We start from the raw sequence: 232,023 nt of genomic DNA, 5'->3' as shown, positions 1-232,023 counted from the left end.
CAGAACCGAGACCTCAGTAACAGTCCTTTTTGTTTCTTTTTTCGGTAGCTCCAACTCATACTTAACAATTAGACAACTACCACCCCATTAATATACATTTTATTCCTATTCATTTATTCATCATATTAATTATCCATCTTTTACTAGAGAGCCCTAAAAAGTCAAAAATTGTTTGTGAATATACAAAGTGAAAAAGTACATAATCACTTGACACCCAATGACAGCAATTTTCAATTCAGACTGTTGTTAACAGCAATGAAACAAACAAGGAGTGACGGCTACAATTTCCCATGAATAAATCAATAAATAAAAAAGAAGGGAAAAAAACAGAACATTAGGGAAACAGAAGAAGACAGAGGGAAGACAAAGAGAATTGCATACTAATGAAATGACTAGTGAAATTGTAAATCAACAACAGAACGGCTTGGAATAAAGAGACTCCAAACAAGTAGCGAGATGTAGTCAATAATAATGTTAATGAAGAAAGTGAGGGGGTGGCATAAAGAAAGAGAAATAGAGAGAATGGGGCGACGGAGAGGTTGATAAGGAGAGCGCAGCCCACGGAGGAGCAATGATTCATGAGTCACATGGTTGAGAGGTGAGTCATACTCGCTCTACTGCAGAACCCTCAGCCTCCAACACACACCGACAATCCTTTGTCATATTCACTTATTCAGGCACAGCCACTGGGAAGAGTAATTGTCAAATTCAGACTAACAGACTCTATAATACCACCCAATTCAATTAAATAAAAAGAGAAACATCTACCACTGTGTTAAATCCAATTGTGCACCAACAGGCAATTATGCACACTGACAAATTCCAGAAAGAAAGCATGTGCACTTATCAAAGAGAAAAACTCTCCCTTCCTGCGTGACACCGGCGCAACAGCACACAAACAAAATGACAAACAGTTTCTTTGCCCTGAAGGCTAGCCCAAAAAAAAAGAGGAATGAAAACGCACTTTGTTCTCCTGATCAAATATCGGATCTGTCCGACATTCTCTATGACTCAAAACCCAACACCCCCGATGCTGAAAAAAAAAGATCAGCATAATGGGAAAACCCACGGAAAGCCCATATGTTCCGCCTCCACCAAAAACAATCTCTGCCAAGTCCATCAGTGTGTTGGCCTGAAGCGGTTTTCACATTCATTATGGAGGTGGGAAGCTCTAGGGTGGGTTTGCCTTGTAAACACTGTCCCAAGATCAGCTTTTCAAACACTTATTCTGGCAATCCTACGGAAGAAGAAAAAATGAACAGAAGAAATGGCCCTATCTTACATCATTTGAAGGGAAGTCTGAACAGACTGCTCATGGATTCTATAGGGCACCATCTCCCGAGAGGTCTCACAGGTTAACAGGGGTAGCCTTTATAAACATAAAGATAGGGGGAGACTCACTCTTTATAGTAGATAAAGGAGTTACTGTCTGTAAGGAAGGAAGGAAGTAACAACATGACATTAAAAATTCATCATGAGGTAGGCAGAGAGGCCAAGCAATTATGATGGGTGGAGAGAGAGAGAGAGAGAGAGAGAGAGAGAGAGAGAGGGAGGGAGGGGGGGGGATGCAGAGGCACTTGGCAGAAACTCAGTTTCCACTGGAGATGTGCTGGTGTCAGATCAATGGAAAAAGACTCATACAGGGGAGAAATGAGAGCAGTCCTCCATCAAATTATCAGTGTGAGACAGCATACTATACCTCCTGTCATAAAATGTGCTAAAAAGAAGCTATACAGTGTTTTGGGTAAATCTCAGACATGTTTGATTAACTTAGTCATTGTATGAGTAATCTTTATAATTGCACTGTGAAATTGCATTTGCCGCAAAGGTCATTCTGTGAATAAGGTTATATGTATTGTTGGCAGCAAGTTTACAGAATTTCCATTATTTTGTGAATTTCTACTAGCAAATACGTGGAGTACCACAAAATGTTTATTTCGATTTATCCCTCCTTAAAAATTCTTTAAAAAAAATTTGAGGACATAAGTGTGGCAAGGGGGGCGTGGTTCAGCGAGGTCTGCAGCGGGAGAGAGGGCCGCGGGACGAGCGGTAAGTGAGTGGGTTGGACGCAGATCAATAACACCTGTCTCTTGTTCCAGTAATGAGCGCGGAGACGGGATAAAACACCAGCGGAACCGGAGACCGGGGAGAGAGAGAGTCGGACTGTTGGTGCGAGAACACAGAGACTGAGTTTACCCGGAAGCCGGAAGTGCCGCGAACTGGAAGTTATTGTTGCTTATGAGTTTGACTGAGAACACACGAAGAAGTGTGTTATTGACATTGAGAAAGAGAAAATAAAGATACGCATCAACAGTCCAGCCGACCCCTGTGTCCTCTTCCTTCCTTACTATATCGAACTTGCTACACTGGTGCCGAAACCCGGGAAGGAAGCAGGACAGAGCCGCCGCCATGACAACGCCCTCCGCCTCGCCATTTGCGGAGATCATCAACTCCCTCGCGGTCCTCCACCAGGAACACCATAAGGCATTGCTGGACCTTCGGACCGAACAGGAGCGCCGCTTCGAGGCCATCGTCCAAGGCCAGCAAGAGGACCGCGAGCGGTTCCGGAGCTGGATGGACCGGGAGGTTCGCGCCGAGGCCGCTGGGCGGGCCAGCGCACCGGTGCACGTGCCCCTCCAGAAGATGGGGCCGGAAGACGACCCCGAGGCCTTCGTAGATCTGTTCCAAAAAGCCGCGGAGGCCTGCGGGTGGCCCCGGGCACAGTGGCCGGTGCGCCTCATCCCCCTTCTATCCGGCGAAGCCCAGGCGGCCGCGCAACATCTACCGGTCGCGAACCTCCTGGACTACGACGACCTGAAGCGGGCCATACTTCAGCGGGTCGGCCGGACCCCAGAACAACACCGCCAGCGTTTCCGCTCCCTGGAGTGGGGTGAGTCCGGTCGACCCTTCGCATTGGCCCAACAGCTCCGGGACGAGTGCCGCAGATGGCTGCTGGCCGGCGGCAGCGACGGGGACCATGTTGTCGATCTGGTGGTGCTGGAGCAGTTCATCACTCGGCTTCCCCGGAAGACCGCCGAGTGGGTCCAGTGCCACCGGCCCACGTCGCTGGAGACGGCCATCCACCTGGCGGAGGACCACCTGGTGGCGTGCCCGGGGGTCGGCGAACCCCCACTAACTTCTCCCTCTCTCTCTCCCCCCTCTCTCTTTCTCTCTCGACCTGTCCCTCTCCCCAGGTCCCGCCCTCCAGGCCCTCCTCGCGTCCCCCCCCAGAGGCCGGGGTGGGATGGGCCTTGGACCGTCTGGGAGTTCGCGGGTCCCGCCCAGGGGGGCGGGGCCACTGGGGGCTGGTGGTGACAATGGCTCTGGTTCCGCCCCCTTTCCGCGCTCATCCTCCAACCCACTCCCCGCCGCAGGGGTGGCGGGTAAGCCTGGGCTGGCCTGCTGGCGGTGCGGTGATCCGGATCATTTTGTGGACCGATGTCCGAGGATGGACATCGGGACAATGATCCGGATCCCGGACGTCCAGCGGACCACCCCCGATCAAGCAGGAGAGTACCAAATTCCTGTAAGTATCAAGGGGGGTACATATCAGGCCTTGGTGGATTCAGGATGTAACCAAACCTCGATCCATCAAAGCCTGATGCAGCCTGGGGCATTGGATACAAGCCGCATGGTTAAGGTGCGGTGTGTGCACGGGGATGTGGTGGAATATCCGGTTGTCCCAGTCACGATACAGTTTAGGGGGAAAAAGCATAATGTTGAGGTGGCGGTTAGTCCCCACCTCCGGCATCCGCTAATTCTGGGGACGAATTGGCCCGCCTTTTCGGCGTTATTGGGGTCGTTATGCGCGGATGCCGCTTGGGGAAACAAGGCTAGGAACGGGGCGGTGCGAGTGCAGGTTGGCGAGACTGATACGGGACCCTTGGGAACAGCTTCAGGGGAACCGAGCGGGGTTGAGAGACTGATTCTCTCGGACCGCGATGACTTCCCTCTGGAGCAGTCCCAAGATGAGACTCTTAAGCATGCTTTCCAACAGGTCCGCACTATCGACGGTCAGTCCCTCCAACCCGCAGTGCCCGTCACGTATCCTTATTTTGCCATAATTAAGGATCGGTTGTATCGAGTGACCCAAGACACTCAGACAAAGCTAGATACAACCCAGTTGTTAGTACCAAAGAGCTGCCGGGAAATGCTTTTCCAGGCGGCTCACTCTAACCCGATGGCGGGCCACCTGGGACAGGCGGCCACGCTGAATCGTTTAATGACCCGATTTTTTTGGCCAGGCATTCATGACAATGTGCGCAGGTGGTGCGCGTCTTGTCCTGAATGTCAGTTGGTGAACCCACAGGCCGCCCCAAAAGCGCCATTGCGCCCCCTACCATTAATGCAGGTCCCCTTCGAGAGAATTGCGATGGACCTCATCGGGCCATTAGAGCGATCCGCACGCGGACATCGTTTTGCGCTAGTTATCGTGGACTACGCAACACGATATCCGGAAGCAGTGGCTCTCCGCAACATCTCGGCGAAGAGTGTTGCGGACGCACTGTTTCGTTTAATCTCCCGGGTGGGGATTCCGAAAGAAATCCTCACTGATCAAGGCACGGCGTTTATGTCACGCACGTTAAGCGAATTGTACGGATTATTGGGCATTAAATCCATTCGAACCAGCGTCTATCACCCACAAACAGACGGCTTGGTCGAACGATTTAATCGCACTCTTAAATCCATGATCCGTAAATTCGTACAGGAAGACGCCAAAAATTGGGATCGATGGTTAGAACCCCTCTTATTTGCTGTGCGCGAGGTCCCGCAAGCCTCCACGGGGTTTTCCCCCTTCGAGCTTCTCTACGGTCGACAGCCACGGGGGGTGCTGGACGTCCTACGAGAAACTTGGGAGGAGGGGCCTTCGTTGGCCAAAAACGAAATTCAGTACGTCATGGACTTGCGAACAAAACTCCACACATTGGGGCGGCTATCTAGGGAGAATTTGTTGCAAGCCCAGGACCGCCAGAGCCGGTCATATAACAGGGGTACTAAACTACGCAAATTCACACCGGGAGAGAAAGTGCTCGTTCTACTCCCAACGTCGAGCTCAAAATTAATGTCAAAGTGGCAGGGGCCGTTTGAGGTCGCACGGCAGATAGGAGAGCTCGATTATGAAGTGATACGATCCGATAGGAACGGGGCACGTCAAATATACCACCTCAATCTGCTAAAAAAATGGAATGAGGTGGAATCGGTGTTGTTGGCAACGGTGATCGGGGGAGAGGATGATCTCGGGCCAGAGGCGAGCATTAAAGCACAATCAGTCGCGTTGGCCCCTGGGGGAGATCACCTCTCACCGTTACAACTCGCAGACTTATCGAAATTGCAGGCGGAATTCGCTGACGTGTTCTCGCCCCTACCGGGACGTACCGACTTGATTCAGCACCATATCGAGACCGAGCCGGGCGTGGTAGTTCGCAGCCGGCCGTATCGCTTGCCTGAACACAAGAAAAAAGTAGTTCAGGAAGAATTAGGCGCAATGCTCGACATGGGAGTAATCGAGGAGTCCAACAGTGACTGGGCGAGCCCGATAGTTTTGGTCCCCAAAACAGACGGCTCGGTCAGGTTCTGTGTGGACTACCGCAAGGTGAACGCTGTGTCGAAGTTCGACGCGTATCCAATGCCGCGGGTTGACGAGTTGCTTGATCGGTTAGGTACGGCTCGATTTTATTCGACACTGGACTTAACAAAGGGCTATTGGCAGATCCCCTTGTCTCCATTGTCCAAAGAAAAAACAGCTTTCACCACGCCGTTTGGATTACACCAATTTGTCACGCTTCCTTTCGGCTTGTTAGGGGCGCCCGCAACCTTCCAGCGACTCATGGATAGGATTTTGCGTCCCCATGCTGCATATGCTGCTGCGTACCTGGATGACATAGTGATTTATAGTCACGATTGGCAGCGGCATATGCAGCATGTGAGGGCGGTCCTGAGGTCGCTGAGGAGAGCGGGGCTCACGGCCAATCCGAAGAAGTGTGCGATTGGGCGGGTGGAAGTAAGGTATCTGGGCTTCCACTTGGGTCATGGGCAGGTGCGTCCCCAAATTGATAAGACTGCCGCAATTGCAACCTGTCCGAGGCCCAAGACCAAAAAGGAGGTAAGACAGTTTTTGGGGCTGGCGGGATATTATAGACGGTTTATACCAAATTATTCGGACCTCACCAGCCCTTTGACTGATCTTACTAGAAAGGGGCTACCAGATACGGTCCAGTGGACGGAGCCGTGTAAACAGGCTTTTACCCAAGTAAAGGCTGCTCTATGTGGCGGGCCGCTCTTACACTCCTCTGACTTTTCTCTCCCTTTCTTGTTGCAGACTGACGCGTCGGACAGGGGGCTGGGCGCAGTCCTGGCCCAGGAGGTGGAGGGGGGAGAGCGGCCGGTGCTGTACATTAGCCGTAAGCTCTCCAAGAGGGAAGCTAAGTACAGCACCATAGAAAAGGAGTGTTTGGCCATCAGATGGGCCGTTCTCACTCTCCGCTATTACCTCCTGGGGCGGGAGTTCACTCTCTGTTCGGACCACGCTCCTCTCCAATGGCTCCACCGCATGAAGGATACCAACGCGCGGATCACCCGTTGGTATCTGGCTCTTCAGCCGTTTAAGTTCAAGGTGGTCCACAGGCCGGGTGCTCAGATGGCTGTGGCCGATTTCCTCTCCAGAAATGGGGGGGGGGGGGGGGGGGGGGCTGCAGGCCGGACGGCTCCCCGGCCTGAGTCGGGCGGTGGGGGTATGTGACAAGGGGGGCGTGGTTCAGCGAGGTCTGCAGCGGGAGAGAGGGCCGCGGGACGAGCGGTAAGTGAGTGGGTTGGACGCAGATCAATAACACCTGTCTCTTGTTCCAGTAATGAGCGCGGAGACGGGATAAAACACCAGCGGAACCGGAGACCGGGGAGAGAGAGAGTCGGACTGTTGGTGCGAGAACACAGAGACTGAGTTTACCCGGAAGCCGGAAGTGCCGCGAACCGGAAGTTATTGTTGCTTATGAGTTTGACTGAGAACACACGAAGAAGTGTGTTATTGACATTGAGAAAGAGAAAATAAAGATACGCATCAACAGTCCAGCCGACCCGTGTCCACTTCCTTCCTTACTATATCGAACTTGCTACAATAAGCGATAATTGTTTTGGAACCAGAATATTACTTGATAGGTATCGCCCCATCATACTTACTTTGGTGTGTTAAACTTGTATGAGTTTCTTTCTTCTGTGGTAAAAGATGCTTTGAGAAATGTCTGGGTTTTCTTGTGTGCATACAATGGAAATCAATGGTAACTAAAACCGCTATTATGCTCCACAGAAGAAAGACAATCATACAGGTTTAAAACGACATGAGGGTGAGTAAATGGTGAATAGCCCCTTTAAGAGCAACAAGCAGTTACCCCAAGTAGATAATTTTACAGTAAAGACGCTGGCACATAATATAGTCCTTTAAATATATCTATGCATTGAATATACATTTTTGTTTTAGGCACACTTAATTAACTGCATGTTTGTTCATTTTTACAGAAAAAATGTATGACCCTAAAACTTAATAACCCTTTAAACTGCATATTTAAAGGAGAATAACATAAACAGACAGAATTCATGACATAAAGACACATTTTAAGAAAAACACATTAGTGGAATTATAAACAAGCATTATAATCAAACATCCATTAAAAAGAGGAAGACATACTGCATTTGCATGAAAAACCACAGGATACACAATTAGTCACTAAGTACTGCAGAAATGCAGTTGACAGGAGGGTGGAAAAGCTGAAGGGCACATGACAAGGTCCCTAGAAACTGTCTCCTGTCCATCTCCACTCAGAGGAGATAAAGGAAGACACTCTGAACAACAGCTGAGTTTATATTTAGAAAAAGGAGGGAGGGCTGCAATCATGCTGTGGGTCAAACCGTTTGACACCTACACACTGATGACGGTGAAAAACACAACAGGCAAAAGATTTATGTTGTCATAAATCCTTAACAAAGGTAAAGAAACACAAACAAATATTGAAAAACATGAGGGATGAAGCTAAAGTGATGTTGAAAAAGCAACTAATCTATATAACCAAAGGAAAATATTAGCTCACACGAAAATGAAAACATGTTTTGGGTGCGTCTTTACTATCTGTGGTGTTGTGACTTCCATCTTTTTAATTATCACTGATTTTATTAACATCTCTTTCCTCTAAAAGCCTGTCTGTTTTCATTATATGGACATGTTGTGTCTTCGCCTGTAATCTCTTTTTCTACTTTTCCATCACTCCATTGTCTGTTTCTTGCCACAATGGTGGTGCAGTCGGCTTCACTGCACCACTGTCACAAACGACCGACTGGTGACTCATCCACTTACATACTCAATCGCGCGCTCTCTCTCTCTCTGTCTCTCTCTCTCTCTAGCACTCTTTATCTTCCACAGACACACACAAACAAATAATAATACATTCCTGACAAAGCATCCGTCTTTTTTGTTTGAGGATGCAAACATTATACCATCAGAGGTCACGCCATGACCGATGTCGAAATATCAAGCAAACAGACATGAAAAAAGGTCTGCAAGTTCTCTATAAACTGTTACTGCTGTCATTTGGAATAAGGTTTCATCATTAAAAAAAATAATTGATTATGCTGAACTAGAACGTGAAGACAGATGAGAAAAAAAAAAGTCATTGTACTTGGAAGTTTAGACTAAAACCGTTTTATTATTTATAAAATTACATTCACACATTATTCTGTTTTGGTTACCTGACAGATTTTACACAGGGAAAAACATGCCCTCATGCTGAATTATTCAATTGTTTAAAAATAAAAAGAAACAGTTAATCTCAAAATAGTCCCTTATTTCACACCACGTTTAAAAAGCTATGTAAATACATCACACTTAAATATCAAAGCCCTCTTTTTTTAAAATCTGAAACGAGCTACAAATACTCCCTTACTTATTACAACTCCAACACCATGCTTACAGTCAGAAACACGTCTTTGGAAAGCAGGATGTAGACCAAGATAAACAAGAAAGAGCTTCAGCGCCATATTGTGGTTGAGATTCAGTGCCCTTTTCTCAAAGTAAGATGCACATTCAGACATTTTACTACTGTGGCTCAAGGGACAGAATGAATAGACCACACAATATAGTCCATTCAGTATTGCAGCCATTTAAAAGGTCTATTTAATATTCCTCCCATTTAGTGAATATATCCATAAAATCGATCCATTAGAAAAAAAAACCATTAGAATATTTACTTATGGTCCATAGCACTTAATTTAAAGTGGTACAAGTACAAATATTTGCATTTCACACAAATAAACATGGCTGGATGGTCAATGTCATTGTTTCCTGAGCAGCTACAGTAGATGTATAGTAATGGCATTTAGGAAGATTCAATTTGAGGTTATCTACTACAGGTAGCTTTTCCAAAGCAGATCACTTGATCAATGTAACGATAAATCATTCTCTGAAATAAAACTAAAAGCTGAGATTGCATGACCTGTTCAAATGGTTTCTAAATAGGTTTCTGATTGCCAAATTCAAATGCAACTCTCTTTCTATATTGTCTCTTAAGAAAGAGGAGTTGCCAGCTAGGCAGCCATTTTAAAATGTAAAAGACAAAAAAAGGTTGGAATTGAAATACAATCACATGCTGATCTCAGTAGTACCAAAATTAACCCGGCTACCCTCTTTTATTCCCCTTTTCTCCTCCCTTCCTTTGGACCCACTTGCAAACTTCTCTTAACATGTCGCAGTAGTACCGAAATTTACCATCTGTCTTGACTGCATTGGAAACTATTTCTAGGCCAGCCCCATCTCCTCTAGGACGCTCCTGGGTGACTCATCCTCCTGTCCGGAGAAAAGGAGACAGGGGTTTCCATTGAGGCGTCCTCACAGTGTACATTACACAATGCAATGATTATTTAACTTGCCGCCTTACAATGCGCAATACTCAAAGGAAAAGTTGTGAGTATATATAAAAAAGGAGTCACAACAACAGAATTAAAGTAACATTATTAGACTTTTCCATGCAAACAACTTTCAAGAAATCAAAAATAACATGCATGCATACACACACACCTCTTGTAGAAGGTCGGCCTGTTCGATGGCCTTGAGCACGCTCTTCTTGGATGTGTCCTGAATTTCTCCCCCCATTAGAAACTCGTCCAGAATAAAGTAAGCTTTTTCAAAGTTAAAAATGATGTCAAGCTCACAAACCTGCATTTTGAACAATACGCACACAAAGCATATACATTAGAAACTATCTTGTTTACGTGCACAAGAATATGAAAATAATCCAGTTGTGAATGTGTCACAAAATTACAGTTTCTAGAAATCAGAATAATGCAGCTGCTATATGCCTATTATTTAATCAGCATTCTTTCATAAAAATGCCAAATTAGAAATATCCACTGTGATAGAATATTCATTTTTATACACAACCATTAAAAAGTATGTGGCCGGCTAGATTTGTTGTTTTTGATGGAAGTCTCGTATGATCACCAAGGCTGCATTTATTTGATGAAACATACAGTAAAGATTGTGAAATATTACTAAAATTAAAATAGCTGTTTTCAGTGTTATATTTCAGAAATCATTTTAATATTGCTGCTTGGTGCTCTAGAAACATTATTTCAACATAACTATCAATGTTGAAAATGGTTGTGCTGCCTAATATTTTTGTGGAAATCATATTTATCAGGATTCTCTGATGAAAAAAACAGAATGTTCAAAAGTCATCTGGCATGTACAGAGAAAAACAGACATGGGACAAATAGTGGAGGATAAAAAGCAGAGGAGTGGATAGACAAAAAAGCAAAAAGGATGAGAAAGTAACGAGAATTTCACAGGTTTTGGGTTGCTGTGATGTGAGGTATGAAATAGCGAGAAAGGAGGAGAGAAATAGAGAGGCCAGATGAAAGAGGGGTGGTGGCGAGGAATGACTCACACTGCCAAAGTACTTATCCAGCAGCTCCACAAAGCGATGGATGACCTCCAGGGTAATCAGCTCATTGTCCTGCTCCTCCACAGCACAGCAGAAATATAGACTGGCATACCTACACACCCACACACACAAATTGTAATGGTGTATATGCAGTCAATCAAGTAAACTAACCAAAAACACAAACAAACAAGCAAGCATATAAACCAGGGTTATTATAATTTGGGAATTAAATTAAATCTGAAATAAATATTATATTATATATTTAAAATTCACTCCTAACAAACTCATCAAGAATCTCCATATTTCACACGCACCCAGACTCTTGCTCAGCACAAAAAAAGCCAATGCAAGTAACCGTTTCATCAATCTTTAAATGTGTCTCTAAGCTTTAACCCCTTTTTAAGGAGGTGATTTTGATTCTCTGAAGCTGCCCAGTAGGTTGTGGTTAACACTATAAATCTTGCCATTCTTTGTTCGTCTCTCTTTTATATTTTCATTTATTCACCTGTGGTTTATTTCATTTTCATTTATTAAACTCTTAAATGTCTCTGTGTTTGCGGCTCACAAATCAAAGTCACTTAAACGGTTGATGTTGCTACATGCTTTTGTACTGTAAACACTAGTCATTATTCTTGGCCAGAAGAACAGTCTTTCTTAAAACTTCATTGAACATTGTCCTGGCGGTTCGGTGGCCGAACAGTTCATTTGTAAATGTACAATGTATTGTAAAATTCGATTTGTAAAATGAATTCTGCTACAGTTAATTCTGAAATCTGATCTGTATATAATATAATTAATATAATATAATATAATTAATAATATAATATAATATAATATAATATGCTTCCGGTTGGGCCTTGAAGGGATGTAGATGTGTCTAACTAAGCTCTCCCACGTGAACCTTAAAATTCTTCAACAAGACACCTCTTTCGTTGTTTGAACCCACACAGACACTGTGTGCATGGATAAAATGTTATAATTTTTGTTTTTTATTCTGTTGATTGAATTAAGCCGCTTATAAATATGCCGGACCTGAGGAAGGCTGATTAATATAATATAATATAATATAATATAATATAATATAATATAATATAATATAATATAATATAATATAATATAATAACCTGTTGTAGTTACTAGCCACAATTTTTAAAATTGATACCACAGAAGAAACCTGCCATATACACACGTATATGTACACGTGTAACAGTACAATGGATCAGAGCATCAGGTCTTAAAGTGACAGCAGCCTAATATTCCTAACTTTACATTAACTTAAGACATAATTGACTGTAGTTACCTGAATACTCGCCCAGACCGGCATTTTAACATTATTTTGTTCGTGTTTGAGGTCAATAAGCAGCACAAAAAAAAAAACAACTACATTTAGTACTGATAGGTGGCTTTGTGTGCACACACTTTGAGTGGGAGCACAAAATCTGTGGGAATGAGCAATCCCACACAAATGAAAAGCTTGTAACACCAACAGTATTCATCTGGAGCAAATACAAAAAGTGAGTGAGGGGAAGCGGGTTTGTGCATCAACTTCCTGTTGGAGAGATGAACAAGAGAGTGAGAAAGCACACCTGGTATCATGTATCTATTCTGCTGGAAATATGAAGATATTTCAGTATCAATATACAGTATATTGAAAAATGTATATTTTTGACAACACTACATTGCACTTGGTTTATTACTCAGGTGCCCTGTTTAAAATAAAAAGTTGAACAATTTAAAAATGTACAAGCCCTGGCAAACAATTATGGAATCACCACATGTAGAGGATGTTCACCCAGATTTTTTATTTTATAGCAAACAAAAATCACAGATATGAAACAAAAATGTTGTTCAATAGCTTAACATTCTGGCTTAATGAAACTGGCACTTCATATATTAATGGCATGTCTTTTTCCAGATTAAATAAAGGGAAAAAAATGGAATCATCTTTTAATTTCAACAAATATAAACAAATATAAATTGAAAGGAAACATGGCCCCAACGAGAGTTGTCAGTTGGAACAATGGACAGGATTATAAAACTCCTTCAACAAGGAATTTCAACACGGAGTGTGGCCAAAGAACCTTGTTGCTCCCAGTCAGCTGTGTTGAAAAAATGTGGTGCAAGTATAAAATAAATGGTAAGGTTATAAAAGAAATTATATTAAGGAAACACACAGGCAGACCAAGGAAGATGTCAAAAGGTTAGGATGGAAAACAAAGCAATATGCCTTGAAACTGCACATCAAAACAAATGGGCGGAAACTGGAGTCAACGTTTGTGACAGATTTTACCTATACAAAAGCCAAACAAAAACCAACATTAATACCCAAACAGAAGAATACAGCTTACAATGGGCTAAGGAGAAGCAATCATGGAGTGTGGATGATTGGATGAAAGGGATATTCAGTGATGCATTACAAATCTGCAATGGTCAAGATGATGAACGTTTGTCTGGCACCGTTCTAATGAAACATATAAAGACGACTGCCTGAAGAAAACAATCAATTTTCACAACTCATTTATGATATATGGTTGTATGACATGAGATGATAATCATTACCTCAACAGTCAATGCACAGATGTACATAGATATTTTAGACACCTTTCTCATTCCATCTATAGAAAATGGCTTTGGTGATGAAGTCAATTTTTAGGATGACAATGCATCTCGTCACAGAACAAAGAGTTAAGATTTTTTTTTAGGAAAGGCATATCAACTCAATGACATGGCCAAAACAGCAAACAGTCAGTAATTGAAAATGTATGGTGGTGTAAATAAAAATAAAAAACTGGTCCATGACAAGGCAAAGCTGATCTGTCAACTGCTATTCGAGAAAGTTGGAACCAGATGGATGGGAAATATTGTTTTTCATTAGTGAAATCCATCAAAGGATTCAGGCTGTCATAAAAGCCAGAGGAGGAGCAACAAAGTACTAACTGTGATGTTTTTTCCCCTTGATGATGCCATACTTTTTTCCTCTACTTGATCTTTATTTGTTTGTTTCCTATAAAAGTAATAAAGCTGGGTGAACATCCTCTAAGTGTGGTAATTTAATTATTTTTGCCAGAGGTTGTATATATTGTACAGCCTATAAAATACAACCCACCAAAGTGGCTGGTAGGAGTGACGGCAATACACGCCACAGATCTGGCAGATTGGTGGGTGTTAACATTAATCCCTTTTCCCCTCCAAAAAGCATCGTACCAGGTGTAAACAAGGCCTTTAAGAAATTAGGTGGTGTGCATATTATATGATGGGAAAATCTGTTTTTTTTTTAACTTTGGCTTGGATGCATGTAAACTTATTGTAGGAGACCTCTAAAATAGCATAATAGGGGCACTTTAACCAAACCTCACTGATATTAACTAGCTGGCAAATCAAGAACATATCAGATGCAGTGCTAAAGTGAAAAACAAAAACATGCATCATACATAACAGAACATGCCTGCTTTACTGTTAGTGCCCCCTTGTGGCAAAAAACAATGACCACTCCAGTACAACTTTTTTTGTCTAGTGCAATGGCAGTATTAAAGATCATTTTATTACATAATATGAAAACACACTGTGAGAGGTCACAAGAGGGTACTAATAAATCAAGTCAGTGTATGTGTTAGGTAAATAGATATAATTTATGTGGATGTTTCAAACAATTCCACTCCTCAATATTGACACATTAAATTAGTAATTTGTTCAAAATAATGTGAATTGATGTATGCTTCACTAGACAGTTATAGAAAAAGCATAAAACAAACCAAAACAACAGGCCAAACTGTGTACCAGGACTTCATTTTTTTTTAATACACCTATTGTGGGCATGTGAAGAGCAGAGAAAAGTGGAACATTTGCAACCGACATTTCTGTCTCACAAAGACATCAAACGGATGTGTGGTGTTCTACCTCTTGTAGACTATCTTCAGATCTCTCCATTCCAGGAAACTACACATTTTGGGCTTTCTGGCCAGCACCACCTGCATGAGCTCTCTGACCATCTTTTTTTTGTCACGTTCAGCCGTAGCCGTGTACCATTTCTGGAGTCGTAGCTTCCCCTGCCGGCTGAACAGAAGCATAAAGCGCATCTACATAAAAACAGAGAGACAGAGGAGACAGAGAGAGAAACAGAGACAGAGACACAGAGAGAGAGAGAGAGAGAGAGAGAGAGAGAGAGAGAGAGAGAGAGAGAGAGAGGGAGGGAGGGAGGGAGGGAGGGAGGGAGATGCAGAGAGATCACAGAAAAAAAATAGTTAGTTCCTCAACAAGACACTAAATGAAAAGGAGCAGTGTTAAGTATTATTTACTAAATTATACCCTAAGTATTTTGTTAAGATTTATTACTATTATTATTTTTTTTTATATTTTGATAACATTTTAGCAATTTTGTTATGTGCTTTGACATTTCTTTTTAGCTTTTTGTCTATTTGGCATTAATTTATTTTTATTTCAGATTTAGGTTTAGTAATTTAAGCATTTCAACATTTCTTAATTTCGATTTAAAAAAAAAAATTGTTTAAGTTTTTCCATCTAATATTTATATTTTAATTTAATTTTAAAGAGTTAGTTCACCCAAAAATGAAAATTACCCCATGATTTACTCACCCTAAAGTCATCCCAGGTATACGAGGCATTCTTCTTTCAGACAAATACAATCAGAGTTATATTAAAAATGTCCTGGCTCTTCCGGGCGTTATAATGGCAGTGACTGTTGGGTCATTTTTGAAGTACATAAAAGTGCATCTGTCCATCATATAACTGCTCCACACGGCTCCAGGGGGTTAATAAAAGTCTTTTGCAGCGAAGTGATGCATTTGCGTAAGAGAAATATCCATATGTAAAGGTGCCCTAGAATTTTTTTAAACAATATTTTAAATTGTACGCTGATATCTAAGATCAAAAATTGTCCAGATGCAGTTTTACAGGTCCATTTACAACCCTAGAAATTGTCCCTAGGATGTAATGCTCTGTTTTGCCTAATTTGGAAGGGTCATGAATATTAATGCAGAATTCTGCTCTGATTGGCTGTTTCACTGCACGACAATGACAGCTAACACATCTATACCATCTGTCATTGACATTGATTTTACAATGATAGCTTCTTAACTTTGAATCACGAACTGAACTGGGTAGCGTGTAAATATGTTATTTGTACAGTAACGTTACAGTTTGACAGTAGAGTACTGATTTAAAAGTCGATTTATTTAGCAAACAAAGTAATGTAGAAGCCACTCAAAATAGTCAGTGTCATGTTTACTACTCACCCGCTCCAAAATAATCATACTTCAGTTCTCAAAAAAATGTATCTTTATTTAACAAATTCACTTGAAGCCTTGTCAAATGACTATCATTTCAACTTAGATGGTGAAGGTAACGTTAGCTACAAGGATCGAGTGAGCGATCTGTAAGCAACTAAACAGTAGTAGTAAACGTAGTTAGTTTTTGAGTTATGTTTTAATGATGAAATATAGGCTAATTTAGATTTCAAGCTGTCAAATAGGATCGACATTTGTATCTACTGTTGTATTTTATGACAACACTGGCAGGAAATAATATTAACTTTGTCATTTGACCAACTGTTATGTGTGCTACTTGGAGTTTCCAGTACTAGCATCTTGCTTTGGATCTAGACAACACAGGGGATATTATCATAATGTTGTCTTACTACTAAAAAACGTTCAATTTAATCAGAAATGGGTTCGAGAGTCAAGAAGTGGATAAAATCACTACTTACTGTTTGCAGGAATATGGTTGGAATCGGCCCTTTCTTCAGTTTCAGACGCTGAGCGAAACCTGCTTGATATTGCCCAGGTATATCACAGAGAAAATATCCGTGGTGAAATGGGCCAAGCAAACAAACAACTTTGAATTAAATTGTTGCGGCATCCGAATGTAAATAAACATCAACCATGACTGCTGACATTTACTATCTGTGGGAAGGCTATGAAAAGTCCTCACATCCCCTGCACTGCCTGGAACATGACATTTATTTCCATGATCTGCCGTTTTCACTATCCTCGCGTGTCGCTTGTTTACCTGCTGAACTGATGATTCAGCTGCGCAGTTCCACCTGAAAATGAACATTGGCTGACATATAAATGTTGGGAGCATACATATTAATGATCCTAGCGATTGCGTCACAGTGGGCGTTATGTTGAAAATAGCCTGTTTTTCCGTGGTGCTTTTCACAAACAAGATTTATTAAGGAGGATACATTGGTGTTTGAGACTCACTGAATGTGATGTCTATGTACTGAACTCTTTTTATTTAACTATGGCAAGGTTAATTCAATTTTTCATTCTAGGGCACCTTTAAAAACGTTATAAAGTAAATCCGATTTTATTCATCTGAAAGAAGAATGTCTAAATTTAGACTGTGAATTTAGTAAATTTAGGGTGAGCAAATCATGGGATAATTTTCATTTTTTTGCTGAACTAACCCTTTAAATTAATTTTAATTAATAAAAAATATAAAGGTTTTAGTTTGCAAAAACAACACTTTTGGTAATACACACGTTATTTGTTAACTACCCACATACAAATGAGGATGATGATTCAATAAAACCACCACCAGTATCTAACTTATCAGAAAGGATGAAGGCGTAATGGAAAAAAGTGTGTAGAAATTGTGCTTTTTTTTTGCCCTAAAAAGAACTTCAGCGTCATCCATCATTATAAAATTAGAAAGCGAGCTGGCCTATACATTTCAGATGTGTTAAATATTTAAGAGGAGAGCTAAAGAGCACTGCATCTGCTCCCAACAGACATGGCCCACATATCCAACAAGGTGCATTTAGCTGAAACCACTCCAAAGGCTATCAATAACCATCACATTTTCTGATCACGACACACTATGATTAAAAACCACAAGACTGTCACGTGGAATACTACTGCTCCAAGCACACATTAGTTTAATTGTGGAGGATTTCTTACCAGGTTGCTAAATTGAGGACTTATACTTTGTGCCAGAATTTGTCAGCCTACATTAGCCCTTGAAATAGTCTAAAAATGGTGCACTGCACTTGGCAGTGAAAGGCTCTGATGTACAACAGCCGCTTAACATCCAGAAAAAAGAGAGACATAAAAAAGACGGGAGAGATGTGGGACATTTTTTTCATATTGAGGCCAAAGACGAGAATAGTAACCTCCTAAGGGAGAGAGACTAAATTATTCAATGCTATAAAAAGATGTCCATATTTAGCAGCCATATCAAGTGAAAATTTAGCCTCCACATATAAAGACAAGTTTGTTAAAACCATGCATTGTTTGATCAGTGCAATGTCTTTTAATATTAGTTAGTAGTTTAAGCACACAGACGTTGGACATTAAACTTTCACATTCATGAAAATCTACTGTTAATAAAGAACATTAAAATCTACAGAACAGACAATCAGATCACCGTCTACTGCTAAACTACACATCTTTACTTACAGCGATGAATGTTTTCTGCTGTTTTTCTAGCAACATAGAAAGAGGGGAAAACAAAGTCTTATATGGGGGAAAATGCTCTTATAGACTTGTATGGTTTGTTTGAGCTGTTTATAGAGCTAAGCATAAGCAAATTCAGGTCAGTTAAGTGAATATGGCAAACAGAGTACAGACTAAAAAGACATCCCATTTTGCTTTCCTCTGTTATGAGCATGAGTGCTTTCTTCAGTTGGCACTGTATGGCTTATGATGTGTTGGATATTATCTCTCAGAGCAGCACTTCCTTTCATGCTTAACTGATTAAACAAAGGAAATACGTTGTGAAATACTTCTATAAGGGAATAGCTTTGAGAAAACACATTGTTACATGGCGCTAAAAATGTACTGTGCGATTTAAGGCATTCTGACTCACAGTTCATCTGAATCTCACATTAAAAACACACTATACAGCAACTAGACAACCGTTTCCGGGTCGAATCAAAAGAGTTAACGTTGAAAGACAACTTTTAAAAAAATGATTTAAATTGATTTCAGAAAATGATTTCATTTGAAACCTCAGGTTCCGCCAACGTCGATACCTTGGATATTCCGGAAATACTCAATAGCATTTAGCAGATTAATTATTATTATCAATTTAACATCAAATCCAGCTGTCAAACCGACATGGTAACGTTAGTGAACAAACGCTTTTCAATCTATGACATCTAGAGAATTTCTCGATTTAATAGTGAGATGTAACTTCGTTAAACCACACAAAGCGTCCACTCCGAACAGACAACATAGGGCCCGAAGGTGAGATGTGAATCTTTAAGCAGGTTTTGAGGTGTCCAGCAGGTACTTACTTAGCTTTAGCTAGCTAGCTCTGCACGAAAAGTGCAGATTAATAGCACTATAAGAGTATAACTTACCATTCTGACGGCTTAATGAGAGCAGTCAGGTAATTTCAGTGAACAGCAAACCGCTTTTTGGTAAATACCGCAACAATCAATACATGTCTAACTGACTAACGTTACTCGTAGTTTCAGAGCCCCATTGAATCAGCCTGGAGTAGCTCTGTCCGATTCGTGAACGAATTGTTCTTTTGTGTCGGATCTTTTCAATGAATTGTTTGAACCGATTCGTTCACGAATGGGACTAATGCATTACTGTAAAAACTGCCGTATTAATGAAACTACACGTAATAAACAGCAATATGTGCCGACAAAATTTTAGACTATTTAATATGCGAGGCAGAGATGTCAGAGACCACGTTTAATTATTAAGTAAAATAACTGTAGAATCTGTTCTTAGAAACGAACTGTTTGAAAGAACCGATTCGTAGAATTGAGCTTCCGTCACTAGAGATGAGTCGGGTATAGCGTCATCACCATCAGCGCGCATGCGCTCTCTGCCCATTCATGTCTCCACAAGAACTCTTACAGAAATTTAATTTGCTTTCAACATAAATTAATTACTGCTTTAAAAATATTAAATAGAAAATAGCGAACGTTTTAAAAGTTTGTATACAAAAGTAATAAAGTGGTTTTCTTGTCCGTTTGTGAAGATTAACAGCTTTGCCTCTGTGACATCAGGATGTAGAATAGACATACCGATGTTGTTGCCATGGCAAAACAGGGGCTGAATCAGGTTACCATGGTAACGGAGATAGGGTGAGTCACTCTAACTTTAATCTGTTAACCCAGATTGCTGCTGCTCAGTTTGGTCATTCATTGCCACAATCATGGTAATGCCAAGTAAAGAACCCTGTTCAGCTCGTGCTAATCATACATTTATCTGAAAAAAATATTTATTACACTTGGCTACCTACGCATTAAATTTTATCTGAAAAGAGCAATATATCTTAATTTGTATTGTTGTCATACTTTCAACACAAGGTGTCACCAGCTCCTCAGTAATTTAATAAAGAATGCAAAAGTGGTCGCATATTGTCACTTTTATTATAAAACAAAACAATTAAAAAAAGTCTTCAAGAAAATGACATTCGACAATAAATTAATATAAATACAGTAAAATACAGCTTTTTAAAAAAATATAATGCACATTAAACAGGTGATACAAGCATAGACATCAATTAAATCTTCAAATTGTTAGTGCATGTAGACTTTTGTCTGCTGAGGCTTTAAATTATGTCCTTGATGTTTCAGACATATGCTTTGAATGTTAATGTTCTCTTTTCATATTCTATAGCAGGTTTAGCATACCACTATAGCAGAGAAAACATACTGAATAACTTTGTTATTCCTTATTAAAGTTTGGCACTCCAAGCTATGCTCAAATGCCAGATATAGAATGTTTTGCATTTTTCCCCGACTTCATTTTAAAACAGATCTCATGTCTTCAGTAGTATGTTGTGTACAAACTTATTAGCAGTTTCTTTGGTACTTCTGTTTGTTGTCCTGTTTGTTCCTTTAGTCTGTTAGTATTCCTGAGGCTGGTTAACTTGACCGCTGAACAACAATGCACCTGTGAAGTTAAGCAGGATATATTAATATTGAGGGAGCAAACAAACAAACAAACAAATGTCCAAAATTAGACTGACATTTATTTAGATAAAAATCCATCAAAATGTAATGAAATGAGGTGAAAGCACAACTGACCAGTGGGTGTGTGTTGAATGAAGAAGTAGAACGGCCTGTCTAGTGTGATCTCTTCTACAGCCATGCGAGAGTAGATGACAGCCGCTGTGGAGTCACAGAATAATGTAAAAGATGCATTTTGGAATCACTATAATGATTGTTAATGCGATTAAATATTTGTTGTGGTAGCTAGCAATTCAGTGTCTGTACCTGTGGCAGATGAGCCTTTGGTTCCTTCTTCATTCACCTCAAGTTTTACTTTCTGAAGGACCTTGGATATACATAAAGGTTCCTCAGCTAAGTGGTTGGAACAGAGAGAGACAGTGAGAAAGAAAAAACATGTTAGATTAAATCAAAGAGAATCCATTAAAATGTATTCCCAAACAAAACATAATAAAATGTGAATTTCTAATACTCACTGGTAATGCGAGAGAAATCAGCTTTGCTCTGGCTGAAAAGGTCTCCAAGACCCATCTTGGTGAGTGTAGACTTCAGATCAATTTCTGCATCCATAGAGAACCTGAAAAATCATCATAACATACATTAGGCCTCTTGTTTTAAATGCTAAAACATTTTTTTGTTAAAAGCTAAAGAAAGTTCACAGAAATGGATCAAAGTCTTGGTTACCTTGGAATAACCAGTCGTTTGCTAATCTTTCTCATCTCTTTTCTCCATTGGTGAATCCTGCTGCTGCTTAGCTCTTTGTTCAAGTCCATCAGAGGCACATCTCTCTCAAATGGTGTCACCAGAAGCATACTTAGGGACTCCCCCTCATAAGGCACCTCAATGACATCATAGTCCACACCATCCTCAGTCACAAACTCACCTGGTTGGAGAAAAAAACTGCTGTAAATAACCTTAGATTTTTAAATGTATCTTTCCCTGCCATCAATCCATCTATCAGTTCTTTTAAAAGAATCACTGACACTCACCATAGTTGAATTTTTGAGTCGTTGTCATCATAGGAACAGATATAGCACTGCCGTTGACTCTGTGGAAGAGCTGTTTCGTAGTAAGTTTAGGGTCAAAGGGTGTCTTCCAAATCCCATGGAAATGGAGGGCATTTAACAGAACTAAACGTGTCTGTTCACTCAGCACCCCAGGTTGGAGGAAGTCAGAAATCATTCCTAAGAAAATTAAAACAAGTCAAGTTAAGCATCTTAGTGTGTGATTGGTGAGCTTACATTTGCACTTAACTGAAGAGATGTACAAATGAGAATTACCACTGGCAATTTATTCAAAATAGCACTAACTTTAATAACTTACCACCAGTGTGGTCAGATGTCCAGGAGTTGATCACCTGCCTGGCCATCTCTGGGTGGCTAAAGTCTATTTGGTGTGGGATGCTCTGGAAGGCTTTGGTCAGGCTGCGTCTAAAGACCTTTTCCAAGAGGATCTTCCTGTCGACCATGACACCGCTGGCCACTTCCACTCCATCTTCACTTGCCAAATCTCTCTGAAGAAGCCTTTGTTGCTTTGGCATTCCTCGTACTATCAAACAGAAAGAAAGAATTGAGTTAAGAAAATCTTTACATGTTACATTAGGGAAGCAAGATATTATGTTTTAAATATCAGAATATAAGATAAATTATACATGTACTTATTACATTTAGAATTACGTTTCTTCTAAGCTGTTCCAGAACATATTTTGAGTTGATCTGAATTACATCTACTGCTCTTATTTATCTACCTTGTAGTGAGTAGCCCATCTTGGAGGTGAGCAATTCATGTGTGCTGCCATAGGCACCCAGCTGAGCCATGCCCAGCACAGAGGAGATGCCATAGGGAGAGAGAGCCAGATTTCTGTCCGGAGCAGACTCGACGGCTGTGGAGAAAACCTGCAGTCCAAAATCCGTCTGTTTCTCCTGGATAAGGCTGCACAAGCTTGACCCGCAAAGGGTAAAGATCAGCATCATACTCAGGCTCTGCATTCTGAATAAGTGAGGAAGAAGAGAGAGATGTCAGCAGATTGTTGTTATTATTATTATTATTAGTAGTAGTAGTAGTATTATGTGTGTGTGTGTGTGGGGGGGGGGGGTAAAGTTTGCTGGTAAAGAGTTTATGAAAGACATTTTTTCCTTCTTCATTTTTCTGGTTACAATATGGGTGTGCTCACTAGGCAAAACCATGGAGACAAACAAATGCTTCAACATCGTCCAAAAAGAGAACAAGCTGCTTCTTTACTTTCCCTTGTGAAAATTCTCCCTCATGTGCCAAAAGCACCCCCCACTGTTACCATGCTATTTCTGTTTGTCTATCTTGACTCACTTTTTCATGCCTAACGTTTACCTACAGATCAATATATGAGCGTTTGTATAGGCTACAACAGTTCTAAGGCTCACAACGATAATGTGCAAGCTGTTGTTCAGATTAACAACTGATAATAACACAACTAACAATCACATTAACCCAATCTAGCCCAAAGTTTTTCCATGCTGTTCACATCAAAACATATCAGCAGCATAATATTGTTACTCAGTTACAATGAAAAAAAGTTTAAATCTACTCATCGGTTATATAGTCTACGCATTTTGTCCATTTGCGGTATGAAGCAGAACAAGAGCATACAAGTACCTTAAAGAAGTTTTTCTTTGCTTTCGTTGAGTTTCTTGGTAGATTTAGCTCGTTATTGTGATCCTCCAATGCAAGCACAGAGTTGTACTGAGAGTGTCTGTGAGCAGCGCCTGGCTCTATTTAAAGGACTTGAGACCTCCCCTTCAGTCGCGCACACACTCTAGCGGAAGTTATGAAGTCATCCTTGTCTGCTTTTTTAGTCCCCCTCTCCCCTTTTTTCACACAGACAAACATAAACACTTTCCCCCCACCCAGTCTATTTCCCTGTCTGTCTCTTTTCATTTTTACAGGACCGTTAACAGCAAAGTCATAATAGTCTAGTCTAGTCTAGTCTAGCAGCAGAGGTTACAGCTCCTCGTTCAGTCATTAATAAAACTCTCACATACACATTTCAGTAATAGATTTTATTATGATTATTATTAGTTATTTACATTTTTTTGCCAGACTAAATATATAACTGAGTAAATAAAATCCAAAACAAGGGATGGATGGATGGATGGATGGATGGATGGATGGATGGATGGATGGATGGATGGATGGATGGATGGATTAGCATGCCAACAACTGGCGATATTTAGACTGAATTAGACCTAATTTATCCCCTTTAACACTCAGCAACCACAACATGTATACAAATAGGTTCTTCATCTAGAACAATTAAGAACATTAAGCTGAACCATTGACTCACCTTTGGGAAAGATGACACATTACATTACCATATTTGGCTCTACCAAAAACACATTCCTTCACACATGCTCATAAAGAAGGCTACATTCTCCAAGTATAAGGAATAGTTTGGTGATAGGGACAGGAGGACATGAGACATACAAATAACCTGGAGCTATGTTTCAAGTCACGTTTAATTCTCCCTGGTATGAGCTTTATCATCAAGACCAAACATGGAATATGGCGCAGGCTGAATGCGAATAGAAGGCCTGCAGAGAAGCATCTATAAAACACTGAACAAAAAAAAAAAACAAGCCAGGTAGCCTACAACCATCCATTAAGTAATGTTAAAGTACTTACCAACTGTTTTACTGGAACACAACATCTGTCTCCTTATCAACTAACTGTAAAGGGAGTGAGACCTTGAATGGACCAGACAATGAAGTGTCAAAAAATAACTTCACAGGCCATGAAGTGGGAAAACATTATGTAATGTTTTAATTAAGCTCACAGATGTTTTTACATGTCCTTGTTTTCATGACTTGCATGCAAGCACTAAATAGTGTATACTGTCAAATGTACTATAATGTCCCCTCTTTTACTCATTTGGACGTATGGTGACATATGAATTTACACTTCATTCCTATAAACATAATGGTCTACTAAAAATTCTGCTAAGTAGTGTGGAAAAGCCTATTTTATTAGTACAGAATACTGAAGTGTTACAGGAACATTTAACTCTGTCCTAGTAGTGATGTCATGTTGTCATGTCAACTGAGCCTCTCCTCTAGTAAACTTGTGAATGGAAAATTGAACTTGCAGCGCTCAAAGGGAACGCCAACTCCATTTCCCAAAGGAATGAGTTTGCTATACTGTAACCACAGGAATCTTTGGGAAAGGAACAGACCAAAGCCACATTTTGAAAGATTAAGTGCTTTTATGCAATATTCAAACTCTAACTTCCGGCTCTGAGAAAACAAAACTGAGAGTATTATAACTGTAATTACTAGTGGGACACTTTTTCCCATTTCTCAATGGTAAAAAGTGTCCAATCAACCTGAAATCACCTTGATACTTTGGCTTGTTACTGAAACGTTGATCAGAATGAATGTATTTGTAAACTGCAATGACTACACACAATGCAATGACTTCATTCAACAAAATGAACCATTGATATTATTTAATTGTGTACTTAAATTTAACGGCGGATTGGTTGATTGTAATCCATTACATACCTTTCTATCTAAGTTATCTGACATTACCAAGATGAATTTGTTCTGACAGTTTAACTCTGAATTCTTGTCATATTTTATTACCCTTAAAATATGGGTAATATTTTATTACCCAATAGTGAATAAACTGTGATAATATGAGAAATTGTTGAAGGTGTCTGAATACATTTCGGTTTGACTGTATATTTTCCTTCAACATCCAGGAATAGGAGCAATAGTCTTAATGTCGCCTTTGGCTTGGCTTGCTCAGTTGGGGACACTAAAAATATGATTAAAGTTATTCAACTTATTATACAAATAAAATGTATGAATTAGGTCTTATTTAATTCTATAAACTATAATACTGATCTGCCAACATTGTCGCTATATGATAAATTAAAATAAGCTGATAACATCACTGTTCTCTCCAGTACGACTGTACAGCCAAATCTAATTTTGTCGCAATATTATCCTGTTTGACACTGTGAAGCTGCTTTGACACAATCGTGATTGTAAAAGCGCTATATAAATAAAGTTGATTGATTGATTGAATGTTACATTAAAAATGATAGAAGAGAACTCTTCTACACTGTAAAAAATTATTTAGAAAAAAAGTTACCTAGTTGCCTTAAAATTTTGAGTTCATTGAAATTAAAATTTTGAGTTAATACAATGAAATTTTTTTGAGATTCGACAACCTTTATTAAAAAAAAATATTAAAAGATTTTGTAAGCATATTGGGTAATTGTGTGAGTTTTATTTCTGATGATGCAGTGCAACATGCCAAATAGTTCTATTTACCAGATTTATTAATTTTTTTATGTGGTTCAGATACAATAATATTTTGAGTTTCTATTTATTAAACACATTTCCTTCATTGTATTAACTCAAATTTTTAATTTCAATAAACTCAAAATTTTAAGGCAACCAGATTACTTACTTTTTTAAGTTAAACGGAATTTTTTTTTTTTTTTACAGTGTATGCAAACCCACATTAGCCAACTATGATCCAGCAGTAATTTGTTGAGTGGGCTGTTCTCACTTGACCTTCTCACTTGACCCTTCTGTTAAATTGCAACATTGTTTTACTCTGTTGTTAGGGAGTTCAAACAAACAATTATTGAAGTATTTTGTTTGTGGAAATTATGACAAATAACTGATCAACAATAGCTGAAGAGTGGGTGAAAGACACCAGATGTGGTTGAGGAGAACATAGAGGAAACTTTAAACGTGGGATCCTCTTGCTGTGAAGGAAGGAGGATAAGAGATCTTGAAAGTAAAACTGATGTATTTGTTCACAAAAACGTGAAATTACTATATCAGAGCTGTTGAGGAATATACTTTATTAGAAACAAGACTAAATATGTCTACATGAAACTCATAGGCAAGGCTCTGCTGGTGTATTGCACAGACAACAGAAAAATCATATGATCATTGATCAGAACCTCACTTAACTTTTATGCAGTGTCCATGGAAAATACCATGCTGATTAAGGATCTTCCAAGTAAAGTATCATCATTTATGTGGATTAAGAGACTTTTTAGACTATAAAAATTATGATAAACAGGAAATTACAAAAGGGAAATGTTGTTTCCTGATGTTCATAACATCATAACCTATTAATCCTGGATGTTACCTACTTTACTTAGAGATATTGGTCTTCTTATCAAATTGCATAATTAGGCATCTGGCAGGCTATGCTATTCTTTAAACATAGAGAAGGTTAGGTGATTATTTGGAGTTCTCCATTTTTCATAAAGAGATGAGTAAGAGGAAAAGGCTTAAGGAAACAGTGGGTAAAAAGCTGAGCGGGTGACAAAGAATGCTGTGCAAACGGGATCTTGGGTATTCCCTGACCCCTGAGCACTTGCGTGGTTTAACAAACCAGAGAAAGTGATGATTTGCAACCTCAACTGATGATGAGTTTAAGAAAATAAAAGTTAATCCAGCAAGAAAATGTTCAGGAGCTGTACTAAAATGCTTAAAGGCACTGTATTGCTCAAATGTGAAGTTTACATGAACAGTGATAGCTAATTACTTAATTAACAATGAAATAGTCTTTAAACTACTCCAGTAGGCTGAATTCATGTTTCTCAATCAACCCTTAAAGATGAATTACTATTAATGAATAACTATTCCATATACAAATGTTGGTTGTATCCTAATATGGAGTATTGCAATTAATGGAAAAGAAATGTAAACTCTTAATATTAGGGTGGCTCTTCATTAAAAATATAAAATAATCAATGCACTACAAATCAAGACTCCTGCTTTTTTACTCTGCCATCACTGAACTAGCCTCAAACAAGTGATCGACCACAAATTCCCTGTTATTTGATATTTCAGTTGACACGCAAGATTTATTTCTGAACAATGACTGCATTTGAACCACAAAGCTCTGGCCAAATAGATAAGGCACAGGAAATGACCAGTGATGAGAGAGCATTGCATTAAGCCGGGTACACACTTTGCAATTTTTCCAACGATTTGGCCGTCTGAGACAAAATTTGCAAATCCTAAAAGCTTCCTCTGATCCTAGGTTAAAATCTGAAGTCCTTGATGGTTATTTTGACATGTTCACCCCGGCAATCGATTAATGAGTGCTGCCATCAAATTTTACCTCAGGTAATTCTGGCAGTGTCAGAAGATTTGGCACACACTCCTCCAGTGTGACTTATCCTAGGACAACAATCAAATTATCTTTCGTTTTTCAAGACAAACTGTGACCAAATGAGCGCTAGAGATTTATTTGTAGCCACCATTTCAATCCTGTGCGTAATGCAGCTCACTTTCACCGAACAGTGATATTAATTGATGATGAATGAATATCATTCATTGGAAGGGTCGTCAGACTGGGGGTAAAGGGTACCGAGTACCCAGGGCCCGAGGCAGGGGGCGGGGGCCCTTAGAAGTCAGTAAGTCAGTAGTTTTCTATACATACATATACATTAATCAAAGCGTGGCTTATTTTGTTTACGTTTTAAGTGTTTTTATGATAAAAATGCAAAACCCCACCCATTGGTATCACTATGGTACTTGGTATGGGGGCCCAGCAAGATGGTTTGTACCCAGGGCCCAAAATTTGGTGCTATGCCGCTGTTCATTGGTGATATTAAACACCGGTTTAAAAATGTTCTTACCTGCATCCGTTTTAGCACTCCTCACCAATTGTACAGTCTGACATTAATGACAAATTAGATCTTACAGTGTGAATTGCTTAAATAGGGGATCATGTTCGTACAGTCTGACAAGAAACAATCGTAAAAGACTATTATAAATCGCACAGTATGTACCCGGCTTTAGATAAAAACATGTCGGTGTCTTAACCTTGAGCTCCAGGTCTACCAATGCAGCTTGGGTACTTAGAGAGTGAGCAAAGAGCTTCAGGGGGTAAACAGGAAAGCTGACCCAGGACTTGCCCTGAACTCTTTTAACATTTACATGAAATCACATGTTTCTCTACGATGGGTGGTGTTGATAGGAAGGGTTGGAATTTTTTGAAAACCAGACAATGACAGATTATTTTGCAATAGATATGCTTAATCTTTTACTCAATGCCCCAAAATGTTTGAATAGCACGAGGAAGAAACTTTGGAACATGTTATGTGTTTAGTTTTAAAAAGAGCCTAATTTATTTAATGTGATATTTTTATTTAATATATACTGGTGTGTGTGTGTGTGTGTGTGTGTGTGTGTGTGTGTGTGTGTGTGTGTGTGTGTGTGTGTGTGTGTGTGTGTGTGTATGTATGTATGTATGTATGTATGTATGTATGTATGTATGTATGTATGTATGTATGTATGTATGTATATATATATATATATATATATATATATATATATATATATATATATATATATATATATATATATATATATATATATATATTATACTTTTATATATTTCAAATCACCAACATTTGCTTTACTGGCAAGCTAAAACTAGGTTGCTAATAAGAGACGCTTTGTTCAAGGTTACATAACTGAAGGAATAACATGGTAACATGGCAAAACAATTATATCTGGCAAACCCAAACTCACCAAAAGATAAACATATGACTACAGCTGCTATATGAGGGTGTACACTAAAGAAAATTATTTGTCTGCAGATTTGTGAAATGATTCAGAGGCTGAGTTAAAAGTCTTGAGAGACACAGCTTGTGTTAACATGTTTTGTGGCTGTGATGCCAAAGAGTAGAAGCTGTGGTTGCAGTCAGAGTACAAACTGTGGTCAAAATCTTCTCCTCATCTGCACGCACATCCACAGCCAAATGAATTGGTACTTAAAAAATGGCAACTTTCCATTCTGGATTTTGGACTTTAAAAGTGCATCTGCCCATCATATAATTGCTCCACACGGCTCCAGGGGGTTAATAAAGGCTTTTTAAATTGAATCGATGCGTTTGTGTAAGAAAAATATTTGAAACCCGTGCTCAAAAAGCTTATGCTACGTCTGATGAGAGTAACTGGTGTGAAATGTCGTCAGATGTGTGTAAGCATTTTAAACTGTGAGAGTTTTTCAGCAATTTGAATACAGAAGGTGATTTGCTGGAAGCTAGATAATTTACTTTATAATGTTTTAAATATGGATATTTTTTCCTACTCAAACGCATCGATTCACTTTAGAAGAAGGCCTTTATTGGTCACTGCCATTATAAAGCTTGGAAGAGCCAGGACATTGACACAGACAAACTCTGATTCTGTTCATATGAAAGAATAATGTCTCATACACCGATGCCTTGAGGTAAGTAAATCATCAGATAACTTTCATTTTTGGGTGAACTCTTTAACATAAAAAAGTTAAGTTAAAATCCATTGCCATAAAACTAAGTAAATAAACGATGTGTAATTGGAAAAAAAAGTGGAATTGTCCAATTTTTTAAAAGTATATTACAATTGAATTTTGTTTATACAATTTAAAATAACTTTAATATACTTATTTTATCAAATGTTTTTGAAAGAAATCTTATGCTCACAATAGCACCGTTTTTCTTATGCTCACAATAGCACCGTTTTTCTTATGCTCACAATAGCACCGTTTTTCTTATGCTCACAATAGCACCGTTTTTCTTATGCTCATAGCACAGTTTTTACTGTATTTATGATCTAAGATATGCAGCCTTGGTGAGCATAAGATTCCTCTAAAAAAAAATTAAAAAATCTTACCACCCCCAAACTTTTGAATGGTAGTGAAGAGGATATAATAAACCTCATTTTACGCACATGATGGTCTAAACAAACACAGATGTGCACAGGAGGATCCAGTCACTTACATAATTTAAACCTGTCTTTACCTGACAAAAAACCTTGCAGAGACACATATCTACAACACACCGCCCTGATATCAAAGCAAATATCAGACAGACATTGCGTCCTAGACATTTCATGAAAACAGAAAGCATGCTGCATGTATGTACATGTGTATGAGCATTTATGACTCATTGACAACAGCGTGTACAGGAGCTACTGAATCACACGATTATGCAGTATGTGTGCTGCTGTCTGTATTGCTCTTATCTCTTCTTACCTTGATACAGTGTTTCCCCACAGTCACTGTCTGAGATGGTTCAGGAAGTGTTTATCAGTCTGGAGAAGAAAATAATATTAAGGAGCAACAATATCCCACCGAACACTCATGCTGACTTTTGAAATGCTATTTGACTTGGAGTGCGGCTCAAACTGAATCATCGGCAGGTATAAGGATTTATGTGTACGAAAATGTGAGTTTGATGTGATGTTAAACTTTTTCCTGTGGAGATGCATTACTCACTTTACTTTCAAAATTAATACTTGCCATATCTTTTCTCACAGACAACTGTGAAAGAGAACAAGGAAAGTTGATTATCCTCACAATCCTTTGGGGATTAAATTGATTGAAATGGGTTAAGACTTTTACATTGTTACAAAAAACGATTTAAAATAAATGCTGTGCTTTCTGGTTATCATAGAATCCAGAATATGATATACACAAACATATTCTACATCATAACTGTTTCCAACATTGATAATAATAAGAAATGTTTCTCCAAATCAGCATATTAGAAAGATGTCTGAAGGATGTTGTTGTGAGCTGGAGTAATGATGAACATTCAGCTTTGCCATCACAGGATTAATCTTTTTTTTTTAATAGAAAACAATACTTTTCAAATGTAATAATATTTCTGTTTAGCCTTGGTGAACAAAATATGCATTATGTAACTTATGTAACACATAGCAGATAATACTGTCATCTTTACATTTATGCATTATTGATGCTTTTGTCTAAAGTGACTTAGATTTACTTACATGGAATTCCCTGAAAATCTAACCCACGGCCTTGCGCTCTACTGTTTAGGCTAGGAACATTTGGCCTTACCCAGCAAGACGCATATTTATTTCTGTGCTGAGAGTACAAGGCCTTATTCAATCATTTGAAATGCTTGCTCATATTTTCCCAGTGCTCAAGGAGGTGAGTCTGTAAAACCACAATGATTCACACGGTCTTTGGTGTGTGTGGAAAAAGAGAGATCCTTAAGATGCTAGAAAATCCTAGAAGACTGATACAAAAGCCAAACTGAGAAGAGTAAAACGTTAAGTTGCTTTGCCGACACACACACACAAACAAACTGGCATAAGTTCATTACTAAGTACACAATACATACCAATCAACTCTCTTTTCACTATTAATCGGAAATATTTGAACACAAAATAAACTAGTCAATCAAAGCAAGCTCTGTTTTGGAAAGCTCTATATAAGCTCTCTGCGGAGTAAGGTCTATCCTCACAGGTCTATCCTCACGGGGTGCTCTTTCATTTCTCTAACAAGGAGTGACTCCACTACCACTGTTTATTCTTTATTTGTGAATGCTTTGAATTACATAGTACTATACAATGGGTTGAACTAAACATGATACTTTACATGCCATTAAATCTGAACTGCAATCGTTTAAAAAAAAAAAAAACGCAATTATTAATTTATCATCTCCCTCTTTACATATCTCTCAGTCTTAATACCCTGCTGAATCAGGTGTTTGTCTTTTTCTCTATTTCAACATTTTTCATACGTAAATTGTAATGACGTGCGAGTCTGATTTCAAAAGTCTGGTTTCAGAAGCTTTGCCCCTTTTCTCTATTCTGTTTTTCTTACCAACGTTTTTATTGCATCATAAGAAATTATTGCCTATTAATATACATTCTAGATGAGAGTGGTTTATCTCTGAAATTGTGAAACTGAATTCTGTGTTAAACAAAAAGTTTCAGCAAGTAATTTGGAAACACCCACACACATGTTCTTCTGTATTTTAATCACTGTTCTTAATCTGAGATCATTTGGCTATGGTCCGTCTCCACATTCCAGCTCACAGAAACAATAGAATAAAAATCATTTATACAGATATTTTTGTGCATAACAAATAATGAATTGGATAAAATATATTATAGCTAAAAATAGCCAAGCCGGAATGTAAAACATATCCCAGAATGATGCATAGATATTTAAGTCATGACTCTACACTGCACCTCTGGGACATTGTGGAACATAGGATATTACATCACTTGGAAAACCAGTGGCTTTGAGTGGGGAAAAAAATAAGAGTGGAATAGTACAGAGCTGATGAGCAAAAACATCTGGAAGCACTCTACACATCTGAGGATTAAGGCCAAAGGAATTATTTTAAAAATTAAAGAGAGAGAGAGAGAGAGAGAGAGAGAGAGAGAGAGAGAGAGAGAGAGAGAGAGAGAGAGAGAGAGAGAGAGAGAGAGAGAGAAAGAGAGAGAAGTCAATCTGAGAGTTGTTTTAAAATTGCAATTTTACATTTACAGTAGCCTACACGTGAACAATTTGTAAAAAGCACTGACTAAACTGATTTTATAGAACCCATGCTGTCTGGTCTTAGCTAGTCTTACATTTACATTTTTCACAGCTTTTATCCAAAGCCACTTACAAATAGAAGCAATCAAAACAACAATAAGGCAACAATCTAAGTTTTGTGACTATAGTCCCAGTTAGTCTACCACAGTATTTTACACATAGTACTAACAGGTTGAGTTAGGCAGGTATTCCACCCAGTGCCAGTGTCATGACATATCAGGTCCTCCCTTCACTCAATCAATTATCAGTTTATCAAAGAAGTTAGTTGACTAGGGGGACGATAAAAAACTACAAAATAGATTTTAATAGGACGGGTGATAGTAATTGCAAGCGATCCAGAGATGGTAAAGGATTAAATTAAAACCATGCAGCATTTTTTTTTGAAGAGCCTTATTCCTTATCATATCTTTTAGTTTATGCATAAGCTGGCTGTGTTAGCTACATTAAACAGATCTGTTTGAGGTGAATGACACTTTCTTCTGTGATGAATCAAGCTTCTAAAAACAACTGAATAAACGTGAGAGCTGTTATAATGAGACCACGCAATCATTTAAATTGCCTTGCGATGCGGTAGGTAGAGCGACTGATGAATAATTACTTTATCTCCACTGTGGGGATGGCGACATCAGTGAAAGTTACTTACATGGAAAGAACCACAGTGACTCAGAAATGTAACTTTGTTTGGATTATGTGTCTGCATTGTTCAGATACCATATGCGCGCCCAACACGTTGGTTAATCGTGATTTCAACAGTTCAGTTTAAATTTTCCAGTGTGTCAGTTTGAGATATATAGGTTCAGAGTTACTGTGTAGCCTATTTCACAATGAGTTTCTTTGGTATTCAAATGCCTTAAAATGAAGAACAGTAAAACGCAACACACACATTTTTGCTACAATGAAGAATATGAAAAAGTAACCCCACCCACCCACACACACACACACACACACACACACTTTTCTGTAGGCTAATTCACTTTTGCACCTGGTCCTAAGGGTATATGATACTGATGTATGTTTTTTGCCATGCTCTTTGTTGTTACAATAAAAATAAATTCTGGAACAAGGTTCACGCGTAACGTTCAGTGGCGCCACCGGGGGGGGGGGGGGGGGGGGGCGCTAGGTACTAGTCCCAATCAATATTTAGAATGAGCAAAATGACGCGTCCCGTATTAAACCAATACGGACGCGATGCACAAGATTGCGTTTTAGCGGCGCTTTGCTGCCATAGTGACGGAGTCTCGAGAACATGCGCTGGAAACTTGCGTGGTTTTTTAAAAACATGTCGAGCTCGCGTCCACAGTTTGAACGCAATAGGATTTCAACAGTTCAGTTTAAATTTTCCAGTGTGTCAGTTTGAGATATATAGGTTCAGAGTTACTGTGTATTTCACAATGAGTTTCTTTGGTATTCAAATGCCTTAAAATGAAGAACAGTAAAACGCAACACACACATTTTTGCTACAATGAAGAATATGAAAAAGTAACCCCACCCACCCACACACACATGTTGGTCTATGTGGTTTACAGGGACTCTCCATAGGCGTAATGGTTTTTATACTGTACAAACCGTATTTTCTATCCCCTTACACTGCCCCTGCCCCTAAACCTACCCATCACAGGAAACATTCTGCATTTTTACTTTCTCAAAAAAAACTTCATTTAGTATGTTTTTAAGGCCATTTGAATTATGAGGACATTTGATATGTCCTCATAAACCACATTTATAGTGTAATACCAGTGTAATACCCATGTAGTTATACAAATTTGTGTCCTCATAAACCACATAAACAGTCTCACACACACACACACACACACACACACACACACACACACACACACACACACACACACACACACACACACACACACACACACACACACACACACACACTTTTCTGTAGGCTAATTCACTTTTGCACCTGGTCCTAAGGGTATATGATACTGATGTATGTTTTTTGCCATGCTCTTTGTTGTTACAATAAAAATAAATTCTGGAACAAGGTTCACGCGTAACGTTCAGTGGCGCCACCAGGGGGGGGGGGGGGGGGGGCGCTAGGTACTAGTCCCAATCAATATTTAGAATGAGCAAAATGACGCGTCCCGTATTAAACCAATACGGACGCGATGCACAAGATTGCGTTTTAGCGGCGCTTTGCTGCCATAGTGACGGAGTCTCGAGAACATGCGCTGGAAACTTGCGTGCTTTTTTAAAAACATGTCGAGCTCGCGTCCACAGTTTGAACGCAATAGGATTTCAACAGTTCAGTTTAAATTTTCCAGTGTGTCAGTTTGAGATATATAGGTTCAGAGTTACTGTGTATTTCACAATGAGTTTCTTTGGTATTCAAATGCCTTAAAATGAAGAACAGTAAAACGCAACACACACATTTTTGCTACAATGAAGAATATGAAAAAGTAACCCCACCCACCCACACACACATGTTGGTCTATGTGGTTTACAGGGACTCTCCATAGGCGTAATGGTTTTTATACTGTACAAACCGTATTTTCTATCCCCTTACACTGCCCCTGCCCCTAAACCTACCCATCACAGGAAACATTCTGCATTTTTACTTTCTCAAAAAAAAACTTCATTTAGTATGTTTTTAAGGCCATTTGAATTATGAGGACATTTGATATGTCCTCATAAACCACATTTATAGTGTAATACCAGTGTAATACCCATGTAGTTATACAAATTTGTGTCCTCATAAACCACATAAACAGGCTCACACACACACACACACACACACACACACACACACACACACACACACACACACACACACACACACACACACACACACACACACACACACACACACACACACACACACACTTTTCTGTAGGCTAATTCACTTTTGCACCTGGTCCTAAGGGTATATGATACTGATGTATGTTTTTTGCCATGCTCTTTGTTGTTACAATAAAAATAAATTCTGGAACAAGGTTCACGCGTAACGCCGGTGTTCTGTCGATGTAGCATACTTTGTCAGAATAGCATACCGTATGTTGAGTTTTATAACAGGGTCTGTCAATTTAGCCTACTTTGTCAAAACTGCAAATACAGTTTATAAAGGGGTATGCTGTTTTGATAGCCCCTGGTTTAATAACATAAATACTGTTTATAAAGCTGTATGCTGTTTTAAGACAACATTACGTGACTTTACGACGCCACTTGCAAGAAATAATGTATTGAAAACGTCTGTCAACATTTCTTGTGATTGTACAAGGCATGCAATTAGGTAATGTATATATAATATGCGATATAATACACCAACACTTCTGCCCGTTTAAATATAACACATGCGCACTGCTGCGCATGCGCATAAATATAACACATGCGCACTGCTGCGCATGCGCATTAACCGAAGATATCCCATTCTGATGGGTATGGTGTTCCGTCAGAACACCGGCCCTGGTCCCAATCAATATTTAGAATGAGCAAAATGACGCGTCCCGTATCAAACCAATACGCGATGCACAAGATTGCGTTTTAGCGGCGCTTTGCTGCCATAGTGACGGAGTCTCGAGAACATGCGCTGGAAACTTGCGCGGTTTTTTAAAAACATGTTGAGCTCGCGTCCACAGTTTGAACGCAATAGGATTTCCAGATATAGGGCTGAATAGAAAAAAAAAGGTACCATGAGTGGGTCTGTCCCAAGGTTATTTTCGTAAACGAAAACTGAAACTAAGACTAAAACTATTGGTCAAAAAACATTTTCGTAAACTGAAATAAAATTTAAAAATCTGAATAAATAAAAAACTAAAACTAAACGAAACTAACCACTCTTACTAAAAAACTGACTGAAATAAAATAATAATTAGCAAAAATAAATATTCGTTTTCGTTGTTAATAAGCTCTCTTTAATGTGGTGGAAAATCTGACTGTGGCGGTTGAGGGAGTGTCTATTGCGCAACTGCGCGTGAAGTGAGCTGAGGAGATTAACCGCTGTCCTGTGACGGACGCGTGCAGACAGGCAACACATCGCCAGTCCTAAACGGGAGTTCACAAAGAATCAATGCGTCCGTGGCAGTGAAAGGGGAAATAACACAAGGTAATGAGATGCACGTTGAACTTCTTTTAAGCTCACTGTTTTAGAATGCCGTTTCTTACGAGACGAGAGACGCAGGCGCAAAAGTCAGCAACTATAAACGTTACTAGCCTACTGTGCGTTTGAGATTTCATGTTTGCATAATATTGACAGACAGGCTCAAAGGTGTTTTCATAATCATTTACTACTAATTATATTATTATCTGTGTGGAGACATTTCCCCACAAAGTAGGGAATGCCAGGACACACACACACACACACACACACACACACAGGTTTGTTTCACTATATAAGTGAGGACATTGCATGGACTTCCATTGATTTTATATCAGGTTAATGATATTTTAAATCCCCTAACTCAATTCCTATCCCTAAACCTACCCATCCCAAGAACGTGCAAAACAATAGATTTAAATAAAAACATGTTTTGGCCGATTTATAAGCCTTTTTAACTAGTGAGGACCAGCCAAATGTCCTTACTTATCAGTTATCATAATATTTTACTAGATAAGTGAGGACATTGGTCCCCTTTACAATTATAGCACAACAAACACACACACACACACACACACACACACACACACACACACGCACGCACGCACGCACACACACATGTCTGGTGCGCTATCTTTGTGGGGACTTGCCATATAGACGGTTTTTATACCATACAAACCATATATTCTATCCCCCTACACTGCCCCTGCCCCTAAACCTACCCATCACAGGAAACTTTCTACATTTTTACATTTTCAAAAGAACTCATTCTATATGATTTATAAGCTTTTGTACCCATGGGGACCTCAATTTAGGTCCCCACGGTGACACGAGTCCCCATGAGTCTGTGTGCATTCAGTTTGAAGTCCTCACCAGGCTAGAAAAACATGTACACACACACACACACACACACACACACACACACACACACACACACACACACACACACACACACACACACAGAGCAAAACAGTGTGTAGACACTGCTAGCCTACATTGTACTACTGAAGAAATTAAAATAAGCTTTTAATTGTTTAACAATATTTCATCTGTTATGAGTGAGTTTGTCTGGAATTTATAATTTTTACTTTTATATTTTACGTTGCATCTATTTTGTTCTTTAAGATAGATCCTGTATAGGTCATAGTTTGACTCAAGCTTTTTTGCTCAAAGGTGAAGACCCAACTTTATGCATGTTTTGTAAGACCGTCCTGGGTTTAAACAATAATGCTCGTTTATCAAGTTATTTCACTTAAGGATGTTTAGTAAGATTAAACTCTAATCTGTTAATTAAACTTTGCTGAAATTAAAAACCTTGATTTGGTCTCTACACTTAATTATGCTAACTCTGCTAAACTATAATTACTAAAACTGAAACTAAATAAATAAAAACTAAATAGAAATGTATTTGCAAAATAAAAACTAAACTAAAACTAGCAAAACCATTTGTAAAACTAACTAAAACTAAACTGAAATTTGTAGCAAAATTGAAAACGATAATAAAATAAAAACTAATTTAAAAAAGCAAAACTATAATAACCTTGGTCTGTCCAGTAACTTAAGATGAACCTAAGACAAACTGCACCCTTTGCAGAGAAGCATTTCAGTGTCTCAGACTGCCTGACTTAAAGCATGCGATGACAGACACATCCGTGAACTGAAGGTAGGCCTATTGTTTTTTTTTTAATGGATAATATAATATTCCATACATTATCAGAGCTTGGCAGACTTATTTTTCTAGATATTAGAACGGTTAAATAATAGATTATAGCATATTAATGTTATCAATTTATCATTTAGCAGTTTGATATTTAAGAAATATTTAGATTAAAATGGGACAAATAATTACATAATAATATAGTCATAATAGTAAATTAATAAAGAGGATTAAACATTTTTGAATTTCAGAATTGTCAGTAAAGTGGTTACTGGTTCAGAATGACCGCTTAAAGAGACAGTGCACCCAAAAATGAAAAATCTGTCATAATTTCCTCACCCTCAAGTTGTTCCAAACCTGTATGCATTTCTTTATGTAGAATACATATGAAGACACATTCCTACCATGGAAGTCAATGTTGCCCCCAAAGCAAACATTTGGTTACAAACCTTCTTCAAAATATATTATTTTATGTTCAACAGAACGAAGAAACTCATACAGGTTTGGAACATCATGAGGGAGAGTAAATGAAGACAGAAATTTCATTTTTGGGTGAACTATCCCTTTAAAGTACACCAATACAGGCTACTAAAGAGTTCTTCAGAAATAAATAAAATAATCAAAAGTAAAATACTTTAAAATGTGTTCTGTTGCAAGTTTACATACTTGATTCCATGTTTATTGTTGAGCTGCTGTCATTGTTTCATTGTCACTCTTATCACTCTTTAACTGCCTAAGTTCATAAATTATTTTCAAAAACGGATTCAAAACTGATTTGGAAAAAAAAAACATACACACAAAATAACTTATTTTCAATATAAAAAGTGATTGTGGACTGGATATTTTTTGACCTTTTATCACAGTCTTGGACATGTCAAAGATTAGTAACAACACTGGCTTTGATGCATTGTTAGTTTGTGTGCAGCATCAGATTTACATTTTTTTAATCCCTCATTTATATGCAGTTAGTATACTCTATACAAATGCCAGAAACTAAGCTTCTTTTTTCCAAGGGGGTAATCTAGCGCTCTGAAAGCGTTCCACCCCTGGGCTGCCATTGCTAACCAAGCCATCACCTGCTGTTAGCATCCCATTGACTCCCATTCATTTTTCAGTCACTTTGACAGTGAATAACTTTACATCTGAGGCGTTTAAAGACTCCATTTGTCCATTGTTTATTTCTAAAGAAACACGACAATGTATAAAAGGCTCCATTACCTTGTATCTTACACTATCGCCCCGCAGAAGCGTTTTTGTAAAAATAGGCTAACGATTGCGTCATAACCAACGCGACCCTGTCGCACAGTTGTGAAATTACCGTTTAGACCTGAGGAGACGCTCGCAGGCAATCTTTTACTGTCTATCAGACAGTCGGGGGGACGTGGAGACATAAAGTCTGATAAAGTCAAGGGAGAAGAATGGAGAGAAGCCCATAGTGAGCCAAAAGCAACGGGAGAAAATATTTAAACAACGCGATTCAGATTTCACTTTCCACATCTACTAGAAGACTCACAGCTGTCAGACAGGAGGCTCACGTCACATCTACGTCGTCAAGCTCAGTCTGAGCCTGCGCAGTTCGCTCAGCCATCAGGAAGTGAGTGCCCCTAGGTTGACTTCATTCTTTCGCCGTAGACGTCAATGGGAACGCTCGGTCCATTTCTTTTACTGTCTATGCTTTTTTCTTCTTCAGCACAGGCCTATCTAAAGGGTTAATGGTGCCACCTGGTTATCAACTGTAAAAATGACAAATTTTACCTCTTCCCAAAAGGGAAAACCACCAACAATCAAGAATGCAGGATTATATGGTGTCATGGCTTTCCAATAATTTTTTTTGGCTATAATGGAAGTCAATGGGGCAAAAACAGCCACGAACTGTAAATGAGGGAGAAAAAAATCTGATGCTGCACAAAAACTAACAAATGCATCAAAGCTAAAGTTGTTACAAATCTTTGACATGCCCCAAAACTTTTATATATGTATTTTATATTTAAAATAAGTCATTTTGTGTGTATGTTTTTTTTTTTTTCCAAATCCGTTTTGAAAATCATTTATGAACTTGGAAAATAAAGAGTATTATTATTTTGGTACTGGATAATTTGAACTGAAGAGCCTCATAAATGAATAGACTTATTAATAAACTTTGCCCGCTCAGACAGCAACAGGTCAGCTCATGCCCGTCAGTCAACAATTTCAAAAGAAGTTAACGTTAGAAGACGGAGACTACTGGTAAGTAAATAAGTAAAAAATATATTTTTTAGTAAAAGACGACGCGGAATTATGTGTCGTGACGTGCTACAGGCCGGTTTACTACACCAGTAGAATACAATTCTGAATTTATGGTTTCTAGTTTTGGTGTGCCACCCCAAGATTTTAAGTGGCCCCATCTGGCCACCCCTATGAAAAATTTCTGGAGGCGCCACTGGTAACGTTATAGCTGTTTAAAACACGCTTGCTCGTGGTCATGGACCATTGTGTAGGATGTGCTGCCATCGCGTGGCGGGAGTATTATTCGTCGTATTGCGCTATTAGCATTAGCATCGTGAGTAAACAACCGGAGTAATGCAGTTGTTTTTTCACTAGGCTTCCATTAAGTTGTTCCATGATCAAACCTCTTTATTGTATTAAAATTGGCAGCGTTATTTAGCAAAATATATATAAATATCGTAAATCATGTCTTTGCAGGATATCACGCAAGCGTATATGAAGTTGAAATGTTCGGACAGTTCTGCATTATTGGCGGACATCCAAAAATTAGTTCAATGAGGTCATGAGCAGTGGTGTTATGTATTAACCACTAACTGCGGCATTCTTGAAATCAAAATTTCATCGCCCCGGCACAGGGCGCCGTGGCTTAGTTGGTTAAAGCGCCTGTCTAGTAAACAGGAGATCCTGGGTTCGAATCCCAGCGGTGCCTTTTTGTGACGTTCTAATTGTTTTTAGAATATCGCTTGCGGTTACTCTTTTGGAACAATTATCTGGTTTTATGTAAACGTTATCAAGACAATTGATTGGGTTGTGGACATAATTACAACTACAATGTCTTGATCAGTGTTCCCCAAACTTTTATGTCTTATGAATATCATTAAGCCCACTACAAACATCAAATCTGAAATGTGTATTGTTTTCCAAAAAATTAGGTTTAGGGTTTCATCACCCTCCTTTAACCTAATATCCTTACAGGGCTGTGTTAACTTCTTTTGCATAGAGGTTGAAAGTTTTGTGGCACAGACCACGCAATTGTAGCATAAGTATAAAAATGTCTGTTCCCATCTCTCACAACTAAAAGTAGTGCAGACCATCACTTAAACAGGCAGGTGACTGACAAAGGACAATAATGTTCCATTAAGGCCACACAAAATACTCAACGTAAGAAATGTTTTCAGACACAAAAATGGCAGACTGCAGAAACATACCATCTATTGCTTAGCATTAAGTCAATGTGGTTTATATAAACCAGTTTCACTAATCACAATACAAACAACATGCATCCAACAAAAAGTATCCACTGGAACCTGCTTAAAAGGATAGTTCAACCAAAAATGAAAATTCTGTCATCACTCATGTCATTTCAAATCTGTATGCTTTACTTTCTCCTGTGGAACACAAAATAAGTCTTATTTTGAAAAACATATATTTTAAATAATGTCTGTAACCAAAGATTTTCGGTGACCATTAACTTCCATTATATAGACAAAATATATTATTTTATATTTCCACAAAAGAAAGAAAGTTATACATGTTTGGAATGACATTATGGTGATTTTTTTTTTCTACAAGCATTCTCTGGAATTGGGAATTTCTGGTCTTTGAGTACAATTTAGGTTATGGCATTATATTAACACTATGATTCATATTGTTTATTAATTTATGGTTTATTATTTTAAAATCAGCTTATTCCAAACAACAAGATTAGAAACTAAAGATATTTTAGCTCATAAAATAAAAGAGTACGGTTAGATATTTTACAAAATAATTGATAAACATATTAGTCAAAATATTGAACTATTTATTAATACCCTAATTTTACTTGCTACACTGGCATATGCCTATTATACTCCAAATGATGCTAGGCCTATATTTTTCGATCACAGCTTATATTTGTTTTTTAACAGGCAGAGGCTTCTGAAGCTGCTGCCCATGCAAATCGTGCACCTTCCACTCCATGTCTTTGAGGACAGTGTAGTTGTAGGTCTTGTAATTGAGCATGTCTCGGGCACGGAACACCTTGTTGGATTCGTACAGATTGCTCCAATAGCGTGGGAGGGGTTGGAATCTCCCCAGGCGGGCAAGCTCGTCATTGTAGGCCCACTGCTCAGAATCCAGTTTAAGGATATGGCGGGTGGCAATCCCACGAGAACGACGGGCGGCAATGTCCAACTCAATATCGTTCTCCATATCCTCACGTGAAGGCAGGGGGAAAGATCCATCCAACACTGACAGGACAAACTGAGACTGAGGGGAAAATTAGGAAACAAGAAAGAGGATGCATTTTGAAATAGGAATTTAATAATAACTTGGTAACACTTTACAATAAGGTGCCATTACTTACAAATAGTTATTGCTTATTCATTAACTAAAAAATAGTAATACATTTGTTACTGTATTTATTAATCTTTGGTAATGAAGTTAATAAAAACACAACTGTTCATATTAGCTCAGGTCCATTAAATAATATTAACAGATACAACTTTAGATTTTTTTAATAATGTTTTAGTAAATGTTGAAATGAACTACCTGAGGTTTATAAATGTTTTCAAAGTATTTTTCATTGTTAAGTAATGTAGAAAAGCCTTGCGGTCAAGCCAAACATCACTTACTGAGATCGATATTCTGCCACAAAGTGATGATGTCATTAATCACTACCTTGTAAGGTTAGTACTGCTGACATTTGCCATCAACCAGGGGCCTGTACCATGAAGCTGGTTTAGCTGGCTAGCCAGATTTGTTTAAGCTTAGTTTGTGACAATGCTGGGTTTTAGGTAACATTAAAGTGGTTTGGCTTTTAGCTGTGTTCATCGCCTTAGTGACTTACGCTCCACGGCTAACCTGCTCTGGGGCAGGTTCATAGACAGTAAAAGAAATGGACAGAGCGTTCCCATAGACTTCAACGTCGGAAAGTGAGGTCAATTAGAAGCACTCACTTCCTGATGGCTGAGCAAACTGCGCAGGCTCAGACTGAGCTTGACGACGTAGATGTGACGTGAGCAACCTGTCTGTTGTTTTGTTTTGTCTGTTGTTTTGTTTTTGCAATGTTTTGTCCCGTTGCTTTTGGCTCACTATGGGCTTCTCCCCATTCTTCTCCCTTGACTTTTTCGGACTTTATGTCTCCACGTACCCCCGACTGCCTCATAGACAGTAAAAGATTGTTTCTGAGCGTCTCCTCAGGTCTATACGGTAATTTCTCAACTGTGCGACAGAGTCCTGTTAGGTATGATGCAGTCGTTAGCCTATTTTTACAAAAACAGCTTCTGCGGGGTGATAGTGTAAGATACAAGGTAATGGAGCCTTTTATGCATTGTCGTGTTTCTTTAGAAATAAACAATGGACAAATGGAGTCTTTAAACGCCTCTGATGTAAAGTTATTCACTGTCAAAGTGACTCAAAAATGAATGGGAGTCAATGGGATGCTAACAGCAGGTGATGGCTTGGTTAGCCATGGCCGCCCCTATGGGTGGAACGCTTTCCGAGTGCTAGGATTACCCCCTCGGGCAGGTTATGTTCTGGATAAGAGATCTCAAACTGAAATTGGACCAATCAGCTGTGAGTAAAATGACACTTCTGATGTAATAAAGTCACTACCCCTGTTTCTACTCCAAACTAAAGGTCACTACATAGCAAATGGTTTTTAAAGATTAAAGCGTCTGGCTTTTAAAAATGCTTATTTATAATAATAATAATAATAATAATAATAATTTTGAATGATTTAGATATCATTGATGTAATTATTATACCCTTAATTAATTACACATTTATCATTTTAGTTAATCAATCATTAATAGGCACTTTGTTAAAATTAATATGAATAGCCTACATGAAGTCATAGAAGTTTTAAAGTCAATAAATAAAACTATTAAAAAAAGTTAAATGTTCCATTTTCTCTATATCAACTACACTAATTTCATAACTTTTACTTGCATTGACGTAAACTATTTTTTCTTTAAGTTGTCCTCTTTCATAGACAGCTTTTCTTTTTGCTGTGTATTTTTTTGTATGTAATAATCTGCAGAAGAGAGAAATGAATCTCACTGCTTCTCTCGCGAGAAGAGAATCTCAGTTCCACTGATCCACAGCGTGTGATTGGCTCTTCACTACTGATGTCACAGCTAAACTCCTGAACTCAGGATCAAAGCCTGACTTGACAGAGAAAGCTGATGATCAGCATCATGGGGCAGCCTTAACACATTGGTTTGGTTTGTCATCTCAAAACTAATCCTGTAACCCTGAGTTTGTTAAACTACCATCATGGTACAGGCCCCAGGTACAACAATCATCCTAACCACTAAAGATAGATTCACATAAAACCTTATACATGTTATATGTTAATCTACAAACCTTGTAGATTCACATATAACTGCACTCCAGTTATATAAGATCAAAAGCAAATGACTATGTATTGCTTGAAAAGTTAGAAACAGCAGCTACGAAGTTTTCAGATGACCCAACACCTCTGAAGAGATGACGCCAACTCTTAATCAACGTGCACCACTGCCAAATTTTCGATATGTTGCTATAAGTGTAGCTTGTTATTTCTGTCAATGAATATGTGATATTAGCTAACTGCATGATTTGTATTATCTTAGAATTGTACATTTCTGGCATTTGGACATTACTTTGACAGTCTCCTCTCAAGATTACTCTAAATTGTAATGTAGAAACTGTAATTTTCTGTAAAGTTGCTTTGAAATTATATGTACTGTGAAAAACTCTATAAAAATAAATGCGAATTAAATTGTGAATGACTAATGATAAAAATGGAAGCTTATTGTAAAGTTAACAATAAATCTAAAAAAAAAAAACACATGTAAAGGGGAATTAGAGAAATACCTCAGTCACACATATTCCCTCAAACAAAATGTATTTGTGCAACTTACCTGAATATGAAAATGTGGGAAAGGGCATATAGCTCTGCAGATGCCCACTATAAAGAGTGATGGGTAGGCCGGAGGCATTAGGAATTTATAGAGAGGCCAGACGAGGTGCTCCCGCACATTTACACCCACTTTCTTATCCAGGAATGGGAAGGTGAAGTTGTAGCCTGTACAAAACAGGAACACCTCTGGCTTGGCCCTCTCCCCATCCTTGAACTCCAGAGTCCCATCATCCAATACAGAGGTTACTGGAGGAGCCTGCTGGACTCCTGGAGGAAGGGGGCAGGTCAAAGGTCGCTGCCCATGACTCAGGATCACCTGGAGGAAAATGATGTGTAAATAAAGGTACATTTGCAAAGAAATTCCAGATAAAATACTTCGGATGGTACTCTTATGCTTGCAGTAAACATACAAGCATCTATAAAAGCACAAGAACAAGTCGGTTTCTTTTGACACAAATCTTAGTATAAATAAATATAAACTTGTTCTAAAACCAGATCAAAATATCAATGTTTGATATCCTCCCACTGGATGGAATTAAAATATGTGCCTGCATCATACACTACTTTTCTGTTTCTGTCTAAGCAAAATTAGCAGACTGGCTCTGATTTTTAGCAACTAATATTAACTCAAATCAAGACTGCAAATCAGGCAAAATCTGTGCAAAATTCATATGATGGATATGAAGGAGCACATTCAGATAATTGACACAAGTGGAGAGCACTCAGCTAATCAACTATAAGAGGTATATATATATATATATATATATATATATAGTCTTGCCTCCGTTTATTGACAGTTTATCAGCATCCCTCCACCAGTGTTGGGTGTAATTAGTTACTAAGTAATTGGTTACAGTAATTTAATTACTTTTCCCTTGAAAAATGGAATGAAATAGTTACTTCTGATGTAATTAAACTAATACCGCATTTAGACTGTAGAACAATTATATAAAGGTTAATACAATAGTGGAATTAACATCAAAATTTAAAGTCTAACTTTAAAATGCATGCTTGTATGCATCCTTTTCACATTTGTAATACTTTGGTTAGTTAATAAGAATAATTTATGTAGTTGTATATTATTTATTTGAAAGAATTAAAATAGCATGCCTATCGTTGAATTGGCTACTTAACTAGTCGAGGTTGATATAGGATTTAGAAAGTAAATACTAATAAGTAACCAAATACTATTTTTAAGAGACTACTTTTACTTTGTACAGAAATGTAATTACACTAATGAAGATGTAATTACTAACTAGTTATTAATTACTTTATTATTTTTATAGTAACTTGGGGGGGGGGGGGATGGGGGGCTCTGGGTTCAGGCCAAATTCCAAGCTCGAAGCACTCCCCCTAGACAGCACGCCAAATACAAGTATATATAAATTATATGTAGGTGTGAACTCGTGAAGTAGTATTTTTTTTAGATTTAAATCAAATATGCATAATTATGATTAGCTATACAATTGAACACTGTGAGGGACCTTAGCATTAACACCAGAGAGCTCCATGGCAATATCCAGACCCGAGAGACCCGCTCCTAGTAGCACCACTGACTTTCCCGCCAAAGGTTCAGCACTACGGTAATCATGACTGTGCATCAGCGTTCCTAAAAAACAAACAAATCAAATATTTTTTGCAAAGCTGTATTGATGAAAACAATATTTAAATTCTGCATATGAAAAACTTGCACACAAAAAACAGTTATGATGTAATTTTGATTAGTGAGGGATTTATACATTGTTTAGTTAATATTGTACTTTCATCCTACACACCTACAAATTATTTGGGTGTGCAAGGCACAATATTTTTTAAACAATTACTAAAACTGTAACCCTATATAAATTGACATATAGAATTTCTATTATTTAATCTGATACAATAAAGCCTTGACTTCTCATTGCACTTTGTGAAATGGATAACATATATTCCAATCTCAACATCTTAAAAAATGTAAAGGTAAATGAATGCACTGATAAATGCTAAGTAATATAATGATTAACCAAAACTATGTCTACTCTCGAACAAAAGCCACAGTTATATCTAAAGCATTTCTCAGAAGACCCCTCATGCTGATAAACATATAACATGTTGAAACAGTGAAGGGCGCTTTAGGTATTTGCAAGTCCAAGCACATTTTAAAGGGGTTTAGCTGCTAAGCGCACACTTGGTTTGCAAGATTTTAGATTATTTTGAATTACTTTACAAAAGATGTAAAAATGTATTATGTAATGTAAGGAAGGGAAAACCGTTGAATTTTTCAAGTCCAGGTATTGCAGGGATGTAGGGGTCGTAGAAATGTCTGAAATAAACACACATAATTGAACTTGTAAGACATTTTTAAATAATTTTCACACCTGATTACATAATCACATTTTACACAGGAAAATTGGCACAGTATATAAGTGAGAGTGCAATAGTTTCATTGCGTCATTAGTTACTATTTAATCTACTGTACCCAATGACCTTATTGATCTAGGCATACATTTAAATAATGTTGCACATAGAAAGGTTTTGCAATGCACGGTTCACTCATTTTTCTGTGCACTTACCCATTACACACCATAACAGCATCAAATCGCTCTGTAGTGGATTTGCTGTGGTCTAGGCCATCATTGGAGGTGACATTCCACGCCATCCCATTCCACCCACCCTTTACATCTACTGGGGTCACCGAGCCCACTGAGGTGCCAAACTTGGTGGAAGAGAGGAATGCACCTATCAGTACTTTTTATAAGATTTAAACTGATGGTTATCAAGCAAATGAATGAATCAGCAACATTCAGTCCTTTGAATAGGTGGCTATAAATTCTCTCTCTGATCATAAATGAAACAGTAAAGATAAGGTATGTGATTTTTGACACGACTGACTAGAATAAACGGTGAAATTGACGATTATCTGTCAAACTATTCAAAAACTATTATGAGCAAGAATTGAGCTGACATGTTGAACATTGTGTCAGTATTAGACAGTGTTTTTTTTCTTCTTCACCTGTATGTGGTCCCACAGGCGAAAATGATCACAGTACTGCTCAAGGTACTTCCGTACCTCTGTGTGATGGACAAAAGAGGGGAGATGCTTTGCAAAAGGAAAGTCGGGGAATGACATCACCTCTTTGGGAATATTGGTTCTAGCATGAGAGAATACATGGCAAAATACATTATAAAATACAGCTTTATACACAGGCTAGTGATATTTCAAGAAGAGTTTAAATGGAAGGACATTAAGTGAAATTCAAGCAAATCTAATTAAAATTTTTGTATTTCATTTCAATAAGTGCAAAACAACAATCACTGTCAAATGGACTAGCTATTGTATGATTGCTTACAACACTGATTTACTCGTATTTAATTATTATTGTAAAATGTTAATCTATCCTGGGATGTCAATCCATATTTCTTGGAATATTAAATATAAATAGTTTCAGTTGCATTAGCACTATAAAAGGATAACTACTACTGACACTGATAAATTCACCTGAGGTCCCTGTACATGCTGCTGTGAATCGGTAAGCCATTGTCGTAAAACCCCACTCTGTCCTCATAGACCCACGTTCCTCCAATGTTCTTGGTGACCTCGTATACCACAGGTGGTGCGAAAGTGTCCGGGCGGGAGAGGAGATGGCGGGCCGCGCAGAGTCCCGCAGCACCGGCCCCGACCACTGCGACGCGCAGCTTCCCAAAGCCGGCCATCGTTATGCAAAATGCGGGTATGCACTAGGAAGTTAACACCTGATGAAATAGACGTAGATACCTTAAACCAGTTTAGATTTCAAACCGGTAATCTACAGCTGTCCTGGGTGATCAGTACTAGGGTCTGTCAGTCTGTCAAAGGCAAAGCGAATGCTCGTCTAATTTTATACGACGAGTTGGAATACGTCCAGCTAGCCCGGCAATCGAGTTGGAATCAGTCCAGCTACCCCGGCAATCAAATTAACCCTTCGTGTTTTGAGTTACATTCTTTGCAGATTGAGTTAAAAACATCAAACCCTTAAATATGAATTAAATATAGCAATGTTTGTCTGAATTTTAAATGTACGTTATGGTTTTAATTACATTTAGGGAGAAAATAAGTTAGGGTATGGACATGGTGAAGACTTATTTCCGTCTTTGCATGCATACCTTCATGCATGAGTTTTGTCTAAAGGCATTATGATATAACTTGCATTTATAAGTAATGACTCTAAACTAAAAAGTTTGAATATGAATTGCAGTGTGTTTAAGAAGATTGTAACAGTATTCCACCAATCCACACCTGTACATGGATACAGGTATGTCGTGTCGTTCCTTGTTGGATTCAGCACTTTATTTTTTTTAAATACCCACATACTTTACACAAGTGACATATGACTGCAATTTTCACTTCTTCAAAACAATATTTTTTTCGCTGCGAGCAGGGTTCGAACCTGCGCGGGGAGACCCCATTGGATTTCAAGTCCAACGCCTTAACCACTCGGCCATCGCAGCACCGGAACTTAGCTCCACAACTTCCGGTTTTGTTGTTGCAATTTTGAAAAAAAAAAATGAATTCCAAATATAAACTATTTGTATAAATTGAATAAAATAACTTTATTAAATCGCAAAAAGCCCCACGCAAAAAAAGAAATTAACATAATATAGCTTTTGCTATCTAAAATGCAGGCGGATGTTACGTTTATGCTTTTCTTTTTTTCTTGTCATATAACTATCACACAAATTATACAATTGTTTGTATTTGGAGTAAATATTAAGGAATAAATCGTACCGTGAATGGATGCTGAGAGGACAAACGCAGATTCAGCGGACCTCCAGCAAACACTTAACTTATAGGCTACTGGCCTACTAACAGACCACATCACATGACGGGGTTGGTTGCCAGATGCCCTCCCCCATTTCTCTTTATGGGGTGCAATTAATCAATCAATAAGTCTGTTTTTCCCAATTCAATAAACTAGTCATTGTTATAAAGTACTCTCTAATTTAACTAATCAGTTTCTATACGCTATTATGATATACCAGATACGCACGTCTAAAAATTACGAGCTCACGTCATGGAAACTTGGTGAGCAGCGGTTCTCACTGACCCGAAAGAGATCTGTTTATTGAATAATAAGGGTGAAACTAGACGTTTAACTTTTATCCACCTTACTTTTTACTGCACCGACAAGTAAAACCCTCGTAGCATCCTTATTTCTTCTTGAGAAGAGATATTGCATCTTTATTTGGTTAAATTAAGCTTAAATGTGTTTATGACCGGCAACTTAAAAAAAAAAAAAAGACTTTTACAAAATTACAGGAATTATGCAGGAACTTGCTTATAGGCTAACTATTTGGTAACATTTTGAAATAAGGTCCCATTAGCTAACATTAATCTAATAATGAACAAAACGGTGACAGTATTTGTGAAAGAAAGTTTGGCAAGTGTGATTGTGGAAAAGTGATCTTGCTATTGCAAGAAGTGAATGCTGTGAAAACTACGATGTGATTATAGGGTTTTCACAGAATTATTGCACTGTACTGTAGTCTGTGAAACATAAAAAAGTTACTTGCATGTATGTTTCAGTCAACGTCCAGTAGGTGGAGGTATTCCACAGAAATAAATGTCAATCTACACCTACACATTGGCCTACTATATTGCCAAATGTTGCAACCATGCACATGAACTTTAATGACATCCCATTCTTAATACGTATGGTGTAAAATAGAGTTGGCACATCCTTTGCAGCTATAACAGCTTCAACTTATCTGGGAAGGCTTTCCACAAAGTTTAGGAGTGTGTTTATAGGATTTTTTTTAACATTCTTCTAGAAGAGTTTTTATTTATTTATTGACAAAACAGTAGCCTAGCTTATACAAGGTAGGGGACAAGTGATATACATACCCGTACAGAAGAGAGAAAATAAGAACAAAACAAAAACCAAGAGAAAGAAAATAGTAATAGAGTTGTAGTAGCATTAGTAATCATAATAATAACTATAACAACAACAATTATATATAATAAATTTAACAACAACAATAATAATAGTAGCAGTAGTGGTAATAACAACAATATTCATGATAATAGTAATAGTAGTGGTAACATTTGTAATTTATAGTGATGATACATGATGATAATAGTAGTGGTAGTACAATTAATTTATAATAACTATAATATTATTAGTACTAAAAATAATAATTGTAATTTAAACTTGTCAATAAAAATTATTGTAGATATACAATATTCTCTAGGTCTGGGAGCTGCTCCACAATTGCCAGTGAGCACAACCAACAGACACCCCTGACATACACATCAACCCCCCTCCCCCCAAACTCCCTCCCTGCCAGTGACACCAGTGGCGGATCTAGAAAATTTGACATGGAGGGGCAAAGGGGTGGCAAGAGGTCTTGGCAGGGTGGCAGGGGTAGACGGTACATGGAAATCCCTATATGTGAATTGCTTTAACAAAACAAACACAAATCCACTTTTAAACTACAGACAGTACTTATTGTTTAATCATGCCCTTAAACACACTACAAAATGTGTTTAATTCACAACAGGAATAAGCCCAGCGTTCAAACAAAACAAAACAGTATAAAAAGCTAAATGAAAATATAAAAAAGTACAAGAATTGTGTCCAATATGCAGTGGACCTCAAATATACAACAGTGGACAATACTCAAATTCTTATTATAATTAAAAACTTATAATTAGTCCACAAATGAAATGACCCATGACCACCCATATTTTTTAGGAAAGGCGACGGTTGTTGTGCTTCGCAGCAAAATGTTTCACAAACATATCTCAATCTAGTGCTTTTGCACGCTGTTTCTGAATAGTGAGAACAGCCAGATTTCTCAGACGGTCATCTGGAATGGTTGAGCACAGGTGAGTTTTTCTCAGAAGAATAAAAGAATAAAAACTTACCATGTGGTCCAGGGGGAATTGAAGGTCTACTCTCTTCCTCTCTGTCATCTTCCTCCTCCTGATCACTCCCTACCTCTGTCCCTCTCTCTGAATCTGGAGCCTCCTCTTCAGTTTACTTCCTTCTCCTTCATTTTCCTCATGCTCATACTCCTGTGTACTTCTTTGGATTTTTTTTTTTTAACCAAAAAAGCTAGTAATATCCCCACTTTTAGGCTCCAGCTATTTTCTTCAACTACTCTTGCCTGCAAAAGTCAATATGTGAAAACCTCTGATTATCCTTGTATTACATTACAATGTAGGGCCATGTAGCTAATAAGTAGCCTATATAACAAATATAAAATCAGAAAGATTTATCACATGCACACACAGTTATGTTTAGGCTACTTAATCCTATTGTATTTATTTCCCCAGTTGTAACCTGGTTTCATTGCTGTGATATCTGAGAGGAATTGGATTTAATAGGACTGCTTAGCTAAATCACAATGTAAAAAAAAAATTAATTGCGTCACAATAAGTGTATTATGACTGTCACTAACATTTTAGTAACAACTGAATTTTATTAGTTTTAGTGACAGCATGTTAGTGTTTACATGGTACAATTTCTGGTAAGCTACGCTTTTTGTTATTTCATTTAAATTAAATTATTGTGATTTTATTTAATATTGACTCATTTGGAAAAATATTAGCACACAAGATGTACCTAATCTCAAGAAAATACAACTTACCAATGCTGTAAACATACAGAGCCCTATCAGCTGGCAGTGTTATTTAAGGTAACAAATAACTCAAATTATTATGCGTTTTTTATTATAATAACAACTTTATTTAATGATATAAATACAAATATAATACATATGTAATATGGTACACTACACATATTTAGCTAAATATTTAGCTCTCTATAGCTTTTTTTTTTCTTTCTAGCCAATGTGCTATAACGTTAGCCTATTATTGTCATTAATGGCTTTCCTGAGGTAAATGTTATGTGACATAATTGTTCTCCAGTTGTGTTATTGACCCCTTTGATAGATTGATTGGTCGATATTATATATGAATATACATTTAGGTAGGTTAGGATACTGTTTCTTTCAACATTGTTCATTCGTGTTTACTATTAGCTAGTAAGTTAGAAAAAAATATCGGTCCAAGTGCAGCTAGTGATCTGTCACGTAACATTTACAAGCGCCAAAACGGCATTTATTCTTTGAATTTCGTAATAAAAGTGACATAATCTGAGAGCTGAGATTTTTTTTAACATATCAAAACTCAAAAGTTAACCTGCTTTGTCTAGTCTGTCGGTCTCCGGCGCTGATTTTGGCTAACGTAATAAACTCGCTGTTTTTGCTGATGCTGAATCGTCTTTAGCACACAATAAATTCATTAAAAATGTAATTTTAAGTTAAACGCGTGTTTAAACTACACCTGGGGAAACTCGCTTCATCAGTCTCTCCAGTGGGTTTGTTGGGCTTTGCACCGCTGCAGACTCGCTGTGTCTGTGTGTGTGTGTGTGTCTGAGCCAGACTGAGCGAACGAACGCCGCTCTGCACGTTTGAATCAGGGACGTATTTGAGGGGCGGGGGAGGGGTATTTTATGTATTTTAATTTTAATACATTTAAAATAAAAAATTAAATGGTTTACTTTTGGTAAATGTATTGGACATACTGGCAGTTCGGGTTGTTTTTACAAGTAGGACTACAGTTTTTGGAACATCAAAGTTAGGGGGGCAGTTGGGGGGGGGGGGGGGGTCAGGGCAAGGCTCTGGAATGGGGGGGGGGCACTCCCCCTTGCCCCCCTGTAGATCCGCCCCCCAGCAGTTAACACCCTCATGCATTGCCTAGTCTTCCTCCACAAAGTATGTTGGGGCACCATAACAGGCAGACCAAACCAAGCTCACTTAGTCTGGTTGTGACCTGTCAGAACAGAAGTCATGTTTGGGTAACCCTTAGCAACTTTTTAAAAATGTATATAATATATATTATTATATATTATATATCTGTGGCTTTGGACCACGGTGTGTACCAGTTAGCTCCCTAGCCGGAGACACCATATTCAACCCAGAAATGAATCTATGGCCCCGTTCACACTGCAGGCAAAAGTGGCCCAAATCTGATTTTTTTGGGGTCAAGTGACCAGGTCAGACCTCTTCAGAGGTAGTGTGAACACTCAAATCTAGCCCAGATCTGATTTTTTCAAATCAGATTTAGACCACATACATATGTGGTCCTGAATCAGACCCAGATCTGATTTTGACCCAGATCTGAATCTGACCCAGATCACGGCCGCAGTGTGAACAACCAAAGTGGAGTTGATGCGGATATGATGCGTATTTTACATCAATCTATGTCGACATTTGTCACAATTATGCACCAGCGAGTTAGCCCTAGACACAACAGACACAGACAGTAACATTAAAAACTTGACTAGATATGGAGAACAGCGATGGACCGAGTCAGTGGAGGGAGAGTGAGGTTTTAGACCTAATTACTATATGGGGAGATACTTCAATTCAAGCTAAACTAGAAGGATCCTACCGTAACCGCTCCGTTTTTGAAAGCACACGAAATGGAAGAATGGGGACACAGAAAAACGTGGCTTCAGTGCCAAAGGAAGGTGACAAAAGGCCAAAATAACCAATTTTGCTCTCTTTTCGTTCTTCTCCTCTTCAGCACTTGCTCATTAATGTTATGGCTTCCATTACACAAACATTTTTTTAAAAAAAGCGAAAATGCTTACTTCCTCCATAACCTCCTGAGCTTTAGTGCAACAGCACGCTGCGTCTGATGTCATTGATATTGTTCTCTTGCACATGCGGGTTAGATTGAAACCTCAAACAGTTCACACTAGAATCAGATTTAGGCCACATTTTAAAAGGTAATGTGAACATCCAAACAAAAAAATCAGATCTGAGCAAAAAATCAGATTTGAGCATTAGGACTTGCGGTGAACGGGGCCTATGGCGGCATTATAATGCCATTAATAACCAGCGCACAACTGATGCTCGCGCAGTAAATCACTTCCGCGAGAGAATAACAGATCTACAGGCGAGGAAACGGGAGCCTGCAAGCTCATTTTGAACCCGTGCGCGCGCATGACATCTCCTCTGCGCGCAAATCAAGCCCTCGCGTTCTTGGACTCGACCTTCTATTTTGCTCGCGCAAAAACTTTTTAGTCCCGTTGAAGCCACGTCTAATCGTCCAATCACAACTGACTTCAGGAAAAATGGAATAGGCCAATGACATTTGAAGTTACAATGACATAAGTAAAGTCCCGCCCCACGACTGCCAAAAATAAAAAGTGTTCGCGCGAGCAAAATAGAAGGTTGAGCGCGAGCGATTTATTGCGTTTGTGAGCATCAGTTTTGCGTTTGGTTGGAGGGATTAAGGCGGTAACAGGGAGGGGCCAGTCAACTCAATCACCGAGGGTGCATCTCAATCAGCTCCCTAGTTCAGTTGTCAGGGCTCTGATCAGGGAGTCAGCCCATTGACTTATGTCCTGATCAGTGCCTAGTGAACTAGGGAGCTGATTGAGACGCAGGGAGAGTCTGTGATGGCCATGCTTACAGGATGTGCAGTCATACCCATAGAGAGCACCTAGAACGGCGCCTGACCTAGACCATTTTACAAAAAAACATACAAATTGTAAATATTTATATATATATATATATATATATATATTTTTTTTTTTTTCTGAAATGTTATTTGTTTAAGCTAAAGCCGGCTGCACACTGTGCGATTTTGGCCACGATTTGGCCGTCTGAGCAACCCGTTCTCACTCCCAAGGCGTCAAAATCCGAAGCATAGTCAAGTGCCTTCCGCGTCACAATTAAGACGCTAAAGGTACCCCTGGGCGTCATTTTGCGACGCGCTGGGTGCTCCATTCATTACAATGATAAACCTTTGGCGTCATAAACAGACGCATTTAATTATTTGCGTTTATAAAAGCAGACATGATTTTATTAATATTTAAAGGCTACTTTTATATTTTGGAGCAACTAACTCCACTCCTACCCTAAACCTACCCATATCTAAACAATATAAAACACATAACAGGCAAATAAATTTACAGTCACAGGTATTTATTGCAAAAACTGACCAAAGCAGTATAAAAGTATTAACTCATGTTGCATTCCAAGTCTTCTGAAGTCATACGATATCTTCATGTGAAGAACAGAGTCGATCTTGATGCTTTAATCGCTGAAATGATGATCCCGCTGCCCCGTGAACGAACTCATTCATTTCTCATTCAAATAATTCAAAAGACTCCTGAGCATGACGCAATCGGTCACAAGACACACGAGAGCCAATGACATTTTACAATCAATGCTGACGTAATGACGCAATTGGTCACAAGACATACGAGAGCCAATGCAATTTCACTATGAAATCTCACGTAACCGGCGCCAATATTTGAAATTTGATTGTGTTTGTTGATGATCTTCTGCGGATGGAGATGCTGATCGCTTTTGGGGATTTTCTTCATACAAATCAATCGTTTGGCCTCGGAAAACTTGGATCATTTAACTTTTTTGAATAACTTGTGTATGCAGTCGTATATGTCAGGCTATATCCTGTGTTTTATATCATGTTCAGACAAATGGGTAGGTTTAGGGATGGGATGGGGTTGGGTTACATGTTAAGCATGTCTAAATAGCGTAAATAAAATAAATGTAAATAAAATTATGCTTGCTGATTAAATTGAAAAACACACTCCAACATGTCATAATGGCAAAATTATAAACTAATACAATTTCACCATGACGATAACATTACTAATACCCAGTGCGTCTGTGTATGACGCCAAAGGTTTCTCACTGAAATAAATGGAACACCCAGCGCGTCGAAACATGACGCCTTGGGGCACCTTTAGCGTCTTTATTGTGACGCGGAAGGCACTTGACCATGCTTCGGTTTTTGACGCCTTGGGAGTGAGAATGGGTTGGTCTGAGACAAATTTAGCAAATCCTAAAAGGATTTTTTGACGTCAAAAACACACTTCTTTGGTAACTGTTGATTTCGTGAAGTCCTGTGACAGCAGTGACCGTGGAGATCCACTTTTGCGACGGGACTGAAGCGTGATGTGACACTTCTCGTCATTTCTGCGTTCAAATCGGTTCAAATGCAGCGCTCCCTTCCCGGAATGCTGTGCTGAAGTGTTGAAGTCGCTTGACATCACCCATAGGAATAAAGTGAAGCGTGGTGCGACAGAAGTGTTGCACGGACGACTAGATCTGCAGCTGAGAGCAGTGTTTATGGGCGTGCATTTCCTCTCTCGCTCTAGTCACACGTGCGCGCACCCTACCGGGAGAAGAGCCCATACGGCCCATACAAGGACCTTCCGCTCTATTGACGTCAAGCCGAGCCATACTCGAAAAAAACTCTCCAAAACTTGTGAGAAACAGGAAGGAGTATTTTTGACACAGAAATACTCCATCAAACGTCCAACTTAGTTTTTGAAACTTTGTCAATGTTTAGGATGGGAATCCAAGTCTTTAACAGTGTAAAAAGCTTAGTATGCATGAAACAGCATGAACACCCCCCCCCCCCCCCCTTTAAAAGTTCCTTTCACTGGAACTAAAAAGCCAAGCCCAACCCCTGAAAACAACCCCACACCATAACAAAAAAAATATTTTACAGGTGTTTTATTTGGAATTTTGAACTTCATTGTGTTCTATGTTAGGGTTAACAGAAAATGTAAGGAAAGTGTGTGTGTGTGTGTGTGTGTGTGTGGGCTGGTAATCTCTACGTTACGGGGACACAATGTCCCCACAAAGATGGCAATATCCAAAATCCTTGTCCTTGTGGGGACATTTTTGGGTCCCCATGAGGAAAACATCTTATAAATCATACAGGATGAGTTTTTTTTGAGAAAGTAAACATGCAGAATGTTTCCTGTTATGGGTAGGTTTAGGGTCAGGGGCAGTAGAGGGATAGAAAACACGGTTTGTACGGTATAAAATCCATTACGCCTATGGAAAGTCCCCATAAAACATGGAAACACTACGTGTGTGTGTGTGTGTGTGTGTGTGTGTGTGTGTTTGTGACATATGAGGACACAAATGTGTATAATGACACGGGTATGACATAGGTATTACAAGGAGAGGGTGAAATATGAGGACATTGGCCAAAATGCTTGTGTGTGTTTACAGGGTCTTTCACAAATGTTTAGAAGCAGTTTGCATGTTGGATTTTTATACATCTTTGGCCATGGAAGTGATTGGAACACCTGGATTCAATTATTTGAAAGGTTGCCCCAATATACTTTTGGCAATATAGTGTATAAAAAGTAATATTTTAGCCTTTGTCCAGTTTGCTGCTTAATTTACTCTGTATGGAATCATTGAAGGGATATCATTGTCAGCTCACATTAACTAATAATAGCAATTTACCACAAACACAATCATGTTTGCTAAGAGTCATATCTAGCCTTTTTCTTTAAACTGATGACCCTGAATCAGCACTTAAAGTGTCTTAATGATATTGTAATTATATTAATAGCATTTCTGTTTCTTTCCAGTTTTTACAAGATTTTCTCAGAAAGGTAACACCTGGAATATGGATATATCAATGTGCCCATAATATTGGGAACAGAGCAAAGCCCTATAGCAATTACACACCAAAACTCATAAATATTTATAACTAAAGAACAAAACCTTACAGATTAAACATAAAGATCTCTGTTGATATTGCTCAAATAATAATTTATAGAGCGCATTAGAATTTGACCAGGATGGGCCAATAATAACAGTGGTCAGCAGCAATATGCCACATAAGATCCATGACTAAAGTTTTCAAGAGAATCAAAAAGACCTTACAACAGGGCAGACCAAGTCTAAACCGCACCCAGTATCATACAATGCGGCTCAGCCAAACAGACCTCTTTGTACAAAGATCAATGCACTTTTCCCACATTTCACAAGTACATTGTTTAGTTTTGTTGCTGGCAACCACATATGTCATAACCACATGTAATGCCAATTAAACGTTTACAATCTTTACACATGGCTACCCATAGCATCTTTAAATGTGGTTTTTAAAACAGAGGACAACAGCCATCCACAAACAACCTATTTCCATAACACTCATTCAAATGTATGAAAGCAACATCTACAGCATTTTAAGAGAGCAATCAACACAGACAGAAAAGCACAAAGAATTTTCTTCCTCAGACAACTGAGAACATTTGAAGTCAGTCAGCACCACCATACAAGCCATTGTATAAATCATCCTGAAATCATCCATCATTGTGCAAAACAAACAAAAAACCAAACAAAACAAAAAACAATCGCAGAGATCTCCAACACATCATCACATGGGATGAAAAGATTACTGAGATCAACCAAAACATCCAGAGTAAAGAACAGCTTCTTTCCAGCTGTCAAGTTTTTCAACAAACACTCCTTAAAGTGACCTTATTAGTAACCGCACTGTATAATCTACATTTACATAACAACCTGTCAAATTAAAAGCACCTTAATTTATCATTCTTTACCTCTCATGACCTCCTCAGTTATACTGTATTACATTTTTTATACTGTTTTGTATACTGTACAGTTAATGATTTGGTATTGTACCTTGGACTGTAGTTATTGTATAGTATTGTATAGTCTTTCCATAAACTAAGCCACGTATAGCAGTACCTTCTATTATATTTATTATAGTTATATGCTATACAGTTTTTTCCCTGTGTAACTACAACTACTAGTTTTGCAACTAGTAGTTACAAATTACTATCAATATGAAGAAGCAATTCAGTCGTATTTTTAATGTTATTTTCAGCATATTTTCAGGTTGAATTATCTTCATTGTTATTCATGAATACAGAGACATTCATATTCTTAATTTCTCGTTTCAGATGACATACACTGCCCAAATAAACAAAAAAAGTCACTGATCTTGACCAAAAATGTATGCACCTCTTGATGGAAATAACATCACAGCCTTTATTTTAATCAAGAGGTGCATACATTTTTGGTCCAGAACCAGATCTTGTATTGACAATGCAAGAGTCCAGCACTCCGTGAAGTCTCCTACAGCACATCCCAAAGACTTTCAATGAATTTAAAGGCCCACTGAAGTGCCTTGAAATGTGCTGCATAATTTAATGTGTTGACGTGATTTCCCCTGAAAAGGCTCCAGCTGTTAGCAGCTTCTCCCCTTATTTGAAACAGCCAATAGCGTTTCGTTAATATACAGTTTGACTAGAGCCTTTCTGTTTGGTAAAGCCAGTTTCCTCTAAGGCCGTGTGTCCACCAAAGCGTTTTTTTCACGCTGCTGGTTGGCATTTTCAATTGGTATCAATGAGAGCGGCGCGTTTTTAGAACGCCTGGAGCGCAACGAAGCGCTGAAAGAGTATTTCACGCTCAAGCACTGAGCTCTCAGCGTTTTTTACTGGTCACCGAGAGTTGAAGAATGTTCAACTTTGAGTAAAACCAAGGGGGTAATCTAGCGCTCGGAAAGCGTTCCACCCCTAGGGGCTGCCATTGCTAACCAAGCCATCACCTGCTGTTAGCATCCCATTGACTCCCATTCATTTTTGAGTCACTTTGACAGTGAATAACTTTACATCTGAGGCGTTTAAAGACTCCATTTGTCCATTGTTTATTTCTAAAGAAACACGACAATGTATAAAAGGCTCCATTACCTTGTATCTTACACTATCGCCCCGCAGAAGCTGTTTTTGTAAAAATAGGCTAACGATTGCGTCATAACCAACGCGACCCTGTCGCACAGTTGAGAAATTACCGTATAGACCTGAGGAGACGCTCGCAGGCAATCTTTTACTGTCTATGAGACAGTCGGGGGGACGTGGAGACATAAAGTCCGATAAAGTCAAGGGAGAAGAATGGGGAGAAGCCCATAGTGAGCCAAAAGCAACGGGAGAAATATATTTAAACAACGTGATTCAGCTTTCACTTTCCACATCTACTAGAAGACTCACAGCTGTCAGACAGGAGGCTCACGTCACATCTACGTCGTCAAGCTCAGTCTGAGCCTGCGCAGTTCGCTCAGCCATCAGGAAGTGAGTGCCCCTAGGTTGACTTCATTATTTCGCCGTTGACGTCAATGGGAACGCTCGGTCCATTTCTTTTACTGTCTATGAGTCTATAAGTACTGTCTACGCTCATCACTGTCACTTTTCACCCAGCCGTCCAATCACAGTAGAGGAGGGGCGGGACAAACAAAACAGACCAACCGCCACATTCTGCGGGTTATCTGATGACAACCCGCAGAATGTGGCGGTTGGTCTGTTTTGTTTTGCCCCTCCTCTACTGTGACAACAAGCAATAATAACGGAACAAAATGATTTAAAACAAATGCCAGAGCAAATACTTTACATTGTATCTGCAATTTTATATAGAATCAATACAAGAACAAACTACCTGTGAAATTGAAAACGCCAGCCAGCAGCATGAAAAAAAACGCTAAACATATATATATATATAAAATACATACAATAGTGCCAAAAAGTAATGTCATTTATACAAATTTACATCCTCACTCCTTATTCAAATATGATACATTTGCTAACGATTTTACATATAAAATAAAAAAGAATATTAAATAAAAACAAAGGTTGCAACATTGTGTTGTTTGATGTGAGATTATTGCTTCAACATAGATGGAAAAAACCCCGCACATGATTAACAAAGTAAAATTCTCAGTGTGGGAGGTATAGAATTGCACTGCATTTCTTAGCTATGACATTACACACACATATTTATTTTTTAAATACCAGGAAGAATAAAGGTGTAATTGTGTAAAATTAAAGAATAGGAGGATCTGCATGAGAAGACAGATACAAGTAAATGATGAATGAGAGGGGTCTATAGGTTTTGTGTATATACAGCTCAGAGAATGAACAGTGATTGTGATTGTAAAGGTGATTAAATCATGCCATGACTCAGAGGACTATAATCTACCATAATACACCATATATATGGGACAAAGGTTTAAACTTATCACTGAAGTTTCCTGGGATCAAGCCACTTATTAATGTTTTAGGCAATAAAAATAAAAAAGCTCTCTCTATCGTGGCACGTGTCTTGTTGCACTGAAGTGCACAACAAAAGGAGTATAGAGAACAAAAACTCCAGAACTTTATTAACTCCAGACAGAAAACTCAGGAGATCACAGAAGATAACAATAACAACCACATAGCTATAACCCTGATGATACCGGACAATGAATGGAACAAAACAAGTGGTATATATATAAGAGAAGCAAACAAAGGAGCTAAATGATAAGTGTAATTAATCATAAACCTAGGAAATTAACAAGGAACAAAATGACAGAAAATCCGTAAACAGGAAATCAAAACTAAAACATAACCGTCATACATTACATACAAGTACATAAAAAATATAGTGCAAGGATCAAATGTCAATATAAAGTGGCAACAGGCACAAAATATTTAGGGAGGAATTCCAACTCCAAACTATCTACACTGTAAAAAAAGGCAAATTTTGAATTTTTTGCAGTACAATCGACTTTGATCTTTAAATTATTTCAACTTAAATTATGTTAAACTGACTTAAAAAAAATGTAATGTAAAATGTAAAAATGTAATCAAATGTAAACTAATAAAAAAGTTTAAAATTTCTTATCTTATTTTGATGAGTTAAAACAATGTAGATAAATGTTATATATATATATATATATATATATATATATATATAGTATAAATATTAATTTTTACATACTGTTCAAAAGTTTAACGTCAGCAATATTTTTTTATGTCTTTGAAAAAAGATTCTAATGATCGCAAAGGCTGTTTATTTGATAAAAATAGAGTAAAACAGTAATATTGTGAACTTATTTTACAATTTAAAATAAATATTTTCTATTTCAGTACATTTTTAAATTCTAATTTATTCCTGTAACGGCAAAGCTGAATTTTCAGCATCCTTACACTGAACAGTCTTCAGTGTTAAATGATCCATCAGAAATCATTCTCAAATGATGATTTTATGCTCAAGAAACATTTCTTATTATTATCAATGTTGAAAACAGTTGCTTAATATTTTTTGTGGAAATTAATATACATTTTTAAGATATAAAAAGATTTTAAAGATGTTTAGCATTCATTTGAAATACAAATCTTTTGTAACATTATAAATGTCTTTACTGTCTCTTTTAATCAATTGAATGCATCCTCTCTGAATAATAGTGAATTTCTTTCAAACAGTACTGAACAGAAGTGCATATTCAATTAAATTTCTAACATTTCAATTTGTAAAATGAACACTTGAATTAACAATGAACAATGGTATCTACAAAAACAGTGTATTATATTTAAATTAGTAACCTAGATTAATAAATGCTGTGAAAATAGTTCATTGTCTTTATTATTTATTTATTTTTTACACCTAATGCATTTAAAAAAGTTAACAAAGCTACTCAATCTACATTTGAATCAAACCACACTCACAGTGCATGTACAGGCAAGTAGGCCTTTTTCCCACACGTGTGTGCATTCCTTGTATGACTGTAAGACATTAGCTTCCAAGGCCTTTGCAATAAAAATGATGCATCAGCTATAAGCAAATATACGCAAACGTTTCAGTTGCATAATAAAAGGCTACATTACATTTTGAAATTTGGGAAGAACAAACAAACTAAACCAAACTAAATCCCCTTATTAATTTAAGTGTCCATATATAAGCACACACATCTATATTTAACTGCTGAGGGGGAAAAACAAACCAGATAAAGATCTTTTCAGGTTTCGTTCATAAATTACACAAAACTTCTACTTTTCATATAAAGACTGCGTCACATATACAGATGAATCAGTAAAACTTTTCAAAAGTAATTACCAAACATGATATAACAATTAACAAATCAGTATGCACATTCATATCTGTTAAACATTAATTCATCATGTTTTTTATAAGCGTGTTAATTAAAGTGTGTATCTGATATCTTAATGATTAATTGCAATATGGATTAATAATGAAGTATGGGAAGAAAAAAAGGTGATCTTTTTTATTCTAAGTTTAGCATGGACCAAATATTTTAGCTTAATTTAAGGGAAGGTTGACTTTCACTCATCACGCTTTAGTGGTTCTCATCGATGGGCTGAACCTGATTTGAAACATAATTTTCAGGGCGCCTCTTTTTACAGGCATCATAAAAGTACAGTACATGCGTTATCAGAGAACAGGGTGGATTCTCAGTAGGAGTGATTTCCATCAGTTCTGGTCACAGGGCAGAATTAATTTAGCATCAGAAGTAATACTTGTAAGAACACATTCATTTTCCTCAATAAGGATCATTATCTCAGTAAAAAAATATGTATTTATTAGTTACTAAAAGTATTACTTCAGCCATTTTGTAAATGTCATATACAGTATAATGGAATTTTTACAGTTTACAACATTGCATACAGTAATGTTTTTTACAAGATAATTACCAACATAAATGTAACTTAAAGTTTCGGTTTTACCTGTGTACGTTTACACAACGACGATGTACTAAACCAAGGTGTTTTTTCATATATTTTTTTTAACCTTTGCTTTTACCCCTGTTCACACCATCCGCGAAAAGTCCAAAGAGGCTGAGATGCAAAGACTTGATCAAAGTGAGGCACAGTAAACTCAAAAGTAATCCAATAGGCCTACGGGCAGGGTTGGGTGTAATATATTACTAATACCTTTAATTTAAGTAATAAAAATTACTTAAATGGGGGGTGGGGGGGGCACTCCGTTTCAGTCAATCTCCTGTCAAACGTCAGTACTATTGCATCCTTCATATCTCCAAAAATTATTTCGTTTTATTATATTTATAAAAGAAATATGCGGAGCTAAAGAAAAGAGCATAAAGATAGCATTGCCCAGTATGAAAGCTGTCACATCCTTAAACGTGGAAAATAAACCGTTATCCTAAATAAACCATAGCTTACCAGATTCAACCATAATAATATGATTCAGAATCTGATCCGGAAGCTGAAATTGAATAGGAGCAGCAACCACTACAGCAGTTTTACAATATTTGTGTGTCTTTACTCATGGTTTATGAGGACATGATTTGGTTTATGGACTATTGATACTACAATTGTATGCGATTTAATGTTAGCAATACAGGGTAGTATATGCAGGAATCCTGAAGTTAATTTCAATACCTTTTTAAGACCTTCTCAAAATATTTTAATACCTCATTGCACTTCAAGTTCTAATCGGCAACAACAACAATCCTTTAATAAACAGTTGTAGTAGAATGTAGAATTAAAATCTCTATCGTGGGACAATTATGTATCGTTTATATTGAATATCTGTTTCGCGTATCTCTGTTATGTTTGCAAAATACGTGACGTTACCCGTAGACGACGTGCGCCAGGGATGGAAATGAACTTTTTTCAAAATCTACCACTCAATGTTTTTACCAGCCACTTTTTTGTTTTTAACTGACAATGTGTAACTGCACGTGAAAATTAATACTACAAGCTCTACAATACTTAAGCAGTTTATTTAATCTTAAGTCTCAATGAAATACTGCCATTGTCTCTTTCTCTCTCATACACACACAAAACATGAACTGATATACATTTTATTAAATGAGTAGGGCTCTGCACACTCTTTTTTACCTGGATGTGGCATTTGGATGATTCATGGTCTTTTATGGCTCCCAGTTTTATGCTTTTTAGTCCTAAGAATGAAACTATTCGTTTTGGCATCTTCTGAAGCGTGTTGACAACATACCGAGCACAACGTTGTCAGTAGGGAATGGGATGCACCGAAATCAAAATTCTTGGCCGAAACAAAAAAAGAAGAAACCAAGGCCGAAAACCGAAAAACACAGAAAGAAATTATGACAAGTCTAAGTACCATTGCATTTATGGCTAATGCTATGACTGTGTAACTTTACTAAAATATTTAGGGCTTAATTTATAAATTAAAGGGGGGGTGAAATGCTGTTTTATGCATACTGAGCTTATTACACTGTTAAAGACTTGGATTCCCATCCTAAACATAGACAAAGTTTCAAAAACTAATGTTGGACGTTTGATGGAGTATTTCTGTGTCAAAAATACTCCTTCCGGTTTCTCACAAGTTTCGGAGAGTTTTTTTCGAGTATGGGTCGACTTGACGTCAATAGAGCAGAAGGTCCTTGTATGGGCCGTACGGGCTCTTCTCCCGTTAGGGTGCGCGCGCGTGTGACTAGAGCGAGAGAGGAAATGCACGCCCATAAACACTCGCTCAGCTGCAGATCCAGTCGTCCGTGAACACTTATGTCGTTATAGTCCGCGCCGCGCTCCTCTTTATTCCTATGGGTGACATCAACGCTTCAGCACAGCATTCCGGGAAGGCAGCGCTGCATTTGAACGCAGAAATGACGGGAAGCTTCACAAAATTACTTCAGTCGCGTCGCAAAGTGGATCTCCATGGTCACTGCTGTCACAGGACTTCACCAAATCATACCAAAGAAGTGTGTTTTTGACGGAGCGGTCCTAGCGATAAAGGTTCACGGTCGGTGAGTAAAACTGCTTCAAATGTCTATGCTGTTGGCTATCGTCGCGTGAGTAAACATCAGTAAACGACACGATTGCGTGCTTCGTCATTCAAATGCGCTAACGTTACTCCATTGCTGTTCTTCTATGTATAACGTTACACTAGTCTGACGTGCAAAACCGTTTTGCTTGCTACTGCTAAGGTTTAGTCGCATACAATAGTCCATAAACCGAATCATGTCCTCATAAACTGCGAGTAAACACACACAAATGTTGACAGGCCACTAAATACAGTACATACCACAGAGACGGACGTCCTGCTGTTGCTGTTTCTCCTGTTCAATTTATTTCAGCCTCCGAATTTGAGTCTGGATCATATATCTTTTAGCTGAGATCGATAGCCATGGGCTTCTCCACGCTTGAGGACGTCACCGCTTTGTGTGCAATCGTCATTCTTTAGCTCCGCTCACACGATACGCCTCCAGGCGCTCGGTTTTTTCCGGAAAGACTCGGTACACTACAGCCTATATTTCTTTTATAAATATAATAAAACTAAAGACTTTTCGGAGATATGAAGGGTGCCATACTACTCTATAGGTACTCAAGATTGACATGAGATTGACTGAAACTGAGTGTTTCACCCCACCCCCCCTTAATATTACAGTTCAAATAATAAATCAATTAGACATTATGCTAATATTTATTTAGCACATTGCAACAATGCACAGTATAAAATAAAATGCAAACTAAAATGTTTAACTTGACCTCACTCGTGTACATTAAATAATAATAACGCTGCAAATGAAGAAAGCACCAGCAAAAAAAGAAAATATCTTCATCAGTTTGACAACACGTGCGCTGTAAAACTTCGGAACACATACAAATACAAAAACGCGCTGCAAATCCTCACAACACATACAAATTCAAAAACGCGCTGCAAAAGTTCACAACACATACAAATTCAAAAACTGACCTTAAAGGTGAGTTTTTGTTGTTGTTTACGTTTACATCATGATGGTATAATAGCTTAGTCGTTTGGATATTGTTGGCCTAAATATATTACACTGTATAAAAAAGACCATGCAATCATACGTTCAGGATGTTTAAATAAACAAAACAAAAAAACTCACCTTTCAGGTCAGTGCCAACAACACTGGCAACAGGCGAGTAAACAATAAGCAGGTCCCAGTAGGGGTTCGTCACTCAAAGGAGTCCCCTTAAAACATTTCCGTTGTGGTCTGTGTTATTTGCAGCGCGTTTTTGTATTTGCATGTGTTGTGAGGATTTGCAGCGCGTTTTTGTATTTGCATGCGTCGTGAACATTTGCAGCGCGCGTGTTGTCAAACTGATTAATATGTTTTCTTTATTTGCTGGTGCTTTCTTAATTTGCTGCGTGTTGAGCTGTCTCGGCCACCATACTACTGGCCTGCAGAAATGTACAGAAATTGAATAAAGTAATCAAATGTAAAAAAAAAAAATGCATATTTAACTGTATAAATGAAAGATCAATCCTTATTAAACTTACAAAAGCTATTCAATCAAGAGCATTGAGTGATGTCCTTATCTTTTGTTTGACATTAAACAGAGCAGTAAAGGCTACTGCCCCTTTAAAACCTGATCGGATATGCGTGGTCTTTCTCGACTTTCTCTGACGAGCGCGCGCTCTCGGATTATGCACAGAGACAGATCTTCTCACAGAGCGCGCAAATCTTCATACGGGCGAGTCATTAACACGGGTGATGACGGGGAAAACAACTGGCCATATTCGGACATACGGCAGCACTCGCATGCATTGAACAAAGTTTACAAAGAGGTGAAACAGTATGCTCGGTAGGTGAAGTGAGTTTACCGCCACAACTCAAAATCACCCGCATTTTGCTGGTGGCGGCCGGGTGCCATCCCTGGCGCGCGCTCCGAGCCGATCTCAGACTGAGCAGCAACCCGTTGTTTTTTAATACTTATGGGGATGAAAATATATATTCATGAATACTTTTTGGAGTCAAACTCTTTTGACAAAGCTTGAACAAAATGTAATACCTGATAAAATCGTGATTAAGACTTTAAATACCTTTTAAGGGTCTTAATTTTCCCAAAATGGATTTATTAACTTTTAATACTTTTTAAGACCCCGCGGACACCCTGCAATAGGAAGCAGAACGCTACGGGTTGAGCAGAACGGTATTGCACGTCAAACTAGTGTGCATTTAAATGGAATCGTAGGTGCATTTGAATGAAAGAAGCTAACGTTAATTTTGATGTGCACTTACCTAATAGCCAACAAGTAGTTTTACTCACCGCCATGTATGCGTCCAACGCACGACCTTTATCGCTTTATCCTTTAGCATTAGACGGCAAGCTACAACTCCGAAGTCGATTGTTTATTAAAACAATTGTCGCCAAAATGCAGGGAACCAACAAAAACACTAGCACAACTCTAGCCTGGATGCCAGCCGAACTCTGCCCACAACATTTGAGCTCAGGCAGTTCGGTCTGGACTTGGTCCACAGAGATAGCCTACCACAGATGAATGATTATGCCCGAAAAGAAACTGTTCGGACCAATGAATTTATCAGGGCGGGCTTTAGACGATGACGGACAGATGATAAACAGTAACGTAAACATCCACGTCATCTAGGCTCTTGGTTGAATTGGTTCAAATCCTAAACGAGTTTGTTTGTATATGCATTCACCTTAAAGCTACACTGTGTAACTTTTTTAGTTTATTCTTAGCTAAAAACACTTAACTCTTTCAAAAATGTATGTTATTAATTTATATTTACTTCTTTCAAGTAATAAAGTATTCTTGTAAGTTTATAATATGCCATTGAAAATACATATGTGTGAGGGGTTCGAATGCTGGTCGCAATATTGCCCCTTCACCTTGAAAGTACATTAGCCAAAGAGGGACATACCCATACATTCAAGCTTCGCCTTTCGCGTTTTAACACTCGATGGCACCGTGTCGAATGTGAAGAGGGGGATTGCCATGTTAATCTTGGACTAAATCGGCCACCGTAGGAGTTAAAACGAAATCATAATGCAGAGGAACAGAAACTATTATTCACTGGATGGTCATATACCTTTACACCGCTAGATGGGGTAAAATATCACACAGTGTAGCTTTAACTATTTCTCTCAGAAATGATGATCCTGTTGGTAAGTACTCTGTGTATCCTTAAATTCTTTCTTTTTTCTTCAAACCCCCACAAAAATGGTTTATTCCAGCGCGCGTGCAGATATGGGTTGCCAAGTTTTTACAAAAAAACCCTGCAAACTACTAGCCCAAAGTAGTTATGTATCTGTGTGTGTGTGTGTGTGTGGGGGGGGGGGGGGTGTTATAAAATGTGTGTTATTTTGGCAAGGTTACTTGCTAAAATTCGCATTCATCACATAATTGAGGTCGCTCCAATCCGCGGCAGAGTCCTGCACGGGTCCTTTTTCTGAGACCTGTCCCCGCCCGTACCCGCAAGGTTTAGCACCAGATAAGACCCGTGACCTGTGAAAATTTCAAAATTAAATCCACACCCGTCCAGACCCGTTAATATTTGGCCCGTTACCTGACCCGTGCCCGCGATAAATCACATACGCTAAAATCATTCAAATTCAAATTCTTTATTTTTTTATCCTGCACCTCTCTCAACATCACAACAGCGTCATGAATGGGCTAATAAAACAGGCAAAAGTGCCTTTAAAGACTCGTTGTCAACAATTTCATAAAGGCTACTCCACTCACCAACTTTACTTTTACTTCATCCATTGCTACTCCTGCAACGCTCGCTCCTTCTGGGCTACGAGAGGCATCAACAAAAGTTTCAATGTCGCAGTGGTGGTGACGGGTCAAATGGCATATCGTTGTTGTGTGTATGTGTAATGGTAATTTGGACATAGAAATTGTAATAGCCTACAATATGTTCGAGGGGGGAAGAAGGAGGCGGGAACCGGCGAACATTTGAAAGACTTTAATCAAACAAACCGAAAGTAACGTGGGTAGCCCCTCACGGACATCTGCCACACGCACACACATAATAAAACGTAAACACAACTCAACGTCAAATCCAGGTCTGGTGATCTCTCTTCCCATATGCCCATACGCTCATTCACAATCACGCCCCGGTCTCGCTCTCTCTCTCTCTCTCGTTCACCTCGCCACAGAAAAATTGCACATAGGCCTATTTTTCATCTGCGCTACTACCCGCCCGCACAGAGTTCCTGCCTGCATCCCTGCCCGTGAATTTTATAAATGTTACAATCCACCCGTTTTAGCCACTTTTATGCGGGTACCCGCGACCCGTTGCAGGACTCTAAACCACGGACATGGAAAATAACCCGCGGGGAAAAACGCAGACTTGGCAACACAGTGCAGTTGAGTTCTGTTGACATTTGGCAACTAATGTTATTATATGCCTCTGCTCGGATTGGTTGTAGGTTTATTCAATTGATGTCTTTCCTGGTTCGATTGAAACACGCCTCATAATTAAAGCCTAATGGAGCAGTGTCAGACTCATATTCTGAATAGAATTTAGTATAACCGCACAAGCACAACTCTGGAAAAACTCCACCCACTGTCCCATTAGCAAGTTTCTTTGGAAAGCTGTACATGGTTTTGTCTTGTCCTGACAACCAAAAACACACTTTGTTTACATTGTTGATTTTGGTGAAGTCCTCTGTGACTCCCTAAAGCCGAATGCTGCGTTCATACCGCACGCGAATGAAGCGAATTTCACGTGCGAATGAAGCGAATGGATTAAAAATGTTCACGCGTCCAACTTTGCGCGAATAGCGCCATTTATTTGCGTCATTCGCATGCGGTGTGAACGCAGCAGAAGTGTTAATGAGCGACATTTGCTCTTTCGCTCTGGTCGCACGCGTGCTTTTCTGGAAGACAAACCTGTACAAGGACATTCCGCTCTTGTCGGCGTCAAGCGGACCCATACTAGAAAAAAAACAGTGAGAAAACAGAAAGAGTATTTTTGGCACAGAAATACTTCATCAAATGTCCAACTTATTTTTTGAACAGTGTAAAAAGCTGAACATGAAATGCATCCCCCCCCCCCCACACACATACACTTAATATTGATATAGCCTACCTAAAACATAATTGTGAGGAATGAAATGCTCTTAGTGATCATATCTGTCACAATGCCAGGTAAAATTTTTAAATCAACCTTGTTGCTGGTTTAAAGATCTTTCGACTGTACAAGGGAGATGGACTTGATAATAGCATGCAATTTTCTCACTTAAACTACTGCCGCCCGGTGCATCTGCTACTGATTGCTGGAAAAAACTGCCCATAACTGCTGGTCTAGAATCTGCGGAAAAAAATAGTTGTCAAAAGATCCAGTGCTTCAGTGAGTAATGTAGCCAATCATAGACATACAGTTGATTTCTTGGCCGCAATGGCCAGTCACAGGTTGAAGTTAGAATCCACCACTGCTCAAGTTCTGTACATGTGCAAATCGTCTCTTACAATGTGTAGACATTATTTATGCTGATTAAGAGATTTCATTGTCTAGTCAGCTTCACTTATTAATAGGCTAATGGAGCTTTGTGAGATCACATTCATTGAATGAGTGACAACTTTTAGTGATTATAACGGGAGCACTCTTTGCACACTGTCTGGCGATATATATTAAAAAAAAATTTTATAAGCTTATAATAAGAATTGGAATAAATAGTTGTTTTCCATTCTTTACAAGCAGCCACGATTCAGTAGTCCCATATGCGTATAAATACGGTATTTACTCTCGATATTGTGATGACTGACATTGATCAATATTTATGTAGGCCTATTGAAATCAGGCTCATATAAATGTAAGGAAAACACGATTCCTGGCTGCATGTCGATATGGATAACCGGAGTTTAGGTAAGCTGTAAGGAACACTATATCGAGTCCAACAGCATTTAGTTTAAACTGATAACCGTTTGTTTTACTTGCGTTTTTTAACTCCATCCGAATCATGAATCAATACGTTGATTCATAACCGTTCGAATCTTTGTTTTGAAATCGGCCCAACACTTTATACGTCTTTTTTTTTTTTGCACACAAAAGCTGTTTTTGTCACTTCATAAAATTATTGTAGAGCCACTGTAGTGAGATGGGCTTTGTAACGACGTCTTTAGTGCCATTTATGGGTCTTGAGAGATTAAATTAAATTGGTGTAAATGAAGGCCTGTCTGAGCCGTCGGATTTCAACAAAAACATCTTCATTTGTTTTCGGAAAATTAATGGGGACATGGGGGTAAAGTCATTTTACCTCAGGACGTCTGTAATATTAATGGCCAATTTGCACGGGATAAGACATCTCAGTAAAACTAGCAGAAGTGGGAGGAGTAACTCGCTTTACGCACCTCCTTGACGTCATGTGCGTATGACGTTACCGTTATCACGTGAGCAAATACACAACCTGAGCACCAGTCTGAACTCCGTCTCCAATATATATGTGTGTTTTAATAAACAGTTAGGTCCAGTCTAACGATTCTGATTGGATTGTGTTGGTAATAGACACTTTCCTAGAGCTAAAATAAGTGTTGTGCCTCTAATAAGTGCTTTTTATCTTCTTTTTGCTTTAAATGATATCCGAAAAATACTGGACGTTTGCCACAGATTTGTCCCACCACCTACAACCCAGCCGAATGCTTCAAGTGCCTCCAAGTTGTTGTTTTTTTACTTTTAAACAGGAAATGACGGAATTTTACCATACATTTTTACAGCAGGTCTATTCGAACGGGATTAGTATTACCAGAGGTCATTTTTCCGGACCTTTTTACAGAAGGTAAAAGTCTCGGTAATCTTTACTGACATTGTCCGTAATGATTACCAAGATGGCACATTCGGACGGGACTAAAATCACAGAGAACCTCTGGTTATAATTACTTTACCCCCACTTTATGGGGACATGCTAAACTAATCCAGTCCGAATAGGGCTTTAGTTCCTGTTTCCTTGTCCTCGTTCATTTCTTGTCATGGACTGTGTCCGAAATCACACCCTATACCCTTATATAGGGTACTATTTGAGGGGACAGCCATTTGTAGTGTTTTCCCAAACCATAGTGGAAGTTATCAAGTCCACTCATTCAATCCCATAATGCACTGCAATAAGGAGTGTACAATTGATGTACATTTACAGAGTCCATGCAGAGTCAGGTCAGGACTGTTTTGGCAGCAAAATGGGGACCAACACAATATCAGTCATAATGTTATGCCTGATTGGTGTATAACCTTTTAGGGGTAAAGTTTTATCCATCATTTTATGGATTTGGTTTTAATTAAAAGATGACAGTTTTTCTCTAATTACAGTAATCTATCCTTATATAATAGTGCCTTTTTTGGCATAAAGCGTTCTTTAAAAATGAGTCAAGAACCCTTGGGCTCTATAGAACCCCATTAGGCATTTTTTTCTAATCATCTTATAAAAGAAAAACTAATTGATAAACCACATGGGGATTCCTTGACATATCAATTCAAAGGTCTTTGTACTGAGCAATACACTGCATCTTCTGATAAACGTTTCCACCCAGAAAACCTAAGAAAACAGGGGGAACACACCCAGGTCCTATCACAAACAGTTACTGATTCACTAAACTGGTTTTGCAATAAGCTATGTAAAATAATATTCATAAAAGTGATAAAAACTGATACACACCTTTTCATGCCCTGCCTCACCGACCACACATCAACCGACCCTTTATAAACTCAGAAATCTTTCTCACTTCTGTCTTAGTGAGCATAACACCATTCATTAATCCAGACATGGGACATCTGGAGTTATTACTAGTATTAATATGGATAACAGGTTGCTTCACTATAGACAACAGTGAGAAAAGGTGAGATGCTCATAATTATTCAGTAACTTGGTATGTTTCAGCAAAAATGTAAATTCAAACCTAATTAGCTTTTAAGCATATTTAGTAAAAGATAGTGTATGTACTGGCAGAAATGGTATACATTATAGTAAATATTAATGTATATACAATTGTATATACAGTATATACAATGAACAAGATTCATCCAATACAATTACATGCAAAGACCCCCAAAATGGAAAGGGTAAATGCTCATTAACAGTCAGAGTTTTGCTGTTTCTTAATTTTATACACAACATGAATGCATTGCTGAGGCATTTATTGTAATTTCCTTACAGTCTTTGTTTAAATGTCATTAAGCTTTAAACATCTAATTTAAAAAGCAACTTTGACCCTTGACTGTGATAATATGAAGAGTTTGGTTCCAAAATGCAACAAATCAATTTTGATTAATTTGAGTAAACCTGTGTTAAAGAGAGAGTGAGAGAGAATGAGTGGAGAATAGGGAGAAAACATGACAATAACATGGTGGAAATCGCATTTTGCTTAAAATTAAAAAATGACTTTTCAATACCGACCAGATACAATGCACATTTTGGCGGGAATTTAAATGGCTTTTATTGCGTTTTGGAACCAAACTCTTCATATGATCATAATGATGGGAACAATACCAATGTTATGATGATGACTGCTATTATGTAACTTAATTACACTGCTTTTATGCCTGTGTATACAGGGAATTCTTAAATTTGTATCCAGTTAATCTAATATTTAACATGCATAAAAAGCCAGCTCTTTTGTCTTTTTCTAATATTTGTTAACTCAGGCTCAATTATTTCATGTTTTCATAGATATGCCGTGGCAGAGAGAGATGCTGGTAAGTAAATCATCATATAAAATGTTAAAAGGGACAATGATTGACAAGGGAGTTAGTGCTATTGCAAAATTTCCTGACTTGTTTAGTCACCAAAAAAAAAAAAAAAAAAAATGCACAAAACATGCACAAAATGTTCACACTGGCAATCAAGCAAGGACACATGTGATTACAAAATGACATGAGAACTGGTTGTAAATGGGTGGAGTATGGTAGGACTCCATAAAGCATATCTATGGTTCATGTCCATTACCAACACATTATAAACAAAGAACATTTATGGCATTTTACAACTGGAAAACAATACACACAAATCTTAACATTCCTTATTCCTAATTTCAGGACTGTTTATGATTTAACACCTAAAGGGTTAATTCACCCAAAAATGAAAATTATGTCATTAATTACTTACCCTAATGTCGTTCGACACCCATAAGACCGCCGTTCATCTTCGGAATACAAATGAAGATATTTTTTGTTTAAATCCAATGGCTCAGAAAGGCCTTCATTGACACCAATGTAATTTCCTCTCTCAAGACCCATAAACGGCACTAAAAACATTGTTACAAAGCTCATCTCACTACTGCTGCTCTACAATCATTTTATGAAGCGACGAGAATAGTTTTTGTGTGCAAAAAAAACTAAATAATGACTTGTATAGCGATGGGCCGATTTCAAAACAAAGTGTTGAACCGTTATGAATCAGCGTACTGTCAAACCGCAAATTTGCTGAAATCACATGACATTGGTGATCTGAATCATGAATCGATACACTGATTCATAACCGTTCGAATCTTTGTTTTGAAATCGGCCCACGCTAGATAAGTCGTTAATTATTTTGGGGGGGTTTTTGCGCACAAAATCTATTCTCGTCACAGAGCCACTGTAGTGAGATGGGCTTTGTAACGACGTCTTTAGTGAGTCTTACGGCTGTCGAACGACATTAGCGTAAGTAAAATTATTGACAGAATTTTCATTTTTGGGTGAACTAACCCTTTAATTTATTTAAAATACACTAGAATTCCAGGTAAAGTCAATTCTAGACCAATTCTTCCATGGGAAATTGAAATGTCTTGTTTTTCTCTCTTTTAAGTAGTGTTGGCCTCCTGTGACTTCAACAAAAATGAACAACCTTTCTGCAACTTTCAACAAGACATCACAGATAACGGTGATTGGACACGCCATGCCGGACCCACCCCAACTCCAGGCACAGGACCTAATGGAGACTATCCGGATGGCTGTGAGTATGAGCAACAACCAACAACCAACAATCCAGTGTTCAGATAGTCATTAAAGATGCACATTAATTGCCGAATGTTTTTCAGCAGCACTTTGGAAAAAAATGAAAATACTAAAATTACAAATCTTTACAAAATGTAGTACACTAATTATGTTACACTAATTCAAAATGTTTTGTCAGGTAACCTATGAAATTGTAAATCACTTTTTGTTACTGTTCCTTGCAACCCCTTTTCCCAAAGCTGGATATTACATATATCATGAGGCTGACAACAGCATAAATGGACAGAAAGTACGCCTCCTCAGCCCCATTATTAGTAATGGACCGGCTGAGATCTGTGTACAGTTCTACTACTACATGTATGGCAGTGACAACAGTAACACTCTGACTGTGCTGGCCAAAAGTTCCAACTCTGAGGAAGAACTGTGGCAAAAAAGTGGGTTTCAGAGCCCATCATGGCTTGGAGCTTCTGTCACAGTGCCCATTACAGCCGGGCAGACTCAGGTAAGTCGGTCTGCAAAAGATTGCAATTAGTGTTAATTCAAGTGTTCATGTAAGGTTATAGAAATTATTCCAAGCCTCTAACATGCTTTAAAAAAAAAATGAAATACACATGGGTGCCTGTCCTGCCATACCTGACTGCATTGTCATAAAAACTTAAATTAAATTTCATTGTGCCCACTGTGTTTATGGCTACAAGGCTTATGCATTATAGTATGTCTAATCTATATTGTCTCTATCTTCAACATCAGTTATAAAAAAGACATAAGACAGAGAGCACTGATGAAGCTCTTAATGACAGTTCAGCCTGCTTTAATGTCATTTTTCTCTTCTAGATTGTGTTTCAAGCAATGCGTGGGTTTTCTTCATCATGTGACACTGCCTTGGATAACATTGTCATCAGCGAGGGAGCCTGTGCTGGTACTTTATTCTATTATTGCAGGTTACAAAGATACCCATTTAATTTTTACTATAATGATAATAAAAACATTTATTTGTTTGTTTACAGGCTGTATAGCTGGGTGTGATTTTGATGAGAGTGACTATTGTGACTGGAGGAATGAGGTATCAAATGACGATATCTATGGTTGGGATTTTTGGAGTGGACCGACAGAAACACCAGGCACTGGCCCTGAGGATGATTTCTCCAAACCAGGATGTGAGTCCAACATTCCACCTGTGACTTTGATCAAGACAACAGTGATTTTAAGGGCTTCTTTCAGCCCTCTAAACATTCACTATATTCTCAAACTATTTCTTTCCAATGTAGTGGGGTCATACTTGTTAATGGACTCCAGCTATAGCATTGAAGGAGAATCTGCTCAGCTCTGGAGTCCCTCTACCTCAGCCTCTGGGTGCTTGCAGCTGGACTTTCATTACTACATGTATGGTAGTGCTACCAACATGGAACTTAATGTCCATGCAGTCATCACTGGTAGGAGTCATTCTATATGATGAAGATTGTGTTTATTTAAACCTCTTTAAAGGACAATTTTGATATTACAATAGCATAAGGATCATATGCACATATAAAGCAATGAATCGACTTGATGATCAATGGTTTCTGAAAAATGTATAATCTAGATTAATATCTATTATCTCAGATTTATTTATTATTGTTTTGTTTTAGGTGGGGCACTTGGAGCCCCTATTTTCAGCCTCAAAGGGAATCAAGGTCAGGCCTGGAAGCCTGCAAGTGTTCTCTACATCGGAACAGCTGACACAGTGCAGGTCAGTTTTATTCTCTTAGTTAGGAGCTATTTTTGACAGACCTTCTTTATATATATCTTTTTAAATAATTATGTGACCTATTTGGGTTACAAAGTAATTTGTATTCATTATAAATGTTTCCAAAGGTGCACATGTGTACACTGTGTAATGGAAAATTTGTAATCACTGATGAAGAATATTGATTATTTAGAGTGCGTTTATATTCATACAGAAGCTAATATGTGTCTCTGCCATGCAGGACACTTCTGTGCTATGTTTAAAACTCTTACCATGTGTGAAAAACTGCTGAGAGGGATTGTTTTGACAATAGGGGTATAAGAGATTGTGGCTTCTGTTATGTCTTCAGTTCACACTCGATGCAGGAACTGATGACTGTGTTGACTGTGGCTCATTCTTGCAAGAAATAAACCTTTATAAAGATAATTGTCTAATGTTTGTCTCTTATTCAGTAAAGCGACAGAGTTAATTTTTTTGCCATTACAACTGTTACTCATATTTTTATATTTTTATATTTCAGTTTGTAGTTGTTGGTGTGTTTGGTGAAACAGACAAGACAGATATTGCAATAGATAGTGTCTGTATAACCACTTGTACAGGTAGGTGGAAGATTGTGTCATTTCAAGGCTATACGTAGCAATTGTCACAATTATGGGGAAAGCACCAGTGTATTGATTGTTTTCTTGCTCGATTTTAGCAACTCCAACAACTCCTAAACCCACTACACCCCAATCTACTACACCTAAACCAACAACACAGAGTCCATCAACTCCTAAACCAACAACACCTAAGCCATCTACACCCCAACACACTACACCTAAACCAACAACACCAAGTCCATCAACTCCTAAACCAACAACACCTAAGCCAACTACTCCAAAACCAACTCCACCAGGTAAGTTAAACTGTTCTATTTTTCTTATAAAGGTCTATCAAGAAATTCCAATGTTCGTATAGCTAAACAAGCCTTCATGTTTTCCAACAGTGAACTGCCCTCCAGACTCTGAATACATTGATTGTGGCCCAGCCTGTATTCCTACCTGTGCAGAACCCTCCACCAACTGCTCTGGTTCTTGCATCAGCGGCTGCTTCTGTAAACCAGGATTTGTTTTCCGTGGCCGGCGCTGTGTTCCTATTGAGCAGTGTGGGTGCCTGGATGAAGAAAACAATTACTTTGAGGTACAAAAGTTGTGAGGCTGCATTCTTATCCAGTTCTTGGACCTAAGCCTTTGCTCTAAACTTGCTCTGTATTTATACTCAGCCTGGTGAGATCATATTTGGAAATGGCTGTTCCAAGTTGTGTCGCTGTGCTGGCAACTACACATTCGACTGTGTGGACAACACCTGTGACCCTGTGACAGAAGAATGTCGGGAGGTTGGTGGAGTGCACGGCTGCTACCCTAAGGGTAATGTACAAAACAACAACAAAAATCTTCCCTTAATTATTTATTTTATTATATATATATATATATATATATATATATATAAATGTATCTTTGACACCAAGATATTTTTCACTCACAGGAACCTCCACTTGTATTGCTTCTGGTGACCCCCATTACACCACGTTTGATAAGCGCCGCTACGACTTCATGGGAAACTGTTCTTACCTGATGTCCGAACCTTGTAACAGCACGGATGTGCCTTACTTCGCTGTATACACAGACAATGAGAATCGCTACAACAATCCTTATATCAGCTATGTAAAAGCAGTTCATGTCCATGCGCTGGGAGTGATAGTGTCCATTCTGAAAGGAGGAACTGTGCAGGTAAGAGAAAAGAACATTAATTTCAATATTACTGCTTATGTACATATACTGTATACATCTTATTTAGAGGCACATTCAAATGGCCAGTTATGTTTTCTGACTTTTCTCAGGTCAATGGAACCAATGTGAACATTCCTCTGAGTCCTGTCAGTGGTGTTGACATTTTTAAGTCTGGCAAGCACTACACAGTGTTTTTGAACTTTGGAGTAACTGTACGTTATGATGGGAACCACTTTATGGACATTAAAGTTATCAAGGAGTGAGTATGGTTCTTATAAAAGTATTTTAATAACAACTTTTATAGCTTGATTCACTTTTAAATGTGATAATTTTACAGCTATGAAGACAAACTTTGTGGACTGTGTGGGGACTACAACGGAGACCCTAAGGATGACTTCCAGACCCCGACTGGCGAACAGGTCCAAAGCCCCAATGACTTTGGCCACAGCTGGAACACAGACCCTAAGTAAGGCATTATGCAATGCTCAAACTGTCAGTTCTAAAAGACTCATCAGCAGTATGTTATCAATTAATTCATATCATAGATGACTTAACTTTGATTCTGCCCTTCAGATGTAACAAGCCAGAGGTCGACCCAACCCCAGGATGTACAGATGCTGAGCAGGAGTTGTATGAAGGTCAGGCTTACTGTGGTATCATATTGGACACCAATGGCCCATTTGCTGCTTGCCATCCAAAAGTCAACCCCAATGTGAGTGAAATCAGATGATTTAAAATGCTTTAGTGTATAAAACCAAATAAAAGATACTTACAGATCTTAACCCTGTGTGTATAGGGTTTCTTCAAAGACTGTTTGTTTGATGTGTGTGAGCTGGATGGAGCTCATTCTGCATTGTGTGAAGCAATAGAGTCGTACGTCAACGAATGTCAGGACCGTGGCGTAACAATTGGACCCTGGAGAAACAGCACCTTCTGTCGTATGTCTAAAAAATAAATATTCCTCAAACAAAAACTGCTGACATCAGTGGCTTGTACTATTTCTCATACTTTTAAGATAGTGCAAACCATAAACTTCAATCTAACACACATTCTTCCTCTCTAGCTCTGAAATGCCCACCCAACAGTCATTTTGAATCATGCGCACCAATTTGTCAACCGTCGTGTAGCCCATATCCACCAAATCAGTGCACTGGGCCTTGTTCTGAAGGATGTGTTTGTGACCCTGGATACATCCTCAGTGCTGGCCAGTGTGTGAAAGAAGACACATGTGGCTGCAGGTATAATGGCCAATATTATCAGGTAAGGAAACTGAACCTTGTGTCATTAAAAACAGCGAGGGTTTGTTAAAGTATTTTTAATCAAACAAACATATTTATTCTCTGCATGATTTTAGCCAGGTGAAGAGTACTACACCAAGGACTGTGAGCTACTGTGTAAGTGTGACCCCCCATTCGTTACCTGTAATGCTGCTGACTGTCCACCAATGGAACAATGTGGAGTACAGGATGGTGTAATTGGGTGTTACCCAGAAGGTGAGTGCCATAGTTAGGTAAACTTTTCATTGATCCATCCAATTTCAGTCCGGCTAAAGCCTGCACGTGTGAACATATTTTATATAATAGCATACCATTGTAATAATGTAGTATTACATAAAAACAGATTATGACATCCAAAAACTTTTCATTGTTTACATACTGAGTCTGACAATATCCTATTGCACTTTACACAAACTTTAGCCCTTAAAAATTGTTTTTGTATTTAAAAATAACTTAATCGTTCTCTTTTCGCAATCCCTCAGGATCTCAAGACTGTATTATCTCTGGTGACCCTCATTATAACACCTTTGATGGCAAATACTACAGCTTCATGGGCACTTGCACCTACACTCTGGCCCGCACCTGTAAAAACAACACTGGTAAGCAATGGCCAAAACCAAGTTAAAACTATCCACAATCAGCAGAGTTTAAATAAGAATCCAAGTGTAAAGCATCAAATTAACTTTACTATCCTCTCTCTCCTGGGTCTGCAGGCCCCTGGTTCTCCATTGAGGGTAAGAATGAAGAGAGAGGAATTTCTGGTGTTTCTTACCTGAGGAAACTGTATGTGACTGTTGATGGAGTCACTGTGACAATGATGAAAAACAGGAAAACTCTGGTCAGTATCCACAGCAGCTGCATTATTAAATCGCCATTGAAATTATTGTGTAATCTTCAAATAAAGAATTAAGATTTTAAGTCAACAGCTAAACTATATTTGAAGTTTTCTGACATTTAAATCTTTTAAATTAAGAAAATGGACATAATAGTTTTTATCTTAAATATTTTCTTTCATTTGTTCCTAATCTATTCCTCTGTCCATTTTCAGTTTTCCAGGAATAATTGTTCCTTTAAATCAAAAGAAAAAGAAACTAATGTTATTCTTCAGTCCATCTCTATTGATTATCTCTTTTTTCACACATCCAGGTAAATGGACTCAGGGTGTCACTTCCCCACTCCCCATCTCCACTCATTTCTCTCTCTCTTGCTGGCCAATATGTAATCCTCACAACTCCGTTTGGCCTGGAGGTGAAGTGGGACGGCAACCATTACGCCAAGATCTCTGTTCCCAGGTACTGAAACTCTGGAAACAGCCTCATTGGAATATATACACAGTACATCACTGACCTGAAGTATTTGTCAGAAAACACTAAGACCCCCCATGATAGTTCAGGGTTATAGGACTTGGGGAAATCCTGTAAAGTGTTTCTAGGGAAACAAACCTATTTACATTAATCTCTCTCTCTATTTGTTCCTCTCTTACTCATTTTATCAGTTCCTACTATGACCAGATGTGTGGCCTGTGTGGAAACTATGATGGAAACCCCAGCAATGATTTCACTAAGCCAAATGGTTCCCAAGCTGACAGCTCAAATCAGTTTGGCGACAGCTGGCAAACTGATGAGGATGAGGATGCGACGTCAGTACCTCTTACTGCACATGCAGCACAATGTTTTGAGGATTAGGTTGACTTCTTATGTTCAATGATGATGTTGTGTTTTCAGGTGCAAGCCTGACCCTGGACCTCAACCGCCCTGTGATCCTGTACTGGAGGGTGTGGTGTCAAACCCAGAAAACTGTGGGAGAATAAATGACACAAATGGACCTTTTAGGTTAGGATTAACCAAACTATAAAATGTCCAAACACTGGTAATAAGCAATGTTAAAAGACTTGTAGTGCTTAACCATTGTACACTTTCTCTTACATTTGCTCCTCACAGGGACTGTATAAATGTGGTGGACCCGTTGCCTTTCTTCCAGAGCTGTGTGTTTGATATGTGCCGTTATCAAGGACTGCAGCAGGTCCTTTGTGACCAGCTTCAAGCTTACACTGATGCTTGCCTGAGTGCAGGTGCACCTGTCTATCAGTGGAGGGAGCCAGACTTCTGCCGTGAGTCATACTCTCTTATAGATTGTATCACATTGAATAAAGTGTATTATGTTTTAATTTAAACATAATAAAGCAGCATTTGACAAATTTGGCAACTTACATCTATGCAAGAATAACAATTTACATATGCAGTAACAAGCGTGCTTTCAGCTCTCCCTAATGCACAATTTAAATGATCAAAATAAGTTCAGGAGGTTATAAAATGACAGCTAGAGTTGATCACTTACGTTAACTTTAGCCTTATTGTTTTTATTATTTATGAGGCTTTTATGGCAGGAATGCCATCAGTGAGGAAGGAGGACATGGGACTGGGGAACTACATACTCCACACTGCATCCCCACTTCAGCCTTAATTTCACAGTCAATTACTGATGCTTTACGCTATTTTTCTACAGCTCTGGTATGTCCTCCAAACAGCCATTACTCTATATGTGTGAGCTCCTGTCCAGAGACATGTCTGGGTATCAATGGACCACCGGGCTGCAGTGAGAAGTGTGTAGAGGGCTGTGAGTGTGACCCTGGATTCATCCTCAGTGACAACAAATGTGTTCCTGTTAAAGACTGCGGCTGTGTGGACCCCTCAGGCTCCTACCACCCGGTGAGTTTAAAACCAGGGCCAACCAGTGGGGTTCTAGGGCCATGGACAAGATAATGAAAATGGGACCCACTGATGTAAAAATTGTCAAAATGTTGAGTTCAACATTCATGAAAGAACTGCAAAAATGACACATTCCTATCAATGTGGCGATGTTTAGGTGAATGAGAGCTGGTATCTGGAGGGCTGTATGCAGAAGTGTACATGTGAGGGTGGAGGAACTATTCAGTGTTACAACACCAGCTGTCTTCCTACAGAGACCTGCCAACTTGAAGATGGAGACTATATCTGCAAACCACTTGGTAATAAAGTTCATGTTAACTGTACATGTAAATGTACTATATGTAATAGTATGCTGTATTCTTAGGCAGTTAATTATTATTTTATTTTATTTTACAAACAATGCACTATACAATACAATATACTAATGCGAAACGGATGATGAGTATAAAATATATATTTTCTAAATCCCCCAGGATCTCAAGACTGTATTATCTCTGGTGACCCTCATTATAACACCTTTGATGGCAAATACTACAGCTTCATGGGCACTTGCACCTACACTCTGGCCCGCACCTGTAAAAACAACACTGGTAAGCAATGGCCAAAACCAAGTTAAAACTATCCACAATCAGCAGAGTTTAATAAGAATCCAAGTGTATAGCATTGAATTAACTTTACTATCCTCTCTCTCCTGGGTCTGCAGGCCCCTGGTTCTCCATTGAGGGTAAGAATGAAGAGAGAGGAATTTCTGGTGTTTCTTACCTGAGGAAACTGTACGTGACTGTTGATGGAGTCACTGTGACAATGATGAAAAACAGGAAAACTCTGGTCAGTATCCACAGCAGCTGCATTATTAAACCGTTACTGAAATAATTCAGTAATCTTCAAATAAAGAATTAAGATTTTAAGTCAACAGCTAAACTATATTTTAGTTTTTCCTGACATTTAAATCTCTGAGGTTAAGTAAATGAACATCATAGTTTTCATCTTACATTTTTTTTCTTTTCAGTTGTTCCTAATCTATTCCTCTGTCCATTTTCAGTTTTCCAGGAATAATTGTTCCTTTAAATCAAAAGAAAAAGAAACTAATGTTATTCTTCAGTCCATCTCTATTGATTATCTCTTTTTTCACACATCCAGGTAAATGGACTCAGGGTGTCACTTCCCCACTCCCCATCTCCACTCATTTCTCTCTCTCTTGCTGGCCAATATGTAATCCTCACAACTCCGTTTGGCCTGGAGGTGAAGTGGGACGGCAACCATTACGCCAAGATCTCTGTTCCCAGGTACTGAAACTCTGGAAACAGCCTCATTGGAATATATACACAGTACATCACTGACCTGAAGTATTTGTCAAAAAACACTAAGACCCCCCATGATAGTTCAGGGTTATAGGACTTGGGGAAATCCTGTAAAGTGTTTCTAGGGAAACAAACCTATTTACATTAATCTCTCTCTATTTGTTCCTCTCTTACTCATTTTATCAGTTCCTACTATGACCAGATGTGTGGCCTGTGTGGAGACTATGATGGAAACCCCAACAATGATTTCACTAAGCCAAATGGTTCCCAAGCTGACAGCTCAAATCAGTTTGGCGACAGCTGGCAAACTGATGAGGATGAGGATGCGACGTCAGTACCTCTTACTGCACATGCAGCACAATGTTTTGAGGATTAGGTTGACTTCTTATGTTCAATGATGATGTTGTGTTTTCAGGTGCAAACCTGACCCTGGACCTCAACCGCCCTGTGATCCTGTACTGGAGGGTGTGGTGTCAAACCCAGAAAACTGTGGGAGAATAAATGACACAAATGGACCTTTTAGGTTAGGATTAACCAAACTATAAAATGTCCAAACACTGGTAATAAGCAATGTTAAAAGACTTGTAGTGCTTAACCATTGTACACTTTCTCTTACATTTGCTCCTCACAGGGACTGTATAAATGTGGTGGACCCGTTACCTTTCTTCCAGAGCTGTGTGTTTGATATGTGCCGTTATCAAGGACTGCAGCAGGTCCTTTGTGACCAGCTTCAAGCTTACACTGATGCTTGCCTGAGTGCAGGTGCACCTGTCTATCAGTGGAGGGAGCCAGACTTCTGCCGTGAGTCATACTCTCTTATAGATTGTATCACATTGAATAAAGTGTATTATGTTTTAATTTAAACATAATAAAGCAGCATTTGACAAATTTGGCAACTTACATCTATGCAAGACTAACAATTTACATATGCAGTAACAAGCGTGCTTTCAGCTCTCCCTAATGCACAATTTAAATGATCAAAATGAGTTCAGGAGGTTATAAAAGGACAGCTAGAGTTGATCACTTACGTTAACTTTAGCCTTATTGTTTTTATTATTTATGAGGCTTTTATGGCAGGAATGCTATCAGTGAGGGAAGAGGACATGGGACTGAGGAACTACATACTCCACACTGCATCCCCACTTCAGCCTTAATTTCACAGTCAATTACTGATGCTTTACGCTATTTTTCTACAGCTCTGGTATGTCCTCCAAACAGCCATTACTCTATATGTGTGAGCTCCTGTCCAGAGACATGTCTGGGTATCAATGGACCACCGGGCTGCAGTGAGAAGTGTGTAGAGGGCTGTGAGTGCGACCCTGGATTCATCCTCAGTGACAACAAATGTGTTCCTGTTAAAGACTGCGGCTGTGTGGACCCCTCAGGCTCCTACCACCCGGTGAGTTTAAAACCAGGGCCGACCAGTGGGGTTCTAGGGCCATGGACAAAATAATGAAAATGGGACCCACTGATGTAAAAATTGTCAAAATGTTGAGTTCAACATTCATGAAAGCACTGCAAAAATGACACATTCCTATCAATGTGGCGATGTTTAGGTGAATGAGAGCTGGTATCTGGAGGGCTGTATGCAGAAGTGTACATGTGAGGGTGGAGGAACTATTCAGTGTTACAACACCAGCTGTCTTCCTACAGAGACCTGCCAACTTGAAGATGGAGACTATATCTGCAAACCAAATGGTAGCAATTATAGTGCTGGTTTATACATAATAAAGTTTTGAACACATGTACTGGTATATTTATTTACACGTATTATCACACCATGCATATACACACATGCAGTTATACACAAACCAGTTGAGACTCTGAAAAGATCTTGAATTTTATCTGTCTCTTTATATATAATTTTTTGTTCTGTCTCTACTGACCCGCATTGCCTCATTTGATGATAAAGTACATCACTTCATGAGTACCTGCACTATCAAGAGTGAACTACTGTTGATTGTTTTCTTGCTTGATTTTAGAAACTCCAACAACACCTAAGCCATCTACACCCCAACACACTACACCTAAACCAACAACACCAAGTCCATCAACTCCTAAACCAACAACACCTAAGCCAACTACTCCAAAACCAACTCCACCAGGTAATTTAAACTGTTCTATTTTTCTTATAAAGGTCTATCAAGAAATTCCAATGTTCGTATAGCTAAACAAGCCTTCATGTTTTCCAACAGTGAACTGCCCTCCAGACTCTGAATACATTGATTGTGGCCCAGCCTGTATTCCTACCTGTGCAGAACCCTCCACCAACTGCTCTGGTTCTTGCATCAGCGGCTGCTTCTGTAAACCAGGATTTGTTTTCCGTGGCCGGCGCTGTGTTCCTATTGAGCAGTGTGGGTGCCTGGATGAAGAAAACAATTACTTTGAGGTACAAAAGTTGTGAGGCTGCATTCTTATCCAGTTCTTGGACCTAAGCCTTTGCTCTAAACTTGCTCTGTATTTATACTCAGCCTGGTGAGATCATATTTGGAAATGGCTGTTCCAAATTGTGTCGCTGTGCTGGCAACTACACATTCGACTGTGTGGACAACACCTGTGACCCTGTGACAGAAGAATGTCGGGAGGTTGGTGGAGTGCACGGCTGCTACCCTAAGGGTAATGTACAAAACAACAACAAAAATCTTCCCTTAATTATTTATTTTATTTATTTTTTAATATATATATATATATATATATATATATATATATATATATGTATCTTTGACACCAAGATATTTTTCACTCACAGGAACCTCCACTTGTATTGCTTCTGGTGACCCCCATTACACCACGTTTGATAAGCGCCGCTACGACTTCATGGGAAACTGTTCTTACCTGATGTCCGAACCTTGTAACAGCACGGATGTGCCTTACTTCGCTGTATACACAGACAATGAGAATCGCTACAACAATCCTTATATCAGCTATGTAAAAGCAGTTCATGTCCATGCGCTGGGAGTGATAGTGTCCATTCTGAAAGGAGGAACTGTGCAGGTAAGAGAAAAGAACATTCATTTCAATATTACTGCTAATGTACATATACTGTATACATCTTATTTAGAGGCACATTCAAATGGCCAGTTATGTTTTCTGACTTTTCTCAGGTCAATGGAACCAATGTGAACATTCCTCTGAGTCCTGTCAGTGGTGTTGACATTTTTAAGTCTGGCAAGCACTACACAGTGTCTTTGAACTTTGGAGTAACTGTACGTTATGATGGGAACCACTTTATGGACATTAAAGTTATCAAGGAGTGAGTATGGTTCTTATAAAAGTATTTTAATAACAACTTTTATAGCTTGATTCACTTTTAAATGTGATAATTTTACAGCTATGAAGACAAACTTTGTGGACTGTGTGGGGACTACAACGGAGACCCTAAGGATGACTTCCAGACCCCGACTGGCGAACAGGTCCAAAGCCCCAATGACTTTGGCCACAGCTGGAACACAGACCCTAAGTAAGGCATTATGCAATGCTCAAACTGTCAGTTCTAAAAGACTCATCAGCAGTATGTTATCAATTAATTCATATTATAGTTGACTTAACATTGATTCTGCCCTTCAGGTGTAACAAGCCAGAGGTCGACCCAACCCCAGGATGTACAGATGCTGAGCAGGAGTTGTATGAAGGTCAGGCTTACTGTGGTATCATATTGGACACCAATGGCCCATTTGCTGCTTGCCATCCAAAAGTCAACCCCAATGTGAGTGAAATCAGATTATTTAAAATGCTTTAGTGTATAAAACCAAATAAAAGATACTTACAGATCTTAACCCTGTGTGTATAGGGTTTCTTCAAAGACTGTTTGTTTGATGTGTGTGAGCTGGATGGAGCTCATTCTGCATTGTGTGAAGCAATAGAGTCGTACGTCAACGAATGTCAGGACCGTGGCGTCACAATTGGACCCTGGAGAAACAGCACCTTCTGTCGTATGTCTAAAAAATACATATTCCTCAAACAAAAACTGCTGACATCAGTGGCTTGTACTATTTCTGATACTTTTAAGATAGTGCAAACCATAAACTTCAATCTAACACACATTCTTCCTCTCTAGCTCTGAAATGCCCACCCAACAGTCATTTTGAATCATGCGCACCAATTTGTCAACCGTCGTGTAGCCCATATCCACCAAATCAGTGCACTGGGCCTTGTTCTGAAGGATGTGTTTGTGACCCTGGATACATCCTCAGTGCTGGCCAGTGTGTGAAAGAAGACACATGTGGCTGCAGGTATAATGGCCAATATTATCAGGTGAGGAAACTGAACCTTGTGTCATTAAAAACAGCGAGGGTTTGTTAAAGTATTTTTAATCAAACAAACATATTTATTCTCTGCATGATTTTAGCCAGGTGAAGAGTACTACACCAAGGACTGTGAGCTACTGTGTAAGTGTGACCCCCCATTCGTTACCTGTAATGCTGCTGACTGTCCACCAATGGAACAATGTGGAGTACAGGATGGTGTAATTGGGTGTTACCCAGAAGGTGAGTGCCATAGTTAGGTAAACTTTTCATCGATCCATCCAATTTCAGTCCGGCTAAAGCCTGCACGTGTGAACATATTTTATATAATAGCATACCATTGTAATAATGTAGTATTACATAAAAACAGGTTATGACATCCAAAAACTTTTCATTGTTTACATACTGAGTCTGACAATATCCTATTGCACTTTACACAAACTTTAGCGCTTAAAAATAGTTTTTGTATTTTAAAAATACTTAATCGTTCTCTTTTCGCAATCCCTCAGGATCTCAAGACTGTATTATCTCTGGTGACCCTCATTATAACACCTTTGATGGCAAATACTACAGCTTCATGGGCACTTGCACCTACACTCTGGCCCGCACCTGTAAAAACAACACTGGTAAGCAATGGCCAAAACCAAGTTAAAACTATCCACAATCAGCAGAGTTTAAATAAGAATCCAAGTGTATAGCATCGAATTAACTTTACTATCCTCTCTCTCCTGGGTCTGCAGGCCCCTGGTTCTCCATTGAGGGTAAGAATGAAGAGAGAGGAATTTCTGGTGTTTCTTACCTGAGGAAACTGTACGTGACTGTTGATGGAGTCACTGTGACAATGATGAAAAACAGGAAAACTCTGGTCAGTATCCACAGCAGCTGCATTATTAAATCGCCATTGAAATTATTGTGTAATCTTCAAATAAAGAATTAAGATTTTAAGTCAACAGCTAAACTATATTTGAAGTTTTCTGACATTTAAATCTTTTAAATTAAGAAAATGGACATAATAGTTTTTATCTTAAATATTTTCTTTCATTTGTTCCTAATCTATTCCTCTGTCCATTTTCAGTTTTCCAGGAATAATTGTTCCTTTAAATCAAAAGAAAAAGAAACTAATGTTATTCTTCAGTCCATCTCTATTGATTATCTCTTTTTTCACACATCCAGGTAAATGGACTCAGGGTGTCACTTCCCCACTCCCCATCTCCACTCATTTCTCTCTCTCTTGCTGGCCAATATGTAATCCTCACAACTCCGTTTGGCCTGGAGGTGAAGTGGGACGGCAACCATTACGCCAAGATCTCTGTTCCCAGGTACTGAAACTCTGGAAACAGCCTCATTGGAATATATACACAGTACATCACTGACCTGAAGTATTTGTCAGAAAACACTAAGACCCCCCATGATAGTTCAGGGTTATAGGACTTGGGGAAATCCTGTAAAAGAGAAAAAGAAAAAGTGTTTCTAGGGAAACAAACATATTTACATTAATCTCTCTCTCTATTTGTTCCTCTCTTACTCATTTTATCAGTTCCTACTATGACCAGATGTGTGGCCTGTGTGGAAACTATGATGGAAACCCCAGCAATGATTTCACTAAGCCAAATGGTTCCCAAGCTGACAGCTCAAATCAGTTTGGCGACAGCTGGCAAACTGATGAGGATGAGGATGCGACGTCAGTACCTCTTACATTTCTTCATTTTATCTACTGCACATGCAGCACAATGTTTTGAAGATTAGGTTGACTTCTTATGTTCAATGATGATGTTGTGTTTTCAGGTGCAAGCCTGACCCTGGACCTCAACCGCCCTGTGATCCTGTACTGGAGGGTGTGGTGTCAAACCCAGAAAACTGTGGGAGAATAAATGACACAAATGGACCTTTTAGGTTAGGATTAACCAAACTATAAAATGTCCAAACACTGGTAATAAACAATGTTAAAAGACTTGTAGTGCTTAACCATTGTACACTTTCTCTTACATTTGCTCCTCACAGGGACTGTATAAATGTGGTGGACCCGTTACCTTTCTTCCAGAGCTGTGTGTTTGATATGTGCCGTTATCAAGGACTGCAGCAGGTCCTTTGTGACCAGCTTCAAGCTTACACTGATGCTTGCCTGAGTGCAGGTGCACCTGTCTATCAGTGGAGGGAGCCAGACTTCTGCCGTGAGTCATACTCTCTTATAGATTGTATCACATTGAATAAAGTGTATTATGTTTTAATTTAAACATAATAAAGCAGCATTTGACAAATTTGGCAACTTACATCTATGCAAGACTAACAATTTACATATGCAGTAACAAGCGTGCTTTCAGCTCTCCCTAATGCACAATTTAAATGATCAAAATAAGTTCAGGAGGTTATAAAATGACAGCTAGAGTTGATCACTTACGTTAACTTTAGCCTTATTGTTTTTATTATTTATGAGGCAAATTTGTGGCAGGAATGCCATCAGTAAGGAAGGAGGAAATGGGACTGGGGAACTACATACTCCACACTGCATCCCCACTTCAGCCTTAATTTCACAGTCAATTACTGATGCTTTACCCTATTTTTCTACAGCTCTGGTATGTCCTCCAAACAGCCATTACTCTATATGTGTGAGCTCCTGTCCAGAGACATGTCTGGGTATCAATGGACCACCGGGCTGCAGTGAGAAGTGTGTAGAGGGCTGTGAGTGCGACCCTGGATTCATCCTCAGTGACAACAAATGTGTTCCTGTTAAAGACTGCGGCTGTGTGGACCCCTCAGGCTCCTACCACCCGGTGAGTTTAAAACCAGGGCCGACCAGTGGGGTTCTAGGGCCATGGACAAAATAATGAAAATGGGACCCACTGATGTAAAAATTGTCAAAATGTTGAGTTCAACATTCATGAAAGAACTGCAAAAATGACACATTCCTATCAATGTGGCGATGTTTAGGTGAATGAGAGCTGGTATCTGGAGGGCTGTATGCAGAAGTGTACATGTGAGGGTGGAGGAACTATTCAGTGTTACAACACCAGCTGTCTTCCTACTGAGACCTGCCAACTTGAAGATGGAGACTATGTCTGCAAACCAAATGGTAGCAATTATAGTGCTGGTTTATACATAATAAAGTTTTGAACACATGTACTGGTATATTTATTTACACGTATTATCACACTATGCATATACACACATGCAGTTATACACAAACCAGTTGAGACTCTGAAAAGATCTTGAATTTTATCTGTCTCTTTATATATGATTTTTTGTTCTGTCTCTACTGACCCGCATTGCCTCATTTGATGATAAAGTACATCACTTCGTGAGTACCTGCACTATCAAGAGTGAACTACTGTTGATTTTTTTCTTGCTTGATTTTAGAAACTCCAACAACACCTAAGCCATCTACACCCCAACACACTACACCTAAACCAACAACACCAAGTCCATCAACTCCTAAACCAACAACACCTAAGCCAACTACTCCAAAACCAACTCCACCAGGTAAGTTAAACTGTTCTATGTTCCTCTATCAAGAAATTCCAATGTTTGTATAGCTAAACAAGCCTTCATGTTTTCCAACAGTGAACTGCCCTCCAGACTCTGAATACATTGATTGTGGCCCAGCCTGTATTCCTACCTGTGCAGAACCCTCCACCAACTGCTCTGGTTCTTGCATCAGCGGCTGCTTCTGTAAACCAGGATTTGTTTTCCGTGGCCGGCGCTGTGTTCCTATTGAGCAGTGTGGGTGCCTGGATGAAGAAAACAATTACTTTGAGGTACAAATGTTGTGAGGCTGCATTCTTATCCAGTTCTTGGACCTAAGCCTTTGCTCTAAACTTGCTCTGTATTTATACTCAGCCTGGTGAGATCATATTTGGAAATGGCTGTTCCAAATTGTGTCGCTGTGCTGGCAACTACACATTCGACTGTGTGGACAACACCTGTGACCCTGTGACAGAAGAATGTCGGGAGGTTGGTGGAGTGCACGGCTGCTACCCTAAGGGTAATGTACAAAACAACAACAAAAATCTTCCCTTAATTATTTATTTTATTTATTTTTTTATATATATATATATATATATATATATATATATATATATATATATATATATATATATATATATATATATATATATATATATATATATATATATATATATATATATATGTATCTTTGACACCAAGATATTTTTCACTCACAGGAACCTCCACTTGTATTGCTTCTGGTGACCCCCATTACACCACGTTTGATAAGCGCCGCTACGACTTCATGGGAAACTGTTCTTACCTGATGTCCGAACCTTGTAACAGCACGGATGTGCCTTACTTCGCTGTATACACAGACAATGAGAATCGCTACAACAATCCTTATATCAGCTATGTAAAAGCAGTTCATGTCCATGCGCTGGGAGTGATAGTGTCCATTCTGAAAGGAGGAACTGTGCAGGTAAGAGAAAAGAACATTCATTTCAATATTACTGCTAATGTACATATACTGTATACATCTTATTTAGAGGCACATTCAAATGGCCAGTTATGTTTTCTGACTTTTCTCAGGTCAATGGAACCAATGTGAACATTCCTCTGAGTCCTGTCAGTGGTGTTGACATTTTTAAGTCTGGCAAGCACTACACAGTGTCTTTGAACTTTGGAGTAACTGTACGTTATGATGGGAACCACTTTATGGACATTAAAGTTATCAAGGAGTGAGTATGGTTCTTATGAAAGTGTTTTTAATAACAACTTTTATAGCTTGATTCACTTTTAAATGTGATACTTTTAAAGCTATGAAGACAAACTTTGTGGACTGTGTGGGGACTACAACGGAGACCCTAAGGATGACTTCCAGACCCCAACTGGTGAACAGGTCCAAAGCCCCAATGACTTTGGCCACAGCTGGAACACAGACCCTAAGTAAGGCATTATGCAATGCTCAAACTGTCAGTTCTAAAAGACTCATCAGCAGTATGTTATCAATTAATTCATATTATAGTTGACTTAACATTGATTCTGCCCTTCAGGTGTAACAAGCCAGAGGTCGACCCAACCCCAGGATGTACAGATGCTGAGCAGGAGTTGTATGAAGGTCAGGCTTACTGTGGTATCATATTGGACACCAATGGCCCATTTGCTGCTTGCCATCCAAAAGTCAACCCCAATGTGAGTGAAATCAGATGATTTAAAATGCTTTAGTGTATAAAACCAAATAAAAGATACTTACAGATCTTAACCCTGTGTGTATAGGGTTTCTTCAAAGACTGTTTGTTTGATGTGTGTGAGCTGGATGGAGCTCATTCTGCATTGTGTGAAGCAATAGAGTCGTACGTCAACGAATGTCAGGACCGTGGCGTAACAATTGGACCCTGGAGAAACAGCACCTTCTGTCGTATGTCTAAAAAATACATATTCCTCAAACAAAAACTGCTGACATCAGTGGCTTGTACTATTTCTGATACTTTTAAGATAGTGCAAACCATAAACTTCAATCTAACACACATTCTTCCTCTCTAGCTCTGAAATGCCCACCCAACAGTCATTTTGAATCATGCGCACCAATTTGTCAACCGTCGTGTAGCCCATATCCACCAAATCAGTGCACTGGGCCTTGTTCTGAAGGATGTGTTTGTGACCCTGGATACATCCTCAGTGCTGGCCAGTGTGTGAAAGAAGACACATGTGGCTGCAGGTATAATGGCCAATATTATCAGGTGAGGAAACTGAACCTTGTGTCATTAAAAACAGCGAGGGTTTGTTAAAGTATTTTTAATCAAACAAACATATTTATTCTCTGCATGATTTTAGCCAGGTGAAGAGTACTACACCAAGGACTGTGAGCTACTGTGTAAGTGTGACCCCCCATTCGTTACCTGTAATGCTGCTGACTGTCCACCAATGGAACAATGTGGAGTACAGGATGGTGTAATTGGGTGTTACCCAGAAGGTGAGTGCCATAGTTAGGTAAACTTTTCATCGATCCATCCAATTTCAGTCCGGCTAAAGCCTGCACGTGTGAACATATTTTATATAATAGCATACCATTGTAATAATGTAGTATTACATAAAAACAGATTATGACATCCAAAAACTTTTCATTGTTTACATACTGAGTCTGACAATATTCTATTGCACTTTACACAAACTTTAGCGCTTAAAAATAGTTTTTGTATTTAAAAATACTTAATCATTCTCTTTTCGCAATCCCTCAGGATCTCAAGACTGTATTATCTCTGGTGACCCTCATTATAACACCTTTGATGGCAAATACTACAGCTTCATGGGCACTTGCACCTACACTCTGGCCCGCACCTGTAAAAACAACACTGGTAAGCAATGGCCAAAACCAAGTCAAAACTATCCACAATCAGCAGAGTTTAAATAAGAATCCAAGTGTATAGCATTGAATTAACTTTACTATCCTCTCTCTCCTGGGTCTGCAGGCCCCTGGTTCTCCATTGAGGGTAAGAATGAAGAGAGAGGAATTTCTGGTGTTTCTTACCTGAGGAAACTGTACGTGACTGTTGATGGAGTCACTGTGACAATGATGAAAAACAGGAAAACTCTGGTCAGTATCCACAGCAGCTGCATTATTAAACCGTTACTGAAATAATTCAGTAATCTTCAAATAAAGAATTAAGATTTTAAGTCAACAGCTAAACTATATTTTAGTTTTTCCTGACATTTAAATCTCTGAGGTTAAGTAAATGAACATCATAGTTTTCATCTTAATTTTTTTTTTCCGGTTATTCCTAATCTATTCCTCTGTTCATTTTCATTACTTCAAGAATAATCTTTCCTTTAAATCAAAAGAAAAATACACTTGCAGTTCTTCTAGTCAGAGCAATCATTATTCTTCAGTCCATCTCTATTGATTATCTCTTTTTTTCACACATCCAGGTAAATGGACTCAGGGTGTCACTTCCCCACTCCCCATCTCCACTCATTTCTCTCTCTCTTGCTGGCCAATATGTAATCCTCACAACTCCGTTTGGCCTGGAGGTGAAGTGGGACGGCAACCATTACGCCAAGATCTCTGTTCCCAGGTACTGAAACTCTGGAAACAGCCTCATTGGAATATATACACAGTACATCACTGACCTGAAGTATTTGTCAGAAAACACTAAGACCCCCCATGATAGTTCAGAGTTATAGGACTTGGGGAAATCCTGTTAAAGAAAAAAAGAAAAAGTGTTTCTAGGGAAACAAACATATTTACATTAATCTCTCTCTCTTTGTTCCTCTCTTACTCATTTTATCAGTTCCTACTATGACCAGATGTGTGGCCTGTGTGGAGACTATGATGGAAACCCCAACAATGATTTCACTAAGCCAAATGGTTCCCAAACCGACAGCTCAAATCAGTTTGGCGACAGCTGGCAAACTGATGAGGATGAGGATGCGACGTCAGTACCTCTTACTTTTCTTCATTTGACCTGTTTTAAGGATTAGGTTGACTTCTTATGTTCAATGATGATGTTGTGTTTTCAGGTGCAAACCTGACCCTGGACCTCAACCGCCCTGTGATCCTGTACTGGAGGGTGTGGTGTCAAACCCAGAAAACTGTGGGAGAATAAATGACAAAAAGGGACCTTTTAGGTTAGGATTAACCAAACTATAAAATGTCCAAACACTGGTAATAAACAATGTTAAAAGACTTGTAGTGCTTAACCATTGTACACTTTCTCTTACATTTGCTCCTCACAGGGACTGTATAAATGTGGTGGACCCGTTGCCTTTCTTCCAGAGCTGTGTGTTTGATATGTGCCGTTATCAAGGACTGCAGCAGGTCCTTTGTGACCAGCTTCAAGCTTACACTGATGCTTGCCTGAGTGCAGGTGCACCTGTCTATCAGTGGAGGGAGCCAGACTTCTGCCGTGAGTCATACTCTCTTATAGATTGTATCACATTGAATAAAGTGTATTATGTTTTAATTTAAACATAATAAAGCAGCATTTGACAAATTTGGCAACTTACATCTATGCAAGAATAACAATTTATATATGCAGTAACAAGCGTGCTTTCAGCTCTCCCTAATGCACAATTTAAATGATCAAAATGAGTTCAGGAGGTTATAAAATGACAGCTAGAGTTGATCACTTACGTTAACTTTAGCCTTATTGTTTTTATTATTTATGAGACTTTTATGGCACGAATGCCATCAGTAAGGAAGGAGGAAATGGGACTGGGGAACTACATACTCCACACTGCATCCCCACTTCAGCCTTAATTTCACAGTCAATTACTGATGCTTTACCCTATTTTTCTACAGCTCTGGTATGTCCTCCAAACAGCCATTACTCTATATGTGTGAGCTCCTGTCCAGAGACATGTCTGGGTATCAATGGACCACCGGGCTGCAGTGAGAAGTGTGTAGAGGGCTGTGAGTGCGACCCTGGATTCATCCTCAGTGACAACAAATGTGTTCCTGTTAAAGACTGCGGCTGTGTGGACCCCTCAGGCTCCTACCACCCGGTGAGTTTAAAACCAGGGCCGACCAGTGGGGTTCTAGGGCCATGGACAAGATAATGAAAATGGGACCCACTGATGTAAAAATTGTCAAAATGTTGAGTTCAACATTCGTGAATGCACTACAAAAATGACACATTCCTATCAATGTGGCGATGTTTAGGTGAATGAGAGCTGGTATCTGGAGGGCTGTATGCAGAAGTGTACATGTGAGGGTGGAGGAACTATTCAGTGTTACAACACCAGCTGTCTTCCTACTGAGACCTGCCAACTTGAAGATGGAGACTATGTCTGCAAACCAAATGGTAGCAATTATAGTGCTGGTTTATACATAATAAAGTTTTGAACACATGTACTGGTATATTTATTTACACGTATTATCACACCATGCATATACACACATGCAGTTATACACAAACCAGTTGAGACTCTGAAAAGATCTTGAATTTTATCTGTCTCTTTATATATGATTTTTTGTTCTGTCTCTACTGACCCGCATTGCCTCATTTGATGATAAAGTACATCACTTCGTGAGTACCTGCACTATCAAGAGTGAACTACTGTTGATTTTTTTCTTGCTTGATTTTAGAAACTCCAACAACACCTAAGCCATCTACACCCCAACACACTACACCTAAACCAACAACACCAAGTCCATCAACTCCTAAACCAACAACACCTAAGCCAACTACTCCAAAACCAACTCCACCAGGTAAGTTAAACTGTTCTATGTTCCTCTATCAAGAAATTCCAATGTTCGTATAGCTAAACAAGCCTTCATGTTTTCCAACAGTGAACTGCCCTCCAGACTCTGAATACATTGATTGTGGCCCAGCCTGTATTCCTACCTGTGCAGAACCCTCCACCAACTGCTCTGGTTCTTGCATCAGCGGCTGCTTCTGTAAACCAGGATTTGTTTTCCGTGGCCGGCGCTGTGTTCCTATTGAGCAGTGTGGGTGCCTGGATGAAGAAAACAATTACTTTGAGGTACAAATGTTGTGAGGCTGCATTCTTATCCAGTTCTTGGACCTAAGCCTTTGCTCTAAACTTGCTCTGTATTTATACTCAGCCTGGTGAGATCATATTTGGAAATGGCTGTTCCAAGTTGTGTCGCTGTGCTGGCAACTACACATTCGACTGTGTGGACAACACCTGTGACCCTGTGACAGAAGAATGTCGGGAGGTTGGTGGAGTGCACGGCTGCTACCCTAAGGGTAATGTACAAAACAACAACAAAAATCTTCCCTTAATTATTTATTTTATTATATATATATATATATATATATATATATATATATATATATATATATATATATATATATATATATATATATATATATATATATATATATATCTTTGACACCAAGATATTTTTCACTCACAGGAACCTCCACTTGTATTGCTTCTGGTGACCCCCATTACACCACGTTTGATAAGCGCCGCTACGACTTCATGGGAAACTGTTCTTACCTGATGTCCGAACCTTGTAACAGCACGGATGTGCCTTACTTCGCTGTATACACAGACAATGAGAATCGCTACAACAATCCTTATATCAGCTATGTAAAAGCAGTTCATGTCCATGCGCTGGGAGTGATAGTGTCCATTCTGAAAGGAGGAACTGTGCAGGTAAGAGAAAAGAACATTCATTTCAATATTACTGCTTATGTACATATACTGTATACATCTTATTTAGAGGCACATTCAAATGGCCAGTTATGTTTTCTGACTTTTCTCAGGTCAATGGAACCAATGTGAACATTCCTCTGAGTCCTGTCAGTGGTGTTGACATTTTTAAGTCTGGCAAGCACTACACAGTGTCTTTGAACTTTGGAGTAACTGTACGTTATGATGGGAACCACTTTATGGATATTAAAGTTATCAAGGAGTGAGTATGGTTCTTATAAAAGTATTTTAATAACAACTTTCATAGCTTGATTCACTTTTAAATGTGATAATTTTACAGCTATGAAGACAAACTTTGTGGACTGTGTGGGGACTACAACGGAGACCCTAAGGATGACTTCCAGACCCCGACTGGCGAACAGGTCCAAAGCCCCAATGACTTTGGCCACAGCTGGAACACAGACCCTAAGTAAGGCATTATGCAATGCTCAAACTGTCAGTTCTAAAAGACTCATCAGCAGTATGTTATCAATTAATTCATATTATAGTTGACTTAACATTGATTCTGCCCTTCAGGTGTAACAAGCCAGAGGTCGACCCAACCCCAGGATGTACAGATGCTGAGCAGGAGTTGTATGAAGGTCAGGCTTACTGTGGTATCATATTGGACACCAATGGCCCATTTGCTGCTTGCCATCCAAAAGTCAACCCCAATGTGAGTGAAATCAGATTATTTAAAATGCTTTAGTGTATAAAACCAAATAAAAGATACTTACAGATCTTAACCCTGTGTGTATAGGGTTTCTTCAAAGACTGTTTGTTTGATGTGTGTGAGCTGGATGGAGCTCATTCTGCATTGTGTGAAGCAATAGAGTCGTACGTCAACGAATGTCAGGACCGTGGCGTCACAATTGGACCCTGGAGAAACAGCACCTTCTGTCGTATGTCTAAAAAATAAATATTCCTCAAACAAAAACTGCTGACATCAGTGGCTTGTACTATTTCTCATACTTTTAAGATAGTGCAAACCATAAACTTCAATCTAACACACATTCTTCCTCTCTAGCTCTGAAATGCCCACCCAACAGTCATTTTGAATCATGCGCACCAATTTGTCAACCGTCGTGTAGCCCATATCCACCAAATCAGTGCACTGGGCCTTGTTCTGAAGGATGTGTTTGTGACCCTGGATACATCCTCAGTGCTGGCCAGTGTGTGAAAGAAGACACATGTGGCTGCAGGTATAATGGCCAATATTATCAGGTGAGGAAACTAAACCTTGTGTCATTTAGAACAGCGATGGTTTGTTAAAGTATTTTTAATCAAACAAACATATTTATTCTCTGCATGATTTTAGCCAGGTGAAGAGTACTACACCAAGGACTGTGAGCTACTGTGTAAGTGTGACCCCCCATTCGTTACCTGTAATGCTGCTGACTGTCCACCAATGGAACAATGTGGAGTACAGGATGGTGTAATTGGGTGTTACCCAGAAGGTGAGAACTTTGGTTAACTCAATAAGTGTGTTTTTATTCACATTTAAATTTCATTCAGACTAAAGCATATGTCTTTTTAAACATGTAAACAATTTAGCCTGATTTTAAATTAATTATGCAGTCAAATCATATGGGCATGCTTTGAAAAATGTGACATTTAATGTATATTTAATTCTTCAAATACTTGATTACGTATTGTGTCATATATACCTACACAGAGAGCAGGTAAATGTAGCTTCACTATGCATGTTAACTGTACATGTAAATGTACTATATGTAATAGTATACTGTGTTCTTAGGCAGTTAATTATTATTTTATTTTATTTTACAAACAATGCACTATACAATACAATATACTAATGCAAAACGGTTGATGAGTATAAAATGTATATTTTCTAAATCCCCCAGGATCTCAAGACTGTATTATCTCTGGTGACCCTCATTATAACACCTTTGATGGCAAATACTACAGCTTCATGGGCACTTGCACCTACACTCTGGCCCGCACCTGTAAAAACAACACTGGTAAGCAATGGCCAAAACCAAGTTAAAATATCCACAATCAGCAGAGTTTAAATAAGAATCCAAGTGTATAGCATCGAATTAACTTTACTATCCTCTCTCTCCTGGGTCTGCAGGCCCCTGGTTCTCCATTGAGGGTAAGAATGAAGAGAGAGGAATTTCTGGTGTTTCTTACCTGAGGAAACTGTACGTGACTGTTGATGGAGTCACTGTGACAATGATGAAAAACAGGAAAACTCTGGTCAGTATCCACAGCAGCTGCCATCATAATATCTCAATTCTTTATCTGAAGATTACAGAATAATTTCAATGGTGATTTAATGTCAGCCACTAAAATATACTTTATTCTCTCTTATGTTAATCATTGGGATTACGTGAATTCACTGAATAGTTTTTAGATGCTGCTCTTATCTTAAAAAAATATTTAAGTTGTTGCTAATCTATTTATATTCACATTCTCCCTCTGTTCATTTTTATTTCTTCAAGAATAATCTTTCCTTTAAATCAAAAGAAAAAGAAACTTGCAGTTCTTCTAGTCAGAGCAATCATTATTCTTCAGTCTGTCTCTGTTGATTATCTCTTTTTTCACACATCCAGGTAAATGGACTCAGGGTGTCACTTCCCCACTCCCCATCTCCACTCATTTCTCTCTCTCTTGCTGGCCAATATGTAATCCTCACAACTCCGTTTGGCCTGGAGGTGAAGTGGGACGGCAACCATTACGCCAAGATCTCTGTTCCCAGGTACTGAAACTCTGGAAACAGCCTGAATTACTTGAATTATGTCTTTACTACCTTTCTGGTACTTGAAAGTCACATAGGTTGTCAAATGAGGGACAGAAAGCGCTTAGATTTCATTAAAAAGTTCTTAATTTCTGTTCCGAAGATGAACAAAAGACTTATGGGTATGGATTATGACAGAATTTTCATTTTTGGGTGAACTAACCCTTTAAGGGTTATAGGATTTAAAAAGTCAAAAAGCATCTCTGGGGAAATGAACATCTTAACATTAATCTCTCTCTCTTTGTTCCTCTCTTACTCATTTTATCAGTTCCTACTATGACCAGATGTGTGGCCTGTGTGGAGACTATGATGGAAACCCCAACAATGATTTCACTAAGCCAGATGGCTCCCAAACCGACAGCTCAAATCAGTTTGGCGACAGCTGGCAAACTGATGAGGATGAGGATGCGACGTCAGTACCTCTTACTGCACATGCAGCACAATGTTTTGAGGATTAGGTTGACTTCTTATGTTCAATGATGATGTTGTGTTTTCAGGTGCAAACCTGACCCTGGACCTCAACCGCCCTGTGATCCTGTACTGGAGGGTGTGGTGTCAAACCCAGAAAACTGTGGGAGAATAAATGACAAAAAGGGACCTTTTAGGTTAGGATTAACCAAACTATAAAATGTCCAAACACTGGTAATAAGCAATGTTAAAAGACTTGTAGTGCTTAACCATTGTACACTTTCTCTTACATTTGCTCCTCACAGGGACTGTATAAATGTGGTGGACCCGTTACCTTTCTTCCAGAGCTGTGTGTTTGATATGTGCCGTTATCAAGGACTGCAGCAGGTCCTTTGTGACCAGCTTCAAGCTTACACTGATGCTTGCCTGAGTGCAGGTGCACCTGTCTATCAGTGGAGGGAGCCAGACTTCTGCCGTGAGTCATACTCTCCTATATTGAATAATTTTGAAAGAAGTCTTGAATGGACTGAGAATATAATAAAGCAGAAAAAATTGGCAACATACATCATTGCAAGTATAACATTTCATATTCCCAGTGAAGCCAGCTTTCAGCTCTCTCTAATGCATAAAATTAATTATTGAAGTAAATGCAGTTCAGGAGTTTGGAATAGGACAGCTAAAGTTGAACACTTTAGCCTTATCGTTTTTATTATTTATGAGGCTTTTATGGCAGGAATGCTATCAGTGAGGCAAGAGGACATGGGACTGGGGAACTACATACTCCACACTGCATCCCCACTTCAGCCTTAATTTCACAGTCAATTACTGATGCTTTACCCTATTTTTCTACAGCTCTGGTATGTCCTCCAAACAGCCATTACTCTATATGTGTGAGCTCCTGTCCAGAGACATGTCTGGGTATCAATGGACCACCGGGCTGCAGTGAGAAGTGTGTAGAGGGCTGTGAGTGCGACCCTGGATTCATCCTCAGTGACAACAAATGTGTTCCTGTTAAAGACTGCGGCTGTGTGGACCCCTCAGGCTCCTACCACCCGGTGAGTTTAAAACCAGGGCCGACCAGTGGGGTTCCAGGGCCATGGACAAGATGAAAATCAATGAAAATGAAAACCAATGAAAATGTAAAAATTGTCAAAATGTTGAGTTCAACATTCATGAAAGCACTGCAAAAATGACACATTCCTATCAATGTGGCGATGTTTAGGTGAATGAGAGCTGGTATCTGGAGGGCTGTATGCAGAAGTGTACATGTGAGGGTGGAGGAACTATTCAGTGTTACAACACCAGCTGTCTTCCTACTGAGACCTGCCAACTTGAAGATGGAGACTATGTCTGCAAACCACTTGGTAACACATATAGTACTGGTTTATACTTAATACAGTTTTACGCATGTGCACTGGTATATTTGTTTACACAACTTATCAAATATGCATCTGTTCTGCATAAACCTGTTGACACAGGTAACTAATCTTTTTTATCTCTTAGGTACAGGCATTTGCTCTGTTTCTGGTGACCCTCATTATACCTCCTTTGATGATAAAGTACATCACTTCATGGGTGCCTGCTCCTACACTCTCACTAAGCCCTGTAATGAGACCTCTGGCTTGCCATACTTTTCTGTGGAGACACAGAACGAGCACCGAGACAATAATAAGAAAGTGTCTTATGTAAGATCTGTTATCATCAATGTCCACGACACAACGGTCATATTGGGAAAGGGTCGCAAAGTTCAGGTGAGGGACATTTCTATGATTTACGAGCCCTAAATAACAGATTAGAGGAGATCAGAACTGTGGTGTATTTGTGAGCTTACCTTATATTTACATCCTGCAGGTGAATGGAGTTCAGGTCACTGTGCCTGTCACACTTCCAAACGGTATTAAGATCTTCCTAAGTGGAAAGTTTGTGGTGCTTGAGACAGACTTTGGATTGCGTGTACGTTTTGATGGAAATCATCATGCAGATGTCACACTACCTTCCTCCTTCAGCGGACTGTTGTGTGGACTATGTGGTAAAGACTGCAAATTCAACTTTCCCACTTTACTGATGTTTATAATGAAGACTCAAGAGCTACTTTATACTACTACTAACCACATATTAATATGCTTATGATTCATTTAAATAATGATAATATATTACAGGTAACTATAATGGTAATCCTAAAGATGACAACATCAAGTCAGACGGAAAACCAACTGACAGCACTAATGAGCTTGGAGAGAGCTGGCAGGTGCCTGATGACAGACCTGAGTAAGTTAAAAGCATATTTGACCATGCTCTGCACCAATAATAGTAAAGTTTTGTTCATTTTATGTATAAATGTGCTCTTTTTATCATTGAAGTTTAACCATTAATGCCTTTCCCCTCTTGCACAGTTGTACTCATGGCGGAGGAGACATTGAATGTGATGACAAGATCCAGAGTGAAGCTCAGAAACCTACTAACTGTGGCATGATCACCGATATAAATGGTGGGACACAGCACACAAACATACAGTTTAAAAAACTTGAGGATGAGGTCACTGATCAAATACATAAAACATTTAAAAGGCTTTATCACAATTTAAAAAATCCATTCTATTTTTCCATAGATGTTTTATTTGAATTGTTTCATGCTCATTATGTTTATTATTATTTATTTTTTCCTAATCATTTTAAATCAGCATATGATGTGGTTACAGGATATAATCATTTAATAGTCTTAGTGGCACTTTTCTTAATAACCCATAATTATTGTCCATTTTGTTCCTTTCATTATTAGGTTGGCTCGTTTGTCATACTTAGAAATATTGGCTTATGCCATGGTTATTATAGTTAACTGAAATAAAAAAAACACAACCTAAAGAAAAGTGTAGCTTTAAATAAAATAAACATTAACTGAATTAAAATAATATTTTATTTCAGCTAATTGCCAAGGCTCAATTTCTCATCTTCATTTTGTTTAATTTCATGTACTAAAACCTGAAGAAATACTGGAAAAAAAACTTTGACTAAAATTCAAATGAAAATGGAAAATAATATACACATAAAAACTCATTTAAAATATAAATAAAAACTAGAATCGTAGCCTATCTGAATGATTCTAAAACAAATAACACTGCCAGTGACCTGAACATCAAGAGTTAAGTGTACAAGCGTCCTCATTCTGCTCTATTTATGCTTACATTCCAGAACATCTGTTTTATAGGGCTGTTCTTGTGACACCTGTTTTGTGCACCATTAAAACCTATTCATCCTTCTTTTCCCAGGAATCTTCAAGCCATGTCATGCAGTGGTGCCTCCCAATTCTTACTTTGAGAACTGTGTGTTTGATCAGTGTGGCACCGGTGGCGCCACAGTGGCACTGTGCCAAGCTATTCAAAGCTATGCTGACCTGTGCGCTCAAGCTGGGGTGCCAATTAACTGGAGAAATAACACCTTCTGCCGTAAGTGTTTGAGCCCTTCAGGCATTCTGTAGGGTGCCCTTTGAAACCTGCTATTAACTGTATCCTGGTATTCTTTTTAAGACTTTGTAGTGTCCACCCTTCAATTAGGGAGCCATCAATAGGTGCTGTTCATCCCTTTTGTTCCTAAAGTTAAAACTGTTGTACCTTTGTCTCTCCTTCTCTGCCCATAGTCTCCAGTTTCTCATCTATCCTTTCCCCACTATTTTCATTCATTTGTTCTCATTGTTCTCATCTCTTCAGTGAACACCGCTCCTTTATTTCTGTTTCTCGCAGCTATTAAATGTCCGGTTGGTAGTCACTATGAGCCATGTGGTACAGCGTGTCCAGCCAGTTGTCAGGACCCTGGATCCGAAGGCACCTGTACTAAACCCTGTGTTGAAGGATGTGTGTGTGACCCTGGTTTTGTCCTCAGTGGAGATGAGTGTGTGCCCTTCAGTGAGTGCGGTTGCACCGACAGAAACAACAACTACAGGCCTGTGAGTGGATCTTCGGAAGATTGAATTAAACTTTTACTTCTGTTGCCAAGCCTCAAACAATTTATTCACAAAGAGATATTAAACAATATGTATAGTTTCATTTAGTTTGTTTTTGTTTCTGGTTTCCTTAACAAGATGATTAATTCATATCAATGTGTTTTTCAGGTTGGAGACAGCTGGTTCACAAAAGATGACTGCACAGAGCGCTGTGTCTGTTCACCTTTCAATACTGTGACATGCGAGGCATGGCAGTGCGGCCCCGCTCAGGAATGTAAGGTCAATGAAGGTCAGCTGGGCTGTGTGAACACAGGTACACCATCTATCTATCTATCTATCTATCTATCTATCTATCTATCTATCTATCTATCTATCTATCTATCTATCTATCTATCTATCTATCTATCTATCTATCTATCTATCTATCTATCTATCTATCTATCTATCTGTCTGTCTGTCTGTCTATCTGTCTATCCTGTCTGTCTATCCTGTCTGTCTATCCTGTCTATTTGTGTATTTTTCTATTTGTGTATTTATCTATCCAGCCATCCATCCATCTATGTATCTTTGTATCGGTGTATCTTTCTATCTGTATATCCATCCGTTCGATGGATCTGTGTATATATATATATATATGTCTGTATTTGTCACTTTGGATAAAAGCTTCTGCTAAACGAATAAATATAAAAACTGTTTGTCTAGCTAACATCTTTATAATAAACACTAACTGACCTTTTTTGCAGGAGTGGGCATTTGCCACATTGCTGGTGATCCTCACTACTACACCTTTGATGGGATCATGCACACCTTCATGGGCACCTGCACTTACACGCTGGTGGCGATATGCAACAGCTCCATGGTGACACCCTTCACCATTGTGGCGAAGAACGAAGAACGCGGACAACCAGAAGCTTCGTATGTTCGCTCTGTGACTGTGCACCTGCCCACTGCCAACATCACCATCAGCAAGAATGGAAGAGTACTGGTGAGAGTCTGAGAAGGAAAGAGGAAGAGATGGAGTAGTGATTTTAACTATGTTGCATTTGCATGTCTTCTTCTGACTAGACATTGTGAATATCAGGGAAATATTGCATAATATAATAGATAAGATTCTAAACAATATGTATTCTGTGATATTACCGTGAGCTGTACTTTTGTTTTCTCCACCGACTAGCTGAATGAACGCAGGATAAAGACCCCCTACGACATCACTGCAGCCAAGGCACGGGTGTTCACAAGTGGAGTTAACACCGTACTAGACACTGACTTTGGCCTGATTGTGAAGTTTGATGGAGTGCACCATATTGAAATCACAGTGCCTGGTGACTATTTTAACAAGGTATGAAACAACACAAAAACTAAATACCATACTATACTATACTTTATATTTATACTAATAAATAATTTTGATACTGGTGTTTGATTAATAAACCAAACGGTTCCTTTTTTGTCAGAATACCTGAATTGCATAAAAAAAAAATAGAATTTTCACAAGAAGTAAGGCATATCACTCATGTTATAGGTGTGTGGAATGTGCGGTAACTACAACGGCGATTCCTCTGATGATAACTTGATGTCTGATGGCAAACCGGCTGAAAATGCCATTGAACTTGGTAACAGCTGGAAAGCAGAGGGAGACAGTGATCCTGGGTGAGTGTTAGAAGCACCTCTCCATAATACAGAAATAAACACACCTAGATAGATAGCAGCATTATAGATGCACTCGTGATGCTTATGAATTTGAGGCATCATGGTGAAAAGAGTGCAGAGTTTCACTTGTTTTCATTTTTCCTCCATCCGCAGCTGCAAACCTGATCCACGACCTGAAGACAAACCCAACTGTGACGAGAAGGAGGAAGAAATCTACAAGTCACAGTGCGCAGCGACAATCCTGTCTGATCTCTTCAAGCCCTGTCACTCTGTCATTCCTCCAGAAGCCTTCCTGGGGAACTGCATCTATGACATGTGCGAATATGATGGCATGCAGTCGACTCTGTGCGATAACGTTGAGGCTTACGCCCAGGCCTGTCATAGCGCTGGAATCACGATCAGCTGGAGGAATGTCACTTTCTGCCGTAAGTGAAAGAAAAAGGCGAAGAGATGTGCGGAGAATGCTGATCTGGGTGACAGGAGCAATAATCATTTAGCTAGAATGTAAAGATTCTCCATTGATAACCTCTAGGCTATATATAAAAAATATTAATGGATATGTATGTACATTTTGATTAAATTGTCCCTAAATATGTCAGGGGATCATCGTCATTTAAATTCAATGCATCATACCTCTTTCCTTTGTGTGTTTTTATTTCCAGCTCTCCCATGCCCACCAAACAGTCACTATTCTGAGTGCACAGCTCCATGTCCTCCTACTTGTGCAGATCTCTTCCCCGTATTCTGCCCATTACCACCCAATAGCTGTGTTGAAGGTTGCCAGTGTAATGCAGGCTTTGTGCTAAGTGATGGCAAGTGTGTTCCCCTCTCAAGTTGTGGATGTGTTGACAGCGATGGAGAGTATCACGATGTGAGTAAACTCTGGGGCTAACAAAAAAACAAAAATCTTCTTTCCTTAAAGGGATAGTTTACCCAAAAATGTTGTCATAATTGACTTACCCTCATGTTGTTCCAGACTAGTGTGAGTTTCTTTCTTCTGAACACAAATTAAGATGTTTTATAGAATGTTGGTAACCAGACAGTTGACGGTAGCCATTGACTTCCATAGTATTTTTTTCCCTTACTGGAAGTCAATGGATAGCGTCAACTGTTTGATTACCAGCATTTTTTTAAATATCTTCTTTTGAGTTTAACCGAAGAACAAAACTCATACAGGTTTGGAACAACATGAGGGTGACTGATGATAAAAGTTTTATTTTTGGGAGAACTCTCCCTTTAATACTGGAATGCCTGCCTTCTATTCTTCAAAACTCAAATTATTGAAATCATTTACTATGTAAATGAATAATATGCAAAGACATGATGCTTAAAGACTCTATTAGAACAAGGTGCTATAAAGATGGCAGTGATTTCATTTTATGTCACACACTATTACAGTAATTCCTGGTATACATTTCAGGTGGGAGATTCATGGATAACTGATTACTGCGAACAGAGGTGCAGCTGCAGCCTTGGAGGAGTGCTGTCCTGCACATCCTTTGAATGCAATGAAAACTCAGTCTGTGATCTTGACAGCAATGGAGACCGTTACTGCAAGCCTGAGAGTGAGTTTTACAATGCGGAACACTAAGAATAGGGGGGGGGCGCTTAATTCAGACCATCAAATAATTTTTTACACATTTTGTCTGCTAAGTCATGTCAAATATAATATTTAAATATATACATCTACATACAGAAACATTGCTTTATTATACCCAGTACCCTGAGTAGATATTTATCTAAGCTAAATGATATAGCAAGGAATACTTGGAGTTTAATGACTGGGCCTGGTGGGCATTTAAAGCAATCTATATGTCAGGACTGACCTAACTCAAACTTATTTTACTTCTCATAGAATTCGATGACTGCAATATTGCTGGGGACCCTCATTATCGAACCTTTGACAATTACAATCACCACTACCAGGGAGCGTACACCTATGTAGTAACCCAAGGAAACAATCTGCCAAGTTCCCTAACCCCTTTCAGGGTCCGCGGCAAAAACCAAAGGCAGGGCGGTATCAGTCGGGTGTCCCTACTGCATGAGGTCTTTGTGGATGTGTACGGCATTACTGTTCGCATGCAACAGAAGAAGAAAGTGCTGGTGAGAGAATCATGGGACATGCTGTATCTAACAGGCTTTCAAACCACTGTGGATTACACTATATAGTAAAGTGCCACATCATAGAAGTCTTCTGCATTGTTTTTCTCCATCAGGTCAATGGCGAGAAAGTTGGTCTACCGTACAGTCCTGTACACGGAGTTAACATAAAAACAAAGTCTCGCTTTGTTATGCTCACAACTGACTTTGGCCTTTCTGTGCGCTTTGATGGCAGCTCCCAAGGAGGTACAAGACCGAATCTCAAACTCAAAATGAACATAGCACGTTTTAGCAAGGCTTTTTTTAGGCCTAGCCCTCTTATTTTTTGAAGTATATAATCACAAACACTCTCTCTCTTTTTCTCTGTTCCTCTCACCTAAAGTGGTGACACTGCCTAGTGTATACAGATCTCGTGTGCTCGGCTTGTGTGGTAACTATGATGGACGCACCAGTAATGAATACACAAAACCAGACGGCACAGTTACGCGCAACCTCAATGAGTTTGGAGACAGCTGGAGAGTAACAGACAAAGATGGGGCGAGTCTTCGTACCACATCCCTACCAAAGATGGTGCACCTGCAGAAGTACGAGAGACTCAACTTATCTGTTATGCTACGCATCATAAATCTGCTGTCATTTAAATTCTCACATAGTTCACCCTAAACATGTAAGCTAACCTAAGATAATGAAGCATCTGCATTTATCCTACTCCTAAACATCCTGTCTTCTTCGTGATTAGGCGTGAAGTGGAGGCAGATCCAGATTCAGGGTTTGACATTGCGGGCTGCACAAACGCTCAGCTGGCTGAACTGAACGGGAATCAACTGTGTGGGGCACTCAGTAACCCTGCTGGTCCTTTCGCTGCCTGTCATGCTGTGGTCGCGCCAAACGTGTTCCAGGAGTGAGTAATGCATGCATGTGTCTGTGTGAGGGTGTGTAAACTCTAGTGACTGTTTGAGTTCAATTCCTGAGCTCAGAGAATAACGTAATGTGCAATGGGCGTGTATTGCACTAACTCTCAATGAGGTCATGTGTATGTGCATTGAGTTTGATTGAGATGAACTCGTGATTTGTGGATGTTGGTACAGGTGCACAGTAGTTCATCACTAAGTGTGTGTCTGTGCATTGCAGGGATTGTGTGTTTGACCTTTGCGCTGAGCAGGGCAGTGAAGTGCTGCGCTGTGAAAGTTACGCCGTCTACGCTCGGGCTTGCCAAGATGAGGGTGTCAAATTAGGAAAATGGAGACAAGAGCTGAAGTGTGGTATGAAAAAAAAAAATCTATTACACAATGCAGACGTTATCCAGAATGCAGCACACACCAACATATTTCGAAACTTTTGAATAGTGTATATAAACAACTGTAACCATGATTCCACTTTTGCATGTACTTTCCCTCACACAATTCACACTTTTATTTGTGTAGAGCTTTCCTGATTATGTGTTTGTGATCCCATTCAGGTCTGCAATGTGGCGCCAACAGCAACTACTCCATCTGTATGACTCCATGCCCGGCGTCCTGCGCAGACCTGGCGGCTCCTTCGGAGTGTGAGCAAACACAGTGTGTGGAGGGATGTGAGTGCACCTCTGGCTTTGTCCTGAGCGACCAAGACTGTGTGCCTTACAACCAATGTGGATGCACTTTCCTAAATCGCTACTATCCGGTGAGGATCTTAATGCGTATAAAATACAACAGGTTAAAGGTTATGATGTAAAATGAACACAGAAAGATAAATCAAGACATTGCACTGGCTGATCGTGTTTCTCTGTACCCTTCCACACACAGCTCAAGGAGACATTTGTGACAGAAGATTGTTCACAGAGTTGTGAGTGTACTACAACTGGTGCCGTGTGTCAAACAAAGGGCTGTAGAGACAACGAGATCTGCACTGTGTACGAGACTAAACGCGACTGTTATGAAGGTGGGCTTGTGATTAAGATTACTTCTTAAAGGGATTGTTCACCTAAAAATTAAAATTTGATGTTTATCTCCTTACCCCGAGGGCATCCAAGATGTAGGTGTGTTTGTTTCTTCAGTAGAACACAAATGAAGATTTTTAACTCCAACTGTTGCTCGTATAATGCATGTCAATGGGGTGTTTTTCTATGAGAGCCACTATGAGAGTAAAAAACACACACACACACACACACACACACACACACACACACACACACACACATATATATATATATATATATATATATATATATATATATAAATATATATAAAATCCTCATTAGTGACTGCACGGATCAGTCGAGTGAGGCATCTATGTACACATATCCTATGATTGCACCGTTGTTTTAACCTTCTTCCGCAAAAGTAATGGCGTTGGGAATACTGGATGAGATTTGTCTGATACCAGGTATACAAATACCATAAATACTGTTTGCTTTCTTGCATAAACCGATCGTTTTGTGTCTTAAGACATCAATGTATCGTCACGGGCCGCTGTATTTACAGTTTTTCTCAGTTGTTTTGGTACATTTCTCAAATCAGAATTGAAATTCTCAAAACTACCTGTTCAATTCTCACATCATTGTGTCACTTGTGCACATCAAAAAAAGCAGTTTCTCATTTCTTTGAACAAGTTGCAAATGCTTTGGTACATCCATGCAAATTATTATGTACAATTCTCTGTTGTTTCCTACATTATCAGTTGCTAATGTCATGTAGATCAAAATGTACTATATTGGGTCTCTGTTGAATAGTCTCACCCCCCATGTATTATATTAGGTCTCTGTTGAATAGTGTTACCCCCCACAACATTTAGGCACAAGCTCATAGCATAAGTCTTTACATGCAAAATGGTTAAACAAGTTATCATTATATGTCAAGCATATTTCTATACTTTCTATATTTCCATTAGACATTTTTCTAAATCTGTCCTGAATTGGTAAATTGCTCCCAGATGAATCTTGGGTTTCTCTAACGAAGGTGCTTCTCATGAAACATCAACTAGCATATATATATATATATATATATATATATATATATATATATATATATATATATATATATATATTTCTACAGCACTGCATGTACAGTTTTTCCTATGTTCACATTTCTTCTTTAGGTTTTTTTTTTGTGTGCTATTCAGTGTTGTCTTTTCATTTTTGTATCTCATGTTCTATCAATAATAGGGGTGTCAACAATAATCGATTCGGCGATGCATCGCGATGCGGGGCATGAACGATTCAGCATCGATGCGGCAAAGTGCCATAATCGATTATGTGCAATTCCCCTTTATTCCACAAGGTGGCAATGTCTGATACCCAATGATGAAGTGACGTTTCACTCATAGTTACCTCTGACAGAAAACGAAACAATAATTATAATCTGCAAAACTTAAAATGGGTTAGTGATTTACTTCAGAGAGCAAGTACTAAACACAATCATATGTTAGTGTCACTGGCTCTTGATGATGGATGTGGTCAAGAAGCTGTCAGTGATCAAAATATTGATTTTGAAGACATTGAAAATGAGTTTGGAAAATATGCTCGAGATCGCGAATATGACGCAGATGCTGAATCTACTGGTAAACTCTGACGTGGTCAGATGATGATGGTATTAAACATCTGCTCAAACTGAATCCTTCCAAGCTCCAAAAGGTAACGAAATAGGTTTTATTTTATTCTTCTGTAGCTGTTACTCTAAAATCAGGAGTTTTATATATTATCACGACAGGTAGAGGTCTATCCATGTTAAATATAGATCCGGGTCGCTAACGACCTGAATTTGTAAGAATGTTTGGTGAAACAGTCATGCATTTAAGGGTTAATTGCATTTTATTTTATTTAATAACTTTTATGTCAAAGATACAGGAGACACATAGCAGCCAATACAATCTGTTGTTTAATATCTGCTTGTATTGCCTCATGACTGATGAAAAATTTGCTTTGTGTGCAGTAGAATTTTGATGCATCACAATGCATCGTAGAATCGAATTGAATCGAATCGTTACCTGGTGAATCGTAATCGAATCGAATCGTGAAGGCAGAGCCAATGCACACCCCTAATCAATAAGATACATTACAAACAGTAAGAGTGTAAATTTGAATCTTTTCCATTCTCTTGCAATTACACACACACATACACTAAGATGTAATTTACAATTGACAATAATTGTCATCAAAACTTTAGCCGTAGTTTCCATCAGATTCAGAACATCCCTCCAGAGTAAACTGTTATATTGACAACATGACTAAACAATTTGACTGTCTTATCTGTACACAATGACACAAGGACTTGACATTTAGATGGCACTGACATGTTCATTGACACAGATATTTACTTTTGATAGATGAACTGAATTTTGAGCAAGAGAGTGGCTTTTGCAGGTTATCCATAGTGTGTTGCTATTTGTACAAATTGTTTTGAGAAATGCACTTACTGTTTTGCAAATTGTGAGTTTGATTTGAGAAATGTACCAAAGCGACTGAGAAAAACTGTAATATGGATTCGTCTGTACTGTATATGTGTTTTTGACTCTCATAGAAAAACACCCCATTGACATGCATTATATGAGCAACGGTTTGAGTTAAAAATGTTCATTTGTGTTCAACTGAAGAACAAACAAACCTACATTTTGGAAGCAGATAAACATACAATTTTTATTTTTGAGTGAACTATTCCTCTAAAGTATTTTATCAAGTGAAAGCGAAAAATGAGGTGACGTTTACCCGAGTATGATGTGCTCTGTATTTTACCAATCCAAGTGCGCGCACACAGCAGAGAGTTTTGTGAACACACATACACGCAACACACTGTAAACACACACCTGGAGCAGTGGGCAGTTATTTTTTTGCTTTAGCAAACGGGGAACAATCAGGGTTTAGGTGCCTTGCTCAAGGGCCCTCCAGTTGTGGATAATGAGAGTGGAAGAGAGAGCACTGTTCATTCACTGCCCACACCTATATTTCCTGCCGATACGGAGACTCAAACATGTGACCCCAACTCTCTAACTATTAAGCCACAACGACTCCCCCCATTATTCAATAATTATTGGTTATTTATAAGATATCCTGGCTCTGGCTGCATACTTCGAGACCTTTCTTTCTTAGTAGTACAAATTATACTAGATTTATTGTGGATTTACTGTGGATTTATTATCATATTACTGTGGATTTATTATCATATTACTGATGCTTCAGGAGAGTAATGTACTGATTTTTTACTTCTTTTGCCCTGTCTCTCTCAGTGAGACCATGTTTGAGCTCACCCTGTCAGAACGATGGTACATGTGTAGAAAAACCAGATGGTTCTGGTTACACCTGCACTTGCACTGAAGGTTTTGAGGGCACAAACTGTGAGCTCTTTAAAATCCCCACTGAGGATGAGAAAGGCCTGGGTAAGTGAATGTGAACATATTGTAGTCTTTCATTTGCATAATTAAAATTAAACCATATATGCCAGTGATGTTTAATAAGAGGTTTTTACCTGCTTGTTGTTTTAAAGATAAAACATCTATTATCTTGATTGGAGTCCTTGTGCCACTTGGCGTCATCCTCTTAGTCACTGCAATTGTGTGCATTTACAAGAAGTGCAGGTAAGCCCAGTTAAAGAATAAACTCACATCAAACACACTGATTGTGCAATGTCAAAAACTTATAAAGCCAAGGATTCTCTTTAAATAATTTGAAAAAAAATGTACAAGGTAAATTAATGATTTTGAATCTCTTTTTACGCAGCCGCAAAAAAATGGTTTATGACACAAGTAAATTTGAACTGAACAAAACAAAAGGTATGTGATAACTGATTGTCTTTCTAAAACACCAAACAACTATGAGAAGTATACTATGAGCTGTAATATGAGTATTTTTGTTCACAGAGCATCCCTATGAAAGTCTGAATGAGAGTAAGAAGCAGGGAGCAGACAACAGCATGCAGAAGGCAACAACGTTCTGAAATGTTTTTTGACAGTGATTTGCTGATATGTGAAGATTTTGTTTATATTTATTCACTTTAAATGTCTTTGTGGAATATGTGAAGTAACTGGTAAAAACCTCTGTTAATAGTTTTTCCAACCTTTCAGTAACTTATTTGTAAACTTTTCTGTAATTTTTGCTGCGGGTGTGATATGATTGGGGGAATGTGCAATTATCAAATGTCTGTGAACATCTGATATGAAATAAATATTTTCTTCTGGAAAATATTTTCTGTCCTCCTATGGCAATTTCTTTACTATTTTGAATAAGTTAACAAGACGATTTATGCCCTGACTGCTTTTATTCAACTTGTTCAAGTACAAACAATCCAATATCCATCAACACACATTTCCAACAACGCTGAACACTTTTGTTAACACTTTAAACAGCATTGTAATTAAAGCTGTATAAAAACAAAAAGGTGCAAAGCAGCAGATCATAGAGCAGAAAAGTTAAAATTGTCTTTTTCGTCCAGCTATCTATATGATTGAGGGCCATAGTCATTCCTCCAGAAGAGCTTCTTGGCAGGTCTTTGCAATTAAAAAAATGCAAAGTCCAAATACACAATACAAGCGCAATACTCAAAATATATTTCATCAACAGCTCTGATACCTTTTGCGCAACTTCTAACCTCAGGCTATTTATACAGACTTGGGAGTAAATCCTGTGGTTAGAGTTGGCATTTCTCATCTTTGCCATGTCGTTTAATAATTGTTCTATTAAAAAAAAAAAATCCAAAAATGTTAGCATTTTTGAACTCAAAGCATATGATCCTTTTTTCCCTCAAAATATAAGTTACAAAAATGTAAATAAAGTGCTTACAAAATATTTTCCTAGATCATCTACATCTTTGTTGAAAATGAAATGTGATGAATTGATGCCCTGGAAAGAAGTAAAACATATTTTCTGAACATTCCCTTCTGCAGTAAATGGTCTAGTTGTGCTAAGTGACCTCACAAATTTTAAATGTAAAATAATAACAATTGTGTCAAAAAAAGAAAAGTAAACTGGCCAAGACTCAAATATGGAACAAAACGTGAAATGGATTAAGAATTTGAACATTAAAATACATCAGTGTTTCTATCAAAACATACATCCACAATATGGTTTTGGATCAGTGTGTTACATTTCTGCAGAATAAGAAGTCTGCCCAAACATTTTACTTAGAAAAACTTAAACATTCAAGATCCTATGTTCAGAGATTATATAAAAGCATGTGCAACATTCCACAACAAAGGAAAAGCTTTTTCAGTCCCAAGGATGATTCAGTAGTTCTCACATGTAAACATTGATGCAAAGAAATCAATAATAACCCCATTAAATGGCTCGATGGGGTGACACTTTACGCCAGTTGATAACTGATTATCGCTACAGCCTAAGGGGTTGTAGATATGAAGCTTTCTGTGAAAGTCTGATGTTCAGTGTAAATGCAAAAATGCAATAAATTATCCTACATATATAAGAGCACACGCTGCAGTAGGAATGTGACAAAATGTTTTTAAATCCATAAAAGGAGGAGCAGAAATAAAATGGCACCAGCCAATAACACAAGCTCAACCTTCAAGAACCAGAAGTGACTTGATTTACCTGCATGGAAAACCTGTATTATGGACACCGCTTGATGAGTGTGAACATTACAACCGTGAAATAATTTGATGAAAACATTAAATAAATAGAAATTTAACAACATGTGCACATAACTATTGATTGAGTAGGGAATATTGGTGACATGGAGTTACACCAAAGGCCAGACCAAAAACATTCCAGTGTACACGACTGAAAATTAAAGAAACTTTCTGATTGCCCACAGGCACAACATTGCAAACCATCTTTCAAGTATTTAAGAAAAACAATAAAAGCACTTCGCAAAGTGAAATGCAAATGAAAAAGAGGAATTATATACAGGCAGAGAAATGTGCAGTGTTGACAAATGAAATGTAAAGACATCTAAAACTAAGTAGTAAACAGAGAAAAAAAATGTTCATGTTACATGCTTTTACAATGGGATACAACTAGGCTCAGAAAGAATCTGCTGACTTCTTCATATTCTCTGTACTGATTTTTGGGGACAGTTCTACAGAATGGATTTAAAGAGATTTAGGTTTAATGAATGCTAGACTCTAATTGGTACATTACCGAAATATCTAAATAATAACTAACATCCTTTAAGAAATTTCATTTTTTTCTGAAATTTCTGAGCGTGCAGATTCCATGTTGACATGTTGGGCATGACTAACCATAACCATCCATTCTTCCCTTAAACAGCCATAAATTCACTCTTTTTTTACTTTCAGAACTCCCTGACTCCAGTGAAAGATTTCCTACAGATAAACAATAAAAATCCTGTGTTTATGCTTTTTTTTTTTCATTCCTGCAGTCAAAATTGTCAGTAGCTGCACATAAATTGCATCAAAAATATTTAAAATAATCACAGCATGTAAACAATGAATGCTGGTAAAAAAATAACCAAATAAATACGCAATGAATAGAAACTGAAAGAAAATAGACCGCTTTTCCAATTACACTACTTCATGACACATGATTCTCTCATGTCCCAAAGTTCAAGAATATCCGCAACTCCTCTACCTGCGCACGTTTATGCGTGCATTTAGGAGTGTGAATCCAGAACCAGCACCTTGCACTCACGCTTGGCAATTTTGTCAAGTGACAAAATGTTCCTGTCTGGAGGAAGGTACAGCGGCCGACCAACAGGAGAGCCTACAGGAGGGGTGATGGCCCTGCGCTCCATAACACTGCCTGTCCTGTAAGACACAAACAAACATGATAAAAGACATTGATCAGTGCTGCAGTACATTGAACAGTGAAGTGAGGTAGCCGTGTGAGGATGTATCAGTTCGCTATATGCTATATTATTGTTCCTGAACATGTACAAAATTATACATCAGTCAACCAAGATGTTCCATTTCAGTCAGGATACACATACACACACATATTATATATATATATATATATATATATATATATATATATATATATATATATATATATATATATATATATATATATATATATATATATATATATATATATATATAAAGAGAGAGAGCAGCAAGTGATCATTCTGTCCTCCAAGTTGATGTGTTAGAAGCAGGAAAAATGGACTCTCTCATGGGGTGTTCCCAGTATGCAGTGGTCAGTATCTATCAAAAGTGACCCAAGGAAGTGGTGGACTGGCGACAGGGTCATGGGTGGCCAAGGCTCATTGATGCGCCTGGGGAGCGAAGGCTGGCCCATGTGGTCCGATCAAACAGACGAGCTACTGCAGGTCAGACTGCTCAAGAATTTTATGCTGGTTCTGATAGAAAGCTGTCAGAATACACAGTGCATCATAGTTTGTTGCGTATGGGGATCACTAATCAGGGTGACCATGCTGACCCCTGTCCAACACCAACAGTGGGCACGTGAGTGTCAGAACTTGACAATGGATCAATAGAAGAAGATGGCCTGTTCTGATGAATCACATTTTCTTTTACATCACGTGGATGGCCGGGTGTGTGTGCGTCGCTTACCTGGGAAACACATGGCACCAGGATGCACTATGGGAATATGGCAAGCCAGCAGTGGCAGTGTGATGCCTAATATAAATATTATTTTATATATTTAATATAGGGTCCTTAAGATTTTTTAAGTTCACAAAGGCTAAACAATAAAATTGTGAAACATTATTACAATTTAAAAATTACTGTTTCTATTTTAATATGTTTGTAAATATAATTTAATTCTGTTAATATTAATTTTGTTACTGTACCAAAGTTGAAAGTAAATATTAAAATATTATCTGGAATTTATTTAAAATATAGCTGTGTGCATTTAAATGTCATTTCTATTATTATTTATTATAATTACTTTTATCCGTGTTGTTTTGTACACAATGTATTTATTTGTTTAACCTTGTACTGGTATGTTATATATGTAAAAGGAAACTAATAATAAATAAAAAAACATTTTAAAATATAGCTGTTCAAAAAGCCTGTCAACAGAAAAAAATCATACAGAACAGAACAACATAGAAAAACAGAATGAAACTTTTTATTAAATTATTATATGGAATTATTGTTAAACAAATTTAATTCATATCTTAAGGTCACCCAAGACAGCACACTAGGTTTTGCAACAGACTTAAAGTGTACTTGTGTATAGTTGTGTGTGTGTGTGTGTGTGTGTGTGTGTGTGTGTGTGTGTGTGTGTGTGTGTGTGTGTGTGTGTGTGTGTGTGTGTGTGTGTGTGTGTGTGTGTGTGTGTGTGTGTGTGTGTGAGAAAGAAACGGAAAGATTAAACCATATTTACAAGTATGTGAAATATGTAAAGATCATCTATGTGTGCATGTGTGTGTGCTAGTTTAACACTATACCTTGTGAGGTGAAATTTGGATGGTTGCTGGTGAGAAAAGGACTGAGAGCGGCCCAGACTGAGACTGGCCTGATGTCGGTCCAGAATATCTCTGACCGCTGGACTTGACGGACTGTTCTTGCGGGACAAAGGACGGGCATCAGGGGGAGGGTTGGATACGGACGCTGTGAACTGTAGCTTCAGTTTCATGTGCTGACTCAACTAAAGACAGAAGAGATAGAATGGCAGAATGGCATTATTGGTTTGGGAAGTGAAAAGGAAGTGAAACAGAACAATTGCTCACATCACCTGTAACACAAACTTAATGAGTCTTTACCTCAAAAAGGCCTGCTCGGAGTATCTGAAATGCCACACTGACGGAGAGGGTACTGCCTTTTCGACAGTAACCCAGGTTACTGAGAGGAGAATGACACACCACTGCATTCACTGCAGGATCCTCTTTATGTCCGCGACCTGAGAAGACAAAAGGAGGATCAAAATCAAAAAGGACATACAAAAAAACTTTTATCTGTAACCCAGAAGTTAGCACACACATGCGCATGCAGCTGTGCTGCTAATGCAAGGGATGCATGTTCGAACATGGTTGTGATTATTTCCTAATCTTGTGCTCCCCATCATTTCCTGTCCTCTCTGCACTTTCGTTATGAATTTTGTTTATCTGCAATGCAGTCAATATGCAGTTTGGATTCATTTACTTGTATGTCGATGATGACGTCATCTCATCTGGCATTATATTACAAATACTCACAGTCACAGCTAGAGCCTCAAAATTAGTCTATCACACCCTTTATGACCAAATGATATAAAGAAACTTTGCTCTCCTTTATCAGGCCCATCACTGATAATCTGCAAAACTTTTTTTTTTTCCCCTGACAGCGATGTTTGTTTTTCTCAACATTCTTTAACATCAGCACTTCTTGATTTATTGCAGTCTGTCATTTCTTAACGCCCTCTCACCTTTATTGCTAAATTCAGGGGAAGTGTTGCCAGATTTGGTGGTTTCCTGGTTTTGAAATTGATTGTACAGGTAAAAAATGGTTTGGGCGGGTGGTTTGGAGTTAATTTGGCGGTTTTGAAATATCTAAATTTTATTTAAAAAATGGTCAACAAACAAAACCAAAGTGTGCATGTACTCCATAAAATCAGTCATCATGACATTACTAAAAACACACATGGCCACTGCAGAGTCGGCAGGTTCTGACAAGCATGCTCATTTAGCCGATCAAGAGCGACAGCAGACATACCTGATGATTCATGAGTGATGGGTTTATAGCATGATAAGATATCAGATTTTGAACTTGTAGTTGTATATTCAAGAGATCGTGATGCCAAAGTGGACTAAATATAAGTTGCAGCTATAGTAGAGTGGGAGAGTGAGCAATGACTCAACAGGATCTTTGTAAAAAAATAACTAACTCTGACAGCACAGTTGAATGACTTAATAGAAATCAAATATGGGATGTCTCCTGTTTTTGTCATGTTAACACTGGCTTGATCAGTACATCTGCTACTTTTAAACCGCCCAGACTGTACTCTCGTATACTTGTCCTTGACACCTGCTAAAAGAATGAATCAGTTTTGACTGTGTTCTGTGTTATCTTCTACATTGTGTCCTTCAAGAAAGACAAGGGTAAAAGTCTGTTCATTTCTTGACTACCGTTTGCAAATATTAGACAGGCTACTTTAATAATTTCTACCTGTTTGGGTAGAAACCTTATTTTGTCATATTTTCTCATTTTCTTTCAGTGTATTAGCCATGTTTTTATCAGTTTTTTTCTGTTGTATTGTTCCCCCTGCAGGAAAATGTATTAATTTTTATATGTTAAATATAAAATGTTATGTTATTTTTACATGTTAAATGTATTATTTTTTTTATCATAATGAATTAGTTGTCATGATATTAGAATTATATCATATCACATATCACTTTGAATGATTTGGGTGGGGTTTGCGCAGGTTTGGGGCAGGTTTCGGAGAGAAGTCGTCGACCCAATGTTAACACTGCTTCAAACATATATATTTGTTCATATAACTACCATAAAGTATAACAAAGCAGGCAACTGCGTGAATGTCATACAACAATCTGACACCAATCAATTCAATCCACTTGTTTTTTACTATTTTACCAGTGCTCACCTTCAGGTGTCCAGACTAGTCGGACTGCCAGAAAGTCCTGCAAGTTGTTGAGGAGCGTATAGCGCACCCGGAAATGCTCACGGGCCTTGACCGCACTGGGACAGCTGGCAGTCATAATGAAGCGTGGCCGGTCCAGTCTCACACTGGGGAGACTATAGTGAGTGTAGATAGAGTTGGTGAAGGGCAGTTTAGAAGTAGACCACTGTAAGACTGCAACTAATGGCACCTCCAGTCCCTGCCGCAAAAAAAAAAAAAAAAAAAAAAAAAACTTTATTCACACAATTTATTTTGTTTTTAAATGCATTTACAACATCAAAGTTTCAAATGATCAGAAAGAAGATACACAAAAAATATATATCTTTTTTTTTTTAGGCTGAACCACACCAAGGGCCAGATTGACTAAACAGGGCAAATTAGCATGGATGGGAATGAAAAGTTCTGAGTGAGATCTACTGATGACAAGCAAATTTAAGCCATCACAGCCGAACCATTTCCATAATGACCAACGCAATCTGAGCAGCAAATTAGCTTCTGCAGCAAAGACATTATTTTTTGGGAGGTAAATTAAATAGCACAAATATCAGTAAATTGACTAAAAAAAACCTTGATAAATCACTTTGCATGATTCATTTTAATACTATCCTCCCATAAATGTTGCATCTGAAAGGGAAACTACTACAAATGCATATGCAATGAATAAGTTCAGCCGCAAAAATAACTTTGCACGCCTTTTCAGCTCTAATTCTTCACCGTGTGTCATTAGTAAATCCTGATAAATGTAAATCTGGACCAAAACTGTACTACATAAATGTACAACATAATGACTAAGGGCCCACCTCATTTGAATCATCTTGTGGCTGGTTATTGAGCTGCAGCTGGAAGAGAAAGTTCTGTTCCTCTAGAGCACTAAGCATGCTGGGTAGGTGGCTAGACTCGCTGTCCATTCTATAAAATGATGCCATGGCAACTTCTCCTGACTGATGACTGAAGAAGATAAACATAATATGACATGAAGTTGACATTCTTACAACTGGTTACATTTTTACTGCTTAAAATTGTATAACTTGTAACTTATTTTATGACATTTTCAACATGTTTCAAGTTGAATTAATAGCCGATAGCTTACTTTGAATTTTTTTCCCAAAGAACAAATCCTAAACTTTATAAAAACAAGACTTTATAACAAACCCAAAATCAGAATGTTTGAGGACGTTATCAATAGATTGATAACTGAACTGCAAGGTCACACATAATGTTTTCTCTTACCATACATTGTCCACCAGCAGCACCGAGCCATCTGGCATCATTGGTAAGTATGAAGCATTGAAGTTAGGAAAGATCTTGACATCACGCACACACACTTCCTCTTGAGAACTCCCGTTTAACACTGAAACAGTCAGATAATAGTACTTACATAAACAGGACGTCTATGACATAAAGAGACAGGAAGCCACAAAAACGAAACAAGAAAGTAGACGCTAAACCACTATAGAATGCATACTGCCCTTCTCACACACTTATTCAATTTTAGCACAATGATGTCTACTGATGTGCTTACACTATAGCAGTTGTGACAAAATGTATGTGGTACATCAGCTGAATGAATTTGTCACCGTTGAACATTATTGACAGATTTAAAGAGAGGACAGTCTAAAAAAGTCATACAAATATCCATCATACAAACACATCCATCCATCTTCCCTTGAGGACTGTGTGAATAGATCTGAGAATAATTGATTGTGTAATGGGGTACAGTATGAATATCTTTCTTCATTACCTTACATTACGGATCACTAAGGACCCATGACATCATACTCAGAAGACATACAGGCACTCATAATTATGAAAAATTAATAAGAAGCCTCTATAAGAGAACACATACACATACATATAAACACACACATACATACATATATTATTTATATATATATATATATATATATATATATATATATATATATATATATATATATATATATTAGACATGTGCCGATTTTCGATAATGCGATTTATCACGATAATGAATATGCACGATATTGTTATCGTGGGCACTTTAAAATATCGTAAATAATAATTTATTAACATTTTATATTTTTTTTATAATGCACTCAAAAAAACTTTGCCCATCAACAGTATAAATGCTCAACAACGCTGTATTCTGCGTCAAAGGGACACGAGCTCAGATATAAACAAGCCCAATGTGCGTTCGCACGTGACTGAACCGGTGAAGGAGACGCGCTGCTGAAGTGCCGCTCAGTGACAGCAGAGGGCGCTGATGAACTGCAGAATGCAGCCGGTTACCCCGGAAACCAGCAAACAAACAAAAAAACGCGTGTAGTTTTTAAAACAGCCATTCGTTTTTGTAATCTCAATGTTGTTCATCACAGCACCAAATACTTAACACTTAAAGACTTAATAGGCTATTTATTTTCAAACTTAAACATTTTTATGTTTTAATCTGGACTACAACATGCCCTAATGATTAGAACTGTTTGAACTGATTAGAACCGTCAAACTTTGAGACATACGACTTCATTAGTTAACATGTTAATTCATTATTACCAAACTGACAATGAAAAATACTTATAAAGAATTTATTATTCTAAGTAATGTTAATTTCTTCGTTACTGTTTAATAACATTAAAATCAAAATAACTTTTTTAATGGACCTAAGATAAAACTAACAATGGTCAGTATTTCTTAACTAACATTACCAAAAACATTATACTTTCTGTACCAAATGTAGCTATTGCTCAATCTTAGTTAATGCATTAAATAATGAGACATTATTTTAATGTGTAAGCCTACCTGCTGTTCTTTATAGCCTAATTCTTTTGCAATTTAATCTGTTTGAAAATTTTACTTTTACAGCTCTGAAAAATATCAAGAGACCACTTAACATGGGGCGGCAGTGGCTCAGTGGTTCATGTAGATTGTCTACAAACCAGAAGGTTGGTGGTTCGATCCCCGGTTCCATCTGACCAAGTGTCGAGGTGTCCTTGAGCAAGACACCTAACCCCAGCTGCTCCCGACGAGCTGGATGGCGCCTTACATGGCTGACATCGCCGTCGGTGTATGAATGGGTGAATGTGAGGCGATATGTAAAGCGCTTTGGATGGCCATAGGGTCTGTTGAAAGCGCTATATAAATGCAGTCCATTTAACATTGATTTCTCAATGAGGGGTCTCTTAATTTTTTTCCCAGAGCTGTATATATTTTTGGTGCTTTGTATTATTGTATTTAAACATTCAGTCATTTTTGTTATTACAAAAATAGTTCTTAAAGCTGTTATGGTATGGCAACACTTTTTTTTTGCAACTTATTTCAATATCGTGATAATATCGTATACCGTGATAAAACTTCATCAATTAATCGCGACATGAAAAATTGATATCGGCACATGCCTAATATATATATATATACACACTACATACATACAGTATATTCCTTTTATATTTCCTTTTACTGAAACTCTAAAGTCAAGATGTCAAGATGAATATTGCCTGTATTGTCTGTACCTCTGACTGAGAGAAAGCACGTTATCAGCATGCTTTGGATAAATGTTTTATTTATAATTAGTTAAGATGTTCTCAACCTTGGAGGAAACTGGTATTCTCTGGAGTTTGTGTGTGTGTGTGTGTGTGTGTGTGTGTGTGTGTGTGTGTGTGTGTGTGTGTGTGTGTGTGTGTGTGTGTGTGTGTGTGTGTGTGTGTGTCCTTGTTTATATTAGATTGTGGGGACCAAATGTCCCCATACGGATAGTAAAACCTGAGATTACTTACATTGTGGGAACCAGCCAGCGGTCCCCACTTTTCAAAAGGCTTATACATCATACAGGATGACTTTTTTTGAGAAAGTAAAAATGCAGAATGTTTCCTGTGATGGGTAGGTTTAGGGGCAGGGGTAGTAGGGGGATAGAAAACACGGTTTGTACAGTATAAAAACCATTACGTCTATGGAGAGTCCCCACAAAGATAGTGAACCAGACGTGTGTGTGTGTGTGTGTGTGTGTGTGTGTGTGTGTGTGTGTGTGTGTGTACCAGATTTGTGCAGGCCTAATGTTGGAGATGGACATTTATGCAGACAACGCCAGACTTGATGCTTTTTTTGGAGCCAGTCAGAATGACGTGGATAGACCTTGAAAACAGTATAACTGTTGGGACAATTGTTTGTACGATAGGGTGGGACAACCAGACGGTGAGAGAGGGAGCGCGGCCTACAAACTCCTTGTGAGACTTAAAGCTGGCTTCTGCTTTTGAATCAGCAAACTATTCTCAAGTAAATTTTTCTTTGAATAATTGTACTCATCACTAGGTCTTCATTTCTTCACTACTGGTCCTGTGTCATAAACTGTTAACCCCTCACAGTAGAGAGCTTCATGGAATGGTTTTCCATGGCAGAGCAGCTGCATCCAAAGCGCCAGATTCAGCGGTGTAAAGCATGGCGCCACTGGACTCTAGAGCAGTGGAGACGTGTTCTCTGGAGTGACCAATCACACTTCTCTGTCTGGCAAGCCGATGGACGAGTCTGGATTGGCAGTTGCCAGGAGAACGGAACTTGCCTGACTGCGTTGTGTAACATTTGGTGAAGGGAGGGTGTTATGGTTTGGGGTTGTTTTTCAGGGGTTGGGCTTGGCCCCCTCTAAATGCTTCAGCATACCAAGAAATGTTGGACAATTTTGGACAATTTCATGCTCCCAACTTTTGGGGATGACCCCTTCCTGTTCCAACATGACTGCACACCAGTGCACAAAGCAAGGTCCATAGAGACATGGATTAGCAAGTTTGTTGTGGAGGAACTTAATTGGCCTGCAGAGAGTCCTGACCACACCCCGAAAGAACACCTTTTGGATGAATTAGAGCGGAGACTGTGAGCGAGGCCTTCTCGTCCACATAAGTGCCTGACCTCACGAATGCACTTCTAGAAGAATAGTTAAAAATTTCTGAAAATATTAAACTGAAATATCACATGGTCCTAATTATTCAGACCCTTTGCTCAGTATTTAATAGAAGGACCCTTTTGATCTAATACAGCCACAAGTATTTTTGGGAAAGATGAAATGTTTTTCACACCTGGATTTAGGGATCCTCTGCCATTCCTCCTTGCAGATCCTCTCCAGTTCTGTCAGGTTGGAAGGTAAACATTGGTGGACAGGTTTTTTCAGGTCTCTCCAGAGATGCTCAATTGGGTTTTAGTCAGGGCTCTGGCTGGGCCATTCAAGAACAGTCACAGAGTTGTTGTGAAGCCACTCCTTTGTTATTTTAGCTGTGTGCTTAGAGCATTGTCTTGTTGGAAGGTGAACCTTCGGCCCAGTCTGAGGTTTTGAGCACTCTGAATAAGGTTTTCGTCCAGGATATCCCTGTACTTGGCGGCATCCATCTTTCCCTCGATTGCAACCAGTCATCCTGGTACTGCAGCTGAAAAACACCCCCACAGCATGATGCTGCCACCACCATTTTTCACTGTTGGGACTGTATTGGACAGGTGATGAGCAGTGGTTTTCTCCACACATATCGCTTATAATTAAGGCCAAAAAGTTATATCTTGGTCTAATTAGACCAGAGAATCTTATTCATCACCATCTTGGAGTCCTCCAGGTGTTTTTTTAGCAAACTTTCATGCGTCTTAAACTGAGGAGAGGCTTCCGTCGGGTCACTCTGCCATAAAGCCCCGACTGGTGGAGGGCTGCAGTGATGGTTGACTTTCTACAACTTTCTCCCATCTCCCGAATGCATCTCTGGAGCTCTGTCACAGTAATCTTTGGGTTCTTCTTTTGGGTTACTCTCACCAAGTCTCTTCTCCCCCGATAGCTCAGTTTTGCCGGACAGCCAGCTCTAGGAAGGGTTCTGGACATCCCAAACATCTTCCATTTAAGGATTATGGAGGTCACTGTGCTCTTAGGAACCTGTGCAGCAGAACTGTTTTTGTAACCTTGGCCAGATCTGTGCCTTGCCACAATTCTGTCTCTGAGCTCTTCGGGCAGTTCCTTTGACCTCTTGATTCTCATTTGCTCTGACATGCACTGTGAGCTGTAAGGTCTTATATAGATAGGTGTGTGGCTTTCCTAATCAAGTCTAATCAGTATAATCAAACACAGCTGGACTCAAATGAAGTTGTAGAACCATCTCAAGGATGATCAGAAGAAATTAACAGCACCTGAGTTAAATATATGAGTGTCACAGCAAAGCGTCTGAATACTTAGGGCCATGTGATATTTCAGTTTTTCTTTTTTAATAAATGTTTTAAAAAATGTCAACAATTTGTGTTTTTCTGTCAATATAGGGTGCTGTGTGTACATGAATGAGAAAAAAACTTAAATGATTTTAGCAAATGGCTGCAATATAACAGAGTGAAAAGGGGGTCTGAATACTTTCCATACCCACTGTATATGTTTTTTATATCACATGTACATAAGTATTCACACCTTTTGCTCGATACTTTGTTGAAGCACCTTTAGCACCAATTATAGTCTTTTTGTGTATGATGTTACAAGCTTGGCATTCCAATTTTAGGGCATTTTCTCCCATTCTTCTTTGCAGGACCTCTCAAGCTCCATCAGGTTGAACGAGGAGCATCGGTGCACAGCCATTTTCAGATCTCTCCAGAGATGTTTAATTGGGTTCAAGTATAGACTCTGGCTGGACCACTCAAGGACATTCAAACAGTTTTCCCATAGCCACTGCTTTGTTATCTTGGCTGTGTGCTTAGGGTCATTTTCCTGTTGGAAGAAGAACCTTCGTCCCAGTCTGAGGTCCAGAGCACTCTGGAGAAAGGTTTTCATAAAGAATGTTACATTGCTGCATTCATCTTTCCCTCGATCCTGACTAGTCTCCCAGTTCCTGCTGCTGAAAAACTGGTTTTCTCCAGACATGACGCTTGCCATTCAGGCCAAAGAGTTAAATTTTGGTTTCTTCAGACCAGATAATTTTATTTCTCATGGTCAGACTCCTTCAGGTGCCTTTTGGCATTTTACTGAGGAGTGGCTTCCATCTGGCCACTCTACCATCCAGGCCTGATTGGTGATGTGCTGCAGAGATGGTTGTTCTTCCGGAAGTTTCTCCTCTCTCCACGAAGAAATGCTGGAGTACAGTCAGAGTGACCATCAGGGTTCTTGGTCACCTCCCTGACTAAAGTCCTTCTCCCCCGATCACTTAGTTTTGCCACTTTAAAGACCACTGTGCTTACTGGAACCTTTAATGCTGCAGAATTTTTTCTCTACCCCTCCCCAGATCTGGGCCTTGATACAATCCTGTCTCGGAGGTCTACAGACAATTCCTTGGCTCTAACATGCACTGTTAACTGTGGGGCCTTATATAGACAGGTGTGTGCCTCCAAATCATTTCCAAATCATGTCCAATCAACTAAATGTACCACAGGTGGGCTTTAATCAAGTTGTAGAAACATCTCAAGCAGGAGTCCCCAATCTCGGTCCTGGAGGGCCACTGTCCTGCAGAGTTTAGCTCAAACACACCTGAAACAGCTAATCAATGTCTTACTATCCCTGCGTCCCAATTCGCATACTTTCCATACTAAATAGTACTCAAAAATAGAATTAGTATGTCGCAAATCGTAGTATGTTGAAAAGAGTATTCCAAACATACCTGGATGGTTTACTATTTCCGGTCAGAATTCGAAGTACAGATCGACACACACTCTTAACGCCTGATATTGCCCACAACCCATTGCGATTTGGACGAGGATTCAAATAGACAAACGTGGATAAAAAGTGTTAAAAAACTAAAAACATGGCGGGTGTGAGAGTCCGACGGTTAAGTAGAGAAGTTTAGATAAAGGGGTTTGATTGACCAACTATCAGTATTTAACCTGACAAAAATATATTTATTCAGTGTCGTCCACATTAGCATTGTGAACTTTTGTAATGACACATTTGGCCATTAACTTTTAAATGCATCATTATATTTAAACTGCAAACACATGAGAAGAGTCTCTGCATTAAAGACCAACAAATGGCAAATCAACGTGCTAATACATTTCTCTTCCATACGTTAGGAGATTAATCTGAATGTGGAGCATTTGAACTGTGACAAATCTGACGATGATTGAAAGGGCAGTTAAACGGTGACATATGCAACGTAACTAAGCGACAGAGTCCGTTAAAGACGGCGAAGTATTATGTCCCGAAGCTGGCATACTTTTCTGCTACACACTCAAAAGTATATACTTTTCTTCACAAAAAGAGTACGTACTTTAGGACGTAGTATACGTAGGCATATAAAGACATTGATTAGCTGTTTCAGGTCTGTTTGATTATGGTTGGAGCTAAACTCTGTAGGACAGTGGCCCTCCAGGACCGAGATTGGGGATGATCAAGGATGATCAGTGGAAACAGGATGCACCTGAGCTCAATTTTGATTGTCATAAAAAAGGCTGTAAATATTTAGGTACATGTGATTTTATCCAGTTTTTATTTTTAATAAATTTGCAAAGATTTCAAACAAACTTCTCCTTCTGTCTTTACTGTAAACTTAAAGGGATAGTTTACCCAAAAATGAAAAACATCCCATGATTTACTCATCCTCAAGTTATCCTAGGCATATATGTTTATCTTCTTTCAGACAAACACAAGCGGAGTTATATTAAAAAAAATATCAAAAATATTTTCTTTTCTTTAAAAAAAAAAAGCAACACATTGCTTCAGAAAGCCTGTATTAATCCTCTGGGCTCATATGAATTACTTTTATGATGGATAGATGGACGGATGGACGGATGGATGCACTTTTTTGGACTTCAAAATCAGGACCGCCATTCAATCCCATTATAAAGCTTGGAACAGCAATGAAATGTTTTAATATAACTTTGATTGTTTGTCTGAAAAAAGATAGTCATATACACATAGGTTGCTGGAGGGTGAGAAAATCATGGGATAATTTTCACTTTTGGAGGAACTTTCCCTTCAATACCTTTCTGAATAAAATTAAAACATTTCTTTCAAAAAACATATCTTACTGATTCAAAACTTTTTAATGGTAGTGTATATGGTTCATTTGTGCTCATAAAATGTGAGGAAAATAAATAGGGCTGGCATTACCTTTGAGGACAGTTAAGTGTCTTCCTGAAACAGTCATTTGCTGACACTTGACAGTGGGAGGGGGAAGGACGTTGAGTGTGGTGCTGACTGTTAGCAAATGAGAAAATTATATGAATTTCAAACCACTATTAAAAAATCCTAAACATCATAGGTATATAAAAAGAATACAGTGCAAAATGGCTTTTAAAATACATTACATTTCAAATATGTAAGTAACAGCAAGAAAAACACAAATCTAAAAGCATGACACTGACAAGCACACAAGAAAATAACGAATAAAGAAACAGAGAGGGGAGAACTACTGAAATGAAAGAGACAAACAGGAAAAATATTGAAATGAAAGAGACAACTGTGAAGTGATGAGTGACAAAGGCAGATCCCTGAGGTCCTATAATCAAAAAGGATATCATTAAGTATTGTGTAGATGGAAGCACAAGCTCACCTTGCGCTTTGAAGGTGTTTAGGTCCTGGCGGAATGTTTGGCAGGGGCTCTTTTGTTGGAGGATGCTGAGGTAGCCATGTTCTTGGATCTCAGCTTTCTCCTCTTCTTGCTTCCATACAGTCACAATTATCTTCATCGAGTTAACACACAGACATAAAACACATAATAATGAGAAGTGCGATCAGCAACACATGCAAGGTGGTGTGGCAAGGTTTATCACATTCACACTGTTTGCATTAGAACCTTTTACAAACATTCAAGTGGGCAGCACAACCGTGTCAAAAATGTGTGTGGTAGTAGTTCCTTCCTGTTCTATTTATACCACAGTAGCAAATGCTAAAGACATAACGACTTGCATGAATGCCAGAAAGAACATAAAAACAAGCACATTCGCTATACCTTCACTTTGAGAGTGTTGACTGGGAGCTTATCCAGGGATACAGTCAGAGGGAAGATGACCTCATCGCTTAAAACAACTGGCTCATCTACAGGAGACTGAGAAACATAAAGTGAAACAACAAATTCATTATTATGCCATTTTAAAGATTCCTAATTTTGTTTTAGATGTTCATTTTGTTTATAATTTGTAAACGTAAGTTTAACATTTAATCATTTTTTATTTTATTTTTATGCATTATAATGGCAGTGTTATAATGGCAGTGAATAGCAGAATATTCAGTGAATACCAACTTCCTGTTTAAGCAAGAAGTTGGGCTATAATTACTGATGACTTGTTTCAGGCAGTTCAGAATTAGTTGTCTTTTGTGAGACAATAACTCTATTTATTGTGCACTTTGATCTTGGAAATTTTCAGACTTTTTGCATTTACAAACAGCAGTTACAAACTACGTGAAATTAGCATGCAAAAAAGCATAATAGGGGAATTAAAGGTATAGTTCACCCAAAATTTTAAATTATCCCTGTCTAATCCAAGCATTATGGAAGATCAAAATTTGAAGACCAAAAAGTGCATCTATCTATTATAATCCACACGACTTAATAAAGGCCTTTTGAAGGGAAGTTACGCAGGTTTTTTGTAAGAACAATATCCATATATTCAACTTATGGAAAAACTATAGCGCCTCTCGCAGTTCAAAACGCTTACCCTATGTTCGATGTCATCGTCCTGCCAGTTACACTTTAATCGATTTGCTTCAGAAAGCCTTTATTAAACCCCCAGAGCCGTGTGGATTACTTTTATAATGGATGGATACAATTTTTTGGGATTCAAATTTTGGGCTGCTATTCACTGCCATTATAATGCTTGGATTAGACAGGATTTTTTTTTATATATATAACTCTGTATTCATCTGAAAGAAGAATGTTATATACACCTAGGATGGCTTGAAGATGAGTAAATCATTGGATCATTTTCATTTTTGGTGAACTATCCTTTTAATGACACTATTTTTACTTTATGTGTTCTTAAACTTCAGGAACATAGCCACACAACCTTGAGCTCGAGCATCATGTCTCCATAAGGTCTGACTTCTAAAACGGTCACATTTAAAATTATTTGCACTATGGGGTGTGACTACCAAGATTGTAGAGCAAATAGCAGACTAAGCTCTCATTTCAAAGGTGGGTTGTACCTCCCGAACCTACGCAATTTGTTAGGAAAACTAATCGCCATCCTTGTTTTAAAAATTGAAAAAAAAAATACAGATGCATCAAATGGCGACTTGATAGGCTGTCACACTTTTGTTAGGTATGAAGAATTTGTCCTAAACTCAAATAACTGTCAGCAACCATGTTAAAGAAATGACTTGATTACAAGGACCATATTTGATTATCTAGGTATAATATATACAATCTGCAGATGTTATTTAACCTTCAAATAAATAGCATCTGTATGCTGAGAAATACAGGCATTGGAGAGGATGGGGGCTGTGGTCAAGTCAAGTGGCTTTAAAAAAAAAAAAAAAAGTACAACACTCAGACATCACTGTTTTGTAATGAAATAATTGTTGGAGTTATTTAAAGTGCCCTTTTAAAGGTATGTTTTATTTTTATATTATATACATATTTATTTTAGATCAAGCTGCCTCTTATTTTTTCAAAATGTATCAGGTTTTTGTTTTGTTTTGTTTGTTTGTTTGTTCTAATTTCACAATGAAGTTGTTTCTCTTCAGTCTTGTTGTTTTCTCCATCTAATACTACACTTATCCATGTATCCATCATGTGGTGTCTACATGGCACCACCTCATAGGTGAACCACTCCTGTGAAATCAAATAATATTAGTTAATGATATTTCTTAAAAATGCAGTTAATTTCTTTTGGTGTAAGAAGAAAGAACAAAATGTTACTGAGTTGTTACTGAAGTCAACACCGTTATAGAAATATACTGCATTGAACAGACATGGTGGCATTTTGGCCAGAACACTAAAACAGGAAGTTCTTTCCATTCATAAGACTCTCAATTTTAAATTAGGACTGTGCTCTACATGGTTACCAGCCATATGATACTATCTCTCAAACAGAACAGTAACAGGAAATATCAACACTTCCGTGTTATTATAGATAAAGTCAAGTGCATTTACATTCATAGCAGTGAACTTTACCTCTACAATGAACAGCTAATCCAATAGACTACAGTGTTTGTTTAAGCACCTGCACAGGAGCCTTGCGGAATTCCCGCACGCCGTTGCCGGGGTTGTTGTGAATGAGGAGCGGCTTGCATTCCCTGAAGCCCCGGTACCTCGGGCCCCCTCTACTTGCGCAGCCCACCTCCGCAGCATCATCATCGTCCGTATCCTCCACACACTCGTCCCCGCTGCTGTGGTAGTCGTGATACAGAGGCTGTGTCCGCTGTCGGCTGTCGCCCGGGCTAACGCTGGCCACGGCGCAGAGAGAGCCGGCCAGCTCCCTCCAAGAGCGACTGTTGTGATGCTCTGAGCCGCTGCCATCAGCTGACGCAGTGCTCGCTCCGGACACAGACGCAACGTTCTGCGAGCGCAAAACCAGGAGAAAGCGCACGGTTTCCCCCAGATAAAGGTGACTGCGACGCGGAAGCGTGCGGTATTTGGCCGGGTCCGACAGGTCTGAGATAGGGACGGCCGGGAAATACATAAAGTACTCGCATTGCGATTCCATTATTAACACCATAACCATCACAGCGCACTGCAAGCAGACAGCGAAGGTATCCGTTTAGCCTGAGCACTCTGCAAATAACACTCCCATTCAAATAAGAATCAATAAATGAAAAAAAACAGTTTTACCTGTCAGCTCAGTTCATATTAGGGCTGCCTAGATTTAAGAAAAAATACATTTATCCTATTTTGCCCCATTTCAGTTGTCTGCCAGTTGACGTATACAATACATTCAAGTGCGCTATATGACAGGCATGCTTATCGAGTTAAGATGGAGTAGAGTGCGATAATAACAAGGCAAGAATAGTCGCTTGTCGATTGAGGTAAATAATGGCCTAGTTATTTTGGATAATTATACTTATTCTTATTATATCAAATTAGTTTATTTGAATTAATATCCAATTGACTTGTATTGTATTATTTTTTTTCCAACAAAAATAATACAGTTTATTTACAATCAGCCATGAATGCACATGGGAAAAGCATGGGGAAAAGTGTTGTTTTGAAGCTGCTCTGTATCTAATTTCTTAATTTAAATGTAAACACAACAATTGTTGGAGCTAATTAACGTAATGCCATGGTAAATATGGTAAACAAAAAATGTAAACACATACAAAATGTGTTCTTGTTGAGAACATTTTCAGGTTCTACATTTGAGAGTATTTGCCCCTTTCTTTACCCATTTTGCTTCCTTTGAAAGTCAGTAAATGCTTCAATATTATTTTATTTTAGCATATTTCCTGCATAGCAACACAGATTAAATGTAACTGCTTGAATGTTTGCATATTTAACTTTGAATCAATGCAAATATAGCTGAATAGTTGTCTCTGAGAGTATTATCCATGTGTTGTGTTTTTATTTGCAGGCTACACATGAAAAGACATATGTAAACTTACTGTTCCAGCCTATTTTCCCATTGTTTCATCTATTTTTTATTCTGTGTGATAACCTTCTCATTTAGCAGACTACAGAGATCAATTATAAGAGCACCAATACTATCTATTAGAAAACATCTCTGAAACAAAAAGATCACAAAAGTTGTAAAAGTTTAAGTTGTTTTATTTTACTACATACAAGTTACCCAAATCGGGTTGATCACACTCAAATATTTACAGAGGTTTCCCCATATATTCAAGTAACAACAAATAATAAATATGGTAAACAGGTTTCAAAAATCTCAGTCAAAGAGAAATCCGACCAGAAACATCATCATATGAATCGCATTAGGACCTCAAAAGTGCAGAACAGATATTGAATTTACTTATCCTGCTCAAATTAAACTGAATGACTCATATTGATTTATAGATTGAGTTGTAAGAGCAGTGTGGCATTTTTTCTCATTTGGAAAGCACACTTTTCAATTAACTTTCTGCCATGTCTTTTTCTTCCCTTAGATGATAGTTTATGTCAGTTGGATCAAATCTGCAAAGACACGGAATGTAGGCTGCATTTGCCTCTTTACACGCCTTCGGAATCATTTTCTAGTCAATGAATATAATGAAAAACTGAGCCAATTTTTTGTCATTTCAAGAATCCAAGCACAGAAACATCAGTACCTCTTTGGTTTATCTTTAAATTGCAGTACCACAGATAATCTACCTAAAGAGTCATGAAGACACTGAATGTACTGATTTGTATGATAAGCAGGTATTACAGCACAATATAACCATAATTTAAGTCTAATTACAGAGTATTCATGAGGTAAATTAATGTGAAAGCTATTACACAGCTGAACAGGAAATCAATGATTAATTTTAGATTAAATTCAATTTAAATTAAATTTTCATTAAATCATGGATCATTATTCTTTATTCTTGAAAATTTTTAAATCAAGTCTTTTTTTTGTAAAATATAATCAGTTAAATGTATCTTCTATCACTCTATTTACTAAACAGAAAACTTTTTCTTAAGAATTTATAAGATTTGAATTTACATCATTAAATTATTTCTGAATTTAGCTCAATCAATAACTACTGCATGTAATCTGCAGAAACATAAGCTATACTGTGGACGGAAAATTAAGTGATAAAGACAGGTAATTAACTGGTACAATTCAAACTAAATTGGAATGGGGTATTCAAATGCAAGTAAACATATGAAGTTGTTTATCAAATACACAAGGAAATGATTGCTAATCATAGCCATGCATATAAATCCTAACTATACAATAAATGACATGAATAGGCAAACGACAGTGAGCATACCTAGTGTTTTCTTCATTTCAATAACATCTGAATTAGAGAAAAATACTGAACAGAGGAAATAAATTAATTGGTAATGTAAGATATCGTCTTGCTCTGTGCATTGATATTTGCATAAAGCTGGCTGTTCATACATGGGGCAATTTGCACAGTGCATTCCAGTCAAATTTCTTCTACACTACATTTTCTCAACACTCACGATAAGAGAAAAAACTAGAGTATAAATGCAGTAGATACACAGAGAAATGTATACAAAAGCATAATAAATATAGCAAGCTTTGCTATTAAAGCACTGCTTCACAAAGGTACTAATTGTAAGGCAAAATAACCATTGTTTTGGAATTGCAGTTTTTTTGTCTGGTCATTAAAGTGTCTATGACAGGCCTCAGAAATTACAGCATTTACCATGCTAATAAACATTCACCTTGTTTTTTTTACTCAAAACATCAAAATAAAAATGCTGAAAATATCAAAGTCTAGCAAACATCAAGAGGTAAACAGACTGTTACAGGAAGTGCATTGGCCAATCAATGAGGTTGATAAATACAAATCTACAGCCCATTTTGCCCTTTATGAATGGTCATATTATTTCACAGTGTTTAAAACTGGAGGTGTTGTTCTCACAGACCCATTGGAGTCATGATCGCTACCGATTCACAGAATATCGAACTACTTCAAGCCTGCTTTTGTGTCTTCTCTTAGTTCCCAGCTTTTACAACTGAATGCGAGGCATATAAAACAGGTTTGCATGTATTCAACTTAAAAAATGATGAATATATTGAATTCAATGTATTCAACTTAAAAAATAACGTCAGGATTCCTGTTGAAAATTAAATTCAAGCAACTTTTAAATTGAATCCACTTTTGTGGAACTTCTTCATACAGCAAATTAATTTATTGTATCATAATCAAATTCAAATGCATTTCCAATATCAAATTGCTACCTTTTTTGGTAGTGATACTGGATGTTCACTAACACTTTCAAAAGGTGGGATAGGTTTTGTTTTTGTTTTTGTTTTTGAATAAAGTCTCTAATTCTCACCGTTTATGAGATAAAGAAAATATGTTTTCTGTTTTCTATTTTTTAAAGCTGAATTTTCAGCAGCATTAAATTTCACAGTCTTCAGTGTCACATGATCCTTTAGAAATAATTCTAATATGCCGACTTGGAGCTCAAAAATATTTCTTATTATAGAATAATTACTAATTGTTATTATTTTTTTAACAAATAGTTTGTAGAAAATGTGATACATTTAAAATAATATTTAATGAATAATGAAGTTTTAAAAAAAAACATTATAATGGCTTTACTGTCACTTTTGATCAATTTAATGTTGAATAATGTATTCATTTCTTTAAATAAAAAAAATTAAAAAAAATTGAATGCTAGAGTACCAAAGATACTTTATCTGTTTAAAACCTGTATCTGGGTTTTTTTTAACACTATGTTTAAAACTGCAACCACTTACATGACATAAGTTGTGTTTTTGTACCATACCATGATTCGTCATGGAAAGAGAAGCAGAATTTTCACACTTATTCTCAATATTAAACTCACCAACAGTGAGCACTTAGCCACCATCTGGCATGTTTGTACCATTATATCACTCAAGCCACTGCAATGTACCTCTTCTTCACTCACAACACTGCCACTTAGTATGGTATAAAATAGAGTGTATGTAGAAGGGCAAGATAAGGAAGAGTCGACAAAGTGGTGTGTATTATGTCTTAGATATCCCTTCTCCTCTAGTACTGCAGCATAGAGGCCCGTGGAGCCAAAATTGGTCATAACTACTGACCGTGAGGCAAAAAGGTGCAACTAGCTCACTATCTAAATCTTACTTTTGAATCAACCTGATGATTTAACGATTGATTCCGAAAGAGAATGGTTCCATCCCAGTCCTTCTCCACCAACCTCTTTCCCCCATGGTCTTCAATCCTGAGTTTTGAGGACTCCCTTCTTATTGGAAGCCCTCCAGCGACTGGGGGTTGCTGGGCTCGCGGGAATTGCCGAAGATCCAGCAAGTCTTTGTACTGAATCTCAGGCCTGATCATGCGCAGGCAAGCTTCCCACGTGGCATTGTTCAGTCCCGGCTGCAACTCGTAACCCAAGATCTTCACTAATCCACTCTGGAAAGGGCGGATGGTCTTGTCTCGGATACGACTGGCTTCTACGGGGCGGCCACCGTCGCGTAAGCAAATGCGAGTGAGAACTTCCCGTTTGGTCCTAAGCAAGGCCACCTCAGTCTCCAGTCGACTACGCCCAAAGCGCTCTACTTCCTGCCAAAAAGTGAAATTGAAGGCTTGGTAAAGGTGCCAGTCTAGCGCATTCCACTCACGTAATTTTGATCTTTGCTTGTCTGTTAAAGCCAAAGGGGCCGGAGCTGCAGCCTTGCCCACCCATCCTGACCTTCCACTGGCCACTTGCTGCCTGGCGTTCAGGCTAAAAGAAACCACAGCATCTAGCGGCCAGCACAGAGCGTGGCGCAGCAACACCATAGATTGGTCAAAATACTCTGAGAGAAGGATAAGCTTGAAGTTCCGACGCACTGCTGCCACACCGCGCTTGACCAGCGCTAGGCTGAAATTGGAGGTATGATCCAGACCAAAGTCAAACCACATCAGGTTACGGGCGTAATGGTTGTTTCGGAGTCTGGGGTCGTAGTACTTATGGGGGTTGTCCGCAAAATCACCCAGTCCTTTAGCACGCCTGAAGGCAGGGGCAACGTTTTTATAGTAGGCATAGGAGGATTCAGCTAGTGCCACAGGGTCTCGAAGGATGGAGAAATAGAAGGTGTCAGCTGGCATGACTTTCTCAACCTGTAACAAAAGTGAAAAATGAAATAGCAACCCAAATAGGAAAAATTTCAATCATGTTAATTCACTCAAACAAAAATGGTTATAGAAGGGGAGATTTCTACCGTTTTTGCTGATTAAAAAGTCCAGATTCTGGACTAGAAGAAAAAAAACATGCTATAAAAGTACTAACAATTAATATCTGACCAGAAAAAAGAAAAGAAAAAAAACATGCAAAGGACAAATCAGATAAAGACAATGTAAATAATATCTGTAAACAGTAATCAAAAGAATTTGCATGATTATTTGGTATTTATTATAAATAAAAACATAATTGTGCTTATTATAGCATCAACTAGTGTCATTTTAGGGCAGAAACTACATTAATTCTAAGAAATTAGAGTTTTATTACTTGGACATCTAATTCATTTGATTAAATATAAGCGAGTGTGATTTCAACAGATCTGTCCATGAAAATGCCAGCTACCATATGCTGTACCTCTGGTTTGTTGAAACGCATGTGATTTCCCATAATGTCAAATTCTGCCACGTGAGGACCTCTGTATCCTTTCACCCTCTGAGCGATAAAGGGTAGCGGGTAGCCAAATTGGTACCCCACGGGCAGGGCAAATTTAAGTCCCCGCTCCTCTCCAAAGCGATAGAGCAAATTGAGAACTGTGCTGCTTGCTGTCTTGTGAGTCTTCAGGAACATGATGTGGATGTGGGGCTGACAAGACCCCAGAGAGGCCTCTTGGGAATCCTCAGATGGAAGAGAGTAAAGGGAGTGAGGCCTCTCTGGCTGCATCCAGCTAATGGAGAGAAAGAACAAATTATAAAATAAAAATGATAACAAGAAGGAAAATGTACCTACTGTTCTACTAAATTTGCAAAGAAGATGAAGAGTGAAATAAGAAAAGGACTTTGAGGTTACAGATAATCACAAAGAGATATAATTGAGAGTGATTAAGGAAGTATAGAATAAACACTTCAAAGAGAACGGGTGAGTATAGATTAGAATCAAATAATGAATAGAGAGATATTCTGAGAATGTGAAATACATAATCACTTTTCTGTGCCAAGAGGCACAATATTAGAATAAATACTGTAATAAGATATCATACATAAGAATAAATTACACAATATTCTCGACTGGGGACAGTTTATAAAAAAGTGAAAATTCTGTCATTATTTACTCACCCTCAAGTCATTGGAACCTGTATGACTTACTTTCCAAAATATCTTTTGTGTTCAACAGAAAAAAATAAAGTCATGCAGGTTTGGACATGTGCTAATTTTGCAGATTTAAATGCATTCTTGGGTCAACGTATTTTGTTGATCCTGGAACATACCTGCCTGAAAATGTTATCACAACCCATTCCCTACCCCTAAAACTAACCCTACCCATAACTTATAAGTGCCTAACCCTGGTTGAAAGCCTAAACTTGATATAAACTGGGAGCTTGTGCCTCAAAACTGATTTGATTGGAATCAAATGGTTGATTGGAATGTTGTTTAAGGAACATGTTGCACTTGGTGAAATCAAGTACTTCCTTGTTTGGAAAGATATGAGAATAGGCAAATGATGACAGAATATCCTTTAGGGACCATGTCACAGATGATTTCAACACTAAGTTATTAGCCAATACAGCATTAGAAGATTTTGCTGCATAAAATAATCCAGCAACATTTAAGCAACATTATTTCTTAACACAATGTTAAATGACAATAGTTCACGAGTTCACACTTACATCAAATTAAATAGAGTAAAGATTATGTGTATTTGGCGTGCTGTCCATGGAAGGGGTTCGGGCTCGGAATTTTGGCCGAACCCAGAGTATCCCCCCGTGATAGAGATAGTCTAGAACTAGACTGTATTGTATTATGGATTGTGTTGACATCTAATAAGAGTTTATTAAATCAAAGTAGGAGATGGGGTGGTGGAGTGATGCTAAAATAAAAAAAATCAACGAAAGAAGGTAAATCTGCTGTTGCTGTATATGTATACCTCTTATCGTTGATTCAGTTGATTAGCTTAATGTGCTCCACTCGTGTTTAATTAGGTTTAATTATCTGAGCGTGCTCCACTTGTGTTTAATTAGGTTTAATTATCTGAACGTGCTCCTCCCGAAATGTGTTAATAAAACATTACAGGGGTGTAACAATATATTGTTTGACAATAAATCAAAAATACAACAAAAGCAATATGTACCGTGGAGAGTGACAATATGTATCGCGGATAATGACAATCTGTATACACACAGTTCAACCAAAATGAAAATGTTCACAGAGTTTTAGTCTCAGAACTACATTAAACTAATATATAATGTTGAATATAATGTATAATAAGTGCAATGGGGGTAATATTTGTCGGCCCTGATAATGCGAAATGTCTTTTGTTACCAGTCCCTATATTATAAGTGACTTATTTTATTTAAAATATATAGTCAGTTACAGAGTGCAAGAATGTCTAAAATAATTCTGTATTTTCAGCTTTAGAATCATGAATATTTTTATTTTGGTGTCAATGTTGTCCTGTGCATTGGGTTACCAACACCAAATCCAAGACTATTCATTTCCAAATTTAGCATTTTAAATTAACTGTTAAAAAATAAATAAATAAAATATTACCATATGTCTTGGAGTATATCAATAATATTGTATCATGTGGTCAGTATTGTGATATGGTTCGGATCGTGACATGAGGGTATCGTTACACCCCTAATAATAATAATAATAAATATGTAGGCCTACTCAAGCAATGTTTTTATAAATGCTGTATATAGAGTACAGTAATCAAGCAGAAGATGCATTTTCTCATGTATTTGAGAAAGAATGGAAATAGAAATGAGAACATTTTCTTACCTCTTGTTGAAGATAACTCCCAGAAGTTGCCCAGCAAAAGCGATGACAACAAATACCAGGAGTGCTTTCCATATGGGCCCCAGCCGATAACATCCCAACCACCGCATTCTCCTATGATCAAGAAGAGCACGGTTAGTCTCGACTGTTATTATTGTGCAGCACAGGAGGAGAGTTAAATGTCCATTAATAGAGTATGAAATGATAAAAAAAAACCAACGGGACAATAAAAGGGAAGAACGTGCGCATGCCAAAGGAAAGCCGTGATTAGAAACACAGAAGTGACAGAAAATGGAGAAGACATTCAATATGACAGGAAAACTGAGGAGAAAAACAGCCAGGTGTATCTGTTGTCAGATCAAATACACATATACTAAACTCATACAAAAAGCTTAAAGGCTGCTATTGAAAACTCTTATGACGCTGATATATATCTGCAACAGACTCTCTACCACTCATGCTTTGATCAAAGCGAACAGACGTTTGTTTAATGGTTCATTGCAAACTAAATTATGTTTGTATGAAAACGAGAAGAGGACAATTAAAACAGACTGAGTGACAAAATAGATGAAAAAATGGCCTTTTCTATTCGCTTGTCTCGTCTCGATGAAAAGGGTGTTTCAGAATTCGTTCAGACAAAGACATACTGCCGCTGTCATAAATCACAGATTGCGCCTAGCAGTATGAACCCGGCACACTTACCGAGCTGACCGTCTGAAAGCCATGATAAAATCCGCCCGGTATCACTGTAGAACGGCGTTTGGCAACAGCCACGGTGCATCTCGGCCGATGCCTTTCAAATCCGCCCGACGACGTCTGTGTAATACATGGTCCGACAACAGAGCGCCTGCACGATTGCCGTCAAGTGCGTTAAAATTCTCGTTCGCTTAACGTGCATTCGCTTCTCTTCAGTTTCTCGATAGATTAAGACGGAGAAAAGGGACCGCTTTGTGTTTTGAGAGAGTGTGGGTGGGTGTTTAGGGACCAGTCTGCTGCTATGTGAGTCGCGGTCTGACGTCAGACCTGCTCTTTGCTTACAAGCACAAATCCAGATTTGCAGGAACAATACGCGCAGACATTATCGCATGCAGTGCACATAAGTAAACACATCCATCCATCTTTATAACCACGAGATTGCCACGAATACGGTATTCTCCATAGTTTTATATCATTGTTATCTCATTAGAGGCACACATGCAAGGTTTTTTTTTTCCTTCTTTTTTTTTTCTTTGTGTGTGATATAGGCTATGTTAGATCAGGGGTGGGCAACGTCGGTCCTGGAGTGCCGCTGTCCTGCAGAATGGAGTAAAATAAACAAACAAATAAATAATTTAACCCGACGCCAGGAAATATTTTGGCAATAGATAGCAATAGTTTCTATTTACACTGAAAAAAGTGGTGTATTCTATTTGCACCACGTAAAAGCAGTGCTTTGCCCTGTTAATAGTAATCAGATGCTATTTATACTTTATTTTGTCAGATACATATTTGTATTGTTGTACATTAACAGGATGCAAAAGTGTAAAATATTATATTTATTAAAATTATTAAATGGATGCCACCTTAATGGGACTGAAGGGTGCGGATTCTGAAATCTACTGTCACTTCAATATATATAAATCCTAATAAAATGTATAATTAAAGCCTTAATCAATATCCTCCTACATAAAAGGAACACGCCAACATTTTGAGACTTCAGCTTATTTGCCGTATCCCACAGAGTTAGATAGGTCCATACCATTCTCATCTCCATGCTTTTCATAACTGATACACCCACCGCTAGCTTAGCTTAGCACAAAGACAGGAGATAAACGGCTCCATCTAGCCTACGGCTCAATTAGTGGCAAAACAATGCCAACATTTTCCTATTTACATGTTGTGATGTGCATAGTTAACTATAGAAAAGTTGCCATTTTCTAGACCGATAGGCTCCTACACTCTCCTTCCTGTGCAATAATCTGGAAACTTTGCTGTACCAGGGTACCAATGATACAGTATTTGCTGCTGTACCAATGATACAGGCAGCGCCTGAAAATAGTCCCCACCACGCTTTGAAACGCTCTGTGCAAACAGGTTGTCACCAAGCAGCAACCCCCCTAGTTTCTCTTGAGGCCAATACGGAAGAGACTTAGTTTGGTTAAATCATACTAGAGTTTGTTTCCCTCTTTGGTGCGGTTATTCTGGTCAGGTGTGAAAGCAGCAATCGCACTCGGGTGCGCACCAAAAGCAGACTAAACAAGCTTGCCAAGACCTCTTTGAAGAGGTGGTCTCGGTACACTTTCAAACGAACTCTGGAGCGGTTCGTTTGTGGTGAGAACGTGATCTGACCTCGAACAGAACCAACTGCAAAAGTACTAATCATTTTTGGACTAAACCAGCTGCCGTAGTTAGCTGTACTGACATTAGCTGTGTCTCATTTCAGAAGGCTGCGTCCTCCGGAGGTCGCATTTAAAGGGTGCATACGTCATAAGGCCGTCTCATTTCAAAAAAAGTGAGTAGGACACTTCAAATCCGACCTTCGAATGCGTCCTTCTTTCACAGGATTTCGGAGTGTGCATAAGGTGTAGCCTTCGCGGCTGGAGATAACCCATAATTCTTTGCGTCGCCGTTAACAACCGTCATAAATATTTTTTTTATATTATATGAAAAAACGGCACCACTGCCAGATATACATGCGAGCTAGGTGTGGCGTTTAAAATGTAAGTTCAAGCTTGTGTTTATTTTTAAGCTCTATTACCTCAAACAGATTGTGGTTAACAGGATTACAACGCTTTAGTGCTTTTTAAACGTTTAGAACAGTACATTGCTGTCAAGACAAGAAACATTCCATAGTAATTTTCAAGTTATAAATCATTTTCATTCATATAAACTGCCGTGAGAGCGCAACGAGGCTGAACTTGTTGGCATAGCAACGTGATACTTCCTGCCTGTGTGTCCTACGAAGGACGTCTCATTTAATTCTGATTGAGGACACTCCGTATACTGCAACCTACACAGGACGTGTCCTCCGGAGGACGCAGCCTTCGAAATTTAACGAAATGAGACACAGCTATTGTGTGCATGCCATTATTACCTAACAGATCAGCAATATTTTCGGAAGATGAGCATGTCAGAGTTAAGAATAATTAATGCATGTCTCCGCTTGAAGTGACGAGCGATGCGTGCTCGCTGTTTGCAGTGCATTAGAACGTTGTTTTCAAGTCGCATCCGCGCTTCATTATAGAAATGTATAGTTTGCATACTGTGGTTAATACACACAATGTAGTAGGTTATGGCCAGGGACAAAACTAGCCCGCGCAGTCGTCTCTCCATAGTGTTATTATAGTTTGCTGGCTTTGCCTCTTCTGTTAGAATTTTCCCACACGTAAATTCTGACCAATCGAAAAGCAGTTTAGGAAATACGCCATGGCCAATGAGTGATGTGGATGTTATCACGTGCCTGCGTTTTGGTTCGTTTCAACTGGTTCGGAACAAAGCAATCAGTGTGGTGTGAAAAGGAACCAGAAAAGCTGAAAAATGCAACAATATATAATTGTTTGCCTTTGGTTTGGACCAAATGAACCGAACTAGAGATGTGAAAGCACCCTTAAACTGCCATTCATCGACTGCCTGCTTAGTCCAGTTGGGTAGTGCACATATTAAGTAATACCGTTACAGAGGTGATAAAAGCACCAAATTTTACATGAAGCTTCTTTAGGACCTCCTGAATGATTTCAGGCTAGGAGCCCAGCTGAAATATTAAAATGTAGTGTCAAATCACTTAAAAAACAATATTCTTGAAAAACGTTTTGTTTTTTTGTTTTTTTTACTCTCAAATACAACTTTCAGGGTAATGGCCTTTTAAGACCACTGAATAAGCTTCCTTTTGTTTTTGTGCTCAGGCCAGTAGATCTTCAAAATTATAAGTGTAAAATAGAGTACCAAGACACCTTAAACCTAAAAAAAAAAAAAAAAAAAAACTCAAAAAGCCCTCTATAACAGGCGGAATTATTAAAGACAGTAAAAAATGTTTAAAGCTGGCATCCGTAACTTTTTGCGCTCTAGCGATTAATAAACAGAACTGTATGCATCTTGCGGAAGAACATTGCAGCCAGAGCTACTTCTGAAATGGTCAAGTCAAGCCAAGTCAAGTCAACCTTTATTTATATAGCACTTTTAAAAACAACAAAGGTTGAGCCAAAGTGCTTTACAAATTAATAAAAAAAATTAAAAACAGTTAAAAAACAACAACAAATAATTCTATCAAAATCAACACATAATTTATAATCTATTCAAAGGCTAGAGAGAACAGATATGTCTTCAAGGACGACTTAAAAATGGCTAAAGATGAAGATGACCTCACATATTCCACAATTTCGGACCCCTCACCGAAAAAGCGTGTTCACCCTCAGATTTATAGCGGCAGTGAGGAACTGTCAGTAACAGTTGGTCAGAGGACCTTAGTGCTCTTGTCAGAGAGTAAGGATGTATAAGATCACTGATGTACTTGAAAGCGAGGCCAGATAATGCTTTATAAACAAACATCAACATTTTGAAATCCACCCTACATTTGACCGAGAGCCAGTGTAAGTTTCTCAGCGCTGGGGTAATGTGATCCCTTTTCCTTAATCCAAGTAACAGTCTAGCTACAGCATTCTGAACAAGTTGTAAATGAGATAATGCATTTTGGGGCAAACCACTGTACAGTGAATTACAATTCTATCTAACCTAGATGTAATAAATGAATGGATTACAATTTCCAAGTTAGAAAGGGAAAGCAAAGATTTAAATTTAGCAATTTGTCTCAGTTGGTAAAAACTGCTTTTTACAACGGCACTAATCTGCTTGTTGAAAAGAAGGGAGGAGTCAAAAATTACTCCAAGGTTCCTCACAGGATCTTGTATGTTCAAAGCTAACAGGCCTAGTTTGACGACTAGTCCAGGTTGACTGGACAAGGAGGATCCAAGAATCAGGACTTCCGTTTTGCTCTAACTTAATTGTAAAAAGTTATTTGCCAGCCACTGTTTTATATCTTTAAAACAATTTAATGCATTGTTAGATGTACGGTTCTTAAAATTGATCAAATTGATAAAATAAAATTGGAAGTCGTCGGCATAGCAGTGATAGGATATACTATGAAAATGGTATGAAAAGTTCCCACGTCCCCTGCACAGCCTGGAACATAACATCTATTTCCATGATCTGCCATTTTCGCTATCCTTGCCCGATGCATGTGCTGCCATATACAAATGTTGGGGGCGTACATATTAATGATCCCCAGTGATTGCGTCACAGTTGCCATTATGTCGAGAATCGCCTGTGTTTCCGTAGTGTTTTTCACAAACAAGATTTACATATGAAGGAGGAAATAATGGTGTTTGAGACTCACTGTACGTGATGTCCATGCACTGATCTCTTGTTATTCAAATATGCCTTAATTCAATTTTTCATTCTAGGACACCTTTAAAGCAGCACTAGGTAACTTTTCAACCTTCATAATATATTTTTTAAGACTCTTGTGATGATAAATCGACTTACAATAGGTTGAATGACACGTCTGCCATAGCCTGATGGGGTCTGTATCGTTTTTAATCATTCTTTTAAACTTCAGGTTTCGGGTAGTAACCCGAGAACAAAAAGAACTACAAAATTTGACTGCTTTACGGCATATACGTCACTTCCACCAACACCCACACTTCCTTAAATTCGGACGTGCGAGCCCAACTGTGTTCGTCGGATAATATAGTCATGTCCGAAGCAGCAGAGACAAATAAGAAAGAAAAGGTTTGGTTGGAGGAAAGCAATAAGAGGAAACGAAAAAGTGATGGGATTAAAGGCAGGACGAGGATCAAAATGTGACCAGCGTTTGCTCGTTGGCGTGAGCTGAAGGAGGCGTGCCCGACCGATGCTGTCCTGCTTGTTACGGTGAGCTACCACTCAAACATTGAAATGAAGTATCATATAGATTCTGTAAAACGGTAACCAATAGACTACTTTATTGACGCTGGCTTGTAAACGTGAGCATCGTGATTATTAGGCGTTTGAAAAAAATAAAACCCATGAAATTATATTCATATGACATGCTGAAATATATGCCACTGACTGTAACGTTACCTGGGATGAAGACATTTCACACGCGACGCCAGAAGAACTCTGAACTCCTCTTGCAGTGTTCAGGGGAACTGTTAGTGCTGCACCAACCCGTGGGACGCTTTTATGAAGTTATTTGGCCCGCACCGCACCACTGTATATATTTTTACAACCCGCCGCGGACCCGCGACCATTAAATAGACATACGGGGTCCGCGGGTTATGAGACGAGCCACGCATCACTAGTTCAGGGCTATCAGGGTTGTCATGTCAACAAATGCACGCGTGATGGCATCCCCTGTTGTAGGATGACAGCTCTTACGACAGTAGTTGAGGACATTATTTTTTCCAAACTGTAGGGGGACCCCGAGAGCAAAAGTAGCCAAGTGCGGCTTTAAATGATTTCTTCTAGTGTGATTTTTTAAATATTTTTTTATTATTATCTAAAGTTTGCATTTGGTCTCTAAGGAGTGACTGAGGGCCTGGTCCGTGCCAGATGTGTAGTAACAGTGCTTTCTCATTCAGCTCAGCTTCCAGAAATTCATATTTCATATCTTTTATTTCATATTCCAGTCTTTCATATGTTTCATTCCTTTTTACTGTTATAGAATTAAATGATTTTATTTATTTTATATTATATTTTTTTCATTTTATATTTATAAGCTTGTATTGTCTATACCTCTTACTGAGAGATTAAGATAGAATATGTTATCAGTATGTTTTAGGAAACTTTCTGGTCAGAGCAGGAGTCAAAACCTAGTTACATGGGTATAAAAGGATATAAAATATAACAATACAGATATACTGTAGTTCTAAAATTCATTCTCATTGTTAAAGTATAGCAGAGTTCACTCTGAGTTCAGAGTTCACGGCAAAAACAATATAGAGAAACGATACTGTTGGAATCACTTTCAGATTTGATCCATCTGATGAATGATAAAAACATTGGCATCTAATCAGAATCCATCCTGCTTAACGAGCTCGAGCATTTAAAGCAGCAGACAAGCATGCACTTAGTGTAAACAGAATTATATTGGCCATCATCCATTAATGTGGACCCTAATAGTTATGGTAAATGGACTGCATTTATATAGCGCTTTCAGCAGACCCATGATCATCCAAAGCGCTTTACATCTAGCCTTACATTCACCCATTTACTCACTCATTCACAGTCCGACGGTGGTGTCAGCCATGTGAGGTGTTATCCAGCTCATCGGGAGCAGCTAGGGTTAGGTGTCTTGCTCATGGACACTTCGACACTTGGTCAGGTGGAACCGAGGCTTAAACCACCAACCTTCCGGTTTGTAGTCAACCTACATGAACAACTGAGCCACTGCCGCACTACAAAAATGTATCTTCTTGCTGTAAACTTTATGCTCTACTAACTACACCACTGAAGACTTTGAAACTGCTGCTGCATTGTAGTCTTGTGTGGCCCAACCAGGCATTATTGGGTGAAGCTAATGTAAACGCTTGCCAACCAGGCACGCTATTTGCACTTGGTGTAAATAGACACTCCGAATTTGGCATGGGGTGGCCAGAGGGGGACAGTAAAAATAATAGGGGGGCACACTTAAACATACACGGGGAAAAAAGTGTTAACCTGCATTAAATTCAATATATATTCTTTATCTAACCCACAAAAAGTATTTCTTTAAATTAAGCTATACTTTAATTTCTTTTATGTCATTTGTCAGGATGATATGCAGATTAAATTACAGTTTTGAATAACATTAATGAAACTAGTTGTTGCACAAAAAGTAATTTTATTAGGAATACGAGAATTCAGGATGTGCAAGGCAGAAAAATTATTTTGAAAAATAATACATCTAAATTACACGAGGCAGTTTTATATCAACTTTTTAATAACAGAATTGTTTCTACTATGCTTCTACAATTTGCTGGTGAAATATTAGCATTTAAGCTATGGCAGTAATAGCCTAACTTATTTTCATGACAGATTTAAGCCCATTTAAAAATAGCCTACATTAAATAAAGAAGAAATCATTACGTTAAGTAAAAATATAACAGGTTAAGTAAAAATATAAATATGTAATCTCATTCATATGAATCCATAATTAATCCATGCTCTATAGTTATGTTTTATAGTTAGCTAACAAGTTATGGTCATTGAATAGCTTTCCTAATGTAAATGTAACTTTGTTTACCAGCTGAAGCAAAGCTTATTGTGATTATTGGATGTAAGGCACTACAAATAATGTTTAGTGATGTTTCGCACATCAACTGAAAACTTACCAATTTCCCATTTGGAGTTGCAGCAAGTTTAACACTTTGGATTATCATGACAAAACTAAAGATACAAAATTCATATCAAAAAACATGGTGAACTACTGGTTTAATTGTAAGTTTTGTCAGTTTCAAGTTCAAAGCGATTCTGACACAAACCAAGCAGTATGATATTGAAATCCTCAATAAAGGAATGTTCGTTGCTGTTAAAAAAAAAAAAAGTTTGAAAATATGGGTAGACATTAAAATATTACTAAATATATTATTAAAATATATTATTTTTTTAGGGTTACCAATGGCGCCTCATTGGAGGCGCCACTGCTTAGTAATCCTAAAGATATTGATTAGCTGGTTCAGGTCTGTTTGATTAGGGTTGAAGCTAAACTCTGCAGGACAGTGATATTCCAGAGCCGATGTTGCCCATCCCGGTGTTAGATAGCTTTATTTTGAATAAAATGAACATTTGCAAGTATAGCTACTTTAAAAACTTCAAGACCAGTGCAACTTTTTTTAAACTGTGTTCACTTATGTCCGCACTGTCTGTACAGGATTCGGATCGCTAATGTCACGTGATTTTAGCAGTTTGACACGCGATCCGAATCATGAATCGTTGGTGATTCACAACGGTTCGAATCTTTGTTTTGAAATCGGCCCATCATGTCATTATTTAGGTTTTTTTTGCACACAAAAACTATTCTCGTCACTTCATAAAATTATTGTAGAACCACTGTAATGAGATGGGCTTTGTAACAACGTCTTTAGTGCCTTTTATGGGTCTTGAGAGAGGAAATGACATTGGTGTCAATGAAGGCCTTTCTTAACCATCGGATTTCAACAAAACTATCCTCATTTGTGTTCCGAAGATCAACGGAGGTCTTACGGGTGTTGAACAACATTAGGGTAAGTAATTAATGACATAATTTTAATTTTTGGGTGACCTAACCCTTTAAATATGTTCAATATATTTAATAAAAAATCTGTTCAGATATACTTATAATCAGTCATTTGTCTAAAAGAGCCATTTGTTAATTAATCAGACATTACGGGTTGCAGAGTTGCACTGTGTTCATTGTTGCCTAGAGCGAGGACAATGCAACAAAGAGATGCTGAATTGCAGTGCAGAAAACACTGGCATGCACTAAAGATGTAATTAACTAACACCCGCTCACCAGATGAAATCTAATAAAACTGCTTCAGGGATTCTTGGGATGACGAACAGCTCAAAATAGAACCAGTAACACTCACTCAATCCTGTAAGCATATAAATAAGCAGTTCCAAAAGCTTCTAAACAAAACTATTATTTTTAAGGCATGAGTAAGTGATCAGCTGAGACAGATGGCCATTTATACCTTGTAATAATGTCTTTTGTGGCCACTTGTGGATTTTGTTGAGGGAAAGGATTCTGAGCATACACATTACTTACATCATCAGTGCTTTTTGAACAGGCAAATCAAGTTTAAACATTGTTTTTGTATCCCCACAAAAACAAGGAATTAAATACTCATTGTTACATCAGCAAGCACATGTATTACCTGATACACAATAGTCTTTGCCTATAGGGGTACATTTCACAATGTAACAAAAGACAAATAGTTTATGCGCAATTTTTTAAAGAGATCTGAGCTTTTTTCTTGTTACTGAGTCAAGACTAAGAAACAAGGACTTGTTTTACTGTATGAATTTCAATAAGGCAAACATCAGGTTTAGATTTCCTGCATTTTTTACCCTATTTCATTTCCCTTTTTTTATTTGCCAGTAAATGTAAACATGCTGGACAGCTTTGTATGTGCAAAAATTAGATGCACAACTGGACTTACAATATACTAATTGCTGGAACAATGCCTTGTAGTTCACTATTCTTCGCTATTCAATGAACCATGCAAGGTGTTTTACTAAGGGTTGCGCTCGTCAGTTTACTGGTGTTAGCGCCAGTATTTACCGCCTCAAAAACATGTCTTTAACCAGATGCAAATTGTATTATGGTCATTATGGTAAAGGTCAGGCTGTGTCTGTGTTCTTTAATTTGCGGGTCGTCAGTAGATCAGGCACAAAACGTTTCATTCCCACCTGTGCTTTTTTGGGATTGTGCTTTAAGGCTAATTTGCCCTAGTAAATCTGGCCCAAAATTAGCTACACTCAAAAAAATCAGTTCATTAAAATGTTTAAGTTAAGAAATTAAGTTTAAGTGAGCATAACTAGCAGATTTTTATTTTGTACTCTTACATTTTAAATTGCTCTTAAAAAATCTAAGTAAACTAATACGTCACTGCCTGAACTGTGAGTTACATAGCAGAAACTCTTCTAAATTATCATAGCTAAACATTAAACACTACTAAATCCCCTATTAACATAAATCTTGCACAAAAACATTATATAACACATTATTTTAGCATTTACTCTCCCTTTCAAGTGTGATGGCAAAGATTGCTGTGAAATAGAAATCCCAGCCCAGTTGTAGTTAGATTTACGCTTGTCTAAATTAAAAGAAACAAGTTAAAAAACTCCAAACAATTAATCAATTCAAATTACTTAAAATGAGTCCGTTTTTAGTAAACTCAACAGAAAAATAAACTTCTATACTCATAAAAGTTAATTTGATTAAACAAATTTGTTTAATTTAAGTTTACCCTACTCAAAATTTTAAAAAAATTCTAATATTTTCTAAAAAAAGTTTAGATTCAAATAATTAAAACATAGATGCAGTAGATCAAGTCCATCAACACACACCTAATGTTAGCACAGTCTTATAAAACTTGTCCTGGGTTGACATTTCATTCAGTAACATTAGGCAATTTTGATTTATATGCTGTTTAATGTTGATGGCTGCGTTATTTTACAAATGGATTACGTATGATAATCGCTTGTTTCTGCATTTTGCTTGCACATGTTTTGAACAGGAGATTCAGTATACTATTTCAGAAGATGTGTCATAGCACCCCCTACCGTATAACAGTAAATACATAAAAAGGAGGGAAGGCGGGGAATCATTGTCTCACAAATGGCAGAAATTTCCTTCAATGGCAGGGAAAAAGCTAAAAGTTGTTTATTGAACAATCAATGGCAATAAAGAACCTTTCCCAAATGATAATCATGAAATGTCTGAATGTTGTCTGAAAATGTATGCACTGCAAAAAAATGTTTTTCTTACTTAGTATTTTTGTCTTGTTTCTAGTCCAAACACGTAAACATTCTTAAAACAAGAAGTACTAGACAAGCAAAAGTAATTGTCTCGTTTTGGGGAAAAATAACTTAAAATTAAGAGAGTTTTTGCTTAAAGGTGTCATGAACTGGCTTTTTTAATTTTTTTTATACCATTGTCTGACGTCAACTAATGCCGTTTGTGTGCTTTTTACATTCAAAAACATCAATAATAATAATAAAGTAATAGGTTATTTTCTACACTGGTTTTATGGGTTTCTTCTGAACGCTGGGTTTTGATGGGCATGCCACACTGGAGATTTGGAAGTAAACGCCCATGGCTAGGATTGGATAAGATTTGAATATTTAATGAGCTTCAGCTCTGCTGTCATATCTATGCCCCTGTCAGTTCAGTTCACATTTAATAAACAAACACAATCATTTATTTCTCATCCACCCGCAATTGTATTACACGCACGATTGGTCGATATAAGCGCGAATCACACACACGTGCACGCCCAGATCAAGAAAGAATTTCTGCCGAAGGGCGTACATTTTGGGGGTAGCCCGTCTGGTACAGCTAGGCCTGTCACGATAACAAATTTTGCTGGACGATAAATTGGCCAAGAAATTATTGCGATAAATGATAATATTGTCGTTCTGAGACCATTTTCATCTAAAATAATGATAATGGCATAAAAATGCAGGTACACCTTTTTAAAGATCAATAAACTTTAATTTCTATTTATCACTAAAAATGGAAACATTTTAAATAACCACAATAAATGAACAAAACAACCAAAAACAATAAAAGCATGGACTCTCAGTCTGTTTAAAAAAAATGCATTTAAATAAGTACCAAAAACAATAAATAAAATGGATGAAAACTGCAACGGATGATTGTGTTTTAGGTGCATATTAGGGGCGGCACAGTTCACAAAACCCAGTCCGCTCGAGCGCGAGGGTCATTTTTTTTATTGTGCGATTAATTAATTTATCGTCTATCGTGACAGGCCTAGGTACAGCCCCACGACTAGTACTATTACATAAAAAAGATGTTTTACTCACATATGTTTGTTGCACCATTCCTGTCAGATCCAATATAGAAGGCACAACATTGTGTCTGCAAATCCAGCACTTGAGACTTGTTTACAATCGATTCAGCAGTGAAATGAAGTGAGCACAGAAACGTTCTTCCCCACATGAGCTGAAACTTCATTAAAAATAAATGAAGTATCACACATTCCTAATATTATGATCTAAAGGAAGCTTATGCAGCAACTGTGTTCTTCCACAATATATTGCCATCTTCTTCCACATTGTTATTGCTGCTGGCTTGTGATTGGCCGAACAGCTCCATGAGTCGGTGGGCGGGGCTACTGAACGCGGTGTTTCGTAGCGCTGTGACGTAAGAATGGAGCTCACGATCTTTTCTGGGCCTGGTGTCTATAAAAGCTTTTCTTTGACTAAAAAGGACGTTTTCAGATCTGAAACTTAAAGGATAATCTTATACTATCATGACCTTTTATATATCAAAAGCTCAAAGGAAAGTTGATTTCTCAATTAATCACCCCTTTAAAATAAGAAAAGCATTTTTTTGCAGTGTGAAAATTTGTCAAACTAGCATGGTTCTTCTGACTGTTGTTGACACTTAACTCTGTGGTTTGCTAAAGCCTGCATTGTCACTTCCTCCATATCCCCCAGCATAGTTTAGTGGGTTAGACTGTGGCTTAGAAAGCAGTGCATCTGATGGCAAGCTGTGTAACCTGAATTATGTGCAGAAAGGTAATTTATGTTGGCGTCCAAACTGGGGCACACTTTCTGCTTGGGACGGCTCTGTATGGTGATAAACAACTTTCATGTCTTGATGGCCCTATTAGTGAAAAACAACTTATTGATTATTTGTTGTGATCTGTTCAGATCCTGTTCCAACAGGTGTCTTAAAAGGTCTCATGATGGTTTTATTCTCTCTGCACCTGATATTTCACTGCACAAAACATTTCATCCTATAGATGAAAGAGAACCCACATGTAATTTAGTCTGGGTCATTTTAACATTTGTTTAGTTTTGTTCAGCTTTTTGAGGATGCGGGAATGTCACGCAACCTGACCATGTTGGCATTTACCCAAATTGGCTACTGTGATTAGATGCATAGCCTTTAGCTTTGAAATCAACAACAAAAGGTAAGTGAAGTGTTTTCTCTTCCCTTTTAAAACTTGATACAGATATTTACTTTGCTGTCCTACACTCTTAGGAAAAATGGTTCTAAAACAGTACCAAATTAGGGTTCAGGGTTTTTATAAGGTTCCATAAAGAACCATGCTTTGAAAGTGTGGACCTTAATGGTGTTATATAACCTTTTAAAGGAACACGCCAACTTTTTGGGACTTTAGCTTATTCACCGTATCCCCAGTTAGATAAGTCCATACCATTTTTATGGTAACACTATCTGGCAAAGACGGGAGGTTAACTGCTCCATCTAGCCTACTGCTCAATAAGTGGCAAAATAACTCCAGATTTTCCTTTTTACATGTTGTGATGTGTATAGTTACATTGTGTACTAACACCGACAGAAAATGAAAAGTTTAAACATTCTAATATTATTTTTATATATGATTTATTTTTATTGTATTTTTTAGTCCTCTATCTGCCTGGTTTTAAATAAAAAATAAATAAACCACAGCATGTTGAGTTAATTAAGTACTTTTATTTTTTATTGATGACAAATTGTAGCAAAAATGACAGTGCTCTAAAAACGTTTGCTGAATACATTAATAAATAACATTTGACATCTTTTGATATTGAACATGATATAGATGTAATGAAGACCAAGTTCCAGTGAAATATCGTCACAATCCTCAATGATCTGAGTGGCAGTTTCTCCCTGCAGATGATGAGATTATGATATGTGTCAGCATCTGAAATACAAAATTGAGTTAGAGTTATGGTTACAATTACAATTGTTTATGAAGGCCAAAAATGAACACAAATGAACAGTATCTAACAATATGGATCATAAATTCAATATCTTTGTAACTTACTTTGTGGAGAAGAGAAGATGAGTAGCCTATCCTTAACTGAACAGAGCTGCTCACACTTACATGTTCTGTTAAGCTAAAAAGAGAAAAATACATAATTGGTAGGAAACCAGTTACAATTTTTAAAGTTCAAATTTTTTTAACATTTAAGAAATAAATAATTTACCTGTCGAGAGTGTGTTGACAGTCTCTGTAGTTGTATGGCTGAGCTCAAGAAAATCAGTAAAGAGGAGGCTTTGACAGTTACAGATTTGAAAAAATAAGGTGGGAATAATGAACCCTAAACTGAAACTATAGAATAAAGAACCAATTTAGCATATCTAAATAGAATTATTAATACGTGTAAAGAACTTTTAAAGAACCATATTTTTGTGTACACGATTATACAGATCTAGCACGTGTTCCATGCTATCTCCAATCAGAACAGAGGTACGACCCATTTTTAAATGTTCTAGGGCTGGCTCCCTGATTTACGTAAACTTGAGGTAGTCCTTTATGAGCATGACTAAACTTAAACCCTATATTGTTTAAATGTGGTAGACCTATGGCTCATCACCAGATACCTCTGTCCTCAATGAGCATCAATGAGAGATGATTGAACAATCTATTAACGCATTCTTGAGAATATATGAGAGTGGTGATGAGATATGTGAAGTTGAAACAGTGATAAAACAGTAAAACATCATACAAATCAACATTTCAGTTAATCTGGGAAATATTGGTGTACCTCTTTTCACCGAGATTCCAGGACTAGAACAATACATTTTATAATACAAATATCAAAAACAACATTTCTTTGGATTGTACTTGATTTGTACTTGCACATAATGGCTCACTTAACATCAAAACTAAAATACAGCAGTCTTTATTGCTGCTTCTTTTCACAGATCAGTCCGATTTAGAAACAAATCATTCAGTTTAGTGAACTAGAACAACCAATGCACTAAAAATTAAAATGCACTAAAATGCACTCAACATGCTTCTCTTATATGTGCCAATGAGATCTATAGATACTTTTCAGCTAATAATTACCTTTGTTCAGTTATCTTTATATATCACACAGCTTACATGGGTCACTTATGATGATATATGGTATTTTTGTTGCTGTTGTCATCTTTTCAGAGCTTGACAGCTTCAGTCCTAGTTCATTTTTATAATGAAAAAAGTGACCAGGATATTCAGTCAGGGTTGGAAAAACATGAGGGTGAGTGAATAATGACAGAACTTTTGGAGGATTCATTATCCCTTTATGTGAAACTTCAGAACAACACAAAGGTGTTGGATAAAAGTCCTTTGCAGAAAGTTGCATCTGTGTGGAAAATTGGAGAGTGGACAACAGTCCAACCTTGTTCCACAGGCGGTTAAAATCAATGTGACCAAAGCAATGCGTCTAGAAACTTAGCAGACGCTAAACAAGCTTACCTTCACTAATCGCCGAATAATCTATGTAATTACTCAGGATGACTATAGCAACGGAAAAGCGCTTTAGGGTGAATGTCATTAGACCATATGTTGACCCGACACGTAACGTTATTCAAGACACAAGTAAACAGAAGTAGCCTAAATAAAGTATACAAGTAAATAAAAAGCGTACACAGTGCGCGGTCTGATTAAGATATTTGAATTCTAAATGAAGCCTGGACGACGCTGAAGTTAAAGAACGTTGGGCTAAGACTAAGAGAAAATGCACATTTAGACTGTCATTTGTTTGTATATATTATCAGGTCTAGCTTTACTCACCCAGAATGTGTCTCAGGCGCGTCAGTGCAAATCTGTGGCTGTTCCTTTAAGTTAACGTTACTCCAAGAGCAAAGAAATGTTAGTTTCCTCGGCACTCCAGCATTCCCTGTGAATCAAGCCTTCACTAGCCTTCCGTTATCCACCAACTGTACCAAAGTTTTGTGTTGATAAACAGCCTACCACGCTGTGATAGTCCTTTAAACTACATTAAATGCGATCTCACTCGTTTAAGAAGTTCCTCGCGTCTGCGACAATCCATCTGTCCCAACCCCCATCCACTACTGTATCCCCGGTCTGTCAGCAGCGCTCTGTGAGTGCGTGCACGCGCGGCGGGCTCCACACACCGCAGGGAGAGTGTAACTTTATCCTGTCTGCTGCAACGTCTCTTAATACCAAGAGCCATATCTATGGCTCTGTTAATACCATACTACATTTCAGTGCTTTTGTTGCAACACTGCAGCAATACAAGTGACAGTTGTGTTAGAACAATCATTTGTTAATTAATCATATATAATCACTAATGAAATCTGTGTTTACTTTTTAAAATAAGGTTCTTTATTGACACGGTTCCGTGAAGATCCTTAAACATCCATGGAACCTTTCCAGTCCACAAAAGGTTCTTTACAGTGAAAAAGGTTCTTTAGATATTTAAATGTTCCTCACACTTAGTTCTTTTAACTGTTCACTGATTCCAGTCGGGCAACCATAAATGGTTATTCTTTGGCATTGCTGTAAAAGACACATACATACATTCTTAAACACACACACACACACACACACTGGGTACGGAAAATATTCAGACCGCTTAATTTTTAACCTCTTTGTTATATTGCAGCCATTTGCTAAAATCATTTAAAGGGGGGGGGGGGGGGTGAAACACTAAGTTTCAGTCAATCTCATGTCAATCTTGAGTACCTATACTGTGAGTAGTATTGCATCCTTCATCTCCGAAAAGTCTTTAGTTTTATTATATTTATAAAAGAAATATAGGCTGTACCGAGTCTTTCCGGAAAAAAACAAGCGCCTGGAGGCGTATCGTGTGGGCGAAGCTAAAGAATGACGATCGCGAACAAAGCGGTGACGTCCTCAAGCGTGGAGAAACCCATGGCTTTCACAGATAATGATCCAGAATCATTCGGAGGCTGAAATAAATTGAACAGGAGAAACGGCAACATCAGGATGTCCGTCTCTGTGGTATGTACGGTATTTAGTGGTCGTCAACATTTGTGTGTCTTTACTCGCAGTTAATGAGGACATGATTCGGTTTATGGACTATTGTATGTGAATAAACCTTAGCAGTAGCAAGCAAAGCAGTTTTGCACATCAGACTAGTGTACATAGAACAACAATAGAGTCCGTTAGCGCATTTGAATAACGAAGCACGCGATCGTGTGTCGTTTACTGATGTTTAACAGCACAGACATTTGAAGCAGTTTTACTCACCGGCTGCTTCCACAGCAGGACCGAACCTTTATCGCTGGGACCGCTCCGTCAAAAACACACTTCTTTGGTATGATTTGGTGAAGTCCTGACAGCAGTGAACGGTGGAGATCCACTTTTGAGTTGCGACTGAAGTGATGTTGTGAAGCTTCCCGTCATTTCTGCGTTCAAATCGGGTCAAATGCAGCGCTGCCTTCCCGGAATGCTGTGCTGAAGCGTTGAAGTCACCCATAGGAATAAAGTGGAGCGCGGCGCCTGGATCGACTGGATCTGCACCTGAGAGAGTTTTATGGCCCTGCATTTTCTCTCTCTCGCTCTAGTCACACGCGTGCGCACCCTACCGGGAGAAGAGCCCGTACGGCCCATACAAGGACCTTCCGATCTATTAACGTCAAGTCGACCCATACTCGAAAAAAACTCTCCGAAACTTGTGAGAAACCGGAAGGAGTATTTTTGACACAGAAATACTCTATCAAACGTCCAACATTAGTTTTTGAAGCTTTGTCTATGTTTAGGATGGGAATCCAAGTCTTTAACAGTGTAAAAAGCTCAGTATGCATAAAACAGCATTTCACCCCCCTTTAAGTATTTTTTTTTCTCATTAATGTACACACAGCAGCCCATATTGACAGAAAAAAACTGAATTGTAGACATTTTTGCAGATTTTAAAAAAAAGAAATATAACTCAGTCCTAAGTATTCAGACCCTTTGCTGTGACACTCATATATTTAACTTGGGTACTGTTAATTTCTTCTGATCATCCTTGAGATGGTTCTACAACTTCATTTGAGTCCAGCTGTGTTTGATTATACTGATTAGACTTGATTAGGAAAGCCACACAACTGTCTATATAAGACCTTACAGCTCACAGTGCATGTCAGAGCAAATGAGAATCATGAGGTCAAAGGAACTGCCCGAAGAGCTCAGAGACAGAATTGTGGCAAGGCACAGATCTGGCCATGGTCATAAAAAATGTCTGCTGCACTTAAGGTTCCTAAGAGTACAGTGGCCTCCATAATCCTTAAACGTTTGGACGATCAGAACCCTTCCTAAAGCTGGCCGTCTGAGCTGAGCTATTGGGGGAGAATAGTCTTGGTGAGAGAGGTAAAGAAGAACCCAAAGATTACTGTGACAGAGCTCCAGAGATGCATTTGGGAGATGGGAGAAAGTTCTAAAAAGTCAACCATTACTGCAGCCCTCCACCAGTCGGGGCTTTATGGAGTGACCTCAGAGCAAGACATGAAAGTTTGCTAAAAAACACACCTGAAAGACTCCAAGATGGTGAGAAATAAGATTATCTGGTCTGATGAGACCAAAATAGAACTTTTTGGCCTTAAAGGTGATGAATTGAGAAATGAACTTTCCCTTGAGCTTTTGATATATAAAAGGTCATGATAATATAAAGTAATCCTGCAAGTTTCAGAGCTGAAAACTTCCTTTTTAGTCAAAGAAAAGCTTTTATAGACACCAGGCCCAGAAAACGATCATGAGCTTCATTCTTATGTCATAGCGCTACGAAACACCGCCTCTACAGAACGTGTAATTCAGTAGCCCCGCGCCCACTGACTCATGGAGCTGTTCAGTCGATCACAAGCCAGCAGCAATAACAATGTGGAAGAAGACGGCAATCTATTGTGAAAGAACACACTCGCTGCACGGGTCTCAAATCTACGCCCTAGCCTGGCCCTGGCCCGAGACGCAGAGGCCCTAGCCCAGCCCGTGTGCGACAGATTATCAACATTTTCTGCCCACACAGATATCCTGGATGAAAACCTTATTCAGAGTGCTCAAGACCTCAGACTGGGCCGAAGGTTCACCTTCCAACAAGACAATGCTCTAAGCACACAGCTAAAATAACGAAGAAATGGCTTCACAACAACTCTGTGACTGTTCTTGAATGGCCCAGCCAGAGCCCTGACTAAAACCCAATTGAGCATCTCTGGAGAGACCTGAAAAAAAACTGTCCACTAACGTTTATCATCCTACCTGACAGAACTGGAGAGGATCTGCAAGGAGGAATGGCAGAGGATCCCTAAATCCATTTGTGAAAAACTTGTTGCATCTTTCCCAGAAAGACTCATGGCTGTATTAGATATAGGGTGCTACTACTAAATACTGAGCAAGGGGTCTGAATACTTAGGACCATGTGATATTTCAGTTTTTCTGTTTTAATAAATATGCCAAAATTTCAACAATTATGTGTTTTTCTGTCAATATGGGGTGCTGTGTACATTAATGAGAAAAAAATCAACTTAAAGGATTTTAGATAATGGCTGCAATATAACAAAGAGTGAAAAAATGTAAGGTGTGTGTGTGGGGGGTGTCTATTTGTAATGTTTTTGTAAGAAGTTTCTTCTGCTCATCAAGCCTGCATCTATTTAATCAAAAATACAGATTTTTTTTAAATATTGTGATATATTATTACAATTTCAAATATTTGGTTTTCAATTTGTTATACTTTAAATGATCATTTATTTCTGTGCAAAGCTGAATTTTCAGTATCATTCCTCCTGTCTTCATTGTCACAAATCATTCTAATATGATGATTCATTTTCAAAGTTGGAAACAGTTCTGCTGCGTAATATTTTTCATAACCTGTGATACTTTTTTTTATAATACTTTGATGAATAAAAAGTTTTAAAAAAAAAGAAAAAAGAAAAAAAGCAATTGTTTTAAAACTATAATTTTTTGTAACAACAATATACACTACTGGTCAGTAATTTGGGGTCAGTCTTTTTTATTATTTATAAATCAGTAATTTTATTTAGCAAGGATGTGTTAAATTGATAAAATTTGATAGTAAAGGAGATTTATATAATTTGAAAATTTATTTTGAATAAATGCAGTTCTTTTGAACCATTTATTTATCAAATATATTAGGCAGTAGAACTGTTTCCAACACTCATAATAAATCAGAATATTAGAATCATTTCTGAAGGATCATGTGATAGACTGGATGTCACGTGACACTGAAGACGAAGATTCAGCTTTGCATCACAGAAATAAATTATAATTTAAAGTATAATAAATTGAAAACCACATTTTTTAAATTGTAATAATATATCACAATATTTAAATATATATATATATATATATATATATATATATATATATATATATATATATATATATATATATATATATATATATATATATATATATATATATATATATATATATATATATATATATATATATATATATATATATTAGGAGTAGGGAGTAGCTGTCAAAAATTAAGTAAAATCTTGTCAATATCTATAAAGCTTTTCCTAATTTTTAATAACATTTTACCCTCATTAATTAATTTGAAAATGACCTATGTGACAAATGTTTGTTTTTTTCAATGTTCAAATATTCTGTTTTGTATAAATTCATTCTAAAATCATGTAAACTAATAATGCCTTATATTTAACTTTTTGCCATGCCTTTTAAATTCAATAAATGTGGAATAAATGTGGGATCTGTTGCTTTGCTATGACACTGAAGAACTGACAACCCCAAGGTTTTATGTGTCACTGTACACCCAAACTATGCGACCACCATCTGTTTCGCTCACATACAATATCCAAAGCCAAACAAAAGCCCCATTCATCTCTGAGTCCTTGCTCTGCCAGCTGATACTGAATAATGAACCTCAAGGGGAATCTGGGGATCACAAGGCTCACAGTTTTCATCGTCTGAAATCAGATTGAGCCTGGTCACTTCTTTTCAGTCATTTGTAGCCTATATGCTAGGCACAGCATGGTCAACATTTTGAGTATGTATAGGCCTATTTACAAGTTTTAAAGAGAAAAATATTTTTTTTAATAGATGAGGAAAACTGAACACCCTTGTTCTGTCAACAAAGGGGCCAGTTAGAGGATACATTTTGGCCATCACAGACCTGTTTTGTGAACAGGCAGTTGTGAAAGGTGGATTCTGAAATCCACTGCCACTTTAATATACCTGTATATATCCTTATACAATTTAAAATCAAAGCCTTAATATTTTTCCTCCTATATTATTATAATGATTTTGAATTATTTTTTTCCAGTTATTATGTTGATGTAACAAAATCTCCAATTGAAAATATTCTAGTGACTGATCACATCTACATTTTTATTTGAATTGTGAATTAAATTACATCAATTAACAGAAAATAAATTTGGCCAAAAAAAAAATCAGATTTTAGAAGTGATCAGTCACTAGAAAATTTTCAATTGGAGACATGAATTTTTTTCTACAGTGTATTACTTAACCATTAGAACCACTAATTGTTTGTTTCTTGTTTTCTAAAGTGTGTATTTGGTCTTTGGGGAGGGACTGAGGGTCTGGCCTAGGGATGTGTGATGTGTCTCTAAACACTTGATAGCAGAACTTTATGTTGTGTGTTTGGATTTTGAAGGCATCTCACACCCCTAACATGCCAGGAGTGCAGAAACAGTTTGCTCATTTAGCCTGGCTTCCAATATTAAATTTGGATTTGTTTTTCATTATTTTATTCATTTGAAATTTCCTTTTACTGACGCACTAAGAATCAAGATAAATATTGTCTGTATACTGTCTGTACCTCTCATTGAGAGAAGGCACATGTTATCAGTATGCTCTGGGAAACTTTCTGGTTAGGACCAGAGTCCAAACAACTCCAACCTTGGAGAGACTGTCTGTGTATGTGCGCAGTATTCTGTGTTACTGTGTTAGGAAACTGCAAACTATTCTTCAGTAAATTTGTCTTTAATTAATTGCACTCCTGACTCTTGGTCTTCATTTTTCATATCTGTCATGTCTTGGGTCCTAAACTCTTATCCCCTAACAGTTGCCATCTGGATTGGACAAAAGTAGGTGTAGATGATCACTATGTTAAGGACGTGTCCAAACACAATGGTGGCCCTATGAACTTCATGTTGGGCGGTGAAACAGCTGGAACCCTAACTCATTCCATCTAAAATTAAATTGTCATTTTGGGATTATTGATGATGACAAGAGAAATGCATGCCTGTTTTCCATTCTCGCAATTGTGAGAACATATGGATCATATTTAATTTTCAGGAATGAAAACGAGATGAGATGTTGAGAGATGTTCCACCAGGTCTTATGCTCTAAGCTTACAATCCTATTATCACTTTCTGTTAAGGTGCACTGTAAAAGATTTTCAGTAAAATATCACTAGTAATAGATATTTTGTTCAGTTGAGTATACAATATCCCAAATGTTTCTAACTATTTGTAAATCATGAGAAAATTGCTATTTTAACCAAAGAACCAGGACGTGTGAGGGAGTCGCCTGTTGCAGCTTTACTCTTACTGCAGTGTGCAAAAAGTGTCCGTTACTGAGTGAACGCACAGAGTAACATCATAACATAATTTTCAACACACTCCGATGTATCTAATATGATAAATAGAGCTGTGTTACCCCATACTCATGACCGGAAAAGCGGAAAAGCCGCCAGAGACTGTGGCATTATAAAAAGCCAGCTGCTCCCGAGGCTTGTGTTGCGTTCATCTCATTAACAATCGCTTCAGTGGCCTTGCTCAGCTCCTCAACATTCGGTCCTGCTCTGCTTCATACTAAAGTAATGTTAATAATCGTATCCATGAACATGATTTCTGCTTGAGTCCTATCCCAAATCTTTTCCACCAGCTGTGAGGTGAAGACCACATGTCCCAAAACTCTGCACTCAAACTTGGCGTCATCAAACTACGGCTGAATCCAAAATCATTAGTCCACTAATACAGTTCACTTAAAGGAGTGAATGAAAACGAGTGAGTGAAGTCGGACAGCTGTTATTGCGGTGGGATTCAATGAGTGCACTCAGTAACGTCCACTATGGTTTCGGACACCACCACAATTGGCTGTCCCTTCAAATAGTGCTCTATAGGGTATAGGGGACGATTTGGGCGATTTCCTATACCTTTGTATTGGACAGGCGGACCTCTGGCGGACGGAAAAGTTACATAGTGCACCTTTAAATATATTTATTTTTCAGAAAAAGTGTTTTGGAAATGTATAGACATGAAATGTATTTATCAGTGCTGCATCATATCATGATTGACATCCAGTTATGTCTATAACTTCTACAAACCCTAGTAATCATGTGTGAAAAATAAAATCCACCTGAATAATAATATATAATAATAATAATAATAATAATGTAAGATCATTTTAAAACTCTATAATTCCCAAACCCTTTAAATCACACTTTATTTCTTACTGTTATTAATTAAAAGACTAGAATAATGCTAAAAATGTTTTATAGATATTATATTTAGATGTGGAAGAACAGTCAAGGAATGTTGATGATAATCCACACGGGGGCAGTTATAAAAACTCTCTTAATTTTGAGTTATTTTTTCCCAAAACAAGACAATTACTTTTGCTTGTCTAGTAAATACTTCTTGTTTATAAGATTTTTTTTTTTATGTTTGGACTAGAAACAAAACAAAAATACTAAGTAAGAAAAGCATTTTTTTGCAGTGAACCTTTTAGGGGTTCCAAATACGTATCGCCGATAGAACCTTTTCTTCTAAGAGTGTAGCCTAGAAATCTAGACGTACCCTAGCGGCAGCAAATCTTATCTGCCGCGAGTATTGTCTAGCAACTCTCAATACCTTCTGACCGTGGTGATCCACTTTTGCGACACGACTAAAGAGTGATGTTGTGACGCTTCCCCTCATTTGTGCGTTCAAAACGGTTCAAATGCGCGTTAAAGTCGCTTGACGTCACCCATATAGGAATAAAGTGGAGCGCGGCTCGACAGAAGTGTTGCACAGACAAGTGGATCTCCACCTTGAGTTGTAAAAACCAAACTCTGGTCAGGCCAATCACATCGTGTATAGAGTCGGTGGGCAGGGCTTAACATAGTGACAGCAGTTGCGCTTGCGTGCTTCTAGTAAACACAGAAGCTGGCGAACGGCGGTCTTTCGAATCAGCTTTGACCGCGACTCTGGAAGACTTGGAGTAAGCTTTTCTCTGAGAAAAGAACAAAGAGCGGCACTGAAGTCATTCTTAAAAAGGAAAGATGTGTTCGTAGTTTTGCTGACCGGATACGGCGAAAGTTTAACCTACTAGCTCCGATTCACCTTCATTGCTCTGGTTGGTGTAGCGCTATCCTATCGCGTGCAGAGGGAGTTTGAAAGACAACCGTTTATCCCGCCCCTCAGATTGAGCCCTGTCAACGGTGAGTTTCCAGACCAAACATCTTGATGTGGGTCTGGCTTGTCAGGCTAAGTTTGTACAGAAAAATATGATGAATATGTAAGTATTTTATAAACTGAAATTTAGAGTAAAATGTAGTTTTATGCACCAAAAATGAATTGTTCACGTATGTGGACGTCATGCAACATGGAGTCAGATTGCATGAAGTCTGATTTCTGTAACCTGCTTGTATATCTGTTCTGTTTTTGCAAAGATGTTATGATTTGTCTTATATTGTAATAAAAGAGACATTAAACTAATATATCAATATGAATAACCATTAAATATGACATATTAGGGCATTAAATGGCAACTTTACACATACATACTGAGACAAATTTGCATTTTGCACAGGGACAGCACAGGTCAAGCACTCAGTCCAGAATTATATTGAATATTCCAGAGGACAGTGGAAGTGACAGTGACAGCAGTCATGAGGAGTATGAGCAAGCAAAGCCCAGCTCTAGATTTCTCTATATATTTACCTACCGTTATAATTCTTACAATATGTGTGTTATTGTTATTATATTATGTATTATTAGTTTTAATAACTGGGCTGATATATATAGCATAACATGCCATAATAAAAAACACAAAGTTCCATAGTCCTCTGTGGCTTTATGTCCCATTTTATGCCTTAGTTGCATGACGTCCACATACGTAGACAGTTAAATAACTATTAAATACATCTACATTTTGTAAAAAAATAAATAAAAATAAATAAAAATGAAAATGGATTTCAATTTTAGCATCTAAAAGTAATATAAAAATAATAGCATATTAAAGTAATAATAAGTAGCATATTAAAGTAATAAAAATTATCTTTAATCTTTTTTTTAGATGTTTTTCATAATTAATGCATGAAAGGGTTAACATATTGCTGGAAACTGTGACTTAGCATGTGACTAGTAAATAGTGACATCTATAGGCTGTTTTAAGTAATTTAACCTTTTTCTTACATTATGGAACAAATACTGTATACTGTTAACCCAAAAATGAACTCATCATTTACTCACTCTTATTTTCAAAACCTGTATGAGTTTCTTTCTCCTGTTGAACACAAAAGAATATATTTTGAAGAATGTTGGTAACCAGACAGTAGGGGGGAAATGGGAATCAAGGGCTATTGTCAACTGTCTGTTTGGTTGCCAACAATCTTCAAAATATCTTCTATTGTGTTCCACAGAGGAAACTCATACAGGTTTGAAAAAGCATCCCATTCATTTGTTAAGTATGCCATATAAAAAAAACACATTTGATTCTTTGATATTTTGTGGATATTGAGCCCTTTTCTCTTTGGCACGCTAAATTTACAGTGTATTGAATGGAAAGCAAAGTTACTGTTAATAATATGTAGTAGATAAAAATGTTAAAGTTCAAATAGCTGGCATAGGTAAATACAATGGGATGTACAAAATATTGTAATTTGAGTAAATTAATTTAGAAGTAAATGCCTGTGATGCTGTTTGTAAAAGTCAAAAACATGGGTCACTGGTATAAGAGACTGATTCTGGGTTCTGGGTAAGTAATTAAATATTAGTTTTAAAAAGCACACACATACTGATCAGTGTCATTTTTTTTATTTTTAAATCTTCTTAATCATAATCATCGTCATTTTCAAATGTTTTGAGAGTACAAAATCAATACACAGTTCTGATTTTTCATAAAAGGAAATCAGTTTTAACTGCTTCAATATGAGGTACTAGTCAGACTCCTCACTTCTTGTAATATACAAGGATGGAGTATTTTTCACAAATGATCTTGTCCATTCTACCCTTTTCTGAGTCACTATTAGTGTTTTGCATTTAAGGTAGAGAAACATGCATAATTTCAACAAATCCCCTTTTCTACATGTCAAAATAAACCACATCTAAAACCCAGCTAGTACAAATATCATTGTTAAAAAAAAAATAAGAAAAGAAAACCAAAGTACGGTAATCTAAACTTGCCCTATAAGTATTCAAGACAGCAATACTAGTCTATATAGTCATTGAGGGCAGCTTTGGTGTCATTTGTGATCATACCCTCAAAGCATGCACATAACATAATTTGCTTCCAAGCATGCAGTACAGTGCTTTAAATGATACCACACAACCCCATGGAACTTTGTAACCCAATATGACGCAACCCTCTGAGTGGAAAGCACTACAACCTCTCAAGAGATCAAATGTAATGGAAACTATTAGATAGAAGAGGGCAGGCCAGGAAGGGCAAGGGGAGGGCAAATGGGGGGGGGGGGGGTAGATTAATTCACCAGGGCCTCCACATGGAGGGATCGGCCCCTGGAAAGAAAGGGGGAAGGGCTGATTGTTCGGGAGACTGAGGGGAAGGAGACCTGGGGGGAGAGGGCAGTTCTCGGGGTCGCTCTCTAATCAGTGGGACTCTGGGTGAGTGAGTGGGGCTGGAGGGTGGGGAAGGAGTTGGAGGGGATGGAGGGGTGTGCAGGTGGAGAGGGTGAGACTGTAAGGAAGGCAGGTTTAGAGGGGAATGAGTCGGAGACAGAGGAAGTGGGCTCGGGGTGCCAACAGAACCTGTGCTACCAGTGTCAGTGCTGATATGGGGAAGAGATTTCAGCAAGTGGTTTAACAGACGTGCACCCAGAGTCTTGTCCATCCCAGGGCAGCTCAGGAGCAGGTTGTGCACCTCATGCATGCACTGAATATATCCACTACTGTATCTTTGTCGAGACTCAAACCCAGTCCCTGGACTGTGATTTCCACCTAAAAGAAAATCACAGGGGGTGGGGGGTGGGGGGTTATTATACTTATTTTACATCATGTAATCATAATAAAAAAAAATCACAAAAGCCTGCATACAATTTTCTTTGAGTAAAAAATATTTTAGTCTATTTTTAAAATTTAGTCTAACCTGGTCCTCTTTGAAGGTTCTCCATGTGCTGAACTGTTATCTCAAGCACATCAGCCTTCTCCAATTTAGATTGCTGTGGGAAAAGTGCCATTTAAATAGCTTTATTTTCATTTATAATATATACATTTATTTACAAAAACTAAAATAAAAAATTATATAGGTGCCAAGAGATGTTTATTTAGGTCACTTACATCCAAATTGTAGGCATCCACCATTATACCCTTTAGTTGCTCAAGGCTTGAGTTTATTCTCTCTCTGCGCCTTTTCTCTATCAAGGGTTTCCGCAGCTAAAATGATAAACAGTGTTTAGGGTGTATGCAATATTCATTAGACATCCTCAAGTGATTAATTCACTACAATTTGACAATACAAGACTCACAGTATAGAAATGCCAGTTCTGTAAGGTGCATCCATGTCTGAAGGGTAAAATATTCTCTGGACATCCCAAATGAGTTCCTTACATGCAGGATTTTTGTTGTTGTTGTTGTTTTTTCATAAACTACTTCTTTCAATACTTACAGTCTTGACTAAAGTGACTAAGTCATGACTGTGTAATCTAGTTATTTAAGAATCTTCTGAATTAAATCACTGTCAGACTCTTAGGCTACAACTGTACTTATATCAACAAACAAATCTGAGCAAAACATTTTCAAAGGACTGCATGAGGAAAATACAAATTTATTTTTAAGTGTAATATTTAGATTTAGTATAACTTTACCTGCTATTTCTGAAATTTAGGCCTGGGTCTTAAATTATTTTTCTTAGAAATAGTCACTATAGGCCTAAAATTAATAGAGGACAGTGAGTCAAACAGCAGCCTGAACATCTGCATATATAGCCAATTATTTAAAGTTGCTCTAAGATTTACTAAAAACGGCCCCGTTTCACGTTCTGTTATTTAAACGCGTTTTACTTGAACAAATGTTAGCCAAAGTTTCGTACATCACGAAACAACACAAAATGACGACAGTGTCACTTACCTTTCGCTCTTCTTTTGCGGTGAAATTCTTCTCCGGGCCGTTGCCGATATTGGAGGCCGTCATTATTCTGCACGTCTAAACTAAGCTAGTTAAGAAACTTTTTCGCTTTCCCACGATAGTTCTGAAAGTTTGCGGAGGCTGCTAAACTAGAAACTAAACAAGCTCACTTAACCTCGTTTAACATGTACTCAAACTCCCCCTCAAACCTCCACCCACCGAAATTACCATGACAATGCATGGGTGCTTTTAGCTGCACAATTTCCCACAGTCTCGGGTTTGGCCTATTATAGAAAGAATCCCACGTCCCACGCATGGTGCTGGTGCACTGAGAACTGTGAGTTCAAAAGTTTGATTCAACAAGTGACTCACTTTCAAAAAATAGTTACACGGATTTGACTCAACTAAAAAAGTGGCTTTCGATTTATTAACACAAAAGTGAAAAATGATTTTTGCAAAATAAGAATGCACCCTGTGTGATCGGGTGTGGATGCATACAGGGCTGTTTTACCTGGGCGAACAAGTGCATTAAATGCATAAGGTTGCATTTAAAAACATATTCTTCATTACTGAATTCTAGATGCAATGTAGCTCCTATATGTAAGCAAAAACAAGAATCCGCTAACCCGACAAATAGAGGATGGTAAAGGTTGGAGGAGGGGTAACGCGCAACAATAGCAAAGAAATCTTAGTTTTTAAGTGTTTTCACAGTGGGAGAATTACTATTATCTCCTAGTTTCTCACCCCTTTCTCCACAACGCGCGACCCATCCCCTCTACCCCCTTCACCATTGTTCTATTCACCTACGGGACGGGCACACTCCACTGAAGCACGCCAAGATCTCTTTTTCTGCTGTTGTCCGGCCATAATGACCCACAGTCAACGGAATAATAGACAGGGTGCCAAATCCCTAATGGCCTACTTAAACTCTTCAGCAGCCCAGAAAAACACAGCGTCCACAGAAAGACTGTTTCGATAATAGGAAAATTGGTTGTGCTTAATCGACAGTTTTCGCTGTCACTAAGCTGTAACGTACAGCCTACAATTAAAAGGAATTTAATACGTTTATAGTACTTTTTTATCAATGTTTGTTTGCTTGCGAACAGAAATGTTCTAATACTTTTGGAAATAAAATAGCTTAAAAAAGTAACAATTTGCACCCTACAAGGCCTACTAACATTTAAATATACATTGAAAAATAGGAATCAGCTGTAGGCCTAGACATTTTTAAAGGCAATCAGATTATTCAAAACAATCTAGCATAAATCAACATACAAACAAACAAAAAATATCATAGCCTAGCTAAAATAGGGCCTGCGAGCAATGAATCGTCAATTACTATTAGACAGAATCTGTTTCTTGCAACAGAGTGTTGATCCAGAGTAAATTTTTGATTTGGTCTACCACCTAGACTAAATGCTCAATTTAAGTTAAACATTTAGACAGGTGCTCAATTTAAAACAATGGCGTTAGAGTGCAAAATATGAATGTATTAGATTAGCTGATAATGAGAACTTCTGCTTTCAAAAAGTAAGCCTGTTTGAATAAGGTAGTTCCCATGGACCACTTCTGGGTAAGTTAGTCAGCCACCCATGCAGGACACTTTAGGTGTATTTACATGCTTCTTTATCAAGATCTTTATTTATTTTGCTATCAAGATTATATCCCTGAAAATTGGATCTATAGGGTGAAATTAGGTGGATTGGGAGACTTTCCCAGTCATCTCAATTGCAAAAAGTGTCCCAGTCACCCTGAATTCATATTTTTATACTGTTTTATACTGTTTGTGTGTTTTTCACATTCAAAAACATTAGGGGCTGGGTTTTGTTGGGCAGGAGACTTGGAAGTCAGTTTACGTGAGGGAGGGATTGTTTTGAAAGCGGCAACCGGAATGATTCTCTGGATCACAGGGCTCGTAAACCCTTTATAAAGCAAACACAATTATTTATTTCTCATACACCCGCAATTGATTGGAATATTATTTTTGTATTACATGGCCCGCCCAATCGGTGGATAAAGCGCGAACCGAGCTTGAAATGTCAAGTCAAGAAAGAGTGAACAGCGCAGATCAAGAACGGAATATTATTTCACTATTTGAAATTCACCAGCCTGTCGATGGGCTTACGTTTTGGTAGCCCGTCTGGAAAACACATAGCCCTGGTACGTTGGGATTTGCGAGCCCTGGCTCATACATGTCGGAGTCTGACCCCAAATCGCAATGAACCAACAGATAATGGATTCTCCAGCCCTGAGACAGCATGCTAAAGGTTTGTTCTGTTAGACACGTACACATAATCAAAACAATCTATAACAATGCAATACTACATTTAAAAAACATTTTTACTCACATAAGTGTGTTGCACCATTCCTGTCAGATCTAATATAGAAGGCACAGCACTGTGTTTTAATCTCAAAATATTTGCAAATCCAGTATCGACCTGAGTTTTGTTTACAAACGATTCTGCAGTGTAATGAAGTAAGCACACAAATGTCTTCCCCACATGAGCTGGAACTTCATTAAAGTCCTTATGAAATCAAAATCGATCTTATTTACGTTGTTAGTACGTTACGTTGTTTTTTTGCTGTGATAATCTTTAATCAAAATCTGAAAAGTAACTTCCGGTCTGGAAACTGCGTTCCTTCTCAGCTGATGTCACTTTGATGGCTTGCGTTTTAAAATGCTTAACCACTCGCCTCCAGCGGTTCGTCTGCTATGAGCATGAGATGGAGAGGAGGAGCGCTGAGGTAAAACCCTGCCTTCTGTTCCATATTCCATTTCACTTGGAAATACATCACAGCACTGAAGAAAAATCACTTGCTACTTCCGGTTCACTGGGGACTAAAAATAAAGTTTAACCACACATTCCTACTATTAAGATCCGAAGGAAGCTTACGCAACAAAAGCGCAATATCTTGCTATCTTTGGCATGTTTATTGCTGCTGGCTAGCTCAATTCGAGCAGCTCCATGAGTCGGTGGGCAGGGCTAGATGTGCTTATTATTCTGTAGAGGGATGTTGTCACTTGATTACGTCAGGATAAATAGGCTAGTGACAATTCCCCTGAATTTTTGAGATACCCCTACCGGCGGTAGAACTAAATCCAACAATATTTTTTCATCTCTTGGTGTCCCACATATGAAATGGATTCTTGGCTAAAAAGATTTTACTGCTAAGATTGTTAAATTAAAATATATTGTTATACACCCCAAAATCAAAAAAGGACTCAAATATAGCCTGTCCGTATGGGAGTAAAGGCATATAAACTAGTGCAGATCAATCATACAAGCTCTGAGAGCTTTGAAACTTGACATTTTTGTATTTAGGAAGTTGATTTAAATACTAGAAAAGACTGGATGTGAATATCATAATGTATGGAATCAATAGACACATATAAACACATACCTAAAATAAGCATGCAAAACATGCACAAATTGTATATATATGCAGAATGTTTTCATTGGCTGCTTTGCCAGGTATTATACACATATGATGGCTTGTTGGAAAGTTGGGGTTGTGCTGAATCCGGCAATATCAAATATAGTCATATAGCATAACAAATCAGAGTGTTCAGTGTCCAAAATGAATGAAAATGGAACAATGGCATAATTTAGTCCAAAGCCCATTATTAGTTATGAGACGAATGTTGAGAAATTCAAATATGAGATACATGTAATAATGAAATATTTCATATGGCACCTTGCACTATATGGAAACAAATACCCCTTTTCCACCAAGGTAGTGCTGGTGGTGGTTCGGAGACTTCTTTGTTTTTTACACACCCAAAGCACCAGCTCCGATCCAGGAAAAGTGGTTCTTAAGTAGCTCCAAAACATTGCTGTGCTAGAAGTAAGATCCGCTTGCATCAGGGGCTGGGGCAGGATTACTGTGACCATCAAGACGTACACAAACTTGTGACCGCCAATTTTAAAATGGCTAATCCAGCCAATAGTATCCAGCTGCAGCCCCGCAGCACACCAGTTTCAGAACCCCATCCCCACAATCGGAAGTGAGGGGCGGGGCTTAAACAGTCATAGTTGCGTTATCCATATATGTCATTTTCTTTTGTCAAATATAAGCGGTTTTCACATAGATTTTGATCAGATCAATGTCTACAATTTTTAACAACAATACTTTTAAAAAAAGTCTCTTTTCTGTTCATATAACATGTTATGATGTACAATGATCAACATTTTAAAACATAGCCTATTATTAATGCTTAAAGGGTTAGTTCACCCAAAAAGGAATTAATGACTCACCCTAATGTCGTTCCACACACGTAAGACCTCCGTTCATCTTCAGAACACAATTTAAGATATTTTATTTTTAGTCCGAGAGCGTATCTAAGTGTACACTATACTGTCCATGTCCAGAAAGGGAATAAAAACATCATCAAAGTAGTCCATATGTGACATCAGTTAGTTAAAGCTACACTGTGTAACTTTTTTAGTTTATTCTTAGCTAAAAACACTTAGTTCTTTCAAAAATATGTGCTCATTAATGTATATTTACTTAAATATTCGAATATTTAAGTAAATATAATGCTGGTTCGAATGCTGGTCGCCATGTTGCCCCTCCATCTTGAAAGTACATTAGCCAAAGAGGGACATACCCAGAAATTCAAGCTTCGCTTTTTGCGTTTTAACACTCGATGGCACCATGTCGAATGTGAAAAGGGGGATTGCCATGTTAATCTTGGACTAAATCAGCCACCGTAGGAGTTCATACGAAATTGGAATTGAGAGGAACAGAAACTATTATTCACTGGATTGTCATATACTTTTACACCGCTATATGGGGGATAATATCACACAGTGTAGCTTTAATTAGTCTCTTGAAGCATCGAAAATCTTTTTTGGTCCAAAAATAGCAAAAACTACGACTTTATTCAGCACTGTCTTCTCTTCTCCATTTGTTTTCAAATAAAGATTTAAACGGTCATGATTCAGCATATTGATTCATGATTCGGATCGCCAATGTCATGTGATTTCAGCAGTTTGACGAATCATGAATCAATACACTGATTCATGACCGTTTTAACCTTTATTAATAGCAAATGTGGGTTTTATGTTGAGCATGTGCTCCTGTCATTATCTGATCCCTCCCCCTTGTTATCTGATTAGTGTTTGCTTACTCCCACCTGTTCCCTCTTGATTTCTACCCTTTATAGCTCCTTGTGTTTGTCAGTCTTGGTCAGGTTGTTGTATCGTCTACGGCTCCTTGTGATCTCCGGTGGTTTGTTTCAGGTTTGTATTTTGTTATTCTTATTATGTGTTATTTTCCCCCTGGTCGGTTTTGTTTTGAGTTTATGTTTTATTTAGTAAATAAATCTTTATTTATCAGCACTTGAGTCCTCGCACCAGCGGAAGATGGGTAGCTTCCTTTTTTCATCTCCCTCCAACTTCCTGCAAATTGCCAGATAGGTGAGCTTCAATTACATCCGTAAGCAGGGGCTGACATGAGGGACTTTGCCTGCAGTCTCCTCATTAAAGTTAACCTCATGTCTTACACTGAGGAAGAAATTAAGGAGGTGTTGAACATTTGTTTGGACATGCCTCTCATTCTGGTGGATCGTGTTCCGGTGGTCCCAGTTCTGGTGGATCGTGTTCCGGTGGTCCCAGCTCTGGTGGATCGTGTTCCGGTGGTCCCAGTTCCGGTGGATCGTGTTCCGGTGGATCGTGTTCCGGTGGTCCCAGCTCCGGTGGTCCCAGCTCCGGTGGTCCCAGTTCCGGTGGACCGTGTTCCGGTGGACCGTGTTCCGGTGGACTCCGTGCTGGCGGTCCCAGATCTCAAGTTTTGTATTTTGTTTCAGCTTTTTTTCCCCTTTTTTTTTCTTTGTGGGTTTTGTTTTGAGTTTGTTTTATTTTGTAAGTAAATCTTTATTTATCTGCACTTGAGTCCTCACACCATTTTCCTTTGTTTTTATGTGACAATTAATATCTATTTTTGTTACTTTATTTGTACTGGATCGTTAAATATCTAGGCTAATTGTATGGAATATTACAAAGTCTGGTGAAAAACTAAAATATCTAACTACTTCATGATAAATCTTTATTTAAATAATGTCTGTGCTGTTTATGATGAGAGGATTTTTATATAATGGGAAGATTTGTGTAACTCTGTACTAAAATTTATTCAGCGTTTTGAGACTGTATAAAACCTGTTTTGATCAATACTAAGAGGATTCTCATTCACGGTAAATTAAATATATGATTGGTCATTATTACTCATTGGCTCTGGTCAGCACAATATGGCCATTATCTGATTGGCTTAAGCAGACAGTGGGTGGAGTCTACTTATTTGTGGATTTGTTTGAGTCAGATGCTAGAAATGTTTTCAAAAGCCACGCGCTATGCTGCGATTTACAAATGTGCAAGAAGAGATCCCCCAGAGGAAGGCATCAACAAATGTACAGGAAGCGATTCACAAATAAATGTAAGGCAGAGTTGTGTATTTATGACATCAAAATATATATATATATTTTTTTTTTGTTATTCACAAACGTCAAATGTTTTCTGAAACTCCTGCATATTTTTGGATCTCATTTTATTTATTTGTGAATTTATATATATAAATTTTTTTGAATCTTTTTACATTTATTTCTGGATAACAATCTATTTGTTTGGAATAATGGTACCCATACCTCTACAGTTATTTGAAAGGGATTGCAGTACCACTTTGTACCAGATTGTTTGGTCACAATATTACAGTTCTTTTAACATTTTAGTCTATGAGAAGACTTGTGTTATACTCAGAACAAGTTGCAGGTCGAACGGAAGTGGTGGAAAGGGCAAGGGTGTGGAAATGAGCAGGAAACCGCTGGGTTTTGGTGGTTAAAAAATATTTTACATTACTAATATCAAAATGTTCTAAGTGATTTAAGTAAAATTTAACAAATTTTTTTTTAATGCACATGCAAAATTAATATTTTTTACATTTGAAATAGGCATACAACAACAAACACACCACTGCTGAATTACTACCTTACAACTAAAGGCTATGAATTATTTACAAAATATAGAAATGTTACAAATATGTACATGTGGATATAATGCTCTAATCTAACTAATGTTCACTGTAAATAATTATCCTAATTTGTCAATCATGTTTGATTTGAAATAACACATTGTAGGGGCTTCCCAGTGAGAGCTGTTTGTGAAAACAACATTAGTGGTTCCGCATCAATGGCTAAGCTAATTTTTGCCTTCTCAGAAATGCATATGTAGGAGAGAGAGAAAAAACAAAGCTCTAAATGGAGACTAGACTTTACAGAACACTTTTGCACACACTTTGTGCATGCAGTCAGCAGCTCAAGGGTGAAAAATCTTGTGGCTTCCTCTTTTCTTCATTCTGTCATTTGCGACTTATCTCTTATCTACAATCCTTCCTTTTAAAGCAGAAAGCTAGATGAGAACAGTCATGTACTCATTTTCAGGACCTGCTTGAATATTAATTTTTATCTTCAGAATTCAGTTGAGGTGACGCTTACGTTGTGAGCGGGGCACGTGAACGGTTGTTGCCATCTGAGCTGTGACTGTTCATTTGCCATATTTTGCGTACAGCCCCAACATCCATCTTTCTTTGAAATGTCTCTGTTGTAAAGTAGTACGCCAGGGGGTCCAGCATTGCATTCATACAAGCTACCATGAGGCTGTACCGGTAGGCCGTTAACAGTGAGGACAACCTGGGCTGGGAATGCTTATAAGCATAAAGTAGCACAAGCATAACGTGATACGGCAGAAAACAGAACAGAAAGATCGCCAAGTTAGTTATTATCATCCTTTTAATTCTTCCACTGTCTATAAGGTCACTGGTCTGGACAGCCGTGCTTTTGCTTATAGCCCGGACGAGCCCCCATGAGCTGAGAATCATAACGGTTAGTGGGATCCCAAATCCAACAATTAGCGTAGAAATGAGAGGAGCTGTTTGAGTGGCATATCTAGGAAATTTTCCAAAACATGTGTTGTTGTTGGTGTTGGTGTTGTTGGAATCAGGTATATTTCTGAAATAGATCGGTAAGCTTGTTCCAACAGTAAGGATCCAGATTCCCAGACACACACACCATGCTTTCTTGCGGCCCTCACGGATGCGAGAAGACAACGGGAAGCAGACTGCTATGCAACGGTCAAAGCTAATGCTCGTGAGGAGGAAGATGCTGCCATACATGTTACTTAGCATTATGAGACCGGTAAAATCACATAATTGCTGGTTCAGAACCTTCAAACCCCAGTGGTAATAGATCCGCACTGGAAGTGTACAAACCAGAAGAATATCAACAAAGGCCAGATGAATCATGTACACGGTGGTGTGAGATCGCGATTTACAGTTGCGTAAAAAAATGACAAGTGCGGTGAGGTTGAGGATCAGTCCAAATATGAATACTACTGAATACACACTAACAAAAAACACATTCTGCTGGTCTTGTGATGAATTCAGACTTGTATGATGATTTGACATTGCTGATCTTAGGATTCACCTCCTTGACTAGCCTGTAATGACAGAGAAACAAAGGGTTTTGTACTGAAATGTTGCAACTATTACATAGGTAACGCAGGTACATTTTTCAAGTAAGATATCAGTACTATTTTATTGTTTTTATTTGGAAAACTTTTACTTTCAGGCTACTACATTCAAAACATGATATTGTAGTTTTTACTGCACTAATGAATAAAAGTTTGTATTTATTTATTTTACATTTAATGACATTACATTTATTTTACATTAAAAAGTAGTACTTTCTTACTTGTGCTCAAGTAAAACAGTACTAGATTTTGAATGAACATAAAAATTTAAATATGAAATGAGGGCAGTAAAAAGTACATCATGCTTTGGAAGAACTCCGATAAAGACATTTGAAAAATGTAATAAGGACTTCACTACTGTCCGCCTTTGCTTTTAATCTCAAACATACATTTGCAGTTCTTTAAACTGTTGCAAGCGTTTTAGTAGCTTGCATCAGTGTACAAAAGGGGTCTGAGAGTAAAACTTTCCTCCCACTCAAAGCATCTAGAAACCATTGTAGTATTAAAGGTCAAATGACATGAACAATCTCATAAAGGGTACAATGTGCATCTCAAATTGTGTCAGAATGTAGCAAAGGGTCACGTTAGGTAAAGAATAAAAAAACTTGAAACAATGCTGTTTTAATGTACATCCCTTGTTTTTACCGTGGAACCGGAGATGGGTTAACAAAATATCAAAGCTGCCAAATTCAGTTGCTATTTGGCTTGGTTTATTTAAACATATTTATATCTACTTGCACACTGAATTAAAACATTTAAACTAACATGTCTTGCTACACACACACACACACACACACACACACGTTATTAAAAGTCTGGACTGCCCAAAAGGGCATTTATGCATTTACAAACTTTGTGGCAGAGAAGTCAAGACTTTAATTTTATAAAGTCTTTACATTTTACAATTTATATTTACAATATTTCAGATATCTCCTTTAGACACAGGCATTGTATTGAACACATTTGATGTGAATAAATGGTTCCATAAAACAGGCATTGCACAAAACTTTAAAAGCTGTCTTTTTAAGCTGATTTCTTATTTGAAAATAAAAACGTGGAAACGATTATGTGGATGTTGTTTCACTCACCGTTTTTACACTCACGAGTTTCCTCTGTTGGTACTGATGCTGATGAACCAAGAGTTCTTATGTTGCAATCTCCACCCTTTCACTTCAGGAAATGCGTGTGCGGCGAGTGCTTGTCATTTCTGTATATACCCTCTTATGCTACATAAAGCTACTAAGAAAAACACACCTCATCCAAATACCACATTGAATTAAGCAATAAGTTACACAGTATCAGAAAAAAAGGGGAAATGCAATAAATGAGCAAAACCTTTTTTTTAAAAAAAAAGTTTTATTTAAAATAAACAGTGTTAAACAACTCCTCAGTATAGGTCACATAGATTACCAGAACAAAGACCAAAACTCAGTAAACGCTTTATTTAGAATAAAATGTGTTAAATATCTGCATACATTTAAATTAAAACGTTCTGCCAGACATGAATGTTTATAAGAACCACCCAATCCTTCCTCCACTTGACTATCATTTAAAAGATTTTAAAATCTAAATATTTTACAACATAAAATAAGAAAACACATACAACATATTTACATTTATACAACAAATGCAAACAATGTTTCAATAGAGAAGATATAATATTAACCACTGGAGTAAGTTTTACAGGTCCTTTGTTCCACATTTGTATCTCAGGGTAATAAATCTGGATCCTGTTTTACCTGGTATGTTGTTTTTTTATGCCACCTAAAGGAATAAAGCACACTATCAGATCAATCTATAAGGCACCATGCTAAACTATCAATATTAGATATTAAGATCATCAGTAAAGAATTTAGTAAATAAATAATAGATTGACCGAAGTCATTTTTGTATAGAGTACATACCTCTTTGTGATTGCATGTGCCACAGATGCAGCCAAAGAGGCCGTTGATCACCTGAAATCCACAGAGCAGCAGTTCTAAACAAGCAGCCACCAGCAGGGTGGCAAACAGGCCAATGTTAAACTCCACAACATTTTCTGGCTCTTTGCAATTTTCCCAAATGTCAGTGTTTCCCAAGTAGTTTTCAGTGCTGTAAAATGAAATCAATAAATAATATCAATAATAAAAAGAACAACAAAAAGACATAAAAGCAGTAAAGCTCCACAAACTATTTTGATGTACATTATGTTAACATTATACATTTTTTCCCACTATTTTAGTCCACTATTTTATCTTTTTTTTCTTCCTCTATCAGAATTGTTTTCTATAAATGTTCTTTTTAAACGAGATGATGTTTTGAGTTCTGAAAATGGGATGGACCATTCATTTTCACACCTGTTCTTGAATGGTCTGCTCCATTGTCCATCCACATCCATGCAAACGGGTCCATTAATCAACGCTAACACAGCTACGACGCCACTGTACAGGGCACCAACCACCCCAATGGCAGCAAAGATAATGGACAGAAACATCTATAATGGACAAAGAGAGCAAAACCAACGTAGGTCAGTTCAATTTTAAGTTAAAAATGTAAGCATATTTGATCATAATCACGTAAAGGCATAGTTCAGTCCAAAGATTTGTCATCATTTACTCTTGTGTTGTTCCAAGCTTTATGTGTTTTTTTCTTCGGTTGAACACAAAATAGCCTTTGCCTTCTATAGTAGAAAAATATATTATATAAGGTATATGGATACCGTAACTGTCTGGCTACCAACATTCTTTAAAATATATTTTGTGTTCAACAGAAGAAAGAAAATCATACAGGTTTGGAACAACATGAGGGTGAGTAGATGACAGAATTAAAAATTTTGGATAAAAAAGAGAATTTTTCATGTATTCACTCTTTATGTCGTTATAAACCTGTATGACTTTGCTTTTTGAGAAACACAAAAGATACTTAGCATGTTTTACCAATTTTTTACCCAATGAAAGTCTTAGACAAGTTTTTTACAGATTGAACATTGGTCTGGGGAGTCTGCTCTGTATTTTTCACAGTGTGATAAACGAGCATTATTCAAATGACTCTGTACACAATGAATAGTTCTTCAACCAATCAGACCACAAGAGATGTGATCAATGGGCAACGGCCCATTGGTTCTCTCTGTCATCGTGTTAAACCCACCAATAGCGCACCAAGTTGATAACCCAGTCTTTGATTGGTTCCCGCAAAAGTGTAACAGAGAAATGAATATACGGGTTTCCAGACTGAGTTGCAGGGCGAAATCAAATCGCAAAGTCAAATTGCAAATTAACTATCCCTTTAAAATGATATATATTAATTTTTTGGGTGAAGCTGACACACTTGCTATCCTGCTTTGGCACTAATTCAATTAAAGTCAAGTTTAGTCCTATGAAATCAAATCTGTGACCCCAGCAGAACTCACCCCACAGCGGTTCGAACAACAGCCTTGTCTCCCAGTGCTGTGGATGTGGATCGCAGGAATCAATACCTAAAAGAGAAAAACAGTAGCCATATCAACATACAATTTTGTTAAAGAAGAGATAGCTGATCAGACAACCTAGAACCTGATCAGACAACAACAACAGAAATGTTAAGGGAAAACTCGATAACAATACAATGAGACAGAATTTCCTCACCAAGATACCTCCTCCAACAACGCCTCCCATGAATTTGATCTCATCTGTAAGACGGTAAAGCCCTTCTGCCTCCTGCTTGGAATAAATGGTTTGAAAATCAGGGAAAAACAGAAAAATGTTGCAGATGATGGAGAGCAGTGCTAGCGGATAGAGGCTGATGCCAATAAATTTAGAGCACTTTCCTGTGCACATGATGTAAGTATTCTGTTTTGTTAAGGCTCAGAAATATTAAACAGACTTTAAGCATATAAGCCTTTATTCTCGAGTGCTAAACTGATGAAAGGATCGATTATAAATACTCTATGTGACTAGACTAACACACCTATCTGACGTCAGGTACTGATGTCACATCTTTATCATATTAGCTGCCATAAAAATGGCTGTACTTTGAAAACCCGAGGTCACCCTTTCGAAAAACAGTACTTTTGTTAAATGTCGAAACATACTGAATGATGGGTATTAGACAGAAAACTGATATGCACAAAGGAGAAATTGATAAGGCTTAATTGTTGTTGCTAACCGATCCATATAGGTAACACTTTACAATAAGGTTTCATTAGTTAACATTAGTTAAAATGAACTAAGAATTAATCATTCTACAGCATTTATTAATCTTAGTTTATATTTGTTTTAACATATATTATTAAAATCAAATATTGTACTGGTCACACTTTATATTAGGTGGTCTTTAGGTCTTTGTGTACTTACATCAAAAAATAAGTACAACGTACTTATTGGGATCATGATGTATTGCAAAACTTTGCTGTTATACAATCAAGGTTAAGGACCGGTTTGGTGGTATGGGTAGGTTTAAAGAATTAGTTCACCCAAAAATCTAATTTATCCCATGATTTACCTACCATAAAGTCATCCTAGGTGTATGCAACATTCTTCTTTCAATTATATTAAAAAAGTCCTGGCTCTTCCAAGCTTTATAATGGCAGTGACTGTCGAGTAATTTTTGAAGTCCATAAAAAAGCATCTGTCCATCATAAAACTGCTCAACACGGCTCCGAGAGAATCATAAAGGCCTTCAGAAGCAAATGTTTGTGTAAGAAAAATATCTACTGCAAGATGCGTGCACTTTTTCCATAAATTGAATATATGGAAGGCGGCCTGCCGGAAGCTAGATAATTTACTTCATAAAGTTTTAAATATGGATATTTTTCTAACACAAATGCATCGATTTACCGGTACTTAAGAAGGCCTTTATTTACCCCCCTGGATGCATGTGGAGCAGTTTTATCATGGATAGATGCACTTTTATGGACTTAAAAAATTACCCAACAGTCAATGCCATGTATTTTTGTAAAACATAAGTACAATGTAAAAACATGTATGCACACAATAAGTGCATTGTATCAAATTATTAATAAAAATGCTAGTACATTAAGGCCCGCTCTAAGCCAGACAGGGCTTAGACTAAGACAGGATTAGTCCTTAGTTCATTTAGGGCATTTAATTAGATTTTATAAACATGCCTTATAGAAAAAAACATTTCTGGTGTGCATCTTGAGACAAAACACATTTTAAGATGCGTCATAGCAAAAAAAAAAAAAAAACCCAGCTCAAATGAGATCAAGTAATATAATAGGTGCAATGCTTGTAATTATATCTACTATCACATGACATTTATATTATCCTGGTATCTTGGATCATTTGATCAATGAATGTTATCTGCTGTTGGAGGTAGGTAGGTGTGTGTGTGTGTGTGTGTGTGTGTGTGTGTGTGTGTGTGTGTGTGTGCGTGTGTGTGTTGCTCCTTACTGAACTCTGAACCTTTCAGTGCACTTTTGTACAGATCCCACACGCCCTCTAATCAGGAATCTGATCAGTTGTCGTAATGACAGCATATGTCAAGCCTTTTGGAAAATGGATCAAGGTACAGATACACACACATTTATATTATTAGAACATTTTGTATAACTGCTTATCTTTTTAAAAAAAAAATATCAACAATTACTCAATTTAAAGAAATGATGTCCACTTTTTTTCTCAGTGGGTTCACCACAACCACCATCAGTACGGTCCCTCATCAGTCATTACCACAAGCTTACATGGCAATAATAAGATGTGTGCACATGTAACCACTCTGAGGAAACTTTTGATCGTAACACTTTATCCAATCTTAACATTATACAAAGTCACCACTTCCCACAATAATCTATTTACATCCAATTTTTTTTTTTTTTTTTTTTTTTGCTAATACACTACTTTAATATGATTTTTTTCTGAAGCAGATGCTTTCAGGTCCTAAAATGATTTGGCCTGAGGTAAGATAGTAAGAAAACACATAGTAAGATGCTACAATTCACATTTAAACTGACACAGAATAACCATAAAGCATATAAATGGCAGTATAATGCAATGCATTATCATATAAAAGAGGACATGTAAATGTTTTTTATTGATCCTTGCAACACTTGATAACTGTATTTTGCTTCATATTATGATTGTACTTAAAGGAATAGTACACCCAAAAATGAAGTCATCATTTACTCACCCTAAAGCTTTTCCAAACGTGTGTGAATTTCTTTGTTCAGATTAATATTTTTAAGCAAATTTGTAACCAAACAGTTGTGGGGCACCACTGGCTTCCATAGTATAGGGGGAAAATACTATGATGCCCCACGGATGTTTGATTACAAACATTCTTCAAAATACCTTTTTATTTTTGGGTGATTCCTTTAACCATTTAAAAATACAGTTCATATCAGAAAAGGCTTTATTTTGTATAACCCATATAAAGATTTAAGATGGCACGCATAAAAAGTCCACCCATTTTGTAAAAGTACATTTATTTTTAGAATGAAAACTTTGACCTTAATTTACTAGCCTACTGAGTCACAACATCTGATGTGTTATATATCTTCCATAATCATCTTGTCACATGGCTTAAATAAGATAACTCCTAAAAATAGCTTCAAAAGGGTAGTGGCAGTAAACTGAAAAACTGAGATAAGGGTATTATCACATTTAACATTCATTAATGAAGTGATTGGATTTCACACCCACAGTATAGTACTGCAAGTCATTCACTGTAATTTGTCATGAATTGGTTATACACCATGCAGTTAAGCGTGTGAAAATACCTTTCCTGAAATAAAACTGAACAGCCAAAACTGAAATAGCTACATTTGAGAAATATGAACAGATCTGTATGAGTCAACAACAAGGTGCTATTTTAAAATCATTGTGCCACATTGGTGATGATATAAATGTGCCACCCGCAGGTCTAGGATTACGTCAATGACGTTGGTTGTTACGGATCAACTGGGATCCTGTTATCTGGGTACGGGCGCGTGCACACAGCTAGTTTTACCTGGATTTCCAGCAGATGTTAGACGGTGACATATTCGTTAAATGCATATTTCAGGGATCACCGATTAAAACTGTTTCACCTGTACATACACTGGTATGCCTAATAAATCACTTTGTTTTGCAGTGTATATTCCGGTATTTGACGCAATTAAAGACCTTTAATACACTTTAGTGTCAAGCTCAGAAACCCAAGATAGATCAGTGGGCAAGGCAATAAACAGAGGGTGTTTTTATACTGCGGTACCTGATTTGCCCACGTCACATTGTGGGTAGGGTTTAGGGGTGGGGTCGGGTGAAGGGGATCATTTTCATTGCATGGTTTATAAACACCCATGCTTTTGAAAAAACCCAGAAATTTAGAAACGCCCACTTTTGTTCTGCAGAGACCGCAAACCACGTCTATGGCCCTGTCCCAAATGGCACACTTTCTGTCTTGTAGACTTACAATGGCCGTTGCGTGCGCGCGTCCATTAAGCCCATAAGACCGCAGGGTGTCCCATTTGTCATTTTAGGTCTCAGAAGTGTGCTCGCGAGCGCCCCCTTTGCGCCCTCGATGCGCATTTCAGCCGAGTCCGCACTGGTGCGAGCTACGCAGAGGACTTCTTCTTCCCGGCAGTCAAAGCGGCATTATGTCGTGAAAGTGCGGACTTCAGAGGAAGACTTTGAGGGTTTAGGGTCAGGTGCCATTTGAGACAGGGCCTATGTTAACATGGGGCACTAGGTTAATGGATCAACAGACCTGTAAGAATTGTATTCTCGACATTACCATATTAAGTTAAAGTAGCTGTGTAGGCTAGGCTACTTAAAGGACACATGAATTGCAGTTATTTAATTTTTTTTAACAAGTTGTATTTATTGGTTTGCATATATAATATATAATGGATCTATTCTATATAAAACACGTCGCCTTATTTTACTCTGCTGCCTTTATCCAAACATAAAGCAACTATACTTATTAGGTCCTGAAACTTGTTACATTTTCAACAGATTTATTTATTTTAAAAAGAAAAAACTAACTTTGACTCTGCTCTGACCAGTGAACAAATTTTCCTCTATCCTCTTGTTTTTTGTTCCAAGTTAATAAAGCTAAGAAGTTTTGATAAAATTAAACCTTGAAGAGGGAAGCCTTCCTGTACTTTTGTTACTGTGATTGTATGTTTTCTATGGAATTATACAAGATCTGTAGTCCAGGCAAAGTAGCGTTTTACGACAGACTAATTGTAAAATAATTTTTTTTCAGCTTAGATAATTTCTATGAGGTGTCCAGAACAACATACTAAAAGTCCTAAGAAATCCTAGTTGAGGAAATATGTTAAATTCTCATCAATCCGAGATGTGTGCCAGTAAGGCCAGGCAACAATAGACCCCAATGGGACTATTTTTTTCCTTTACTCCTATCAAAATTAAACTTCACACAATGAAAGTCTACATGAAAAGTAAAAAAAAAAATTGTACTAGAAGTTTCTTTGAAAATGAATTTGAATTTAGCAATATACTAATCGAATATGCCCAAAATACTCCCTAATGGTCTTATTTTTTCCTTTACTCCTATCACAATCAAACCTCACACAGTGAAAGTATACATGCATGAAAAGTAAAATTTTTGTTTTCCAAGTTTCTTGGCAAAATCTATTTTAAATATGCAAATGAGCTCAACACTATGCCTAATTGACTTATGGCCAAGAAGCCATAAAGGTACAAGTAGAAAAAACAGGGCCCAAATATCTACAATAGTACCGTTGATGGAAGATTGCGCTTTTTGTCAGATAAGTGAATTTGCGATATATATTTTGTTATATAATATATGTTTGTATATAAACAGAAATAACTTAAGTAACTTAAATATTGCATCTACACCAGCAAGCAGGCTCCTGGTTGGTTAACGCGTCGCGCGAATTGACGACAAAGTTCAGATTTTTCGGCCGTAAGACGCTTGAATGCACAAAAGAGCAAATGAGGCGGAATCTCGTTCACCGCGCCGTGCAAAACGCGCCGTAGGACCTCCAGACACGCGTCAACGTGCCTTTCCATTGACTTAAAAATCACTCGCGCCAGACGCTCTATTCGCGTTTGACATAAAAGCAGCAGTTACACCGTGTCTATGTAACGTTAGACCAGACGCGATGTTTTTTCGCGTCGTGCTGTGCACAGTTCACTAAAAATAACACCATGAACCTATTGAGTACCGCAGCATATAGTGCACTAAAAATCACACTATGAACCTATTGAGTAACCGAAGCCCCGAGAGCAGCATATAGTGCACTAAAAATAACACTATGAACCTATTGAGTACAGCAGCCCTGAGAGCAGCATATAGTGCACTAAAAATCACACCATGAACCTATTGAGTAACCACAGCCCTGAGAGCAGCATATAGTGCACTAAAAATCACACCATGAACCTATTGAGTAACCACAGCCCTGAGAGCAGCATATAGTGCACTAAAAATCACACCATGAACCTATTGAGTAACCACAGCCCTGAGAGCAGCATATAGTGCACTAAAAATCACACCACGGAACCTATTGAGTAACCGCAGCCCTGAGAGCAGCGTCTGGTCTAACGTTACATACCCTGCGTCCCAATTCGCATACTATCCATCCTAAATAGTACTCGAAAATAGAATTAGTATGTCCCAAATCGTAGTATGTTGAAAAGAGTATTCCAAAGATTCCCGGATGGTTTACTATTTCCGGTCCGAATTCACAGTATGGATCGATGGGCACTCTAACGGCTGATATTGCCCACAACCCATTGCGAGTTGGACGAGGATTCGATTAGAACTACAAACGCGGATAAAAAGCGTTAAAAACTACAAACATGACGGATATGCGAGTTCGACGGTTAAGTAGAGATGTTTAGATAATGGGGTTTGAGTGACCAACTATCAATATTTAACCTGACAAAAATATATTTATTCAGTGTTGTCACATTATATTTCACCCGCAGCAGCATTGAGAACTTTTGAAATGACACGTTTGGCCATTAACTTTTAAATGCATCATTATATTTAAACTGTAAATACACGAGGAGAGTCTCTGCATTAAAGACCCACACATGGCAGATCAACGAGCGGCTACATTTCTCTCCGATACGGTAGGAGATTAAACTGAATGTGAAGGATTTGAACTGTGACGAATCTGACGATGATTGACAGGGCAGATAAACGGTGATGGGATGCACGTAACTAAGCGACAGAGTCCGTTAAAGATGGCGAAGTAGTATGTCCCGAAGCTTGCATACTTTTCTGCTACACACTCAAAAGTATATACTTTTTCTTCACAAAAAGAGTACATACTTTTAGGACGTAGTATAAGTAGGCGAATAGGGACGCAGCAATAGACACGGTGTAACTGCTGCTTTTATGTCAAACGCGAATAGAGCGTCTGGCGCGAGTGATTTAAGTCAATGGAAAGGCACGTTGACGCGCATCTGGAGGTCCTACGGCGCGTTTTGCACGGAGCGATTGACGCGATTCCGCGTCATTTGCGTTTTTGTTCATTCAAGCGTCTGACGGCTGAAAAATCTGAACTTTGTCGTCAATTCGCGCGACGCGTTAACCAACCAGGAGCCTGCTTGCTGGTATAGATGCGATATTTCAGTTAATTAAGTTATTTCAGTTTATATACAAACATATATTATATAACAAAATATATATCGTAAATTCACTTACCTGACAAAAAGCGCAATCTTCCATCAACGGTCGATCAACGATATCTGTAGAATTCCCTCCAATTTTTGAATTTAAAAAAAAAACATTGATCCCGCCTCTGCTTCAATTTCATTGGTTGAATCTTTAAACCAATCATGTTCCTTTCTGCCCTCAGAACATTTGAGTAAGTAAAACTCACATCTGCGAAAAAAACATTGACAATTAGTTCTATTTTTGGCTTCAAAATGAGTTACTTTGCCTGGACTACTGTGACTGTCAGTGAACTCCAGGAATGTTCATGGAGAACTTTCATCCTGGATTTTTGACAGATCTAAAATCAACATTTTGTATTGGGGCTGTATTAGGCTATAAAATCACATTGTTTCAAGTGGTTTTATTTGTTCAAAATTATGAAATTAGCAAAAAATAACTGTTTAGAACAACTCTGTATGTTATAATGCATAATCTAAGAATCATTTAAATGAAGAGAATTTTACATCTGCTTACATGGTAATATTTTCTTATTGTACATCATGCTCAGTTAGAATCATGAACTTGAATGTAGTAAATGTAAAGTCTTGCATTGTAGAAAACACTTTGTATTCAGTAAATTCACAACTGGTAGCAGAAAAATGATGAGCTGTGCAGGATTCAAAGCCAAACTCTTTATGATGAACACAGAACAGCATTTCTCCACAACTCATACACTGTTTAAAAAAAAAAAAAAAAATCAGCTCTCCAATAGAAAATGCTTGAGATGTCCTACAATATTTCTGCTCAACTTAAAGCTACACTGTGTGATATTGTCCCCCATCTAGCGGTGAAAAGGTATATGACCATCCAGGGAATAATAGTTTCTGTTCCTCTCAATTCTGATTTCATTTTAACTCCTACAGTGGCCGATTTAGTCCAAGATTAACATGGCTTCCAGTTCAACCTCGTTCATGACTGCCATCGAGTGATAAAAACACGAAAGGTGAAGCTTGAATTTATGGGTATGTCCCTCTTTGGCTAATGTACTTTTAAGATGGAGGGGCAACATGGCGACCAGAATAAACTAAAAAAATTTACACAGTGTAGCTTTAAATAAGGCCACAAACTAGGCCTCATACACACGCACTGCAACAACGATGTAATTTATTGAATGTAATGGTCATTGAATACGAATTTCATCTACATGAAACATAATTGTGAAATGAAACATAAAAATCCCCTGAAACATAGCAAAGCAGCGACAGAGAAAAAACAGAGCCTGATATTGTGCCAACAGTAACCAATAATGTAGAAAGCGTTTTAAGTCTTAAAAAAAAAAAAAATGCTGCGTGCACGTGCCCGTCCCCAGATAACATGATCCCCAGTTGATCCGTAACACTGTAGCTGTGTCCCAAAGTGAAGTGCGCGCACTTCGAAGGCCGCATTTGAAGTGCGATTACGTCATACCTGCACTACGAAGACTGTCCCAATGTGAAGGTTGCACCCTCTGAAGGCCGCATTTGAAGTGTGATTACGTCACAGCGGCACTACGTAGGCTGTCCCAAAGGGAGAGCTGCACCTCTGAAGGCCGCATTTGAAGTGCGATTGCGTCACAGCGGTGCGACGAAGGCTGCCGCAATTCATGAGCGACTTCAAAATGCGCCCTTCGGCTCTCAGGCAAAGGAAGGGTACAGCAGATGGGACCTTCCCATAACTTCGCAGCCTTCCCTATCCCAGAATTCATAGCACAGTGGTGACTACAGGATTTGACTGGTCCGCATTCCCGCGGACTGCGTATAGATACTGCGTACTATTGAACACAACAGCGCAAGCGCTAGAAGTAAATAAAACGTTCAACAGTTCCCAGTTCCCTGCCCTGAGCAAGATAAACTTTAATTTCCCAATTTTTAAATGCTATTTATTTCTCAACCATTATCTCAAGAAGAGGAATCAGTCCAATATCACCCTTTTCGCTGTTTCTTTTTTCCCATACACTTTCTTTAAATAGCCTTCAAAATATAATCTGCGCGGCGCTGTATTTTCGTCCTGCTCCCGCTATTCCGCACCGCACCATTCCGCTCGCGCAAAATTCACTCCGTGCTCACCCGCTATACATTATTTTATTCCCGACCCGACTGATCCAGCTAAATTTAGATTTTGTTTCCAGAATCTATCTTTTAAATTTCCCTTACAGAAAGAGAGACACTGGATAGGAATTGTCCGTGCAATCATTTATTTTTCTTACAGCCTAAAGCTGTAGCCTATGTCAACACCGTAGCTAAAACAAATATCACAGAAAAATAGGCTAAATCAAATGTGACATCTGTCACTCAGAATTATAAGAAAAAAATACAAACAAACGAAAACTGCTGACTTAGATGCTAAAATAAAGTTTTTTTATATTCATGAATGAATGAATGTTCACTGACGGTTAACGAAACATCGATCCTCCAAAGGCTGAATGCGTGGACACAGAACAATTTAAATGGCTAGCTTATTATTTTTTATGCAAGTTATTTGTAAATTAAACGAACTGATGTCTATTCTTCATTTTCGTTAACTTCAAACGTAGGCTAAATTAAAGAGAAGTGTTTTTTTTCTATAGCCTAGCTATTGTTTATTTTTGTAATGCACGTTATAATTTGTAGCTACATTAAACGCATTTATGTTTATACATATATTTTCTTGTCATGTAATTTAAAATGTGTAAATGAAAATAAATTGGTCTATTAGCCTACGTAGGCTTTTTACAACTATAGCCTATTTATAGACCAATAAAATAACTTAAGTTTAACATCAGAAACAACAAATTTTTATTATCAGCCAAACCAGAAGAAAACACTTTTCTACACTTTCATTGCGCTGAGCGGGAGAAGCTGGAGCTGGACCGGGATGGGGAATAATGCACAATAGAGACTCTGGTAAGGCCTGAGCGGGACATCATCTTCTGGGATGAGTGGATATTTCCACTGTCCGCAGCTTTGCGGGGCCGAATCGGTTGACGGCTGCATGGCATGCCATAAAAAATGCATCTGAGATGATGAGTTGAATAAAAATAAGTAGGGCTACTTTAAAAAAAAAAACTTGGACGTATATAGGCTAAATTAAATATATTGTAACAGTTACATTTAACATAAGAAATAAACTGTTAACTAATATTTGCAATTTGACAATATTTAACCGGCTACAGATTTACATGCTTATGGTCCAGCCCATCGTCGCAGGCTTTGAAGCATGTCAAAACCCAATAGAAAGCTCAAAAAAAGTATATATATATATATATATATATATATATATATATATATATATATATATATATATATATATATATATATATATATATGTCAAAACCCAATAGAAAGCTCAAAAAAAGTATATATATATATATATATATATATATATATATATATATATATATATATATATATATATATATATATATATATATATAAGTAGTAGTATATGCTCCATTTCTCTTTTTTAAAATCTCCTCACGAACGTCCGCTGTCAGTTGTCAGAACCTGCTAGTCCATTAACGGCGCTTTGGTTCATTGTTGCCAAGTCTGGAATGGGGCTGCATTTAGGCTACTGTTGCTTTGGGGTGTTTGTAGCCTATAGTCAACAGGTTAAGTTGTCTTTACTTAAGCAATATTTCTACTGGCCGCGCCCCGCATTTTGGGATATTTTGGCCCATTCTGGCTGTGATTCCGATACTTTTGAATAACAATTGGAGGGGTTTTATTATTCAGACCTGGCAACCCTGTCCCTCGGTTCGCCCTTCGTGCCGCTTCGTGCACTTCGTGCACTTTGAAGGCGTGGCCTGGTCTGGCCTTCGAAGTGCATGGCCTTCGAAGTGCGCACCCTTCACTTTGGGACACAGCTTGTGATTACTTGTGCACTCTAAATAATGGCCCGTGTCCAGGAATTATTACGTCTGCTATCTGTAGCACCTTCTGTCTGTTGGTCTCTTGTATCTGAGGGTTCTCACTCAGGTCCTTCCAGGTGTCTTCATCATGGCAACGTTCAAACAAGTCTCCAGCAACAAGGACTGTACCCTCTGACGTTCCTTTTACCAGGACACTGACATCTCTGCCCATGTGGCCAGGTGTTGGAATGACGGATACCTTATGGATAAAGTGTATTACTAAATTAGTGTCTCCTAAAGAAGCTACTACCCCTGGCTAGACAAGTTTTGGCCATATATGACATATAAATAACTTACAAAATTATCAATAGGGTATGGTTGTCCCTCAGCCAGCTGGTTTGGCAGATATCGATCCCCTACGCTTATGTCACATCCCACAATTATTTTGGCATCTGGAAACAACCCCAAATTTCCCACGTGGTCAGAGTGGCCGTGGGTTCCGACTACTATAGCAACACTATCTGGCGTCATACCCTTCTCCTTAAGTTTTTCGACTAGAAAGTCTCGGTCCCAAGGACCCCCAGTGTCTACTAGAATGGTTTGTGGTCCAGTAATTAAAGAAATTGTACCGTCAGCTTTAAACGAGCCGTCTGGTTCAGCTGTGCAGTAGCCCTCTTTCAATACTGAGACGCAATACGGATGGCCTGAAATATTGGAGCTGATGCCAGATTCACTTTTTCTTATTGAACGAGGCACGTCCATTTGAGCCTGAGTAATCGGAATGCTCTGAATTCAAAAGAAACAAAAAAATTACTTCAGCTGAAATTTCGTCGTCTTCTTCTTCAAGTTTTAACGGCAGCTTCCATCCTTGACGTTTCCATATACATAATAAAGGCCTTTATTATGTATATCTATGGACGTTGCCGTCTTCTTCTTCTTCTTCTTCTGGCTTTTTATGGCGGTTGGCAAACAAACGATAGGTGCATTCTCGCCACCTACTGGAGTGTGGGCCATTGATGTGGAAGAACTAAATAATAATATAAAAAACTACATTACCTTTTTAATCCTATTAAACAGATTTACCTTTCTTACATAATCCGTTAATGCATTGTATATTTTATGATTATTCGATCCATTATCAAGCAGTGTTTTAAGTGTAAGATTGCCTATCCCCATTTCTCTTAATTCTTCCAACAGAATTAATATAATAGTACATGCTCTACTGTTTCTGCTGATCCACATGAACTACAATTCCCAGACTCACGTTTGCTCATTATATATAGATAATAATTTAGAGCCCAAGGCTAAGTCTGGTAATAACTGTCTTCTCTTCTACTGCCAAAATGATTTCACCCCCCCCCCCCCCCCCCCTAATTTTAAATATTATAAAGATGTCTTCATTTTCCCTCCTCATTCCAAAGTTCTGGCCATTTTGCTTTTATTTCTATATTCTAATTTTAGCCTTAACCTCACCTTTACTTGGTATCTTGATTTCTATGTGTTTCTAATTTCAAAGCCTGTTTTTCAATATGATCAACTTCCCGATTTCCATCCAATCCCACATGTGCTGGAACCCACACAAAACACATCTTAACTCCTAACTTATTCACTCTATACATACTTAAAAGAATTTCATATAAAATATATTGTCTTGATGATCACCCACTAAGGCTAGAAAATTAAGAGAAAGAACATATTACTGCATTCATTGGCCTAGTATCCTCCATCCACTTGATAGCTAATAATATTGCTACCATCTGAAACAAACTCCTACTTGGTCAGATACTCTTTTGCCAATTTTAACTTGAAAATGTGGGACATATATAGCTGCTGAAGCTCAACCTGTTTCGGGATCTTTAGCACATCAGTAAAAATGGTAATTTCAGAGTTGTAATTCTGATCAATATACTGCTTAACCATTACATCCTTTGCCATTACTCGACTTCATCATTAATAATTTCTTGCAAATTTATATCAATTATTGGTAAAGGGAATAGCCAAGGGGAAATGGGTGACTGTAGGACTTAATTCTATATAATTTATTATGCCACATGATTTGGCTACTTCTTCTGCAATCCTTCCAAAACTACCAATTTGGCCGACTCATATTCCCAACAATTTTCCAATACCTTTTTAATTGAATGAGTTTCATAATGTCCCTTTACCGAAATCCAGTTTTTCAACATGAATTTTAATCTTCTCAAATCAAAAGGCATGTCATTTATTTCTACCTGTAAGGCAGGAATAGGTGAAGATCTGATAGCACCACAGCATATAAGTAAAGCCTGTGACTATACCGTTTCTACTTTGTGCAGCAAAGTTTTGGAGGCAGTGCCATATGCTATACATCCATAATCTAATTAATGATATAATTAAAGCACAATATATTATTTTCAAAGAGTGACGTCTGGCACCCCAATCCACCCCAACTAAACATCTTAATATTTAAAACTTTTTTGCAACAATTTTTTGAATGTGAATTGCAAAAATCAGTCTAGTGTCTAACCATACTCCCAAATATCTTATCACAGTCACTTGTTCTAATTATATATTTGTAATCTTTTAATAGGAAATTCTCTCTTTTTTTGAAAAACAAATTACCTGTGTTTTCAGCACTGATAAACAAAATCTCAATTTATCTGTCCACTTTTCCACCTCACTCATTTCATTTTGCATACTTTTAACCACATGCTTAACATTCTTTCCTCTTTTCCATAGTGCTCCATCATCAGCAAACATAGACTTTTTTAACTCCTGCACTAACCTGGGAAAATATATCATTAATCATTACATTAAGGCTAACTGCCATCTTCTGGTTCTAGTTTTCCCATATACTTTAGTATCCTAATCATAGCCTATTATTTTTATTATGTCAGAAAGCAAATCAAATATTGATTTGATTCCTTGTTCACTCCTACTGCATTCCGCATCTTTACTCTATTTACTCTTAGTCATTTTATCATGTTATATCCTCATATTTTGACAGCTGAAATCATAAATATGTGTACGTATCACAGTTACGTATATATCATATATCTATGGCTGAAATGTCAACAATCACTTTTCAAACTTCTACGGTAAGTCACTGAGGACAAAACAGCAAGGGTTCTTTTGTTATTGGCGCTATGGAACAATCGCGCCACCTTTTGCTGGTAGAAGGACAAGACCAATTTTATGAACAACAAATAATAACAATAAATAAAATAATAATTTAATTACGTGATATTTTGTGTGACCTTTCTATTCAATCACAAGTAACTTCCCTAAAAAATAAGCTACTAGAAATGTTTCCAAAAGTAAAGGGGAAGTATTACAGTAACGCACTACATCACGTGACCTGATTTGACGTTTGCATCATGGCGACATCAGAAGCAGTTGCAGAAATATCATTCATGGATCCTTTTAAAGATGTTCTGGTTAATTATTTAATGCCAGAAAGATGTTATGACGAGTTCTTTTTACAGTTCAATCTTCTGCACGGTATGTTCGTGTTTTATTAGTTTTTTTGGCGTATTTATAGATAAATAGAAGATATTTCTAAGGTTATTTCCTGGTATAACGTTGCTTATAACGATTCAATAACAAAGAGAATTTCTCTCCTATAAAATATCAGAACATCTGCCAACTTTGGTTTTAACTACATTATTTTTAATTGATCATAACTTTAAGGCAGACATACTTAATTACTTACAAGCAGTATTCAGTAATAATTTATCATACAAAAATGTGTTTTGCGGCGATTTTGCGGTTCTCGCTGTAAATATGTATTACTCATTTGTATTAAACCCCGTCTGCTTCGCCACCTCGCTATTGTTGGAAGAGGCGGAACTACACGTCAGTTTCTTACTGGATCTAGTGACTTCGGTAGTAATCGGATTCGGTGGTTTCCGTAAAAATCTAGGTCACTCAATTTAGGATTTTTTTGGTTTTGATTTTCTCAGGTTTTAATATATGTTAAATGTCAACTGCATTAAGATTATTAAAATAATAATAATAATAATATATATATATATATATATATATATATATATATATATATATATATATATATATATATATATATATATATATATATATATATATATATATATATATATATATATATATATATATATATATGTATGTATGTATGTATGTATATGTGTATGTATGTATATGTGTATGTATATATGTATATATGTATGTATGTATGTCAGAAAATGTGGGTCAACTTTTGCATGCAAATCATACTGAAGTCTGACTATTGAAGTTATGTGATTCTATACAGTGGATTGTCTGAAGATTGTAATCAGTAAAGGCCTAGGCATTGGGATCATCCTTGGTTCTGTATTAGGTAAGGAAACATCCTTTTCTTTATAATGCATAAAAACCCAGACAATTTCCTCTAACACTGATGTTTTTGTGCACATTTCTTCATAGTAAAGCTACCTCAGATTCTAAAGCTGATTGGTGCTAAAAGTGCTGAGGGACTAAGCTTTAACTCCGTACTATTAGAGCTGTTTGCTATCACAGGCACCATGGCCTACAGCATTGCCAACAGCTTCCCTTTCAGGTACATTAATAGTGATGCTTTTGTGAAGTCTAATTTCATATTTATTTGAAAATGTATTTATACAATTTTTCCACACACACACATACACACCATACATTTATAAATGACAACAAAGTAGCCTAACTGGCTACTAGAAACAAAGTCATAAAACATTTGCCTTTGAATATTTTTGACAGTTCCTGGGGTGAGGCACTTTTTCTCATGTTTCAGACTGTGACCATTGGTTTTCTCATACAGCACTATGGAGGAAACACCATCAAAGGTAAGACAATTCCATGTGTCTTTCCATTTCAAAAAATAAATAAATTCTGTGCTGTTTTTTTATTTATTAAAAAAGGTAATTGTCTATGCTATACCTTTTGATTGATTTTGATTTGATTTGATTGCTGTAATTGATTGCAGGTTTGGGGTTCATGGTAGTCTACTTTGGACTGTTGGCAGTCCTTCTCTCTCCCATAACCCCCATGTCTGTTGTCACTACCATGCAAGCCTCTAATATGCCAGCCATCATCTTTGGACGGGTAAGCTAGACCAAAAGAAACAATTCTGTTTAGCAGCTGATCCAGCAGAAATGTATTTATCTGATTTTCTGTGTCTTCAGTTAATTCAGGCTGGTACCAACTACACAAATGGCCATACTGGGCAGCTGTCAGCTATTTCAGTGTTTCTTCTGTTTGCTGGCTCTCTAGCACGTATATTCACTACAGTGCAGGTAAAACCACCGTAATAAAAAGTCTCTTATACTCATCAAGACAGCATGTACTTGATCAAAATACTGTAAATATGGAAGCCTGTGTAATAGTTTATCACTTAATAGTGATCTTTTTTTTAGGATTATTTCAGTTGGACGTTTAAAAGTACAGCTTTTGTTTTTTGTTTAGTTTTTTTTTAATTATGTAAAAATCTTTACAGACTTGATCAATTTAATTCATCCATGCTGAAGAAAGTATCTTTTTTAACAAAACATTTTTTTAATGATAGTGTACCTTATTTATGATCCTCATTGTTTGAAATGGGTTCATTGATAAGTGTCAATTATAATGTGTTCTTTGTCTCTTTACAGGAAACAGGAGATTCCCTCATGGCTGTCACCTACATAATCTCTTCTTGCTGTAATGGTGTGATCACAGCTCAGGTTCTCTACTACTGGAACAGCAGCCCTGCCCTCAGGAAGAAGACTGAGTAGATCCGAACCAAACGCAAATTCAGTGACAACTCAAGTCAACTAAGTGCACTGGACAACCGATTGGGGATCAGAGGTATCCTAATCAAAATGACGGTTCTTGTAAAATTGAACTCTGTCCCTTGATCAGTTGTTAAGTGCATTTATTGTTAACATATCAGTGCTTACTGGAAAGGCAGGTATGAATACTGTATAAATGCACACATTCGTGTATTCCAGGTCCCTGAATTGGATGAAAAAGCCAGTATGGTGAGGGGTCCTTCTATAATTGTAGAACTTACTTTTTATGTTATTGCGTTATTTAATTAGGCAATTTCTGGACCATTTTCTTAGCTCAGGGAAGGTAGTACTCTCCATAGTATTATTGTATTCAATCATAAATGTACATATATGTACTAAATGCTTATGTATAATTACTGCCATACTCTTAGAGTATTGTCTTGTTAGTCACATTAACCTAGCTCACTGCATATTCAATAAAACCCATGTAGCCATTTTGAATCCAACAACAAATCTGGGAAAAATGTCTACCAAGAAATTAATTCTAGAATTGTAAAAGTGACCAAATTGTACCAAAAATTAAAATAAAATCCATTAAAAAAGTCAAATATGAAAATTAGTGTCATATGCTAAAGGCAGCCCTACTAGAACTTCAATGGGAAAGTATTTCTGTTTTTTTATGTGTAGTCCAATCCAAACATATCCAAAGGCTTCCAGAACATAGAAATGCTCATGTCATGTTGCTTTCCACCTTTTTTTTTACCATTTGACAAAATAAGTGCTTTTCTTTAGGTTATTATTATTAAATAAATTACTGTTGTATTTCCTGCAATGGTCGTGCAATAGTACATGTATTCGTGTACGAGTGAATGGGACTGGGTAAAATGAGACAAATTTGCTACAAAACACTTTTTTTTGTTTATGATGATAGTGTTCATCCATCAAATGCAAGTTCTACAAGTAAAAGGAAAAAACGAATGATCAACATTGTATATTTGCACACATTACACATGACCCACATGTGAATTAATTTTCCTTTTTTTGCTTGTGAACATCTATTGTTTGTTGTTGGTTTTTTGAAGGAATGACATTTTACAAATGGCTGGTTTCAACATCTAAAGTTGCAATGTACTTTTGACCACTGAGTAAAACGTTTCCATCAGATCATAGTGTTTATTGCTCACTGATCACAAAGCATGTCTTTTAGCATGAAAGGAAATCAGTTGTAGAAGAAAACTTGCATTTGGTGGGCTGTGATACATATTTGTACCACCAGAGAGAGGCAAAGAGTTGGTAAAAATACAATTGCTTTCAGTTTTCTCCACTGTGACTGGTAGGTACCCTTTACCCCACTAACTATGTTATTAATGACTTGTGTCAGTCCTTTAGTCCTTTTAGGATGGGATTTCTGCTGATGATGTAATGGTACTTTTTAAAAAGCAGACAGACATAAGCAGAGTTTGAACACAACTGGAAAACAATTATGTATAATTTTCTTTTTAAAGTATTTTCAAGAAACAAGAAACACATTACATTAATACAATCTGAAATGTTAAAGTAGTAAGACTAAAGTATTTCCTTAAAATAAAAAGTACTTTAATAATCTTTGTTATATAAAAACTTTGAATAATTTTTACAGTGTGGTTGATCAATAGTAATCATGCACTCAGACAGGACATCTGAATGCATATGGCAGAAAGAAAAGCTACTGGCATCTAATGGGAGTGGATCTACACATTTCAAAAGCTGTTAAAGCAGCAAGAGCAAATTATTTCTTTCATATAATCTCAAATTATTGAGTTCTATTTAACACCGCCTTATTCAGGTGTCACTGACATGACTTCTTAAAGTTTGCAATTAGAAATCAGAACAAATATTAGCCTGCATCTATAATTTAGTCAAAATACTGACAATTTATTTACAACCATACAAATGACACCTTTGTGTCTCAGTAATTTAGCTGATAATTTTTCTGGTCCCGTGCAAAAAGTGTGCACTTTTATTTTACCGGGATATAAACTGACACTAAAATGGAAGTCCAATGTTTAAGAGGAAAAAAAACAATGAAACAATATTAACAGGAGGTTAGAGATGACCATCCAACCTCCAAAACGTTTATCCTCTGTAGGAATTAAATATCTCCAAATCCAATATCACAAAAGCAAATCCCAAATAACAACAGAGATATTTTCAGTTCCAGAAAGACTTCTTCTATAAATTGCTTCATATCTTTGTAGCATTCAAATTAAACCAGACTTGAAACAGGGAATACTTGTCCTTTCACCATATATTAGAGTTTGTTTGTATTTATTTATACAAAGATTGTATATATGTAAGCATAAACCTGAAGCCTAATAGGTTCCTCTGCATAAAGCTCTTTAAAGGCATCTTCATAGTCAGCATGTTTTCTTTGGTTGTGCTCACTTGCTCATGGTTAATTAACTGCTTACAATTTAGACTGCACATTCTACTTAAATTTACTGTCAACTCAACAGCAGCATTCTGTTTGCTTTCATGTAGGTAGCGTTGACTACAAAAAAAGCAGAAAGTATCCAACTTAATGGCTCTCAACTTCAACTCCACCTCCAACTGCAACCGGCTATTCTTGCCGATCAGCAAGGTTAAGCAGTCATGTCAAACACACCTAATGTGAATGATCACAGACCCTTTCTCATTTATTAGAGAATACATTTCGTTTTTGATCATTACAGTTAAAGATATGATTCAATTTTTAATCAGCAAGGATGCATTAAATTAATTAAAAGTGACAGTATTACAATCATAATGTCAGAAGTTTCCATAAAAATAAGAGCACGAAATGTTTCTTGAGCACCAAATAGAATGATTTCTGAGAGATCATGTGACTGAAGACTGGAGTAATGAAATTACCATCACAGGGATCATTTTAATAATATTTCACAATATTATTGTAATTAAACAAATGCATGTAGCCTTGGTGAGCATGAGACTTCTTTCAATTGTTTTTTAAAAATATATACTTTTGCGCACTAGTGTATAACTTATGTAAATGATATCCAAATGAATAGAGAGTTAACTTTTGACTCTTTGAGAGCAGCTGTTTTTTCTTCTTCTTTCTTGACAGTTTAAGGAATGTATTAATATAATCCGTAATGTCGGATAACACATTCTGTAGTTTTTTTTTTTTTTTGCTCAGGTCTGTTGGGAAGGTCTTAAAGTATGGCCCAAGTTCTTATCTCACCTCACTTGAGGAGGAGGCTGTTTCCCATATCTGTATCTAATCAGTGTTACGTACCACCACCTCCTCACATATGTAGGGACAAATACCTCATCCAACCTATAACGGCAGATTTTATGTGTCAGACCGGTTTGTCAGAGACTCTCTCAAGATATTTAGCTCTCAGCTACTTGTCAAAATGTAGGCAAGTGTTGTAATATCACAGGTAGGCCTGTTAACGTTACATGCATAAAATCGCAGGTGATGGCATTATCTTTTTTTGGAAATGGTAATCCTGAGTATCTTGTTTCACTCTGCCTCTTTTTCACCCCACCTCGCTTTTCTTCGATTTGCTGCAAGACCAGTCTTGCCCAGGGTGTGGTGCACTCATTAGTGTTAGCTGTCAATCACTCTTTCATTGCTGTGCAAATGCTTCCTCTATTAACCACATTAACCTGACAAAAAATGTACACGTGCTCTGTCAAAGCGTGCCACAGCTACTCAGAAAGGTGGGCTTTGACTTCTGGGGTCTCTATTACCGAATATTTTCCATTTAATCAATGTATTTTCTTTAAACTGGCACCTTTTTAAAATAATAATAAATAGAAATTACTACACTGAAGTACTAAGTCAATACACTAAATGTACCATATTCAACTTCCTCTTCATCTTTTTAAAATTCATTGACAAAAAAATATTTTAGTTGGAAATTGTGGTTGTCGTCCAAAACAATTCATTATAACACATTGCAAATGATGAGGTAAGATCAGCAACTACTGCTTTGGCCTCATGCCAGTCTTTTGATGTGTTTTGTTGACAAGTGGGAATCCAAGCGTTTCATGTTATATTTCACTGCATAAATAAAATGGAAAAAGTTATGAGGTACACACCTCCCACTTAAAATAGCATCCAAATCTTGATATATTTTTTTTATAAAAAAGAAAAGAAGAAGATAGCTTTAGATAGGCTGTTGATAGATTGGGCAGAAACATCCCACCAATGGTGTGCAAGATTTTTAGCTAAGGTTTTTAGCTTTTATAAGGCATATACATGTTTCTTAGGACAACCACAAACTCTTGTAAATAATTCACAAACATATGTTTCTATTTAAACCGGTTTCATATCATTAGCCTATACATTTGGCAAGTGGCAGACACAACATTGACTGTTATCGGACGAGTCTGTCCACCCCCCTGTTATTGCGTGACAGGCAACGCTCGTCTAGGCTGACTCACATACATGCGTGTATGCAGCCCTGGTGGCATTTCAACCAACCGTAGCGGCTGTTAAAATAAAAAAAAAATACAAAAAGGAACAAAAATTTACGCCCACTCACTCACCTGTGCATACACAACATCTGAGGTATGACTGACAAGTCATCGCACAAGCAAGAGATTAAACATGTTTTGATGTAGGACTGTGAACAGATTGAAAATTAAATACATAGTCTGCTTAAAGAAATAGTGCACTCAAAAAGGAAAAATATGCCATTATTTACTCACCTAAATTTTACTACAAATAAATGAAGTATAATACTGAGATATATGAGTATATATGAGTATAATTCTGCTTACGAAAGAACAATATTTAAAGAGCATAAACAAAACACGCGGAACAACATAAATTCAGATACATGACAGAGGGGTTAACAATGAAATAATTTTTTTTTTTTTTTTGGAGCAAAATATTCCTTTACATTAAACATTTGATCATGTATAGGACAAAAATGTCACATGTTGTTGGTGTGGACCGCATAAATGCTCATTTGAATTTTCATAAATGTACAGTTTATACATTGGCCTCGTTCACAGCAGCGCCATCTTTGATTTTTTTTAGCAGGAATGAAAGAGAGGCTGTGAGGGATAGACATATACACAATATTGCCAAAAGTTTTGGGACGTCTGCCTTTACATGCACATGAACTTTAATGACATCACATTCTTGATCAACAGAGTTGGCCCACCCATTGCAGCTATAACATCTTCAACTCTTCTGGGAAAGCTTTCCACAAGGTTTAGGAGTGTGTTTATGGTATTTTTTCACCATTCTTCTACAAGCGCATTTGTAAGGTCAGGCACTGATGTTGAATGAGAAGTCCTTACTCCTCTCTAATTCATCCCAAAGGTGTTCAATCAGGTTGAGGGCAGGCCAGTCAAGTTCCTCCACACCAAACTCACTCATCCATGTCTTTATGGACCTTGCTTTGTGCACTGGTGCACAGTCATGTTGGAACAGAAAGGGGGCATCCTCAAACTGTTCCCACGAAGTTGGAAGCATAAAGTTGTCCAAAATGTCTTGGTATGCTGAAGCATTAAGAGTTAATTTTACTGGAACTAAGGGGCCAAGCCCAAACCCTGAAAAACAACACCATAATCCCCCTCCATCAAACTTTAGACTTGGCATAGTGCAGTCAGGCAAGTACTGTTCTTGTGGCAACCATAAAACCCAGACTCATCCATCGGATTGCCAGACAGAGAAGCATTATTCGCCACTCAAGAGAACACGTCTCCACTGCCCTAAATTCAATTGGCAACCTATCACAATACAGGACTTGAACTGAGCTCTGGTGCTTAATTTTTTTTACATCTGCGGTCATTGATTGGAACACCTGAATTCAACGATTTTGAGGGATGTCCTGATACTGTCGGCAATATAGTGTTTCTCTTCTTTTTTTATTGTTCTGCTGATGAAATACTAGGCCTACAAAAATATATTTCAAAGAAATGTCAAAGTATGTGATCTAGGAGTTTTATAGGCCTACATCTTATTTTTGTTTTTTGTTTACAGCAGATGCCATTGAAAATGGCTAAGTCTTTGCCTCAAAATCCTAACTTTCTGTCACTGCTCTGAATTAAGCTCTTTAGGCTTATATTGTATTTCCTTGTATACACAGCCTCAGTGGAAATTAAATGCAATTGAATATAATTGAGTCAATTTGTAAATTCATAGCCAAAATCGACTCACATTCTCGGTTTTTATTTCACCTGTTATGCTGTAAAGCCTGTGCATGTGTGCGTGCAGGAGGGGAGCGGCTCCCTCGGAATGCATGTAAATAATACGCACCCCCCAGTTTCCAGAGCAACCATTAATCTCGTTTCCGGGTTTATGACGAACTAGAAACAGGCTGTCAACATATTTAAAAAGAAGGTTAAAAAAGAATTAAGAGAAGAAGAAAAAAACAGGCAAAGATATGATTATTCAGTCAATTCCTTGACATAATATGTTGGCCTTAATCTGGAAACTGGCAACCCAAAATGTACCATGGTGACAGTTTGTTAAAGCCTCACTGGTCGTTGCTAAGTGATTATATGTTTCTCACCAGAAAATCCAACACCCCCACCCTTCTCGACACCCACATTCGCCCTCTTAACCCCAGCATAGTCATGCAAGTCGTATGACGATAAGCGCAGCTCTTTTGCAACCAACGTAGACTTGATTTTCTCCCTTTAAACACTTTTAAAATTTGGTAATGGTTTACTTGCATCTAACTTGATAACACGCCTGAACTGTTATGAAGGTTAATGAAGTAGGCGCTCTTCCCAGCCCCCCTCCCTTCGCCCTCCGATTAGCCGCGGCGAGCTTTTACATTTTCATGAGAATGACATTAGGAGGTGAGGGGGTTAAACCCGAGAAGAAAACGGGGAGAAACGACGGCAACGCTAATTTTCCGCACAGCGGGAAGCGAGAAAAGGGAACAAAGTGGTCCAAGGGAGCCTCTCCGGATTCAGTGGCTTACTACGTACACCTGCGAGCTCAAAAGCAAAGGACAATGTGCCTCCGAAACGGCCAATTACGACCGAGACAACAACCAGTTTTCAATCTGGAGAGAGAGGGTTATGCTGAGGTGGACAGTGAATGTGGGGGCAAAGTAGATGATTTCGCCCTTAAATCGTTCCATTAATTTCTTTATATATTAGTCTCTAAGTTTGTGATACAAACGTATTATTAAAACGGATAGAATTTAAAGGTGCACTATTTTTTCCTAATTAAAAACCTAAAAAAGATAATGTTTAATAAATACAAAAATGCTTTAAATTGAAAAATGGCTTCAGTGTTTAAAACGAAAAAAATGTAAAAAAATAAAAACAAAATGCCTGATCATGGATTTTAGATTTTTTAAATTTTTGTAAATTGCAATAGTGTGCAAAATTGGTTTTTACAAGTATCTCTGACAGGCCTGTTTACGTGTACAGACAACATTGGCAAAACTATTCCTGTTGACACAATCCGCAAAAAATAAAAAATTATTAAAAGCACTATTCATTAAAAAATTATAAATTATTAAAAGCACTATTCATGCCAAGTCATTAATTGCAATGTCACTTTGTAAAGAAAAGCTATACCTAGGCATATAGATTAAACATGTAGCCTAATGCACATTGCATTATTAGTTTTCACAAATTCACGTTTTTGTGGATTACACAAACAAAGGCATCGTTTTCACAAACAGAATAATTGTCAGGTCCCCCCAAAACTCTGTTGTGTTAACGAATGGCCAAAATGCATACGTTTTCCACATTTAGTTGAAAACATAATCATGTAAACTACCCCTTAGAGGCCACCATGTTAACGTCACAAACTTCTAATTTTATTCTTGGCAGTCAGAGACTTTCACTCACATTAAATTGATTATGGCTGATTGCAAATAACATTGACCACCAAAAGGATTGGTAAATTAATGTTTGTCCCAGTGATACAAGTGCTCCAAGATGATTATAGACTGCCATAATGTGCACAATTCTATTTGCATGTGACTTGGAAATCAAAAACATTTATACTTAAATATTTCAAAATAAGAAAACGTGAGACCAGATGATGCATTTTAATTTTTTATTCTGTAAAATCAGCCCTTATAAGAGCCACAAAAAACAAGAAATATACACTGTACACGAAGGTATTTACAACCTAAATTAAAACCATTAAAAAAATTAAAATAAACAGCAAGCTGCAAACTTACTTCAATGGCAATGTAAACTTCTCATTGTGCTTAAATCACCATTTAACCAAAATATTAGTAACTAACTGACCAAGTTGTGGCGGCAATGAGCTAGACCAAAGTTATATTTTTTTGACTTCCACCTACACACACTTTTTGAGCTTAAATCAAACCTCAAGACCTTGACATAACTTTGCATTTTGTTGACAAAGGATCAAGGTCACGGTGGGGAAAACAAAACAAAAACAACAGTGCCCAACAGAAAATTTCAGTCATGTCCACTAAACTCACTGGTCAACCATACTGTAATGCAAGTCTGCAAGCAGACTTAATGCTGTGGTAGAATGAGAAAGACCAGATGAGGTAGATAACCTAGTCTAACGAAGTGCATCGACTGACAGCGAAGATCAGTGCATTCGAGTTCGACCCATAAGAGGGAAATGCTGGAATGCTAGTCAAGACAAACTCAACATTTAGCAATCTGTAAATATGCCTAAAAATTGACCATTTACAGGAGTGCAATTTCATTGTAGAGACTACAAAAAAGAAAAAAATAATTCACAAACGTGCACATGGAGTAGTGTCTAGAGTAGGAAAACAAAGAGTGACTGAATAACTTTCTACTCCATTACAAATTGGGTAACCATTTAAAATCTTTCTAATTAGATAAAGCAATGCCACAGCTGATCTATACTGTCAGTTTCATGATATTTGAGAAAAACCCTGAGATTGTCCAAAACACTTTATATCAATACCCAAATTTAAAAGACACTTATTGGTCAACTTGACAGATCACTCAGTTATTCAATGTGCTAAGCCAGTTCAGGCATACAAGTGGGAAACAGGGTTCACAAAACAAAAACTAATTTACACTCCTTAAGGTCACATGTTATGTCTATCACTGGGCCACTGCGATCATTATTGGCTGACCCGTTTTCTACCCCAATTAGACTTTAAATCATGATTGCCCATTGCTGCATGAACAACGCATGTTCTAAACATTGCACAGAGCACAAAAGAATACCGTTTTAAAAAAGAAAAAAAATAAAGAAGGAAAAAAAAAATCCATTCAGGAACAAAGACTATGCCCTTGTTAAAATATCTGGAATTGAGAAGGGGGAAGAAAAACAAACAAAACAAAAACACTGACTTAAAGGGTAAGTTCACCCAAAAATTCAAGTTGTCACATGTTGTTCTAAACCCACAAGACTTTCATTCATCTTCAGAACACAATTGATTAAACCTAACTATGTCTTTCTGGGGCTTAACAGTGGTAGTTGCGCAGGCTGTCAATGGAGGAACAAAGTTCTTAGATTTAATCAGAAAGAACTTTACCTTTTCAAAGATGAATAAAAGTCTTAGGGTTTGAAACGACATGAAGGTGAATAATTAATTCATTAATTTTTAGGTGAACTAAACCTTTAATTGTCCTTAACATCATGAGTTAGGAAGTTAAATGTGGCCGGTCATAGCGTGATGGATGCAAAGACAGAAAAGAAAAGAGGAGACTGAAACAGCCAAGTTTGGTAGACAGTTTCAGCAGACAACTTCAGATCATTCAAAGCAAGGAGGTAGTAAACAATCAGAAGAGTTCAATAATCCATACAGTCCTATGTGTGGCACTACGGTCCCAATAATGGTCCAACTAATAGGAGTTCAGGGAGCATTCCCCAAACTTCAGATATGAGTGAGGGGAACAGTTCCACTTATATAGTGCTGTTGGACACCAGGGTAAGCCCTCTGGTTTGAGCTCTCACTGGTATCCCCACCTGGAATGTACATGCTAATCATGTCCCTCAGGTCCCCTTGGAAAGAGCCGCGGTGGTGGTGGTTTGGTACTCCAGTAGGTGAATGGGATAGGGGTTCTGGTTTAACCATAGACATCACTGGACTGGGCTGTTGAGGGCTGCCACTATACGACATTTGGCTGTGGACACAAAGAAGGGGGAAAAAGACAAAAATAGGCCATGAAAATTAAAGTCGACGAAAGACCAGGGTATCAGACACATGAAAAACCCTGAAAATCTGTATCTTTCCACACACGCACACAAAAAACCATCTCTTCAATTGTTCCAAGTATGCTGACAAGCAAACAACAGGTCTATACAGGTTAAGCCAGCTTAGTTGTAGTGAATCTGGGAATTCTATAGGCAAATACTGATTAGATTTGGGCAATAAGAAAGTCTATAGGCACATTTTAATACATGAGTTATGATGAGAAATCTAGTCAATGCGGAATAAACATGGTTATGAACAAATAAAGTTCAGCACAGAAAGCTTATAAAAACGCCAACTTGACTACATTCACTAAGTGAAGCTGCTTATAAATACTAGGATAATTTAAAAAAAATGTTGGTTTGAGGAAAATATGTAAAGAGGCAATATGAATGTTCAACTTCTCAGTTATACGCACAATGAAAACTGAATCGGTTAAGTTTGTACGGGCGCCCCACAGAACTAGTTTTCTAGTTCCCCAATTTGTCAAACTTCCCTATAGTAGCCTACGTACGACCTACTACACTAAATCCCTTGATAAAACAAACCTGTAAGAGCTGGCGCTGTTCATGTACGTCTGTGCCGGCGGGTACTGGAGAGCTGACAAGTCGTAGCGGTGCAGTTGCTGCGGGTATCCGAGTGCCTCGCCCTGCATGCCCATATAACCACCGGTGTGACCCCAGCCATAGCCGTCCATTCTCGGACTGCCACCTTGTCCCTGTGCCACGGCTGATGCCAATAGGTTGCCGGGTCCTAGGGGATATTTACCGATGGGGTTTTCTTTCTTCATGAGAGCTTTGGTCTTACGCCTAGGTTTGTATTTATAATCGGGGTATTCCTTCATGTGTACAGCCCGCAACCGTTTGGCCTCATCGATGAACGGCCGCTTCTCCGCGTCCGTTAAAAGTTTCCATTCAGCTCCGAGGCGTTTGCTTATCTCAGAGTTGTGCATTTTGGGGTTCTCCTGTGCCATCTTCCTCCGCTGACCCCGAGACCACACCATAAACGCATTCATGGGACGCTTAACTTTGTCCATAGGGTCCCCGCCGGGTGGACAAGAAGTTTTTGATCCATGGTGCGCATTTCCAACCACGCTGACCGGAGACATGCCTGGGCTGCTCTGGTGGGGGTGAGGCTGACCTGCGGTCTTCAGTTCATGCTCCATCATGCTATACATCATACCACTACACACAGCTTCAATCGCTCAATGCGGCCAATTAAAAGTGTCCAAGGGAACCTAATCAGGTCAAACAAATCCGGCGCAGGTGGAGTCTCTTTACAACCGGGATTGTTTGGCCAAAGAAAACAATGAGAGAACGACGATTCAAAACATGTACAGCAAGTGTTTTAAAGAAAATAAAGTGAAACGAAAAGCTTCAACCACCGCTGTCTGTCTCTCTAACTCGGTTTAACTCTATCCACAAGCCACTTGTTGAGCAGCAATAGTTTGCAGAATCAGTCCACGTTGAACCAATTGTATAATTGTATTCCACGTCAGTCCAATCAGCGCTGAACGCAACCCTTGGCTCATTTGCATAACAATTACAGGGGTGTGGTATTTTACGTGAAAGATCACTTGTTGCAAGAGGTAAACGGCACGCAGAGAACAAACTAGAGGCTCATTTTATTGATCAGAGAATACTAATTATCTATTACTATTTTTTATTACATATTTTAGTAGTTATTATAATGGCACATGTTTTATACTATTTTAATTACCCTTAAAAAATAAAAAAGCCTTTTAAAAATGTTGTGTAATTTTGGACCTGATTTCTTTTTGAATCACTTTCAATGACTTAATTAGTTTCACTTTGCACCTTCACAGTTTCTGTCTCTTCTATTGTTTTTTCTTTGCCCTATCGTGGTGGGGTCATGGGAAAAAGACATTTTCTGGGTTTCAGGGTTCAGTTTGTTCAAATCTTGTGCGTTTTCTGGGACCATTTGTGCAAAATAGGCTTCTTTACAGTACACACAATATGTAAGTAGTTAGTAGGTTTTTTAAGTACAGCGAAGTGCCATAACTCCCTTTTGAGGACAATTTATTGCATTTGAATGTCAGAAACGTCTAGCCTATAGGTGTGGGATTTTAGTTTGTGTAACTGCTTGAGAAAAGGTGTGGGTGCAAACTGCAAAGCTTTATGTTGTTTCTTTCTCTTTTTTGTAGACACAGGTGTGAGTGCCTGTGAGTTTGCAGGTGCTTTGTGAACCATGTGAGCAGCTTCTGTTCGTGACTGACAGTTACGCCTTTATGCCAATCAAACCACAAACTGTGGGGCTTCATTCTTAGAACCATGTCCAGAAAACGTTTTTTGGACTAACAGTAAACCTCTTTACGTAGAGTGCCTTTCTTTGGCCCAATTTGGTTGTGACAGCACCAAGACAGCTCAGAAAGGTTTTTTTTTTTTTTTTTTTGAAATGTTAAGTGTAGCCCCTACAACCAAACAGAGATGGCTCAAAGACCTGATGTTTGCATACACATGTGCTCCACATGCCTCTCTTTGACTATTGTATTGCTTTTTAAAACCCAGTGTTTTCATGGGTTTGAATATGTATGTCCAAAACAAGTTACAACACAGTTGTTTTTCCAAAGCGCGCACAAAAGATAACCACCCATTCAGCTGCATGGGCTCTAAGCTGCTCAAACACGGCTACCTGAATGAACCTGTAAAAAGAGAATCAACATGAGTTCTCTGACTGAACTAAATAAATACTGCGTCTAGACTGTTTTCCCTTATTTGTTCTTCCTTTTAGTGCGTCCCCCCCCCCCCCCGCCAATTGTAGAATTATAAGATAAATAATCTTTAGCTTTGTAATAAAGAATTATTTTAAATGACTGTAAATCTTACGCTATATCACCAAAACTGAGCATTTATGGATACTATATGCTAAAATTTAACTTCTATTAAATATATCTTATATATCTTATAAGAAACTAATTATTTTTTTTAGGAAACAAACAATGTGGTTTATTGATCATCCGAATACCTACAGTCATTTCAAGCAACAAAAGAGAATCCTGATCATTTTAATGATATCTTGATCACTGTGAAGCAATGCATAGCCTACTACACGCATGATATATCTTTTATTATGATTTTGAAATACCATTTAGATAATTTAAATTTAAGAATGATGGTGCTTTTAAAAAAAAACAATATTTGTCATTCAAAATATCCTTTAAGTTAGAGTGTATAAGATTATTTTTTTTAATTTTTTTTGTTGTTGTTTTATTCTGTAAACAATGAACAATTAAGTGCATGTAATTCATTTGGGACAAATATGACATTTTGATTTGAAATAGGAAAAATTAAGTGGCCCAAAAATGAAGAGACTGAGTTCACAATAAATTACAATGGCCCGAAGAAAGGAGGACGGATGAGGAAAAGCTTGAGGAGAAGGGAGAATGGCAAAGATAAAGAAGAAAAGAGAGACTGAGAGGGGAAGAGGGCAACTTGGAGAGTGCAGTTTGTCCCTGAGTCCTCCCTGACAGACCGAGTGAATGGGGCCTCTATTCTCTCCCTTCTTATGTAAATGGAGGCTTCAGACTCCTAGCCATCCGTCACTGCACAGAAAGACCCTGGCAGGCCCTTTACGAGCCTCCTGCTCGCATAATCCCTGAGCCCACAATCATGCGCCCAGCAGGGGGAGAGGGGGAAGTGGCATGGGGGAGGGGGGGTGTAGTTACCATGCAGACAGTGAAAGTTTTTCGAAGGGCCACCTACACTGAGCACACAATCAAAACATTTCTCATAAGGTGTATAGCCCTGAGCGAGATGGAGGGGAGAGGTTGTTATGCCTCCAACGGAGGGCTGTGATAGGAGGAAGAATGTTGGAAAAGAAGGCTGTGGGTATAAAAGGGCAGGAAAAAGAGGGGATTGGTACAATGAATTGAATGAAGGGGACGTGGGACAGGGGTACATGATGCGGGAATTAACATAGTGTTTGTGTGATGGACAGGTGAATGAGGGCCAGGGTATTATGTCAGGGGATGTTGGTGAAGCGATCTCGCTGAAGTGATCAAAAGTTGCAGCCGTGGAATTGTAATGACACAGGCCTTCAGAGAGTTCGGATAACTATTGGCACATATGTGTGAATAGAACATTTCCTAATACATCCCGTGTGCAGGAATGACAAGTCTGATGTGATTGGTATGCATCCTGAGTTTGTGGCACAGCTGAAAGCTCCTTTCTCTGCTGTGGATGCAGATGCTGTACATATCTGCCCTCCTGTGGACGCACTTAGAACTTGCCATTAAAGGAGCTTTTAGAGCTATCTCTTGCTTCAAGCTTCAAAAGGTGCGATTTTAATGGGTTTTTCACAGTAAAATGGGCACCAGATTCAGCCTAATGATTTATAAACATTTAGGGTTTAAATATCTCATTAAGGCCACGTTGAAGTTTCACAGACAGGGTTTAGAATAAACCAGGATTAGGCCTTAATTCAATCAGAACATTTAAATAGCTTTTTTTATATTTTATTTATAAACGTTCCTTAGCACAAATATTACTTGTGTGTAAACTTGAGACAAAACAATGCCACTGACATATTTTAAGATATGCAAGTCGCTTTCAGTTAAAATAAGGTTGAAGTCAGCTAAAAAGGACGTTTTGGTAAATGACTTAATACCATCAAATAAGCTATGAGTGAGATCTAATAATTAAAAAAAAAATATAAATTAGCATGGGTTTATTAAATATATATATAGATTTTAAATGTGAAAAAGTATAATTGTTTTAAAATTATGAGAGTTAGGAGTATTAGCAGGTTAGCACCTTCTCGAGTCAAAGCATTAAGGTCAAATGGGCTATATAGAAAGAGAACAACACAGGTCATTTTGGCTTAAATCATTTTAATCATTTTAATAATCTTAAATCATTTTATTTTTAACAGTAAAGTGACACTATTGTCTTTAGTGTGCTACAACAACACCATACATGTTTTTTCATTAAACAGAAAGAAAAGATGCAATTAAAAATGAATTGATCATGTTGTATAGGTTTGTGTTTGTTCTGTGCATTAGTGTCTTTTGTGTGCATGTATGCTTGTCAAATATTTGTTTGTTTAATATTAGAACATCAAAAAAATAATAATCTGTGTAAAAGTGTGTGTGTGTGTGTGTGTAGCCCATTTTAGCTTAACCAGCCATTCTACATAAAATGACCCTTTTCAGGAAAATCGAAGTTTCTTCTTTAAATTATTCTTTTTTAATTTGTTCATAAGCCTTTGCTTTGTTGGTAAGCTTACTTATAATTGCTTTAGTACTCTTATTAATGATGGATGAATGTTATCTAACTACTTCTCTGGCAAGGCAAGCTTCATGTAACATCTGCTCTGTCCTCCGTAAAAAACTTCGACAATCAAAACCATTGTTAAATGTCAACAAGTGTTGAGGATCAGTTAATGTGATTAGCTGTAAAAAATGTTAAGCGAAAGCGATATGATTTCCCATTTTAGTAGCCTGACAAGCCAGACCCACATCAAGATGTTTGGTCTGGAAACTCACCATACAGGGCTCAATCCGAGGGGCGGGATAAACGGTTGTCTTTCAAACTCCCTCTGCACGCGATAGGATAGCGCTACAACCAACTACAGCAACGAAGGTGAAGCAGAGCTCGTTGATAGATTAAACATTCGCCTTATCTGGTCAGCAAAACACAGAAAACATCTTCCCTTTTTAAGAATGACTTCAGTGCCGTTCTTTGTTCTTTTCTCAGAGAAAACCTTAACTCCAGAGTCGCGGTCAAAGCTGATTCGAAAGACCGCCGTTTACTAGAAGCACACAAACGCAACTCGCCCGTCGTCATTATGGCCCCGCCCGCCGACAATACACGATGTGATTGGCCCGGCAAGAGTTTGGCGAATACGGCTCAGAAGGATGTTGAGAGTAGTGATGGGAAGTTCGGTTCTTTTCCGCGAACCGGTTCTTTCGGACAGTTCGTTTCAATGATCCGGTTCGATCCGGTTAAAAAAACCGGATCACCGGTTCTTTTACGTCTTTACGTAATGACGTCATTTCTATCATCCCGGCGGATGAAAATACATTCAAACACATCCATATAAAGTATATGTAATCAAAACTTAGTATAGTAATAATTATAATTGACATCATCATCATCTTGGAAACATTTTTTCATTTATGTTTTGCAACAGCACTAAATACAGTTCACCAAATCGAACTGAATCGATTGTTACAACATCATATTTTTATATGTATTTATTTAAATTATTTAGAATCAACAAGTCAATGTTAATTGTGATAATTCAGTTAGATCAGTGGTTCTCAAACCTGTCCTGGAGTACCACCAGCCCTGCACATTTTGTATGTCTCCCTCATCTAACACTCCTGATTCAACTCATGAGCTCATTAGTAGACTGCAAGACCTGAAATGGATGTCAGAAATAGGGAGACATGCAAAATGTGCAGAGCTGGTGGTACTCCAGGACAGGTTTGAGAACCACTGAGTTAGAGAAAACACATGATTGATTTACATAAGTTAGACGTTAAACATAAACCTAGTTTTGTATTTAAAACATTCAGTTAATAAGTACTATTACATACACTGGAAAAAAAAAAAAGGTCTCCAAAATAGAACATTTTCTAGTGACTGATCACATCTATTTTTTTCAGTTGGCCAAATTGAATTTCTGTGAATTAAATTTCATAAATTCTCAAACTATTCACTTTGGCCAACTGAATTTTTAATTTGAGCAGTCACTAGAAATTGTTCAGACTTTTTAATACAGTGTAAACCTAATTTGTTTCATTACTGACAACAATGCAGCTATCAGTTTATTCATTTTTGTTAAAGGGTTAGTACACCAAAAAGTTGTCATTATTCACTCCTCTTGTGTATAAACAATCATGTCATTCCAAACCAGTGACTGTTTGAAACCATCTTTAAAACCCAAATTAATGATCTTTCTGATGAAATTAAGATTTCCATCCATCTATTGAGTTTATGCAATTACCAAAAAGTAAAGAATACAGAAACCGTTATCAAACCCTACAAATTATAAAACAGCCAGAGGACAGAAACAGTGGTTGTTTCAGAATCAAAGATGTTTGCTGCATTAAAAAGAAAATTGAAAGCTCAACCAGGACAACAGCATGGATGTATTACATTTAATGTATTCACATTTTTATTTTAACAGATTTAGTTAATTTACTGTAAAAGACAATGAGAGGCAACTTAGCATGTTAAAAATGGGAAATACCTTTATTTCAGACCATTAAAATAAATACTATACAGAGTCCAATGTAGAAAAGATTTAATACATGGCTTCTGTCTCAAAAAGGTTAATAATTATCACATTTGTAATAAATTTGTTTTAAAAAAATAGCCCTGACCACCCCAAATGTAAACCCCACGTCCAAACCCACCCAACAAAAGACAGGCTTTTTTTTTGTTGAACAATACGAAGACATAATGATCTCTATATACTCTACTACTGCAGTTTGGTCCTTTACATATTTAGACCCCTCCAACACAGTTTGGTGAGGTAGGTTATAGGAGCAACACTCCTCAATAGGACTTTGATGCAGAGAAAATCTGAGGCAATACAATGGTGGGTTATTAACCAGTCATACCAACCATTCCAAATTCATTTCTAATGCCTTCAGCCACTCATCCCGCCAGAGTAAAGCCTATTTACAAAAACTGAAAAAGCTACAGCCACGCACACAGGACAACACAAAAGATGTAACAGAAGAACTGGACAGCTTGAGAAATCACTTGACCACATTTCAATTCTAGAATCAGATTTGTTTCCACAGACCAACTTCCTTTTGGACTGAAGCATTTTTTTAAATCAAGCATATCTTAACCAACTCAGATGCTTCAGAAAAAGGAAAATTGGTAGGGACTTGCAATTTGGAATAAAAGTCCAAATCCTCCATATAAAACATGAATCGTCATATAGTTTACATCCTTTGCCTTGTGCCACAAAAGAAAACTTTGAATTTATAGTCACATCTCAAATATGGCTAAACCAACACTAAATCAAGAAAAGCAGGGCATGTCTTCAATCCATTATGCCAGTCAGTGCATTAACATTTACACCACACATGCAAATAAGCCCTGCAACACCTCCTTGATCACTAGATGGCACCATTTAAAATGGGCAAGATTAAATGTGCCTTATGAATATTAAGTATTCATTCTGAGTAATTGAGTATTCAATGATGTGGACAACATACTGGATTTATGAAATCACACCCTCAGAAAATCAACAGTACTTGATTTGTGAGGGATTTGCATGAAAAGGGATGTGGGTTGGAATGAGAAAGAGGGGAGAAAAAAAAGTAGTGAAGGGAAAAAAAAAAAAGTGAGGCAAGGGTCTTAGATCAGATCAGCAACGTTCATGGGCATTTCCTCCACAGTAGTATTGTAGAAGGTTTCAATGTCTCGGAGTGTGCGCTTGTCATCTTCGGTGATCATGTTGATAGCAACACCCTTTCTGCCGAAACGTCCACCACGTCCAATTCTACACAAATAAATTACCGTTACTACACAACAGGAACAAATGTACAAATCAGACAACCACAGAAAAAGCTTTTAGACTCACCTGTGAATATAGTTCTCCCGGTTGGTTGGGAGGTCATAGTTAATAACCAGGGAAACCTGCTGTACATCAATGCCTCTAGCCTGAAAGTAATGGAGTAAAGTCAGGAATGGCAACGTACCTAAAAAGCAGTCAACTAGCAAACCCAAGTTAATTACAAACAATAGTGTTTGGAAAAAAAAAATGTCAGCTGCTTTATAGTCGTGTTGAGGGACTTGACGGCCCAGGCACTGTGGAGAGCAGTTAGGAATAATCTCCCAAAGAACTTGATTCCCATCACAGCACAGAATGCTGGTGGAAGAGGGATCCTTGGTGTGACAGAACTGAGAGTAGAGGAAGATGAAAGGCTGCTTACCAGCAGGTCAGTAGTAATGAGGACTCGGCTGGAGCCAGAACGGAACTCTTTCATGATGACGTCTCTCTCCTTCTGCTCCATGTCACCATGCTATGAAGTCAGAGCAAAAAAAAAAGTTAAGCCATTTTGAAAAACTATATCCATCTATACACACACACCACAACCCATTACCATCACTCACCAGTGCAGAAACAGTGAAGTCCCTCGCATGCATTTTCTCAGTCAGCCAGTCCACCTTTCGGCGAGTGTTGATGAAGATTACAGCCTGAGTGATGGTCAGGGTTTCATAAAGATCACACAATGTGTCCAACTTCCACTCCTGAAAACAAAAGGAAAACAGCTTAGCAAAGAAAATAGAAGAAAAAAAACCTGCTCAGCCAAACTGGTGCCATTTTCAGACTTAAGTCAAGATCATGTTCCCAGAATCCTACAGGCTCAAAATGCACTGCCAAGCAAAACGCTCATCAGACATTGAGCACTGCAGAGAGTCTGGGATCAGTTGACACGCATGGGGATCATCACAAAACAGCATTACAACTGTAAACCTGAACTGCAAATAAAAAGCTTTAAATAAATATTCCTCATTCACCTCCTTCTCAACATTGATGTAGAACTGTCGGATACCCTCAAGGGTCAGCTCTTCTTTCTTAACTAGGATACGAATAGGATCTCTCATGAACTTTGTAGTCACCTCCAGCACCTCCTGAGGCATGGTGGCAGACAAAAGAATCACCTGGGAAAGAAACCATGCATAAGATTTACAGCTTACAAAAATCAGTAAAAAAGTCACCAACCACAACCCAAAGATATATAGAACATGAAAAGGTAACAAATTCAGTCATGGTCAAATCTACAGCAATCATCTTAACTGATTATGGTGATGTGGAGGAAATTGTGGTTCACAAAAAGGGGCAAGATATAAGATTCAGTTTAATTAGGTTATTTTGTATCTTTTATAAAGATGCATTAATTACTGGTGCATCTTGGGAAACAAAAAGTGGCAATGACTATGTTGCTTTGTTAAAACAGCTCAAACTTCCATTTTAGCCTAGGACTAGAGGCTTAAACCCAAGTCTAAGAAAATGGGGGTTAATGCTATGCCAGCGTTAAAACTGCAATACAACTGTTAAGGTATTAAGTGTTAGCTGCTTAATAGTCATGAAGAGGGACCTACGAGCCCAGTCATAGTGGAGAGCAGTTACATTTCTCTACCAAAGATCATGATTCCCAAAACAGCATAGAAAGCTGGCAGGAGAGGGAACTTTGGTGTGGGATCCAAGAATATTGTAAACTGAAATGCATTAGCTTACCTGAGTATCTGTGGCCAACTTCTGAAAGATCTCATAGATTTGGTCCTTGAAACCACGGCTCAACATTTCATCTGCCTCATCCAGCGCAAACATCTTTATATATTTAGGAGCTGTAACAGGACAACAAGTGTAATTTTAAAGACATTAAGCATGCAGATTACAACTAACCTGTGATGCCTTGCAGGAATTTGAGAAAATAAAAGCTAGTACAGGTCTCAAACAAGTGCCCATAATCTATACTTACAGAGATATCTTCGGTTAAGCATGTCAAACACACGGCCAGGGGTCCCAACCACTATGTGGGGCACATCAGCCTGAAGCTTCTGAACGTCATTACGGACGTTGGTGCCACCAATGCAGGCATGGCAGGTTGCCCCCATGTAGTCTCCAAGAGCCAGGACCACCTTCTGAATCTGAGGAAGACAGACATTTTAGCAATAACAAAAACCACCTATGCTCATGAAACAAAATGGTTGGTGAATTATAACTATGATAAGCATCTGTGCCCATAGCATGAAACAGTCTATGTCTCACTGTGCTGAGCTGACTGGGATGAATACGGACTTCATTTCCTCTGCCCCTAACAGATATAGGACTTTGTGTCACTGACAGACACAGCCTTGCCCAGATGATAGGGGACATGCTTAAACTAAAGCTCACATTCCACACTTCATTTGGTGACACAGAAGACAAAAAGACAGAACCTGCGTGCTATAGCAAACCTGATTGAGTAATGCTTTTCACCTGTTGGGCCAGCTCTCTGGTAGGAGCCAGCACCATGGCTTGTGTAGCTTTCAGCTCCACATCAACCTGCTGCAGAATGGAGATTGCAAACGTGGCAGTCTTTCCTGTGCCAGACTGAGCTTGTGCAATGACATCATAACCTACAGACAGAAAAATGGCAGAATATTTACCAATGGCCATTTAAAAATCACAGAGCTTAAAAGGGACTGCATTATTAAACGTACTAAGGAAAGCACTTGTGCCCATACCATGAAACAGTCTATGCCTCACTGTGTTGAGTTGACTGGGATGAATATAGGCTTTATTTAATCTGCCCTTACCAGATATAGGTCTATGTGTCACTGCCAGACACAGCCTTGCCCAGTTGATAAGGGCATGAATAAACTGATTTTATAATTCAATAATTAAAAAGGACTACACAGAGTTGGTGGGGGGGAAAATAACATTGTACATACCCTTGATACAAGGGAGAATTGCCCTCTGCTGAATGGCAGAAGGTTTCTCAAAACCATAAGCATAGATTCCTCTGAGAAGAGCCTCTCGCAGATTCATATCATCAAAACTATCGACAATCTCTTTCCAGTTGCTCTGTTAAAAAAAAAAAAGGTTGCTTGAGGTTATAAGCAAGAAATACATTGTTTATTATAATCAATATCATTTAAGAAATTAAATGGCTCTAAATGACACCAACCTCAATGATACCATCTGGCTCCATCCCCTCAGGGCCATTGTCTCTGGGTCTAAAATGAGAGGCTGTAATTAGCACAGCTTTGAGGTAAAAAATAATTTCACAATTATGCTCCCCACAGTGGGGATGTGTGCAAAGTATTTTATTTAATACTTCAGTCACTCAGGTCGCTATAACAGTTGGGGGTTCAGCCACACAAACATCCCATACATTAATATATTGCTAAATGTTTAAGAACATTAAAAATGAGAGGGTTCAAGTAAAATTAAAACTTACTCAGACTCATGATGACTTGTGGAACAAAAAACAAAACACAAAGTTAGTCAGAATGACAGCCTCAGTCACAATTCGCTTGCATTAGATAATTTCCCATAAAATAAAAGTGAACGATTACCGATGCTGTCACTCTGCCTAAGATCTCATTTGCTTCCACGTATGTCACGACGGTTGGGATTACGATTTATGTCCATTATACATAGCGATATTCAACATTTAAGGAACTGACACCGTAAATCAAGAAAATGACCAAGAGGCAGCCATTTTCAGGCAGCGCCATTAACAACGTGGCTCCGGTAATACGTCGGAAACATCGATCATTGCAATGTACTCTTATAAGAGTATAAATGACCGCGAGTCAACTCAGTATTATTCCAATCCATGTAGATATTTACATCTAGAGCCAAATTATACAATTAATCGTTTCACAGACGACAATGATTTACCTTTTCTTTACAAAAAAAAGTTATAATAAAAAGCATCTGTGACATTTACGAACATTTTAATAAGAGAGGCCTATGTGAGAATAGGCCTTGGGCCTACACCGCAAGATCGCTCCATTGTCTAGCCCAGGAAAGGCCATGTGCCCTACATATTCTCATTTGTAGGCCTACATCTGCGAACAAAACACAGATTTACTATTAAATGGCATTTAATACGGGGGTATCATGTAAAGTATATTACCATAAACGTTACAAATGTATGTAATCTGTTTAAAACGAGGATAAGGGAGCGACCATGTGCCGCATGGACGCGCCGGTCACACGAGGAACTGAACAAGCGCGTGAGACACGTTGCGTCACAAAACCGGCATTCTAACGGAATGTCGAACAGACGTTCCAAAAACATTTAAAATAGCTTTCCAATAAACATTAACGGTATAATCTAAAGTAAAACGAATGGTACGTGTACCACCTGGCGAAAAACGCACTTTTCTGAATAATTCCCACGAGGCGGGAACAGAGAGCGAACGAACGTGACAAAACGGCTGATAAAGCTAGCTTTTTAAACGCTGATGAAAGACAAACGTTCTGTATTTTCAAACAAATAATGTGAAACCAGTAATACTGAACAAATATTTCCCGTAAATCGATTACTTATATAGAAACAAAAAAATCTTCGCCAACGTTTCCTTACCTATCTTCATGTTCAGACGACATTATTACAAAGGACTGTAGACTAGCGGAAACGCGCAAATACTTAAAGCGTGACGACGACAGAAGTCCATTGATTGGACAGTTTGCCGTTCAGTCATCTTATAGCCCCGCCCAGCGTGACATCCAATTGGTCAGGAAACGATTGGTACCTCCCTATTATAAATGCCTGTTTAAATACGTCACGAAAAAAAAATCCTAGCTGGAAGTTCAAGAAAAAGAAAAAAAATATTTTCTATAAACCACAATTTTGTCTTTTCTCTAAGAAATATGTTTGATTTTCAAGATTCTACATTTTTACATGATAAATAACCAATTCTCTATTAGTAAAATAACATAAAAAAGTTCTGCTCATTTCCAGAAAATATAGTCAGAGCGAACCCTTCCCTGATTACCCAAGAGCTGTTTTCCTGTACATAAATGTTGCAAGTCAGTAATTTATGACTCACAGCTATTGTTACTAGTGTGTCATTCAATAGGTCAGATCAATATGCTTTGAAATGAGACATGAGATATATACATACACAAATACACACACACACACACACATATATATATATATATATATATATATATATATATATATATATATATATTTAACTTGCTGGGATTATTTCAAGTTTGAATAAGGGTTAACACAGCAATAACATGATGAGAATACCAAATCTTTCTCACTTTCTCAATTCAGTAACCTCCCATTATAAATCCCAGCCATTTCAAAATAGCACATTATTAATTGCAATGTGACTAAAAGAATAACAATTGTAGTGTTCTGATGAGTTCCCAGATCGTTATTTTCATAAGACGATTTATTAAAAACAGAACTGCAGACAGGATTCATCACTTGCATCAGGACATCAGGATGAGATTCTCTCATCTTTATGCACAGAACAAATACAAAACCAAAAACAGAATGTTCCATTTAGGCAGTATGTCACAAGGGCAAGACATGCTGTCAATCGTTGATAACCTCAGATCTCTCAGTCAAGATGTTGGGCTCCAGTATGAAACCAACTGAAAAGGTCATACAAAATAAAAAATAAACACGAGTGAGGATGAAATATCCTCATTGTGAAGTCTCTCAGGCTTTTTGGACAAATGTATCTTTTCCTCCACTGGTTGTGCAGTCTTTACACAAATATCACAGTGAGAGCTTGCAATGACACAGTTCCTTGTACATAAGTCTTCTCAGCTTGGGCATGTCCTGCTGACGGAAGCTGAAGGGCTGACCCAATGCGAGACACTTGCAGTACTAAAGAGGAGTTGGAAACAAAGCGAGAAATAAATGTTAAAACTTGCATGTAGAATTGAGGGAAAGATATCTAAACAGCAGTTATTCTCACAACATTTCTCTATGCCTTTGTGGAATACAGATCGGCGTAATTTGGATGAAGCATGTTAAACACGTCAACCCACCTAAGTCTAGATTTTACTATTGATAAACAGATATAAATGTACTGTATTGTGTTAATCTAAATCTTATTAACCACTCATAAAACCCCAGATCATGGTCAGTTTTAAGAAGATGGTGTATGTATATACCTGCAGAACAAATGCACCACAGTCACTGTCATTATTCTGTCTGCCAACATTCTGTAAAATAAAAAACAGGCTTTAAATCAGCATTAGATAATTGTTAAAAAAAAAAAAACCCTTTAAAAAACTAAAACAAAAACTTTGAACAATGAGCAATCACAAGTACTACCTCACCACTCACCATTTTAAAAAAGCCTTTCCACCCTGTGAGAAAGTCTCTTTTGTCTTTTATCATGGCTTCTGCCTGCAGGTATTTAAAAATATGCTGTGGAGGGGAAAATATTGTCACTTTATTTAGATTAGTTTCAAACATAAAAACAAAGGTTAAGATTTTATAAATATTGTTTTAGACATTGCACAAATATGTAAAATATTTTTTTTTTGTGGAGAATATTTTTGACTGTACTATATAGTACATAAAACTATATTTTTGAGGCTTATACCTTGGGGCAACGGCGATTAAGAGTTCGCTGTGAATCGAAGTATGTGATGGAGCGCTGTTTAATATCAACAGAGACCAACGACCAGTGCACTTCTAGATGAATGGGAATCAACAAAAGATCCTTCTGGAAGATGTCCACCTAAAACATGTTTGAACTTGTGTTAATAAAAGAAAGAACAAGAAACGTTCTGCTGATTTGCTTTAAGGATTAGCACTGAAGAATAGACCCACGAGATTATCATCAGATAGTACATTATATCCTACTACTGATGATCTCATTATATACATAACAGTATCTTTTAAAGTTTAGGGTTAGTTAGCTTTGTTTTTAAAGAAATCAATACTTTTATGTAGCAATGATGCACTACATTGATCAAAGTTAGTGTACAGTTATTTTAAATAAATTTAAAATAAATACTGTTCTTTTGAACGGTTTACACAAAAATATTAAACTGTTTTCAACGTTGAGAATGGTAAGAAATGTTTCTTGAGTACCAAATCAGCATATTAGAATGATTTCTGAAGGATCATGTAACACTGGAGACTGAACCGGAAGATTTAATGCTAAACAACTTTTTCATCACAGGAATACATTACATTTTAAAATATATTACAATAGCAAACAGTTATTTTAAACTGTAATATTACACAATATTTTTAAGATGCTGTCCGTAACTTTTTTTGTGTTCATAATTTGCACAAATTATATACTGAGATTGTACAAAATTAACCCATTTTCCAAACCGTGTTTATGTCTTTCCCTGAATTCATTTAATACACTTATAATAAGTGTTTATATTGGGACTTTTTCAGACCGGTCTGGTAGGAACCACTGAGGAGGAGCACAGTCCCTGCGTGGCTCACCATAGACATAAACAGAGAAAAGTAACTCTGGCTGCAATGTTCTTACGCAAGACACATGCAGTTCTGCTTATTACCCGCTAGAGCGCAAAAAGTTACGGACTGCAGCTTAAATCAAATAAATTCAGCCTTGATGAATATAAGAGAAATTATTTTTTTAAACTGAGGTTTACAATTCTCTTACATTCTTTGTCCACCTTTTCACTCCATCATAACCTTTTGTCCTCAACTTGTCATAAAAGAAACTGTTGAAGAAGTGCACCTAAAAGTAAATGAGATGCCATTTAATACAACAATGAATAAAAATGTCAGTCAATACAAATGAACTGTATGGCAGAACAGAAGAATTACATATTCACCTTTTCAGGCACTGAATCCATCACAAGGTCTCCATACATGTTCATGACCTTAAGAAATCAGATGAAAAAACAATGTGTGCATAAGGCAGGACTGAGAAAACTTAAATAATTAAATGCATCATGTAGAACTCTAAACTGACCTGGTCATTAAGCCAATTCTGTCCATAGAGGGTGCTTAGATCATCCATTGTGAGAACATGGCGCTTGTAATTCACCCGGAACCCTTTCACCATGGCAGTCCCTGGTGATCTTTGGTAGGACTGAATTATATGTTGCACCACAACTTTCCTGTGGGCACATGGTAAAGAAAAAAAAAAAATTTTTAACTTCTAAAGATTCTATTTGATCTATTTGATACACAATAGATGCACAAAGAACTAAAAGAAAAAGAGCGTATTTAAGGTTGTGCATGTGTCAGACCTGTGAGTCTGAGAGAAGTCCTCATTGAAGATGCCCTGCAGTTCCTCAACAATATCATCGGGATGTACAGGAATGAGACTTCCATACTTTCGGAGGTATTCGTCAAGAAGACCTGAGAAATAAATAAATGCATGCATGCAGAGTTTAGAACATTTTGCCCATTTTTAACACTGAAATCTTTGAGGATTATTACATCCACTTTAGCCTACAATCTTAGCATTAAACCTATATTATCCAAACATGCTGGACAAGACATACCACCATTTCATAACCTAAAGAGATAATATGACATAGGATACATGTTTTTGCAGCTTCTAGACAACAGTAGTTCTACCTTGGACATAAGCCCTGTGCTCCTCTGTTAGGACCATCTCCATCTTTTGAGTGGTGGGCTTCATGGGTATAGAAAGATATTCCCGAACCCCAGTCACTACTGAATGTGACTGAGAATCCCCAAGATAACCATTGAGACCAAAAAATATATTTTCTGTGGAGAGAGAACAAACATTAATATAATGCAGTTTTATTTGAGGTATGCAGTTTCTATTTCTATTTACTTAGAGTAAATATTTAATTCTATTTACTCTTAATCAGGGTTTATCAATCTTTTAGATGCCACAGGTTGCCAAATATGATAGCGAAGAAAACCCCTATGCTAAAAATGAAAAGGCAGCCATTTATTTTCATGTATATTGTTAGGTTTATTATTGATTTTAATTTAATGTATATTTTTTAAAATAAAAATGTAACAAAAATTTACTTTTTCGACAGACTCCCTAGCACATCATCTCAGCCCCCTTGGGGGTCCACAGATCCCATTTCAAAAACCTTGCTCTAAATACCAATGAGAAAAGGAAAAGTCTCACCCTTTTCTCCACCACTTGATGTCTCCAAGCCTGTCTGCGATGAGCTCAAGGTTTCACATCCCAGTTCTCGTCTCTTGCTGGCATAAAGGCTGTACTGGCGCCACCTCCTTGCCCGTCGATACCCTAAGGTGCCGACCCACTGCGCCCGCTGTCTCCACATTTTCCAATTCTGCACAAGCCGGTTGCGTAACCTCGCACTAGACCGTAGTCGTCGCCAGCGCTTCAGTCTTTGCTGCCTAAGTCCATGAAGTCGAATCTGGAAGGGATTCTCTGGAAAGTCTTTAGCTTGAAAATTGGCCCTCCCTTCATGTGAGGACATTTGCTGCCAATATTTATTAGCGAGCATGACTTGTGGTTGTGATTCAAATGGCATTTGCCAGTCATCCATTTCATCTTTCTCTTCCCAGGGAGCACATTCAGAATCAATCTCTTCCTCTTCCTGCTCTTCTTCTTCCTCCATATCTTCTTCATTCTCATCAAACCCAACCTCTTCATCAACTTCTACTGGCTCTATGTACTCTCCAGTCCAGATTCGCTCCTTGTGACCTAGTTTGAGATGAATGGGGCTGGTGGCTTTGGGAGGGGAGTTTGGATCCATTAGACCACCTCCCATGCCCCCAACACTGCTGGCCTCCTGGCTCACAGTCAAGGAGAGTTCCCCTTGCCAGCGGTTCTGAGCCAGGCTTCCACCACTGTCTCTCATAGTCCACTGGCAACCTGCTACCTGCGCCAGCTTGCAGTCTACAAGAGTGAAAATGTGAATTAAGGTATATTCAGTACCCTTAATTTTCCCCCGATGCAGGCAGATAATTTGCATAACACAGATGTGTTACTTTTAACTGACTGATAACTGGTCTTGTGTGATATATAGGGATTGGGAAAGTTTACAATTTAGATATAAAGCAGTAGAATAAATATATTTTTGCATACTGTTCTCGTTGACTCTTATTTAAAAGGATCAAATACAAAGGAGCAAAAAACTTCAGACAGAAAGCAAGTATTATAATATACACTCACAATATTTTAACAATCAGTGGATGTTTAATAAAACGTGATTCATTAAATTTGCACATATTTTCATGCACAGCAAAATGCTACTATAAACAACTAAATGAGCGGATAACACTATACAGATTTATATCTAGCATGCGAATCAAAGGCTTTTAATAGTCATTTCATATCTTGAGAACTACACATATTGTGTGTGTTTTGCAACGACGTTATAAGCGAAATAACTACGGTTGCTTTGGTAGTTTTCGCTCTCTGGCATGTGCAAATTCGCTAATTAGCTGACGAGCTAACAGCTACCTACTGCACAGTCTCTTGAAATATATCCACATATCACTCACCTTTTACGTGCAGTTTTACACCAGTGTAAGTTAAAAACACACGTGGCAGCTTTGCCTTTATTTTCTACGAATTTGGGGCAAATAAACCAAATTGTGCATTACGAAGATATCCACCTAAATCAATGAATACAGTCGCGTTCTTTGTACGAAACCACGAACAGCTGCTGCGCGCAACTGATGACATCATTAGCCTCATGTAATGGCGTTGCGGTGTATGAGCGTTACAGATACTGGCGAAATAAAGCATAAACGTGATACTCATTTCTGTCTGCATTTAAGCTGTTGTGACATATGGAGACTAAAAAATCCACATCAAATCCAGTTTACTTGGAATAACAAATATTTATCTAAGAGATCCAGGATTGACTTCTAGCTAATTTCAAATGAGTGAACAAACCAAAAAACCCCATTTTCTGATCATAATATGGTTACTTTAGTTTTATGTATAGGGAATATATATATATATATATATATATATATATATATATATATATATATATATATATATATATATATATATATATATATATATATATATATACTCTAAAAAATGCTGGGTTAAAAACAACCCAAGTTGGGTTGAAAATGCACCGACCCAGAGTATGTATATATATGTATATTTATGTATTTATTTATTTTTCGTGGTCAAAATTGTTGGTACCCCTGGTAAATATAATCAAACATGGCTGTAAAAAAATAATCTGCATTGTTTATCCTTTTGATCTTTTATTTAAAAAATCCAACCTTAAGTAAAATAATTGACAATGGGGGGTAAATCACATTATGAAATAACACAATTGTTGGTACCCCTAGAATTTTAAATGATGAGTAAAATATCTCTGAAGTATATTTACATTAATATTTAAATTTTTTAGCACACCAAGGTGACAAGGAACATGAAATTGTCCAGCTGGGATGTTTTGTTTCACAGGAGTATAAATATAAGGAGGCATAAAAGCCAAATTCCCTTAATCATTTATCACAATGAGTGAAACCAAAAAGTTCTGATGTGCAGAAAAAGATTGTTGAGCTTCACAAAATAGAAAGCGGCTGTAGGAAAATAGCTAAAGCATTGAAAATTCCCATTTTCCCCATCAGGGCAATAATTAAGCTCCATTTAACTAAATATGTTACAAATCTGCCTGAAAGAGGACGTGTATATTGTCCTAATGCATGGCGAGGAGGAACATTTGAGTGCACAAAGAGTCTCTATAGATCACAGATAGAGAATCGCAGATTAGTTGAGTCTTGGGGTCAGAAAGCCTAAAAAAAAAAAATCAAACAACCCCTACATCACCACATGTTGTTTGGGAGGGATTCAAGTAAAATCCTCCTCGCTCATACAAAAAAAAACCTCCAGCACATTCAGTTGTCAGACACGACTGGAAAGTCAAAAGGGACTGGATTGTGTGGTCAGGATAAAACTATAAAATAGCTTTTTGGCAGCAAATCTACCAGATGGGTTTGGTGCAATACAATTATAATACTAATATATCATACTAATTA

The 232,023-nt window shown here is 37.9% G+C and overlaps 13 protein-coding genes, 1 long non-coding RNA gene and 3 other non-coding genes across 30 annotated transcripts; 4 read left to right on the top strand and 13 right to left on the bottom strand.

Moving 5' to 3' along the window:
- Positions 1-8,670: 8,670 nt before the first annotated feature.
- ap1s1 (adaptor related protein complex 1 subunit sigma 1) lies at positions 8,671-19,398 on the bottom strand. 3 transcript variants are annotated; one of them, XM_067443027.1, is made up of 6 exons: positions 19,246-19,398; positions 18,341-18,366; positions 14,820-14,998; positions 10,926-11,034; positions 10,058-10,195; positions 8,671-9,826 (listed from the first exon to the last, which is right to left on the bottom strand). In XM_067443027.1, exons 3-6 carry the CDS (start codon positions 14,996-14,998, stop codon positions 9,779-9,781), a joined length of 474 nt encoding a protein of 157 aa, XP_067299128.1. In that variant the 5' UTR covers positions 18,341-18,366; positions 19,246-19,398; the 3' UTR covers positions 8,671-9,778. The 3 variants fall into 3 exon arrangements, with proteins under 3 accessions (XP_067299128.1, XP_067299136.1, XP_067299119.1); XM_067443035.1 differs by lacking the exon at positions 18,341-18,366 and adding an exon at positions 16,645-16,706; XM_067443018.1 differs by lacking the exon at positions 18,341-18,366.
- An 857-nt stretch (positions 19,399-20,255) lies between these two features.
- On the bottom strand, positions 20,256-23,628 carry serpine1 (serpin peptidase inhibitor, clade E (nexin, plasminogen activator inhibitor type 1), member 1). Its single transcript, XM_067451424.1, has 9 exons — positions 23,488-23,628; positions 22,604-22,845; positions 22,180-22,404; positions 21,846-22,040; positions 21,541-21,739; positions 21,333-21,433; positions 21,124-21,210; positions 20,935-21,018; positions 20,256-20,800 (listed from the first exon to the last, which is right to left on the bottom strand). The coding sequence occupies exons 2-9, from the start codon at positions 22,842-22,844 to the stop codon at positions 20,754-20,756; spliced, it is 1,179 nt and encodes a 392-aa protein (XP_067307525.1). The 5' UTR covers position 22,845; positions 23,488-23,628; the 3' UTR covers positions 20,256-20,753.
- Positions 23,629-41,755: 18,127 nt separating this feature from the next.
- Positions 41,756-41,829, top strand: trnat-agu (transfer RNA threonine (anticodon AGU)). Its single transcript has one exon. It is a non-coding gene; the product is annotated as a tRNA-Thr (tRNA).
- Positions 41,830-41,960: 131 nt separating this feature from the next.
- On the bottom strand, positions 41,961-69,780 carry zgc:77439 (uncharacterized protein LOC378987 homolog). Of its 4 annotated transcripts, none has more exons than XM_067443008.1 (8): positions 69,630-69,780; positions 49,484-49,737; positions 48,998-49,136; positions 48,558-48,700; positions 48,255-48,307; positions 47,490-47,614; positions 46,007-46,321; positions 41,961-43,367 (listed from the first exon to the last, which is right to left on the bottom strand). In XM_067443008.1, the coding sequence occupies exons 2-8, from the start codon at positions 49,696-49,698 to the stop codon at positions 43,008-43,010; spliced, it is 1,350 nt and encodes a 449-aa protein (XP_067299109.1). In that variant the 5' UTR covers positions 49,699-49,737; positions 69,630-69,780; the 3' UTR covers positions 41,961-43,007. The 4 variants fall into 4 exon arrangements, with proteins under 4 accessions (XP_067299109.1, XP_067299101.1, XP_067299083.1 ...); XM_067443000.1 differs by lacking the exon at positions 69,630-69,780 and adding an exon at positions 52,889-53,011; XM_067442982.1 differs by lacking the exon at positions 69,630-69,780 and adding an exon at positions 50,750-50,899.
- On the bottom strand, positions 50,391-50,472 carry trnas-uga (transfer RNA serine (anticodon UGA)). The gene has a single exon. It is a non-coding gene; the product is annotated as a tRNA-Ser (tRNA).
- A 6,185-nt stretch (positions 69,781-75,965) lies between the features above and the next one.
- On the top strand, positions 75,966-117,351 carry zanl (zonadhesin, like). Of its 2 annotated transcripts, XM_067442958.1 has the most exons (112): positions 75,966-76,015; positions 77,106-77,252; positions 77,494-77,756; positions 78,089-78,173; positions 78,262-78,411; positions 78,523-78,687; positions 78,883-78,983; positions 79,501-79,579; positions 79,678-79,875; positions 79,966-80,159; positions 80,242-80,386; positions 80,505-80,749; positions 80,860-81,008; positions 81,087-81,215; positions 81,323-81,461; positions 81,546-81,687; positions 81,813-82,009; positions 82,104-82,242; positions 82,509-82,625; positions 82,740-82,864; positions 83,173-83,318; positions 83,522-83,665; positions 83,751-83,858; positions 83,967-84,136; positions 84,532-84,734; positions 84,892-85,033; positions 85,208-85,324; positions 85,438-85,562; positions 85,875-86,020; positions 86,222-86,365; positions 86,451-86,558; positions 86,667-86,836; positions 87,232-87,434; positions 87,592-87,733; positions 88,018-88,140; positions 88,231-88,424; positions 88,507-88,651; positions 88,785-89,029; positions 89,140-89,288; positions 89,367-89,495; positions 89,603-89,741; positions 89,826-89,967; positions 90,093-90,289; positions 90,384-90,522; positions 90,789-90,905; positions 91,020-91,144; positions 91,453-91,598; positions 91,817-91,960; positions 92,065-92,172; positions 92,281-92,450; positions 92,848-93,050; positions 93,208-93,349; positions 93,634-93,756; positions 93,838-94,031; positions 94,114-94,258; positions 94,458-94,702; positions 94,813-94,961; positions 95,041-95,169; positions 95,277-95,415; positions 95,500-95,641; positions 95,767-95,963; positions 96,058-96,196; positions 96,462-96,578; positions 96,693-96,817; positions 97,150-97,295; positions 97,512-97,655; positions 97,741-97,848; positions 97,957-98,126; positions 98,522-98,724; positions 98,882-99,023; positions 99,308-99,430; positions 99,512-99,705; positions 99,788-99,932; positions 100,103-100,347; positions 100,458-100,606; positions 100,685-100,813; positions 100,921-101,059; positions 101,144-101,285; positions 101,411-101,607; positions 101,702-101,840; positions 102,249-102,365; positions 102,479-102,603; positions 102,960-103,105; positions 103,413-103,556; positions 103,642-103,749; positions 103,858-104,027; positions 104,405-104,607; positions 104,775-104,916; positions 105,056-105,303; positions 105,404-105,581; positions 105,712-105,820; positions 105,946-106,040; positions 106,818-106,994; positions 107,289-107,491; positions 107,657-107,801; positions 108,232-108,473; positions 108,663-108,827; positions 109,011-109,138; positions 109,292-109,563; positions 109,801-110,009; positions 110,559-110,703; positions 110,994-111,241; positions 111,355-111,484; positions 111,621-111,822; positions 111,978-112,139; positions 112,370-112,500; positions 112,698-112,900; positions 113,023-113,158; positions 116,438-116,587; positions 116,695-116,785; positions 116,928-116,980; positions 117,068-117,351. In XM_067442958.1, the coding sequence occupies exons 3-112, from the start codon at positions 77,610-77,612 to the stop codon at positions 117,142-117,144; spliced, it is 16,884 nt and encodes a 5,627-aa protein (XP_067299059.1). In that variant the 5' UTR covers positions 75,966-76,015; positions 77,106-77,252; positions 77,494-77,609; the 3' UTR covers positions 117,145-117,351. The 2 variants fall into 2 exon arrangements, with proteins under 2 accessions (XP_067299059.1, XP_067299058.1); XM_067442957.1 differs by lacking the exons at positions 75,966-76,015; positions 77,106-77,252; positions 77,494-77,756; ... (2 more) ...; positions 78,523-78,687; positions 78,883-78,983 and having other exon boundaries at positions 79,539-79,579; positions 117,068-117,348.
- Positions 117,352-117,472: 121 nt separating this feature from the next.
- On the bottom strand, positions 117,473-136,532 carry trappc14 (trafficking protein particle complex subunit 14). 2 transcript variants are annotated; one of them, XM_067442960.1, is made up of 11 exons: positions 136,382-136,532; positions 135,774-136,283; positions 133,562-133,657; positions 133,163-133,292; positions 132,721-132,807; positions 124,938-125,058; positions 124,508-124,655; positions 123,672-123,906; positions 121,852-121,988; positions 121,537-121,736; positions 117,473-119,926 (listed from the first exon to the last, which is right to left on the bottom strand). In XM_067442960.1, exons 2-11 carry the CDS (start codon positions 136,272-136,274, stop codon positions 119,773-119,775), a joined length of 1,809 nt encoding a protein of 602 aa, XP_067299061.1. In that variant the 5' UTR covers positions 136,275-136,283; positions 136,382-136,532; the 3' UTR covers positions 117,473-119,772. The 2 variants fall into 2 exon arrangements, with proteins under 2 accessions (XP_067299061.1, XP_067299060.1); XM_067442959.1 differs by having other exon boundaries at positions 135,774-136,524.
- A 3,380-nt stretch (positions 136,533-139,912) lies between these two features.
- Positions 139,913-160,622, bottom strand: gal3st4 (galactose-3-O-sulfotransferase 4). 2 transcript variants are annotated; one of them, XM_067442968.1, is made up of 4 exons: positions 160,341-160,622; positions 144,112-144,222; positions 141,749-142,058; positions 139,913-141,273 (listed from the first exon to the last, which is right to left on the bottom strand). In XM_067442968.1, the coding sequence occupies exons 2-4, from the start codon at positions 144,216-144,218 to the stop codon at positions 140,281-140,283; spliced, it is 1,410 nt and encodes a 469-aa protein (XP_067299069.1). In that variant the 5' UTR covers positions 144,219-144,222; positions 160,341-160,622; the 3' UTR covers positions 139,913-140,280. The 2 variants fall into 2 exon arrangements, with proteins under 2 accessions (XP_067299069.1, XP_067299062.1); XM_067442961.1 differs by lacking the exon at positions 160,341-160,622 and adding an exon at positions 144,811-145,201.
- A 9,914-nt stretch (positions 160,623-170,536) lies between these two features.
- Positions 170,537-173,370, bottom strand: her8a (hairy-related 8a). Its single transcript, XM_067451411.1, has 4 exons — positions 172,805-173,370; positions 172,016-172,111; positions 171,825-171,897; positions 170,537-171,676 (listed from the first exon to the last, which is right to left on the bottom strand). The coding sequence occupies exons 1-4, from the start codon at positions 172,865-172,867 to the stop codon at positions 171,207-171,209; spliced, it is 702 nt and encodes a 233-aa protein (XP_067307512.1). The 5' UTR covers positions 172,868-173,370; the 3' UTR covers positions 170,537-171,206.
- Positions 173,371-177,984: 4,614 nt separating this feature from the next.
- Positions 177,985-179,183, top strand: LOC137084869 (uncharacterized). The gene is made up of 3 exons (XR_010906818.1): positions 177,985-178,044; positions 178,142-178,221; positions 178,450-179,183. It is a non-coding gene; the product is annotated as an uncharacterized lncRNA (long non-coding RNA).
- Positions 179,184-179,614: 431 nt separating this feature from the next.
- On the bottom strand, positions 179,615-182,491 carry si:dkey-3k24.8 (lysophosphatidic acid receptor 6). The gene is made up of 2 exons (XM_067451389.1): positions 182,409-182,491; positions 179,615-181,287 (listed from the first exon to the last, which is right to left on the bottom strand). The coding sequence occupies exon 2, from the start codon at positions 181,253-181,255 to the stop codon at positions 180,284-180,286; it is 972 nt and encodes a 323-aa protein (XP_067307490.1). The 5' UTR covers positions 181,256-181,287; positions 182,409-182,491; the 3' UTR covers positions 179,615-180,283.
- Positions 182,492-182,730: 239 nt separating this feature from the next.
- LOC137084846 (metallo-beta-lactamase domain-containing protein 1-like) lies at positions 182,731-196,664 on the bottom strand. 5 transcript variants are annotated; one of them, XM_067451341.1, is made up of 7 exons: positions 196,548-196,664; positions 195,819-195,992; positions 184,923-184,997; positions 184,709-184,774; positions 183,657-183,793; positions 183,225-183,411; positions 182,731-183,084 (listed from the first exon to the last, which is right to left on the bottom strand). In XM_067451341.1, exons 2-7 carry the CDS (start codon positions 195,963-195,965, stop codon positions 183,076-183,078), a joined length of 621 nt encoding a protein of 206 aa, XP_067307442.1. In that variant the 5' UTR covers positions 195,966-195,992; positions 196,548-196,664; the 3' UTR covers positions 182,731-183,075. The 5 variants fall into 5 exon arrangements, with proteins under 5 accessions (XP_067307442.1, XP_067307449.1, XP_067307461.1 ...); XM_067451348.1 differs by lacking the exon at positions 196,548-196,664 and adding an exon at positions 196,363-196,500; XM_067451360.1 differs by having other exon boundaries at positions 182,752-183,084; positions 196,091-196,664.
- Positions 196,665-199,075: 2,411 nt separating this feature from the next.
- mpdu1b (mannose-P-dolichol utilization defect 1b) lies at positions 199,076-202,632 on the top strand. Its single transcript, XM_067451333.1, has 7 exons — positions 199,076-199,213; positions 200,001-200,066; positions 200,153-200,285; positions 200,462-200,547; positions 200,688-200,806; positions 200,887-200,997; positions 201,349-202,632. Exons 1-7 carry the CDS (start codon positions 199,090-199,092, stop codon positions 201,469-201,471), a joined length of 762 nt encoding a protein of 253 aa, XP_067307434.1. The 5' UTR covers positions 199,076-199,089; the 3' UTR covers positions 201,472-202,632.
- Positions 202,633-209,480: 6,848 nt separating this feature from the next.
- Positions 209,481-213,046, bottom strand: sox19b (SRY-box transcription factor 19b). The gene is made up of 2 exons (XM_067442956.1): positions 212,144-213,046; positions 209,481-211,527 (listed from the first exon to the last, which is right to left on the bottom strand). The coding sequence occupies exons 1-2, from the start codon at positions 212,773-212,775 to the stop codon at positions 211,278-211,280; spliced, it is 882 nt and encodes a 293-aa protein (XP_067299057.1). The 5' UTR covers positions 212,776-213,046; the 3' UTR covers positions 209,481-211,277.
- A 5,739-nt stretch (positions 213,047-218,785) lies between these two features.
- eif4a1a (eukaryotic translation initiation factor 4A1A) lies at positions 218,786-224,738 on the bottom strand. Of its 2 annotated transcripts, none has more exons than XM_067442954.1 (11): positions 224,668-224,738; positions 223,258-223,306; positions 223,022-223,154; positions 222,567-222,706; positions 222,067-222,235; positions 221,823-221,932; positions 221,102-221,245; positions 220,694-220,831; positions 220,513-220,602; positions 220,161-220,240; positions 218,786-220,079 (listed from the first exon to the last, which is right to left on the bottom strand). In XM_067442954.1, the coding sequence occupies exons 1-11, from the start codon at positions 224,688-224,690 to the stop codon at positions 219,935-219,937; spliced, it is 1,221 nt and encodes a 406-aa protein (XP_067299055.1). In that variant the 5' UTR covers positions 224,691-224,738; the 3' UTR covers positions 218,786-219,934. The 2 variants fall into 2 exon arrangements, with proteins under 2 accessions (XP_067299055.1, XP_067299056.1); XM_067442955.1 differs by lacking the exon at positions 224,668-224,738 and adding an exon at positions 223,531-224,661.
- On the bottom strand, positions 220,903-221,039 carry LOC137089049 (small nucleolar RNA SNORD10). Its single transcript, XR_010907635.1, has one exon. It is a non-coding gene; the product is annotated as a small nucleolar RNA SNORD10 (small nucleolar RNA).
- Positions 224,739-225,474: 736 nt separating the features above from the next.
- On the bottom strand, positions 225,475-230,710 carry senp3b (SUMO specific peptidase 3b). Its single transcript, XM_067451320.1, has 11 exons — positions 230,518-230,710; positions 229,169-229,909; positions 228,637-228,789; positions 228,303-228,414; positions 228,023-228,170; positions 227,883-227,930; positions 227,708-227,785; positions 226,664-226,801; positions 226,402-226,485; positions 226,227-226,277; positions 225,475-225,936 (listed from the first exon to the last, which is right to left on the bottom strand). Exons 2-11 carry the CDS (start codon positions 229,869-229,871, stop codon positions 225,826-225,828), a joined length of 1,626 nt encoding a protein of 541 aa, XP_067307421.1. The 5' UTR covers positions 229,872-229,909; positions 230,518-230,710; the 3' UTR covers positions 225,475-225,825.
- Positions 230,711-232,023: the final 1,313 nt, after the last annotated feature.

This window comes from Pseudorasbora parva, chromosome 1, assembly GCF_024679245.1.
Source record: "Pseudorasbora parva isolate DD20220531a chromosome 1, ASM2467924v1, whole genome shotgun sequence".
Classification (NCBI taxonomy): domain Eukaryota; kingdom Metazoa; phylum Chordata; class Actinopteri; order Cypriniformes; family Gobionidae; genus Pseudorasbora; species Pseudorasbora parva.
Note: the sequence above shows the minus strand (reverse complement) of the source record. Positions and strands in the feature narration are given on the sequence as shown.

Bases quoted from the DNA above. Each gene is read 5' to 3' on its own strand.
- ap1s1 (XM_067443018.1), bottom strand. The intron at 11,035-14,819 runs GTAGAACACCAC...GTGGGTGTGTAG, and splicing joins CTGAAGATAGTCTACAAGAG to GTATGCCAGTCTATATTTCT. The intron at 10,196-10,925 runs GTGAGTCATTCC...TTCAAAATGCAG, and splicing joins TGGATAAGTACTTTGGCAGT to GTTTGTGAGCTTGACATCAT.
- serpine1 (XM_067451424.1), bottom strand. From the start codon at position 22,844: ATGCAGAGCCTGAGTATGATGCTGATCTTTACCCTTTGCGGGTCAAGC. The intron at 21,211-21,332 runs GTGAGTATTAGA...CCAACCACTTAG, and splicing joins TGATTTCTCTCGCATTACCA to CTGAGGAACCTTTATGTATA. The intron at 21,019-21,123 runs GTACAGACACTG...GTGACTCCACAG, and splicing joins CAAAGGCTCATCTGCCACAG to CGGCTGTCATCTACTCTCGC.
- zgc:77439 (XM_067443008.1), bottom strand. From the start codon at position 49,698: ATGGCCGGCTTTGGGAAGCTGCGCGTCGCAGTGGTCGGGGCCGGTGCT. The intron at 48,701-48,997 runs GTGAAGAAGAAA...TCTTCCACCAAG, and splicing joins GCCTGTGGGACCACATACAG to TTTGGCACCTCAGTGGGCTC. The intron at 47,615-48,254 runs GTTTTCCCTTCC...TTTGTTTTTTAG, and splicing joins TGGACTTGAAAAATTCAACG to GAACGCTGATGCACAGTCAT.
- zanl (XM_067442958.1), top strand. From the start codon at position 77,610: ATGTATGGCAGTGACAACAGTAACACTCTGACTGTGCTGGCCAAAAGT. The intron at 94,703-94,812 runs GTAAGAGAAAAG...GACTTTTCTCAG, and splicing joins TGAAAGGAGGAACTGTGCAG to GTCAATGGAACCAATGTGAA. The intron at 116,786-116,927 runs GTAAGCCCAGTT...CTTTTTACGCAG, and splicing joins TGCATTTACAAGAAGTGCAG to CCGCAAAAAAATGGTTTATG.
- trappc14 (XM_067442960.1), bottom strand. From the start codon at position 136,274: ATGGTTATGGTGTTAATAATGGAATCGCAATGCGAGTACTTTATGTAT. The intron at 121,737-121,851 runs GTAAAGACTCAT...TTCTGTCTTTAG, and splicing joins TCCGAGCAGGCCTTTTTGAG to TTGAGTCAGCACATGAAACT. The intron at 119,927-121,536 runs GTATAGTGTTAA...TGTGTCTTACAG, and splicing joins TCCAAATTTCACCTCACAAG to GACAGGCAGTGTTATGGAGC.
- gal3st4 (XM_067442961.1), bottom strand. From the start codon at position 144,833: ATGGCTTTCAGACGGTCAGCTCG. The intron at 144,223-144,810 runs GTAAGTGTGCCG...TCTTGATCATAG, and splicing joins GCTTTCAGACGGTCAGCTCG to GAGAATGCGGTGGTTGGGAT. The intron at 142,059-144,111 runs GTAAGAAAATGT...TCTCTCCATTAG, and splicing joins GGAGTTATCTTCAACAAGAG to CTGGATGCAGCCAGAGAGGC.
- her8a (XM_067451411.1), bottom strand. From the start codon at position 172,867: ATGACGGCCTCCAATATCGGCAACGGCCCGGAGAAGAATTTCACCGCA. The intron at 172,112-172,804 runs GTAAGTGACACT...TTATCATTTTAG, and splicing joins CCGCAAAAGAAGAGCGAAAG to CTGCGGAAACCCTTGATAGA. The intron at 171,898-172,015 runs GTAAGTGACCTA...CTTTTCCCACAG, and splicing joins TGGATGCCTACAATTTGGAT to CAATCTAAATTGGAGAAGGC.
- si:dkey-3k24.8 (XM_067451389.1), bottom strand. From the start codon at position 181,255: ATGTCAAATCATCATACAAGTCTGAATTCATCACAAGACCAGCAGAAT.
- LOC137084846 (XM_067451360.1), bottom strand. From the start codon at position 196,495: ATGGACGTGCCTCGTTCAATAAGAAAAAGTGAATCTGGCATCAGCTCC. The intron at 184,775-184,922 runs GTGAGGAAATTC...TTTCTCTTTTAG, and splicing joins TTGTTGGAGGAGGTATCTTG to GTATTGATTCCTGCGATCCA. The intron at 183,794-184,708 runs GTGAGTTCTGCT...TGTCCATTATAG, and splicing joins GTTGTTCGAACCGCTGTGGG to ATGTTTCTGTCCATTATCTT.
- mpdu1b (XM_067451333.1), top strand. From the start codon at position 199,090: ATGGCGACATCAGAAGCAGTTGCAGAAATATCATTCATGGATCCTTTT. The intron at 200,548-200,687 runs GTAAGACAATTC...AATTGATTGCAG, and splicing joins TGGAGGAAACACCATCAAAG to GTTTGGGGTTCATGGTAGTC. The intron at 200,807-200,886 runs GTAAGCTAGACC...CTGTGTCTTCAG, and splicing joins CAGCCATCATCTTTGGACGG to TTAATTCAGGCTGGTACCAA.
- sox19b (XM_067442956.1), bottom strand. From the start codon at position 212,775: ATGATGTATAGCATGATGGAGCATGAACTGAAGACCGCAGGTCAGCCT. The intron at 211,528-212,143 runs GTTTGTTTTATC...TTGTGTCCACAG, and splicing joins AACAGCGCCAGCTCTTACAG to CCAAATGTCGTATAGTGGCA.
- eif4a1a (XM_067442954.1), bottom strand. From the start codon at position 224,690: ATGTCGTCTGAACATGAAGATAG. The intron at 223,307-224,667 runs GTAAGGAAACGT...CTCTCATTTTAG, and splicing joins TCGTCTGAACATGAAGATAG to ACCCAGAGACAATGGCCCTG. The intron at 221,246-221,822 runs GTAAGCTAATGC...TTTCTTTCCCAG, and splicing joins AGTTGGCCACAGATACTCAG to GTGATTCTTTTGTCTGCCAC.
- senp3b (XM_067451320.1), bottom strand. From the start codon at position 229,871: ATGAGAGACAGTGGTGGAAGCCTGGCTCAGAACCGCTGGCAAGGGGAA. The intron at 226,486-226,663 runs GTATAAGCCTCA...TCCCCTCCACAG, and splicing joins TTAATCGCCGTTGCCCCAAG to CATATTTTTAAATACCTGCA. The intron at 226,278-226,401 runs GTGAGTGGTGAG...TTTATTTTACAG, and splicing joins GGAAAGGCTTTTTTAAAATG to AATGTTGGCAGACAGAATAA.